At 38.8% G+C, this 288,358-nt stretch overlaps 10 protein-coding genes across 35 annotated transcripts; 4 read left to right on the forward strand and 6 right to left on the reverse strand.

Annotated features, from left to right (window-relative positions):
* Window positions 1-11,442: 11,442 nt before the first annotated feature.
* Window positions 11,443-28,760, reverse strand: fam83ha (family with sequence similarity 83 member Ha). 3 transcript variants are annotated; one of them, XM_027010519.2, is made up of 6 exons: window positions 28,622-28,760; window positions 27,436-27,886; window positions 27,087-27,251; window positions 22,251-22,375; window positions 15,052-22,090; window positions 11,447-14,856 (listed from the first exon to the last, which is right to left on the reverse strand). In XM_027010519.2, the coding sequence occupies exons 2-6, from the start codon at window positions 27,877-27,879 to the stop codon at window positions 14,851-14,853; spliced, it is 7,779 nt and encodes a 2,592-aa protein (XP_026866320.2). In that variant the 5' UTR covers window positions 27,880-27,886; window positions 28,622-28,760; the 3' UTR covers window positions 11,447-14,850. The 3 variants fall into 3 exon arrangements, with proteins under 3 accessions (XP_026866322.2, XP_026866321.2, XP_026866320.2); XM_027010521.2 differs by lacking the exons at window positions 27,436-27,886; window positions 28,622-28,760 and adding an exon at window positions 26,706-26,749 and having other exon boundaries at window positions 11,443-14,856; window positions 27,087-27,173; XM_027010520.2 differs by lacking the exon at window positions 28,622-28,760 and having other exon boundaries at window positions 11,444-14,856; window positions 27,768-27,822.
* Window positions 28,761-33,424: 4,664 nt separating this feature from the next.
* mlh1 (mutL homolog 1, colon cancer, nonpolyposis type 2 (E. coli)) lies at window positions 33,425-42,771 on the forward strand. Its single transcript, XM_035531280.1, has 19 exons — window positions 33,425-33,600; window positions 33,893-33,983; window positions 34,196-34,294; window positions 34,585-34,658; window positions 34,900-34,972; window positions 35,286-35,381; window positions 35,471-35,515; window positions 35,605-35,693; window positions 36,673-36,785; window positions 36,953-37,046; window positions 38,201-38,354; window positions 38,451-38,758; window positions 39,134-39,258; window positions 39,368-39,476; window positions 40,593-40,656; window positions 40,951-41,115; window positions 41,789-41,881; window positions 41,985-42,098; window positions 42,407-42,771. Exons 1-19 carry the CDS (start codon window positions 33,494-33,496, stop codon window positions 42,557-42,559), a joined length of 2,166 nt encoding a protein of 721 aa, XP_035387173.1. The 5' UTR covers window positions 33,425-33,493; the 3' UTR covers window positions 42,560-42,771.
* Window positions 42,772-43,196: 425 nt separating this feature from the next.
* On the reverse strand, window positions 43,197-77,269 carry lrrfip2 (leucine rich repeat (in FLII) interacting protein 2). 18 transcript variants are annotated; one of them, XM_027010536.2, is made up of 28 exons: window positions 77,197-77,269; window positions 73,694-73,849; window positions 69,551-69,637; window positions 68,736-68,792; window positions 66,357-66,410; window positions 66,175-66,225; window positions 65,525-65,599; window positions 64,452-64,499; window positions 63,745-63,798; window positions 62,265-62,360; window positions 62,099-62,146; window positions 61,706-61,753; window positions 61,543-61,599; window positions 60,597-60,662; window positions 60,232-60,345; window positions 59,513-59,557; window positions 56,608-56,742; window positions 53,999-54,070; window positions 53,019-53,189; window positions 50,857-50,949; window positions 50,500-50,592; window positions 48,976-49,077; window positions 48,613-48,745; window positions 47,923-47,972; window positions 47,653-47,773; window positions 45,078-45,157; window positions 44,300-44,404; window positions 43,197-44,000 (listed from the first exon to the last, which is right to left on the reverse strand). In XM_027010536.2, exons 2-28 carry the CDS (start codon window positions 73,781-73,783, stop codon window positions 43,890-43,892), a joined length of 2,256 nt encoding a protein of 751 aa, XP_026866337.2. In that variant the 5' UTR covers window positions 73,784-73,849; window positions 77,197-77,269; the 3' UTR covers window positions 43,197-43,889. The 18 variants fall into 18 exon arrangements, with proteins under 18 accessions (XP_026866337.2, XP_035387171.1, XP_026866336.2 ...); XM_035531278.1 differs by having other exon boundaries at window positions 66,175-66,222; window positions 76,853-77,269; XM_027010535.2 differs by having other exon boundaries at window positions 76,853-77,269.
* A 3,668-nt stretch (window positions 77,270-80,937) lies between these two features.
* On the forward strand, window positions 80,938-82,481 carry mrpl14 (mitochondrial ribosomal protein L14). Of its 2 annotated transcripts, none has more exons than XM_027010578.2 (3): window positions 80,938-81,042; window positions 81,524-81,586; window positions 81,697-82,481. In XM_027010578.2, the coding sequence occupies exons 2-3, from the start codon at window positions 81,525-81,527 to the stop codon at window positions 82,061-82,063; spliced, it is 429 nt and encodes a 142-aa protein (XP_026866379.2). In that variant the 5' UTR covers window positions 80,938-81,042; window position 81,524; the 3' UTR covers window positions 82,064-82,481. The 2 variants fall into 2 exon arrangements, with proteins under 2 accessions (XP_026866379.2, XP_026866380.2); XM_027010579.2 differs by having other exon boundaries at window positions 80,940-81,042; window positions 81,471-81,586.
* Window positions 82,170-98,820, reverse strand: capn1a (calpain 1, (mu/I) large subunit a). The gene is made up of 22 exons (XM_027010563.2): window positions 98,674-98,820; window positions 95,644-95,890; window positions 94,847-94,916; window positions 94,006-94,124; window positions 93,677-93,810; window positions 92,414-92,582; window positions 91,297-91,380; window positions 91,052-91,137; window positions 90,820-90,894; window positions 90,572-90,732; window positions 89,105-89,274; window positions 87,816-87,827; window positions 87,371-87,582; window positions 87,141-87,180; window positions 86,977-87,042; window positions 86,734-86,791; window positions 84,914-84,978; window positions 84,699-84,767; window positions 83,829-83,907; window positions 83,620-83,733; window positions 83,009-83,067; window positions 82,170-82,918 (listed from the first exon to the last, which is right to left on the reverse strand). The coding sequence occupies exons 2-22, from the start codon at window positions 95,887-95,889 to the stop codon at window positions 82,892-82,894; spliced, it is 2,115 nt and encodes a 704-aa protein (XP_026866364.1). The 5' UTR covers window position 95,890; window positions 98,674-98,820; the 3' UTR covers window positions 82,170-82,891.
* A 94-nt stretch (window positions 98,821-98,914) lies between these two features.
* Window positions 98,915-107,886, reverse strand: capn2a (calpain 2, (m/II) large subunit a). Of its 2 annotated transcripts, none has more exons than XM_027010557.2 (21): window positions 107,192-107,886; window positions 106,853-106,922; window positions 105,215-105,333; window positions 104,183-104,316; window positions 102,799-102,967; window positions 102,621-102,704; window positions 102,432-102,517; window positions 102,227-102,295; window positions 101,910-102,070; window positions 101,651-101,820; window positions 101,517-101,523; window positions 101,132-101,348; window positions 100,848-100,884; window positions 100,523-100,588; window positions 100,119-100,176; window positions 99,930-99,994; window positions 99,727-99,795; window positions 99,550-99,628; window positions 99,354-99,470; window positions 99,187-99,245; window positions 98,915-99,109 (listed from the first exon to the last, which is right to left on the reverse strand). In XM_027010557.2, exons 1-21 carry the CDS (start codon window positions 107,528-107,530, stop codon window positions 99,086-99,088), a joined length of 2,199 nt encoding a protein of 732 aa, XP_026866358.2. In that variant the 5' UTR covers window positions 107,531-107,886; the 3' UTR covers window positions 98,915-99,085. The 2 variants fall into 2 exon arrangements, with proteins under 2 accessions (XP_026866358.2, XP_026866357.2); XM_027010556.2 differs by having other exon boundaries at window positions 101,132-101,343; window positions 101,512-101,523; window positions 107,192-107,695.
* A 6,871-nt stretch (window positions 107,887-114,757) lies between these two features.
* On the reverse strand, window positions 114,758-126,074 carry tspan14 (tetraspanin 14). Of its 2 annotated transcripts, XM_027010573.2 has the most exons (11): window positions 125,882-126,074; window positions 124,531-124,620; window positions 123,386-123,436; window positions 122,516-122,662; window positions 121,944-122,114; window positions 121,436-121,561; window positions 120,791-120,844; window positions 117,514-117,627; window positions 117,284-117,338; window positions 116,269-116,380; window positions 114,758-115,355 (listed from the first exon to the last, which is right to left on the reverse strand). In XM_027010573.2, exons 2-10 carry the CDS (start codon window positions 124,609-124,611, stop codon window positions 116,313-116,315), a joined length of 867 nt encoding a protein of 288 aa, XP_026866374.1. In that variant the 5' UTR covers window positions 124,612-124,620; window positions 125,882-126,074; the 3' UTR covers window positions 114,758-115,355; window positions 116,269-116,312. The 2 variants fall into 2 exon arrangements, with proteins under 2 accessions (XP_026866374.1, XP_035387679.1); XM_035531786.1 differs by having other exon boundaries at window positions 114,758-116,380; window positions 125,882-126,073.
* Window positions 126,075-133,201: 7,127 nt separating this feature from the next.
* mxtx1 (mix-type homeobox gene 1) lies at window positions 133,202-135,050 on the reverse strand. Its single transcript, XM_027010589.2, has 3 exons — window positions 135,047-135,050; window positions 134,373-134,557; window positions 133,202-133,957 (listed from the first exon to the last, which is right to left on the reverse strand). Exons 1-3 carry the CDS (start codon window positions 135,048-135,050, stop codon window positions 133,202-133,204), a joined length of 945 nt encoding a protein of 314 aa, XP_026866390.2.
* A 7,690-nt stretch (window positions 135,051-142,740) lies between these two features.
* On the forward strand, window positions 142,741-178,270 carry klhdc3 (kelch domain containing 3). Of its 4 annotated transcripts, XM_027010569.2 has the most exons (12): window positions 145,028-145,112; window positions 147,098-147,199; window positions 147,391-147,443; window positions 154,660-154,836; window positions 155,290-155,405; window positions 156,193-156,264; window positions 157,557-157,770; window positions 158,494-158,580; window positions 162,752-162,860; window positions 174,683-174,756; window positions 175,452-175,530; window positions 176,669-178,270. In XM_027010569.2, exons 4-12 carry the CDS (start codon window positions 154,674-154,676, stop codon window positions 176,733-176,735), a joined length of 981 nt encoding a protein of 326 aa, XP_026866370.1. In that variant the 5' UTR covers window positions 145,028-145,112; window positions 147,098-147,199; window positions 147,391-147,443; window positions 154,660-154,673; the 3' UTR covers window positions 176,736-178,270. The 4 variants fall into 4 exon arrangements, with proteins under 4 accessions (XP_026866369.1, XP_026866367.1, XP_026866371.1 ...); XM_027010568.2 differs by lacking the exons at window positions 147,098-147,199; window positions 147,391-147,443 and adding an exon at window positions 142,741-143,203 and having other exon boundaries at window positions 144,864-145,112; XM_027010566.2 differs by lacking the exons at window positions 147,098-147,199; window positions 147,391-147,443 and adding an exon at window positions 143,210-143,305 and having other exon boundaries at window positions 144,864-145,112.
* A 5,239-nt stretch (window positions 178,271-183,509) lies between these two features.
* Window positions 183,510-188,837, forward strand: npas4l (neuronal PAS domain protein 4 like). The gene is made up of 10 exons (XM_027010562.2): window positions 183,510-183,683; window positions 183,883-184,011; window positions 184,726-184,889; window positions 185,049-185,194; window positions 185,342-185,438; window positions 185,588-185,813; window positions 186,035-186,144; window positions 186,288-186,423; window positions 186,567-187,681; window positions 187,846-188,837. Exons 2-10 carry the CDS (start codon window positions 183,899-183,901, stop codon window positions 187,872-187,874), a joined length of 2,136 nt encoding a protein of 711 aa, XP_026866363.2. The 5' UTR covers window positions 183,510-183,683; window positions 183,883-183,898; the 3' UTR covers window positions 187,875-188,837.
* The last annotated feature ends 99,521 nt before the right edge of the window (window positions 188,838-288,358 follow it).

The following is a 288,358-nucleotide window of genomic DNA, read 5'->3' on the forward strand; positions in this document are numbered from 1 at the left end:
TAGATTACAAATCTGAGGCCTCTCTAACCAGTCTGCATTTTCTTACATTGTCAGAAGATGAAGCATTGCAAATGATATCAGATGTTATCATGGTATCAGAAATTGAAATATGGGAATCCATAAAAACAATAAAAACCCAGTAAATGAATGGATGTATTCTCTATGTAATTTACAATAATTATAATTCAAATATAACAATCATTTAAGTCATATAGAAAAAAGGGGTTAGTAAATAAGTTAATATTTGAAAACATGACTTTTAAGATACATAATGATCATTCTTTGAAGGTTAAATTTACAAATAACATGTTAATAGGTTTTCTTATCTCACAGAAAGACCTTAGTGAAAAGGAACTTCACTTAATTACCAGAATCCTGTCCATTGGGTTGGTGGATGCAGACCCTGATACTCTACAACATATTAAAGAGTACAGAGATCTAAGGGGAAGTTCAAATTGAGAATGACATCTTCATCCTCATCTTCATCCATCTTTAGACATGCCGTTGTTTGTGCCATCATTGTCTAGAAAGAGGGTAAATGCTTTTTGCCTGTTATTTATAAACACTTCTTGCCTATTGTATATGTGTATGGTAAATTGTTACAATTTGTTAATTTTAGTAATTGTGGCTAGAATTGACAAATTTTGTTAATACATTAGAGCTGTTGCTCTTTAATGTAATACTGCAAGGATCAAAAATGTGCAAATCATTGAATCTTATCTAAAATATAAACTGATAGAATAAACTAGGAAACTGATACAGATCAATGCTCAAAGGGCACTTCTACAGTTTATTCTTTGGTGTACTGTTACTTTTTCTTGCATACCAGCACTTCTCACAAAGTCCCCATACTTTTAGCATCATGGCCCCCAAATTAAGAAACACTTTACCAGAATGCTTTTGAGAATGACAAAAGAGGTAGGATTTGAGTTCACCATTAGGTTAGTACACATTAAACCATCACAATGATGAAGTATGAACCTAAGATTAGATAGTATGACTAATGAGCATGACAAAAGACTAAGGAAGGGGAATACATAGAACCAGGATACTTAGCTAGACAAGAGACAGACTAGACTAACACAGCATACAATCATATTTGCAGATAGACATGAGAATGGGAAAACCAGACAATACTTGCATATAACTGGGAGAATGTAACAAGCAAATCAAAAAAGCACAACAGACAAAGCAGGAGAGAATGACCAGCCAATAAGAGATGAGGGAACAAGGTTTAAATAGGAGAACTAATGATAGACAAACAAGGAACAGTTGGGGACAATGAGAGGAGAAGGAGAGAGGAAACCATGGAAACACATGATAGCAGGAAAATTAGGAAGTGATTCATGTAGCCAGGGAAACATCTAGCCAAGGGGACGCGCTGGTATGTGAGCGTGAAAGCTACGCTTCTCTAACACACGACCCCCGAAGTGCAAAACGATTCAAAGCAGAGGGGCCAGAAGCAGAAACAGATTAACGAAATGCCAACACCAGAAGCAGAAACAGGTGCTGAGACAAAGCGAAAAGTAGACACATGAGCTGGAACTGGGCAAGCAGTAGACACAGAAGTTGGGACAGGTCCAGGGGCAGATACAAGAGCTAGGGCAGGACTACTGACAGGCACAGGAGTCAGAGCAGGACTACAGTCAGGGATTGGGAAAAGACCAGGAGCATTTACAAAACCTGGGGCTAAACCATGGACAGGCACCAGAGTTGGAGCAGAGTGATGGATGAGATGGGGGAAAAGAGTAGAACTGTTCACTTGGCTGGAATAGGAGGCAGGCACAGAGACAAGAGATGGCGAAACACTGGTATTCGGCATTGTTGTGGGACCAGGAACAGAAGCAAAAACAGAGGTAAGAATTGTAAATACAACCGAGAAAGTTACAGTAAAATATACAACAGGCATGGGTACAGGTACTGGAACAGGTAAGGGAACACTGATGCCATAAGGCACAGTAATGGGTTTTTACTAATTTCACATGAACAGGTATAGATACATGGACAGTAATTAGGACAAAACTAGGAAAAGGAGGAGGCAACACAGGCGCAGGTGACACAGGAGTAAAAGCAACTGAAAAAGCAGTCATTGGGGCTGGCCTGGCAGCAGGTAAGTCTTAGGATTCACTAAACAGTCATCAGGCATGGCTGTTAAGGAGCCATGGGAAGCAACCACCAAAGAGTCAGGGGGCATGGTTGCTGGAGAGCAGTGGTTCGTGGAGATGCTAGATGTCTATGGGGCGTAATCACAGAGGTGTTGTGGGGAGTGGGCACCAGAGGAGCTGGAGGACTTTGGGTAGAGACTGGGAGACCAGCAGAGCATCCTTAGGAACATCCTGTAGGTCCAGGAGGTCCAGAGGCATGGCTGAAGTTGGCTTTGGAGGCATTCAGCAACAGTGGGGTTGGAGGTGCGGCGACGATCAGCATCAGTTCAGAGAAAGGGACTGGCAGAACTGCAACTTACACAATGCAGACAGGGACTGGCAGGACAGCATCTTCCACACTGGAGAGAGATACTGGCAGGACCATATCCTGCACACTGGAGACAGGGACTGGCAGTAGATCCAGAGGTGCAACTACTGCTGGAGAAGACATAAACAGGATGTGGAGACAGCCTGTGTGTGGTATCTGTAACATGACGCACAAAGAATCCTCAGATAGGCTGCCAACAGGGGGCACTGGATCGAGTAGCTGGGCAGCTAGTACACTCATTCTAGGGGCTTGGGGCTCTCACCCACTTGTGTTAAGACAGTACTCTTTCTGGGAAGCTGTAATGACTAGCAATGGAGCACATATCAGGTCTGAGCTGCCAGGGGATATTCTGGAGGGTTTTTTTATCCAGAAAACCTAGTCTTTAAGTGGCCAAAAAACCCACCACTGTACTAATTTCCTCAGCTCTATGAGTCATTAGAAGGTCTGCCCACTATAAGGCCATTCCATCTAAAAACTGTACCAAAAAAAGAACTTTCAGAAATTCAGGAGGATCAGGACACAGAAGATATTGTAAACAGAGCCAGCTTTGAACCCCTCTAAGGAACTCTCCCTGTTTTACTCATGTGGGGGACCAAGTTCAGAAGGGAGAAACAAAGGCTTGTCTGTCTTAATTCGATTTAGCAAGTCCTGAATCTACTACATTACAGCCTGGAGTCAGAAGTGCGATACTACGCAGGTAAATGACACCCCATTTAATGTCATCTCCTCTGCTCAGTATCTCTGTGCTTAAATTTAGTTTGAATTCAGTTTAGGAGCGTTTTTGTCTCTGATAAGGTGGAAGAATTGTGTGTGTAATGTTGTTTTAGTACTGGACATACTTGTTATCCTGGCTGAGACTTATTGAAATGTAATTTATTGTTTATTTGTGAACCCTCCCTCCTCTGTACTTATTTGAGTGCTCTTTTTATAATTGTATACTTCTGATTTTTGCTCAGTGACCCATGGGATCAGGTGTTACTTATGTAAAACCCAAAAAGGGGAACCCCGAAGAATTGGATGTCCCGGTGTGGTCTGGGCTCACGTTGATCCATACATTGATTGTCTGGCTGGTTGGGCTGAATGTGCTTGGTTTAGACACTATCCACGTACATGCTTGTTTAAAAGAGAGTTTATAGTGCTTAGTGCTATGTTTATTTATGAGGGATATGGGGACCCTAGCTGGGATTATCAATATATGAAGAATGCTTGGCAGGCCTGGAATAAGGCCAAGCTGGTGTGGGACAAGGCACATGGTGTAAAACCCAATAATACGCCTGGGTCTAAAATGGCTCTTACTGCTGCCACACAGCTGAAAGGATCCCTTCCTCTGCTTGTGAAATGTGCACTGATAAGACAGGCTCTTGCTCAGGCAGATGTTTCTGTATGGAAGGCCACAGACACATCTGATCTGAATCAGGAAGCTGAGAGGGGGGCTTCTGGAGGAGGAGCAGACAGCAAGCCCACACCTGCCCTCTAACCAAACCTCAACTCTCTACAACAGGGTGAGACTTCAGAGCATGGCTCCAGCCCCCCATAAATATTGTCACCGTTAGTCCCTCCCAGCTTCCATGTTCCATGTTTTCCCTGTCTTGTGTATTTTAGTAACCCAGGTGTTTCTCTTTCAGGTGACATAGACATGATCCTGGCTGACTACACCCAAATGTTGATTGAGAAACTGAGAAACCGTGTGCATGGTAATGTCTCTTGTGCTCTCCCTGTTCCCACAGACAAGCCTACTCATCCATTTATTCCAGGTGACACTGTTCTGGTCAAATCGTTGAACCCTTGGAAGGTTGGTGAAGCTACATACGGACCCCCAACAACCGTGATCACTGTGACCCGAAGTGCTGTGCTAACATCTGGATTAACACAGTGCATACACGCCAGCCGGCTGAAAAAATCACCAGTAGCTGACGCTTCCGCCAAGCGAAATGCACCTACACATACACATATAGTACAAGATTTGTTATATAATTTCATGCTGGGGGACCACCCCTCAGCTGCACCACACACCAAGAAAGTGTTCCTTGATATCCTTTCTGCCTATTAACAGATATCCTATCTGCCTATTAACATCCTTTGCAGACTCTTTTGTCCTTTCTCTCCTTGTTTTCCTGATAATTGCATGCAAAACTTTACTGTAGGAATAATGGGCTCTATCTGTGTGATAATATTGGCATTACTTTCAGTCTCAATGGGTACAAAATGGGGGGATAGTGGGCTTTCAGAGTCATCAACAGCAATGTAATGGTAATTTAGCCTGTGTGGTCTCCCTTGTAGTGGCAGGTGAGGTAGAGCCAAGGAAGGACTGTCTGGTACATCAAGCGTTCCATACGCCATGGGTAACAGTAGATAATGTTACCGCAACAGCACTTAATCATAACTCATCAGACTGTCAAACATGGGAGTATGGTTTATGCTAAATGTATCTAAGGCAGTAGCTGCCAGTGGTAACCTCCCCGCCTGGGCCTCAGATGATAATTTATGGCCAGACTGCAGGACAGACTGTGACACTGGCATTAGTAAACGGTATTACCCCAAATTCAGAAATATGACCCTAGCAGTATTACCTGTGACAGGTACCACTTGTCTATGTTCTGCAGGCTTACCTATTTTTAGGCCACACTCCATGTAAAAATAGGTATGGGCATTAGGCATGGGGCTGGGAAGGTGCACAAGAAATAATTTAACAGGCACACCATCTCTTTGCACTGCACTCCTGGGCATTGGGGCATCTGCAGCTATCATGTGGGTATGGTAAGATGGCATACTCCACCCTACCCACTTTGATAGTTAATAATACTCGTCATCAATTCCCCTGGAAAGACTGTTGTAACCTGGCATTAACTATCCCGTCTCTGGGCGTGTATACACATTCGCCGTCAACATCAGGTAAGGCTAAAGGGTCTGTAATTCTCAGCACCCTTAATAGGCATGATGGGTATGTATTGGCCAACCCATGGACTAACCCCAAAGCTAACATGGGTTGGAGTTTGTTTCTGGGAGGAGGAACTACTGCGGCCCTTAACAAGATTAATAGTTTGGCATGGCAGGTACTTAATTTAGCCAATAGGACTGAAAATGCCCTGACCTTGCTCAATGATGAGGTAGATAAGATCCAAACCACTGTTTTGCAAAACTGCCTAGCCCTAGATCTCCTCCTGGCAAAAGAGGGAGACATCTACAAGGTCATTAATGAAACATGTTGCTTTGACATCCCCAATTACTATAACAACATTACTGGCATCATTTTGCACATGAAGGCCACTATTTCTGAGCTTCCACCTGCTGATGATTCTAGGTTCAATTGGCTGATGGGCCTTGTTGGCCCTTGGGGATCTTGGCTCATAAACATATGTTTGCCCATAATCTTGATTATTGTGTTGACTCTTGTTTTAGCCCCTGTTTATTGTCACTGCTGTCTTCTTTTATAACTCGCATCCCTACCTCTGTGGTGAATCATGCTTATGTTGTCTTGGTGCCTGCATATGAGAAAGATCTGATATATGATATAATACTGATATATGATATAATACTGATATATGATATATGATAATACTGACTAAATGACTGACTAATACTGATAATACTGATATATGATAATACTGATATATGATTCCTAGTGGAATCAAAGGAGGAAATGTTACACACTGGAGCCTTTCTGTCCTCAGGCACCCAACGCAACATCTCTGCTTGTCAGCCATGATGTAACTGCATGGCCACGAGCTACTCGCTCAAGGTCATCTGCACCCTCTTCTTGCATACTTTACTTTCTCTCTCTCCCTATCTCTCTCTACACACAGGAATAGCTCATGGCTTGTACGGGAGCAGCTCATGGCTCGGTCATGCAGAGAGCATCCTAATCTTTACTAACCTTGCTTCTCTCTTTTCTTCATAGACCCTTAGATTAGAGAGTAGAACATACCTCACCCCTTTCCTTGTCATCCTGTAAATTTAGATAGTAGCTATAGGACACATATATGCTCTATGCTGTCTTCAATAAAGTGGAACTCTCTTGATTCACTACCCTGGTGTGAGTGTCTCTTGACTTCCCTGGATCGATCCAGCTACAGAGGATGGAGGGCAGAGGGTAACTTAGAGGAGATTGAACCTGAAGGTCTGGTCACTTTGGACCAGTTCCTAACAGCAGGAAACATGAACAGTGTTGGAGACCTCAGCAGTAAATGATTTCACATTATTGGACTCTTCCATGCCCTAAGAGCTGTGCACTCCTGAAACTGCCATTGTGACTCGTAGGGTGTAAGCACTTACCGGGAGTCTCGACTACCTTAGGGTCTGGTGCTTGCTTCTCCTTGGAAAACTTCTTGGACCTACGTCGATAACTCCTTGTCCCTCCTTTTTCCAGAGTAGATAGTCTGCCCGGTGTGGTCTTGTTGAGGGGGCTCTTCATCACAGCAAGGTGATCATTTACCAGAGAGGCGAGTACTCGCTGTGTTCTGGGTAGACTGGTCATTCTGTAATGCTGGGGAGTTTGAGGGCAAATACACACACAAAGTAACATCGCCTTGGATATATGAATGAACAGAAGCAGAGACAATGGGAGCCATATGAATAATTAGAAAACAGACAAACAGTAAAAGCTAATTTAATATAGATAACAAACAAGGGAAATGAGGGACGCTTCATGTGAGCATGACAGATGCCATGGACTGAAAAGGTGGTTGACTCAATAACTTTACAAGTTTTAGGTCTGAAAATGACTCTGTCTACAGCTTTCACCTTTTAAAGATAACTTTCTCTAATGTATTGTTTTACCAAATATAATTCCCTTTAATATAAGATTTTAGAGTGTGGACACCTCCCCCACCTTAACAATGTAGATAGCTACTACGTTGAATGAATATAGGGACAAATGTTCTTGTTCTCAGAGCTTGGTATTTAAATTAAGTAATTAAGTCAGTACTTAAAGGCCTTCTTATTGCTATGTTTGCAGTTTGTATACATAGGCCTGCATGGTCCAGTTTCTGTGCTTATCCAAAGACTCATATATACATTCTGACAAAAACTGAATATTCTTTACCTGTTCTGTACTGCTGATACATTTTGTCTTGATGGCCTTTCAATAATGTGTTATTATATCATTATATGGTGTCACCTAGAAGAGGATACATGCCTTTTTGAGCACGGTTCCCCTCAACATTTGTTCCTCATGTTGCTACTGTTATTTTGCTCATGAGGGCTCTAGATCTACCTACAGATTTCTGTAAAGCTGCTTTGTGACGATGTCCATGGTTAAAAGCATTATACAAATAAATTGAATTGAGTTATACAATTTAACATGAATTATTTTTAATAATCATGGAAAATGAATGTGAGGAAGTACAAACATTGAAGATTTGAGAATGCTAGCTAAAAACATTAACATACCAATGCCTTATATCAACCTAAAATATGCTTATACTCTTTAAGGAATAGTGTGGTAAACAATCAAATTTCCATGATTTTCCATTTCCACAAGATGCAGTTGATCAGCCAAAAGATGTTTGAAGTGCTATTTGGAAGACTATTGTCTTCCTGTGTTTGTTAGCAACATTAGCTTTGTAGCTCCATCTATACATCAAAGTTTGGACTCCAAACATGTTTTTCAAAATGACTGTATCTTTGGTAAGTGGAATATTATGTAAATCGTATCTTGAAGACTGAGAAATTCTCAGTTTTTGAGAGCATTTTTTAAGTTAGCATGGTATATAAAATGGCAAAAATGTGTTTAGTTTGAGACTCTGTTGACTTGGACTGATAAAGGATTATCCAAAATATTGGAGGAAATTTATTTACATGTGAACAGCCTCAAGAATAAGATACTGTTCCATTGCTACCTTCAAGCCTTTGTTAAATGCATGAGTTTCTGCCCTCCAGTTTAATGTATTTGATTTTAATCACGTTTTTTTTCCAAGTCCAAATACCCAAACTCATTTGAGAGGATAGCCTTCATGTTTCTTACTTAATATTGACATATACAGCTGTTTGTATACATTGTCTTTGCACTGTGTGCACCAGAGATGAAATTATTCATGCCATTTCACTGATGAATTTGAATTTAACAAATGAATAAAAGTGATTGAAGTGAATCAAATTTTAGCAAGTAGCAAACAAAGGAAATAGATGCACTTGATATTAGCCCAGACTCAAAGTTTGATGACAAGCAGTAACAAAGTCAGGCAGTGAGATCATAAAGGCAAAAAGGGAATCAAAACACCAGAGAGCCAGATAACCAGAAAACCCATTTAGCTTTGGCAGAAACAATACAAAGTAACTATTAGTCACGTTTTTACAGTGTATAGGCCCTATGGAATGTACCACCAGCAATCATCTGAGGTGGCTGACATAAGACATTCCAACCAATGCCTGAAGGACAGCACAGAAACACTATTCATGGCAGCACAAGAAGAAGCACATAGCACTGGGTCAGCAGACACAGAAGTGTATCATAAAACAAGTCACCAGCGGTAGATTGTGCAAAGAAGCCCCTAATCCAGTACCTAATAGTAGAATACAAGACACTGGCAGGAACAGCATATGCCGAGAGACACAAATTGTAGGGATTATATATGTAGGCATATGCAAGGCATATGGGCTAGACACCCCCAAAATCAATTAGTAGTTAAATGAACTAGTGGAAAACAAGAAAACTGATTCTGTAGGCCATCATGTGTGTTTGCCAACTAGCAGCTTGCTTTTCACTCCTAATGCAAGAAATGGTAAACCCAGCAGACATATTGAAAATAAATAAAATGTAGCAATCAGATGTAATGAGAACATCTAAAGGAAGAAATGTGAGAAGTGAATGAATTATTCAGCACTGAATGGAAATAGAATGTGGAATGTTAAAACCATGGTTGTCTCTTTGGTGATAAGTGAATATGGTCAGCCCTAATTTAGCGAAGTGCCTCTGACAGACATAAGTGGGAAATGCATGTGGAAAAGGTATTTAAAAAATGAACTTAAAAAAACAAACACAAAAGGAAATACTGCTCGTGGGTGGGCCATGCTTATTGAGAGAAATACATTTGTAAATGAAAAAGGCAACTGGTAGGACTAGAAATGTAAAATTGTCAGACCTGCTACAACACAGTCTATATAGGACTACATATAATCCTCCTGAGCATTCAGAGTCACCTGAGTTCTAACCTCACCTGTGTCTCGTTCACCTCAATGTGTTCCTCTATATAAGCCCTCTTGTATGTGCATGTTATTGTGAAATCTCAGTTGCCTGCCTTATGTTTCTGAGCAATGGTTTACTATTAAAATCATATATAGCACTTTTTACAACAGATGTTTTCACAAAGCAGATTGACAAATGTCCAAGTACAAGCCCCCAGTGAGCAAGCAAAGAGTGATAGTTGCAAGGAACAACTCCCTAGAGTATAAGGAAGAAACCTTGAGAGGAACCAAGATTCAAAGGGGGCATCCTTGTCTGGCTGACAACAGTCACCACAATAGTAAACATTTTAAGAGAAAAATTAATACAATGAAAAAATAAGCAATTAACGTATAGTCCAGCTTCCTAGAAGTCCTAGTCATGTCCGAAACCCATCCTGCAAGAGAACATCCATCAAGGGCAATGGAGAAGTTGGCTGGGGTTGTGGGCGTAGTCATGGCAGCTGAGACGGGTTAAGGCTCAGTAACATCATGACATCAGGGTCCGCAGAAAGAGAATAAGTTAGGGATGTCTAGGTACGAGAGTGTATAAATTTGGGAACAATAATGTGCAAAGATGCTGATGTTCCAGGCATGAGGGCACCCTGGAACATCAGCACTTTGTCACTTACAGTCAAGAAACTTGATAAGAGCTAAACAGGTTTACACATGATAACAGTATAACACTAACAGTAGCACTGGGGGCAGTGGTAACTCAGTAGATAAGGTACTTGACTTATAATTGGATAGTTCAAGCCCCACCACCAAGTTGCCACTGTTGGGCCCCCTGAGCAAGGCCCTTAACCCTCAATTGCTCAAGTTGTACTCATTCATAAATGTAAGTTACTTTGGATAAAATCATCAATTTACTGACTAAACAGGACCTTAAATACACATGTTATCAATGTGAAACAAGGAACAGGTGTGATACGCAGGAGGGGTGTGGCCAAAAGAGAGCGAGACACACACACACACACACACACACACACACAGGGAGGAGTTGAGGAGGGGGATGTGCTGTGACAGAGTGAAATGAGGGAATTGTCTAGATTGGCATAAGAGTGGGGTAGTATGTCTTAGTGATCAGCAGACGGTTGGTTTAGCCTCTTTGTCTGCTGCCTGGCCTCTGCTTTAGATTGTCAAAGATTAACTAGGTCTGTCATAAGACTGTGGCTTATGTTACAAGAAAGGAGAGCAGCGCCCTCCATAGTTGGATGGATACCATCCTGCCATAAAAGGCCAGGCTTGCCCTTAAATGTGATCCAATTATCTGTGAAGCCCACATTGTTTTGTGACCACCACTTGGACATCCAGCAGTTCAGCAAACATAACCAGATTTACGATATATCGCAGCACCACATTGGGATGGGACCAGAGCATACTACAGCATCGCTAATTAACACACCTCTGCCATATTTTTAGTAATCCCTGACTGGCGAAGGTATATACTGTTAGCTCCTGTGTGAATGACTCTTAGAGAACCTATGCTTGGCTAAGATCATAAGATTACCAGCAATATCTGGTGCCCTGGCCCCTAGTAGCTAGCTACAGCTGCTGGTGTCCCTAAAGGCCTAGCTAATTTCACATGGCACATGTCCCCTATAACCAGAGACTTCAACATGCTCCTCAGCAGGTTCTTCACTGAGGGGGGAAAACCTGCAGCTGGATGCAAGCACAAGTCAAGTCCATTGTAAGCAAAAGGCTTTTAATGAGAGTGCAACAAAAGACAATAATACACAATAGCACTTGATCACAACTTGGACATAATATGGAGTCAATGCAGATGCAATAATTGATGAAGAATGAAACACAGTGGGGTATTTGTACATGCACTGATAGGGACTGGACGAAGACAGAAGTGAAACGGAGAACACCACAAGCAAGGGGAAGTGTGGCAATGTGGAAAACAGGAAATAAACAGAGCATGTGGAGACACTTACAGAGGAAGAAACTAATAAAGCCACATGGAGCTCAGAATAAAGACAGGACCAACTATTCTCGTCAATGAATTCCAGAGTCTGCATTTTAATTTCCATTTAGTGTGTATTGAGTAAACAGTCTTGAAGATCTAGGAATGACATTAGCATCAAAATATGACATTACATCAATGACAGCATATTTACATATTTGCAAACAGAAGCAACATTACATTTTGGTTGTGCACAACAAGTCATGAATCTGTCACATCAAAGCAAATAAGCTGCACTGAGGGAAATAAGGAAGATCATATTCAAATTACTTATCCATTGAACAAAAAAAATAAATAAAAAGAATAGAAGAGGTTCTACATCACTCTGAAGTCCTTTTTCCTTCACTAGGGCTCTCCACCTGGAAAACCCCATGCAAATATTATCTTTAACTTCAAACAAGTTAAATTGTCCACCATTGTTTCTGCTTGCATTAAGTATGACTGGTCATGCATACAAATCATTTTGCACAAATGACTTGTATGCAATGACTTGCGAAGTGCCGGCTCCTTGGATGTTACGCAAAACGGAACTAAGCAGGGAACTGAATAGAAGGGACAGAGGGGCAAGGAGCTAGATGTAACGCGGGACCTTACCAAAAACACAACGAAAGACAGACAAACAAGAAATAACCAGAACCACAATCAGCGAGAACAAACGAGAGCTAACCAGAAACAAATAATGACCAAACAAACAAACGACTCAGGAACGGGGTTTACATGAGAATTCAATCAGGGACAAACTCGGAACAGCTGAACACAAAGGGGAGGAGACACGGAACCATGGAGACGAAAACATGGAAACCCAGACGTTGCCATGGAAACGGGGAACGCTTTGGTCTGCGGACGTGACACAGCTATTGACGGAAAGATTTTCAGCATACCAGTGGTCTCACGACTGGGATTAGTCAGTCATCTATCTCTGTGGATCTTTAATATGGATGCACTCATGATTTTTTGTCTTTCTTCTAGGGCGGTGGTGGTGAGTTGACACAAGTGCGATAATTATTACCACAGTAACTTTATAAGTAGGTATTAAATACCATCTCACACATAGCATGGTTACTGTCACGTTTTACGAATCTGGCCCATTGTGTGATGTTGCAAAGAACTGCACTAGGAGTTAGGAGCAGAGGGGAAGAAAAAAATAGATTACAAATCTAAATAAAATAACATATTTCATGTGTTATAAAATATCAATAGTAAAATGGTGGTCTATACAATTTAAATTTCTTAAATGTTTGTAATTGCACAAATTAGGTTTAGGCTTGTTTCAGCTTCCAGTGGTTGGGTTCTAGATTTTTCCTGGATCTGGGAATCCTGGTTTGTTGCTCTGTTGTTGTTCTGATGTTTTGACTGATTCAACACAAATGTTGGAGTTTAGCCAGACCCAAAGTTGCCCTAGCAAAAACAATATTTGCCCTGGAACCAAGGAAACAAATTCCTATCATCAGCAGGATCCATAATGGGGATTCCCCAATTAGATTTAATTTCTGACAGGAGCCTGAGTAAGGGTGTGGATTTCTCAGTTTGTTGCCAACACTACTTTAGAGTGATTTAGTTTGTTTAGCTTTGGTGAAGGTGACACTTATTGGGAGGTCTTGTGTCCTTTCCCACTTCTCTGACAGTTACAGCTGTATTGTAATAAACACTGCAATATGGTCTTAAACTCTGCACCTAAGAATTCCACTGAGCTTTTATACATTGCATTTTTGTATAAATTGATAAAAATCTAATCAAGTCATATCAGATATTGGATGACATGCCAGGCATTAGTAATTTAAGTCATAGGACTGTACTTTGATGTTATTTTAGACTGACAAAAAGACTTTCCAAATACATACACTTTCTGAGCAAGCTTGTGATGTCAACAGATGATAGTATATTAACATGTATATTAACATGTAATAGGCTTTTTTGCAATGCCAGTGATACTGAATGTTCTAAGATTTTGGAACACAGAACAGCCTTAATTTTGTTTAGATTTTAGATCTAAGATGATCAAATGGGGAACAGGGAATCTGGGATTAGTTGGGAAATTATCTAAGCAACAAGGCCTTTTTGTTCTTTATTCAAGGAACAGACACAATAAGAAAATTGTAATGTTTCTACTGTTTAAGTTTAATACACATAAAAAAAACAAACATATATGCATGCAAGGTATGCTTGTTCCTTTAAGATTACTATTGTGCGCCCCAGAATTGGTTAAAAATGAGATATGCAGAATACTGTCACTTCGTATATTAACACAAAAGGGAACAAGACATGAAGAAATAAAACATGAAGAAAGCCACATGGACTATCACAAACATACAGAATTTGGCTCACTTATAAACCGAATGTATTCTTATGGCTAAAATGCAGTGCACACCTTTTAGAACACATGCTTAAAACCAATAACAAGTTAAAGTTGTCTTTATAAGTTTAATAGTTCAGGAATAAAATTCACATTGATCAAGATTAATATTTAATGAACTAAAGTGTTATATACTCAGATGTAAACACAAGTGTTATCTTACAGTTTTATAAAACAATTACAAATGTCAATCACTGACTAGTTAATAAGTATTTAGTTATCTTGAGTTTAAATGTTACATGGAACCATGTTTACATAATAACACTGTTAAAAAACTCCTTTCTCCATTTTGTGAATGTGGTGAACAAATGCATATGTAGATATGAATTAAATGAAAGCATTGCCCTTAAAACGTGAATTGCATAAAGAGTAAAATAAGTATGGCATAGATCTTTATATTATACAATATGTTGTGACCCTGCTCTGCTTAACGCCCGTTTATCCTTTCTGTCCCATGGTACATATGTGTATTTATGATTAAAGAAACATTTGCACTTATAAGTGTTTATATGTGCTTATAAATGTGCTCAAATAAAAAGTGGAATGACCCAACACATTTGCTACAATTCTAAAACTATTTAGCACAGAATAAATATTTCAGACTGCCTCCCATTTCCTCAGTATTTTTCATCCAGAGCAAAATACATTTACTAATTTTGCAATCATGGCTTCTCCAATTTCTTTGACTCCTTATGTAATTCTACTGATAGAGCAATTATTTAATAATCTACAGTGTCTGATTATGTAAGTGCTAGATCCCCAAGGAGCACAAATATTACAGACTCTGACGACCAACATTACAAGGCCAAGATGCTGTATGATTATTACAGTTTTTATCTGCATAATCTTTATAAAGGTAGAATTCATCTTGTCCATCCTCTTCTCACATGCTTCCAAATTATGCCTAAATATCAAAAATATAAAATACATATATGCTCGTAGACAACACAATATTTTAAGTAAGTAAACTCTGTTTTATCAATACTTAACGTTTAAACAATAAATTTTTAGGTATACTTTAAATCAACACAACAATACAGAGAAAAAAAAGATTTCTAAAGATTATTAGCACAACTATTCCTGATAAAATGTCAATTACCTCAAAACGGCTGTAAACCTTTCTTTCTTTTCGCATGCTGTCAATCCTTTTGAGCAACTTTTCCCGCTCCTCAGGTGAAGCTTTGGAGGACCAGGTCTTGGTGCGATGACCAGAAGTCTGTTTATCTCTGTTTCCATTGGCCTCATGAGTTAGGTTTGATGTTCTGCCATGGTTCTTTGCTGATATCTGCTCCAAAAGGACCTTTGTGTCATCCCTAAGGTTACTGCATGACAAAACATTTGCAGTAGAGGACTGATAGCTTGAGAGTATAGACTTTTTTCCAGCAGAAGGTTGTTGTTGAACCACTAAATCAGTACATGGAGTCAGACAGATTTGTGGTTCCTGAGACTGCTCAGCATTACTAAATCCAACATTTGCTACTTGGGCTGGGAATTCTTCTGCTTTATAGACCTTGCTGTTGTCCACATCTATAGTGAATTTTGGAGTTCCATGCCTACCAGAATGAACTGATCTCTTCTTTTTTGTGAGAGCTCTCTGGTTCTCCTCTTTGTTTTCTTCAGTTTTAGGGTAATGTGAACAACATAATTCTTTTTCAGGTTTTGATGATATATGACAGGCTGACCGGGTGATTTCATGAGTTCTTTGAATTTCTCTTACTATACTTGCAGGTTTACAGACTGCTGATGAATTATGGCTTAGACCATCCATCACTGAAGCGTTTAAAGATGGACTCTGCTTGGTTTGGGCATCAATATTCTCCGAAGTAGCTTCTTTTTGCTTAGAAAATGGAGATGAATTACATTCTGGGGGAGCACAGTTGGAAGAAATATTACATTGGGAAGGTTCAGTTGATGAGGTAGGGCCAAGCAGGCTGACATTTTGAGATATATCTTTGTCAGTGGTGTTTGTTATTGAGAAGGTTTCTGACATGTTTAGACATGATTCACTTTCCACTTGAGATAGACTTCGTACTCCAAATGAACTTTTTACTTTTTCAGATGTGCTAGTAATGGAGATTGTTGAAGTGGGATTTTGGGTAGGACCTGTATCTGCTGCAAAGGAATGTTGGAAAGATTGTATTGCTGTTGCAGTGGGATGTTGAGCAGTTTCTATCTCTACATGACTATAATGTTTGGAAGGAGCAGTTTCTGTTGCAGTGTGATGTTGAGGAGTGTCTGTCTCTACTGGAGAAGCAGTGTAATGTTGGTCTCGAACTGTTATAATTGTATGTACAGAAGGGGATGTCTCTGTTGCAGTGGAATATTGAGATATGGCTGTCTCTGGCATTGTAGGTGTAGAAGGTTTTTCTGTAACCTTTAGAGCAGTATATACAGAAGAAACGGTGTCTATTGCAGTGGAATGCTGAGAAATATCTGTCACTGCTGAAGTAGGAGGTTGATTTGTAACTGTTATAGGAACGTGTACAGCAGGATGTCCAGTATGAAATGTCTCTGCTGGAGCAGAAGACTGGAAATGGCCTGTCTCTCTTGGAGTAGGATTTTGGGAATGGCCTGTCTCTGTTGGTGTAGGGTGTTGGAAAGGACCTGTTTCTATTGGAGCATGGTGTTGGGAAGGTCCTGTCTCTGTTGGAGTATGGTGGTGGCTTGCCTCTATTGAAGTAGGGTGTTGGCAATGACCTGTCTTTGTTTTAGTGATATGTATAGAAGAGACTGTTTCTTGTGCAGCAGGATGTTCAGCATGACCCATCTCTGTTGAAGTAAGATGTTTTGAAAGGACTGTCTCTGCTGGAGTAGAATGTATGGAAGGGACTGTCTCTGTTCCAGTGGTACATGGAGAAGTTCCTGCAGCAGAATATTCAGCAAGATCTATCTGTGCTGAAGTAAAATATGTGAGAAGGCCTGTCACTGCTGGAGTAGAATGTTTGGATGTTTGTTCTATAACTGTTGGTTGAGGAGGTTGAGGAGTGTTTGTCTCTGGTGGAGTAGGAGTAGTATGTTGATCTGTAAGAGTAATATGAGTAGAAGAGACTGTATTTGTTTCAATTGAAAGAGTAGGGTGATGGTCTGTAACTGTTACAGTATTATACAGAGAAGAAACTGGTTCTGTTGCCTTAGGATACTGAGGAATGTCTGTCTGTACTGGTGTAAAAGTAGAATACTGCTCTGTAACTGTTACTGTAGTTTTCTGAGAAGAATCCATCTCTGTTGTATGGAGATGTTGAGTGTCTCTCTCTGTTGGATTAGGAGTAGGATGTGGATCTGTACCTGTTAAGGTAGTTTGTTCAGAAGAGATCATTGCTGATACAGGGGGAGGTAGCAGTGTGTTTGTCCCTGGTGGAGTATGAGTAGGATGTTGGTCTGTAACTCTTACTGTAGTTTGCAGAGAAGAGTCCATCTCTGTAGCAGGGAGATATTGAGGAGTGTCTTTCTGTCCTGGAGCAGAAGTGGCATGCTTTTCTGTAACTGTTATGGTCGTATGCGCAGAAGAGTCTCTTTCTATTACAGTGGCATGTTGAGGAATAATAGCCTCTGGTGGAGTAAGAGTAAGATGCTGGTCTTTAACTGTTACAGTAGTACACAGACATGAAACCAATGCTGCTGCAGTGGGATGCTGAGGAGTATCTGTCTCTGATGGATCAGGAGTAGGATGCTGTTCTGTAATTGCTGCAGAAGTATGTAGAGAAGAGATCGTCTCTGTTCCAGGCATAATTGACTCTGCTGGATTAAGAGTAGGATGCTGGTCTGTAAATGTTATAGCATTATACAGAAGTGAGTTTGACTCTGTTGCAGTGAAATGTTGGGAAGTGTCTGTCTGTGGTGGAGGCGGGGTAAGATACTGGTCTGTAACTTCAGTATGTAGAGAACAGACTGTCTCAGTTGCAGTGTGAGCTTGGGGAGTGTCTATCTCTGGTGGAGTAAGAGTGTTATGTCGTTCTGTAACTGTAGGAGTAGAGTGTTGGTCTGTAGGTATTACAGTAACTTGTGAAGAAGAGACCGTGTCTGTTGCAGTGACATTTTGAGGAGTGTCTATCACTACTAGAGCAGAAATAGGACATTTGTCTGTAACTGTTACAGTATTACACAAAGATGAGGCCATTGCCGCTGCAGTGGGATGTTGAGGGGTGTCTGTCTCTGGTGAAGCAAGAGCAGGATGCTCGTCTATAACTGCAGTATTTAGAGAACAGACTGTCTCAGGTGCAGTTTGAGGTTGAGGAGTGTCTGCCTTTGTTGGAATAAGAGTAGAATGCTGGTCTATAACTGTTACAATAGTATACAAAGAAGAAACTGGTTCTGTTGCAGTAGGATATTGAGGAGTGTCTGTCTCTCCTGGAGTAGGAGTAGGATGCTGTTCTGTAACTAGTATGGTAGCATTGGTAGAAGAAACTAATTCTGTAACACTGGCATTTTGAGAAATAATAATCTCTGGTGGAATAAGAGTAAGATGCTGGTCTGTAACTGGTACAGTAGTACACAAAGATGAAACCATCGCTGTTGCAGTGGGATGTTGAGGAGTGTCTCTCTCTGTTGGAGCTGGAGTAGGATGCTGTTCAGTAATTCCTACAGAAGTATGTAGAGAAGAGATCATCTCTGTTCTAGGACTAATTGACTCTGGAGAAGTATGAGCATAATGCTGGTCTTTAACAGTAGTATACAGAGACGAGTCTGTTGTCATGAGATGTTGAGGAATGTTTTCCTCTGGTGGAGTAGGAGTACAATGCTGGTCTGTAACTTCAGTATTTAGAGAACAGACTCTCTCAGGTGCAGTGTGAGGTTGGGGAATGTCTGCCTCTGGCAGAGTAATAGTGAGATGAGTGAGATGCTCTTCTATAACTGTTCCAGATGTATGAAGAGAAGAGACCAGTTCTGTTGCAGTAGGATATTGAGGACTGTCTGTCTCTGCAGTTGTATGAGTAGGGTTGTGGTCTGCAACTGTTACAGCAGTTTTGAGAGAAATGTCCATCTCTGATACAGTGGAGTTTTGAGGAGTATCTTCCTCTGGTGAAGTATGAATAGAATGTTGCTCTGTAACTGCTACAGTAGTAGGTACAGAAGAGACCATTTCTATTGCAGAAGGAGGCAGAGAGCTGTCTGTTTCTGTATTAATAGGAGGTGGATGTTGGTCCAAACCTGTAATGATAGCTTGTATAGAAGAGACTGCCTCTTTTATATTGGAAAGCTTAGGAATGCTTTTCCGAGCTGAAGTAGAAACAGGATGTTGATCTGTAACTATTACAGTATTATGTACAGAAGAGATATCAGCAGGATGTTCACAATGACCCATGAATGTTGGAGTAGAATGTTGAGAAGGGCCTGACTCTGTTGTAGTAGAATGCTCAGCAGGGCCTGCAGCAGAAGCTTGACAAGGGCCTTTCTCTGCTTGAGTGGGATGTTTGGAAGAATCTGTCTCTGTAACAGTGCTATGTATAAGAGAAACATTGTTTACTACAGTTGAATGTTGGAAAGGGCCTGTCTCTGTTACACTAGGATGAGGAGTTTCTGTATTGGCTGAAGTAACAATAGGGTGTCCACTATGACTTTCTGCAGGAGTAAAATGGGAATGGCCTAATCTTGGCAGAATATCATTTTTGGAAGAACCTGTCTCTGTTGCAGTGCTGTGTATAAAGCAAACTGTTTCTTTTGCTGCAGGATGTATGGAAAGGCTTGTGTTTGTTGCAGTAGCCTTTACTGGTGAAAGCCTGTCTAAGTAATCTGACAGAGATGTGTTTGTCTGCATTATGTTACGTTTAGGGAATATGTTTGCACCTGTGATAACATGAGAGGAAATGGAATCTGTTGAATTGAGATTTGAATTATTTAGGCTGGTCATTGATGGTAAATCTGAAGCAACTGACTCAGTCATTTTGGGTAATTTACTCTGTGCATACATAAACTCTGGTGAAGAAGTAGAGATTAACAGGCTTGTAAGTTTGGGTTTTGCACCTAACTCAACTACCAGGTTTGCAGCTCTTTTCTCCTGTACTCCATTTGAGGATAAATTACACCCTCCTGTTAGTTTTTTCTTATGATGAATTTTCTCAGCATCAGTGGCAGTATCAGGAATCACTTTAGAAGAATTGTCACATTTGGGAACACTTGTGTGATCAGGGGCTAATTTATGCTTCAGGTGTTTGTCAGGAAGAGTTTGTAAGACTGGATGTTTGGGGATAGAGTCCTCAGAATTTTCCAAAGTGTCCACAAGCAATGTTTGTGGAGTTGTAATTAGAGTTTCCCTCAATGACTGTGGGGTTTGGGGATGATTTAAATCAGATTCTATTTGTTCAGCTAAATTACAAAAGAGGGACTTCTTATCACACTCTTTGGGGTCTTTTTCTTTGGTGAGCTTAGGCAGTTCCACAAGTACATGTTCTTTGTGTTTAGTTGCTAAATCCTTAAAGTACCTTGATCTCCTTTGGTGATCATCCATGTCTATGAAGGAGACTGATCTCTGCAAAGCAGTAAATGGAAGCCGAGATATTTGTGAATTTTCTGCAAGGTTATCTTGGAGTTGATTGCTTTGAGGGCCCAGGGTTATTTTTTGATGAGTATCCTTTACATGAGTAGTCTCATCTCCTACAGAAGTCTGCTCTGTTTTGCTGGGTATATCTTCATATATAGTAGAACCTGAAGATGGCTCACAAATTGACTTTGCAAGATTACTCCAGTGGAAAGGTTCTCTGGTGACAGCTATCTTTTTCTCCAAAATATTAGAAACAAAATGGGAATGTTTCAGTGGGTTTTCTGCATCTTTCTGACTTAATGAATTTCTTATCTCTTCTGAAGTATCTTGTTCCAGATTAGAATTAAAAATCAGTGAGTGCCTCAATCTTGAGCTTCTCTGTAGTGGTAGATTGGGCTTCCTCCGGAAAAACTCTTCACGAATCAAGCTAGTTTCTTTAGGCTCTCTGTTTTGAATTTCCTCCACTTTGTCACCTTCAGTAGTACGTGATGACTCTGAAGTTGTTGGCCTGAAACGTTCTAGGTCAACCGAATTCTCAGGCAGAGTTACATTGTTCATTGGTGGGACAGGTACCACCAACCTGGAAGTGGATACTTTGGGAGTCTCACTCTTGCCTTGTTTGATTTCTGAAATATTGGGTTCACAGGATTTTACCTGTATGACATAAGGGACACTAACAAAAGGATCAGTTCTTTGAAGATCTGTCATGTTGTCCTGTCCTCCATGCTGAAGTGTAGTGAGGTATGAGCTGACCCTCCAGTCTCGTAAACCTTCTTTCTGTTCTTGTTGTTTGTGGTGTACATTTAAAAAACACTTTTGTTCTGGTGGGTTTGGCTGTATTGGAGGGTTCTGGCAAGCATTGCTTTGGCCCATGCTGAGTCTCCTCGAAACTGACTGAACTGGAACTGACAAATTCCCAGTAGTTTCTATCTCTACATCAGGGTAAGACTGTAAATATCTGTGGACATGGTTATAATCACCTGATGGGTCATCTATCTCATCAGGACAATCAGGCGCTGTAAACTGATGATAGCTGTAGTCTCTAGACTTGCTATATTTTTCATAGCTAGGTTCTGGACCTGTCCTCTGATTGCAAAACTGTTCCCTTGGCAAGTGGGTGCTCTGAATCTCAGTATCTTCCATTTGCTGTTTCCCACTGTTCATTGCATTCTTCTGAGGAGATACATAGGCATAACTAGGCAGTCCTGTGTACCCAAACCTTTGGAAATCACTAATTTCCTTTGTGTTAAGGCCTTTCATATGTCTTCTGTGGTCCAAGGACTGCTCTCCTCTAAATTGTTGCATGCCATGCATTTTGAAAGGAAGATTCTCCTCTGTGGTGCTCTGGATTAAATCACCCCTCCTAAAGGATAATATTTTGGCATTTGCATTCATATGGTCTTCAAATAAATGTCTAGGCCATTCTGCGTGGATGTTTTTAATGGGTGGATATTCTCTCTTAAACATATGCTTGTTTTCTATATTGTAGTGTCTTTCAGAGAAGTTGCCATGGTCTTCTACATATGCCATGGGAATTTCAGCAACCAGAGGCTCTGACTGGGCATACAGAATACGAAATTCCTTATCAAAGGGAGTCACAAGCTGTCCAAGAAACACATGGGCTATACAGCGATGTATCTTCTCAAAAGACCACATAAAGCTGTAAAAAAAGGCAAATTAAAGAAAAAATGTGTAAAAAATGTATAAAAAAGAATTTCAACACAATCTAACAAAACGTATAGCAGTTTAACACCTTTCATTCAATAAACAACATTGTATGTGAGAATATATATTTATTACATGAAAATAAAAATAAGTACCTGTAGTTGCCACTCAGGACTACTCTACAGTCCACTAGCATGAAGCAATTCATCATCTGGCCTTTGAAAAACTTTCCTGTGTGGCAAAAGTATGTGCTGCCAGAAACAGTTCTAACTCGCATGAACTGGAATGAAAGAGTGCATAGCTCATTAAATTACTTTCCATTACATATACTTTCACTACATATACAAGTTTTTCTAACATTTATAAGCCACCTTCTTACACCAACTTACACCAACTTTATGCCAACAATTACTTTAAGCCAATACTTACTCATAAGACAGACATATAATAAGAGACTACTTTATTATGAAAACCTATTCTATAGCTGGACAAGTGGGTTATCAAATTTGGTTGGTGAGTACTTGCTTTGTACTCTGATGGTAATTTGTCTTGTTCACTGTACAACTGCACCACATTTCCAGTGGGCTTGTTCATAAAGGACAGATTACGCTGTATTCATACGTGTTTTCCCAAACAGAATTTCCAAGTCTATTTTCAATTTAAATATACACTCACTGGCCACTTTATTAGGTACCCTTGCTTGTGCCAGGTTGAACTCCCTTTTGTGTTCAGAACTGCCTTACTTTTTCATGGCATAGATCCACCAAGGTCCTTTTGGTTCCTATTGACATGACAGTATCACAGAGTTGCTGCAGATATGTCAGCTGCACATCCATGATGTGAATCTCCTGTTTCACCATATCCCAAAGGTATTCAATTGAATTGGGTTCTATTGACTGTGGAGGCCATTTGAGTATAGTAACCTCATTGTCATTTTCAAGAAACGAGTTTGAGATTGAGCTTTTTAACATGGTGTGGTATCCTGCTAGAAGTAGCCATCTGAAAATGCTGGAAGTAGCCATCAGAAGATGGGTACACTGTAGTCATAAAGGTATGGACATGATCAGCAACAAATCAGCTGGTAGGCTGAGCCATTTAAACAATGCCCATTTGGAAATAAGGGGCTCAAATGGGCATTGTTTCAATGAAAATGTTCCCCACACTATTATACCACCAGCAGCAGGTTGAACCATTGATACACGGCAGAAGGGATCCATGCTTTCATGTTGTTTATGCCAAATTCTGACCCTACCTCAAAATGACACAAGTATCTGACCAGGCAACATTTTTCCAATCTTTTATTGTCCAATTTTGGTGACCCTGTGTGAATTATAGACTCAGTTGTCTGTTCTTATCTGACAAGAGTGGTAAGTTATACAAGAGTGTGGTCTTCTGCTGCTGCTGTAAAGATTGGTGCCAGGCCGAGGCCCCCTCCGGCCACCAGAGGCAGGCATCGAGTCAGGCACACTACTAATCAAGCTTGATGCCCAACAGCTGGGCTAGACCTATATAAGCCCAGTGACCCAGTCACTCAGTGGTGGGTCTTTACTAAAGTTTTGAGCCAAGTGCCCAGCCAGTAACTTCAGGTATTGAGGTCTGTGCGTCCTAGTGCTACACCTCACGTCTGAACTGCAAGAGTGTCTGTGTTTTTACCCCTCCCCTCCTCCCTCCAGTTTTCTCTGTCAAATCTGTCTCTCTCCCAAGGCTCCCCTTAGCCATTACAGTTCCTCCCTGTTTTCTGATTTTGTTTGGGAAATTTTAGTTTAGTTTTCCCCAGTACACTGGAGCTGCCATTCTTCCCATGGCATCCTTGGTTCTCCCTTTTTCCACACTCAGCGTGCTGTTTAGTTTTTCCTCTAGTTTTGTAGTCCTCCATTCCTTTGAAGGGCAATATACACACAGGTAATTTTATAGCTGCTGCAGTCTAGTGAGTATTTGTTTGCCTTGTAATGACGTGGCCAGGATTCAACTCCCCACCTTTGGTTATTTACTTTTCTTGTTTTACCTGTTCTATGATCTAACTGTTTCACACATGGGCCCACTATCATTAGAGCGTGGTTGCTCACCCAGTAGGTTATCAGTGTCATTACCTATCTGACCTGGGTTTGAGCCCATGTTACAGCTGTAGCCCATCTGATTCAAGGTTTGATGCTCTTCTGTATACCATACTTGTTTGATTACTGTTGCCTTTCTATCAGCTCAAAGAAGTCTGGCCATTCTCCATTTTTGCCCTGATAACTGACACTCATTGGATATATTCTCTTTTTCTGACTATTCTCTGTAAACCCTAAAGATATTTGTGCATGAAAATCCCTGTAGATCAGCAGTTTCTGAAATATTCAGACCAGCCCAGTTTGAACTTCAGCAGATCATCTTGACCATGTTTTTATGCCTAAATGCACTGAGTTGCTGCCATGTGACTGACTGATTAGATATTTATGCTTATCAGAGGTTGAATATGTGTACCTAATGAAGTGGCTAGCGAGTGTATATTAAGAGCATCCAGCTAATAACTGCCATAAAACACATTTTTTCATGTAAAAGGGCAATAAAGGTTAACACAACATACACATTGCACAGGACTCTAGTACAGATAGACAACTCACATCAGAATACAATAGCTGTGACAGCGGAGGTGGGTTGTAACTTATAACTGATTGATTGTAAAATGTAAAACAGGTTATTTGATACAGCTACCCAAAGGGCACCAGTGCAAAGTGCATCAGGCACCCAGCTCAAGGTACATGCCCACTGTCACACATGAATGCACGCACACACACACTCACATATATACATACATCATATCTGCCCTTCTCCCAATCACCTGACTACTGACTAGGTATAGGTCTACCTAATAAAGTGATCATTCAGTGGACAAAAACATTCAATGTGTAATGATATATTTTTGTAGAACACATAATTGGTGTATATGTTATGTCATGTCTCGCTGCATGACAGTATCACCAAAGCAGAGGAAAAATGTGAGGTCTGTGGTGCCACATCTTCACTAAATAGTCTTAATGGTTGCCTCCATGTGCTTGGTGGAACATTATTCTTGAACTACCACAGCTACCACAGCTACCACAGCTGCATTTAGACTGCTTTAATACTCTTCGTCAATTTCTTAAATCTTTTAATCATATTTCTATGAATAAAATTATAAATTGTAAAATGTATGGAACAAAATGCCCATTTACTATAGAAGCTTTACCATCAACCTATCAAAAAGAAGCTTTATTATCATGCAGTACACTTAGTAACAATAATAAATATAATAAATGAGAAACTTCTTGAATACGGCATGAGTGGGTCCTTGTGCTATATTCATGCTTGAGGGAGCTAAGAGTAGCAACAAATTTTGTTTAGCATAAATAGCATAAGTTAAAGTAGGTCAGTTCTCTGCAGATGGACATTTGCTTTGCAGTTTAGAAATCATTAATTTCCTTTGTATTTGCAGTTGTATGGCGATAACAGGTAAAAGAAGAAGTGTTTGTAATATTTCTATTTTTTATTGTAAATGTTAAAGCAGAAAGTCACCAGTATAATTCTTTGCTAGTTATTTTTAAACCTGTATATTCCTAACCCACCATCGAACAATATATTTTATGTTTTTCCTTACTTAAGGAGTGGATGTAGGTTGTTTATATTATTTAATAGTTTATATTTTTATATGTCATTTGGATTTTCCTTTTCTGTTTAACAGTACCAAACAAAAGATATACAATAAGAGATACAACTTCTCACACAGGCTATTCTTGGAACTTCTGCTAATCAGAGATTGGTGTGATGTAAAACACTGGTCCAAATGAAGTAAAACAAAAAATGTGTTTGGTTACAAAAAGAAGGTGCTTCCTGTATTACTGGTTTTGAGTGGTTAGAATTCTCAGCTGTCTGCTTTGAGGACTGGAAGACAACATACTAGAAATAGCAAGTATACTTTGATCAACCCTCCCTTCACACACTGAAAGACAACACTGAATTCTGAACAACACTGAACAAGAAGCATAGATTAAGAATGATTTTCAGTTATGTGACTCACAATAGGGACCTTAGGGGGTCATTTTGGAAAAGATTAAAGTACAATAAATATTTCATATATTTTAAAGGCTCCAATTTAATCACCAATAATGTCACATTGTTCTAATTCAATTTATCTTACATATGCTAAAATAACTATAGTGTGATCTCACAAAACAAATGTGCCTATTTTCTACAATTCAAGCAGCTTTTTACATTTCACACAGTGTGGCACAATTAAATGTTATTCAAGTATCCACATCCTCTATTGCTGTGAAATAAACTGATATGAAAAACTGATATATAACTACAAGAAGTATATCGGTCATCCTCAAAACTCCAAACAAATGAGTCTGACCTTTTACAACAATAATGGAATATGTTGGAATATAATGGAATAAAACTCTAAAGCTCATTGCCCTGTCTTTGTACCCACAGGAAAAGAAGAAAAGTTTTCTAAAACCAAGACATTTGCTTTGAAAGGACTTTTGTAGCTCTGGTTTAGTCTAGTGTAGTGTTTCAAACTCTATCTGGGGAAATGCTCTGTGACTAATGAGTCCATGGGCAAGACTCCAAATGCTACATTTGCCCACCTCTGTAATACGTAGATGTTGCAAGTTGATCTGCATGAGAGCACCTGTAAAATGTAGTATACTATTATGTTAACCAGTATATAAACTATATAATATAGTCATCTTCTGTGACAGCAATGATAATTCTGGGCAAACTCTGAATTTCTTGAGCACATGGATAAAGTGAATCAGACAATGTCTTTATTAACCTAAAAATATGCATTACTATGACAGCTATACTACAGTTACATCAGGGCTGAAACGTAGTTGAACATTATCATTTTAATAGTTGTTTAAACATCATATTACCTACACTTTTATACAATTATACACTCAAAAATGAAATGAGCAATTATGAGCAATTATTTAATCAAATGAATGGTTTGATATGGAAATACTTACTTTAATCTCATCCAAACTGACCCTGAAGTTGTTAACCATTGCAACAAAGTGGTGAGCATTCAGTTCATCAAGAAGCACATAAACTGCAACATTGCGTAATGCTGCATTCAGGATATCGGCAAAGATGTCAACATCTGTAAACATGTCCATCGCCACAGCAATCACCTTTGGTAGACACATAAAAAGGTATACAACTTTTATTAATTACACAAGACAACAAAATTAGTCAAATATATCTCATCTATATCTAAGTTTAATCTGAGACCTGTTGTACACCATTAGTGCACATTATAGTAACCACATATTACTATTAGTTTCACATCATTATCAGAATTCATATAAAACTCACTTGTTGTGCATTCTTGATCATTCTGCGAGCTTGCTCTTTAATGCTTGGCATCTCAGGGTCAGCAGGGTTAACTAATGTCATGATTTCTGTAGGCCCAACAAATCTGTGTTGCTGTGGCCATCCTATGTCTAGGGCTGGGGCATCAAGGTCTGTATGGACTGGCCAGTAAGTGTCTGAGGAACCATCTGCATCACCAGCTACATAACTTCTGTCTGATTGGGCAACTGAATGTGGCCCTTGCACTGTACATTTGATGTATTCTATCTCAGGCTGAGATAAGAACTCTACTACATTGGCCTTGTGTAAAAATCCATAGTAGCCCTCTAAATCACCCTCAATCAGGGCATCGACAGCTAGGCGGTATTCCTCACGGTAGTGTGGAGGCAAGTAGTTGGGGTCCATAGGGTTGTCCCCAGCTGAGGAACATTGAGACCGGCGAGCCATGCTCAGTCTGGGGGAGAAAGAGTAGACAGCCTTAAAAACAAAAATTCTCTAACTTTCATGCTAACAGGTCATGCTAACAACTTCTCAAACAAGCTACCGAAAATTTTAACTCCTGAGCTAAACACACGTTCTAGATCGATCGATCGATCGATCGATCGATAGAAAACAAACCGCAAAACAAATCTTTTCAAAAGTGACTGATGCTGAATATTAGGCCTAGTCTTTATTGCTAAAAGAACATAGACAATCAGTCTTATTGTAACGTGAACCAAAGAGCTGAATTACAACTAAAGTAAAAACTTTTCTTTTTCACAACACTCGTGAAAGATTGGGAAACATACGTCTCGTTGCAGTGCCATGGGTGTGTCTTCGACAAACAACAGCCCACCACACACTCAAATCCATGTACGCTTTTAATATGACTTATACGCCATACTGTACTCTACAGCGGAACTGTTGTAATCAGTTTTTGTTTTTACTATAGAAACTTTCAGCGGGAGAGATATGAACAAGACACCGACTTCGGCGAACTTAGTTGCTCTGTGAACATTTCATTTCGAAGCCGACCCACACCATACAAAATGTGTTTATATATATATATATATATATATATATATATATATATATATATATATATATATATATATATATATATATATATATATATATAAATTCCGATTCATAATCTACGTATTATGAATAGGCATTAACAGGCTTTTCAGAATGTAAGCTCTTGACCTACCAGCGTGGAAAATGTATCCTTCCTTTGTGCTCCACAGCCCCATTGTTTTGCAAAATGTTACATTCCGGTAGCAGGCAGGACTGATCTTGATAAAATGTTTCAGTCTGTCTGAGAAAACCAGATCGCTCCTGACAGGACAGCTGCGGTATGTAAGAGGAAGAGACGTCACTTTTTTATGTGATCAAAGTGCACTAGACCAGCTCAGTCGATGTCAAAAAATGCATTTGGAATGTGCCTACATGGATGACAAAAAGACTTTTGACTTAAGTCAGAGTTAGACTTTGCCTTATTTATTGTGTGGAGGAATATATAATGATATATATACATTTCTTTTTAGTGCATGCATTTCCCTAATTATAACTGGTAGACTAATCATTTTCAAATTGTATAATAATAATTTCATAATAAGACTATCTGTCCATGAATATTGCACTATATATGGTGAAGTCTCACATTGTACATCTGTCACAGATTGTCTATTTGCACACTATAGCTGAATATGTAGCATTTTGGGGCATACTGCTGGTGCAATATACACTGTGCACAATAGCCTATCAACATGGTGGCATGATTACAGATGTGTTGATTAAAGAAGGTATTAGACTAGTTTTGCAGGATGGCTTATGGGGTGCTATCAAAAGACACACTGAGCATACCGAAGTGACATGGTGTATTCCAAAGGATGCACTGTGAGACATTTCATTTATTTAGTGCAGTTATAATGAACATTAATGAAGTCTGAATTCGAGTGCAGTGGGCTAAAAAAGTTTTTTATTAAATGTATTAATCATACTGAACAGGTTCCTGCAAACAGCCATGTGCATGTACTGTTCATTTAAATTTGCAACCAGCAGCCTGTGTTAACCAGCAGCCTGCGTGTTCATACAGGCTGCTGGTTGCTGCAACTATTTATCCTGGCTTTGCGCTCCACAGCCCCTGGCAGTAACTAGATGTTTCTCCTACACAGCTAGTTTTTCTTGATGACAAAACCTTGATATCCTGATCTTATCAATGATATATATTTATGGATATCACAGTTCACTGCCATTATTATTCCATTCTTATGACTATAATTATTGTGGTATGAGTGTGACGAGTCCAGTACAAATAAAATGCAGTTTCTGCAGATAATAACAAGCTCGAAGTACCAAAGTAGCACAGTACCTACACATAGGCTAGGTACACATGGGCTGCCAAAGATTTCACAGTCAGTTTTAAGGTGCAGTTACTCTCTTTTTGGCATAGTTAATGCACTGTGTCACAACATACACAAAATAGCATGTATTAAACTTTGTTGGCCTTTTTCATGAGTGACTATTTCTTCAGCAATTGGTTGGTGTTGGCTGGTGCATCTGGAAATACTAGAAATAAATGCAGCATAGACTGACATGTATACATTTATAAATATATCCACAAAATATCCGTAAAATAACCTGAAAATGACCAATTCATGAAATATATGTGACAACGTTTCAGCAAAAAAGATCTACTATCAGTCTCTTAACTAAGGTTGGTACATAGATTTTGCAGGAAAAGTATTATTAGGCTATAGGTTCAGAAACATTAAGTGCCCATAATAAACTGTATACATATGTATATGCACATGTCTTTGCATGGGAGCAAACCTAGTTCAGAATATGTATTAAGAGTTTGTAGTCATGCCTGAAGTTGTATTTTATTAATTACTAAAATAGCTATTCAGTCCTCAAGGCTACAATCCAACAATGACCTAATTTTAATTCTCTGACAAAAGCTTGCTTCCAAATGCCCTGGTATTTAAAACTGCTGTAAATGTTTTAAGTCTACATCGGCTAAACTTTGCTTAACTCCTGATAGCTTTAACAAAAGTAGGTGTTCTGAGTTAAAAAACCTTTTTTTTAACTGTGATCAGTTGAAAAATTCTGCAAGGTCCAGCTATATTAACAATCCAGTCAACTTTTATACAAGGAAGTGGTCCTTCTTGGCTGTCGGTTATTTTGAAGTTTTGTGCAACAAATAGAAAGGTAGGCTAAGAACTAAACGTGTGCATTTCTTAAGGGAGCTGCTTTAGAGAAACATTTGATTGGAGGGTGTGAAACTGAAGAGAAGCTGTGAATTCTTCCTGTGGTCAAGTGCAATGGAAGTCAAAACACATGTGAGTGACATGGTAGATTGTTTGGAGCCATGCTTATCCAGCTGTTCCAGGCAGTAGATTACTGGCTGATCCTGGTTTGAGCTCCTGTGGTTGTGCCGGTTAGTTGTACTTTGTAACGAGTTGGCCCGAGTGCCGAAGGGCGTGGAGCAGGATGCACAGACTCTCTCAACATGGACAAACATTTATCCACAGAAAACTAAAGAGGCTAAAGTGGCACTCACGTGAAACACAAACAATGAACACAGGCATACTTAATACTAACAACTTTTAACATTAACAGGAACTAGGCAAACATAGCTACAGATGTTACATTTAGATACTAACACAAACACGCTACATCAGCAATGATGCGGGTTTAAATACACAAAGACAAACAAGGTACAGGTGTGCACAGGCATGGTTACAAACAAAGATCCTCCCACTGCACGTGGCAGGCCAAACCACGTGACTCGGGAAAAGCAAGTGTTCGTGACATACGTGCATTGTTTGGGTGATATGGGTAGCCCTTGATGAGTGACGTGACCCTCTCATTGGATGTCCTCATGCCCTGTACTTACTCAAACACAGCATGAAAGGCATGCTGGTTCATGCAACCCTATTTAGCAATTTCAAGCAGCCCACAGTTTCTCCAGAATATTAAAGGAAGAAACCTGGGGCACCTCCTGCACTACATAGAATTTATTTAGGAGAAATCATAGTCACCTATCCTATATCACAACACACTGGAGTCTTTTCTTTAGTCTTCTCCACCTGGAGTCTTTTCTTTAGTCTTCTCCACCAGGTATTTTACTTGGGGATGTGGACAAAAGTATGCAGTCGCTTCAGTTGCAGATGTTGGCAGAAGTCTGTCATGGGTTAAAGGGTTAAGAATAATTGACTGTCAGCAGAGTTCTTGGATATGTCTAGCAAGAACCAAAGTATAGCTTTTGAGGACTCAAATTAAGCTTGATGCTGGCATTATTGTGGTTTTGTGTAATGACATTTAGATCAACAATAAGTGAAGAAAACATTTCGTTCTACTTCACTTCATTTGCTTGCACCAATGGAAGAAATATCAACGTGAAAGGTTTAATGCAAGCTCCAATTACTCCAAAAATATGAAAAGATATTATATTAGGTTATTTTTTTGTCTTATTGGACATTTTATGTTGTATTGTGTGGTCGGGTTTGAATTAAAATGCATATTTTCGTCTTGACCTAAGTTGAAATGTAGAGTTAAAATTAGGTTGAAATTAAATAATTTAATGTTTGGTTAATGTAATGATTTAAAATTTTAACCCAATAATAAATATAATATAAATATTTTATAGTGATATGATATCCATGTAATATTTAAAATTGACAAATTAACAGTGACAGTACAAAAAAGTAAAATCAGTTGGATAAGAACAAAAGAAAAGCCTCACTCATTGGTCAAAGTCAAAGTCAAATGTATTTATATAGTGCTTTTTACAACAGTTGCTGGCACAAAGCTGCTTTACAAATGTCCGAATCTAAGCCCCCAGTGAGCAACCCAAGGGTGAGAGTGGCAAGTAAAAACTCCCTAGAGCATAAAATCTCAGTCTGTCTGTGAAAGAAACATCTGTTTCCAAATCCCAATATTATTAAACATACAAGACATTGTAAACAAAAACAAAAAAACCCCCAACAAAACCTGAAAATTATGCACAAACACAATAAAATTATAGGTAAACAGTTTATTATACATTTGTCAGAACTGGACAGTGATGCTGCAAGGCACATACATGGAGGTATGCACATCTTCATTCTCTTGGCCTGAAGGGGTTGTGATTTCATGATGGTGCAACGTTTTCAGGGTTTTAAACAGTAAGGATAACAGATCACAGCAGTTCATGCACATCACAACAATCATTTTGATGCCTCCCTCAATGTTCTTTGGATATTTGTGCAAGGCAAGATGCATAGACTCCAGTTAATGCTCTTTATTTTCAACAAAAACATGCACTTACTTAAGCCCCAAAATAGTTACAGAGTTAGCAGCATCTAAACTGAACTCATGCTAAATACAGCCTGCCACCTTGTATTCATAAAAGTCAACTGGGTGATTGCGAGTGACAAAATGTATTGCAAATTTTTTTTTTTTTGCATGTATGACATATACAACACAGTGAGAAGGTTGCACTGTTTAGTACTGTTTCTATGGGTACTAACACATAGGTCAACCAAAGAGTAAAACAAACAGGTAAGACCATAAAATGAAAACATATAATTTATAGAAAGATCAACAACAGATGAAATGGGAGAGAAATGACAAAATCAGTGGGAGGAAGGAAAAGCAGGAGGATGGTTTTATGGAATTCATAGAGCAGTGGGATAATGAGACCCATAGAAAGATATAAGAGAGGAAATAGTGATATTAAAATTGAGATAGGAATATATGAGACTCAATAGTATTTTGTACAAAATGGGAAAACAATAGATTATGTAATGCCCGAGATTTGTTTTGGTTTAATCTTATAACCTTATTTAATGCAGAAAATATTAAGTGTATCCAAGTTTATCTTTGAACTACATAATTGCTAAATAGATTCTAATAGACATTGTTAAAGAGAGACAGAAGATTTGAAAGGATCAGCTCGTGTATTTAAATCGGTCTACCCTCCTTACCAGTAGGTAGCGGTATAGATGTTTCTTAACCGCCACAAAAACGTCAACATAAGCTAGTTCATGGATGTGTGTTCAGGTATATTTAGGCTTTGAATTTAATGTGAAACGGCATGGCAGGCGTAATTCGAAGACTTGATGAAATAGTGGTGAACCGTATTGCTGCTGGAGAAGTCATTCAACGGCCTGCAAATGCTATAAAAGAAATGATTGAAAATTGGTGAGCTCCATAGCTAGCTATACTATTGAAAGAACGTTGGCTAATGCATTTTTCGCGGGAAGTATTTGGTTAGCTGTAAAGTTTATTTCGAATGCCATTTCTCCCGGTATTGCATATACATATAGCTATAAAACATGCACAATTGCGGAATATTTTCTCCTGTTTGATAATTTATGCTGTTAACAGATTAGCTAGCTAGCTAAGATAGAAAGCTAGCTGGCTGTGATGGCTATGAATTAACTGTTTGATTAAGTTATGCTAGCTAACATAGCTAATCATTTTGCATCTGCAGTCTGGATGCTAAGTCCACCAACATCCAGGTTACTGTCAAAGAGGGAGGACTTAAGATGATCCAGATTCAGGACAACGGCACTGGAATTAGGGTAAATTGCAGAACAACTTGTCCGCCAGCCCGTTTCTTCGTGTCTATAGAAAACAAACAAACAAACAAACAAACAAACAAACAAACAAACTAAGTTAGCTAGCTAGGTAACTTTAATATACAGATGCTTTTCTAGTTAATCTAGTACGGTTAATGTATTGAAGACAAAGTATACGCACAGGATAAAGGGTGTTATTTGATTTCACGTGGCAGAAAGAAGACCTGGAAATTGTTTGTGAGCGGTTTACAACAAGCAAACTTCAGACTTTTGATGACCTCGCAACTATTTCAACTTACGGTTTCAGAGGAGAGGTGTGAAATATTGTTATTCTTTACATTTTATATGTATGTTACGTAAACCGAATTGGAGTTACAGGAGGTTGCATCCAGTAAAAATTTCAGTGCAATTCCAAACAGTACACAGATGCTTTTCTTTATAAGTAAGAATTATATTAAAAAAAAAAAAAATCAATAGTGGCAGTTAGTTACCAAAGACTAACACACGATTATTGCTTTTCTTAAGAAACATGTTGATTTTTTGAAAAAAGTAAGATTATATAAATATGACTTTTAAAGCTCCTCTGTTTTCTGTTGTCTGGTAGGCTCTTGCCAGTATTAGTCATGTAGCCCATGTCACAATTACTACAAAAACAACAAATGGAAAATGTGCCTTCCGGTGAGTGGTGCACATTTTTACTGATCGCAGTTTTGAAAATGTATTTCAAGCCTGCAAACATAGAATGGAAAAGACACAAAAAATTGGCATTTAATACCTTTGTGACAAGTCACACTATCCATGATTTAGAAGATACAACTTGGTTAGAAGTAATTGCATTTTAATGTTCTAATTATTTTGCCCTGTCTTAATGACTCTTGTAATCTCATTTCACCCAACCACCCAATCCCCCCTTCCACAGATGCAGTTACTGTGATGGCAAACTGAAAGCCCCACCTAAACCTTGTGCTGGAAACCAAGGGACACTCATCTCTGTAACTAACTATAGATCTTTTGACAGATTACAAGTGCTAGAAACTACTGATTCATCTTTGCATTCTCATTACCTTTTGTTCAAGTGTTTTGTCAAAATAAGGTCAGAAATCCAAGACACTGAGGTTGACAATTTCTTTTTAAATTCACCTTATGTCTTATAAAGTCTCAAAGTTCAATAATTAATGTGTTGTGTTTAAGTGTAACTGAATTTCCCATATGATGGGTTAAGTGTGATTTTTGTGTGTTTTAGATTGTGTATTTATAAGCACAGCAATATTTGGTTCTCAATTATGTTTTGGGTATTGTTCATAGGTAGAAGACCTTTTCTATAATGTACCCACCCGAAGGAAAGCCTTGAAAAGCCCCAGTGAAGAATACTCCAGGATTGTGGAGGTCGTGAGTAGGTGTGTTCATTAGATTTTTAAACAGTTGTTTGTTTTTTTTGTTTTTACACTAATGTGGTCTCAGCTTCTTAGTTTTGCTGTGTCCTCTTATAGATACGCCCATCCACAAACTCTGGGAAAAGCTTTACTGTCAAAAAAGTAAACACATCCTTTTGTAACAATATTAATGTAGTTGTATATTTGCAAAAAAACACACATTAAATATATTTTCTTCTACTTTGGTTAAGCAAGGAGAGATGGTAGCCGAAGTGAAGACTCTACCCAATGCCACAGTTTTGGACAACATCCGAGTAGTGTTTGGTGTAGCTGTGAGCAGGTATTAATCCATTTCATAATTGTTTAATCTTGGGAGTAAATTTCTCCCTCCATGGGTGCTCTTTATGCAAGGGATCCAAAGAGATCTTCAGTAATAACACAAAGTACATGGCACTCACATTGGTTATAAAGTTTAAAAAGTCTGTTTATCCTTGGCTATTGCATTAAATGTTTACTGCTTACATGTTACATCTACAGCAGCCTTCATCAAGTATGGGGTTTCTATAAACAAAATAATATGTATGATCATACCCTGAATGAGGGGGTGGAAATCAAACCTCTGTACCCCAAATTCACCGGGGGGGGGGTCAAAATGTTCTTAGTACATTTCAGTTAGGTACTTGTAGTGTATGATAATGATGTTAGTCTTTACCGTACACTTTTAAACATTTAGTAGATATTTGATGGAATCAAAACGAGTTTTAGGTTAGGAAATATGGAAAACATGGCAGATGTACTTTGGTAGTATAACCGCACTGTTTGTTGTTTTAAAGGCTCTTTGTAGATTTTTTTTTATTTTTTTTTTAAATAAAACATTGGTCAATTGGTCAGTGTTTCTAGAAGTACTGATAATACTCACAATATGCTATGAATAGCAGTGTGACTTTATCCCAATAGAAACATATTGTCACATTGCTCACCCTAATTGTCCTAATCTCAGGTAACAATTGATGGCAGCCTGGACTTGAGTCTGCTTTCAGTGACTAATGGAAATGGAGTTCATGACCTCTAAATCTATTACTGCTGATAATAGATTTAGTTCTATGGCAGAAATCTGACTAGAGGAAAATATTCTAGTGAGGGACATGGAAGATTGTAGTGTAATGTGAGGAATTAGAAAAAGACGAACTCAAATCTTGACATCTCAAAACAGCCTGTTGATTTTGTTGTATCAACTTAACATGCCTGATTATGTTAAGTATATATAAATGCTACATTTCACTTGCTTTCTATTGATGGCACTACTTTTTTGTTCACAGAGAGATGATCAAGGTAGAGTGCGAGGATCAGAAACTTGCCTTTAAACTGCAGGGTTACATTTCCAATGCCAACTACTCAGTCAAGAAGTGTATCCTCATCCTGTTTATTAATCGTATGTGGTCTCTACTGTTCCTTCATTAACTTAATTGTGATTATAAAGCCATGGGTTCCTTCACACTTGCAGGAATATACATAGTATTACAGACTTGTAGCAGACATAGTCACTGAGACTGGACCTAGCCATTTCAGTTTGTAATGAGCTGTTGGGATGTTTTACAGATCGTTTGGTAGAATCCAGTACCTTGAAGAAAGCCATAGAGACTGTCTACACAGCATATCTTCCCAAAAATACACATCCTTTTCTTTATCTCAGGTATTTTTAAAATTTATTTTATCGTGTTACAAATAATATTTCGACAGTACTTCTCTTCTAGTCACAAATGGGTTGGACAGAAGAGCTAGCAGCAGTTGAGGCTAAACTTTGCCAAAGGGTAAAATAAACAGTGTGGATGGTTTTCTCCACTATTTTAAACTTTACATGTGCATGAATTTAATATATCTGTAACAGAGCCACTTTTCAAGTACCACAGCCACTCAAATTCATGAACTGTAGTGTTTTGAATATGGCAAGGACACATTGACTATTCATTGCAGCTTTATGGTACTGACACAAAATGTTTACAGATTTTGCAGGAGTTTTTTTTGGTTTGTTTGTTTTCTGGAATTTACAGAAAGTTTGACAACTAACAGGGCAACTAGCAATAGTATCATGTTAGCAAACCTTACAACTTGGTGCTTATCTGTTTATCTTATTATAGTAATCATGCAGACTTCTTTCCAATGGAATTCGTGCAAGGATAAATTATAAGCACAAAATTTAACATGTCTACCATTAATACATACATGCACCCATTCATAACAGATCCTTAAGTAAAACCTTTATGCACTGGAAACCACCTAGTATGTTTTCGTTAAAATCCATTTGTTTGCTTTTATCAGTTTGTGTTAGTTTCCTTCAACTCATCACTGATCATTTTCTGCCCTACAGGACAGCTGTACGTTTGATACTTTTTTAGCAGACCATTCTCAACTAACCAGTGACATTGATAAATACAAAAAAATACAGTAAAAGGTACTGATGCCCTCATGCCCAGACCAGCCTAACACACATTAACATGTGTCACTGCTGTGAGAACTGGGAAAAGTGCACCACCCAATAATATCCAGTCATCAGTTGTCCCACAGTCAGAATTTGAGCAGTGTTGAATGGCATAGAGCATGGTTTACCAATTTTGCTTGCAAAAAGACATTGATTATACTGTTGTTGTACACTTATTAAAATGCATGTTAATAAGATTTCCACTGAGTTAGGGTTAAATCATATGTTTCTAATAAAGTGGGTTGTGAGGATATGTTATGATTTTCTTTCATAGCTTCTGCAATAGTATTTCAGATATCTTAAATCTATATTTTAGATTTTGTGATTGTGTGCATGAATTGCTTCATAATTGGCATCTTTCTTCAAAGTCTGGAAATTGCTCCTCATAATGTTGATGTGAACGTACATCCAACAAAGCATGAAGTGCACTTTCTCCATGAAGACTGCATCATTGAGAGCATTCAGAAGCACATAGAGAGTAAACTTCTTGGCTCAAATTCCTCACGTACTTATTTTACACAGGTATGTAAAGAAACATATATGCATGGTTCAGTAATGTACATAAGCACCTCATGGTTAAATTATCTATGCTATCTATAACTCTTGTTTCATCAATAGACTTTACTTCCTGGGCTGTCAGTCTCTGCCAGTGATGTGAAAGTCTTAAATAGTTCCTCGGCAGATCGTAGGGAGCGCATCTATAGCCATCAGATGGTGCGCACTGACAGCAAGGCACAGAAATTGGATGCTTTCCTCCAGCCAGTGAGTAAACCTTCTTCAGATGGAACAACTACTGCCAGCTCCCTAGCACCTGACCTAATTAATTCAGAACTGGATGATACTGCAATGCTTGAGGGGCTGGAGGAGTTGCAACCAAGAGCCACAAAGGACTTGGAGACTAATCTCCAAACAGACACCCCCCCCAGGTGAGAGATCAGATTGGGTGGGGTTTTTTTTTTGGGGGGGGGGTGCAGTCTTAAACTGAATATTAAAGAGGTCATGTGTTACATTCTTTTTAGATTCAATCTGTCAGAATTTGTTTGACAACAGCTTCTGTATAGATGCTTTTTTTTGGGGGGGGGGGGTACAATTTCAGCTATATTTCAGTTATATTGCATTTCAGTTCATCTGCAGTGTCTGCATAAGTGCTTCACCTTTGTTTATTCACAGTTGATTCTTTTGACATGCTTTACACTACAGGGTGCCATCTTATGTGGGTGCACATACATACGTTACAAAGAAATAGTCCATCTAGGCAGCTGAACGGTAGACACAGTGGATCTGTGATTATGATGTTCTAGGAAACGGCCTCATGTTGATGAGGAGAGGGATGATCAGACAGCAGCCTGTACACCAAGGAGACGAGTCATTAAGCTAACCAGCGTGAAGGAGCTTCGACGAGAGATTGATGAACAAGCTCACAAAGGTGTTGGCTACTTTTTTTTTGTTGTTGTTTTTGTGTACATTTGAGGAAACTACTTCACAAGTCACCACTTGCAAGTACAAGCATGAATCCATTTTTGCATCCCACTCAGGTCTGCAGGAGATGTTCCAGAATCATTCATTTGTTGGATGCGTCAATCCCCAGTGGACTCTCGTCCAACACCACACAAAACTATACCTACTGAACACAACCAAACTCAGGTTAGACACTGAATGCACCATCTGAAATAGCCAAACTGTGCTGCTGTGCAAAGATAGTGCTTTGAAAATTGATTATTTTAAGAAAAGCTTTCTAGAGTGCAGTGATCCAATTCCTTCCTTTGCATCTCAAGTCTGCTTCTTGTAGGGCTGCCCAATGTATTGTTTGCCAATAGTTACTGCAGTGGCTTTATCAGTACCAATATTGCACATATTCTATATGCAAATCTTGACTAGTCTCATGTTCCAGATGAGTATTCTGAAGATATTTTGATGTACCATAGCACTCACATGATAAAGCAATTATGATTATTTCGGCTATAACAATGCAGGCGTATTGTTAACAATGTCATTCCAAGGGTTCACCAGTGTAGCGCAATCTCAATGCCTAGCAATATTATCGCAATGTAGTATTAATGGTATGCCTCATGCAGCCCTAGCTCCTTACCATAGGGCTTGTTGCAGTTTGCATAATTCATTGGATTTTGCACTTTGGCACAATTTTAAGTTTTCCAACTAAGTGAATAATATTTTCCATAAATAATGTAACTTGGTAGGAGGAGAACTGTCACATACTACCATAGGCAATGTTAACAAAGACCCCCACAAAACATAATTAGGTGTATAAATGTGTACAAAACGGGTTCAGAGATTAAAGCAGCCTTACACAAATATTGTTGCTGCCTTTTCAAACATTTTGAATCATTCAGGCTTACCACATTATTTGGTATTCTCTTTTAATGCGTCTAGTTTTCTCAACTACTCAAATATTGCTAAAGCTTGTGTGTTTAATTTACATTTTACATAATTATTTTAAGACAACTCATCTTTGTATACAGATATGAAAACACCAATTCATATAGGAGAACTGTTTGCAGACCAAAATATTAAACTCTAATGGGCAACAAAGTGACACTGAAAAATTCTTACATATATGTAAAGTGTTAAGCACACATTGGTTTCATAAAATGTGGTCAACAGTAGCATGCAAGATGGGATGATTTTTTAAAAATGTACAGTTTGATTTTGTTAAAAATAATTTTGTTGATAGAAAGAACTGCAAAGATAATAAAACCTTTTACATGTGATGCAGCAGCACCAACCTTTTTCCCCTCCCAGCCAGGAGCTGTTTTACCAGATTCTGATATATGATTTTGGCAACTTTGGTGTCCTGCGATTATCAGTAAGTATCCTTCAGCTCTCTGCACTTTAATTGGTCACTAAATAAATACTGAAGATCTCATTTTAAAATATCTGCTACAATACATTAGAAATATTAGCCATATAACATACTACCTTTGTGGTAGACAAAGAATGTTAATCTGAAAAAGTAAAGGGCATGTCCCTGAACAGGGAACTATGATTTATCAAATGACTAGTGCTTAATCACTTCTAGTTTACTTATTACAATTTGGTTAGTTCTAGCCCTCAGGCTGGAGGAGGAGGTGTGGTATTGAGGTGTGTTGTGGTATTGTAGAGCCCAGCCCCCCTTTATGAGCTGGCCATGCTGGCGCTGGATTCTGAGGAGAGTGGGTGGACAGAGGAGGATGGGCCTAAGGAAGGCCTGGCCCAGTACATAGTGGAGTTTTTGAAGAAGAAAGCTGAAATGCTGGAGGATTATTTTTCGATGGAGATAGATGAGGTAGGTCAGTGGGGTTCTTTTGGAATGTAGGAAGCAAAAGTTCTGACGTTCTGTACATACATACTGTACTACAAGTAGATCAGGCTCTAATGCATTATTTTTTTTGGTCATGTTTAGGTTGGTTTGGACCTTGGCATCATATCATTTGTATCTTTTTTCTGCAGTTGTAAAGGTACAGCCAGCAAACCTGCTGGACAGGTTCTTCACAGGACCCCTGTGTACCAGCATTAACATTGTAAAATACAACAAAACTTTATAAAATTATAATCTGTATTCAGTATGTTTAATTGAAAGGAAATAAAAAAAACATTTGTAGACTGGTACAAAAGTTATGCTTAAGAAAACACCCATGTGTTTAATACTCATCAAGGTTATTGCAGTTTTGTGCTGTCATTTTGGTAAAAAGCTGCCACTAGATGGCACTATGGTGATAAATTTTAAAAATGTCTGATTAGTTACATGTGCTAAGTCTTTAAAAGGAAGTGGAAAGTAGTATTAAAAGCCTGGCATTTTTTAGGTTTTAAACTAGTAATTAATCATTTTGTAATTATTTTTTGTACCAAGGTCTGACATTTTTCAAAAAGCAAAATAACTGGTCTGCCAAGCTCACTTGAGCTTTTGAATTTTTTTGCATGATCTATTTTATGACTAACTCTACACAACTCATTTTTAGGAAGGAAACCTGACTGGTCTACCACTTTTACTTGATAACTACACACCAGCTATGGAAGGGCTACCATTGTTCATCCTGCGCTTAGCTACAGAGGTCTATTTCTCAATGATAGTATAAAGCTTTGTATAAATGGAGCATAATGTTAAATGTGTAACACTACTGTGGAATGAGTTTCTTTTTTCTGTGGGCAATTCAGGTGAACTGGGACAATGAGAAGGACTGTTTCCGTGAATTCAGTAAAGAATGCAGCCAATTCTACTCCATAAGAAAGCAGTACACCCTGGAGACCGAGGCAGCAGCAGGCCCTCTGGTAAGATGTTCTACTAGCTTGTCACACTTCTGTTATATAGAGCAGAGGTATTCAAATCACAGTCCTCAAGGTCCTGTTCCTACAGATTTTCCACCCTCCCTTTACCTAGGAATTATTTCAATCAACTAGAAGGGATTGAACCAAATTCAAGTTCTGGATTTTATAAAGTTCAGATTTGAATACCACTGCTATAGCTCAGTAAAGTGTTAGATACCTCTTCATCCTTGACTTACAAATTCATTCCTCAGTTATACATAGTAGTTAATGTACTCGGGCTTAAATTACTTTAAGAAAAGTGTTTTTTGTAGGAAGCTGAACCAAGTTGGCAGTGGAAGGTTGAACATGTTCTCTTCAAAGCATTCCGCTCCCTCCTGAGCCCTCCAAAACACTACAGCGAGGACGGCAGCCTCCTACAAATTGCCAACCTGCCAGACCTCTACAAAGTTTTTGAGAGATGCTGAGTCTACACTGCTGTTGTGATTTAGCCATTGGTGTAGCTATGATCATTGTGAAGCCGAGAAACATGCCTCTGTTCATTTGTTGTTATGCTGCCATATTCCATGGATCCTGTTAATGTGATTACTGGCTTTTACAGCTGAACATTTGTATATCAATGTCAAACACATTTTAAAGTGAAAAGTGTTGTTTAAATACCAATACGTTTTTATGGCTACCAAGATTCTTTTTATTGCTACCAATGTAGGTTGCAGATCATTAACAAATTAAATTTGTAAATTGCTCTTGAGTCATCTGTGGCTAAAAAGAAGCATTAGTATGAAATGGTTTAGTAAATCAAGCAATTTAAATAAAAATGGGGCAATATTTATAAAATGTGTTATGCTTTCTACATGAGCCTGTTCCTGTTCTGTTTGAACTGTGATCACAGACAGCGCTTAGATTTGGTGGGTCAATTTTTTCAATACATCCTACAATTTCAGGATATCTTCTCTTTCTATACAAAAGTATTATAGAACACATTTGGGTAAATACCTAAGGAAGTTACTCTTTAGCAATATAGCATATACCTCTAAATGTCCATTCTGAGTTAAATTTTCAGTGCTCCCCATAAACACTTCACACATGAAATCATCCATCTCATTCACACATCACCAATTTACACATTTATTTTCAAGAAATATTTTAAATATTTTTGGGAAAAATCCTTTTTGAAAACATAGCATTGTTTTTATATAATCGGAAATCAAACAATCCCTATATTAAATACTTTTTTTTGCTGTACCAAATACCGATTGTTTTAAATAACCTTTTTATAATGCAAACCCTAAGTTTCCCTGTGAACAAAAGGCACATTGCTGTGGACATATCAATGTGTGCATGAGCTGGGTGAAATGAAGTTTAAAATACACTTTTATACTCATTCAAGGAACTTATTGGAAAGCGGAAAACACAATTAGGGAGAGGAATCAAGCACCCAATCCAAGCAATGAAACCCAGCCAAAGGGCATGATATACAAAGCTTTCAAAACAGGAAACAACAGCAAGAAAGGTCCTCTGAGTAAAGTAAGGGCGAGACAAAAGGTAAGCACAATTGTTTGGACACTCCCTTCTTGACAGATTTAGGTGTGAACCAGTCTTTTTTTCCTTTTCTTTTTTATATTAATGAAAAGGAATAGGATTATTGGTACAAGGTGTTTCTTTTTGGTCTCCCACACGTACACGGCCTTAGGGAGCAGGAGTAGGAGCAGCATTTGCAGTGTATGGCAGCAAAGTCTGAGGCTAGAGAGGAATTTGAGGACTTTTAAGAAGGTGCAGTCGCCAAGGCAAGTCTCATCACTGTTGGGATAGAAGGGCATTGCGATTGGCTTTCATCTTTTCCAACCTCTTCACCAGGTGGTTATTGGTCATCTCCATCTCCTCAATTCTGTCCAGGGCTGCACGCAACTGCAGAATACAGAAGCCCACAGAATTGGACATTCATAAAACGTTTAAATGAAGGACCCAGTCCAATTCATTGGTCTTATTTCAGCCACTTCTGCTATCGTCAGTAATACATTCCCCCATGGAGGGACTTATCCCGCCATGGTACTTCCTGGTTCCATGGTATCCATGCAAACTGTACTTGCACTCAGTGGCTTTGATGTGTGTGAGCACAAACACATGCGGCATAGGACTTCATCTGTGTAGGTCTACAACCATTCCAACCATGGCTGCTCAGTGAAATGGTTATGGTAAATTCTTACCTCTCTTTGAAGTTTTCTTTTTTCAGCTTTTAGTTCATCTTCAATTTTCTCTGAGTTGTCAGCTGCTGCTTTGTATCTTAACACCTGCCCCTCAAGTCTGTTTATCTACAAGGAAATAATTAAAATTAAACTTCTTATTAAATTGCTATTAAAGTGGAACAATTTTTTTTGTAATTTGAAAATTAGCCTGATTAATTTCAAATGTATACAAGGGATGCCATAGTTACCATGATCAGAAATTACGATTCACAATACACAATACTATTAATGTCACATCACTTAATGAGCATTTTTATTAGGTAGATATCAACTCGAGTTTCAATCTTTGCATTGTTTGAGCCAATAATTTAATAGATGGTTAATATAAGCCATTGTTTTACATGGGAAAAAATTACATATAGTCCATTGTATCTAGTTCCACACTAAAAATGATACAAGTGCAAATTCAGTGCATTAAAATTTATATATAAAGAAAACCGAAAATTTGTAAAAATTATGCTTTATAGAAATTAAAATGTTAATAAATAATTATATACAAGCCAATGGTTCATAAGATTTTACTGTATACAATGGAGGTATCAGAGGAGTGAGTACCATAAATCATTACTGGGTGTACCAATGGATTACATTCTATTGGCACAAGTAGGTCAAGTGTCCACTTGCATGTCATACTGAAACTTGTGTAAAATCTTCAGAAAACTCATTATCATGAGCACACTGTATTCTGGATAGTGTATGTAGAATTCAATTCAATGCATAACATGTTTAAGAAACTTACATTCTGTTCCATTGTACCCATTTCTTGTTCTGCCTTTGAGAGTTTGAATTTATATTCACTAATTTGTCTGTTGGCATCCCCTACAAAAAGCAAAGAGCATATGCTTATGTGGACAATCCCTTCAGTGACAGGTATACATTGAATTATCAAAGCTGCTTCAGCAAAATAATTACACTATATATTGATTGTCATTCTAATAGCATGTCTGTATAAAAACCACTGTGGAAATTTCTTAGCAATTTCCAGTCTGCAATTTCCATATAACAAAGACCTCCAGTATCAAGAGGCAATATTTAATAGGTTAGGTTTGATCATTTGGCTGTATCAGTGGTATTTATAGAAAATATTTTTTGCATTCCTTCACTTGTTACTATGCTCTATGAAAAAATTCTGAAGATTAAAATACATTTAAGATATTTAAATTAAAAATGTTTAGGACAATTTTTTATCTTAAAATTAGAAAGCATCTTTTTTTAGCTTGTTTCCAATACAGTTTAATATTTCATTAGCTTGTGACTAGAAAGCTTCCCTGTGTTAATACTAGCCCATTATGTTCTCATTTGTCTTTGAAAAAGCACACACAGCAATAGAAAAAATGCACAGGAAGAACATTATTGTTCTCACCCCCCAATACCACTGCTAACTACAACCTGAGCCTGCTTCTGAAGGCCTGACACCCTAGGCCATTCAAAACAATGTCGAAGTGCCTAATGTCTTTATATTTAGTGTGAGCCTTCTAGTAGTGCATCACTTAGGTCACTAGTTTGTAGTGTTGACTTTGATAATTTTCCCTAGGATGACTTTCCTGTTCAAACAGTGCAATACTATAGCGTAACACAAATCCTCCTCTGTCTCAGTCTCCTGGTTCTATCCTGGTTATCCTGGATTTTTCTGTTTTATGTAATTTCACTTGTCCTTTATATTTATAGCTTTGAGACTAGCACAAATTTTGGTTTTCACAAAGTTTTCTGTTTCAGTTTTTATGGTGGCAATTTGCATTAACTCTAGATTGTGAAGCGTGATCAGATAAATTGCAATTAATTGCAGTCATTCCTTGCCATGAAAATGAACTTAAATCACATAAATTATGCATTTCAGCCCTGCCGCAAAATGGCCTGCTAACACCATTTCAGTGATGATCTTGCTAGTTCAGGAGAAAATGTTAATTTAACATGTTAACAAGGCATCTGATATTACTCTGTCATGCTGATTAGAATAGCAGACTGTTTGCTTAAAAGGGTGGTGGTGAAGTTTTCTTCTGTTAACCATGGTTACCTCCAAGGAAACATGTGCAGTCATCACACTGCATCAAAAGGACTTCACAGGCAAGGACATTGCTGCTGGTAAGATAGCACCTAAATCAACCATTTATCGAATAATCAAGAACTTCAAGGAGAGAGGTGAAGAAGGAAGTGAAGAAGGATTCAGGGTGCACAAGAAAGTCAAGAAAGCGCCAAGACTGTCTCCTCCTAAAGAGGATGCAGCTACAGGATCGGGTCACCACCAGTGCAGAGCTTGCTCAGGAATGGCAGAAGGCAGGTGTGAATGTATCTGCACGTACAGTGTGGAGAAGGCTTTTGGAGGATGGCTTGGTGTCAAGAAGGGCAGCAAAGAAGCCACTTCTCTCCAAGAAAAACATCAAGGACAGACTGACATTCTGCAGGAAGTATAGGGGTTGGACTGCAGAGGACTGGGGTGAAGTTAATTTCTCTGATGAAGCTCCCTTCAGACTGTTTGAGACATCTGGACAAATGATTGAAGAAAAGGTGAGAACTACCATGAGTCCTATGTCATGCCAACAGTGAGGCATCCTGAGACCATTCGTCTGTGGAGTTGCTTCTCATCCAAGGGAGTATTTGCTCAAGATTTTGCCTGACAGAGCACCATATCACAAGGCAAAAAGTGATAACCAAGTGACTCGGTGGAAAAAAAACATTGAAATTTTGGGCCAGAAAACTCCCCAGATCTCAATTCCATTTAGAACCTGTGGTCAATCCTCAAAAAGACAGTGGACAAACAAGCACTGATTAGGCAAGAATGGGTTGCCATCAAATTTTGCCCAGATGATGACATCCAGCATGCCAAGGCGAATCATAGAAGTCTTAAAAAAAAAAAAAAAAAAAAAAAAAGGAGGGTCAACACTGTAAATATTAAGTCTTTGTTAAACTGGATGTATTTGTCAATAAAAACTCATGAAATGCTAGTAATTGTACCTCATTATACCATATAAACATTTGACAAAAGGATCTAAAAAAAAAAAAAAACCCAAAAAAACAAAACAGGCAGTAAACTGTGAAAACCAAAATGTGTGTCAGTCTCAAAACTTTTGGCCACGGCCGTGTGTTTTATATATATTTTCAAACCAAAATACAGGAACCTACTAATTGCCCAATTTTAAAAATGTGAGAATGAATTTAGATCATTATAAACTATTCAGTACTTTATGCTTACTTTTATTAATTGCATTTTTCCCTATTTTTGCTAATCATATACACATGATTGTGCACATTTTTACATCTTTGAATTTGTGTTTGCATGTATTGTATACAAACTGTACTCCGAAGTGTGGGCTTACTCTGCATTTCAATGAAGTGCAAGTCAGTGCCATTTTCTATTCGTTCTCCGTCCGGATAAACACTTTCCACCTTAGAATGTTTCTGCCGTTCTTCCTCCAGTTGCATTTTCAGTTTCCTGATCTGTGAGATGTCAACGAGAGGACAAGTGATACTTTATGCACTCAATATTTCAAATAAATTTTCATTTTGTTGCAAAATCAAATGCTCAGTTCAAAGTTCTACACATAAAACATTTACAGACAACAGACGGAGGAAAAGAAAATGCACACCTGGGCTAAAAGTTCATCTTTTTCTTCAGCAAGTTTTCGTAGCCGAACATCTATTGTTAAGAAAAAAATATTTATGATGAAACAGCATGTAACTGACATCATAATTCCTGAAAAATTATTAACATAGTTTACTACACCATGTTATGTGGAATTGCAATCCACCCCTTAAGGTTAACGCAAAAAAGGTTATTTTTCCCTTCAAGTTTACTTTTCCTCCCAAAACAATGCAATCTCTAAGTAGAGTCATTCTGTCTGTTTTTTAATGAAAATCTAAAAAAAAATAATAATAATAATTTACATATTGTTATTCATTTCTATTTTGGGCAAGGAAAAACACAAATAAACTAGTCACCTCCAATTACTACTTTGACTGAGCAAAAGAAGCTTTTAAATGGTGTGGAATCTTAGTCAGAAAACTGCCACTACAAGCAGCAGCAGGTTGAGTGGATATGCAGACATACATGTTATAGCAGTATTACTATCACATCTATTTCTAACTGCTGAAGCCTTGCTTTAACCATTATAAGGACCTCTGAGCTACACCCACTAGAACGTGGGGCTCAGTAAATTAAGTCAACTGGTTCTTAGAAAGGTGCAACGGGCCTTGCACCAGGCAAAGCCAGGTAATGGGTTTATATTCTTTACACAACTATAACAAAGCCAGGAATCTGTTGCAACACTAAGATTTACCCAAAGGTCCATCTCCAGCAGACTCGAGCACCTGAGCAGCCTCCTGTGTGACAACAGTGATCGTTGAGGTGGCAGGCTCATGATCGACATCCCCATTGGGCGTGCCCTCAGGAATGATGACCAGCCCGTGTTTCTGTGAGAAGAATGGAAAAAATTGGAGAAGACTAATACTTTGAATGCAAAAAATATTACTTAATCTTAAATATTTCCTACTTTTTAAAATTCACATTATACTTACAATTTATCTTTAAGCCATGATGGAAAGTTTATAAAATATATACCCCTCATTAAAGCAGCATTGCTTTTAAGGCAACACAGGCCATTTCCCCTTGCTGCTTTTCACAGGCTACATCACTGACATACCTCTCCTGTTTTGGATTTCCCCTTGAGGTCAGCCAGCTCATCTCTGAGCTCGTCCCTCTCATTCCTAATGCAATCAAAGTACTCTTTCTGCCTCTCTAAGGCCTGGCCAAACAGCAGGGCAGGGAAAGAAAGAAGAGGCATGAGGAGAAGTGGAAAAGAAGAAGCCATAGAGACGCAGGCAAGACAAAATGGTCAGCATGCACAGAAGGAAAGCAGGTTCATTCGCAGAGTCGCAAGCAAAAAAATGATGGCCAGAACAAGATGGTAATACGTGCTTATTCAGGCAACTAGAATTCATACTGGTGGCGTAACCAGGGTTTTCCTTTTTGTGATTTTGTTTTAGGGCTTACGATATATATTACTTTTGAGGTGGCATTTTTCTAAATTACCATCTATTTAATGAATACATTTATTTTCCTCACAGATAAAATGGGTTATGAAATGGTAATACAAACATAGAAATAAATATCTCCTATCCCCATCAGTGAAATTGCTAACAGGGCCTACCTTGACTTAACCTACTCCAGACTGCAAGTGAAGTGTTTGGAGATATGGCAAAGAGACAGTGAGCTAACTTAGCTAGATAAATTTACTCCACGTTAAGACAATGCCTTGCAGAGATGATGTAACTACTTCACCCCCCCCCCCCAAACAAACAAACAAACAATAAAGGCTAATCAAGGCCCATTCTGGTTACAGTCTGCCATCTTACAAACTCCTGCCCTGACCTGTGGAAATCGGAATGTTCAATCTGATAATGCTCATGACATGAAACAGACATTTTAGTGGTGGTTGGCAGTCTGTTCATTCTGTGTGCTTTCTGCATAACCACACACAATGCAGTGGATAAATCCTAAGATGCTTTGATGCATTCCGTTTATGTGCATTAGGAGATTATTTTAACAGCAGTACTCTGAATTTTCACATGGTCCAATGTCATGAGGCAGTGCTTCAGCAGAAGCAGAAAGGTTACAAAGTTATTTCCCATTTATCAAGTGTTATGGCAAATGTGTGATTTATGTCCATTAGCCATGGCATTCTTTTGAACTTATTGCAAAATTCATTGTTTTTTAAAACATTTGAGTAGCAATAAAATGTTTTCATATGAGAGAGCAATGATTTTAGTTGACTTACCAGAAATTATCACTAACTAGGGATAACTTGGATATTGATGTCTGATTTTTAATTCAACATATTTCTTGCAACATGTACTCAAACCAAGTTTAAATTATAATAAAAGACAGCACAACACATATTGCATGCATGTTATCACACCCAGTTCAAAGCATCTGGTTACCTCTTTCAAAAACTAGATCTGCAGGCTACTACCAAGGATGAGATTCATCAGACTGCTAATATCAGCACACAGAATAACTGGCAACCAACTACTGTAATTAATGTAGTTTAGAACAAGCTTGTGAAAGTTCCTACTTAGAGCAAGGCTCATTTTATAATTCTAGTTAAAGTACTGTTGTAGCAGTCTGTTACTTCTCATCATTTAGAACAGCTTTGCCATCTTCATACCGCAATCTTTTTGTCCTTCCAGTTAATAGTTTCCTGCAGGTCAAACTCCTCTCTCGTGAGGGTATCTAACTTGAGCTGAATGATCTGGTTCTCCTACAATGGCAATGAGTCATGGAGGAAAGGGTGGAGTAGAATCAGGACAGGCAATGAGGAGACAAGACTGTAAATGATGAATACAGGATAGGATACATAACCAAGAGAAAGGACCCAAAGTAGAAAGTAATAAGAATGACTGCAAGACTTGGGAAGAGGGTTTCTGCTGCTCCTAATATGCGGAAGGTAGGTAGTGTGGTTGAAGCATCACCTCAATAAGTTAATCTAATAGGTGGAAGGTAGGTAGTGTGGTAGAAGCATCACCTCAATAAGTTCATCTCGCTGATGGAGCCCCTCTTTTAGCTCCTCTTGTTTATGTAATAGGACTGCACATGTATGCTTTTGCCTCTCTAATTCCTGTGAGTCAAGAAAAAATATAATTTGTTTAAAGCTCTTTAGCAAACGCATTCATAATCAGATGTTTGTCCTTATGGAAATTTCTAACCAAGACTCCACTATGATTGCATCCAAAGCTTTATAGTACAAGTCAGTTAACCTTGAGATTACATCTTAACGGTGGTCATTTTCTATGATGTGATGTCTGAAGTGCTGAAGAAATGATCACAAAGTTCTCATTTTCTATATGCCTTTTGCTTCTTTCTGTAAATCCTAAAAGCTTAAATGCTACCACACACACACATCAGTGGGTGGTAAATATATTTCATAAGTTAGGAAGGTTTTGTTATCATTTGCTGAGTGCTTATATACAGTGCCTTACAAAGTATTCAAACCACTTAAGCAAACAGATACATCTGGATTACAAATTACCCTTAGATTTCTAGCATGTTATTCCATTATTTATTACGCAAAGTAAATTTCCAAACCAAAAATTCATTATTTGCAAAAACAAAAAAAACAAAAAAAACAAAACAAAAAAAACCAAAACAAATTAAATAAAAACTAAAATATTTTGCTTCCAAATGTATGCTCAAATTTGAAGCCTGTTGGGGTAAGTTACTTCTACATTTGCCTTGAGTTAGGGGCTGATCTTTGGCCATCCCTCCTGGCAGATTTGCTCCAGCTTGTTCAGGCTGGTTGCATCACAGTCGTGGATCGCAACCCAGATTCTCAAGCGGGGTTACTCTGACACTTTCTGGCAAATTCCACAAATCTAAAACTAAATTCTAACAGCAGATGATATTCCAATATCTGTCAAGACCAAATGAACAAACCAAATCAAGTGTATAAGTAGGAAAATCTACATGCTGTGTTAAAGTACAGTTTTGAATTCTTATGCCTCATGAACAATTCATATGAACAATTTGTATCCGTAAGTATCACCAAGTAACAAAACGGTGAAAGAAGAACCAAACCATAGCCAGCAGATTTGACCTGACAATCCTAAATGTCATATATTCAAAAGATGTAATATGCAAATCCAGAACCACAGCTTTCATGCAATTTCGATGAACAACAGCCAAGCCACCACCTCAAGTCAAATCGGACTTTGACAGACAACTATAGCTTGGAGGGGTTTAATAGATAGTCAGTCATCAGGAATTTGCCATGTTAGAAATAGCAAATACAAGTCCTTGTGCATAATAGTATCACAATGTCGCTTTTTTGGTTAATGACCGACAGTTTATAAGAGCAAATGACGCTAATGAACCCACAGCTTGTGTGCTCCGTTCGCAATGTGCGTTCTCTAGGGAGGTGTGTCAAGCAGTTAATATTTATTCCATGCTAAGCATCAGATGAGTTCCAAAACTGCTTCTTTCTATTAGACCAGAGAGAGGGAATAGTAAAGGGTGTCATGTAATAATAGCTCATATAGCCTCTAGGCATATGGTGACTGTATCTTGGGTGTCAGGCAATTCCAAGTGCCTTTGGATGGACGGATGGACGGATGGATGGATGAATGTCTTAGAATCAAGACAAAGCCTAGTAGGTATGAACACCCAAATAATACCACAGAATCCAATTCTATCTGAAAACATGGTAAGTCAAGGTTTAGTATAGGATCATCGACCAATGTTCTCTCACCAGAAGTGCAGATTGGTGACTTTAGTATTTTTCAGTCAATTTCTTCATAGAATATTTTCTTACATAAAACAAATCACTTTAAAGTCATTCTGCAGGTCAATCTTAAAAATCAAATAAGACAACACAAAACATCAAACTGTCTTTTGTAATCCAGATGAATTTGAGGACTTTTTAGGGGTATAGCTACATACTTTTGCAGGGCATTGGATATCTTATTTCTTGTTACTTAACTGACATGGACACAGATTCAGAGAAAACATATAGAAAAAATTAGCAACTGCTTATTTAATTTAAAATCAATCAGACACACTAGTAGAGTTCTAATTATTTTTGTCAACCTGATACAAAATCCAGCCTGATGCTAAGTACTGGACATTAATAATGTTATTAATTACATGGGTAAATCATACCCAACTATTGCTCAGACCAGTATGTACATGTACCTTTGACTTCTCCTCGGTTTCTCTGTGTAGCTCCGACATTTGCTCCTCCATTTCCTCAATAACATCCTTAAGCGTGTCTACCTGGTAGATGAGGTTTGTCTTGTCATTGTCAAGTTGTGCATTAGATACCATGGCCTTCTTATACTTCTCTTCCACTTCTGACAGGGATTCCTGCGAGGTGTACAAGAATCACCCATTATATAAAAAATCTAGAGGAAGTAACATTACATGACACTACAACTGATATGCTGATATTACCATCATGATAGTTTTACTATTTTGGTTCTATTACCACAAATACCGGTTCAGGAAAGTTTGGTGAAAGGGTAATTATAAATAGCTGATTAGAATTATACAATATAAACAGATAACTAAGGTCAGACATGGGATGAATACTAGCTAACCATGCAGTGCCCTTTCCATATTATAGAGATGCACATCATTAACAGTGTAGTCCTTCGTGTTTTAAAGGATTCTGAAATAAGTCGTTAATGCTTAGGAGTAACGTACGAGTAACGTCTAAGGGGAAACAAAAAGGTCTCTAAGATTTGTTTCAAGGTCACTTGAAATGGGAGCGGTATACCAGAACAGGAAAATAGTACAAACTCTGATAACTGTTGCATTAAACATGCCACAATCAGGTCAGACAGTTATCCCTCCTTTCACTGCATTGAGGAGAACTGAGTGGAATATCAGGTCATGCCTCTTGCAACATACAAAATCAGAACAAGATCTCACTCCATCATCTTTACTCCAGGTGGCCCCCGAGCACTTACCTTACAACCAGTTAGGCTGACATTCTACTTATTATTTTTTTTAAAGGACCAATTCATAATTAGATAGATTCATGCAAGGCACATGCTCTCACAAAAGGGAATGCCAAAAACAGGGTAGTAGTGGGAGTGCAGAGGGCTTTTGGGGGTTAGTGGGGTCACAGAAAGGAGGAAGAGATGGCATGCACTGAGCTCAAGCCCCTCTACCTTCAGCTCTTTAAGCCCCTGCATGTATCTCCCCTCTACATCCTGAATCTGGTCCTTTAGATCATAGATGTCCTGTTGAGGAAATTAAAGGAGTGACCAGAGATTATAAAAGTAAAGGGTTGGAGAATAACAGCAAGAAGGCACATGGTGTTGAAATCATACCAGTCCATTCACAGCCTTTAAATCTGGTCATCCATATACACCGATATTGACGGACACAGTACCAATTACAGAAAGGGTCAATGCATTGACAATAGTATGATGGACAATACCAAAGCTTTCATAGACAGCATAAAAACACATTCACAAAGGTAGTCACATCTTAACAGGGTATTACCCCAAACCACACTTGACAACTTTCTCACTCCAATGGCTCCAACTGTAGTGAAAGAATATTATTTTGAATATCCTATTAAATGAAAAGTAAAAAACAATGTCATTAGACTGACTAGAGATGCAGGAGGAACCCTATGAAAATTTGTGAGATGGACCAGGATGCTTACAGACACAACAGTTGTTAGAGAGTTCATTTGCATATTTTTGACTTGTACAATATTATTGCAAAGGACAAGGTGAAAAATTTGCTTTGGCATCCATATTAGTGACTGGTGGTACACATTTACTTTGACAACAAACAATGGTGAGTAAAATGACCTCTGAACAACATATACGAAAAACTATTTCAATAGATACTGCTCAAAAAATTAAGGGAACACCTAGATCACACATCAGATCTAGATAAATGAAGGACTCAAGTTGAAAATTTTACTGATAGAAATTGTGTACTTCACTGAGAACAAAATGACAATCAATGGAATCCAAAATCATCAGCCTACTGAAGGCTGGATTCAAAAATCACACCAAAAATCAAAGTAAAAAATTTTTAAACACAAGTTGATCCAACTGTGGGAATTTAATCACAGCAATTCGTAATGTCACTCCATAGTATGTATGGCCCACATGTGCCTATATGCACTTCCAACAATATCTGGGCCTGCTCCTGATGAGACGGCATATGGTGTCCTGGAGGATCTCCTCCCAAACCTGGATCAGGGATTCAGTGCGCTCCTGGACAGTCTGTGGTTTGGGGAATGTGAGAGCCAGTCAAAGGCATCAATACTTTTGTCATCCACAAACTGCCTTCACACTCCGGCCACTCATGGCTATGAGGATTTCATCCTGGTATGTAACAGCAGTCAGGGTACAGTTGGTTATCACATGGAGATTTGTGTGACCCCCCAAGGATATTCCCCCCCAGACCATCACTGACCAGTTGCCAAACCAGTCATGCTGCAGGATGTTGCATAACATAACCTACCAATTCTGATGTTCTTTTGTGAATGCCAGTTGAGCTGCATGTTGCTGGGCTGCAAGTACAGGTCCCACTAGTGGATGTCGGGCCCTCGTGCCACCCTCAGGAGCCCGTTTCTGACAGTTTGATCAGAAAGGAGTAGCCCGCTGGAAGTCATTTTGTAGGGCTCTGGCAGTGTTCCTCCTATTCCTCCTTGCTCAGATAACGGTCCTGCTGCTAGATTGATGCCCACCCATGGCCCTGTCAAGCTCCCCTTATGTAGTAACCTGTGCCTTGGTATATCTTCCATGTGCTTGAGACTGTGCTAGGAGACACAGCAGACCTTCTTGCAAAGGCACATGTGGATGTGCCATCTTGGAAGAGCTGGACTACCTGTCCAACCTGAATGGGCTGCAGATACCACCTCAAGGTACCAGTAGTGACAAGGACACTAAAAAAACGCAAAACTATGGTACTGTAGAGAAGAATCAGTCAAGAAAGATAAGAGACATACGATCTGTGGCCACCACCTGCAAAACCATCCCCTTTTGGGGACTGACTTGCTGTTGCCTCTCCAGTGCACCTGTCGTCACTTTCATTTGCACCAAAGCAGGTGAAACTGATTCACAATTGCTTATGCCTTCTAACTAGACAGATGTTTAACTGACCTGGTGTTACACTGCGATTACCAAGTGATCCCTTAATTTTTCTGATTAGTGTACATTGCACATATTTTATGCAGCCTCCCCATGACCAATACCATAATTCTATTGGATTTAGGCCACATCATTCACATCCCATCATCATATAGCAGAAAGAGTCAAAAGGCTTTTAAAAGTGACAAGTCAGAAATATAGAAACCACATACGATATCAAATTACATTTTTGAATATTTCAACAATTTGTAACAATTTTTTAACCATTTGTTAAAAATAGAGTTAGGGCTCACATGTAAGCATCAGGGACAAAAGGAACCACCCTTGAACACATATTTTCATTAAAACCTACATATGCATTTATATAATTATTTTATAAAGCTATATGTATGCAATAATGTATATAATCACTATTCCATGTAAAGAACTTCATTTATGGGCTTATTGGAGGCCTAAAGCTAATTATTTTTCCATTACAGCCATGTAATGGAAAGAACAAATAGATTTCCGATTGACTAATGAAAAAATATCACAAGAGTATTAAATTTATGTGCTAGCTAACATATTGTGCTAATAAAAGAAAAATTTTAAACTAAGCTAATAAAAATGTACATACATATATAAAAATTTTAAAAGGATGTGGAAGAGAGACCATGTCTTACCCGTAGTTCATTAAGAGAGGCATCTGGGTCAGCAATTACACTGGACATATCACCACTGCCTCGCCTGGAGGAAGTGCCACCCAGAGAGGTCAGAGCAGCTGCAGAAAGGCCTGGAGTAGCACATCGAGAAGATGGCTGCAATACACAAGGTTACAGAGATGGTTGCTTCATAAAGACTGTGAATTAACAGAATTGCCATTGGTAAACAATAAATGTGTTTACTTTCCACAGTAAAGGTATAATATGCAAAACCTTCTACTGAATGCAGTAATTAGAATTTACTCGCTTTATTAGTAATATTTAGGGAACTGGCCCTTCTAATAATATTCAACACCAAGAATTCTCTGTGGCATAGAAGTCTAGAAACATTCTTGAACAAAAAAAAGTCGAAACTTCAGTCAGATAAAAGATAGTAAAAAGCAGCAAATAAATATGTTCATTGAATTCATTGAATTATTAATACACAGGACAGGCACAGACACTTTATATTTGGTTTTCATGGCAATGATGCCTTATAATCCCAATGAGGTTCCAAGGGCCACTGAAAGAAAAGTGTAACAGCAGTGTAACTTCTCCTCAGCCAGAGCAGGATGGGCCCCCCTTTGAGTCTTGGTTCCCCTCAAGGTTTCTTCCTCATGCTCTATGGAGATTTTCCTTGCCACTGTCGCCCTTGGCTTGATCACTGGGAGCTTGGACTTGGACATTTGTTAAGACGCTTTGTTAAGAACTGTTGTAAAAAGCGCTATATAAATAAATTTGACTTGTCTAGTTCATAGCATGCTAGTTTTTTCATTTGCAATTATTCTTTTTACTCCTTTTATGCCATCCGTGCTGCTTGTCTACAAACTACAAATCTTAAGCTTGCATGCAGTAGCCAAACTGCTCTTAAAAGACGAGCATTTATACCTAAGGCATTTATCTGATACTTTAATCCAAGGTGATTTATCCAATTATGACTGAATACAATTAGAGCACTTGGGGATTAAGGGGCTCAGAGGCTCAATAGTCACAATTTATCAGTGGTGGGGCTTGAACTGGCAACCTTCTAAATATTAGTCAAGTACATTAACCACAGAGCTACCACTGCCTACAAACAAATGTAGCTCCATACACTTCTGAACAGAATCCTTTCAAGAGGGTAGATATCTAAATGGTATGGTGCACGCAGCAACTGCATAGCTGCTCTAAATATCAGGCACCCAGGCACTGGATGAATTTAAACTAGCCAACTACATGAGCAAAGTATACAATTAAAAATGGATAATGATTTTGGCTACTTACATTAAGAAACCTATTTACAGGACACTTGGGAAACTTTGGCTCTGCTTGCAATTAAAATGCAATTTTCATGAATTAAAATCATGGGTTTAACTTTGGGCAGCTAAGGTTAGCTAGTTAAGCTAGTGGTCTTGGTCTGTCCCTAATATCCAATGTATCTGCATTAAACGAAAGCACTTGTTTACCCTGTTTACAAATAAATTATGTTATTTCATGGTGTTACAACCCTTGTTTGTTGTGGGGTTCTTTGTCTGTCTTTTGTGGTTTGTGTGAAGTGCCAAGTCTACTCTCATCTAGGTATTCCTCATGTGGATCCTATCCGGCTAGCAGGTGTAGCTCATTGTCTAACTATTGTGATTCCCCTGATACCCCTCCTTATTGCCACATCTTTGTTCTCCCACATATAATGTCCATTGAATCATCCAGAAGATGCAGTAGCTCTGGGTCCCTTCACTTGTGTTTATGGATATTATGTATGACCTCTGGCATGGCTTGCCCCATTCCTGGTTGGTATGCTAGGTATATATATATATATATATGAATGAATGAGAGAGAGAACCTTGCGCCCCACTACTTCATTGCAGTAAACATCATTTCATGTACCACATTAATATGTGCAACCTCTATTTTTTTTGTTGCCACACCTGTAACTTACACCAGTTTGTAACAATGGTCAGTGTCTAATTAGGTTTTCAATGCAGAACATGATGGAAAAAAATTAAAAATTAATATTTTTTTGTTGTTGTTGTAGCATAAGAGCTGGTCTACACACTTTGCATGTGTACTAGCTTTAATGAAATGTGCACATAAATGAAAAGATATGAATGTGAAACGTTCAGATGTGAAGTACCTCTTAAACCTTGTCTGAAAACCTACTTAATAGGTTAAAATGATGTTAAAATGAAGTTTTTATATTTATATCTTGTCTACAGAGCAGCCTAGAACATTTCACTTGAGGACTAAATATGCATTAAATTAAAATAAAACTAATATGATTTCATTTACATTTGCTTTTAAAATTAAGAGCCATTTACACAATGCAATACATAAGTAAGGTGTTTGTATTTGCATTTTTTGTTTGATGACCAGTGTGAAATTCCTCAGGTAGCACGCAATTTTACATGGCCTTTAAAAATATATATACTTGGTCATACAGTTATTCTAATTGTTGTCTTCAGCCAACAGCTTCTGTGCAATGTTACTAAATAAGGGCAGCAATGCTTAAAATTCTTGTTTGATGTGCACAGAGGCTTTCCTTTGGCAAGTCTTCCAAAGCTTGTTGGAATGGAAATGGTTTTTGTCATCATTTTGGAGAACTGGTAATCCCAAGAAGCAACAAAAATGAGCATTTTTCTGCGATCGTTTTTTTTTTAAAAATTATCCTCCTCTACTACTTAATTATTGATATAGTGGAGAAAATGTACATTTTATCTTCAGACAAATGTTTTTCTTAAACATTAATATTTCTCCCATAGCTTGAGATAAAGCTAGTACATAATAATGAGTTCTTTTCTCATCTTCTTTTATCAGGAGTACCAATAATTCCAGAAGGACTGTATGCCACATGGACCAAACAGGACTTCAGCTGAGAAGTACCTAAGAGTTACTTGCCAATTCATGTACTCACCCGACTGAATGAGTCTGAGAACTGCTTGTCAGACTTCTCTTCCAACTAGAAGAAAAAGGGGGAATACATTTTCAATCTGCAAGGCAATACAAAAACTTCTGGCCCTGTCTACCTGCAAATAAAAGTATAATTATAGGTGGAAAGTGAATTGCTTTGTGTGTAGGAACTGCTTTAGCAGCCTCTCCTTAAACACAGCGCAATGCTACATTGATCTGTAAATTGACAATTTTGCAGTGCAAAATACAATAACATATTCCAACACACACACGGGAAAAAAAATCAGCACCCCAAGACACATGCAAATACAAACACTGATTTTGTTACCCATCACAAACGTGATGACTAGACATTGGTATCACCACCCTCAAAGACTCAACAGTACAAGCAACTTTATCATTCATACTTTCAGTATTTGGATGATGCTGTGGAATAATTGAGACTAAATAGCCTCATATCTAATTGTATAGATATTTTTATACACACACACACACACACACACACACACACACATGCCAAACCCAAACTCATGGTCATTTAATACAACGTGGCTATTTACAGGCACATAACTATTAGTTTGAAACAACCTGGTAGCTATTAAATACTAAAGCTATCTTAAATATACTGATAAGAAACCAAAACCTTTGAACCTCAAGGAGACGTGTTGAAGTTAACTGGTGAACACACCAAGGCAACCAGCAAGTCATCATGCCATCACTTACACTGTCCAGATCTGGGATGCTCAGATCATCTAAGTCAGAGACAATACTGCCTCTGCGGTTTGAGCGACTGAAATAGTCAGCAGCTGTTGCACTTATGTCAGAAAGTTCAGATGACTAAAAGGCAAAAGTAAAGTAAAATTGAATTGAAAGGAGAATGGACCATTTCTTTTTCTTTTTTTTTCTTTTTTTTTTTACCATTTTACTTAAATTGATTCTTTTTTGCAGCATTTACCACCCTTTGTTGTAAAGTAAAAGGTGCTACATAAATAAAATGTATTATTATGCAACCACAACTAAATTAAATTTGCAAAGGTCAGTGATTAGTCATAGCACTGGATGTGTTAACAATATCCCTTTTGGCTCACCACACTATCCCTTCTCCTGCGGTGATTCTGAGACACAGTACTAGAAGAGTCGTCATCAGAGGAGGACTGGGAGAATGGATAAATGAACAAATGAACGAACAACGACAAACAGATTAACAAAGAAGTGCAACCCCCTAATGTTCAGAAGTAATATGAGACGTGCACTATATGGTCCTAAAAAGGCTAAACAAAAGCTCACTGTTGCTTTTACACAGTCAATGTAAAGCAATTGAGTGCACATAACTCAAGCTATTTAAAAAAAAATAAAAAATCATGCTGCTAGTTAATTAGTTAACTGCACTATACTACTGTTCAGACAACAACTGATTATTTATAATGTTGAAATAACTAAAACAGTAAAAATCAGTTTTGCAAAGCTCTGCCAAAAAAAACAAAACAACAAAAAAAACAACATAAGATAGCTATAGCATGTGGGCTACACTGAAAGATGTTTCCATTTTCCTCCTCATTCACAATTACAAATGTCCACTCAGAGTTAGGATGCACATGTGTCTATACAAACTTTAGCAGCATTAAGCAGCAACATGTCTCTGAAAAGGTTTGCAGAGACTCATCAAGTTCAGTTCACCTACTGTAGTCCAAGGATACTACATGCAAACAAACAAGTGTGTGATTTTCAAAAAGCACTGGTTCTTGGTTTCGCTTTAAAAAAATACTTGGTCAGTTAAATCAGTACATAATGCATGGTTCCAATGCTACAAAGAATCCAGGAGCACAAATACCCTGCAAATTCATGAAACTTGAACAAACAGCCTCTGTGGTAAAACTTCAGCTTCTAATGTTTTGTTGACGAATAAATGAATAATTACAAGACCTCTAAATGTATTGGTGCAACATGCTGGAGGTGCTAATGTTTAACTGCATGCGTGTTTGTGAAGGCTTGTTAGCAGGTACGTGAATGTGAGGCATGGTGCAGAGTGCTTACCACTGGGCTACTGCGGGTGGAGCTGGCACTAGAGGAGTACCAGCTGCATTCTGATGGCTGTGTGGACAAGCATCCCATTCAGACCTCCTCCAAATGATACTTTGTTTTACAAGGTTGACATCATATTACATAGAAGGTTATTCTAGATACTAGCAACACTTACAGCTCTGGAATTGTATGAGCCATAGAGACCATCACCACATATAGAAGCCTAAGGGCACAAAAGTGGTATTCTACTATTAAGTAAAACCTCAACAAATTATTTATTTGCTTTCTTTCTTCCCATGCTTTCCTTTGGAATATGGGTCATGCAAAGACAAATGGTTTTGAAAACAAGTGCAAGCACACTGGTTTTAATCAAACCGACATCTGCTTCAAGCAGCACACACGTTAGAAGTACTATATACCAAAATCTGTCCCAAAGCCAGACAGAAGTAATCACGGTTTATTCTGGCCTATTCACCTATTCACTCCACAAAAGCACACCTTCAGTCTGATATCTGAGCGGTCTGTCAGTATGAGTCTTCTGCATGCAAAAGCACATAAGTAGACTGACCAGGCTGTAGCTGCGTGTCAAACCTGTGGAGATGGTGGTGGGAGTGGCCTGTGATAAAATGTGAGGGTTAGAGTAAAAGGTACACAGCTAGGAATCTACAAACACCCATATGCACACAAACAGTTATAAGGATTTATGCGGACAACAGTGTAGATAAAAGACAGACCCGTGGTTGATGGGTAGAAACAGTGGAGGATAGAGAAGGTGGTGGTTTTGAGTTCTTTATACTGGTATAGTTCCTTTGGTCATGATACAACCCAGTCTAAAGAGAGGACACATAAGCTATCAACATATTGAAATCTATAAAGGGAAAAATGCCCAAATTCTGTACTAATGAAGCTGTAAGACATGAAAATACAAATGGATTTAACAAAGAAGAAAGTAGAAGAATTCAAGGAGTCCGAACATTCCTAGTCTAAGCCAAAGTCAGGTTTTGTTTGAGTATTTAAACAGATTAACACAAACTAGCAAAACTACAGTCTTTTTCTCTCTCCTAAATGCTGGACATGACAAAAACCTTTGGCACCTTCTTCAATACTACACATGCATTGCAAGTTTGTGTGAAGAGCATCTATGTCATCTATGTATTTTGCATATAATTGCATGATATCCTTTCATACAATAAGTAACTGGCGATTTACCAAACCAGGGCTATTACTACTACTACTACTACTACTACTACTACTACTATTATTATTATTATTATTATTATTATTATTATTATTATTATTATTATTATTATTATTAATAAATCTGAGTAGACCTTAGTACAAATTCATGAGTAACTGATTTATTACTACATGATGATGGTTAGAAAGCAAGTGGGGGTTAGTGATTAGAGTAGTAATTTGAGATAAACAACTTCCAGTTTCCGAGTATGATCCCATTTTGTATCAGCTCTAGTACCACAAAGTTCAGTGGGACAAAATGGTATCTCTATTTTACAACTTTATAGAAGTATACATATACATTCAAAGGTGGTTTAAACCGTAAGATAGTCTGTTAGATCATTCTAGCGCTAAACAGGCTGATGTGGAATTTTGAATGGTGTTAAGCTGAATGCCAAGAAACCTGAATATAAGAGAATGCATAACACATGCTAATGCTGTGAAAAGTTTAACAACTTCAATAAGATCCCAGACCAAGAAAAAAAAAAGCAGCATCCACAACTTCAATTTAATGCTTCTTTGTATTTTCCCCCATTTACAGGCTCTTCTACTGCTAGAATGTGTTTCTTCAAGCCACAGGGCAGCACTTTCCATATTATATTACTACCTCTATGTAGTTCTTATTTAAAAACAATCTAACTGTGCTACATTGTTTTATCATCATTACACATTAGACTAGATTCTTATAGAATAACATTATTAAATAAAGAAAAACTGCAAACATAACTTAAGAATTCACACACGTAGTATTAAACCATTTAAGAACAGTTAATTCAGTAATGTCTTCACTGCAACAGGTCAAACTGTAAGATATTGTAGAAAATGTATTGTGGAGTGCGTTTTTTCAAAGCACATATACTCACATTAAAAACTAAAACCAATAAATAAATAAATAAATAAATAAATAAATAAATCAGACTAACAGAAAAAAAAAAAAATCACTTAATTTTACTCAGGATGTAGGCCATGACCACTAACCAGCAGATCTTTCCTACTGTCAGACTTCTTGTGGAGATCATTATACACAGAGCTCTGAAAGGAAGAATGCAAATGGTTAACTCATGCTATGATGGGTATGTTGGATGAGACCACAATGCTCACAAAAAATTGAGACAGCATATAGATTGAAGGTTAAAAATACTGATCACCATTATGAAGTTAAATAGAATTTGATATTACACAGGTAGTCTCGTCTAAAGAATTGCAACAAATACAGTTTCTGCTTCACACAAGCTAAGCTGCTTCTTTCCAGTACTGATAACAGACAACTAAAATGGCTTTTACAGCATATAGGTTCTTATATGATACAATACGAAAGTATACTAAAGAGGCCACTGTTGCACTTAATATACATCATGACTATACCTAGCCAAAAAACAAAAACCAAGATCCAGAAAAAAGCACATTGCTTGCTCCTTGACAAAAACTCTTAGAAACATTTCATTATTTCTATTATTTCTTCACCAATAACCACCTGCCCAGTCTTTTAAAATAAAAAGGACAATCATGCAGAAAGTTATATATATGTCCATAACTGATTCTATGCTCAAAGTGGGTAAGTATTTTTAGTTTAGAAAATTATAAAATCACCTCATCCCCTTTTTTAATTAAAAAAAAAAATGTATAACCCATCAGAGAAGATTATGACTAATCTAAAATGATAATTCACCATGTATTATACATACAGTGGAGCGAGAGCTCTTCAAAGAGGAATTACTGAGGAGGCCATCAGACTGCAAAGAGAGCAGGATCATGGAAATAATGTCACAAAGAGAAATTCAAATGAAAAATCTACCAACATGCAACTAAAGCTGACAAATACAAAGAAAAGTCCAATCAGACCATAAAAAGATCTTTGTGAGCCTTGCGTTTTCACCAGCAAATTAAGGAAACGTGAGTTTTGCCCAGTGTTACATATATTTTTAAATGTTAAAGAACTGAGTGTAATTAGTTAGCATTGAACAGTGACTGGGAACATCTAGAAGCATCAAACTTATAGCCAAGCATTGTAAACATCTAAATGTTTGTATGACACACAAATATTCCCTTGTGTATATTCAGTGTTACACAATATGCACAAAAAGGGTTTAAAAGATTATAATGACTTATGAAGCAGATGAATGCTTTTATAATAGTTTTTTTCCAGACGTTGTGTTACTAGTGTAATAAAGTGACATTAATGGGAACCAAGTTTTAACAAAGAGCAGTTGTAAGCAAAATCCCTAAATGCTAAAACAGCTTCTTTTCATCACAGAATAAACTCCATCTCCCCAATCTTCTTACTTCCCATTTTGAGCCACCCCTGAAAAAATGTACCCCATTGACCTCTTTCTGTGTTTCTGGAAGAAGTGGGAAATGCTTGAAGATTCATGAATGATCCAGTAAAACAATTAACTACAAAACCAACTGCAGAGGCCTGCTAAGCACATTTAGTAGTCACTGAAGAAAAAAAAAAATCACTGTTGCGAAAATCACAAGTAAAATTCAGAGATACAGAACATCAGAGGACATTTCTCTTTGTTCTTTAAAGTTGTTTTGAGTCGTTGTATTTAATAATGTAGCTAATACTACTTTGTTCCACATCTTAAACATGAAACCATACTAAGGGTATAGCTTGTTTTTAGGTGCCATGCAACTGAAAGACATAAGCAAGTTAGGCGTGAATGTTGCATATGCCTTAAAATCACAAACATGAACTAAAAACAATTCTCAAAGTAGTATCACCAGCACAGAGATAAATGTAAATGCAGAAACGCACCACCAAGCTTTTTTTTCTGGAGGTGCTGGTTCGGTTGGAGTTATGCAAGTTGCCTAGCAGCGATGAGGATGATGACTTTAAAAGAAGGAGGACATTCAAAAGTTAAGAAAGCCAAAATGTTAAATAGAGTCTAAAAAAATCTAAATCAAGGGATGAAACTAAAATTAAGGTCCTAAATTAGTCATCTAAAACCCTAAACGCCCCATCAGCTCTTTTTATTGCTCTTGAAAATACTAGTGGTTCAGCTGGTACTTGTTATCAGTTTATCAAAGGTCGGAAGTTATTAGTGGAAGAGGTTTCCTAACCTAGGACAAAAATATTATTACACAACACACAGCCCTTCTCCAAGCTTCCATTTAATTCCTTGCACTATTCCATGTAAATACCTTGCAATTAAATACTCTAGCAATGCAACATCTCAAAATCAATTTAGCATAAAACCTCAGCAAAACACACCAATATTGTGCTAGGATATATAAAGTATTTCAACTTTCAAAGAGGCCAGAAAACAACTGGCCATTTATATCTTGACATGACATCAAGCTCATGCTATGTTGCCTTTCTAGAATAACCCAGTTTGTGAAAATATAATGTACATTTTAAAGAAATCACAACATTATGTGTAGTCAACAAGTTTCTGGTTTACACACCCTGTAACTTCCACTACTTTGGACAGATATTGCATCATCTTCCAGGCCCTTCTGGGGGGGGGGGGGGGGGGGGGGGGGGGGACAAGAAGAAAGAAAGGAGAATGCCAGGTAGCAAAGGAAGGGGAAAAATGCATATGGAAAAAGCCAGAGGAAAAAAGTCTGAGGAAACAATAGATACAAACCCGGCGACTATGGGTTCTGCCTCGAAGGCTGTGCCGGGCCTTTTCAGTGTCTGCCTGAAGTTGGGAGGAGGAAAGATGAGAAATCAGAAAAATAAAAAAGTGGTAGTGGGTGGTAAGGTAGAAAAAAAGAAAAAAAGGTCATCAAGATTAGTAATCGAGAGTTATGATTCATCTAGTGAAACAAGCATGCAGTTTTATTTGGGACATTCAATTTTTGCTGCAGGATTGCTGTCAATGTTTCCGAATAGTTTAGGTATACTTCTGAATGACTTAGGCTGGAATCCTGGACATGACGCAACATGTTGCGGCAAAGTTATCAAACAACCCATTTATGCAACTACGGAGAGTAAAATAACTGCTACAGAGTCAGCATTTCAACCACAACCCACAAATTTCTCACCTTGTGCAAGGATCAATGACCAATGGCTTGTTTCAGCAGTCTTTAAACACTAAGGATCCTTATAGACAGTATAAATGTATACAGAATATGGAGCAGTATATAAATCTATAGAGTATATATACATATACATATATATATATATATATATATATATATATATATATATATATATATATATATATATATATACACACACATATACATACATATACATACATACACATACACACACACATACACACACACCCACCTTGCTATCAGGTTTAGACCGGGCAAGTGTGCTCAAATTTAGAGATTTTTAGTTATAGGGAAAAAGAAGCACCTTAGTGCAAGAAATATCCAAGTCAATATAAAAACTTTAAAAATCTGAGTTCAGTTTTCCTTAAACAGGAAATTTGCCAAGAGATTCTTTACACCCTCACATGAGAGGAAGGCACATTTTGTAAGCAACAAACTTGTAAGCAAAATTTAACAAGTTAATTCATGCATCAAATTCATAAATTCAGTGGATGTTGCAGTTGCTATTCCTTGGAAAACATGAACAAAAATGGTCAACATAAAACAACCCACAGAAAAAAATAAATTAATGAATAAAAAAATAAATAAAATAATAATAATAATATCAATGGCGCCTGCTATTTGCAAGAAACAAGTTTAGTTAACTACATGACTTGATTCCTTAGAAGCCATACTCTTCTAATGAGGAATATCTTAATCGTACTCCTCTAATAAGGAATATCTTAATGGTATGGTGGTGTTGTATTGCCTATGCAGCTTCCCACACTGGTGTTACTGATGACCTTGTCAGTGAAAAGGCACATCTCCATATCTCATTATGCAACTTACAATGCGTTAAATACACTAATTTATTAATCTCTTTTTAGGGGAATTCAAGGGCAGATGTATAATAGCCTCCCTGGTTAACTGAATGACCTTGGAACACAAAAATACCAACATCATATCTTTAAAAATTGACATTTTCAAAACAACGTAATGGCTTTAATGAGAGTGAACTTGGAGAGCTCTCGTCTTTGCATGATGTTTCCTTTTACTTAGCATCTACATGTGACTAACATTTTATATTTATTAAAGCCAAACAGCAGCATTAGGCCCAGTATTCAAAGGACACGCTAGCAGCACACTACAAACACCTTAATGTAATGCTCTTCAGAGTGCCAATCAATGGTTTCTATGACAAGAGAGCAAGTGTGATTCTGATATCTATTCTCAACACATCAATGGCCATCAGCATGGTAGTGAGTTTTGCACAGGTACAGGTCCATCATGCCCAGCAGGGTTTTGTCGAGTGGCCTGCCACCCATACATGTCTAGTCAACAGTTGGCCTGCAGCCACTGATGAGGAACTAGATGACCAAAATATATAAATTGTGAATGGCAACTGATTGTGTCTATTACTTTATTCCCTCTGTAAGCGTGCACGCGCACACACAGACACACACACACAGAGAGATAAACACAAAAATATGGCAAAATCTGGTCTGGACAGAGGCTAATCCATGCATCAAGTTTATTCAAATACAAAAAATAATCTGGGTTCAGTAACAACACCTTCCTTATTGTTGACAGATTTATAACTAAAGTTAATCTACTAGTAGTTCATCTGCAGTTAACAAAATCCAATAACGCATCACAAGTTAAAGTATTTAGATGTGAAACATGAGAAAGTTTCTCCCAAAAAAGGTGATCAGAACAGTTCTGCTCTAGTATATTATGTGAAAAGCACTGGTTATGAAAAGCTCTACACTCCAGCCAAATTTGCAACCAGCACAAACATTTTTATTATTTTTTTAAAATCACCAGCTCAGTAAACATGACTCCATTTAGAACACAAGTTATTCATACCATTACTGGGTGTGGTTTTGCCTGCTCTCAGGAACACATTTTAGAAACTCTCATAACGAATCTCATTATTAGTTTAGTAGAAAAACCCATGCATGTCTAAACAATTAATGTCATACCATCCACTGGTGGATTTGCCCCCACTTCCTGCTAGAGGAAGAGTGGTGGTAAGAGGGCTGTAAAAGAAAAAGCCAGAAGAAAAATCTTTGTGCATCTCACTGAAACATAGAAGATTTGTAAATGAATGAAAGATGGAAAATAATGGCATTCTGATAACTGGATATGATGGATTCTCAGCATAGTTTGCAAGTAAGCACAGCTTCATCACTTTCAATTTATGCATAAAAGAGAAATTTGTCCTCACGACCAAAAAGGGTATTGCTGATAAACAATGGAAAAATATGCATGTGATCCAGAACCAAAGCAACCATTCCCTGTAAATTTGACTGTACTTCCAGAGGAAGGAGGTTCAGAGCATTTATTATTTCAAATTTTATATCAGTAAACTGCACACAAATTATTTTAAAAAAGATTTAAAACCAGCCACAACAGATTGCAAGAAACACCACAAAAAATCTCCAGCAAAGTATTTTAAAATATATTTTTCTATAACTAACACACATGATTATTTGACAGTACATCAGACAGATTTTGGCCAGACACCATATTTGCATAAAAGCTAGAGTTTAGATGTTGTCCTTTGACACAAAGTACCGAGCAATTCTCAAGCATAGTCTACCTGGAATCGTCTAGAAAGTACCGAGCAGTACCAAGCCGGATGGTAGTCAAAAGCATTTTAACTGTTCACCCTTTTACTTAAACATAACAATTTTAGTCTCATGGTACTAACTAAATTTTCCAATTTTTCTCATTTTGTTCAGAGCGGACTGGTTTCTTCCTTGTACCAGGCCCATAGTAGTTAATATGCTGTTACCTCTTTCTGTTGCCGCTCCAATTCCCTGATTCTCATGTCTCGTGCCTCAGCTCTCGCAGCCCGCTTCGCAGCGAGCCTGGCCTCCGCCTACACAGCAAAATGCACAAAATCAGATTTGTGAACAAAATTTGACCAAACACATCAGACTTTTGGACTATAAGCAAAGATATGTAAAAGGTATTGTTTTCGGCTAGGTTGCCAGAACCAAAGGTCTGATTTACTTGTCAGATTTACTTCAGTTTTCTTTTCTTATGCACTTATCCTAGCTCTAAGGAATATAAGATCTAATAGCATGTACTAATCATACATTGATTCTTTAGCCTATGACTCAGTACTACAACTGAAGAGAGCATTCAAAACCAGCTTGTTCTCAAATAGACCTTTTAAAATATGTCATATGTATATGGACACAACTTTGCTCTTAATCCAAACCCAACTGATTAAGTGTACTGGAATTTGTTATAACTGTAACTAAGACCACCCATTTACCTAAAATGAGCACTCTGTTGACCACATTGAGAAAAAGAGGTATTTTAGATCATTACCTCAACTCATACTCATACTAATGTTATTTTCGCTACAGTAATGGGTGTTATCAAATGCTTCACAGATGTATCAACAAGGAGTAAATTACTATGTTCCTGGAAGACTTGATTAAGTAACCCAACATTTACTTTTCATGCTACCCTAAATAACATGCAAAGGAAGGTGAAAAAATTGTATTATGTAATGTTTTGTCCAACAAAACTGGATCTCTCAAAAGGAATGACTAAATTTTTAAACTGCAACCAGTTCTTCCAATTGGTTGGCTACAGCCATGGTGTAGGAGATAAAGATGTATGCACAAGATTTATTTTATTTTATTTTTTTTCAATTATCTTCAAGTGGTGGGCACAAATAATGTTTAAAACTTGCATTCCTAATAAATGCTTTGGAGTTGATATTATGGTTATAACAAAAACCCCACAACAACCACAGATCATTATCACAAATAAATTGTGTGTGTATACACAGACAATAATAGTTATCATTTGCCTTTGTGTTAGCTCAGCGATTAAGGTAGTTCACTTGTAATTGGAAGGTTGCTGGTTCAAGCCCCACTACTGTTGGGCCCCTGAGCAAGGCCCTTAACCCTCAATTGCTAAAGTTGTACTTGTCCTAATTGTAAGTCGCTTTAGATAAAAGGGTCAGCTAAATGCCGTAAATGTGTTTCCATGCCAGCCTGGTGAAGCCCTTCTCCTGGTAATTCAAGACAGGAGTAAGTAGCTTCAGAGTGGACACCTACTGTCACAAAGTACATATATACCATAAAATGCACCATTGGCCCAGATGAAGTCATGAGTAATCTCAGGAGTAGTCCCTCAAACAAGGCTGTGGTGGTTGCATATGACATGCACATTCAATGCAGACAAGCACCTCTTGCAGCGGACTGGCAACCAGCAAAACGAACTCCAGTAACTTGTTAGAGGCTGAGGCATTACGGCAGAGATTTTTGAGGTATATAAATGTATTGACGCAATGTCATGATCAGATCTGAATTGATTATAACTGATGAGAAAATATTAAATTAAAAAAAACACAAATCTCTGTGCTGATTATATGGCAGTTGTGCATTTTAATTTTACATTTAAATTATACAAGGTTTCCAGAGAAACAGGATGTTTTGGACAGCTGTGCTTGTATATATAAACACACATGTGCACACAGACAAACCTCTACTTTCAATTATTCGTAAAATGTAACATCAATAATTAAATGATGATAATAAAGTATTATTATTATTATTATTAAAATGAGTTTTGCTTTGTGGCCTACTGCAGAAAATCACAGATTTGTAGACTTGGCAAACTAAAAAATTTTTAGTGAGTAATAAATGCACAAATTTTTATTTTATTTTATCATCTATCATCATATATAATCTATTTTATCATGTACTACCATAAAATCCTTAAAACACATTTTTAAAAGAATATTATAGAAGGTTTCAGTGTACTGAGGACCATGCACTGAGGACACCATGTGAAGACCCCATGCTCTTTGTATTTAAATCTGTAAATACATTAAGTATTAAGAGTTAATGTTGGGGGGGGGGGGGGGGTGTCTAAAGATACTTGTGATTTTTCCATTATCAGAGAGGTCCTGAGCCCCTAACATCCCCCAAATAAATAGTTATATTTATATTTATATATATATATATATATATATATATATATATATATATATATATATATACACACACACACACACACACACACACACACACACACATATACATACACACACACAGATACACACACACAGATACACACACACAGATACACACACACAGATACACACACACAGATACACACACACAGATACACACACACAGATACACACACACACACACACACAGTTTCTCCACCACATTTGTGAATTAACTATAAAATAATTCTGAATCATTCCTAAACAGTTGAAACCAAATCAAGTTAAAGCAAAATCTGTCCTCGTGTCGTATGGTCCAAAGTTTTGCAGTATGATAACCTAGTCTGAACATTTCAGAAAAGCAATTTAAGAACAAGCAATCAGTGAGATCCAAGAGATGGAAAGACTGACAAGTATTGAAATTACAAAGATAAAAATTGGTAAAATGGATTATGTATATGAGCAGACAAGAAAACCGACCCCCCACCCCCAAAAAACAACTCTGGATGTAAATTTGGTATTATGCAGCTTACATTTAATATTTTATTTTTAATATTTATTTTTAATAAGAATTTTGTCAGGATCAAAGTAATTGGATGAAGTCAAATCAGACAATTGCTTTTTCAAAACAGATCTGATCCTGAATATTTGGATGTGTTTTTTGTAATCCAACTCTGAATCAGGATTAATGACACTTTGGGTTTTTCAAAACCCAGAGCCAAAATGAAGTAATGTACCAAGTAATGATATATATACTGTGTGTGTGTGTGTATATATATATATATATATATATATATATATATATATATATATATATATATATATATATATATATATATATACATACATACACACACACACGTGATCGTGAGAATTTGACACCCTGAAAAAAGCAAAAAAAAAAAAAAGGTTCTGAAAAAAAATTCATCTTTTTCACTAAAAATGAGAGAAGTGTAATCTTCCTAAGAAAAAACCTTCCCATGTTACACACACATGTAACAATTATTGGTATATCTATATAGTCTAATAAGCAAATGCTGATGGAGGTATATTCCCTAATAAACCTCTATAGATGAATACATATTGCTTTTTAAGATCACTTGAGTCTTTAGGGACTCCCAAGTCGTTATCCATTACATCAGATTTCACTGGGGTGTATAAATAGGAGGTGACTCTCAACAAATTCCCTTAGTCAACATGAAAAATCAGAAAATAACATGTAAAGCATTTATTGTCTGTCAGAAACCAGGCAATGGATGGGAGCACATATGGTAAAGAGGAAGCCTCAAGATACAAACATTTCTCCAAGGAACACAGTTGAGAATTGCAATTGGTTATTATGTTTTAGGGTCACCAAAACTATAGACACCAGTTACATGCTAAAAGGTTACTTGGAATGCATGCCAAAAGAAAGCCTCTGCAGTTTAAAAAAAACCCCAAAACAATAACTTTAGCACCTGGAGTTTGCTAAACATTACTGAAACTCTCACTGGCACCACTAGAGACAAAAAAAACTTTAATAATAAACACTCAAGATGGGTTTGGTGTAAAAAGAGTGATAATGCAGAAAAGAAACCAATCCCTAAGCATACCAATAACTGAGGAAGGCATACTTCAAAACTTGCTTATCTATTAGCAACTAGATTACAATAAATACACAGCAGCCATTTCATATTTGTAGCCAATGTCGCTCATCCATTTAGTTACAATCTGGAGTCCTAGCATGTTACAGGCGGCTATCTGCCTATTTTAATTTCAAGTGACGAAAACACTACCTTATGATTATCCAAACAGCCCAGAAATGCAGATGCAATTCTACAGTTCAAAAGTGATCTTATCTATTATTTTACTTTCCAGCAAATATTATTTTGAGTATTCTGAATGAAACATAATACATATTGCACACAGTGAGCTAAATATCACATTGTTGCATCTCTTGAATAAACAGAAATCACTTACCTCACGTGCTATGCTACTTAAAGCCTCATCTTCAGCAGAGAAGCGGTCCTTGATAGGTGCCCGTTTTCGCCCTGAACCTGGAGTCCCCATGTCTATTCCTCTGTCCCACACAGACTGATTAAGAGGCAAAATGTAATCTGTCTGTTTTGTAGTATTCTGAAAATCGACAACACAAATGTCAGAGACAAGGGTAAAATAATTACCGAACCATTCATCTCAGAGAAACTAACTAGCTAAATGTTTATTTCTCATTGGCCACCAATTTTGACAGATGCCAAAACTGTGCAATAACCTGTTATTTCTAATGTTTCCTCTACAACAACCTTGTGATAGCAATGTATCAATACAAGGCCTAGGATGAACTTTCAGGTTGCCTCAAATGAAAACACTAGTATTTAGGACAAATTACACACTGCACATTCTAAATACATTTTTCCCCTCCAGATATCAATGTGCTTATGAAATTATTATTACAACTACATTGACAATGCAATCATAGCAATGCAACATGCTCCACTCATTATCTCAGAAAGAACATGGTTCCACCTGCATCTGGTGGTAGGCCTGTGTGATTACATGACACACAGATGACAAAAATATTAAGTGGTTCTTTAAAAAAAAATAAAATGTTTTATATATATATATATATATATATATATATATATATATATATATATATATATATATATATAATATAATATATATATGTAATAATTATATGTAATAATAATAATAATGTATTTTTTAATAATTTTTTTGGGGGGCGGGGCACAAACCATAGCTAAAACACTACTAGCCTATTCCTAAGCAAGACATGAACTTTTATACATGTTGGACCTTAGTCTGCACTGGTAATACATTGACCTATCTTGTGTATAGCATATTCTTTTCATGAATATCATAACCCTAAGTGTAAAGGCAACTGTTCTACTGTGCTTCAACACTGCACTGTTAACCATTGCAACATTGCTGTGTACAGTGTACCAGAAAGGCAGGCCATGGTCTAAGTCACTGCAGCCATGTAAACAACAAAAGCAGCAAACATAACACAAAATGTAAAAATGCACAATATGAAAACAAGTCACTTATAAACTGATACTTGATTCACACATTAACAGACTCAGTAACAAATGCCTTTAGAAACTGCATGATATATCACAATGACAAGACAATATGTTGCTTATTGTTGTTTCCCAAAATTGCTTTCCACCCTTCTATGCTTTCTTTCTTTCATCAAAATGTGCATGAGTTCCTCTTAAACATTTAGCTTATGCCTTAGGCCAACATAGCCACCTCTAATTTATTCAATTTTAAGTTACATTTTCAGTGATGACAACATATAGGTATTGCTTTTCTAGTAAAAACGAGGAAAAAAATCCAGAAAAAAATGAAAAGGGTTTCTATACTAAAATGCAGCAGAAAATACCATGCAAAACCATAATGAAATTCTTCTATTAGAAAACAAAATGCTTCAACATAGCAATTTATGACAGTTTGTAAAGTAATTAGGGTGTTTCAATAGTAATTTTATTTACCATACTTTCAGGGGAAAAGGCAGTTAGCTATCGTTAGCTAGCAAGTGATCTCATTTTAGGTTAGCAAGCTTTGCATCATCCAATTCACACCATAATTGCGGTTTTCACCCAGGTGACCCAAATGGCATTAGCCAGCCATGAAACAGACGAAAAGCTAAATTACAAATTCTTGAAATTTCACACAATATACATGGCTGCATATAAACAATCAATTTAAAAGGTGTATTTTTAAATGTGCTTTGGAGAGTAACCTACATCTAATGCTGTGAAGTATTTTGTAGAAAACAGTTTAAAATGAATCAAGACCATGCTCAGTGATATTCTGTATTCATTAGCAATCTTTGTATTTTTAACAGGGTGCTAGTACTTGTGCAAGTGAAATATATTCTTACTCTATTGCATTCCTGGCATGTAACCCTCTAGATGAGTGTGTCTGCTGTCTAAATCAATTAATCAACTGTTTAGCAGGGACATTTAACAGGGACAGTCATTAGGGTGAGCGAAAGCGATCAAAAAATGAATGACATGTAGCTAAATATTTTAAACTGTGTATCCTGATAATTTGGGAGTCTTGAAAGAAATGTAAATTAATAGCATTATTCAGCAGTGCTGTCAAGTCTCTAATTTAAACATGATACAAAACACTTTAATGCCCTAGATTAAGAACTGTTTAATACTTTCCTAAGAAAAAAAATGTCGTTTTTAATTAATTGATTGATTGATTAATTAATTAATTGATGCCGGCATCATCTAAAATAATGAGACAACGTACACACATTACTGCTGTCCAGCCCCGCGGTAACGTTAAACGTTATATTTGATATTAAAGATGTTTTCATTGCCATAAACTATAAGATTTTAACTAAACTGAAAAAGAGAACAGACGTCCAAAACTGCACGTGGGACTAACTAAAATGCAAGATCTCTAGCTAAATACATGTGTGAAAATCAGGTGGGCCACAACGTAATTAGTCTAATTATAGTTTTCAGTTAATAGGACAAGAAATACCCTCTGCACACTAGTGTGCTAATTATATTTATCCATGAAAATCATGTTTGTTTTCCACAAAGATACCATCTTAATCTAGATGATCCGGTCTGACATCACATGCGAACTGCTACCTATGGTGTGACGATCCCAGCAAAAAAAAGGCTGGCTAAATATAGTTGCATTAGAATTTGTATAACCAATCAGCTACCCAGACACTCTGTAGCTAGCTAAAATAAAACGAAGTTACTACTAGCTAATGTTAAGGACCACAAAACATCCAACGTAAACCATGGCTAAATGACCTAAGACAGGTAAAAATAACTATGATAAGTTATTTGCGCATGGCTACTCCAATTGCTGAGCCCTGATGTTTGTACCTATTATTAGCCAAGTTATAACACTCACGGATATAGATAGATAGATAGATAGATAGATAGATAGATAAATAGACAGATAGATAGAAACCCAGGGACCCAGATTCCTTACTGAGGCTGAAGTACTAATATATTTAGCTAACTAGCTAGGCTAAGGAAGAATATGAACCATCAATAGCTAAGTTAAAAGTAGATAAGATGGCTTTTACCTAATCCGATGACTTGAAATAACTTTTGAAATTCAAAGCAAATATTTTACCTTTCCTTCAACAAAGACTGGATTACAGGATCAGGTCCGGTGTTGTCCTGAGTAGTGCAATGTCACCCCAGTCCCCAGAAAAGAGGGCCAGGGCCAAAATGTTTCAGGCTAGCGTTATTTGAAGCAGCTATCTAGTTAGCAAGCTGGGTAACAAGCTAGCGCTACTGGCCCAATTGTTCCAAAGCAGTCCGTATGGGACAGCAGAAATTGACACTGCCCGTCACGTCACGCTTCCAAAAGAAACTGTTTTTTTTTAAGTCCTGAAGTATTCAAAGTTTATGTTCTCTCCAAGTTATCCTATTGGAAATGGCACTTATTTACAGATATACAAAACCCAAACATGCCTTCTCAAGCAAACCCTCTTTTCCACGATCTTTTGAGCTAACCTTCCTCGCCCAGATTCTCCTGAGATGCCAGGGAAAGATACTCTTTGTCCCGGAAGTAACTGGATTCACAAGGAAGACATTTTTGTGTTCGGGGTTTGTTTTCATGCATTGGCACTTTCATGTCAACTGTAGAAAGGAGGTATTTTATTGTGGTTGAAACGATTTACTTTAACTGAATTTAGTAGTCTTTATTGACCTCAGACGTACATAAAAGCTGACTTCAGATAAACCAATTTAGCAGCGCTTTCAGCAGTCTGAATTTGTTTTATGCGAATCATGCTATATGTAATATAATTAAAATTAGACAAATTAATTACTTTTTATTATTAACTTTTATTATTAACTTTTCATTATGAAAATAAATGCAAAAATAATTCATAAATTTGTTTACTTGTTTATATTGTCTAGATAGCTATATTGTCATAGATTATTAAAAAAATGTTATATTTATTATATTTATGCAGTCATTTAACATGGCATCATGGTAATTAATTAACCTGCTCACAAGCTTGCTACACCTACACTTTATGCCATATATCTTTTTTTAATGATTAAAATAAATGTACATTTTTGTTTAAATGATTTTATATGTTTGTATAAATGCATATTAAAATATACAAAAGTTTCAAAGTATCCAAGCAATGTTCAAGAACACTGAAAAAGCTTTCTAATTTTTTAAAAAAGTAGCCATAGTTTGCTTTAACAAAAATGTCAAATTCATTTAGTAAATAAGATTGAGCTGGAAACCACTTGTTTCACATTAACTGGTTTTCAGATGGAAATCCTCTTTGTTCTACCACCAATTTCATTTACATTTACCACATTTCCAGTTTAACTTGAAACATAAATAAATTGCAATTTTAAAAAGCAATAAATTTATGATTATCTATTAATTATTTTTCCTATACACAAAAATCTCCAATTTAGAAGGTCACTGAAAGGGTAATAAGCACTCATGAAATGATTATTAAAATTATTTTATTTCAGGGAATTCTCTTAGGAAAGATGATTGAGCAATTGTATAACAGACTGAGAAGAGTTCAAAGAAATAACTAAATAGAAATGTTCATGGTAATATGATCACCAATGTACTTGTTTGTACATTTGCTCACAAAAAAAAAGAATTAGCTGTACATTCAAACTAATTGTATATATGACTATGTTTTTTGAAATTTGCCTTTTTGGACAGATGAATTTGTGCATTGTTTCATTTCATTTAATTAAAATGAGAATTTTTATTTCTTCATACCATATTAACTTAATTATTAATATATTAAGGCATCTTAAGATTTTTGTCTATCTCGCTATCATCTGAAAAAGATTCCAGGTTTATAGATAGATAGATAGATAGATAGATAGATAGATAGATAGATAGATAGATAGATAGATGTGGAAGGTCAACAGTGGTTCCCATAGTAATCAGAGTCATCTAGAAGAGTGCACTCCTGGGAACAGCTATGATACTAGGACCCTCAAGCTCCCAGGCTTCTAGTAGAGGGCCAAAACATTTGGGTAGAGGATGCTGTCATCTACCTCCTATACAGACCTCTTTCTCACCTGGAAAATACTTGGAGCAATGTAAGAATCAAGTTGGATTTTTTTTTTTTTTTTTTTTTTTACTTCTCCAATGCTTTTAATACCATACTGCACATGCTTTCTAGTTCTTCTCTCACCCCTTGGTATTTCTCAAGGTTTTTGTGTTTCTTGTTCCTGATGCTATCAATTGGGATTGCTGCCTCTATCACCATGTTTATCATACCACTACTATGTCTGGTTGGTTAGCCATTACTTTTTTATCTGGCTGTATCTGGAAGTCCCACAGGATGTTAGCATGGTCCTTCTCCATCATCTTTGGGGATGTATCCTACTTTGACCTTGGAACTTCCAGCCCGTACTCACCACAGATGTTTCTGTATACTATCCCATCCACTTGGTTATAGTGTTCCATGTATACTCTGCCTGCTAGCATCTTGCATCCTGCTGTTATGTGCTGGATTGTCTCTGGGGAATCTTTGTACAGCCTGCTACTTTTGCCTGGTGTGGTAGATCCCAGCCTCTGTTGAGCTTGTATTTAGAGCTTGTTCCTTTGCTGCCATGATTAGTGCCTCCATCCTATCTTTCAAACCAGTCTTTTCTGGCCAGGATTTCTCCATATCAGCAACTTCCAGTATTTGATGGTGGTACATACTGTGCAGAGGATTATCCTCCCATAATGGTTCCTGGTCCTTCCCATTCCCATCATCCTCGAAGGTGGAAGGTGAAGGCAACAGCAGTTCCCGTGGTAATCTGAGAACTAGGGGCTGTGACCCCCAAATTGGTAGAATGGCTCTAGCACATCCCAAGAACAAAATCTGAGATCTCTGTCCAGAAGAGTGCAGTCCAGGGAACAGCTAAGATACTATGTAGGACCCTCAAGCCCCCAGGCCTCTGATAGCGGGCCTGAACTTGAAGGAAAAAGACTGCCCTAAGGAATGTGAGTCAGGAATTATATATATAATCATATTATAGTGCCCTATATTGTGAGTAGAATGACAACCAAATCACTTAGCTTTATCTTACAAGAAAAGTTCTCATGTCCTAATAATGTACCACAAGCTTTTTAGAAGTCATCGTGATGCATGATGCATCCTTATACTTTTTAAAACTGTCCTGTAGTCAGAGCTGTATTTTGTTTTTATCAGAGCATAAAACCATACACTGTGTGCACAAGTATTAGGCAAGAGAGTATTTTAACCATATCATCATTTTTATGCATATTTTCCAACTCCAAGCTGTATACACTTGAATGCTTATTGGATTTAAGTACACCACTGCATGGCTAGCTAGTAAAGGCCTTGTAGATGAATGAATAATGACATGGCCCCCATCCTCACCTGACCTATACCCCATTAAGAACTAGTGGGCACTTCTTAAATGGGAGATTTACGGTGAAGGAAAACAATACAGGTCTCTGAACAGTGTCTGGAAGGCTGTGGTTGCTGCTGCACAACAAGTTGCTTGTCAACAGATTAAGAAACTGACAGACTCCATGAATGGAAGGTTATGACTGTTATTGAAAAGAAGGGTGGCTATATTGGTCACTGCCGATTTATTTATTTATTTTCTGAAATCTATATATGTAAATTTTGAGTTTGTTTATTATTCTTACTTTAACAGAAGAAAATAAACAAGTGAGATGGGAATATTTCCATTTTTCATTTAGTTGCATAATAATTGTGCACACATAGATATTCTCAGAAGAAAGCCAAAACCTCACTTTTTTTTTCTTAAATATTCAGGTTTGAGATTTATTAATATTTTGGATTGACTGCAATTCCAACTTTGATTCCAAGCAATTGTTTATGCTTGGAAAATGCTTGGACATAGAGAGGAAACTCTTCGTAATTACAAGTCACTGCAGGTCAGGTCAGGGTAGACAGAAAGAACAACCTCTGTTCAGCTTTCCTGGTAATAGGGAAATTATTATCCTACTTCAGGTTGGCTCCATAGGGTTTCAACAACCCCTAATAAACATTTTTCGTTGTTTTTTTTTTTGCAGCTCTTATGAATCTATCGTGTATTTTATTCTGTTATTGTATAATGAATCCCCAAGTGAATTATTATTAATTAGATCAATTAATGACTAATAAACAAAAATGTTGTAGATTAATTAATTAATTAACGGATATAGTATGCCTTAATTTTGAAATACATGACCTAGTGCAACCGGACACGGTTCACTCTGTTCTGACCGAGAGGGGTACATGGAAGTTATGCTTAGGAAGTGAAAATCAACTCGTTAGCTGGTCATTTGCTCATCTGAAGGTAGTTATATATTTGTTGGTAACGAGGATAATTTTGGTGTATACTGTACCGGTTTACTTTTGACAAAATACTTCTGTTTCACTCGATAGCTGATTCTGATAGCTAGCATAAGCTACCTAGCGTCATCCTAGCTAGTTAGCTAAATTAACTGAACAATGACGAAATCGTTCCATGTTATAAACAAGTTAGCTATCCATTTTGTGTCGTAAAATGTTATTTGTATTTTTCATTGGAGGAAGGTGTGCTTTTCCATCGAAACAAGTTGACGTGAATGAACAAAGCTAGCTAGATGGTTAGGTTACGATGTTTATTTTATTGGTCTTAAAGTTTTGGATAACAGATCAAAGCTCTCTGCCAAACCGAAAATAATACAGCCATTATGATAGTTTGATTATCTTAAGAATTATTTACTACTTTATACGATTCAGGTCTACAGCCCTGGTAGTTCCATAATTTTGTCTTGCTTCTTGTGACCGATCAGCATGGCCTTCTCACTGATCACGCTTACAAAGCTGTCATCAGCGACACACTGCAGGTCTTTCAGGTAACAGATCATCATATCTCTCATAGCTATTTGATTCTTAAAGTGCATTCTACTTTGAAGAAAATAAAACACCTTTCTAATGCATTTACCATAAAATGTTGTTTCTTAAGTATTTCAGCCGCTGTGGCAGCTATTCAGAAGTTAACTCGAGTAAGAGTGATTGACAACAGCACTCTTGGAAACACCCCATATCATCGTCCTCCTAAAGTTATTCATGTGTATACCAAGAATGGAGTGGGAAAAGTGGGTGATACTGTCTTACTAGCCATCAAAGGACAGAAAAAGAAGGCTCTGATTGTGGGACACAAAATGCCTGGAGCACGCATGACACCTCGCTTTGATTCAAACAACGTTGTACTGATAGAAGAAAATGGAAACCCGACAGGAACAAGAATTAAAGTTCCCATACCTGCACACTTGCGTAAAATGGAGGGCGAATATTCCAAACTGTTAGCCATTGCACAACGATTTGTATAAGCAGTATTAGTGTGTTATACTGTATTAGAGCAATTATGATCTGCACCACCATTTATGCTAGTATAGTTGCCTTCTGTGACTGACAATTTTCAAAAGAAAACTCTGGTTGTATTTAATATATGAATTTATATCTTCAAAAATAGCTGTTGGCATTCAAGAACAGACAAATCCTAAAGTGATAGATCATACAAGTTTGTTACTGACCCGTAACTGAGTTAGCATGTAGGGATGACGTGCGCTTAAGGTTTGGACAACTTAAAGGATTTCACACTGGTAACTCAGATAACACACTTGGCATGTTCTGTATGATTATTTGTAAAACATGCAGGTAGAGTTAAATTGTATCCTCTCTGGTTGCCACTATTAGCAACCAATAAAGTGTTTTTACAACAGGATGAATAAAATTAATACAAATCTGTTTGTTCTTCCCTGACATCTTTTCAGTGCCTATCAAATCTCAGACAGATAACAATAGCCAATCCTGGTTTTAAATATGAAATACATGCTGCATAACTAGACACACATTCAAATCAATATTCCTGAATGAAGACAAACAGGTTAAAAGTAGTATTCCAGCATAGAACAACTACGTATTATTGGGTATTCAATTCCAGTTGAACAGCCACATAACTGGAACCTCAAGGTCTGAAATTGGTGACACATCACACAATCATGGTATCACACCTTACAAAGTCCAATATATAAGACTAATGCATTGTGTGCTCATTGGAGACAAAGGAAATATGAAGATGGCATGGAGAAAACAGCATAGCTGGGAGGCACTTTTATAGAAGTCTGGCGCTGTGTTGTCTTTAGTGTCAGTCCGCTTCAACCACACATTGTAATGTACAGCCACTAGAAAGAAAAAGGCAAAAGTTTTAATATCAGTATAGGGACATAGTGTTTAAAGGCAGTCAGAAATAGACATGGTGGAATGGAACTTACATCCGATATGTTCATTTCAACCTCTCCTGTCCCTTCTTTGTCCATCTGCTGGAATATTTCTAAAAGAAAGTGCATGTGAAAAATTACATTTGGCAGAAGGCACACTTACTCCAGCAACTAGCAGCATAGTATGTTACAGATCCTCTACCAGTGTGACAAAACTGCTTTGAATTTATGTCAAATGACAAAAGTAAACAAACTATCCTGAATATATAAAAAAAATAAGACAGGTCTATTTTGTAATAGTCACATGATAGGATAGGAAAAATGCCAACAATGCCATATGCTTGAATGACTGTTAAACTGTCAAATTAACCTATTTTACCCTGCATCCATACTGGATTTATTTATGTCATCATTAAAGTCAAGGCTATCCAAATCCAGCCCAGAACAGGTGTACTATTCTCCATCTTTGTGTTTTAAGTGACATCTTGGTGACCTTTCTGCTTTGGTTCATCAGCTATTTATCAAACCCTTCATAAGTAGAACTGTGAACAGGAAAACCACTAACAGTACAGGACTGTGGCACTACAATGCGGGATTTGCTCATGCCTGATTTAAGATGATATGAAATGTTGAGTATGTGTGTTCCAGGGTTTATAAAGACATACTGAACATGGCCTCCATTTTAACCAAGCAACTGATGAAGTTGTCAAAGTCAATGGCATCATTTTCAGCATATCTTGCAACAATTATCTGGTTCAGTGCATTGTTGAGCTTGAAACCTATACAAAGATGTAAAACAGAACGCCAAAGTAGTGTTATATAGGGGTTAATGCCTGTGGTTTGTTTTTTAGGTTTGTGATGGCATTAGTCTTACCTGCTGATTCTATAGCAAGACGCATCTCGTAAGAGCTCATAGTCCCTGACTTGTCAAGGTCATATTGCCTGTAGATAACCTGTGGGGCATGAAATTTGCAACAACAAAAAAAGGAAAGTTACAACCTGTACACATGTTTTGAAACTTTGATGGAATGCACAATGCTGTGTTCTTATATAGCACAAGGAGGAAAACAACCACAATAATAAAAAAAGATATATTACAAAAGTGAGAAAATCTCATTAACAATTGTGGAGTAGCACTCCTTTAGATCTTTATGACTGACTTAAAATTTGGAAACTTGTGAATCCAGTCTCTTACTGTACTAAGACCATTATTAGTTTTTGATGTATTTGCTGCCATAAGGTACAGCTGTATTAGGTCCAAAAGCATCAAGTTTGTAGGACATTTTTGTGTTTACATATAACTATAAACCAAGTTGCATTAAAACAACATATGTATTTGGGATTTTAATGACTGGCTAAGTTCGTTCCTCCTGTTTAATTCAGGGAAAACAAATGATTGCTCTTAAGGCTTTCAAGAAATAAGCTTTTCTGAGTACACATAAAGTCTCATTCTCAATTATAAATGAATACTTTTCCTGTTGGTATTTATTTTTCAGTTTTACTTAAAGTAAACCCTTAATATATAGCAGTGTTAACCCAGAAAATACTTTATGTATAAAGTAGCTATTAGAAAATGTTGTACACAAGTTTGAAAATGTGTTCAATATGGAAGTACAAAAATAAACTTCATAATTTTAATTAAAAACACCACCAGTACATAAATACATTCCTCAGTAACCATTTAAAGTTGCTGATCCAGACATTTATGGGAGGTGTATGGAAAAAGAAAGCTTTTTCAACCCACCAGCCATTTTCTTATCTTGTTCCATAAGATTTGAAATTCTACCAAGCCTAGGCGTGCACTGCCATCTTTCTGAAAAGAGAGAGTTAAAGAGTAAAACAAAACAACAACTGACTATGGGTTTAACGTTTTTGGCCAGATACAGTGATACAGTAAAGAATGTTAATAATAATAATAATAATAATAATAATAATATTAATAATAAAAGGAAAGAATACATCCATAAAGTTGACCATGGTCCTGCATGACTCCATACTGAAGCCATCTGTTTTCAGGTCTTTATCTGAATTAACACAGCAAACCATTTATTTATTCCAGTGAATAATACAATCAGTAGAAATATTTCTTATAGGCTGTGTCACGATACAGTCGAAAAGTACTTGTTTTCCTCACAAATAGACCTTTTTTTAGGCTAAGATAGTCTTTTCTCCACTGCAATTATCTTCTTGCTTGTTTCCATTTTTTCCTACACTATTCCCTTTATTTTCAGACAAGCCATTTTGCTGATTTTCTTTTAAGATACACTGCCTGGCTAAAAAAAGTCACCACCTGGATTTAATTAAGCAAATAGGTAAGCGCCACCCATTGGAAAATTACTGCATGGGTGATTATGTTTCAGCTGGCAACAAGTTATTTAACCTTAACTGATGCAGTGAGTAGCTTCTCATTTGTTAAACAACCATGTTGAAAGACACATCCTGTGGTTGTGGAAAAGATGTTAATCTGTTTCAGAAGGGTCAAATTATTGGCATGCATCAAGCAGAGAAAACATCTAAGGAGATTGCTGAAACTACTAAAATCGGGTTAAGAACTGTCCAACACATTATTAAAAAGTGGAAGGACAGTAGGAAAACATCATCTTTGAGGAAGGAATGTGGTCGGAAAAAAATCTTGAATGATCGTAATTGGCAATCACTTAAATGTGTGATGAAATCAAATTGTAGAAAAACAACAGTAGAACTCAGGAATATGTTTAATAGTAAAAGAAAGAGCATTTCCACATGCACAATGTGAAGGGAACTCAAGGGATTGGGACTAAACAGCTGTGTAGCCTTAAGAAAACCACTTGTCAGTGAGGCTAACCAGCTAAAACGGCTTTAATTTGCTAGGGAGCATAAAGACTGGACTCTGGAGCAATTAAAGAAGGAGGTCATGTGGTCTGATGAGTCCAGATTTACCCTATTCCAGAGTGATTGGTGCATCAGGGTAAGAAGAGAGGTGGCTGAAATGATGCATCCATCATTCCTAGTGCCTACCATGCAAGCCTGTAGGGGCAGTGCTATGATCTGGGGTTGCTGCAGATGGTCAGGTCTAGGTTCTACCTGAATATACTGAATATACTGAATGACAAGATTATTCAATCAATGGATTTTTTTTCTTCCCTGATGACACGGGCATATTCCAAGATGACAATGCCAGGATTCATTGGGCTCAAATTGTGAAAGAGTGGTTCAGGGAGCATGAGACATCATTTTCACACATGGACTGGCCACCACAGAGTCCAGACCTGAGCCCCATTGAGAATCTTTGGGATGTGCTGGAGAAGACTTTGCTCAGTGGTCCAAATTTCCCATTATCGATACAAGATCTCAGGGAAAAATTAATGCAACTCTGGACAGAAATAAATGTTGAGACATTGCAGAAACTTGTGGAAACGATGCCACAGTGAATGAATGTGTGCCATAATCAAAGCTAAAGGCGGTCCAACGAAATATTAGAGTGAATGACCTTTTTTTTTTTTTGGCCAGGCAGTGTATATGTCTCTTTTTTATAGATCTCAAGTCCTTATATTGCTTGTAGCTATGTAGCTACATTGACAGCTATATGCATAATTTAGAAGCTTTTTCAGTGGGATGAACTCTTCATATAAAGGGTATAATGAAAGTTTTAACTTTTAAAATACTTTACACTCCTTTAGTACCTTTTTCCCCATACTTATACTTCGTTATACTTATGCCCAAAAGCTATTGTTATTTTAAAACAAAAACCACAGGCTCAAAAATATATATGAAGTATGCAAAGGTTGACCATAACTTACGTCTTGATACAACTCTGTTGAGAATGGTCCTAAGTTCACAGACAGATATCTCCATATCCTGTAATGGAGAAATTATAACTGATGCAAAACTGTTTAATTCATTATTAATAAGTTGGGGTAAGTTACATATTTTTATATAAAGATACTGATTATTATTTAATCAATGTACCGCAATGAAAGAGCCTACTAGTTTTTCTACAACACAGGGATTATATTAAGCAAACATTAAGAAAAGATACTGACATCTCCAGCCAGTTGTGCAAACATAGACTTGAAGGAATCCTCAATGTCATCCTCAGAGATTTCCTCCTAAATGACAACCACACAAACATTATATACAGATACCAGGCTGCAAGGTTTAGCATTTTTACTATGGCTTGATATAACTACTATCATAGAACACTTACCTCATCCTCCAAGTCTGCAGAAATCTCATCATCCAGCTCCCTGCCATGAAAAATGTAACACTAATAAACCCATTTATAGCCTGTATTATTTGGATACAAAAACTATTGAACAGTAAAAAAGGTCTTTTTGCTATTTCACAGACAAGTGTAATACTGAAACATTCACTGTAACAGAAAAAACAACATCCAGACTGCAGTGAATTCCAGCAACATGCTCAGATGTCACATACTCAGTTGCAGACTGCTTCTCAGTGAAGACCCGCAGGACAAAATTGGCCTCTTTGCTGGGCTCAAAGGTGGAGGGAACGATGATATACTCCCCAGGGGGCAGGCGGAGACGAGCACTGACCTCCCTGAGATTGATGAAGGTCTCAGAGCGGGCAGAGGACGAGTGGGTTAAGAAGAAGTCCTTCTTCAGGTGTACATTCTGACAACCCCTGTACTGCAGCCACACAATGAATGGAGCTGAATAATGCTGGGTGGAGCTTATTTAAGATGCATTAAGTGATGAACAGACAAAACTAACTTAAAAAATTTGTATGGGAGCTTAATAAGAAGCATTCCAACAGCTGTGGGCATATCCACCGTCTTTACATCCAAATGTGGCAAGGAAACAGGCCTTGAATGTAATGGGCAAACCTGTTCAAGTGACTAATTGACAGCATAATTCCATACCTCCTTAGGAATCTGTAAAGAAGAGAAAAGATCATCTATTAAGAACATAATTTAACAGAGCTGCCTGTAAATCTATAGAGCAGATCTGTTTTGTTATTCCATAATCCTAAAGCAAAGACACCCACTTTGGAAAAGACTACATCCTTATGTAGCTAAAATGGCTAATATAAAGTCAAATATGCTTGCATTTATATTGAAGTTTATCTTCAGTTAGGAACTGCTTTGGACTGATTTCAGGAACAGTAAAACAACTGACAATACATCTCAAAAATTAGACTGTGATGATCTTAAAAATGGGATTTGATTTTCAAATAGTGCACAAAGTTTGCTTTACAAAAAAGACAAGCAAAAAAGGCAAATTGTAAATGAGGTTGGCCATTAATAATGCAAGAATTGGTACATTTACATTAAATTATGTGATTAGACTCCATGACACACACTCTCCACAAATATAGAATTCCAGATGCTGAAAGTCTCTGATAGAGCACGAAATCATCAGTTTATGTGATACTACCTACAAGTTACTCTATAGCTGTCCACAAATTTTTATTTAACTGTGCAACTCTATAACTGGCCTTTATACAATATCTTGCAGCAGTATCTTTGTTAGAATTATTCTGTGGACCCAGACAGTCATTTGCCTAATGTCTGTTTCACTGCAATTTCACCACTTGTTGCACCTAGAAATTCCCAACTTTGGGTATACGATCTTAACTAAACCGCCTGGGCCTCAAATGTCCTGGACAAATGTCTCCCATGCATGGCATTCCCATGCAGATACTTTCAAGGCATCAGTTAACATCTGGATGGCAAATGAAGGAGTGGAACTCCAGTCTAGTGATTTGGCCTGTTAGAAACATTCCACTTTTTATCCCTGAAAAATTCTTATTCTTTGACTAGTCTGTCTATAAAGCAGGTTATTGCCTCACTTCTCATCATCCAATCTAAAGGTGCCATCCCTAGTAGCTGTGTATAATGAAATACAATTCTGTTCATTCATTTACACAATGTTTTGTAAATGGATGAAAACTAGAAAACTGAATTCCCAAAGAAAATTGGTGTTCTCAACACAGCTACAGTGATTAAATCTTCCACATAAACAAGTCTTCTACACACATAAAGACCTAGTCCACAATGAAAGTGCAATATCTAGAATACACGTAATCTACACTGCAGGGTTACAATTACAAGCCACTACTATTGCCTTACTTCATTAGTTCTTTTCATCCATGCTATGTTTAGCAGTTTACAAGCAATGTATATAAACTACATAGCTGTCCAGTGCTTACCTCATAGACTGCAAAGCCAATGGTGTGCATGTCCTGTCCTCGTCGGCGAGAAAGCCTTCGGTCTTTCTGCATCAGGGCCACAAGGAAACTGCAGGCCTCCTCATCATCCTCTGGATCATCATCTTCCTCTAAAAGTGTGATCTTATACTGTGGGTTGATCCAGAATGTGTCTGCATAACAAAAGATGGTTACTCACAAAGACATAAACAACTTGGCACTGTACTGGGGCTCATATAAAAAGTCTATGGAAGAAGCCTGGCATCATATGTTCTACAATTTTGTCATCAATTTCTCTTAAGCCTTTATTTTCATTCCATACAATATTCCATGGAATAAATAAATAAAACCATCACTGTATAAAGAGCATAACTGTTATACTCAGGCAGAAAGCATTCAACAAATGAATTAGGGATTAATGTGTTCTCAATAAAAAAGTCATAAATGTAATGTAGTACTTAGAAACACCAATAACAAAAGCCATTACAACTAACCAGATATCACTATACTCCATTCCATGGTAAATGACATGGCCAGACATGCTTGAGTTTCTGGTACTGAGGCCTTTAAGTTGAGCTGTACTGGTAGCCAAGTAAAAGTTGTGAGAACATGTCTGACATGGAAAATCTAGCTGTGCACTACATGTGTAAAGCAGCAAGTTTAGATAATGTCAGGACTTGATTTTCTAGATGACTGCCATCCCAATCCCTCAGCATGGTGCCAGCACAGCAGAGCTTGCTCTCCTCCAAGCACGCTGAGCTGTCATTATTTTAGCAGAAGTTCAAAAAGATGCAATGGCTAGTTACAGGTGTGTCTCAGGAAGCATATGCTAGACCCTCCTGGCTTGGTGGTATTGTGCGATGGAGGCAGAATTAATTCGCTAGTGGGTGTAACTGGAGACGGATAACACTGGCAAAAATGGGGTTAAAATAAATAAAAACACAAAGCCAAGACATAATAGACTAACAGACCCCTATATAGGCTTAAAGCATAGAACCACTGTCCCAGTTTTAACCAGACTGTCTGTTCAGATGAGTAAAAAGTAGGCTCCAGTATGTCCTCCAATTTCTTTCCAAGAGGAGTAAATGAATCTGACACTTAAGTAGGCATGCAGAGGAGGAGAAAAGTCTCTGATTGAACAGGTTGCCTTTTTCTAGTGGCTTGGGAGTTGAACTACACATGAAAATAATGTTATTAGCTGGTTTTGACATAGCTAATTTTTACTCTGATATTGTAAATTCATTTCTGTTTTTAAGGTTATTTCAGTTCCCTGAACCATTTCTTATCTGTAATAACTTGCACTTTGTGACATCTGCACTGTACCACAATGTTTACAGCACGGGAATTTAAAGTTCAGATGACAGAGAAACATCTATTGTTTGAAGTGCTCTGATAATGCCAATAAAGCAGTTAAGAGGACTGCTAATATTTGTAAGTAACAGTTCACAATATTCCACAGTGGTCACTCACTGGGGTGGTTCCTACAGCCCCCAGCAGTGCTCCCTCTCCTCCATTCCCCATGGAACGTGATGGTATTCCAGTGGCTCATTGTCTCCTCACTTAGGGTATCTGGAGTCAGGTTACAGATCTCCAGCCTGGAGAACTGCTGCAAAAACTCGCTGAAGGCCATCCTATTTAGAATAAAGGTGGGAGAGCAATCCTGAGTCCAGTTCTCATACTATCTCTCATAACATTTTATAGTTCCATAGGAGGCATACCAGAACTCTCCATCCTCCATCTTCAGACACATATCTTCTCGTTCTGATGGATCTATTTCATCCCATTCTGAAGAGCTAGTAACGAACAGAGGCACAGTAAGTATACACCATGCATTAAATGTTAATACAAACTGTCTGTTTATACAGAATGAATGTGAAAGCTTTCGATTTATGATTTGTAGTGATTAGCCATCAGGTTTAAAGATTTGATTTAAAGACCTTCTAGACTCACTTGTCGCTCCAGGCACCTGTCCATTCTACCTGACCCCAAGGATTCCGTATACGAATCAGTCTCTCCGTATGACCCTGGAAATTTACCTAGCAAAGACCAGAATGCAGAACTACGTACTCTCACATAAATCAGAAACCATTCATAGATTTTATTTTATAAAATATGTTTTATTAATGTTTTGAAATTATTTTCCACATGTTGCAATATATTTTTATACAGATGCATTCATAAAGACAAGCTCATACCTGGCTTAGACCAGTCACTGAGTAGGCATGACCCTTTACCAGCTTCTTAAATGTCACAGCTTCCATGTCAAAGTTACTAGTGATCTGTGAACACAAGAAATGAAACAAAAGTGGTATGATACACAACTGATACAAGGAGTGTTATGACATGGTTTGGAAAAACTTTGGGATGAGCTAAAAGTGAAGACAAAAGGTTCTAGCAATATACTTCATGAAGGAATGTTATCCTGTGTCACTTCTTATTAAACATAATACCTCCGACTTTGTGGTGAACAGAGTAGCTACTAAACTGAAGTGTACTAAGTACAGTGACATATATTATTTCCTTCAGCAAAAGTTACCAATCAACATTGTATAGTTTTCCTATGGTCTGGCAGCTAGAAACCATTTTATCAATGACAAAGTACATTTTTATGTTACTTTTTTCTTATCTGGCATGTATAAAAACGATTTTTGTTGCTCTGCCATGAAAGGGTCAATGCTCAATAAAGAGGAGGCTTATAATGTAAAGAGGGGCTGACAAACAAGAGTTTTGTGTTTTTCCAGGACTTACACCCAGTTTTTTTTTTTTATATAAACAGGTAAGGTGGTGCTAAGACATCTAAGAGAAGTATAAATATTAGAAAATTGTTTGGACAGTAAAATACATTGTACACACAATTGCACCCTATGTCATCTGTGAATTATTTTGTACTACTGCCTTCACTTCTTTTGCATGGAAGCAGGCTGCATCAGTGTTCATTTTGACAGAGAAAATTTTGATAAATATTCACTGATGACTCTTTTTTGATGGTCATATAAATATATAACTTTCTGAGAATGCAAACTGCAGAAATGTCTCTTGATGAAAAATAACAGAATTTTAAATTCACATAAATGTGCACCCAAACATGACCAATTTTTAGATGCAAAGCATACTCACACTCCCTTATGCTTAGAGTACAAGTAACATTATCCACAAGAGGGCAGTGTTAGTAATGAAATTGCTTTAACGCTAAAGTATGTCTAAAACTAAGCAAAATAAATAAGTAAAATATTACTAGGATTAAATTTGTGTTAAGATTAACACTGCTGTACATCTTCATTAAACATCGTGAGTTTATGTGTGTGTTCTCACATCAATAGAACACCCCAGCAGTGAGTCTCTCTCCAGGGCTTTAGAGATTATTCGGTACAGGTCCTTGGGAGGTTTGCAGAGCTCATACATCTCTGACACTCCTCCAGTGAAGTCTTCAAATCCCTCAGTGGTGGAGCCCCCTGACAGAGCCTCATAGGAGCCATTCAGCCTGTGGACAGAGCATATATGCACTGTTTTCATCATGATCTTACTTGTGTCACAGTTCTGTAAAAGACTTCCTCATCATCATATGCTTTATTTATATAACACCTTTCTTATACCTGTGGTTATATTACAAGGTTTGTAACAAAAATAAGCTTTTGCACTTCAATTACCAGAAGTAGTAAACCATATGCCTTAGTATGCTATAGCTGTATATAGGAGCCAATGTTTTTTTTAAAAATGTAAAATAGTGAGAAGCACAGTTCTTTCTCAGCCCAGTATTCTGGGCCTTACAGACAGTTCACATAACTCCAAACAACCAGCTCCAAACAACTTTGAAACACATTATTAAGAACTGTGTTTCAAGTGCCAGGTACATGTGGAGGGGGAAAAATGTAGATGCTGTACTGAGCCAAGAGGACTGGATTGAGAAGTACTATTTTTCTTTGCTGTGAATATTTTTTGCTGTGAATATTTTCCCTGCTCTAACACATGCATTTTTTTCCAGATCTGAGAAACACTACTTTAATAGAATATTCCAGTGCTAAAGCTAAACATTTTTTTCAGCATTCAGCATAATTAAAATTATTTTATAATGGTTACTTGTCAATGCTTGGTTTTAGAATTAGTGTTAAAAAAATTAATGGCAGGCTCAAATCCACTTTTTGCCAATCCAGGTTTGCCTACTTCAGCTCAAACCCGGAGGCGCCTATTAACCTGCAGCTCAGTGATGGACTTATTAGAACCTGTACAAACATAACAATCATCAACCTGTCAGACTCCGCAGTTCTGCAATCTCTGCAGATTCAGCATTTGTATATGTGCATTTTAACCCTTATTATCTGTTTTGTTAATTCTTAGCATTTTGTTCCAACTGGTTTTGACATTTTCCTTGTCTCAATTTTTCTGATTATGTAATTGGTTGCTCCTACCATGTCCGCCTGCCTTATTGAGTCTACTGCCTGTTTTGATGATGTCTTTTGATTAGTCTCAATAAATTCATTTACCTCCTGCATCTTGCTGCATAAACCTCTAATTCATTTCAGTGGATGAGATTAAACATGGTTAAATAAAATAATGTGAGAAAAAAAAAAAACATACTTTGCATAAGCTTTTTCAATCAAGGCACTCCAGAACTCATTTCCCTCTACAGAATGCACGAACATGAGCTCTCCGTCTTTGACTGGCAGCCGATCATCGATCACAATGTCCACCCACTCCCCAAACTGCCAGAACTTAGGCACAAGAGATGAAACACTGTTAGCATATTGGCATCTATATACTTGAACAGCTATTTATAAATTAAGCACGTTTCTAGAAACCACCTATTATGGCATGGAACGGTATACAATATTATTTATCGATTTACTTGTTTAATTTCCCCTCAGTGTCTGTTTGGCAGGCAATTACTATTAAGCTCACAGTAGTACCTGAAAATGGAAAATTCCAGCATAGTTCTCATGGAAGCTCTGGCCATGAGGGACCACCCTGTGAAGGAGGTTTTCATTAAGAGTCAGGGATGCAATAGCAGCCAGAAGCCAGCAATCACCTAATGTGGAGAAGACAAAAGCAAATGGTCAGTACTGACAAAACTAACTCTGGAAGTGCATGTGAATTCAAGTTTATTTACGTAGTATTTCTTACACACAGGTACTTCAGAGAGCTCTTCAGAGATAAGGATAAAAATACAACTTACTGTGGATAAATAAGCAAAATCTAAAATAAAACATGATGTAAATGAACAACACTAATACCAAATTTAACCAACAGGGGGACTAAAACTGGTAGGAGAGGCATTTCTTGATATGACGACTCACAGTGAGGCCTGTGTGAGGCACTGTAGCAAGAGCCCACTGCTGTTTACTATCCAAGCCTTGGTGCCAAAAAAGAATTTTCCACACAAACAGATCTAAGAAAATAAGGGTAATATGTGTGGCAGGTGGAGTGCCTCCGAATTTCATTTTATTTGGTTGTAAACGAGAATGTGGGTGTAAGTATGTTGTTTGCTTTTGACCATAAAATTCTTGTCACACAAATCTAAGACGATAAGTTGGTGGGGCTCAAACTATGGAGACTGAAAACATGGACATATTCCAGGTCAGTGAGTGGGAACTGAATTGGCATTAGCACAACCCAGCACAACTATGAGTCACTGCCACTCCCATTAACTCATGTTTTAGAAATCCATTCCTGGTTAAACTATAAGTTACTATGTACAATTAATCTAAAAATACTCCTTAAATCTTAGCTAAAGAACCAGAAGGAACATACCGAGAGCTCCCTGACAGATATCTGTCCTTGTGGCTCCTCCCAAAATGAACTGTGGATCACCACATAATTCCTAATAAAGAAATTAAGGAAGACAAGTTCAAATCAAAAAGCAAGTAAGCACTGTTGATTCCAAAATAACCAACAGAAGTCAATACGTTTTAATGTCTTCAACTTTCACCATTGCTCTAGATCTGAAAAAATCAACATATAGAAAATCTGAACCTACTCAGTTTGGTCAAAAGTTACTTTTGCAACTAATGTAAACAACAGCTTATACATATGTTAAATAATATGACTTAATACTGAACTCTTTATGCTTTTAATTTCCCACATAATAAATAAGATCCAACTTAAGGCCCAGTGTGGACTGTGTACTACAGTACACAGCTCTGCCACATGTAGACAACAGCTGTAGAAACAGTGAGGGGGAGGGCTTGTCTTAGTTCAGTTTTGCTTGAAGTGGCATGCGGTGCCTCCTACTCTAAACTACAACAGACCTGGGTTGGGCTAAGTGGAATGCTAGTGTTGTCAAGCCATAGTGTGTGCATGACTAACATACTATTATAGGTCAGTGCTTCTAAGCTTGCAGTGTTCTATACAAACTGCCTAGCAGTTGGGGAACAGTTTTCTTGGTATTTTTCAATAAGGTTCCTTTGCATTTCACAAATGGCCACTTCTATCTTTATTAACTAGAATTAATGGCAAAGAACACATTTACAAGACATTGTAAAACAAATTGTCAGTCACACACAGACACACACAGATGTGCATATACATACACACACAATCCAACTTACTGTAGGTCTCATCCACTCCACTCCTCGGGTTTTGGAGGAATAGGGTCCAAGCTCTTTGAACCCCAGCGAGCATGGTTCAGCAGGGAAGCAGGGGTCCTCAAACAGGTATCCCGCCTCTAGACACTCCTGTCTGAGGTCCTCAAAGACCTGGTTTTGGAAGTGGATAGCCTGCTCATACGAACCCTTTCCAGCTGCCTTTAGCCTGCTAATGCTGATTTGCGCTGAGATCCCTCCATACGACAACATGCTATGAAGACAAAAATAGTGTTGACTGTAAGGGGTTTGGGGAGAGAGGTGTGTAAATAACAGTATTTGCAGTAGTAGGGATTGATGTGTACTGAACAACATCTAAGCTCATTCATTTAATTAAAGTGTATCATGAACTCCTATATTGTGAGTATATTCCCTTCATCTTTGGCAGAAGCAACAGAGGATATCATGTAACAACATTCCCTTGGTTATTAAGTACTTTTACATTTAAATTTTTAAGAACTGCTGAACAATACAATTTTTTTTTAAAAGGTTTAATAAAGTTTCAGACTATGTGAGTGTGTACATAGGAGAAGCATGGCCATTTAAAGTTTGATGATTAAGCTTTATAGTAAAGCTATATATGAGTTCAATTTACTCATATATCTACCACTTTTATAATACAATGTACCTAAAGTACCAAATTAATTCCCTTTGCTTTTCTGATCAAGCAATAAACAATTATAGGGCAGGGCCACGGCCAGAAACAAAGGGATGGGCATTGGTGTAGTGTGATAATTAACTGAAAGTCATTGGACTCTGAATCAACAAACAACAACCCCACCAGTAACAATCTTTAAAAAAAAAAAATTCATCAATAAGTAATCCAAGCAAACTGGGAGCACTGAAATGGAATTTCGTATGTTGATGGAAAGGGTACATGTTTGAGGTACATGTTTCTCTTTGAAAAGACATTGGTTTAACTCTGACTGCAGAAACAGTAGCAAATAGCACCAAAAACACCCAAGGTTTAATTGTTTTGTTTTTATGTACTGAAAATTCTACAGTCGAAAACCCTCTCATTATGTCTGTCACTGGGCCGGCAGTGTTAATTTTGGCAAATGAGGCATCTAATACACGTTCAAGCTCAATTAGTATGTACTGCTACTGTGAGGGTAGTGTCAGTTTCAGCCTTATTAAAATAATGGGGTTAAATACACAGGAAAAGAGTTTAACAAATCATGGTGTAGAGGATAGACACCAATATAAGATTAAGAGTGCACTATTTCGATTTCCAAAAAATAATGACTTAGCATTTTGTTACATCTTACATTTTACTTGGTAAAAGGTGATTACCTAGTATAACAAGCATTACATAAGGTAACCATTTACCATTTAATGATAACAAAACATTTTATGATCACACTGCAAATGTGATTTTTAGCAATGTGACATGCCAATCTCCACAATTTTTTTGAGCTAACTAAAAATATTCCCATTGGAATATTGGAAATATAAGAATTAAACAAATGCTATAAAATCAATATAATCTAAAAATAGAACAAAGTTTTGCAATTTTCAGTAACTTCATAAAATAAGGTTCTAGAGTTTCTGATAGATTTCCAGAACAAACATTTTCTATTGATTAACAAACTGTTAAATTATCATGACTTGTGAATCTTTCCATACCCCTAGGGCACATGGAAAACCTGGGTTCTGCTCTTTCTCTGTAGACAAAATAAATGTATAAAACATTTTATTTCATGATAGCTCAGTAAGATAAATGCTTCTTCTGTTTGGGCATTAAACTCAGACTCTCTCACCTGTGTGTACATGTGCATGTGTGCATGAAAGAGCTGACTCAGGGAATTCTTTGTAGTGTTGTCAATTAGAACAAATCACTCAAGAACTAAGATCTGCACTTACAGGCAAAGGATTCATTATTTCAACACGCTCCAGAAACGCATGAGATCATCCACAGAGAGGCAAAAGAGAGGCAAAAGTGTTCAGTATGGACAATGAATGACCATATAAGTCTCCATATGTAAACACACTTAAAATTACCTATGAAGGTGACAGGAGTTTGGACTAATGGTTTTAAACAAACCTTTCCCCATCATCTGGGGTAAAATCTAGATACAACCACAAAGGACACTCATGATGGTATATAGTGGGGGTCCTTGTCACTCAGGGATTGATGCAAGATATGATTAGTAAAGGTCATTTGCTAATTTTTTATTTTAAATAGATTATTTGAATCTATTTTATAAGAGAAATCTGTCAGATGATTGCTGAATTAAGGTCATTTTGGTTAGAATCCAAATCAGGGCTCTGTTTCCCAAAATCACTGGAGTGTTGAGTGAGTGAGTGAGAGCGCGAGCGAGAGAGAGAGTTCAGTGTAATACACACTCTACCATTAAAAGATCATCTTTGCTTTATAATGCTTTTGGGAAACCCAGTCCTGATGCTGCTATTCATGGGCCTGCTGTCACGTGATCTGTTAAAGTTAATAATGGATAATAACAGTGAAAGCAATTTCTCATAAACTTAAGAACACGGTATGGTTCATGAGAATGGATCATAACAATGACAAAAAGTAATCAAATTAGGTTTTTTTTTCAGTACTAAATTTAACATATAATATGATAGACTATAGTTATTTCAGATTGGAATGAAATAACTGACTTTATAAATAAGTGTAATGACTGACTATATGTCACCAAAAGTGCACCGGGTTGGGTTACAAACCCCGGTTTTGTAACGCTAGATAATTTCTTTAGGCCCTTGTGTACCCGTATTGTTCATACCATTTCTACAGTGCATTTGTCATCGTAACCTTATAGGGCTACAAGACTAGATCAACAACTTTATCGAACAGAAATAGAAATTGTACTGGCCATACCAAGAAGCTGGAACATTCACGACCAGCGTTATACAGTTAGCAATAGCAATTCTTCGACATTAGAGTGGGCTAGGTGTTAGCTCGCAGCTCTATCCGCTATTACTAGGCAAAATCAAAACGTAGGTCTTAAGGAAGAGATACAGTAATCACTTCCTTACCTCTGATGTACTTGTCAACGGGTAGTCTTACGTACGGAATGGGGATAACCGTTGTTTGGCTGAATATGAAGTGTTGCAATGACGAAAACGGACTCAGTACTAGAGTAGGCTAGCTCTTCAATGCAAATACTGCACACTCCAGTGCGCGACAACGTCTAACTGCAGCTTGGCGAATAGCCAAATAGAATACATTTAAAGCGTGTCACAGCGCAGCGATTTGATTGAAAAACTGACAGCATGATTCACAAACGAAAAGCAACATTTATTCAGTTCCTACAGCATCAAATAATGAGTAGACATTGTATGTTTTCATGGGTGCATACATTATTAAACAAACACATTTAGATTAGTGTACATGTAAGTTCGTTCAGTTTCAACGGAAAAAAAAAGTTTGAACATTCCTGGTGTTCCTCTAGATCATGGAGAATGACAGCCACTAAAAAGAAATGAAAATCAAACATTTAAAGGAAGGCCCAAACCAGAAATGCATAGCTGGTATAAAATTAGGCTTACCTGATTTAAGTCCAACTCAATTAATCCACTTTTATCCATATCAATCTTCTTAAAGATTTCTACAAGAGAGAAGACGGTACCTTATACTAGTACTAATAATTATGTATGTAGTAAAGTACACATAATAGTTTGTTAAAACCAAGACAAGAATGAGAAATCTTTCTTACTGAACATCATCTCCAGGCGGATCACACAGGAAACAAAGTTGTCAAAGTCAATGGTTATGTCATCCGCACCATATCGCACAGCCAAAATCTGGTGAATACTGTTGTTCAGAGTGAAGCCTGTGCAAAGAAAAGCACTAAGGATCAGTTTGAACTGAGGTTCAATACTGATTTCTTTACAGAAAAGTAATAAGCAAACCTGCTTCGTTTAAAGCCATACGCATCTCTGGTGTGCTCATGGAGCCAGATCCATCTATATCATTCTTCTTGTAGATGGCCTAAAGGAAAAATGGCCAATAGGTTAATTAATATGTTCCAGAATATTTTTGCGCATACATGCAACTCATACATGTAACTTTTCATTGTGAAGACTTACTAAATATTTCTGAATTTTCTTCCATAGTGTGGCAAACTCAGTTAATCCTAGCTTTCCATTACCACTGTCCTGTTTATAGTCAAGGCAAGGTAAATATATTAATTGAAAGTGAATTCAATAAGATTAAGGCAAAACCCGCTCCTGAGCTTGTTTTCCCATGTTGTTAATGACAGTCTCAGAATGGTACACTATTAAAAGGATACATCCATGAGATTCACCATGACTCTGCAGGTATCTAAACTAAAGCCATCTGTTTTAATATCTGTCCCTGTGAAGAAATACACTTGTAACCATAAAGCTATATAATAATAATAATAATATTGTTTTAAATACCTTGGTTAATGTGGTTATTGCTGGAACACTTATCCCTTAGGAACAAAATCAGGTCTTACTTTTGCTGACTACTTTATTGAATATAGTCCTCAACTCAGATGCAGAAATCTCCATGTCCTTGTGGAAAAAGAAATGTGTGACATGTCACAGGTATGTCAAACTGTGTACTTTATATACTCAAGTCTAGGGGGTAAATTCCTGTCACATAACAGTAAAAGGTTACCTTTTAATCCAGTTTATTTTCTATAATGTTTCAAAATGTATCATGGCTAAAGAAGATTACAGTTTTAAGTTTTTATTTTATACTACAGTGAAATAACTCCTTGTGACCAGATTGTACATCCTGATAGATTTTAAATTACACTATTTCATGAGATGTCACATTTTGCTATTACTCTGAAATCCCACTGTTTAGGTGCACATATAGTCAAACATTTTGCTTGGAATGGTTGGAATAATCTACCTCTCCTGCCAGCTTTGTGAATAGACCCCTAAAGCCAGCATCAACCTCATCCTCTGACACAGTCTCCTGAAAAGCACATTTATCAGTTTTAAACACATTTTCAGCATTTAGCTGATGCTTTTATCCAAAGCGACTTACAGTTATGACTGAGTATAACTTGAGCAATTGAGGGTTAAGGGTCTTGCTCAGGGGCCCAACAATGGCATCTTGGCAGTGGTGTGGCTTGAACCCACAACCTTCCAATTACAAGTCAAGTACCTTAACCACTGAACAACCACTGCCCTGTATACAATACAAAAACATGAAAATAAAGAGAGTTACTTACATCTTCAAAGTCTGCCTGCACAGGATCATCACATGATCTGAGTAGAGTCAGAGGTAGTAAGTCATTAAGCACATAATTATTACTAAATATTAAACATATCTTTAAAAAAAATGTTTAGTCACTGCCTTCTTCAAAAGTCAACCTATTTTAAAGTGATAGAGCATTTAGTATATACTGTTGAATAAATGGTATCTTACAAGAAACATACTGGATCAAACTGCCCTGAATATTAGGAATGAACACAATGGGTTCCCATCATTACTAATGAAGTTTAAGGCCCTTACTTCATTTCAGACTGTTTCTCTGAGAACACACGAACACTAAAATCTCCATTCTTGTGTGGCTCAAAAGTGGAGGGAACAATGAGGTATTCCCCAGGAGGCAGCTTGAAACGGGTGCTGACTTCTCGCAGATTGATGAAGGTCTCAGAACGAGCTTTCTGGGCATGGGTTAGGAAATATTCCTTACCGAGGTGGACATCCTTCTGCCCGTGAAACTGAGACAACAAGGTGAAGTAGAAACTATTATAAATATTGAGCTGGATCAATATATAGGAAAAAAAGAACCTTGGGTATTGGGAGTTCATGTTTCTTCTGCCTTAAAAATGAGCCCTGAGTATATGTTTGGAATTTTCTCCATGTTGACTTGCAGCCAGGATGCTAACCTGAGGAGGGACCTGGAAGGAGATTTACACAAGACCACATGAGCTGCGTTGCATTGACTGACATACTGACATACCTACTTGTACAATGAAATGATTAATTATTAATGATTATTCAAAGAGAAACTCTTGGTGCCCTCACTTCATAGATGGCATAACCAATGGTATGCATGTCTTCCCCAGATTTCCTCAGCTTGCGCCGGTTCTTCTGGATGAGGCCAATCACTACACTACAGCCAACCTCATTATCATCAGGATCATCATCCTCCTCCTCCAGCTTAATCTTATACTGCGGATTCATCCAGAATGTGTCTGCGGGTGAGATTGTTTGTTTGAGGCTTTGTTTACACTTGGTGTAATCATTTGTAACATCAATGTCTACGTGCTGCAGGGGTTCTTACAAGGGTGGTTCCTGCAGCCTCCTGCTGTGGACCCCCTCCTCCAGCTACCATCAAATTTATTCACACTCCAGTGCTTCACAGAGTCAGAGGTAAGGGTGTCTGGAGTCAAAGTGCAGATCTCCAGGCGGGAATAATGCTTCATAAAGTCAGAGAATGACATCCTGAATACATACACAGATTGGGAGCAAATACAAATAAGGGTCATAAGAAGCAAAAATACTGAGATGTTCAAAAATCAAATCGTTTACAAAGACACTGTTTGAAATGATTAACTACAATGCTATATGAAATGACATATGGATGGGCCACCACTGTACCAGAACTCTCCGTCCTCAGCCTTCACATTCTCTCGCTCAGAGGCATCCACATAATTCCACTCCGAGGAGCTACATGGTGATATTAAGAAAGCTTATTCTAACCTTAGCAGCTTTAACATAATAAAACAATTTTTTACTAAAACACAAATTAATAAATGCATGCTGTGTCGATGATCCAGTGTGAAGACACTGAATATGATCTGACTTGTCACTCCAGGCTCCAGTCCACTCCACCTGACCCCATGGGTTACGCACTCGGACAAGTTTCTCTTTGCGACCCCGGTAGTTCACCTTGGGTATAGAATAAACTTGGATATAGAACTTGACCAAGCAATCAGATCTTATATAAAAAGAAGTGGAATGCAAAAAAAAAAAAAAACCCAGAACAGCCAACCTCAGTGGCCCCAGTCAGTGAGTAAGCATGTCCCTTCACAAGCTTCTGATAGGTTATGGCCTCAGAGTCTGCTGCACTTGTGATCTGTAGAGACACAACTGAGTTGTTAACAAGGAACAAAGTCCCGTACATCGTCAGTATTTAGAATGTGACAAATAGGTAGTGAAGAGGCTCGTACATCTATGGAACACCCTAAAAGTGCGCCAGACTCCAGTGCCTTTCTGACAACCTGGAACAGGTTTGACGGAGAAGATCTTAGTTCATACATCTCAGCTATCCCTCCAGTGAAGTCTTCAAAGCCCTCAGTTGTAGAACCACCAGAGAGAGCTTCATAACATCCATTTAGCCTTATATATACATGAAGTCAGAACAAAAGATCAGAGAGAGAGACATTAATGAACTGGTTCACACAAAGTAAATGATTTTATAGTCATATTATTAGTGTCATGGTCGTAGAATGTGCAGGAAAAAAGGAAGAAGCAAATGTGTCTCCAACTGAAGAGTGAAACTACTGAAAACAAAACCAAACATAAAAGTGCACTAATCAGAACTAAAGAAAGCCAACAACAATGGTCACACAAACAATGCTCATACAAACAAAAAGGGCTTTTAAATGGAAGAATATAATAACCTAACACAGATGGCGTGGCGATTGAGGCGAAACACGCACCACTTGAGAGGCCCCCTGAAAGAAACTGGGTGCTGTCTCCACACCTCACTGCAAGGTGCACCTCAAGGTTCCAGTCAAGGAAACAGGGTGCATGGGGCCACATGGAGTCACCACACTCCGGGCATGCATGGTGTCACTGTTCCAAAGACTTTGGGAAGCGCAATGTCCTCAATGCCCAGTGATCTGGGTGGCATGTCATTTTTCGTGCCCTGGGTCTGGTTAGGCGTGGAGCCTGTGATGAAACCCCCATCCCTTGGTAGTAGTCTCCACTGCGCAGCAGTGGCATTGCATGTGGCTTTTTGTTTACATTTTGTCTGGTGTTGCACAGGTTCCCTTTTTGGTTTACCTGCCACTCCCCGCCTCATGTGATGTGTGTTGTTAATCATTCAATACACCACCTGGGGGTTGCTATGTAATTATGTTCTTCCCTTTATAAGCCTTATGTGTGTCCTTGACCAATTGTCAGTCATTGATAATGTTATGTTGGCTTTGTTTTGTTCCAGTTAGTGCACTTTTATGTTTGGTATAGCTTTTGTTGGTTTCATTTCACTCTTCAGTTGGAGACTTGCATTTGCTTCCTCCTTTTTTCCTGCACACTGTCCAATGTCCATGACAATTAGGTGTAGGAAAAAAAATTATTTTAAAAATATGTTTTCTTGTATACAAACTGATGGGTATGGATCTTTAGAGTAATATAATCAAGAACTAAAATAATCTTGAATTTTAAAGATGGATCTATTTGATTCAATAATTTAAAAAATATTAATAAAACAAAACAAAAAAAACCCCACAAATTTGTAGGGGATTAACCATATTTTGTGCATTTTTTTAATCAATTGGTAACATGCAATATCCACTCAAGTAAAGAGTTTAATATAGAATTCTAGCTCACTTAGAATAAGCCTTCTCCAGCAAAGCACTCCAGAACTCTGAGCCTGTGGCTGAATGAACAAACAGCAATTCTCCATCTCTGGTAGGCAGCCGGTCATCAACCACCACATCCACCCACTCCCCAAACTGCCAGAACTGGAGAATGTGCAATAAATAATAAAGACATAGTTACATGCCAGTCCAGCATTTCCTTCTATCTCTAGACTTGTTAAACATGGAATACAGTTCAGTGAAAGAATGTTCATCACGCTTTCAAAAATAACCTCTTTCCTTTTTTACTTAATTTGCTGAAAGTTAAAAATACATATATGCAGTTCATATTAAGTTACATATACAAAAACTCACTTTCTTTCTAATTCTTTCAAACACTGCATAAGAACAATAAAGCCGATGGGTATGTGGTGGGAAAACAAGGTTAAGCATTCTGGAAGCACTGGAAGCACTCTTCCTCTGGGATCATAGGGTGTTCCTCTCTTCTGACTCAGTGTAGTTTCCTATCCTGACCAAAAATTTCCAAAAACCACACCCCAAAACAGACTATGTATTATGTTAGAAGCAAGTCAGTGTTGAATGTTGACTATAAGGCTAAACACTGGGGAGACACTTATTACGTTCTTGATGCTAACTGTAACATTTTAACATAGTGTTTGGATAGATATTGTTTACATTACTGCAGGATGTTACTCACCTGAGATTTTGCTTTGAGTAATTAAAAAAGTAACAAAACTACCAAAACTTAAAACGAATTAATGTTTTCAGAGTAAAAGTTGTACATGCCTTGAACTTGTAAAAACTGGAAATTGTAAATTGTATATATGCATAGTATACATACCTTCTTCATTCATCATAACATATTTTTATATATTCAATAAACCATATTCCTTTTCCCTGTATCTCTCCTCAGCCGCAGACAGAGCAGTTACAAAAAGCATTTCACTGCCAGTTATACCATGTATGACTATGTACATGACAAATAAACTTTGAACTTTTTATATTTTAGCCTCTTCCTTATTTCCAAAATGTGTCAGCATACCTGGAAGTGGAAAATGCCAGCATAGTTATCTCCAAAGCCTTGATCTGATGGTACCACCCGAGACAATACATCTTCATTAAGCGTGAGTGAGGCAATTGCTGCCAGGAGCCAGCAGTCACCTAAAGACAGTCAAAATTCACAGTCACATAAGGAATCACAAAACTACTTCAGCTGAAAGAATAACAATACATGTAACTTACAGGTCTGAGTAACAGCACTGAAAGAATTAATTAATAGATCTCTAAGGTACTACAGCATTCCCTACATATTTTTCAGGAAATTCAGTTTGAGGCAAGTTCTCTGTAAGTCATTTTTGCTCACCACAGACCTTACAAAGTGTGCTCCGTTCACAGGAAATCATCTAGTCTTAGATTGCTTTATATGCATCCTTGTTCAACCCCTAACAAACCTGTTCAGATTTTGCAGTGATTTTCATCAAATCACAAGTACTTTACTAAATTAATTAAAGATAATGTATCAGTCCTTCAGGGTTTTTAAGATCCAGAGGCATTCACCTTGGATTCTACAAAGGATATATGAGGCATGTATAAACATGAGGGAATAATTGATCTGTTTTGATCTGCCATTCAAAAGGATGCTAAAGAACTAAAGCAAATGTCATTTATGCATTCATTTATACCTCACCTGAGGAACATAAAATGCCTCAGTCACATTGTATTTCAAAATCTTGAAAACAATGCTGTCAAAGCTGGCTAATGGGCAGAGTTAAAAATTTAACAGTGTGACTCATAGCCTGGATCGTTCTGGGACTCGTTTTCAGGTCAGATCATACATTTGTCCTAAGACTGTCACACCCTGGTGTCCATACAGTCTACTCAGCATCAGCAATAATATGAAACTAGTAAAAAAAGACTACTGATGTCTTTATGAGGCAGAAATGACAATGGAGCATCATGTTCCACAACCATCATTAGAACTGCCAATGTTTTTTATAAGTCTGCATTAAAAGAACATCCTGCAATTCCATTTGCAACTCTTTTTGCAAAGTATTTATTTTGAAAATAAATGTTGATACAAAGAACTGCAAGTGATTTCCTTGTACACTAACTGAACCAGGATGCTAAGAACGTTTCCATAAACCTTTTTATATCTGATACACAGTGCACATTTTTATGGAAGTAAACACTGAATGCAAAGAAAAAATTAACTTATTGATATCAATTTCAAATGTAAAATATAAATTGAACAGCATTTGTTGTACTTGTTCTGATTTATGTGCCTAATATTTTCATGTAAATACATAATACAAATATGGCAGTCTAGGTTTTAATCTATTCAATCAATATTTTTTTCTAAATTAATTTGTTTATTTGTATATTTTTTGAAAGACATTGCAAAAGCTGCTTTGCAGAACTCTGTATGCAGACCCCAATGAGCAAGCTGAAGTTAGCAAATGGAAAACTCCCTGAAATGACACAAGGAAGCCATCTTCGAGTGTGCCGAAGACTCAAAATCACCCTTGGCACAACCAAGTAGATGTGTTTTAATCATAGATACATAAGTAAAACAATTAAACCAGCTCCTTGTCTTAGATTTTATTTTCTTAGATTTTAATGAACAAAAACGTTTAATGAACAAAAACGTTTTTTAACTTTTAGAGCATATTACAGAACTTACCCAAGCTGCCTTGACAGATATCAGTTCGTGTTGCTCCTCCAACAATAAATTCTGGATTGGAAGTCAATTCCTACAGGAATTTGTAGAAACATATATAAATATTTATAGTTTTTCCGTTATCTCAGAGTGATTCATTACCAATGTGTCAGACTCAGAATCCATTCACTGATTATCTGCATTAGTTGTCAATACCAGTGTATTTTTATATTTCTTACTGCACTTTAAAGTTTCAATGATTCATTAGACAATTAATAAAGACTAGTGAAGATTGGCGTAGCATGCTTAATTATAGAAAGCTGGCAATATCTAAAACACATTTAAAAAAGCCACAAAACTCACCCCGGGTCTTTTCCATTGAACGCCTCTAGTTTTGGATGATCGTGGGCCGAGTTCGTTAAATCCCAAAGATTCTGCTATAGCAGGAAATGTAGGATCGCAAAAGAGCTGCCCACGGCTTAGGCACTCATTTCTCAAAGTTTCAAAGTTCTGATTTAAGTATTTCACTGCATTAGAATTCGTCCCAAAGCCCGCGGCCAATGCCCTCTTTTTGGCAAGCGTGGACGCTATTCCTGACATTCTGAAAGTTAAAGCTTCCCAAACCTTCTTACACACAGCACTAGAATTTAGGCGAGAAACTGCGTAATTCCTGTTTGCGGGAAAAAAGACATACTTTTCCATACTCCGCCTCAGACATGGCGTTGCTTAACAACGGATATTATTTATTTAAGCTACTGGGCATGAAGTTACAATTAGAAGTAGGAAATGAAAGTAGAATATTTCAAAACCGTTAGTTTGGTAATATAGGACATTACTAAACCTACTTTTAAAAAACTTTGGCGAAAGGGAAATTTCACACATCCTAATGAATAATTACAGTGCTTTAAGATACAGTACATTTGGGCGTAGGTCTGAGAGATGCGCAGTTGGCGAACGGTATCAACGCAACCAGAATAAAACTACAGTGGAAGTACCATACTGTAACTCAGCTTTCACGTTCCGTTGTTATGATGGCGTTGCCGCCAGTCAAAGAAAACAAAAGTATGTGTTATAGCGTGTAGTGGCGTATTGTTGCTACATGTCACCAAATATCGTGTTTTTCATGGAGCCTGTCTTTTTATACTCCTCTTAGTGGCATATGCACGGTGGCGTGGGTGGTGGTGGATGGGGGTGCCATACGCAGCAACCCCCACCCCTTGTATCTCAAAATGAATTGGGCTCTTAACGTATATTTAGAAAGTGACATGTTGCTGCACAAAACCTACAGCATAAAAAGAGGGCATGTACGCTGTGTGTCTGAAAATGTTTAAAAATACCACCCTGATCACACCGTGCAGCTAGTTCCTTTTTCCGCTGAATAATATATTACACTATCATAATAGTCACTAATTACTTGTCACTTGACTTTGAACTTAGGCTTAAAGTGTTCAGCGAAAGCTACCATTTTATAGTACACTATAAATGCTATGGTCAAGCAAGTTGGATATTTTGAATGTTTTATAGTATATGCATTCCATTCCACAGTGCCCTTGTATTTCCTACAGACTAATCACGTGATGTGGGGCATTCGGGAAGCCCTTTCCTTTATTTGCTAATGTGGCTACACTGAATGTTAGGTCTATCTGTGTTACGTTGACTCTATATTTTGCATGTAAAACAAATACCTTTTTCGCTAAACAGCTTGCTATAGCCAATATTTACATAAGGAAAACTAATATCAGCTTACTAGAACAATACGGTGGCTGGGAAGAGTCATCACGCTGCAAGTTACCAATCGCGCTGCAAAAATGAAAAAAACGCGCTTCAGCTACACAAAACATATTTGCCAAAAATGATAACACATGCACTACATTTCCCATTTAACACAAATATAAACAAAATTCCATATAACATAAATATAAACCTTACCATTCCATTAATAACTAGCTAGATACACTAGATATCTAGATACACTATTTCCCCATCCAGTGTGCGTGTGTGTGTGTGTGTGTGTGTGTGTGTGTGTGTGTGTGTGTGTGTATGTGTGTGTATGTATGTATGTATGTATGTATATATGTATATATATATAAAGAATATAACGAAGATGTGATACAGATGAAACTAGTAAACGGGTAATGAGGATCTGATGAGGTTGTGTCGGGGAAGACAGGAGTTGTAGTCATGGGCTGGGGTTGGTCGTGTAACATTACGCAAAATATTAACATGCTACTTTATTTTGTATTAACAGGAAGTGATGAAGCGTTGCTATGCCAACACATGTAATTGTAAAATCAAATACATAATGGAAATGAATGATACTTTTTTTACCATACTGCTTTACAACATCAAAGGTGCTCCTGTACAAATGTGCTGCTTTCTAACTTAGTGTGTAAGTCTCAGTCATGTTAAATAGGATTTTTGTCAGTGTCTTTTAAGACTGCGTTCTGTACAACACAGCAACAGTGCATGCAAGAATGTGGAGCATGAATAGATCAGTTTTTTACTGAGTCAGCCGATAAAACAGTGGTAATAGCAAATATAATTGTTTTTCATTAGCTACTGTGCACCACTGGTGTCATATGAGTCCATCCTCTCTGCATGTCCTTGGGAAACACGTCTGTTGTGTTGTGCCTAGACTTGCAGCACTTCTGAAGTAGTGTTTTTTTTTGTTTGTTTGTTTTTATTTGTTTGTTTGTTTTTGCACTGGGTTTCGGAAACGTGGTGCACATGTTTTCATTTTAATGAATATGCTTTGTGTAAGTGCTGTGCTTTTTTCATTTGCAGCAAAGTAGGTCTTCATGGCTATGGTAGAGAATGGAAACGCTACCTGGCTAAATTTGTTTTTCAGCTGGTTTGGTAACTTTTTTTCAACAGCTCTCTTCCATAACATGGAGATTTCAGCAAAACAGCACACATATAAGAAAACTCTGGCATATTCCATATTTGCTCCACAATCAGCCAGTTAGCAGGCTCAACTTGTCAGAAGATCTTGAAGAGATACAATGATTGATGGGTCAACGTTCATGTTAGCTTCCTTTATAGTAATAAACCTTTATTCACTACTCCTCGCACAGTTTGAATTTCACTTTGAAGTGAACACTCTCCTGGGCCCCATTTCATTAATCCTTTTCACACGCCCTCTACAACTTCCACTGACAATTCAGAAATGCACAGCACCTACTTCATATAAGCGGCCACTTACAGTACTAGGAGAGGATGGGACAATGGGTGTAACGGAGTTAAAATACAAAAAAAAGGATACAATCAGCCTAGGTGAATTAATACAAAATTATTTGTATAAATTAATGTGGGTTAATTGATCTTTATGTACATGGGTTAATGTTGTATTGGAAAAGCACATACGTTAGTGTAGCAAATGAAACTACAACTCCCTGGTTACACATGCATCTGCACCAGACCTTCCGTGTTTTGTTGCCTTTGAACCCACACGCTTTTCTTTCTTTCTATCTATCTATCTATCTATCTATCTATCTATCTATCTATCTATCTATCTATTTATTTTTACCTCAGTACCGTTGGGTACTCTACTAAAGGTAAGGCGAGAAGAAAATAGATCCATAATTGTTCACTGCATATAATCGTTGTGTAATTATTCAGCATTAATATTTTACTTAATTTAGGGTTTTATTTTTTGACGGAGCTAAGTGCTAATTGTCTCTCTCTCGCCCGCACTCACAGGCAAAGAGTCAGTTATGCTGTGTGGGGAAATGTGTCAGAACACATGAAAACGTTTCTCTTTCCTTATTTTAGCTGCTGCAACTGTTCTTCGAGCAGTTGCAGCAATAACCTAAAAAGGGCACTGTTTATGTTTATGCAGGAAATAGCTGGTAATGAAGACGAATAAGGAAATCCAGATAAGAGTGCTAAGTTATCTGAGTTTGGACCACAGACGCACACGACGCAACATCCGTTACATGAGGAGCGGGTTTTTAGGTCGACACGCACTCGCCCTTGGCTACAAACACGAACATGCATTTCTTTGATTTCTTTGGCGATTTGTATATTAACATTGCTACAGAGTCACTAAAAAAATGAAAAGGAGACGATTTCAACGAATTATCATAATAGCTCTCCATAGACATCAGGCCTAATGAACATCAACAGGAATGTAATTGAAGTAAGTTTCTAGCTACATAAAACCCCATTTGAATGCATGTATGTCTCTCTGTCTCTCTCTCTCTGTGTATTTATTTATTGAAGTAGCAATCCCTGATCTCCTGTACTAAAGTCAGTGGTTTAATCCACTGAGACCTGTGGGACTTTCAGATACAGCCTGATGGCTAACCAACGGGACATAGTGGTGATTGAAAAACAACAGAAGAAGGCCATAGTGATAGATGTAGCAGGACCCATAAAGATGTCCACGTTTGAGAGGACTCTCTCCCCAGGATGCTAAGTTTATCCATGTCTCCCTGGATGCTGAAGCCAATAGTGTCAGCTGGATTGTCCAAAGACTGACCCTCCAGTAAATCTTGAACAGGAAGGAAACTCACATCCAATAGCATGTTCCTGTGCACAAACCTGTAATGGCCCAAGGCATCATTGATCTTGTAAATATGCATTTTGGGTTTCTTTCAATAACGGTATACACCACAGGTTCCCACTTATCGACCAGTTTCTTCTTGCCCCACTCCCCTTTGCTGGTGAGCCGCACTCAATCACCAAATGGCAAGGTTGACCCTTGACTTTCTTATTGTACTGGCGGGTCTGGTGTTCTTGCTCCTTAGCTGCCTCAGATAGATAAGACAGGAGAGTTTTGGAATGACTACTGAAATCTGTCACAATGGGATCGTACAATATGGATTTGAACATGACATCCACTGGAAGCCTTGAGACATGGCCAAACATCAGCTAGAAAGGTGCATAGCCAGTTGTCTCATGGACAGTCGCATTGTAGGTAAAGGTTGTAGTGAAGATAGACTACAAATTATTTTCCTGAAGAAGCTTTGACCTGGTTAGGGCAGGCATTCTCTCACCCCCAGGCCATGGACAGGACCCAGGACCCTTGATGTTGAGCAACAAATCTATAAATGGCCTAACTTATCATGATAGCCTGGCTTTCGGACCCTTTTCCCATTACTTAGGTGTCATAAAACCCACAGACTGGAAGGTGAGAAGTCCTTAAAAGCCTGGATATACTTCAAGGAACTGTGATCAAACCCTCACCAGGACAAACAACTTTTTTGTCCCATAGAAATATGTTCACAGTTCACACGTTTCACTTTCCCATAGATTCACAAAGCAACAACTTGCCATTTAACCTACTATTTAGATTTGTCATCATAGTACATTTAATGGCAAGTTGTTCCTTTATAATCGGCCAGTAATGTATGTTTTTAAAAAATATATAATTTCCAAATTGTGCCTTTTGCTCCTGTTATTTGATAAGTGTCTATTGTTTCATTATTCTGTTAATTACTTGTTCCTTATTAATTGTCATTATTCACCCAGATCACTTCTAGTTGTGTTTACAGGAAATCCTTATATGACCATTTAGACAGTGGATTCAAGTTATTAGTTTGTAACTTCTAGATATTAGAAAAGTAATTAAGTTGATTATCCGATTGTTCTACCCATCCAAGGGTTTATTTTACAAACTTCATTCTAAGACCAGGAGGTAGAAAGTGGTAGTATGATTTTCTTTCTTTAATTGATTTGAGGTAGAGCCTATGTATTCCTGTATACATAGAAGACCCTCACTTAGGATGGTTAAATGGGTGCTCTGGCTGCTTATTCCAGAGAGCTGGCTTCTTGGTCTGGTGGTCAGAGCTCATGGTTCCCTCCTGTTAGACCTGGGTTTGAGTCCTGGGTAGGATGGCTGCCTAGGGCCTTCATTACACATGGTGTTAGAAATGCGATGCCAGTAAGACCATTGGGAGTGTGCCCCAGGTTGATGAATCTACCCTGCTGTGAGGAGATGGTGTAGCCCAATGTGAGGTCTCCTGATGAGGGGCATGGGTGTGGCCCTGATGGAAATGGAAGTTGTGTGTGGAGGGACACGTGGACAGGGTCATGCACAGGGGATACTCCTTGGAGGTGAATGCATTGTGACAGAGACTGTTCTCTCTAAAGGGGAGGATGGTGTGACAGAGGCTGTTACTTAGGAATGTTAAATGGGTGCTATGACAGAGAGCTGGCTCTTTTGTCCAGTGGTCAGAGCTCACGTTTAGCTCCTGTCAGACCCAGGTTTAAGTCCTGGGGAGGGTGGCTGCCTTTAGCCTTCACATATGACCAATAGAAATTCTTTTCCCCCAATCACAAAAACAAAGGCTAATGAATATGTATGAACTAGACATGCCTTGTCCCCTAACATATACTTGGAATGTTGACCCCCTCTTCAGTCTGGTACAAGATGTGAAGCTGCAAAGGACCTACTAAAACAAAACAAAACAAAACAAAACAAAACAAAAAAAGGGGGGGGGGGGGGTAGACAAAGCCTCCAGCTTTTCATTTTCTAAATGAAAAGTTGCTGTACTGTGCATGTAAAGTCTCTAAAGTACCTGAGATTAAACCCACTGCCATATTATTTTTGTGACTAAATGGTAGAAAAGAAAAAAAGGAAACGTTGCTCCACCTCATACCTGGCAACTTCCACTTGCTGTCCAGACACTTCCGCTTGCGGTCTTCAAACGCAGACTGAAAACCCATCTATTTGTGGAATATTTAAATGACAACTGACCTGTTCCTATATTGACTGACTAAATTAGTATTTATTGTAGGGTATTGTTTATTACACTGATGTCTAACAAACTCTAGTACTTATTATTACACTTATTAAGATAGAGCTTATATATTTGGTACTTCTAGGCAGCAGTGATCCTTGTATTTCTACAGTATTCTAGATAATTGGTATATAGTACTCTAACACACTGTACATGCTAGGATGTATTCTATGAGTAAATGACAAAGCACTTTTCTAAGTCGCTCTGGATAAGAGCGTCTGCTAAATGCTGTAAATGTAAATATCAGCTTTTGCAAACACTCACACACCGATTTCCACACAGCATACACTGTATCTGAAACCACAGCCCCCTAGGGACTATACCAGGTTCAGGGGAAAGGGGAGGAGGTTAACACCATGACGGAGCACCATCACTGGACATACATTCACATATTCACAGGTCCCATTCATACAGGAAAATCTAAAATATCCAATCAACCTAGCCTCCATGTTTTTTTTAACTGTGGGAGGAAACCCATGCGGACACAGGAAGAACATAAAAACACCACTCAAAAAGGGACTCAAACCCAAGACCCTAGCACTGAGAGGCAAATGTGCTAATCACCTCATCACTATGCTGTTACAACTTACCTACTAGATATTAAGAGTTGGTATTCACCAGAAATTAGTTTGTTGTCTAGTAATTATTTTCTGCCTAAGGTAGTGGCCTTTATTATTTTACCTGCTGTGTGGTAGCTTTTCTTAAATGTCTTCCACAAGAATCCCCTTTTGAGGTGTATTTTCATAGAGAAATATTGTTTTTTTAGTATTTGCAGTATAGCATTTAGTACACTTGAATTAAATGTTGCATATAGCTTGGTCCCCTCAATCAGGTTCCATATTGAAATGCGTGATTCAAATATCTTTTTTTGGACATGTATGTTTGCGTTTCTGACAACACACTATATACATCACAGAATACTATTATGATCTCACTAATCATAACACTATTCTTCATGCCTCTAGTTTGCATCATGTTTCACTCCTCTGCATCCCTTTTGCATGAATGACAAAGATTTTGAACCATTTGTCAAATATTCTGGAACTCAACAGAATATTGGGCCCTAAAATAACAGTAAAGGCTGAACAACTGAGACCAAAAAAAAAAACAAAAAAAACAAACAAACAAACAAAAAAAACACTTTAGACAACAGCAGTTACTTTAATTAGCATATTAAAGACTGCAATTTAGCAAAGTTAAGATTTTTTTTTTATTTAAAAAACCTCCCACCAATAAAGGTGTATACCTCCTAATAGAAAAAAAAGGAAAATTGGATCATGTTATCAATGCTACAATGAGCAGAATACTATAAAATGGCAGGGATGTAAAGGTTAGTTAGTGCACTTATTTAAGATTAATGAACTCAAGTTTAAATTGCTTCTTTGGATGTTTATAATCTTGACTGGTTCTGAGTACTAAAAGAAATATTTCTAAAATTCATATTTAATTTTAATAAAGAAAAGGAAGACTTGGTGGCACTAAGCACCAGACAGCATCTTTGGGCTACATCCATACCATATAAACAGTTATGCTACAAAGTTAGACAAGCATATTAAAACATATATTCCAAAATAAATCATCTAAGAATATTACAGACCAGTAGAAAGGCACATTATGTTTTGAAAACAGAATAAAAAGGCATAGAAAAAGAATGCTGGGTGTTATACATTTTCATAGCAAAAACAACTGTATTCCTTACTTGGCAAAAACAGTAGACTACACCTAAAAAATGCTAAGTAGATTCACTTCAAATTCACTTACAGATGCCAAAGTGACATGTCTGCCTGTGGAGTGAAGGGTGGGAGGTGTTACTAAAAGGGGGTCTGAGAATACTGTATACTAATATTTAGGTAAGGTCTAGTAATTCACTGAACATTGTATACTAATGTGCAAGATCAAGGATACATTAGGGATCATCACCAATCAACACTTTCATGCTCATGTAAACCAAAATATATTTTCTGTTTAGAATATGCAGTTTGGAGCAGTTTCTAATGGGCAACTGGTTATTTTACACTTTCAAGCATTTTCAGTCACTGTCCAGTGTTGAGGTTTGTTTTTTTTTTGTTGTTGTTTTTTTACAGATCTTGGTCAAGCCAAACAGATAAAGTAATGATCTATATATATGCAGTAAGATTTACATCCCTCTTGCAGCAAACATGAAGGAATACATTAAAAATGATTGCAAATGACCAAATACATTATCAGCTGAGTAAAAATCTGTGAATATTAACCAGCAAAAAGTTGATGACAATGATGTTCCATTCAAAATGGAAAAGCTTAAACTCAGCATCTTCATCAAAAGGAAAGAGGAATGTCAAATTCACATTAGTACTAGGCTTCCCACAACAGAAAAATCTCATTTTGGACTAAAACTATAGTAGCCATGTGCTAAATATTGCAAAGCCTTCAGATGTTATACTTCCAGGCTTTTGAAATGATTTTAAACCAATGTAAGACTGAAGAATTCACTTAATTTAAAATAATATCAAAACAGTATATAAAAATATTTGGTGCACTATAACTGGTGGGTTACACTAACACCTCAACAACCTGATTCAGCTGGTATACAGCATCTACCAACTTGTAATATAGATGTGGCGGTCCCAAGTGGTGGACACATTCAAATATAGAAATAGATAAATTGAAAAAATATGAGGTACTGAAAGAAGAAATAGAAAGAATGTAGGTTAATACCAATGTTGTCTCAGTGGTGATCAGGGCACTTGGAGCTGTGATTCCTAAGATAGTGGAGTGTCTCCAACATATACCAGGAATGACATCAATCTCAATACAGAAGAGCACAAGCCTAGGAACAGCAAAAAGCAAAAAAACAAAAAAACTGCAACCTCAAACTTCCAGGCCTCTGACAGAAGACCCAAGTGTGACAAAACATATATGACCACCCTCTGAGAGTGTGGAACAGATATTACATTTTTATTGGAGGTAGCAAGGTTTTCAGAGAAACAAGAAATTTCAGGCAGAGGTCTTTCATTAGATGAGCAAACTACCTCTGCTCGAAATCTGTCTCTGAAATTTGTCTCTTGCATACTTCACTGCAATTTTTACTATATATATATATATATATATATATATATATATATATAAAAATAAAATTTTCCCTCATCAGCCTGTTCCATTAAGTTATTTCATTCATCTTTGTTTCTGACTGACATTTGCACATCACACAGAAAGCATGGGCCAAACCACTATTCTTTGAAGTCTTGATGCATGTGGTTTGATTAGTCATGAACAGACAGTAGCACACTGTTCTCAAGGCAGGTTTAAGGCACTGGGAGAGACAGACTGAGCATTTGCCACTTGTCCACAGTGATGGATTAATGACCGTCCAATAGGGAAAAAAGGCAAAGTATTAAAACAAGAGAGAAAGCCTGAGTGATCTGAGGTAAAGTGTAGTCCAGTGGTGATCTGAAGATGTAAAGAGGCACATGTAGACGTCTCCAGATTAAATAAGGCAACTTTGTGTTCACTTTTTTTTAAGCCTCTGATACTGGCATAGTGATCAGATGAACCACAGAATGATCAGCATGGAGAACTGAGCCAAACGTTTAAACAAATGTTTCACCACCATAAATGAGGCAATATAAAGATCACAGAAAAGAAAAAAGGCAGATATGAGGCATCAGTCTACCTTAGACCCCAATCATTTCTCTTTGAAGGCTCAAAAATCAAAGATCTTAGTAATAGTTACATTTGACTTTTTCAATATCTCCAATCAGAGTCCGTGCCAGGAATATGCCCACCATCTGAAAACAGAGACAAGGAGCAAAAACATCAACTGTACTACACATCAACACTCATCCACTATTAACTATGCATGGTTTCCAACTTTTGAAAGTGACCATTTCTGGGAATCAAATCTAGGTTTAAATGTATGTGTTAAATGCTATGTGTGTTCATTTCATTACCAGTACTCCATACCTGTAGCAGTGATATGACTATGAAGACACCAGCAACTATATAGATATTGCGTGGGAACCATTCTTCTAAAGCTGAGATACATCCTTTAGTATAAATTATACTGGACCATTTATCCTGTGTTAAATGTAAAGAAAAAATAATTAAATGTTAGAATATGCAGTCTTGTATGCAATCTCTCTCTCCATATACATATACACATATATATATATAGCCTCCAAGTAGTATCCAACCCCCTGTAGGTTTTGCAAATTCAACAAGTTGCAAATAATTTAGAGTCTCCAAACTTTGAACAAGAGTAACATTTATTAACAGATGCCTAAATATTACAAACAAAAAGTACTATTTGCTCAATTAAATTATAATACATTTTAACATAAAAATTAGGGTAAATTATTATTCAGCCCCTAGGTTTAATATTTTGTGGAATAACCCTTGTCTGCAATTACAGCTATTAATCGTTTTTTTATAAGCTCTGATCAAGCCGGCACAGGTCTCTGGAGTAATCTTGGCCCACTCCTCCATGCAAATCCTCTCCAAGTTGTCTAGGTTCTTTGGGTATCTCTTGTGGACTTTGATCTTGAGGTCCTTCCACAAGTTTTCAATTGGGTTAAGGTCAGGAGACTGACTAGGCCACTGCAACACCTTGATCTTTTCCCTCTTAAACCAGGCCTTGGTTTTCTTAGCTGTGTGCTTGGGGTCATGGTCCTGTTGGAAGATGAAATGATCACCCATCTTAAGATCCATAATGGAGGAGCAGAGGTTTTTGGCCAAAATCTCCAGGTAGGCTGTGCTATCCATCTTCTCGTGGATGCGTACCAGATGGCCAGGCCTCTTGGCTGAGAAACAGCCCCACAGCATGATGTTGCCACCACCATGCTTGACTGTAGAGATGGTATTCTTGGGGTCGTATGCAGCGCCATCCTCTCACCAAACGCCCCGGGTGTGGTCGGCACTAAAGACTTCAATCTTGATCTCATTAGACCAGAGAACCTTGAACCAGTCTGCCTCAGAGTCCTCCAAGTGATTATGAGTACGTTACTTGTACAGTGGAGTACGTTACTTATGGTATTTATTGAAACCAATGTCCCCACCTCCATGAGATCTTCCCTGCACTCCCTCCTTGTTGTCCTTGGGTCAGCCTTGACCATTCAGACAAGCCTGGCCTCAGCACGAGAGGAAACTTTGAAAGGCTGTCCAGGCCGTGGGAGGTTAACAGTAGTTCCATAAGCCTTCCACTTCCGGATGATGCTCCCAACTGTGGAGACAGGTAGGCCAAACTCCTTGGAAAGGGTTTTGTACCCCTTGCCAGCCTTGTGACCCTCCACAATTTTGTCCTTCATGGAATGATCCTTAGTCTTTCCCATGCTGACCATGTATGAGTGCTGTTCACTTTTTTGGGGAAGAGCTTTCATAGTCAGAAAAGGCAGGAAAAAACTGAAAATTCATCCAAGCATGTGAAGCTCATTGTTCTTAATACCTCAATTACTTCTTAATACTTGAGGGAACCAAACAGAAATCTGGCGGTTTCAGGGGTTGAATAATAATTGACCTTCTGGTAAACATATGCAGGGGGTTGAATATGCAGGGGGGTTGAATACTACTTGGAAGCACTGTGTAAAAAAATATAAAATGTGTGTAAATTTTTATATATATTTTTTTAACCCCCCCCCCCCCTTCTGATTTTGTAAGTTTACCCCCTTACAAAGACATGAACAGTCCATAATTTTCATGGTAGGTTTATTTTAACAGAGAGACAGGATATCAACAAAGAAATCCAAAATGAAAACATTAAATAAAGGTTATAAATTCATTTGTATTTGATTAAGTGAAATAAGTATTTGATCCTCAAGCAAAACGTGACTTAGTACTTGGTGGAGAAACCCTTGTCGGCAATCACAGAGGTCAGACGTTTCTAGTAGTTGGTCACCAGGCTTGTGAATGTCTCAGGCGGGATTTTGGCCAACTCCTCTTTACACTCTCCAAATCCTGAATGCAGTGTATTGAAGTCTTCCTGTACCCTTAGCAGAGAAACAGCCCCAAAGCAAAATGTTTCCACCTCCATGTTTGACAGTGGGGATGTTCTTGGGGTCATATCCAGCATGTCTCTGCCTCCAAACACAGCGAGTCAAGTTGAAGCCAAAGAGCTTAATTTTGGACTAATCTGACCATTCTCCCAAGCCTTATCTGATTCATTTAGGTGTTCATTGGCAAACTTTAGACAGTCCTGTACATGAGCCTCTTGAGCAGAAGGACTTTGCGGGCACTGCAGGATCTCAATACATTATGGCGAAGTGTGTTGCTAATGTTTTTTTTTTTGGTGACTGTGCTCCCAGCTCCCTTGAGATCATTGACAGGCTCCTCCCGTGTAATTCTGGGCTGACACCTCACCTATCTCAGAATCATCCTTACCCCACAAGGTGAGATCTTACATAGGGCTCCAAAGTGAGGGCGATTGACTGTTATCTTATATTTCGTCCATTTTCGAATTATCACGCCAACAGTAGTCTCTTTCTCACCAAGCTTCTTGCCGATGTTCTTGTAGCCCATTCCAGCCTTGTGCAGGTCTACAATCTTGCCCCTGACATCTTTTGACAGCTCTTTGGTCTTGCCCGTGCTGGTCGAGAGGTTTGAAAGGAAGAGACTGATTTTGTGACAGGTGTCTTTTAGACACATAATGAGTTGAGATTAAGAGTTCTTTCTTAAAGGGACAGGACTAAGTTGTGTGCCTCATGGGCACATAACTGGTCTGTGGGGGTCAGAGTTCTTGCTGGTTGGTAGGAGATCAAATACACATTTCACTTAATCAAATACAAATTAATTTATAATCTTTATTTAATGATTTATTATTATTATTATTATTATTATTATTATGTTTATATTCTGTCTCTCTCTGTTAAACCTACCATAAAAATTATAGACTGTTCATGTCTTTGTAAGGGGGTAAACTTACAAAATCAGCAGGGGATCAAATAATTATTTTCCTCACTGTACACACACACACAAACAAACTTTGAGCCTGAACGAGGGAAATCTGACTAAAAACGGGAAGAAAACATACAAATTATTCTAATAACATTTTTTGTGTATTATTGATAAACATTTTAAGTCATTTCTGAGTCATCAAAAGGACAGTAAATAATGTTTGACAATTTTTCCATGAAAGCAGAAATGCAAGTTCAAACTTAACCCAACTTCAACGTATTTAACCAGAAAATGTATTTTGACTGTGCTAGAAGAGAAGAAAATGGTTAGCTGTGAATAAAATTGCTGCTCTTACCAAAGACCCTGAGACTCTAATATCATAACCACACTGGGTGTTCACTACTGCATCCTGTAAAGAGAGTTTAGGGTTGCATTAGAATTATTTAATTAATAATGAGATCACACCAAACTCAATCACAACCCAATGAAGAGAATTTCCAAAAACAAATTCACAAACGCATAGATCCTATTGTCACGTCACGGCCCTGCCCCCTCCTCAAATGTCTTTGTGTGTGTGTTCGTCTGTGTTGCCACGCCCTCTTGTACCGTTCACCTGTTCTCTGTTAGATGTAATCATCTTAAGTGTATATATGTCTGCTGTGTTGTAGTGCGTGTTGTTGGTGTTTTGAGTTGTGCATAGCATTGTGAGGTTGTCGTATGTGTTGCATGTTAGTAAAAGAAATAAAACTGAGTTTCATTGTGCCTCATCCCTGCATCGTGCTTGTCCTTGAATCGTCACACCTATCTCATATGGTATTTATTGCCTGCGCTCGCTCTCCACTACCATGTCCCTCATGCACAAAACCTAACTACTCTACTAGTAAACTATTAAATACTCTTTCATAAACTTTCTTTGCTTTGCTGATTGAAAAATGTAGACCTGCCTGTGATTTACCACATGGTACTGTGATTATGGTGAAACAGAAAAGAAAGAGCTTACTGCTGGGTCACTGATACAACAAGAGAAAGGTACTCCACATTTCTCTCTGCTGGGGTTGCTCTGGGTACAGTTGAAGTAGACATTCAGATTCCAGTCATTGGGGTCCTTGGATCCACAGCAATGGTTCTGAGTATAAGGAATTTCATTGGGGAATGATCAACCAACAATACACAGCAAACAACCTCATCATTACGGGTCTCAGTTCTCACTTGCCATTACATGGAAATTAAAAGTAATGCTATATACACTAAAAGTGTCTGTAAACTATTACAATGTAATGATGTCATTACTGATTACTTGTCAGTCTTTATATAAGAGATCAAGTTTCATTTTTCTAAAATGTATTTTAAGTGGAAAGCCCTGTGTGATATGCCTACAAAATGTGTTATATATTGATTGATGAACTTATTTAATGTCTGTTGGACTGAACAGTAAATCAAGATTGTGCCAAACTCAGTCAGAGAAATAATTCCCAGATATTAAAAGGAAAGAAAGGGTTTAATCATACCAGTTTCTGTAGGGAATCAATGAGGTTCTGTAAGTCGATATCATCTCTGTAGGCCTTCACATTAGCTAGGAAGAATTCACTTATCCATTCCCGTAAGGGCTCCTGAAACACGAGTGCTAGCACTGCTGCTGTTAGCTCCAGGAAGAAGATAAATCCAATAACACCTGAGAACTGGACAACAAGGTCCAAAGACAAGGTCAAGTGGTAGAAAGTTCCAAGAGAGAAAATGTTCTGGATTTATAAGTAAAAATGTATATTTTCCACTGTATGTGCATGTTATTAAACATAAGTCTATATTTAGTCATTTTGTAATAAAACAGCACATATATTGTACACGATTATAGTGAAAATTAAACATTTTCTTAAATATAGAATTTCCACTTTTTGACCCTCATTGTTATTGCACATACGTAACAGGACAAAGAAATACCAATACCACTAAAGGTAAGCCATATCACTAGAGGTTCTAGTATATTCTATATACTCAATAAAGATTACATTTGTGAAGTAAGACAGTTAGCAGTGATCTTGCCTTTCCTAATTCTATCCCCAGAGCGCAAGACCTTACTTACAAATTTGAGGAGACAGATGTTTTCCCTCAGCGCCCCCACGCAGCCTGCAAAGCCCAGCACAAATGTGACTGTGCCCACAAGCATCACCAGCCACACAGGGTCAAAACCATGCATTCGAGTCACAAGCGTAAGGTCCAACAACACACCCTGCAAAGAAATTGACAGCAAGCAACCTGTGTTGTCAATCTTTCAAAAACTTCATTATGAGGACTGCAATAGCATATTCATTTGATAAATAATTCTACTGCAGTACATGCATTTTCCTATATAAATGACTAGAAAAATAAGGGTTCTCTCAATAGGTAATGTACAATGAACTTGTGGTAATGCGCTTTCTGAGAAGCCCCAATTTCCTGTGTGAGATTATGACAAATTTGGTGTACTTTTGCTATCTTTCCATTCCTCTCTCCTATAGAATTTGCTTGCTTATTAAAGCAAGGTCTTTATTTATAACCAAGACCCCTACATTTTCTTCCTCCTTTTGCAAGCAAACAAACAAACCTAACGATGTTTTGGAGCTTCAATAGCAAAACCAAGCAAAACAAACTGCATAAGCCACCCAAAACTGAGAGCTAAACAAATAATAGCATGAACTAACTTGAGCACTGTCTTAAAGTGACAGTACTCAAAAGGATAGGAGCATAACCCAAAACTTAAAAAGAAAAGCATTCCATGTCTATAACTTGTACTTAAACAATATAAATATTACACTCGTGCCATCTATGCTTATTATGTGCTAACGATAATTTATATACATTTACTATTTATGGCATTACCACAATACTCCATACTTAATACAAAATACAAACAAGGATAACAGTACAATTTGCACATGTCTAATGTGCTTTGGCTCCACAATAATCTACTCACCTTTTCACTCCAAGCCCAGAATCCAATAGCAATAAATGCAGCCCCAGCCAGCTGCAACAAAGACAAAGACAAACACATCAGAATAGCTGTGTTCATACATAACAAATCTGTCACAGCCTGTAATTGTGTCATAAGCAACTAAAGTGACCATCAGCATCCAAAAACAGAAACACTGAGGTTACAGAAGTTTTAGCAAAGGTTGTTGCCAACATGAACACAAGTCTGGTCAAAGATAATCAGGAAATGTTCCTTTAACCCCATTTATGCATTTCACTTTTCATTAAACAAAGGTATTATGGGGCTCAAAACAATGTTGCTTAATTGTTTTCATGAATGGATCTTTTATTGAACAAGCCAAAGCTAATTTACACAATATATTAAAATCATAGATATCAAAATACTTTTGCAATGATTATGCTTTACAGGAGGTACATATTGGGACAGAAATGGCACTTCTTTTAAAGGGGCACTACATCAAAGAAGACCACCGTTGGTGGTGCGTACTAGTGCTCCCATGAAAATCTTTCCCTGACATGTACCAAGCAAATCATTGATGATAACTACACCCATTTCTGAGGGGAAAAAAGCACCCAAACTGGGTTAGTCACATCTTTCTCTTCTAAGCAAGATTTACCACAGGGCCACAGATGATGTGTCTCATTACAAACGCACACTTTAATACACATGCACACAAACGTCTTTATTTCCTGCTGATGAACCAAAATGTCTGTTAGGAAACCAAGAACCATCAGAACGTCTTTAAGGTCCTCATCAGAGGAAGTGAAACCTCTGAGTGTTCACAATGTGACAATGTTATCTATATAAGCAAATAATAATAAGCAAAAAAGAGTAGTGTGTGGAAAGATAACTATGCAGTACAACTAAGGATTTCTGTGGACGTGTTAACACCCTTCACAAAGTATAGACTGAAACCATTAAAACTGTGACAGCACTCATATGCCAAAAACAAAACGTTGCCCAATTCAGCACAATTTTGATAAAATAATTATGAAGTGTTTGGGTGACATTTAGGCCCAGTGCCTGTGATCTATCAGAATGGGGTAACAGTTAGGACTAACAGCAAGATATATAAGGTATAACATTTTGCTTTGCAGAGTTTGCCATAGGTTTTAATATATACTCACCCAAAATACTATGTTATAGCTGAACATGAGGTACTTGTAGCAACAGCTGACCTCTGCATTCTCATATCTGTAATAATGCATCTTCAAACCCTGTTTAAAAAAATGAGTGTAAATAGATAAGAATATATTTACACTTAGACAGGAACATCTAAAATATGGATCACTCCAGAATGCAGTCAAAGGATTACCCCACCATCAACACATGATGAGAGTATATATGAAAACTGATGGTATCTAAAGAATAGTTATATTGACCATGGGCCAACCAACTGACCATGTTTGGTATTCTCATATTATGAAGCCACTATGGTAATACTACAGTCTATCTGAGAAACTTTAGATTAGTCACAAAGGATGCACAGGTAAGGATTACCAAACGGTTTGTTCCTACCGCGAACCATGTCAAAAAATGTTTGCCGATTATGACTAGTTGCTTGAAACCGTCCATTCTGTGGTAAAATTCCACTCACTGGACAAAATATCCCACCAGTAAATGAGCTAGCTAGCTAGTTACTGCCATGAAGTAATTGTGTCTTGATAGATATTCTCTGGTGACTCGTCTTGTTAGCTAACGATTAAATGTTAGATAACATTTATTCTTGGTGCTTAGTGACTATACCTGTTTTATGTTGTAACAGAACACTAGAATTGAATAATAACTAGCGGCCCCAAGTTAGCTAGCTAAAAACTAAACTGCAACTAACAACACCCATTGTAATAAGGTAACGCTATCTATCTAACTGAAGTTAATAGCCAAGATCGTTTGTTGTTAGGTTAGCTGAACTATTTACCTAGCGCACCATTTTAGTTACATCAGAAGATTAGTTAATCACCCTTTTAATAACTGACAGCTAACCTAGCTAGCTATTACCTATCTAACCTAAATAGCTAGTTAATTACCTTAATTTATGTGACTTTAGCTGGTTACACAATTCAGATAGCTTGAACATTAGAAGAATAAAGCTTATGTGGGTCATATTCCTCAAAAGTTGCTAGCAGGCTGTCAACTAAAAACAATAAGTCAACTCTACCCCATAGACACAATATTCTCCTATGAAATTAAATTACATCTATATCATAGCCAACTAGCTAGTTTAGTTAGTTAGCCAGACATTATTCATCGTATGAATACAAACACAAGAACTAGCTAGCTACAGAAATCGACTGCTATTGAGTTTAGCTAAGACTCTAGCTAGCTAGCAATGTGGTCCAGCTCGTACAAAACCATCCCTCGGTGTTTGTTGTTCAGTATTTGAAGTTGTTGACATACCTAGGTTAGCTAGCTAACTACAAACCATAGAACATAGACAGCTTAAGCCTTTGAAAATTGTTGGAAAACCCGAAAACATACCAATTCAAACACTGATGTATTCACGTAGCCTACCGCTCGTTTTTTTTTCTTCTTCTCGTGCGAGTTAGCTAGGTTAAGACACACCCAGTGGCATATGTTGTATCTAAACTTATCGACAGTATCGTGTAAAACGATAGCTGGCGAAGTTGTTTCACGTATGGATCACTTGCGTTCCGTTAGTAAATACTAAAGATATGTAAGACTGGTGATTTTAGCGAAATGAGGAGTGGTTTAACATTGTGTCCCTTGTGAAAAATGGGATATGTAATTAAATAAAGAATATAACATCACATTAATATAACAGACTGTTGGTGAAATACATTTATTATAAATACTTAACTGGACCATTCTAAAGAGATTAACGTGGACACGAGACACCAACATAGATGAACTTTGTACAAGTGTGTTTAGTTCTAAAGCGATTACCCCCTTGTAACAGATTTATGCTTGGTATGCGCCGCCATATTGTCATTGCATCAGCGACTACGTCATGGCGTTGGTTCGTTGGAAAGGCTTGCAAACATGTTCAACTATGCAAGCCTCAAGAAAGCACTCAGTTATTTGTAACACCATGCATTATCTTTAAATAAATTATACACAACTTCTGCTTATTTTCATTTTTAATTTTTGCTCGTTAAAAGTACAGGCACCTGCAACCTTGCTATTTCCATACACGGCACCTCTCTGTTAGGTTAAACAGACTGTTTCCACGGAATCATGTAGCGCATTTTCAAGAGCCAATTAGAATGTGTCCGATACATTCAATACGTCCAACTACTTGTTATCGCATGAAAGGACAAAATGAAAAACAGGTTATAAAGTTCATATATTCTCATAGTTCTCAGTTTTACAAAACGTTTTTACTGCCTTATTGCAGATGATCAGATGTTTACTGTATTTTATTTTTACTGGAGTTACATTTACAGTTCTATATATTTGGTTAGTGTAAGCTTTAAAAGATTTCTTGCAGCCTGCATAGCCTTTTCCGCTTGCACCCCTATATGCAATTCAAGCTCCGCCTATTAACAGATATCGTAAACTTAGCTAACGATAGCCATGTAGCACTTGTTAAAAATAAAATTTAGATTACTTTAATCCAGTTTCACCTCACATAGTTAAACATAAAGATCTTTAAGAGTGACAATTAATCTTAATGATGCTAGCTACAGCTAGTGTTTCAAGTCCTCTTTAAGGTCAGTAGAGGGCGCTTTATGCCTTAATACAGTCTTGCGGTTTTACGGTCAGACAGAAGTGCTGTCATCAACTACTCAGTTCTAAACGTATAGTCAGCGTATTACATGGTCGAAACTATTGCTACAATGTAGGGATCCGGTCTTTCGTGTAGGATTTCTAACCCTGCTCAATATCATTATTATTATTATTATTATTATTATTATTATTGTTGTTGTTGAACAAAAATATTTAGACAAATCGTCTTACCAAAGTTTTTTTTTTTCCTCATAAAATCTAATGTAATTTAATGGTGTTGTCAAGCCAATAAGTGTAGTCTCCTGATTAAACAGCAAAAGTCTCATCTTGTTAGGCTTTGCAATCATAGGTGGAGTTGCATGCAGGTAAAACTCAACAGGTTTAATATGTAAGTACAAAGGGCAGTCCAAACAAGGTCAGAAACCAGGCGAAGATTGGCAAAAAAACCAAACAAACAAACAAAAAAAACACAACAGGCAACAGACCATACAAACAAACCAGATTGGGGCAGGCAAAAAACAACAACAGAGAGAACAGGCATGGGCCGAAACACAAATGCAAAAGGTAAGTACAATGGGAAAATGGCTTAGAAACACAAGACAGGGCTTTATGAGACTTTGCAAACAACAAGAACAGGAAGGTATTTATAGACAGAGATGTGGGGATAAACACGGTTGAAACTAATAATCAGGGTAATGGGAGCAGACAGGAGGAGCCATGACTGTTGTCTGCATGATGCTGGAAACACCTAATAGCATGCTCTAGGCATTGGTGAGAGTTTTCCCAGTTTTCCCAGATGTTCTTCATCTAAGAGTCAATGGCCGTTGACAAGGCTGGCTCAGGTTCCTGGGCTACAAATGGAGGCTGCAATTCTAACACACACTGAAAGGAAGTAAGACCTTTAGCGGAATGAACAATCAAATTCAGCCCATGGGAGATAGCGAGAGCAAATCAAGCTGTTGATCCCTGAAGTATAAACAAAGGAGCTTTTTAAGGTGTAGGTTGATCCTCTCTACCTGATCGTTACTTTGTGGATGGTACCTGGAAGTCAAGCTAATACTTGCTCCTAGTCTTTCCATAAACAACTGCCAAAATTGGGGAATTAACTGTGCCCTCTGTCTGATCAGATGTCTTCAGTTAACTCTGATACAAATGTTAAAATAGAACCTATGCTGTCTCAAACACAGAGGGAAGATCTGGTAGCAGGATGAATCTCACAGTTCTTGAGAAACAGTTTACTACGGTGACTTTGGTGGTGTTACCATTTGACTGGGGCAGGCCAGTGACAAAAATGATGACTATATGGGCAGCAGAATCAGTTTGCCAGCAGGCAGCTTCCAATGAGTTCTTTGATTAGGCACAGTCATCATCATCATCATACACAGTAGAACAGAGGTACAGAATACCACTGCTGACTGCCACACCATCAATGCCAGCGACGGGTGTGTGCGGGATGTTCCCTGCTCTGGATTTGGTAATGAAATTGTTCTTAACTGTGATGGTTTGCTTAGACCTGTCTGTTGTAGTCTCATCCCAGTTCAATCTGACTGTTCTATTGACTCACAGTGTGCTGGCATTATGCCTACAGACTTTTACGCACAAGATCCTGATCCTGACACCTGAATCAAGAAAAGGGTAGGACATGTTAGGCTTGTCTGTAGATTGCTGTACACTATGTTGTGATCGGATATAGGTAGTGACTTTCAACAGAACATTCTTTCTGTCTGTAGTTCAGTTATTCCAGCTCTTAAGGGTCAAATCAGTTTGCTTTTTTGTTCTTTTATAGCTGTATTTTGTTTTCTTAGGCACTGTGGACATATACACGTGCATATGTGAATATTGACTCTCCATAATAGAAACATAGCCCACGAAAAAATCTGCATTGACTTTTGGAGACACTGAGATGCAGATTATTCACCTGCATCTCCTCTGTCTCACCTGAACATAGATGAGATGGTTTAGATTCTCACTGGTGGTTTTTTCCCCATCTCTCATGAAGAAGGTAGTCAAGATGAATACACAGGGAGATGAGCTCCTCCTACATCTTAGAGTCATCTCTACAGGCAACCTCAGTAAATAAATTGGAATTTTAATCCTTTTCTATAGGCAACCATCAATGCAGCCTTATTCTATCCACTACTAGTGCCAAAGGTGCAGGAATTCCAGGGCATATTAGAAGTTGATGTAGCCTTGCTTTAATTAGATCAAAAGTTCTCCACCAGCCTTGCCTTCTAGAGGATGATCAAAATAAGAATGGAACAGGGTGATAAAATGGTTAGTCTTTGGTAATCTCACCACCTTGGTTCCACACGGACATGACCCATTCTAGCTCTCTACCACACAGCAATGATATCATAAGTGCAGTGAAGACTGTGCAGGCACACTGTCTGGCCAAAAAAAAGGTCACATACTCTAATATTTCGTTGGACTGCCTTTAGCTTTGATTAAGGCATGCATTCGCTGTGGCATTGTTTCCACAAGCTTCTGCAATGTCACAACATTTATTTCTGTCCAGCATTGCATTAATTTTTCCCCCCAAGATCTTGTATTGATGATGGGAGATTTGGACCAATGCGCAGTCTTCTACAGGACATCCCAAAGATTCTCAATGGAGTTCAGGTCTGGACTCTGTGGTGGCCAATTCATGTGTGAAAATGATGTCTCATGCTCTCTGAACCATTCTTTCACAATTTGAGTCTGCTGAATCCTGGCATTGTCATCTTGGAATATGCCTGTGCCATCAGGGAAGAAAAAATCCATTGATGGAATAACCTGGTCATTCAGTACATTCAGGTAGTCAGCTGACCTCATTCTTTGGGCAGATAATGTTGCTGAACCTAGAACTGACCAACTGCAGCAACCCCAGATCATAGCTCTGTCCCCAAAGGCTTGAACAGTAGGCACTAGGCATGATGGGTGCATCACTTCAGCTGCCTCTCTTCTTACCCTGATGCGCCCATCACTCTGGAACAGGGTAAATCTGGACTCATCAGACCACATGACCTTCTTCCATTGCTCCAGAGTCCAATCTTTATGCTCCCTAGCAAATTGAAGCCATTTTTGCTGGTTAGGCTCACTGACAAATGGTTTTCTTAAGGCTACACAGCTGTTTAGTCCCAATCCCTTGAGTTCCCTTCGCATTGTGCATGTGGAAATGCTCTTACTTTCACTATTAAACATATTCCTGAGTTCTACTGTTGTTTTTCTACAATTTGATTTCCCCACACGTTTAAGTGATCGTGGATTATGATCATTCAAGATTTTTTTCCGACCACATTCCTTCCTCAAATGTTTCCCTACTGTCCTTCCACTTTTTAATAATGCGTTGGACAGTTCTTAACCCGATTTTAGTAGTTTCAGCAATCTCCTTAGATGTTTTCTCTGCTTGATGCATGCCAATAATTTGACCCTTCTGAAACAGATTAACATCTTTTCCACAACCACAGCATGTCTTTCGACATGGTTGTTTAACAAATGAGAAGCCAGCTGAAACATAATCACTCATGCAGTAATTATCCAAATGGGAGGCTCTTACCTATTTGCTTAAATCCAGTTGGTGACATTTTTTTTGTTCAGGCAGTGTATATAGAAGCTGGAGGGCAAAACATCACTGCAGTAATAATCCCTGCCAATCTGGATTGCTGTCATATTCATTTGCCAGTGCTACATGAAAAGGTGTAAAGCTCAGACTTGATGGAGAAAAATAGCAGCTCTTACCTCACTGGAAGTCACTGATGATAGACAGTGAGTGAGTTCCATTACAGATAGGACCAGGACAGCTAGATGCTGGGTCTGCCTTGTTACCTCCTCCACTGTATTGTCTAATGATTCAAGGCACAGGTGGTGTTGACCCAATAACTGGCCCTGGGCTACTTTCACATGTAGGCACATGTAGGGTGTCCGGAACAGATCCGGACCCTGCCTACTCCGCACAATTGCGAAATCTTCTGTAAGACTTTGCAGTAAGAGGCAGAGTTGTACACAGGTGAATTTCAATAGGATTAATATATTAACATATGTAACAGACCATGCAAACAAACCAGACTAGGGGCAGGCAAAAAGGCAACAAAAGAGTAACAGGTATGGGTCAAAACACAAATGTAAAAGTACAATGAGGAATTATCTTAGAAACAAGACGGCTTAACAAAGAGACTTCACAAAGACAAACAGGATGTGGAAGATATTTGAAAACAGAGACATGTGGATAAACTAGACAAGGGTGAAACTAATAATCATGAATGGAAACTGGAGAATTCTGGGGAATGTAGTTTTCTGGACTCTGGTTGGAGGCTGAGACATGACACATATCTCTGTTCTTCTTCTATATTATACCAATTTCAACTTTAAACTTAACATGTGAAAGGAAAACTCAACCCATGGCATTCGAGAACTGTAATACATTCAAGAGCACCATAATAGCCTATAGCCTATTTCACTGGGTATAAATTATTTAGTGGGAAAACCTACAGTGAAAGCATCAGAAATGCATAATGAACACAATTCTGATTTAGATTTCCTGTTAGATATTATTAAGGCTTCTCTAAGACTTCCACATATAGTGAAAATTAGGTAAAGTTGGCATGGTATGCTAACAAATGGAAAACAAGCATTTTAGATTAGTTTAGATTAGTCCTTTCACATGTTCAGTTTAATGTGGAAGTTGGTATGTTCTTTCTGTGGCAGTTGAAGAAATCCAACCCACCACAGGCCCTGAAGATCCAGTATCTTCACCTTATCAACAACTATCTGGTTTGAATTCTACACCTCACAGGACTGAACCACACTCCAGTACATAGTCAGTAGACTGGAGAGAATCATCAGCTGAAGTCCCCCAATGCCTCAGGTCATTGGTTTACAAACCATGCTGGCAAGATTATAGTTGACCCTCCTCACCCTGGACACCACGTCTTCCAGCCACTTCTATTGAATATAAAAGACAGAGCCATCGAGGCCAGCACAAAAAGACATGCAAACATTTTTCCGCCCAGAACTGTAGCGCCTATTAAGTACAACGCTTATTAAGTGCACTCACTTACTTCTATTACTGGCACCCAATTCCCATGTAAACACAAAGTATGTAACTGTACAATGTCCATAACTCTCCAATATGCTATAAATAATAGATAATTATGTTTCCTCAGTCTCTGTTCATAAGCACACATTCACATATTCAAAATGTTTGGCTCTGTTACATTAGCTCTTACTCTCTTCATTTATCACATACTTATTTTATAATCTCTAAAATGCCTAAATTCTCTTGAATATGTGTAAATAGCCTGTGCCCTTGTCTGGTCTCTCTAACATGTATAATATGTATAATGCATACAATATGTGTATTCTTTGAGTAAGGTATTTGTGCTGTTGTCTTTCCTTATCACAGACAGTATCACAGCCCTACCTCCTTTTTAAATGTTTCTTGTCTTGACAAACTATGTAATTTAATTTGAACACATGCACTATCACCAAAATTAACTAATGAGAAGGTGGACAAATTTTGCAAACCTTACAAAACATTGTGCAAACCTCAGGCAGAGAAGGGAAAAAATATTTGTTAAGCCTTTATTTGAATACAAATGCAGCAAGATAACTATGCAAGGATAAGTAGAGATAACTAGAGAAAAGGTAGAAAGCAAATCAGTGTGTATATTTGCAAAGTTGGAAAAACTAATCTTATAGTTCAGGGATTCAGATCAGTACAAAAAAAAAAAATTATTTTGCATAGGCATCCCCAGCACTTTTAATTGTGATCGTATTAATTTTAAGGCTTAGGCGAACAATGGCACCAAGACAGTTAGCTTACATGACAATAAATAAATATGAAAATAGTTAAAGCTAACATCTCATTCTTATATAGTAATAGTAAGAAGAATAACAAGAAGATGTTAACTTACATTATCATATAGTAATATGAAAATATTTGTGCAGTAAATAAATATGGAAGGAAAGATGCTTGCTAACCATATTCATAACAGCATGAGATTCTAGTATTTAAATGAAACAAATCATGAGATAAATATAACAAATGAAAATAAATATAATAAATATGATTAGAATGCTTTAACACTTAAACCTGTTCTGAAGTAGTAAGCAATAGGGAGAAGTGGATCTTATTTAATAATACATTATCTTGGTCTCAGTCGGGTGGTTATTGAGGCTGTCTCCTTCCCACCAGTCTCCTTGCAGCTCCCCCAGAATTTCCTGCAGAGAGAGTGCAGGCAACTCAGGCACTGGTCCATGATGGAGGACCTTGTCTTGCTGGTTGCCCACTTCAGACATTTTTGGATCTTGTAAACAGAAGGAGCTGGAGGCTGGGGTGCACACCTGACCTCTGTCCCAGGGCCCTGAGTCTGGGGTAGAGAAGACCATAGACTGAAGGGTGGGGCTGTACTGCTGCTTGGGGGTAGTAAGGGGGTAGTAAAAGCCCTGACTAGAGCTGGAGCTGTGAGAGGGGCTCCATATAGAATGGACCGGTGACTCCCGATCATACCGCAAAGGCCAGTTTGCAGTCACCTGCTCAGAGCTCAAAAGCATGGGGCTAGAATGTGAGTTTACAGATCTGCCTTGGTGGTGGCGATATGAAGGGGTGGCATAGCCTGAATCATAACAAACATTCGAAGGAGCAGGCCAAAATCTGTAGTAACAGTCCTCTTCTATCTCCTCCTTAATCTGAACGGGGTGCACAAGTGGGACAAGGGGTGATAGAAGACCTGGCATGCAGTCTTCCCTTCCCTCTTTTGTGCTGGAATGTGGTTGAGCTGGTGGACTCTGGGTAGCTGTGTAAACTGGTGAAACAGAGTCAGTCTGCCACAAAGCCTTTTTGGCACTCTTGCATTTCAGTGTACGTGCCCTCCTATTCTGGAACCAAACCTATTGAAAGAGAAGAAAGATAATGTTACTTAGCTACATAAGAATACAGTCATGAGATTAGAGGTAGCTACTGAATGCACTAGATAAGAAAAGTTCTGTGAGAAGGTTCAGGTTAATCATTTTCAAATGACATCCTGCCATAGCAGAATATAGTCAAAGCATTAATGGTTATCTGTGTTGGTGTCTCCTCTGTTGACGTATTGAACAGTATGCCAAAGAAAACCAAAGATAAACTCAGACTTGCATCATCTCTGTGCAAGTAGTATAAACAGAGATGTTGATAAAACTATCAGCAACTGGATCCAAGCTGCACTTTAATTTAAATATCCTATAAGCATACCAGTTTGTGTGTGTATATGTATGGGAAGAGGCTACTAAACATGTGTGTAGTGCTGTACTTAATTGCGTAGTGTACCTGGATGCGAGACTCAGGCAGGCCTGTTGACTGTGACAAACTCTCTCTGAGGCTGATGCCCGGGTACGGGTCTGTCTCGAAGGTAGCTCGAAGAAGTTCCACGTGCTCTTTAGAGAAACTTGTCCTTTTCCTGCGGCTGGCACTCCGTGATGTGGTTGCACTGACAGAAGTCTGTCGAGATGTTTCTGTAAGCAAGGACAAAACGTCAGCCTGAAGCCAAAACACTGAGCAATCGGTTGTCACCACTGCTGATAGTAGATTAATGTTTTACTGATATTTTTACTGTATCACTTGCCCTGAATTTCAAATTTGGCACCTCCATTACAATATAATGATAAGCATGCAAGTGTGATAATTAAATGCAACAATAGCTAAAAAACCTAAACATGCAAATCCATGACATTTAGAATTAAACAAATAAATTTGGCTGGCCAGTAAATAATTTCCTAAGATGTCACATGAAATGCACACCTTGAGTTATAACTCTAAAATAAACATTTGATTAAAGTAACATGGAATTATCTTACCGTATTACCAGCTAGGCCTACTGCAAAGGACTTAGTATTTACAAGGTAATCAGAAATCTAAGTACACTTGGTATGGGTTTTAAGATGTATGATGTCAGTGTACTGCAATAAACTTTAAATTCACAAACAAAGTAGTATTTTACTTACCCATATTGGTGCCTTTCCACATACTGTGCCCTTCAAGTTTCTTAATGCATGCTGGTTGCTGGTTTCCCAATGCTGGAAATTAAGGCCCCTTTCTTCTGATGCTCCCAAGGGGTTTGATTTGTGATCCCTCCTTAAACCTTTTTATACTTGTGCCCCCAGACCCTATCCCATGACTCCTCACTCCCCTCCACAGAAGTGCTTATTGAGCGACCTGCTTGGAAGATGATTGCGATTAGGAGGGGTAAAAGGGGGCACTTCTCAAGCACACCTCAGTGGGCTACTAATGTGCCTTACCTCATCACAACCAACTAGTCAGCTGTATATGATCCTACATGTTCATGGTCAGTTATATAGTATAATGCTACATCACAGGCATATAAAAGTCATAATTTCAGAGCTAAAAATGGGCCTCATGAAATAACACTTTTGCAACATTCTCTTAGTTTATTGTACGTCTGACAAATTCAGTTCTATTTGTGCAAGAGAGCACATTCATGAAAATTCTGAATTAGAATATTTCATGGTCCCAAAATGACCTTTTGTCTTGTTATCGTTATAAAATTCAGTCAAAGGGTAAACGAGTAATTATATACTTTCAGAGTCAATAACCGAAAACATCATGGAATTAACTGCTGAATCCAAGAAATGGAAAATAAAAGTTGCTCAAAGTTTACACCGTGAAATCTGTTCCGCCACATAAATAAAGATATGGATTTATATGACAGTACATGACGGTGAATGACAAAAACGGGATTCAAGGCAAGAGTCACGAGAGAGAATATGGAATAGTTAGCATGAAAGGAAATGTTGCAGTCAGGGGTTATAATTTTCTATGGACAGCGACTGATATTACCATCGCGAATTATTAAATGTTGCGAAGATGTAATCATTGATGGTTTTTTGGATTATATATATAGCCTATAAAGTCAATGGGCAGTATTGCGATGTTCAACATCGCAGTGCACCCGGGTAGGGTAAATCGGATTACGGATTTAGATGTCGAGGGTAATCGCAATAGGTTTGACGTAGAGGCGCATATATTCACCAAGTTCAGTTTCTATATTCGAATTGAGCAAAACAAAAAACAAAAAAACAAAACCCAAAACAAACAAAAACAAAAAAAACAAAAAACAAAACATAAGCTAATTTATTCAAGTAAAGCGAACTTTCTAAATACGAGAAAACTATCGAATGAGGCAAGTTCTTCAAAATTTAAGAACGAATCTGTGCATATATTTTCACATAATTTTTGGTCTTAAATAAGGACGTCTGACAAATACGTTGATGATTTCCAGGATTGAAGATGGAGGAAGGGCAATAATTGCAGTTTCTAGGTTATTGATTATTTTTTAGCATTGATGTGTCCCATGTGTTCACTTATGTGCGCTTTTGTGTTTTGTTATGTGAGAACTGTTTCTATATATGTTGCGTCCACATAATAGATTATTATACCGTTGTGCAAGCATAAATTTACAAGGGGACATGTCCATTTGACTATGGGAATTCAACTGAAAATAGCTGAATTTATGCAAGTATAACTTTGCAAATTTACATTATGTAGAAAGGTCCATAGTAACACTAGTGAAGCCTTTATATACTGACCTAGAGGAAAACGTTAATCACAAACAGTGAGGTTTTTTTTTTGCTATGAGTGTGGAGTCAGGCATTTTAATCAACAGAACAAGAGACCTGCCAAAAGTTTTAACTAACATTAGCAAGACACTTAACAGCTCTCAGTGAAAATAAAAACCATGAATGGATCTTTTTTTTTTTTTTCATTTTGTCTTACTTACAGCTTGATCATAAAAGAAACATTGCCTAAACAAAAGGAGAACATGGATGGCTAGTTGGTAAATGATTAATAGGACTATTAAGATGTAAGAGCATTACCCTGCCCCCAACAGGGTAATAAGGTGGTCAGAACAGAGGAAAGATGTGAAGCTTGTCAGTGTGCAGATTGGCCGATTTTACATGCTGATAAATAGGACCAGACTGATAAAACTGATCCAAAGCAAAACACACAGACACACAGACACACAGACACACACACACAAACAGTTTTGTCTCCATTGTTCCAATCATATGTAGAACAAACATGTAAACACAGCAACAAAACAACTCTCAAAAAGAATAATCAGGAAACAGTTTAAAAACACCTTTGTGTGTTTTTGTAGTATGACCATCTCTGGTCAGTCTGATGTGAATCTCCCTCACTCATGTTGAACCATCCACCTTAAACTGTTGCTGTGTATTATTGTGACAAAATCTCATTAGGGTGTTTAAGATGGCATGCAGTAAAATGTCTAAACTCACCAAGATATAAATTATATAAATTTTCTACAGCTTGTATATTCATCTTATATACACATACAAAGAAAATAATCCAATACTGTTTTAAAAATGTGTACCCACAAATGATAAATAAAACAACAAAAACAACAACAAAAAGTTGCCACCAGCAACTGTTTGTACACAGTCACTGTTGATTTAAGTAAGCTTTTTGTCATTTTATTTTAATATTTCCTAAGCCATTAAATTTTATTTATCTAGTTTTTCAAAAAGCTGAGAAGGCCAAAGTATCATTATTCTTTCTAGGTATCCCTCAATGTCCTGTTCATTGCAAATTCTAAGGCTGATGTCTGTGTTTCCTCTACTGGGAGAAGCCTTTTTACAACTATAGTAGGAATCTCTGTCCCTGGTGTAAATGAGGAAGTGTTTAAGAGGATGAATGGTTCTGATGTAAATATAAACAGAAAGTTTGGGGTATATTAATAATAGTGACAGCATTAATATATCAAAATATAAGGCTTTTTAACCTCAGAGGAGGATGCTAAATAATCAAATTTAGATTACAAAGTGAGCAGTTAGTGAAATGACTGTAACAAGTACGTCATAGTCTTCACCCTAATACCTTCATCCTGCTCTTAACTTAAAACTGACACATGGACTCATGAAATAAACTATGTATGTTTACAATTTTCTGCCCTGGGGTAACAAACAAGACATATTTGATTGTTTAAGCACTTATTAATAGTATGGGCAATATTGGTATCAAAATTATATCTTATATGCTTTCCACCTTACACTTGTGCTGAAATCAAATACTGTAATCATTTGACAGGTTGACACAACCAGCAATGTGTCTATCATCCCAAGACATTAGATAATTACTCATATATGTATTTGTAAACAACATTTTTATAAGAGCTGTTTTCCAGTAATATGAGATTGGCAGCAATTTCAAAACAATAATCTGCACACCAATTCTGCAATTAGCAGTGGTTGAAAGCAAAGATTAAAATTAGAGAAAATGTTAGTGTATTCAAATGGTGTCACGGACGGCTCCCAGGCCCACTGGTCACGTGATACGGCCCGCCGCGTGCAGTACTTCATCTTATTTGTAACCATGCCTCCCTTGTTCGCACACACTTACGCATGGTTTACTGTAATGTGATTGTCTGTATGTATTTAAACCCCTGCTGGTGTGTGCATCTTTGTCGGTCATTGGTTTGGTTCATGTCGTGTAGTGTTTGTTCACATCGTTGATGTTAAATGCGCTAGTGTCTGTTTATCACATTGTCAATGCTCGTATTTGTGTTTATCGTTGACGTGTCCTATATTAAATGTCTGTCTACGTCGATGGAGTCTCTACGTCCAATTCCTCCCCCTGCGGCACTCGGCACGTTACAAAAGGAGATATGCATCAATGGTACAAATTCCTTTATATGAGAAACAACCAACAATTAAATATGTAATAGAGGTACATTATAATATAAAAATGTTTGATACAAAGGTGCTATACATCTAATGTAAACAAATGTTCTCTGTAATATGCCATCTTGTTTATGTGGACTATCTGACTTCATTTACCTTATACTTGATGATTTTTCCATGAGGCTAACTTGCAAGCAATTGCAATTACACAAAAATAAATAACAAATGTCAGTGAATTTTAATTATGTGCCAGTGATATATTCAGAAAAGTAGTTTCTGTGGGAGAGTACTTTCTTACATATAAGAAGAAAGAAAGGCATGAAAAGCCTAAATTGTAGTGCACCAGTAAACTGAAAAGAGAAAAAACATATAAATATAAAAACAACTTGAGAAATTCAAGCCTTGTATAAGATCTGAACATTATCCTAATTAATATATTTTACTTAGCCGTAGAGCCCTTGCTGTGTGAATTCTTGTGAATTATGATGGCCACCAGAATCATCCATATAGTATGGTGTCAATACATCACAGCATGCATCATGTATAACGCATTATCATAAAAATGCTAAGCTATGTCGGACTGGCGAGTCTCCAACTCTTAACATTTTATCTTTTGTTTAATTCCACGTTTTCCACAAGCAACAGAGTTCAGGAAGATAACTGCTCCCCTGCCATGGTCCTTACCTTGCAACAGACCTGTCATTCTTGGGAAGTTCCCCGATTACTACTATGAAAAAAGGCAAGCTCAAGCAAATCACTGAGGACCTTAAAGACACTTTCCATGCTTTTGCAACCATATCACTCCCGGATGCATGGACAAGTCTGCATCAGCTGCTCAATAAGCTAAACGTTGATGATAATGACCTCTGGGACAGAAAAGATTTGGTGGAAATACTCTCTCCGTTCCTCCCAGCGGGAGCACAACTCACCTTTTACACTCTACCGCAATCATATGTGCACACCTATAATGAGCTGAAGATTCTGGGACCAGCTTCTGCTGCAGCAAAACACCATACGTGGAAGCCACTGAAGCTGGGGAGAGTGTCCAGACCCACAGTAGACCCGACTGTCATGAGAGAGGTCTGCCAACCCCCAGGCGAGAGTTTTGTTCCATGCCGAGATGACGGAAGGGAGCGGGAGAAGGCCCAAAAACCTCATACCTCTGGTGGCTTGGGCAGTCCCAAAAATGAACCTATACCCACAGAGCTGGAACCCTTAATTCCCCATTAGCTATAGAGGGCCTGCCTTACACCCTCAAACTAGACAGGCACAAAATGACTGTACTGTTGGACTCAGGAAATTACATAAACCTGACCTGGACTTCAGCTCTACCCTCGCTACAACCCCAGGAAGAGACTGTATACATGGGTACAACAGCCAAGTCCCTGTGGCCCTGGCCCAAATCGGGACAACTCAACATACATTGAGCCTCCCCCTAGGCAGGAGCCTGACCCCCACAGTTGCCCTGCTGGTCAGAATAAATTATCCAGAGTTCAAGATGGTGCTCCATCAAACAAGTGCCTGCCAGAGAAAAAAAACAGAGCTGCCCTCCACAATGGGCAGTCTATTTGAAGCACAAGGGGAGTGAGAGTGGGGATGCTGGATTCGAAGGTTAACCCTAACCCTAACTGTTGTCTATGAACAAGCAGAAGTGGGGGGGGGTTCCAGAAGGAACAAAAGGAAGATGACCAACTAAAACATGGCTGGCTTATGTCAAGGCGATAGACAATGTGCCCCACATCAGAGGGATCCTTCCCCCATCTACATTGTCAAAAACAACCTTTTGTATCACATAAGCTAGGATCAGGCAGAGAGGATAGAGCAACTAGTAATACCATGCTCTCGCATAGATACAGTTATGTATCTTGTCCACCGACACCCTTTAGGTGGACATCTGGCAGCTGAAAACATGCTAACCCAGATACAAACCCAGTTGTACTGGTCCTCCATTTGAGGCAGTGTTAGAACTAGCCCAAGCCTAGCTGAGGTCAATTACATCTTAGTCATCATAAATTATACCTGTTCCAAGAGGCAATCGCCCTACACACCCCCACTTCCAAGGCCATAGTCTTCAAACTGGTCCTGCTCATGTGCGATGTTAGTATCCCAAAGGATATTCTCACCAAACAGGGAAACCCTTTCATTTCATGATCTTTGTGGTCTGTTAAAGATACAACACACCTCTATATACCACCCCAAAAATGACATCCTCATTGAATGTTTTAACCAGACCCTGAAGTGAGTGCTTATACCTGAAGATGGTAGCATAGGACAGACATTACAGAGACCTCCTTATCCCCTATGTCCTGTTTGTTGTCGAGAAATTCTCCAGGCAATCACAGGATTCTCCCCCTTCGACCTCTTCTATGCACAATGACTGCGGGACCTACTAGACACGGTACAGGAGGTGTGGGAGCAAAAGCTGTCATTGTTCACTGCACATTCAGTCACTGACTACATACAAGACATGCAAGCAAAAATGTATCTTGTTATGCCTATTATCAGCAAACTATCCGATTATCAGGAATTATCACGGAAAGGACACAAAGAGTATAACAGCAAACATATAACCACCCAGTGCAGCCTCAGGAATTCCAGTCTGGGGACCAGGTGATGGTGTTGATGGCCACAGTGGAGTAAAAAAAAAAGTGGTCCTAAAGAAATAGGGTAAAAAAAGGGGTCCTAAAGAAATGGCTTGAACCTGGGCCTATCTCTTCAGCCTATGTTTGCCAACCAGATGCACTGCTCAGCCTGACTATGCATACAGAGAAGAGCTGTTGGAGCCCCATCACCAAAAGTGGTGGAATGCATAGACCAGTTCAAAGATGTATTCTCCTTAGACCATGGCTGCACACGTGATACAACATAACATCATAACTCCATGCAACACTATTATAAGGCAGCGGCCCTACCATATCCCTGTCGGGTGCTGCCATCTCCTAGAGGAGGAGGAATGCAAAATGCTCATTATGGAATCATTGAAACCACCAATAGCACCTGGTCCTGCCCCATTATGCTAGTTCCCAAGTCAGACAGATCCTGTAGGTTCTGTAATGACATCCAGAGGCTGAACAAAATCTCCACTCTTGATTCATATCTCTATCCCTAAGTGGATGAGCTCATTCCCAAACTGGGGAAAGCTCACTTTGTGTCCACCTGTGACAATGAGCAGCAACCCCACTCGGGTCTCAAACCTAGGACTTGAGGTGATTCAGATGTCCTGACAACTGGGCCAAAGAGCCGGCTCCCTACCATAGTTGCCAGAGCATCCATTTCACCTGCCTTAAATGACAATCCCCTTCACATCACCCTCTCTCCTTCAGGTCTAACTGGTCATAAACATGTGCCCTGAACACCAGACAAAGAGCCAGCGCCCTGGCATAGGATCCAGGGCACCCATTTCACCTACCAGTTTCACCATCTTTGACCGCACCAAGGAATGCTGGAAGTTGACCCTTACCCTGGAAACCCAAGAGAACACTGCTTTTTCACTCCTAGTGGACACTGGCACTACCAGGTTCTCCTGTTTGGCCTCCATGGAGCTCCTGCCACCTTCCATCGCCTGGTGGATATCGGCGGTTCACTTCAGCTTACCTTGATGACATCTTCATCCTCTTGGAGGCTTGGCGTGAACAACTCCTCCTCGTGTTTTCAACAGGCAATGGATGATCAGGAAGATAACTGTCCCCCGCGATGGTTCTTACCTCATGATAGGCCTGTCCGTCTTGGGAAGCTCACCAGATCCATTTCCATTCACCTCTCTGACAGTTTATTTTTGTTTCCCTTTCTTTTGGCTCTGAACGCCCATGTTTTCTACCTGGTATACTGCTTACAACGCAATATTAAAAAAAAACCTATGGCGCAAAGTCCAATTGCAACCGAATCCTGTGACATGTTTTTGAATGGCTTATTGACAGTAAGCGAAATGTTTGTCTTTTATTTTGAAATCCAAACGTGATGTGACGTTTACTCCCCCCGCTAGTTCCTATATTCATATAGTTAGCTAACAGCTAGCCAACGAGTGAAAACTGAATAAAAACCTTAGGTAATAGTATTATTATGTTAAGTAAGAATCAGCTGGCTGGATACAATACGCTACCACATGAACGCGTACGTGGTATTGCAAAACTGAGCCTTAATTATAAATATAAAGAGCCTTAACATATACTCAGCATTTGTTTGAAATAAACGATCTAGCTAACGCTAGTTAGCTTAACTACCTAATTGAGTAACCAAGAAAGAGCAAGCTAAGAGTCTGCTTTGATATACAACGTGGATCGATTGATTAGGAAATTATTCTTTATAACTCAACGTTGGATGGCATGCTGGTCAGTTTGTACACAACAGCAGGCTGTCTATAGCTAGTTAGGTTACGTCAGGAAGAGGTTAAAACAAGGGGGAGTGGATTCCACTGTCTGCTTTGCCTTCTACTGGGAGAAAAGGGTAAATAAGATACATTTCACAATCAACGTCTGATCTGTTGCTGACATATTTGTTTAGTCGGTGTAGGTTTGAGACTTTGGTGTTTCAGCTGCTACTACATGGGTAAGTTAACTAGATTGCAAAGCAAACCTAGCAATTATGTTTTACATACTCGTCAGTTTGCTAGCCAGATATGCTGTGTTGGCTAGCTAGCGTCTACTTTGGCCAAATTAACGTTGTTGCAATTTTAAACGTTAATGTTAGTTGAAGTCCCTTTGTGGAAAACGGGTGCGTCGGTATTTACAAAGACGACCGGTTACAGGTTTTGTAGACCAAGTCAATCGAAAATGTTTGTGTTTTACTTGCTAATGCTAATCAGCTTACGGTATACCAGCCAGCTAGCTCGCTAGCTTCTGAACCTGTCACTTAGTTGGAGACAGTAATTCGCCTCCAAGCCGAAGTGGTTAGCTACACTGGGTCAGTTTTGTAAAGAAATCTAGCCAATTGAGTACTTACGATTGCTAACAGCTTATAAAGCTCATTTTATCCTAACGTCCAATTATCTGACTAGTTAGCTAGCTATTAACCTAGAATTCCTGGCCAATATTGCAATTGCTAGACGGCGCTAGCTAGTAGTAATTGGTGGTTATTAGCTGAGCCCTAACCTTTAAGTAATGTTTAAATGTTTTGCCGCTGCAGAATGTGTCTGTTGCAGCAAAAAGGCATACTGAAATGCTACAGCACACATACAGCAAGCTAACTAGCTAGCTAGTTATTCTAGATTTCATGACTGAAAACGTAACATTTTACGGCAAACTGCTCAAATCTTTAACAGTATGCCTTTGAAATGTCAGGGTGCATTATGTGTCGTGGTCCTGCTGGTTATTTAGATGCTGTGTCCTAAATAGATTTCTTTGTATGGTATAACTATGCACGTGCTATTTTTATGAAGAGATTTGTGGGGAGGGGGTGTACATAACCGCAATTAAGTGCCAGTGGCATTGCATTTATGAAAAATTTCTGTTGTCTGTTACAAAAAAATAATTCATGAAGTTTTTTTTTCCCATTTCATTCTAGTTTGATTGCAATATTACATTTTTAGTGGAGTCAGAGCAGTTATGTACATATAGCGTTGCTTTGATAGGCACAAATGCGAAAGCTGTCCGTCATTCATTTTAGCACACATGCTATTGACCTGTTTTTCTTTTTCACCAAATCCACCAACCTTAGAAACTAATTACTAATTAAAATGTGCCCATGTACTTTAATGATATAAGAAATAGCAATTAAATTCAATATAAGTGCAGTGGTTCTGCAGAATGTTAGTAAAAAGACAACACCTGCAGACTGTTTAACACTTCATGATGACTCTGGACTTTGCACTGCTTTAAATATGCCATGCCAGAATTGGTTTGCTAATAACTCTTCAGACTGCACCAGAGTTTAAAGAAAAAATTGTAAAAATGTTTTCTTGCTACGCACTAAAGACATTAATAAATGAAAAGGTGCATTTTAATCAATAGTTGCCAAGTCACTGTCATCATAATTCTTCTTTATAATTCATAACTTTATGTCTGTAAACAGAACAAGCTGAACAAGTGTTGTTAGTATTGTTATGGTCAGAGAGTTTGGTATGATGATTCTGTGAACTGTATTCTCACAGTCTGTTACATGGGGTCAGGGGTTGCCTGCCAGCAGGTAAAGCTTGATGGAGTTGGTTCCAGTCCTGGGATGATGTTCTAAGGTGTGGCTGCTCTGGAGGTGTCTGAGAGTGGGATGTTACGCTGGACCGTGCACTTGGAAGGTGGGCCACGGAGGGTTAACCACGCTGCGGTGGCTGTGGGCCACAAGGTCTACTCCTTTGGCGGCTACTGCTCTGGAGAGGATTATGAAACCTTACGTCAGATCGATGTCCATGTCTTCAACACGGGTGAGTGAGAGATTCAAGGTGGATACTTTTTTTTTTTTTTTTTTTTTTTTTTTTTTTTTTTTTCCCCCCCAGGCTCCTAAGCAAGAAGTGATGCGATGTATTTGGGGCAGGTTGTAATTTTGGTACTGGTTCACTTTTAAATAATTATGAATCTGATGTTAGTTTGTGTTATATACCCTGTTAAGCATGCATAATTGCTTTGGTTATGTTTCCTTAGACATTAGAAACAAAAGACAGCACAGTCAGTGTTATGTCAATTTCCAGCGACAATTGACAATTTGGCTGGTCCACCCGCTCAAGAGCAGTCACTGAAGTTTAGGTATGGCTGTGGTCGGTTGGAAATAACCCCTGATCCCGAATCTCCGGTGCGCTGCCAATGACCCCGTACCAAAGGTTGTCCCGTGAGCCTGAGCTTCACCAAGAGTGTAGAGATGAGCTGGACGGTTCCTTCACTTCGCGGGTGTCAATGCAGCAGTGTATCCTAGACATCTAAGGTTTGGTAATTAGTACTAATTACTTTTACCAATGATGCAAAACAAAAATTTGACTACATTTGATGGAATAGTGGAAAACAAATTAAACCGTTTACGACAGACTTACACACTAGATATAAGACGGACATAAAATAAGGCGCTATGCTATATAATTAATTCTTCTCGTGAGAGGTTTTAACTCCTTCTTTTCTATCCAACTTTCCTCATATTTAACCACCTCAAAAAGTTTTCTTAGCATTGATGTTTATAACTCCTGACTCCTGAAAGGGGGAGCGTGGCAAATTATCCCTAGGACCACTCATCCATATTCATGTTTCTTTGTCTCATCTCTGGCTTTGGCAGGAAAAAAAAATTGACAAAAAAAAGGAATAGAAAGAGGGCAATAAAACAACTAGGTCATGATATTTGGTTACGAGACTTTGTTTGTTTGTTTGTTTGTTTGTTTGTTTGTTTGTTTGTTTGTTTGTTTGTTTGTTTTTTTAAAACTATAACAGGTGGGGTCGGTTACCAACCCCTATGTACACCTCCAGATTTAAGCTCATTTTTGAACGATTTGTACTTGTTCACTTTAACACTAATTATCTGAAATTGTACACATAGCACAATGATCATGCAGGATTCCAAATGACACTTGGGCCAAGACATCCATTCACATCCAGGGTTATTTTTCCATTACTTAGGTTCCATTTGAGCTTCTCTAATACAGCAGAAAATGTCAAAAAAAAAAAAAATCATTTATTTTTGGGTTTTATAATGTGTATTTGGATGCTGGAGATTCATTTTCAGTCATGTTCTGCATTTCCTGATTCACCAGGGTCTTGTCATATAAAGTAAAACAATTTTGAGCATATACATAAAATTGTTCAGGATCTACATGTTGCTACTAGGTGTCCCAGACCTCCTCTAAGTGCCCAAAAACCTCTCCAAATACACAGTCATCTATACATTGAGTGTGCAAGGTTTTTACTTTTGATAAAACATCACAACAATGTTCAACAATATAGTTTGTCACAGGATTGCTTATTTTTTCCAGCAGTGAATGGAAACATCTAGTGATTTTCGATGCCAGCACTGTTGCTAGTCCATGCTAGAAGCCACTGAACAGTCTCCCAGCTTCCAGATCATAACTGCACCCAAACAACTCCACAAAAACTTCAGCTAAAATAAACCTCTTCCTTTCCATGATGTTCAAAAGTATTGGTGTTTAAAATGATTCACTAAAACAATATGCATGACTGCAACAGTTTCACCCAATAGCGCCACAACGCATGCGCAACACTTTATCTTATTAGAATGTGCAAGCAATGTTTTGCTGTGTGCAGAGCTCTAATTCACACAATGGCTGCCCAAATATGGCAAGTGAGGTGTCTTCATTTTCATTTAAGCATTCTCTATTTGTGGAAACAGCTGCCAATTATGCAGATTGTGCCTGGAAAACACTTCTGAAGGAATTTGATAGCCCCCCCTCCCTTTCCTGCCGAACACCTCTAGGTGTGAACTAGTTTCACTCAAAGAAAATAGCTCGATGGCCCAATAGCCACCATGGAATCTAAGGAAGGAGGGTCTTATCATTCTATTCAGGAACACTGCTATGTGAGTAATGTGCATTTTGTGTCAACTAAAGACTTGTGTATTGTGGTGTTTTGTTTTGTTTTTCATTTCCTTCGTAACCAATGTTTTTGTACAAAGATGTGTGCAAGCAAATAAAGAACTTTACTAACATGCTATATACTATTTAAACATGTTATGCATTTGCTTTGATGGTAATTAAATTTCCATTTCAGCATGGGATTTCTGTCCAACGGTTGCACATAGATGACTGAAAATCAGTAAGCAGGTACTTATTAGTTCATAAGAAGTTTTATGTTGATGTACTCTATTTTAAGATTATTCATTGCTATCAAGTGATTTTTTTGATTGCGCCAGATTGCTAGAGGGCACAGGTGCAGTAGGAGGTTAATTCACCTCAGCCATTTGGTCCACATATGTAAATATGTGCCGATGTTCTTATAAGTAATATAAAGCATGCAATTATATATAAGAATGCAGTTACATTTTCATCAAGAAACCCACTACTTGGAGACAGTTAATTACTTGGATAAAGGAGCATAGAAGAGAGATATAGAGAAAGATAGAGAGCATGATTGTTATGTGTATGGTACTCTACTAGTATTAATCATTCAAATAATCTTTCTCTGTTACACTTGAGTTGAGGAGGCAGTTACTAAGTAATACATGTATAAAGATTAATGTGCAAACACTAGAATAATGGTTATGGTATGGTAATAACTTCATGACTGACAGATTGAAATAATGACATAAGAAAAGTTGACCTATTGAGAGAGTGGATATCATAACAGTTCAGTGAAGATGGCTAGTTAGACTTCACTCAGATTTGAGTGTGCTGAGCCTGTTATGTATATAACAGTGCATTGTAGGACATGCATGGTTTAAAAAAATCCAGTTTAGTCACGGAGACTTGCTATGGATTCATTGTCTGTGCAATCAGTAGGAAATACAAAGGTCTTGTTGTTTTTAAAAAAAAAAAAAAAATCCATAATGTTTTTTTTTGTTGTTTTTTGTTCTGTATGTGATCCTGCTCTTGTTGTGATGCTCACGAAAAGGCCTTTCATGAGGGAAGCATCAAACTCCAATATTCCTTCTAGAATATGGTATTTACAAGTTTTTCTTGATCTAAAGTGTTTCAGGTTTGAAGTCATCTCTAAATTCCAAGTGAGAGACTTTTATGGTCTGATTGCACCTCAGTCCAGGTCTGGGGTCATAAAACCTTCCTTACAGAGTGGTTTGGAGACCTGATAAGGGAATGGAGTGCCCTTTTTAGCCAAGCCAAAGGCGTTCTGGTATTCATAAAACAAGTCCTCTCAGAGTGGGTGATATGAGGTGCTGCCAGGGGTGAGGGTCTGGGTGCTGCCCTATGGAGCGATTTGGTATTCCATCTTGATAAGGAGACTTTCTGTGAGGGGTGTTGGGGTTACCTAAAGTTTGATTGCTGAAGTGGGCTGCAGCTTCCCCTACATTACCCCTACTCGGTATGATGGCCAAGGTCATTGGCAACAGACTACCCATGTGGAGAAAGCTGCACGTAGCAGAAGACGGGTGCAATACAACATCTACATGCTATACTTGGGTGTCTTGGTTTAGTTATTCTAGGGTTTGGGTATCTAGTTTAATGACTGATAGACAGGGCAGCAGTTGCACATCAGGGACCCTGACTATTCTGTTAGCTTGCATTATAAGGAAAGATTCTTTATCCATCTCATCCTCTGGACAGTCACTATGGCGCTGGTTATGGGCAGGATCCATACGCTTGATGAATCTAACCATCTTGTGAGTACAGTGGTTTTAACTGGGTTTGTAAGTCTCATGTTCGCTTCAGATAGAAGTAGGCTATACCAAATATTTAAGAAGTATCCTAAACCCACAGAAATGGCTAATAGGTTATCACGGGTGGTCAAAGAGTAGGAAAGAGGTTAAGTGGGTAACCCATATCTATCAGTGTCAGCTCAACAATTTGAGTGCCTTTGTACTGAATCTGAGTAAGATTATGGGATTCTAACTCAAGGGTATGCTTAGCAAAGAAATCAGATATTTCAACCTCAGTCATACTGATCAGGTCGCAGATGATACAGAGCCAAGTTCTCAATGTGTATTATGGCGCTCTGTGGCACATTTATCCCAAAAGGTCTGATTAGGTAGGAGAACACAATCGGAACACTGTCATGTTGGTCACAGGTTAACATAGCCTCCATTGCGGGGGTGTTTACTAACCAGCGATTTCCCACTATTTCATCTTGAGTGGTGGTTACTTGGAGTCTAGGAGTAATGGCAGAGGCACATTGTTCTTGGACATAGGTAATGGATATCTCTATTTTGAGTGCACATGTGCAAATGTAAGTATAGAGCAGGTTTTCTCTCATGGTAGGCTACAACTGGTGGGCTTTGCATTTTTATGTACACTATTTTGCCAAAAGTACACTTACCTATCCACATCATTGAATTCAGGTGTTCCATCACTTCCATGGCCACAGGTGTATAAAACCAGGCATGCAGACTGCTTCTACAAATATTTGTGAAAGAATGGGTCATTTTCAGGAGCTCAGTTAATTCCAGCATGGTACTGTGCAACAAGTCCAGTTGTGAAATTTCCTCACTACTAAATATTCCACAGTCAGCTGTCAGTCATATTATAACAAGGTGGAAGCGACAGCAATTCAGCGATGAAGTGGTAGACCACGTAAAATGACAGAGTGGGGTCGCATAGTGCAAAGAGGTCACAAACTTTCTGCAGAGTCAATCACTACAGATCTCCGAACTTTGTGTGGCCTTCAGATTAGGTCAAGAACAGTGTGGAGAGAGCTTCATGGAATGAGTTTCCATGGCCGAGCCGCTGCATCCAAGCCTTACGTCACCACGTGCAATGCAGAGCATCGGATGCAGTGGTGTAAAGCACGCCGCCACTGTACTTTAGAGCAGTGGAGACGTGTTCTATGGAGTGACGAATCATGCTTCTCTGACTGGTAATCCAATGGACGAGTCTGGGTTTGGTGGTTGCCAGGAAAATGGTACTTGTCTGGGTGGACTGCACCTAGTATAAAGTTTGGTGGTGTGGGGTGGTTTTTCAGGAGTTGGGCTTGGCCCCTTAGTTCCAGAAACTGTTAATGCTTCCCCTGCCAAGAACCTTTGGACAATTTCATGCTCCCAACTTTGTGGAAACAGTTTGGGGATGGGCCCCTTCCTGTTCCAACATGACTGCACACCAGTGCACAATGCAAGGTCCATAAAGACATGGATAAGTGAGTTTGGTGTGGAAGAACTTGACTGGCCTGCACAGAGTCCTGACCTCAACCCAATAGAACACCTTTGGGATGAATTGGAGCGGAGCCAGGCCTTCTCAACCAGCTTCAGTATCTAACCTCACAAATGCACTTCTGGAAGAATGGTCAAAAATTCCTAAACCTTGTGGAAAACCTTCCCAGAAGAGTTGAAGCTGTTATCACGGCAAAGGCTGGGCTGACGACATATTGAACCTTATGGATTAAGTTTGGGATGTCACTCAAGTTCATATGCGTGCGAAGGTAGACGAGCGAATACTTTTGGCAACATAGTATACGTCTCTCCCTGCCAGAATCCAACATTTGCTACGTCTTTGAGCCGGTAAATATCATCTGTGGCCACTATGGTAGGTTGATTTATGAAGGCTAACTTTCTATCTTGTGGATTGACATAGATGGGGGCTACACTACCTAGAGTATACACTAACTGGGCTCAGACGTCTGTGGTTATTTCCCTGGTAGCCTCAGTCAAAATGTCCTGTACTAAGGAAAGGGGTACTAGATAGGAAGGAATCTTGCCCATGGCCTGGCTATCCATGGAGGAACTAATTTCTTGCAGCATATCGGACATTAACATGTTTACGAGTTGGATGTGAGCATGGTCAACCAGGATCACTGACAGAAGAGTATTAACTGTTTGTAGGGTTTTATTCAGAGCAATGCTATGGGTATTGAGTACAACAACCATACCCCAAACAGTCTGTCTTGTAGATGTGCCTGTTGCATAGGAAACTGTTTTAATGTCGTGAATCTCTGCTTGTAACTCACTTGCATGCTGTCTGACAGTGTTCACTCCAGAGGTTCCAATACTAAGAATGGATCCCACAGCAGCAGCCATGGCTAATAGTCCTCCCAGGAAGCCTGTGGGCCTTCTGTTTTGCCCACTCAATTCTGATTGAGTGATGGTGAACTCTGAGTTGTTGCAACATGACAAACACCTTTTGGGTTTGTAGATGGAAGCTGGTAATCAACAGTCTGGGCTGCTCTGTGTATAGTTAGGGCCATTATTGTTACTGAATTTGTCGCATAGAGGTCTGACTTCTCACCCCCAATAGGCATCGGGTGACTAAGGCAGTTCAGTATGCTGTACCAGGAGTGGGAAGGCTATTGATCAGTTCTGAGGTATATGCTACATAGTTTAGTTAACTGAGTATATTGGCACACACACGAACACCAACGGATTAGACGGCGAGGAAGAAAGCTGAGAGCAATAGTAATAGAGGGAAAGTAATATCCAGGAGAGCATTAGTCTTAGCACTAACCTCTCTATTACTGATAACTCCTCTGACCCAGTGTTAGTTTCTTAGTACTCTCGCCCCATCCCATGGTGGCTTTGGGCAGTTTGATTTGGTTAGGGTGGACCCACTTGTGTTGTCTCCCCTTTTCCCTGAGTGACTTTTTAATCTAATACACAACAGGAGAGAGTTTGTGATTTATGATGTATCGACAGGCCCATCGGGAGCAGAACTTTCAGGCTAGTTTTCCTTTCCTTTCCTTTCATGTGAAGATCGCCCACCAGGTTGGACAAAGACATATTTCCACACCTTGTGCCCCACTCTGAGCTCATCATGGGATGCTTTATGCTCATAGTAGGCCTGGCGTCCTGTAGCACTCCTTTCCATGTGTTGTTGGGCGAACACAAATGTGGCCCTGAGATGTTTGTGCAAGTCAGCCATGTATTGCTGTGTAGTATATGCTGTTGCTACACTAGCCTCCCCTGGTTGGTACAGTAGGTGTAACAGGGCATTTGCCTCCCAATCATTAATTCAAAGGGGGTGAACATGAGTTCTAGAGGCAGCTTCATGTTCCAGTCTTGGTGATTGGAGGCTACATATTTCTTTAATATGCTGACCACCATCCGGTTGGCTCTCTCTATCTGGCCTGAACCCTGGGCCTTTACTCCCAACATTTGCCACAGTTGTTGCATTATGTCGGCACTGAAGTGTGTTCCTCTGCCAGAGTTAACATGATTTGGCAGATATTCCACCCATTTATTGAATGCGCAATAAATGACAGTAGGTGACAGTAAACAAATATTTATCATCTCTGGTTAGTTTCATGAGTGGCCCCACCCAGTCAAGTTAGAGATCTGACCAGGGAAAATTTATCACTCTTTTTTTTCTTGGGGGGCTCTATGGTTTAGGTTTGAGGTCTGGAATTGGCAGCACACCAGGCAGCCCTTGATGTAATCTGTGACATCTTTCTTCATGTGGCCTTTTTGCTATCTGTTGTAGTGCCTGATGTGTTGCTTTGACTCCTTTGTGGCCTGCGCATGGGGAGCCATGGGCATGCATTAACATCACCCCCCCCCCCCTATGGCACCTAGGCACCACAAGCATGCTATCAGTGCCAGAGATGTCATGAGCTGATGGGTTGGCGAGAAAATGGAACACTCTGCAGTGTCCCCAGTCTGCAATGAAACGAGGTCGGAGTCAGAGAATATTCGACCATGACCAATATGGATTGGGTTGGAATAGGGGTGGACAGGTCAGTCCCTGAGTTAGGTGAGTCGACCTGCGATTTGCGTGCATGCGAGTGGGCGGGTCAGGGAACTGTGTGGTGTCAAACGCCCAGGGAATGCCATCTAGGGCCCCTTGCTTAGCCAGAGCATATGCTTGATCATTGAGTGTTTTATCACCGCCAGGAGACAATTAGATTATAAATTAATAGATGAATAGGTCATGCCTGTCTACAAGGTTTGTGCAGGCCCCGAAAAGCTCCTGGTGTTTAACTGGTTTCTTGTTTAAAGTTATGAAGGCATTTGCTTTCCATGCTGCCAGATGACAACTCAGCTGTGCATAGTTAACCATTATTTGTATGCTGTTTTGCACTGCTAGTTGTAGTGTGATGAGGATGATGGCTGTTTAAGCATATTGGGATGACTGAGTGCCTAGTTGGAATTTTTGAGGTTCTAGGTGTGTATCATTTAAACCAAATTAGGCCTACAGTCACAAGCCACCTGGACAGCGGCACCTGTTTAAATTTCGGTAATCAATGGTAACTCACCACTTGCCATTAGGCTTTAGCACCGACAGAGTAAGTGCTTTTGCAGGGTCTGATAATACCTTTTTCTAATAAGTTATCAATAAATTCATGCACTGTTTTGTAAGAAGCCAGGGTAAATGTATATTGGTGTACAAAGGTTATGGGTGCACCAAGGGTAGTAGGTATCCGCACTGAGTGGATAGTGTGGATAGCCACAGTCCAGGGAGTCTTTTGCCAATAAAGCCTGATACTCCAAGACATTCTCTTTGTTTCCCTTTTCCCTCTGAGGTCTGAAGTGCATCGGCCTCAGCGAGTGCATGTTCTATTTGGGAGGAAAAGTCTGAGGCATGTTCTAGCTCCAGTGGGAGTTCTGAGAGCTTCTCTGTTGTCTGTATTGAGGCTGGTTCCAGAGTCACTTCAGGTGACGAGCTGCAGGAAATGGCACAGACTATGAAGGGTGATTTTTGATTGTCCTCAGCCCAGTCAATTCAACAGATGGTTTCATCACCTAGAGTCAGAGTGGGAAAAAGAGTGATGCGCTTCGAAGGTTTAGTGTATACTTATTGCCAGCTGTTGCATGTTAATACATAACACTGAAAACCTGGAAAATTGTGCTGTATATGATAAATAAATAATAGCAACGTTGTGTGTTAGCAAAGGATGGTGAATGGTAAGGACTAAGGGCATAGAGATGCTATCCGAGGCTAAAGTTACACACGACAAATATGTAATTCCTATCTGATGATGTTTGCTTTTGTTCCTCCTTAAGCCTACCTGGAACATGGCAGGGAATTTTACTAGGTCTGGCATTGGTGAATAGCTGGATCAACTTTCATGCGATGTCAAACATGGCTCACATTCACAAATAATGCAGACCTGTAAAAATACCGGGAGAATTACTGCATGTGCAAAAGGTGTTAGTGTGAAGGGCACAAGCTTAACGAGAAGAATGACGACTAAACTTTAATAGGCTTCCCATGAAAAATTTAAATTGACTTATTTGGCCATTGGAGCAAACAACAGGGTCTTAATCACCACTCCAAGTTTGTTTTTATTTTGCCGCACTTTTAATATACTTTTTCCTGCCCATGTCCACAACATTTTAATTAACATCTTGAAGATTCCTTCCTAGATTCCTTGTGGTTACAGCTGAGTGTTGTTATAAGTGCTTGATGTTTGGGTGGATGTATATGACTCATCCTCTGTACCTCTCAGTGTCTCTGCGGTGGATGAAGCTGCCTCCAGTGGGAACAGGAGAGAGGGAGGATGCTCCAGAAGTGCCCTACATGCGCTATGGCCACACGGCTGTGCTTGTGGATGACACCATCTATGTTTGGGGGGGCAGAAATGACACAGAGGGAGCATGCAACGTGCTGTATGCCTTTGACATCAGTAAGTGTTCAGAAGAGCCTGAGCAGTAATGAGAGCAGTGAAAAAATGACCACATTGCAGCAGCCTGTGTGTGATTTCAACAGTCTGCAGCAGCAGTATATAGTTGTTGATGCATTTTAATATGGATGGTTTTTCGCTAAGTGACATGTTCCAACTGGAAGCCACAAATAGGAGTCCCAGAACAACAAAGTACAGCAGTACACGTAACACTGAAGAAAGAACTGGGAACATATGCCGTCCTAGCATTTATAGAATAAATTCAGGGTATATCGGGCCAACAGTGGCAGCTTGACAGAGGTGGCACTTGAACTTGCAACCATCCCATTGCCAGTCAAGTACCTTAACCACTGAGCTACCACTGCCCCATTGTTTATTTCTGCAGTCTGATGCTGCATGAAGGCTATCAGACATGAACATGCAAACACCACCCTGTTATTTTCCCCTCCATTGTAGATAACCATAGGTGGTACACACCCAAGATCTCAGGGATGGTTCCTGGGGCAAGAGATGGACATTCTGCCTGTGTACTTGGCAAGGCCATGTACATCTTTGGAGGATACGAACAACTGGTAGGAATCATCAACTCGCCTCTTAAAAAGTTCCTCATACACCTGGCTCACCAAACGCAGTACTGGAAATGTTGGTGCATTAAATCTGGAGCTATCAAAGCAGACAGGCTGTACTGTTCACTCAATAAAATTTGGATATGTCTCATTTAAAAACTAGAAGCTGCGGCAGTGAGATGTGCTGTGAGCATTCTAATTGAACACGAAGATGGGGTTTGTTTCTGTGTTCTGAGATGGAACTTCAAAGCTGTAGTTAACATGCACCACTTCAGGCACCCAAGAAAACTTTGTGTAAATCTGTTTATGAAGGCAGAAAGTATTTTTCCCCCTTTCCAACTGATCCCACACAGCTTCAGTCGTGTTGAGGTTGGAGCTCTGTTATGCCAGTTCTTTTCATTGGACATGGGTCTATACTGATTGTTTCAGTGTGTTTTTGAATTCTTTATCATATTGAAAGATGAGTCAAAAGGGCACTGCAGTATGTGATGCAGATGGTACTTTATCACTGAAAAACAAAGATTTTGCTTTTTATTTTATTAACATGTATTTACATTCATGTTGTATTGTAGCAGTGTTTATGTATAGATTTACATATATTTAAACACTTAGTTCCCAGATAAATAACTTTTGCACAAAGCTGTATTTGCAGGTTCCTTAGGTTTTCCCTCAGCTAATTTGTCAGTTAATGACATATGACCAGACAATATGAATTCTTCTGAATTTGGATCACATGTCATGGTAGTCATTCTCCAGTCTGTGTAAACAATATCACTATGTATTCTGCTTTTAGGCTGACTGTTTCTCTAATGACATACACAAGCTGGACACCACCACTATGTTGTGGTCCTTAATCAATGCTAAAGTGAGTATGCTCCATTTATCTTTTTGAATGAGATGTTGTACAGGTGAACTCAGTGTTGTTCACCTGTACAGCATTAGCTTATAATGTACAGTCTTAGTGAGACAAAGTACTTACATTGTGTGTCTGTGTCTGTGCGTGTGTGTGTGAGAGAGAGAAAATGTAGACAACTTGATTACGAATGCAGAATCAGTAAGAAACACCACTTAGCAAAATAAACTCTGTACTTTACTTTCTATCATAAGCAAAATGTGTGATGCTCCTTTCTTGGAAAATCTGTGATATACTTGGTTAAGTAGCAGATTATGAAAAAGCATGGAAAAGTATAGGGTTAAAAAAATGAAAAATGTCATTTTAAAAAGATGCACTTAGTATTAGCAAACTTGGGGGGGGGGGGGGGGGGCATAGTTAATTCAGGTAAATGCATTTAATAATTTTTTGTTTTTTACTTTAATTCATTATATGAAGAATTAATCATGACTTTTTTGGAGGATGGGTGATCCAGTATTAATTTCTAAAATCTTCCAAGTATGTAAACTTCGGAGACTAGTATCAGTTAAATATAGTTATATTTTTGTCTGTGTAGTGTTGGTCTAGTCTAGTTTGCAATGTTTCTTGGACTAAAGCCTTTTATTGCAGTCCTTGTCTTAAAGCAATAGTGTGGCAAAAAATTGTCATTTTCAAATAAAAAATATACCTCACCAATTACCACAGAGCAAACTAAATGCTCTAATCACACTTGCCAAAAACCATGTCAAGTTAAATGATCAGTTTTTGATGGACAAAAGTACATTGTATAGATATGAACAGCAGTAACAGCCATCTTGAAACTGGAGTTTTTGTTTGTACTTTGTCCATTTTGTTAGATTTTCACCAAACTATTCCTTTAAATGAATATCAACAAGTATGTCTTCAAAAATGAAATGTTATTTATTTCTGTTCAGTTACCAGCGTAATGGTTTATATACTTTTGTAATGTGGTTTTACACTTAGTCAGATACACACATGACGTGCAGATAGTGAGAGAAAATCACTGAATTACTGATTAATTCTTTGGACTGCTGGTTAAATCATTACCTTCTAACCAAATTATATACTACTTTGGCAGCTAAAAGCTGTTTGGTACAGCAACCTTTTTCCTGGGGTATTGTTTATTCTCTAAAAAAAAACCCACCACCCCCTTTTTTCTCTATTTTGAGGAGTTGTTCTCTCCATTTTCCCAATGTCAACATGGCTCGTTTTAGGCTGGCTGATGCGTGCGAGGTTAGGGTGGTAATGGAGTTTTGTCCCTGCAGGGTACTCCGGCCCGCTGGCGAGACTTCCACTCTGCCACCATAATCGGCACTAAGATGTTTGTGTTTGGAGGCCGTGCGGACCGATTTGGCCCTTTCCACTCGAACAATGAGATTTACTGCAATAAGATCAAGGTGTTTGACACAGAGACTAACTCCTGGCTGAACACACCTACAGCTCAGCTGCTGCCCGAAGGGAGACGTAGCCATTCTGCCTGTGAGTATCCTAGACACACACACACACACACACACACACACAACACACACACACACACGGGTTAAAAAAAAATAAATACAAAAATTAACATTTTATCTTTCTTTCTACATCTGGGTTTGGATCTGGAATTATTAAAGATGGGTTTTTGACCAAGACATTAATTAAGTGGTAAAATTAAAAATTAGGTGGAATGTAAAAATATATCTTATATAAGATATTACTGAATATTGGGATAATTTAAATGAGCGACTGTATCAAAGAAAATTCTAATTCTGTTTTGTCATGTACCATTTGCCATGTGACTGTATTTTAATGGCTTCACTTTTATTCAACCATTCCCTTTGTACAAACATAATCTGTTGATTTAAAAAGATAGTTATAGACCATACACATTCAACATCCATAATTATCTACTTTTTTTGTGTGTGTATTTTTATTTATTTATTTATTTTTTTAAATGCTACTTGGAGATTTTCAGTCAGGCAATGAATGCTTGAGTACATGCAAATGAAGCAAAGAAACTTTAAATCAGTAGCTACTTTGTATTATACATAAAACAAAACCAGATATTTATTTTATTTAACTTTATCTTATTTAACTTAATTTCCGGAAGTAACATCCTTTATTTCTCTGTCGGTCTCCCACTGAAATTCATTAGATCACTTAATCTATGTAGCTGGTACAAGAAAAAGGTCATGTTGGCCACATTTCTGCTCTTCACAGTTGCTTACAACGGCGAGCTCTACATATTTGGAGGCTACAATGCTCGATTGGACCGCCACTTCAATGACCTCTGGAAGTTCAATCCTGGTGAGTCTCCTGATATTGGTGCTCTGTTCTGGCCTGGCACAGATTGTATAGTATTCTCAAAATCAAAGTTTTCATACATTTACATACATTTAGCTAGAGGTCCTCTGCCTAACCTAGACATACTTGTAAGGTGCTGTCCTGTGCTCAGAATCAGTTATTCTCACTGGGTTCTGTTGCTATGAGACTGCTGGTTTTTCCACAGTGACACTATTGAAATGTTAGACACTCATTCCTTGAATGTGTGTTTCACATTCAAGCTGTCACAAATAAAGTTTGATTAGCTGAAGTGTTCTAGAAATAAATTGCTTAATGCAGCTTTAAATAAGCAAGACAAAAAGGCAAGCCTAGTTTTGCCAGACCACTGCTAAGCTAATAATAAATGTTAGGCATGAGGTTCCTTGCATTTCAGCAATGGGATGTAGTCACTCCTATGAAAGACTTAAGAACATAAGATTGCAAATGTCTGGAATGTAATCCTTAACAAAAAAAGGCAAATATCTGATATCGATACTGAGCCAATATTGTTTAATTAAAAATCACTGTGGAGCTGTGAGTTAGTTGGGTGAAAACGATTATCTGGGAGCTTTTTGTGTGTAAGAGATGTATAATATATGCTGTTTTTTTTTACAGATATGACTGTATGATTATACATGTACTTGCATATATAGATATGACAGATGAGTAAAATTATAAAATCAAACATTTTTACAAGAGTAAAGTGTTTTTCCATGTTTCGATACAACAATTCTGTTAGGGAGATGATATTTATTGCCTTGGATCCCAACACACTCTCTCTCAAACTCACTCTGTCTGTCTGTCTCTCTCGCACTCTCACTCGCTCTCTCTGCTCAGTACGGATGCCTCACTCACTGACGCCTAAATGCAACTTTAATTCCACATCAACTTAATATTGACCTCCTTCTTGAGAATTTCAGCAATAAATCACTGTTCTACCCACTACATAGCCCACCCACGCCAATCAATGAAGAGATAAAGATAAATTTGCTATGGACAGAGATGGTTTAGGTTCTCAGGTTCTCATTCAAATCTGCAAATCCATCTTAAAACTCAGCAGGCTAATGCCCCAGCAGTTTTTTCCACTTTTTCATGCAGTTTGAATATGCTAAAGCCATAGAGTAATTCATTTCATGAATATAGAAAAGGAGACTGCTTTATTTGTTCACTTTCTACTCACCAGCTCTCATGTTTGTTCTGCTCGTCTTCCTTTCCTTCATAGCCAAACCGGAAATGTTATTTGTTTTGTTTAGCAAACATATTAATAAATAAATCACTATTGGTCGTGGCTCAATGTTGGCGAATGCTAAGATGCAATTATGACTCTTTATTAAATGCTCTCAATAGAAGGCAGATAACCCAGTGTGGAGGAACTGGTTTCTGTCAAACTGATAGTGATGCAAGTCATCACGTGTGCGAGTGCATGGATACTTGCATTTGAACATAGTTTAATCGCTAAAACTCTCTAAACTGTGCTCAAACACGTGACCTGCTCAGACTAACTTGGCTGTTAACCTGGCAGTGACCTGTTGTGCTGTTTTCAGGCTGGATTTGTGACTGTATTAGATCTGTTTCCTTAAAGATTTTCTTCCGGATATCCAATTCAGCCATTTTTGATATCATGCTATCTCTGTTTTAGATGTATACTCTCATTATGAGACCATGTCTGGCTCTGTTGTACTACTTAACTTGGTGTAATAAAAACTTAGCTTTGGTGTTCTCTCTAATACTTTGTTAAAATTCATGATTTGTTGAGTTCCTTGCAGGGAGAACTCCATTACCACTACAACCTCACACATTTCAGTTAGCCTGAAGTGAGTCATGTTAGCAGAGCTTTTATGTAATTGTGGGTTTATATTTATTTATTTTAGCAAAAAATTTCAGTGACTTGTTTGCGTATATACCCAATACAGTATTGAAATCACAAGAGGTTCTGCGGTCGATTCAGGTACCTGGCAAGTTCAGACGTCACCACCCTGCAAAAACTAATTTCAGAGAGGTAGCACTAGCTAGCTGTGTAATGTTAAGCTTGTTATTAACTAGGTTTAACTTGTTGCACATTGGCAATAGCTTACATTTTCTCTTGATTTATAGTGTAAGGAGCACAGAAAGGTTTCATCTTGCCAGCTCTGTCACTCGTTTGCGCTCAAAAAAAAAAAAAGGAAAAAATGGTTTCTGGGATGTTTATAATTTGTGGGTGCCTGCAGGAGACTCGTGGAACGTCCGGGAGAGGTGGGATATCTGCGAGCTGCATGGCAACTAGTGGCATAGAGCTGAAGTATATACCTATTTGATACAAAAAGTGGGTTCTGAATTTAGATGTTGCACTATCCTTCTGTATGGTTCGGCATAATTAGTGTGAATGCCACTGAGCGTGACGGATCTGCTCATTGCCACTTGCTAGTCCAACATGCTGAAGACTGACAATTCATCAGGCGAACCTGTTTTAAGTAGGGCTGAGCTCTTTCTGAGTGTTATAATGGTGGTGATGTGGCTCACGAAGTACACGAAAGGCAATTTGCCAAAGTTTGCATTAAGGGGGTCAAGATATCCACATTAACCGCAATATTTCAAAAATCAAATATTGATATGTTAATAATACATGTACGATAATATCATAAATAATCCAGTATCAGTAGCTCAGCCAAATGTTTCCATAGTATACTTGGAAATTTCCTGATCTTGAAACACCATATGATTTTCATACAAGGTAGTGCCAACTGAGTTGTATTATGGTCTGTAATAATACAGGGGGAAATTTTTTTTAAAAATTCCGTAACTTGGTGTTGCTTAGCATTACAGCTATTGACATGATTATTTTAGGATAGTATTAGTGGCTTATCATTTATCTTAACAACTAATATCAACAAACATGGTCACATCAACGATTTTCCTTTATGAACAGATTCATTCTAAACCCAGCTGTACATGGAAGTACAAGTAGCTACCTAACTTTGAATATAAGGTCACGCGTCATAGTCTACTAAACCTTACTAATAAACTCTACTGGTATTTAGCTAATGTCAGTTACTTTAGATCACATATGCATAACACTTGTCTGTAAGGTTAAAGGGCTCAGACACCATGGAGCTGCATGATTGATGGTTTTGATTTCTCTTAAAGAAGCAGTGACTTGTATATATTTTGTTTAATATTTCTATAAATATCACATTAATATTGTGAATTCTTTTGGCCATGATTGTGTAGTGAAAATCTGATCTTGTGATGGCCCAGGTATGCGAATAATGGGCTAGGGTCTCTGTGTGTAAACATTTTCAATAGCAAAAATATTTTGGGCTGACTAAAGACTGACCCTGTACTTCCCTGGAAAAGCAGAATTCACATTAAGCACATTACCTAGCAAAGAAAAATAAAAAATCCTAATAACCCCTATTTAAATATGCCTGCAATTTCTAAAACTTTCATTAGATGGCAGTACTATCATGTTGCCATTACCCACACCACTTTGTAAGCTGAGTTAACTGTCACCATGGAGACTCTGATGCTGTTGCATTGCAGACGGATGGTGTAGATTGGGTGACTTGCTTTGCCGTATATGGCATGTGTGAGTGAACAGGACCCAGCCTTTCAATCAGCAGAATGGATGATGGGAGTCCAGAATTTGTTTCCAATATACAAGTGCAACCCTGCTTGGCTTTGGTGAAAGGCTTCTTGTAACACAGGTTCCTGTAACCCAACTGAGAGAGCACAAAAACATGAGGGGCAAAGATATTCACTTACACAGTTAAAATATCTGGGCCAGAAACGTCTAAACCGTCTAAGGAGGGTGGTGTTGTTGTTTTTTTTTATGTGAGGATGACAATGAGGCAGCCAGCTTAGCTTTGTTGGTCTGCATTCAGTAAACCACTACAGGTGGTATTACACTAGAAGAAAATCCATTTCTATCAAACAATAGTGAGCAACCATTCTAGCCAATCCTGTTATGTTTGTTGATCTTTAATTCTGAATGTAAAAGGTTATGACACGTGAGGTGGTGAACACAAAAGAAATGAAACGTTTATGGTGGATTCTGGCCTTGCAAATAAGTATTTTCTTTATATGTCCAGGGCATGCCATCTTCACAAGGAGCTTGGGATCTTTCTCTTATGAGAAAAAAAAAAAAAAAAATAGTGTGTGTTTGATCTTACTGTTACAGAGGCTTTCTCCTGGAAGAAGGTGGAGCCAAAGGGTAAAGGCCCATGTCCCAGACGGAGACAGTGCTGCTGCATGGTGGGGGATCGTATTATCCTGTTCGGGGGAACCAGGTAAACTCTAACAACATTCAGCCATGAGTATGACTAATGGGTAAATCGCAGGAACTGAGTTGAGCTGGAACGTCTGTTTGCGGACTGTTTCACTGTATGCTTTATTTAAAGTGTTGCTGCTTCGACTGCTGTCAGAATGCCCTCCAAGTCTGGGTTTAGCATTTTCCTGACTCTTTATCTTGGAGTCAGATGTGATGACAAATTGGCCAATCAGATACATTAACCATTCTGTTAACTACCAGCAATTATGAAATCCAGGGCTAGATTTGGATTTGAGGGCTAGTGTTGAGTACCAGTGCTGTAATGCATGAAGGTCTTGGGTTGCCCAAGGACATCTGCATCTGCTTCAGTGTATTACTGCCTTAGCTTGATTACTTTCATTCTGAAGAAACATCAGGAAGGATTCCAGGTTATGCTGTTACTAGGAAATCTAAGATGAAGTGACAACTGGAACCAGGTACAGAAAATAAGGCTGATGTTTGAATTGCGGCATATGTGATGGTTGTTTTTTTTGTTTAAAAATTTTGCAATTTTTTTCTGTAGGTTTTTGAAGACTGGGCTAGTAAGTTCATTATGACTATTGTCAGTACTTGACCCACAAATGCTTTCAGACTGACCCCTATAGAAACCACAGATCTCCTCTAGTTCCACATATTTTTCTGGTTTCTAACTGGAATTGTTTTAAAGGAACAATTCACTTTTATTCTTCTAATGGACAATGAAAGAATGCGAGAGATGAACAGCAAGCATGCTTATACACACACACACACACACACACACATACATACACGCAGACACAACTTGTTCATGGTGCAGCATCCAAGGTTTATATAGAGGAAGCAGGGTATAATGACTTTCATCCTCAACTCCTGGAGACTGCAGGTCTCCTGCTGCCCCCCTGCCCCTTTGCAGACAAACGCTCTTTGGCCAAGATAGGCCTCTGTCTGTGTAATTAGGTAGCTAATGCAAAGATACTGGAATGGGAGCAGGCTGCTTTATCAGTGCAACTTATCACAGGAGCCCCACTGAGTCCAGGAGAGGAGGCCTGAAGGGTTGTGGTCTTTAGCACCAGGCAAACACTCGTTTTCACCGTTGCCCAGGTTAAAGTTGTCTGTATAACTGACCATACATATCCTGTAGTAAGACCCCCCTCCCATGTAGTCTGTGTACAAACAGCATCCTATTTGATTTCAAAGACTTTCTTCAGTTAGATGACTAATCAAAGTATAGGGTACCTTTCCCAGTCTGCACTTGTGCTTGTTTGTGTGTAGACCAGATGGAGCCTGTACAAGCAGCCTTAGCAACAGTTGCTAGCAGGGAGTGTTTGCTGTAGATCTGAGAGGGCAACTCTGTTATTACTGATTTAGATGGATGTGCAGCAGCAGGGTTTTCCCTGTGGGGATTGGGACAGGATATCCTCTGAGGAGTCATGATTTCCTTTTGGCTGCCAGCCGATAGTGAGAACAGGCTCCTCTGGATGAGCTGAGCTCTGAGGCTGATCGGAATTTTGGGGTGTGCTGCTTGCTGCATCGGGCTAATGAGGTATATCTGTAACAGGATTTGCAGGAAAAGGCTTTTAATGGAGATTATTAGCCCTTAAGAAGGCTTAAGCACATTAAGTAGTTGTGTGCACAGTTCTCTTTGACAGTTGCAGAGAGAAATGTTCAGCACTGTGCTGAGATGCTGACGTTTAGTTTACCATGGGTCCCTCTGTCCTGCTTGCTTACCTCTATGTGAGCATTTCATATTGTTGCCTTTTGTTGAAAATGGTGTGTATATTCCTGAGCTTGCCTGCCTATTGGAGCAAACCACATTTTCTGTAGGAAGTGGCAAATGCTCTGTTGGTCAGTAGAATCAATGCTATTATTAGGTGGTGTTTTCTGAGATTTGAAACAATTGTTTTATGAGGTCCTGTGTCCTGATATTTACTGTAATTACAGTGATACTCCATGTCAAGTGCGGATTGGCAGCTTTGTTTGTGTGTGTGTCTCTCTCATTGCATCTCTCTCTCTAATTCTACATGTCCATCTGTGCGGGGATTGTGTCTGGTTACTGTGGAGCATCATCCCTCTAAGCTCCTAGCCAGAGACCACACAGTCTCCTCCGGGTTGGACTCTTAACTGTTTATGTTCACAGAAGACAATGAGGCTTTATGTGCACAGGACTTTATGCAGAGAAGTTTGTTTGAGGGAGTGTTGCTGAAGCACAGTGCTCATAGCGATTGCTGTTTCCTTATTCTTTTTTGTCTAAACCTCCTCAAGAAGCTTTACCCTTGATGAGTGCTAAGGGAAGTGTGAGAGTGTAGGAATACTCGCGCTCAAGTATAAGGCCATTTTAACTATTGATATTATTGTTAGTGTCAGTCATTAACTAAAGCAAATTTTCCCTCTAAAGCAAACACCATTATAAAGCCATGCATTTGAAATGTTAATGTGATGTCAGTGGACCTGTTTAATGGTGTTTACTCTTATTTGCAATAATAGCTGCTAAAGTGATGATTATAGTCCAACAGTTATTTGCATTTGGCTCATTGACAGTGACGAATGCTAGCACAGGGAATCATGAATCAGGGAGAAGACCTCTCACTTGTGTTTTCTTATTGTGCGGAACGCTCAGAGGAAATGACTTCTAGATTTATAGCTTTCGATTTTGTTTCCTGAGAAAGTCTGTGTTTCCAGTGTGATGCTAAGCAGGCTCCTTTTCCCTGATATTTCTCCACATTTATGATATTTACTTAAAGAGGAAGAATTTGTTTGGTGATAATTGATAGCTTTAGTGAAGCACAATAAACCTCTGAGTGCTCCCAGGGTGTGTGTGTAGGCCTCATTACCTCAGTATCTTTCCTCTGCTGTGGCTTAGTTTTGCTTAGGGAGAATGAAAAATTTCCAGGTGATCTGTAGACATGGAACTAAAGCCTAAAAAAGAGTTGGGCAAGATGCATCATTAAAAATGAAGCAGATTTTGACAGTTTGGCATCGGTTTGACATCTGTTAAAGGACTGCTGAGCATGACAGGTTCCTACTGAGTTTGCCCCAGGTGCTGCAATACGCGTCTCACAGCTGTGAGTAGCTGCCTTAAGAGGAGTAAATGTGTGATGGATTTGGGATTCTGCTGCTCCAGACAAGTATTTAAGCAGACCCATCAAGTCATTAACTCTATTTGGGAATGTTGTTCACTAAAGCAGTCATATGTTTCTGTGCCACTGCATACTCTTGCTTGTTCCATATGAAGATTATTCAACAGCCACTGATTTATTTATTCACCTAACGAGTGGCATTTTATCAATATATCGCATAATAAACACCATTGTAGCAAACTGAACAAGACCACAGTTCTTGGCAGTGTTAACTCAGCGAGTATCTGTGATTGAAATTAGCCAATTTTTCCTGTGTTTTTGCTCTGTGTCTGCTGGCGTGTGTGGGTGTTGTGCTTAGGCCATTGAATGGCACTTACAGAGTGTAAACAAGCCTGCTGGGCTGGAGAGAGGCATGAAATTCGGCTGCCTCTCCGATTTATGAGCTCCCTATCACACTTGCATAAACTAGGCACTCTTTGTCCAAGTAATTTTCCCTCGTACACATCCACATGTACGTGGGTGAGCGCAAAACAAAATTGGTTGCACACAGCTCATAGATTATAAGAACAAACAAGCTGCTTTTAGTAGCAATTAAAATAATAATTATTTACAATATTCCCATTCCCATCATCTGTGATGGCTTTGATTTATTTATGTGCCTGGAAGTGATTGAGTTCCACTAACCTAACAGTTACCATTTTCTTCATAGCTTTCATATTCTTAAATAGAACAGTTTGTGGTTGTGGTGTCACATTCTGATGTCACGCTTCTCTGGCGCTGCGAGGGCCAGCACATGCCTGTGTTGCGCTATGTCATCTGTGATGTTAGACAGGCATGTCCCATGGAGCTGTCTTTGGTGGACTCTCCATTTCACCTGCTGTCTCGAGACTGGGGACAAGGACAGGATGTAAACAGGAACGTGACAGATTGGCATGCTGGGATGGAGCATGGTACAACAGCTTGGTCTCAGTGACTTGGTGATGAACCATGCCCATTTTGTTAATCTGTTTTGTTAGGTTGATTATATTTGATTATTTATTTGTTTGTTTGTTTGTTCATTGTTCTAGTTCAGTGTTCACTTGGATTGCCAGTGTACCCTAATTCCTAAGGTGTGTATTGTATTGTAGGCTTGTATCTGAAGGTTGAAAGTATTATATAACCTTTTTACTTTTTTTAGCTAAAGAGGTCTTTGCCTTCTTAGTTTTGAACTTCTCAACATTTAGGCATTTTCATTCTTTTGTGACATTTTGCTTAGATACCTTTGTCCCAGTACTATTTCATACTCCACAACTGTACACATTAATACATACAGTAATGGTGGAGACAGTCAAGGGTGTCAAGGCTGGCTGACGTTTGTGTTATGAGGGCTTAACCTATTTTTGATGTAAAATGGTACAGTGAGACATCGGTGATAAGCTGATAGTAAATTAAATTATTTACCTCTTTACTCTCAGAGCCATTCAGTCCCATAGGCTTCCTCTTCTCTGCACATTTTTAGCCCAGGCCCATCCCACATCGTCCTTGTGCTGAGGTCTGCAGAGCAGTGCATGAGTCATAAATTCTCCCCTAGCTTTCATGGGTGCAGACACACACACACACACACACACACACACACACACACACACACACACACACACAGTCCTAGCTCTGGATGGCGTTTACAAACTGGGGTGCACTAAATGAGTACTCAGAGTTTCAGCACACAATGGAGAGTTCATGGAGAGCCTGGCATTTATTGGATATAAATATATGCTTTAGCTTCGTCACTGCTGCTGTATTGTATTTTTGTCATATTCTGTAGAAACTGTCTTGAGCTGTGGTTTTATGTTCATATGAACATAAGTGGATCCTATCTGCGTGATGTGATCTTAATCAGTCTGGTTCTCTAACTTTCCTGTTCACCATCACTTTTTGTTTTTTTTTTTTTCTTTTTTTTTTCCTTTTCAACTCGTTGTTGCTTATTGTCTAATTATTAACATGAGCTGGGCATCCTGTTGTTTGTCTTTGATTCACAATTCTGTAGGCTAAGGTCCACTAGAGTGGTTAAAAAGTAATTGTTTAATAATAAATTGTTTTGTTACATAATGAACGTGCTATACTTTTTGCCTTTCACAATTATGCCCGCATGGGTTGGATAGGGCAGCAGTGATCTTGTCAGATTTTGAAGTCATTGCAGTTACCAACAACAAAAAAAGCTTAATTTCTTCCTGTCTGTCATAAATTACTTAACAGGTCCTCCATTTCACAGGTCCCTTTGACTTTCTCCATCCTGTATGTCTTTGTTGCACACCCTTCAGGTCAGAGGGGAGTGTGCAGACATTTCCGTGTTGGCAGTGGGCTATGTGCACTTATAACAGCCCAAGGCAGGATATGGAGAGTTTAGCGTATGGCAAACGGCCATCAGACAGGCCATGATAAGAACCAGAACAGCACCAAATGTAGGAGAAAAGCACCCATTCAGTTCTTACGAAATGGGTGTACCCAGAGACAGAGTTAGTGTAGGTTTTAGTAGAAAAAATATGGAGCAAAATTGAACACTGACAGGTCATTGGTAAAGGGTTTTCAGCTCATTAGCAGTGATCTGTAGTAAATAATGTTCATCTCAATAGTCTGCATGACTTTGGTTTCCAGGCTTCTATCTTCCCTCGTTGCCTTTGTCTTATGTGTGTGGCTTGTGTGTGTGTTCAACCTTGATGAGGCAGAGCCTGCAAAAATGTAGGTTATGTAAAGAAAATAAAACTCTCCTCTCTCAAGAGTACAGCCCGTTGCACAGTACAGGCCATCAAAAGGCCATTTGTGGTGTGGCTTTTGGAGAATACAGACCATTGGACTTCTGCTTCTTTTAGACTGTTAGACACTGGGGACCTTTTTAAAAAAAATTAAAACACTCATTTTCTGCTTTTGCTCCAGAAACCAACAGCATCCAAGGCCCCATGTACTCTTGAATTTCCTCCAACCAAAGTCCTGCTGTTAAAAAGATAACAGTATACCGATAATTTGCAAAGATTTTCACACAAGGAAAAGGTCTGTTTCCTTTCCCATTAATAATGTGGTCGCTCTTTAACTCCAGCATAGGTGTTACCTAAATAAAACCCTGTAGCATTCTGGACTTTGGCATATTAAAACCCCTAGAACTCTGGGCATAAATCAATTTAATAATGGCTTCATCATATTTGTTAAACCCTCTGGAGCTTGTCTCATTTTGTTAACTGAATTTATAAAAAGAGCATCAGATTTGTCAGTGGCTGCCAGTCTACCCAAAGGAATAATTTCTAATCTAAATGCTGATGCCTCTGGTTGTCCATGCCTCCCAACTCTTGGGGCCTAATCCTGCTTGTAGTCCCTTGGGGCTCTGATAGTTGACTTGTAGGGTTTTGGAGATTAAGATGGAGGAAGTGTGGATTTTGAGGAATGTGAGGATAAATCCCAAATCTGATGGAGATATGAATTGATTAGCTGAATTATCTCAGAAACAAACATCATTATCTATAGCGAATGCCTTTATTTATTACTATTTCATATGGATGGGAGAAGATTATTTGGTGATTGATCTACAGGTCTGTTTGCACGTATTCACACACACACTTTTGCTATTTGGCCTTGAGTGTTAATAATGTTTGAAAACAAACACACTTATTTCTACAAGCCTGTATTGTGCATCTGGACTCAGTAGATAAGCTCTTCCTCAGGAAGTCATATTGCATGATGAGTTCCTCTAAGATGAAGCAGTTTGGGGAAGAGGAAGAGTGTCACACATGAAATCCCCTGAAGAATGAGGATATGCACAGTGACAGGATTGAAAGATGGGTGAAGGTGGTGTTCAGATATTGACTAGCTTGTCATTTGTTAAAGATATAAATGTGGAGAAAATGCTCTTGAGTATATGTATGTATCATAATGTGGCGAGATTACTTCAGTTCTTTACAGTTGCCTTTTAGAAAGAGGAGACTTGGAGGATTGTATAGCTGAAGGAGTAGAGAAAGCGATTTTATATTTTAGTGGTGATGGTGTTTAGTCAGTTACTTCATTGTCCACATGGGGAGGGGGATCTGGCTAGGAGTTTAGTGGGAGAAAAGGGGCAGGGCCTGTTGTGCTTTCTAATGATACTTTGCTGCTCATGTAACAAAGGCGACCCATCAAACAACAGGAGATCCCGTAAACTAACACTCTAACACTTCTCCATTCTGTGGCATCCTCTCTCTCCTCTTTTCCTTCTCTCATGGGGTTCAGCCGCGCATGACGCTGTGGTCAATTTCACATCTAACGGCGGTTTTTACAAGTGCGTGAGAAACCGTCTGCTTCTAGTATAGCCTATCAGCTGCTTCTTGCTGCTTTGTGATCAGTCAGTAAGACTTGGCTACTGGAAGGAGCATAGCCTCATCTGATAAATCTTGTATCTGTCAAATCTACATTTATTCATGTAGGACATAGTAAATGTAGTTTAAGCAAATGGTGTTCTGTGTTTTGAGCCTGTGCATAGTCCAAACTAACATGTTAATTTCTACTCTTTGTTCTGACTCCATTAAAGTGTGGCTGTTCTTTGATTTGAGAGGATGTCTGTCTCTTGATGTCTGCCATAGATTTGGTTAGTATCACCATGATCAACCAAAGTTGATTCACAGGCTCATTCACATGACCAAAATTTCATCTTTATGAGCAACCTTGTTTAAATTCCCTGATCAGCTCAGGTTTATTTCACAGTGGTCTCTCAAAATTATTATATCTAACTTGCCTTTCTGCACAAGATAAGTATACACATTGTTTGACAATAATTTTATTTTTACTAATACTTATATATACACCTTGTTTGTTTATCCCTCCTCCCAGTTTAATACAATAAGACAAAGTGTTTTCCCCCTCCTCTCTTACCTCTGGTGGTGTTATTTTAAAAGCCTGCCGTGTGATACTCCAGCGTTCTTGAGGGTATCAGGCAGGTTCATAGGGCACGATTCATTAACTGTGAGTAGCGTGGCAACCGATGAAGGTAAATAAATAGGAGCGCGTGTACACTAATGTAACAGCCTGCGGGTGTGATGAAGGCCCTGAAGTAATCCAGGGTGGCTGACCTCCCGCAGGGCAGGCGGCTGTAATGACTTCTCCAGCTGGCCCTTGGGGACCCCTGGGCTCGTGCTTCCAGCCTCTCCCAGCCTCTTTAAACCATCAGCCTGTTTGTTTAGGGAAGATTAGGAGCGTAAAAACCTTACAACATCCCGCACAGCACAGAGATGGAGAGAGTGGACGCCAGCATTGGGGGAACCATAGGCAACAGGTTGACAATTTGAAGCCCAGACGACAATTGGTATTTATGTGGAGAACAAGTTCTTCTACATAGAAAAACTAAACACAAAAAACTTACCATAAGCACACAATGGTTTTACCTGATATGACTTGGAATGGTGTGAACAAAAAATGGGAAAATCTCATGGGCCTGATTAAAGTGACGTGTGAAGTCCTTACACTAATTGCAGAAGTCAGCTATTCTTATTTTTATTGATAATTTCTAGAAACAATTGATTCAAATTCAGTGTTAAAAGTACTTTAGCGACCACCTATTTTAGTTTGTGAAATCAAAAACTGTTGCCCAGTGATGATGCTGGCATGAGATGACTGAAACTTCATTTCTTCTCAGTCCCAGCTTTAGGAGCCCAGAGGCAGGCGTTTTGCAGTCACTCATTTTGTAACTGTGCATAGGCTCGAGGAATAACTGGATTGATGAAGGGTGTCTCTCTGAACAGCTCCCTCATTCAGTAGTTGGTGAAATGACCAAGGTGTCAGCCATTTTCTAAGGTGTCTCATTGTCCAAACTGTTCCCAGGAAAATTCTCACAATGCATCATAAGAACAAAGGAGCAGCATTGCTTATACATTCCCTGATAAGAAACTGTTCATTGCTCACGGCTGCATTTTCTGAAAGTTGTTGGACAAGTGCACAACTATTTGGTTGATAGGTAAATGTAAAAAACAAACCCTTCTTACCTAACTGTGGTCATTTCTATCAGCCCATGTAACCATTTTCCAGCTGGTTAATACTAGTAAGTGGGCTTCGTTACATTATTTTAAAATATAAAATAGCATGTACTGTGTAGCATGTGACAGAGCCATCAGTGTACCACTGTGTTCTTAGTATTAAGAACAATTAAAAACAAATGAACAAGAAACAAAGTGTGACGAGGGCAAGCAGGATGCAAGTGCAAGTTGAGGTTTTAAAACCATTTAATGAAACTGAAAATAAAAAGACTTTGAAATAAAGTAATACAAACAACAAAGACAAAATGGTCCGTAATGTCTTTTTACTTTAGGTAAACATCAGCAGCACATAAACATTGAATGGAATACTTATTAATACACAGAGTTTTCACTTACAAACACCAGAAACAACCAGTGACCAAAAGGATAAACAAAGGAGAAAAAAACACACACACTAATGTCTAGGAAAACTAGACGCAGGTAAGGAGGTTAACAAGGTGATGTGGCGGCATGACGAAAAGGGAAGACAAATGCTGTGTTCGAAATGGCCTACTACATACTACTCACACATTGATTGGGTCCCTATGCAGTATGCGACCAAAATAAAAACATTTTGATGGTTGTGAATGAGGTTGTTGGTTTTTTTTTTTTAAGCTGCAGCTTGTTATCTGGGGGAATCCTCACTTTGACTGGTCACGGTAATCTTGCTTCATAATGATGTGCCGACACGCGGTATTCAAATCGTTATTTGCATCAAGTCACCACAGCACTACATGTGCCAAGATTTATTCACACTCATGACATTAAAGTGAATCATTAAGGCAAGAACATCTGAAATGAGCATTAAGACTTGAAATGCCGTGTGTACACTACACGGTTTTTGCTCTGATTTTTGCTGTCGCAGTTGAATGTTTTGGGCTTGGTGACAAAGCAATGCACACACCCGAAAGTGCTTGGGTATTATGAAAGGTTCAGCAATGTGACTTTCCTGTTCTGCGAGCTGTCACAAACCTTATGTTATTTGCAGTATATCTGAAATCTGAAATTCTTAGCAATTATTCTTGGCAAATCTTGTGTACCTCTGCGACAAGTAATAGGAACAGTAAAGAGGAACAGTAAAGAGGAACAGCTAGTAAGAATGAGAGAGAAAACTCTCACAGAACTGCTTGCACCACTGCTGCTTCTGACCAACAGCAATTTTGGTTAACAATTATGTAATGCAGAAATCAATAGCAGAAATTAAAGTTTTCAAACTGAATCTTGTTTTCGTCAATACCATTTGATGAGCACTTGAGAGGGCGAGGAAGATTGAGACTGAGACTTTTTGTTTGACTTTTTGGGCGTTAGGGCATTTAGAACCTCACCATACCAGGTTTCATAGGTTTTATTTTTCAAGCCTAACTCTTAACAAATAAATTATGTGAATGAAAATCTTTTCTACTAAGATAAGCCTAACTTTATAACACAATGGGTTTTATATGCCTCTATAAAACTCTTGAACTTATAAATGGTTCTGCTATATGTACAGATATTACTATTTGTCCATGAGTGTTAATAAATACATTTTGCTTTTTACTGAGCTTACTATTCAAACAAAATACATAAACATTCCTGATATTGTTAGCAGGCGTCAAGTCAGGACACGTGAAATCTGAGTTTCAAAACTTTAAATTAGAACGGAGCAGTTGATTCATTTTTGCTGGAATCCTTTGAGCATTCTGTTTTTTGTTGCCCTGTTTACCTCCAGCTCTCTTTGAAGAATAGATAGTCCTTGTCCATGTCTAATCAACCAATTCCTCCTGCACAATTTCCTTTTAATTCTTTTTTTTATATTGATTCTGTTTAAACTAATACAGAATCTACCATTACAGCCAGTTGTTCAACATGTTTACCAAGTGGTATACCATTCTCATGTGTGTTTTCATGGAAATTAGTATTTGCGGATGAAGCTGCCTTTGTCGGTGGCCTCTTAAGTTTAAATATTTTGAAATGTGTGAGCTTCATCTGCGAACGCTCATGTAGTGTTCACACCTGTGCATCAACCCAACAGGTCACAGCTGATAAATGGTATGTAGTGTGATCAACATAGTGATTTCTGAGATTTTGTAAGCCATGTAGTGTCTATTTGGCATGGGAAAGGAGCCTATATGACATTTAGATGATCTAAGAACAAGGTAAGGACACCTAAACCCACAGAGTAGCCACAATTTAAGAGTTGCCAAGAAAATTGGGAGTTGACATGACCAGCAGCCATATCTTATGTAGGGATAATGAGAAGGATGTAGGAATGATACCTTAACTGCAGTATAAGAATCAACAGTCTGTCTATGAAACTGAAATGACATATTCAGAAATAATTAGACCACACAAATTGCTTTCCTTTACCTCTAGCCAATAGTGTGACTGTGTGTATCCTATAAAGGGAAATTCCAATTTCATGTTTTTAAGAAAGCATTAAACATTAAAGGGGTGGCTGCTGTTCACCTGACCGGACACGTTTTCTTATATAGATTTATGAAGTACAGTATCAGATAGTATATAAATGACATCCTTGGGCATCTTTTGTTTCAATTAATAGGTTGTTTAACTAATAGTAAAGAAGTTGCTGCAAATTTTATTGCTGACTTCCCTGTGGTCCTAAGCAGTAACATGTTGCCCATGTAAAACCCAAACTCGGCTCTTGGACTGAGTTTTGTATAGCCTAACTGGATATTGTCTTGCATCAATACTTGACTTTTTTTAAGCTTTTTTTTTTTTTTTTTTTTTTTTTTGATTTTCAGTCCCTGTCCAGAACAAGGAATGGGTGATGAGTTCAATCTCATGGACCACTCTGATCTGTACATCTTAGACTTCAGTGAGTATATGAATGTGTCACCTTCACTAGGTGTCTGTGTGTGTGTGTCTCTCTCTCTCTCTCTCTCTCTCTCTCTCTCTCTCTCTCTCTCTCTCTCTCTCTCTCTCTCTCTCTCTCTCTCTCAATTTTGCACTGAATTCCGTCATTCCCGTTCCCATGCCAGTCTTACAGTGGGGTAGCGACCTACATCCGTCTGCAAGCAGCCAAGCACCAAATATAGGCACTTCCTCTTGGCACATGTTCTGTGCTGAGCCTGGTTGCAGGGGAGCGAGTGGAATGCATTTTATACAGCATCACCAGTATAAGGGACTGGCATGGCCCAGGTCCCCTGCAGCTGTTGTCGTTGGTTGCCAGTCACAGGCACATACACGTGAGTCTTCCTGCTTCAGAGGCTCCATATGGAGGTGTGAGTTATGGCTCGAGCTTAGAGGAAGTCTTTGTTCTCACAGGAGGCTGCACATGCTTGTGTCTGCCTATTTTAGTGTGCCTTGTCTGCTGGCACTGATAGGGAGAGAACAGGTAGTCCTGTCCAGAGTGCACATGTTAAGTGGCGTGAGCAGGAATGGTGTTTTGCCCTGTCCTGGGTGTAGGCAAAAGGATGGAGGTGGAAAAACAGTAGTTACTGACCGTATAATGGTAGTTAGACAGCAAAGTTTATATTACTTGAGAAACATTTTTCTTGTGTTTCTTTTCAGGTCCAAATTTGAAGACCTTATGCAAACTAGCTGTTATTCAGTATAGTTTGGAGCAGTCAGGACTGCCACATGATATCAGGTGAGACTGACTCTTCTCTATTCCATTTCAGACCTTAAAGATCTACTTTTGATTGATCCTTACCCCTCCCCTCTCCCCCATGCATGCACCCACACACAAACACCCCCTGCTGTGTCAGGATGCGTGGTGAGCTTTGTAAGATCTTGAGGAAGAGGTCAGGGGAGTCTGATTGACTCCTGTTGCCCCTTTAAGCGCCCTGTACCGTATCATCCCAACACACTCCTGGCCTGCGTGCATCTCTCTCTCGCTGTTCCTCTCACACTAAAACACACGTGCGTGCGCACACACACAGACATTCATAGGCAGCTAGAGGGAGGGTGAGTGTTTGTAATCAGACCCATAGATAACAATCTGAACCTCAACCCTTGCCCTCTCATCAGGTCAGCTCCAGGCCTTTGTCAGCGGCTGCTTCATCCTGGTGATCAGGTTACACTCCCAGAGCCTCCAGAACCCTGTGGGGGTGGTTGGAGTGTCCAGGAGTAAGAGTGTGTGTGTGTGGGGGTGTGTGGGTGTGTGAGTGAGAGTAAGAACATGACAACCCCCCCCCCCCCCAAAAAAAGACATGATAAGCATGAGGATGATAATCCTTCGAACAGTTGGCCAGTAACACTTAGAAGTAGCAAGTACAATAATTTGTCTACAATATTATCATTTTTTCGAAGCCCCAAAGAACGGTTTTTGTAGTCACTGTCAGACAGTGCCCACCTGTAGCAAAATATGAGAAAGCATTTGGTCCATAGTTAGAAATCACCACCAATGTTTTTGGTTTGAAAAACACTTCACTAATTAGTCATTCTTTTAAATAAAAATACCTTGGTCAGCCTTTGTGAGAGAACCTGTTCTTCATTTGTACTGCACCACTAACCACTATGGTTGAGACTGATGGACTTGTGAGGGGCTTTGAAAAGCATCAGTACTACTGGCTCTGGAGATGGAAGGGCCCCCTTCTTTTAAGCATCTACAGAATTTGCTAGACACTCTTATCCAGAGCAACTTTCATACTGATAACAGTATGTGTGATCCCTGGGAATTGAACTCATGACCTTTGTGTAGCTAGCACCTTGCTCTAGCTTCCCTACCAGGTGAGCTACATGAGTAGGTTCTAAAAACTCCTTTCTGTGCTTTTCTTTCTGTGTAGGTGGGAGCTGGCTGCAATGACTACCAATAGCAACATTAGTCGACCCATCTTCTCCTCTCATGGCTAAAGTGGGAAATCTGCCAGAACCAGAATGAAAACCCTGGGGTTCTGCTCCTAGACCTTAATCCTCTGGGACTCTGGAGAAGATTTCTCAGACACGTTGCATCAAGATCCACATTCTCCTTGATCTAGATGACTTTGACTCTCATTAAGTTTTGTCTATAAAGCCTAACTCAGATTGTGGTTTTTCATCTGTGAACTCTGTTCTCTAGGTTATAAAAGGTTGCACATTTTACTTCTTTGAGGACAAACTGCAGTAGTTTCTTGGAGAGGAACATAGATATGCAGACATTAAAATAATTTTAGATATTCAGTGAGGTTATAAATGAATGTGATTTCTTTAAAGGTTTTGCGATTGAAAACTCTTTTAGATCAGGTTTTGAAACTTCCTTGTTTCTCTTTTTTACAATTAAGTGTTAATTTTCAGTGTCATTCACTATTTTGATTAACCAGGTTCTAAATGTTCCCCATGATTTTATCCGGGAAGAAGGTCATGCCGAACAAATGCATTTCACCAGAAGGAAGAGAACCAGAGGATCTTACATGAATGTCAAACCTACACTATGAACTGGTTGCTTATCAGAAGATTTTGGGACTCTTAATGACATGAACAGACCAGTGGCTGACAGATGGTATAATGCCCATGTGTACTGCAGCCCTCTCTGGGTGTGTGAGGCAACATTAGTCTGAGATCAGCAGTCTATATATGTATATGACAGTGCTGCAGTCTGTATTGGTGAATAATGCTGCTGCTTTGGGATTTTATTTGTTATGCTTTGTGTTATTTGGCTTTCAGTTCATAGGTCATCTCTCTCTCTCTCTCTCTCTCTCTCTCTCTCTCACACACACAGTCTGTTTCAGTAACCATGTTTGCAACGGTTGTGTTATGAGCAGCGCTGGTCCGACCTTTAACTTTAACTTTCTCCTGTTGCAGCTTCCTTCTAGAAAACCAATAGACACTGACAAAGACGTTAGCAATCACATCAGTTCTGATGGTGCCAAATGCTGAGCAGTTCATGTCTTTTTTGTGAAGCCAGGTGCAGTTACAGATGTGTGTGACTGCAGCCATGGAGTTTCTCAGGAAAGTTCCAACAGGAGAGTGTACAGAGTTCTGTGCCCTGTGCAGTGTGAGTGACACAGACGCAGGTATATATTCATGCGTTTACCAACACCACATCCTGCCCATATGTGAATATTTAAGACCCACAGTAATATTTGTCACTACCTCCCCAAACACCTCGAGCAGTACAGGCCATGTGTGCTTGTGTATGTGGAGTCTACTGCATCGGCAGTCAGGGTACTCCAAATGTTGCATACGATGTTTGTTATAATGTGGCATTCAACATTGCTTTAGTTCAGTAGTTACCGCAGTTACACTGTGGTATTCACAATTACATTAGATCTACAGTTACCACAGTTCAGCTGTGACATTTAACAATAACCTATTCACTCTTACCAACCATGCAGTGAGTTGGACAACTACTCAGTGGTGCTCAATTTTGTGGATGAAATTTGAGCAAATAAAATGTTTTCTGTAACATATCTTGAGTTGTTTCTGCACTAAATGTACTCATTTTATGTACTGATACTATTTCTGCATTCATAACGGAAATCCACAACTCAGACTTAGCATAAGAGCTGTTCAACTCATCACTAATTTATAAATGCAAAATACACAAATGAGAGGGATTGGTAGTAAAGTGGAAAATGCTAGGGATTTGCTTAGGATAAGTAATTGGATATTGGCAATATCTATTCCCAAGTGATTTCATGTGAATTAGTGTTGTACACAGTTCCTTAGTTTCCTTTGTGCTCAGATAATTTCACAGAAAGGAGCAGAAGTGAATATTTTAAGGAAAATAGAATAGAAATCTATTTTCTAAAAATAATTATTAATGCATAGTTTTATTTATTTATTTATTTATTTATTTATTTATTAAAAATAAGGTCATCTTCCATAGTATGGTAAAACTAAAGGTATGGATCTGGGCCTTTACTGGACTCCAGCTTGTGTTGCACTTTGGTGAGATGGAACTCTTGTGTGAAGTCTGACTTTGTGGTTTAGAGGTGAATGTTAAAGGCTAAGTGGCAGGAGAGCCTTGTTCTGACATACTCCATCTGTTGGATCACCTCATTTTCCTCTGCAACCTTAAACTTGCTTCTTCACAACTGTCCAAGAGGCTGCCAGTCACTCAACCGTTTGTTAAGAGAAAATGATCTCAATCACTGCCCTCTCTCCTGGGAGGAGCTCTTAGCCGTTCTGCTTCAGACCTAAATACGGTATTTAAACGAATGTCGTGTCAGTGAGCGGAGTGTTGTTATGACCTGCGGCTGTCTCAGTGGGACTCCCCGCAGTCAGCAGTACTCAATGTGGATGAGCGAGCTGAAAGATTGTGATTTATCACCAGAAGATTAAGACTTGTAACCTTTGACATCAGCTCTGTGATGATTTGTGTAGCATGTAGATTAAATGTTTTTGGCGGCAGATTCACAAGCAGCACTTCACAATTTCATTTTAGCTAATAGTCGGCTGGCGTGTTCAAACCTAGAGTGACATTCACTGTACTACAGCGAAGCTGCAACAGTAGGCTATTGTTTATAAATTCCATAAATGAAATATATGGCTAAATAGCCTATTGCTAGACAGGTGATATATTTGAGTCAGCCTGTGTTTGACCGCCATTCGAACACGTATCGGAAACTTTCAAGCCATTACAATGTATATGAAATCTTGCACGAGCATTTCTAACGCTACGAACGCAACAAATAATTAGAGGCAGGCTTAAGGTCAGTAAATGTTTTAAAATATAATTATTTATAAATATAATTATTAAGGCAATAAACCAACCTGCTTTTCGCTGCTATCGCGACGTACCACATGAACTTCTTAACACCCACAAGCACGCCTAAAAAATATTAATTATATATATTAAGTATCTGTATTAATTAGATTGCTCACGTGTTTGATGGTAGCCATATTTAAAACAAACAAATAAAAAGTAAAAATTTTTTACATACACCTATTATATTACTTATTTTCTAATTGCATTGCTGAATACTTTGAAATTCAGACAATTAATATGTAACTAGAAAATATACTTTGAAAGGTAAAACCAAACAATTTTTAAGTTACGCATCTGAATGTTGTTTGGATGATCAGTGTGATCACTGTGACTCAGATTCACTCCAGCATTAGACATGACATTGGTCATTCACCACTTGTCTATTTTATTTTATACTCATTAGTTTGCTTCACTTGTCCCGGGGGACTACATTATGGTCCCTTGTCTTTGCTGGCCCGTTTCAGTGTTCTGAGAGTCCAGAAGCATTACTGGGGTCCCTTGGCTATGCTCATATCTGCTCCCCTGTGTCCACATGCTGATGACTGTCCAGGTCTGGAGCTTCTAAGCAGGCCTCAACTTTTCACTTGACTCCTTATGGCCCTGCCGCTGTCCCCTCGTTCTGTCAGTGTCTATGTCTCAAGTAATACGTCATAATTATGGTCACGTATTTTCCTATCTCTGACACACCACCCTGCAGTGGCATTATGTTCATGTCTGTCAGTGCTGTGCTGCTATAAGGGTGGGTGTGGGTGTGTGTGTGTGTGTGTGTGTGTGTGTGTGTGTGTGTGTGTGTGTGTGTGTGTGGGTGTGTGTGTACACGTACGGATGTGTTATCTACTGGGTTAAGTGCTGCCTGCAGACGGAGCCCGGTGTGAGCCAGTGGCTAGCAGAGACGAGGAGTCTTTTTGAGATCTGCTGCCCGAAGTACACAGGAAACCCCCTCAACACTCAGATTGCACAGCCATTCCAGTTAATGTGTGTGCAGACCTAATGCATGGACTCTAAACCTACTCACAATTTAAACGATGAACTCGACTGTAGTAACACCAAAACATTTTTTCTACAAATGGCCATATACATGTTCTCTCACACCAAGGCACCATGAGGTCTCACACTGCTAAAAACATCTGGATCGCCAGCTCTACTGTGTGTATGTATGTATGTGCATGTGTGTGGCCACGTTATTATATTTGAATCTGTTTAGTAAATGTGAATAATTAATTATTCATTCATATGGGGTTTTACTTCTTTGTAGCACTACACATTTATGATGTTTGTCCTAAAGCTGATCTTTAAAAACAAACAAACAAACAAAGAAAAACATAAGTCTTTGATTTCATTCACTGGTGAAGCTGTAAAGGTTGGACACCAGTCAGATATTTTCTCCATAACATGTTTAATTCATTATCCAATTCGGGGAAATTTAGTCACATTTGAGATGAGAAATGTGCGTCTCCAAATGTTTGAGTTTTTGATATTGATTGGTTTAGCACTGCTGCTCAGTATTTGGAGGACGGTGAACTCCCCATCAACCTGTCTGCTTATGAACTCAATTTTTATTTAATATAATAAATATATTTGTGTTTTCTTCATCAGTAGCAATCCTTAAAATAAGATCTAAGCTAATGTAAATATGACATGAAGTACTTCTTCTTTCTTACATTAACTGCATCAGACATTTAATAATGACAGAGGAGTAGATCTCCATTAACTTGTGAAACGGCCAAACCATTGTTAAATGTATTAATCTAACACACTGAAATTTATTACCACTGCTTATAATGATGTTACTATCATAACCATGGAAAATAATGGTCTAATAATCAGATAGCATAATAGGTTATTAATGTTACTTAACAGTCTGATCAAAGATTTAATCTATTTTATGAAAAAAAACATTTCCACTAATCTCATAATGTGCTTACCCTCTTGCCCCCTTATTTATGATCTTTATGTAGTGTTTTTTATTACATGGTTCCAGGATTGACATTGCATTTGCTGGCATATATATATATATATAATATATATACATACACACACACACACACACACACACACACACACACACACAATTGCCTACAGCCCAAAAGTTTCTGAATTAGGGTTTACATCATATGGTAATTTTTCTAATGGTATCCAATCAGAGGTCTGATATAACTACATCTTAGAAGAGGAAACATCTGGTGTTCACCATTACTGCAAGATATATATTTTTAGCACAGAAAATTAGAATATTTACAGAAATGTTTACAGATTTCAGAAGCTGAACAGCTGGATGTTGCAAATTGTCACCTGAAATAATGCCATGTAATTTTTGTATGTCAGTGTGAATTTCCTTCCAGTAACCTTGTACTTTATCGCAAAACCAAAATATATGCATTATAGCACCTTCATCCATAGAACTTTTAAAGCACTAGTTAGACATATTTGTGAACATTTTCTCTAGGTGGACTTGAGTAACTTTAGAATATAATATAATCACTCCATGTTAACAAAAATAGTAGAAAGCCCTTTTTAGTCTAGGGTAATGACAAATACTGGTCTTAGCAAATGGGTCTTCAGTCTTCAGTCAAAATTATGCAAGTTACCTACCTGAATTTGTTATTGTTTGTATGTGTGTCCACAATGTGTGTCTCTTGGTATTCACTGATTTCTATTAAACCAGTTTTGTTTAGACCAGAGATCATGTTTATAACAGGTTGTCAGAAGAATGCTTGCAAGAACAATGCAAGATTTCAGGGATTTCTTCCAGCTTCCAGCTGGTGTCACCCAATTTAACTGCACACTGCAGGGCAGGAAATTGATTCAGTGTCTTCAATGAGCTGACAAGTGGAGTTGTTAGTATTACAGCAACAATGATTTGTATTGTTTTGCCTATAGGTGTGAAACTTCAGATATTTCACATATTATTTAAGAGTAGTATAAGGTTGCATTAAGTTCAACTTCGGTAACAAAGTCTTTACTATAGAGATGCTTAATGCTTAAAACGTATGTTCAAATTAATTAGACTATAATATGACAGGCTGGGAGCCAAAAACACAACAAAATCTGTATGTACTTTACCATAGGTCCCTTTAAAGGGACCTGTAGTTATAATAGCTGTGTGAGTAATCTAAATCACGTCCACTGTCCACGATGCAGCACAATCCTCTCCTCTGACATGCTTACCAGCATCCCCTCTCTTCCTCTTCGGACACACCGCACAAACACACACACACACACACACACACAAATATTCACCTGGCTGGTCACCAGGTTCGCAAACAAAATGAATTAGAAATTTAACTAGAGCATAAAGACACACACAATGCTTACACTGGTGGTGAATTAGTATTTATGTGACACTTTTATCCAATGCAGCTTACAATTATGACTGCCTATGACTTGAGGTTAAGGGTCTTGCTCAGGGGCCTAACAGTGGAAACTTGGCTGTGGTGGGGCTTGAACCAGCAACTTTCTGATTACAAGTCAAGGACCTCAACCACTGCCTGTAAGATGCTTTACAAGCAAGCAGTTGTAATATCTGGTTACAACTGAATTATTAAAATCACTTTTTTTTTTTTGTTCTTCAAAATGTTTTGTCTAGCTTTGTTTCCTATTTCACAGCTGTTCATCCCTTCTGGGATTTCTGAAAATTGCTTTACAGAAAAAGTGCAATCAGCTCACACTAAATTGATAATCGGATTCGTTTGTAAAACCTAGTTAGGATACTGCTAGAGTTATGGTGTATTTAATTTTATTTTTGAGAAACTTCTTTTGTTGTGTGCTTTGTTTTTTTCCGTGCATGAACCCAAACTATTCACTTTTGCGCAGAATTCATGCTGCTCGAGCGCTTCTCCAGTCGGGACCCGTTTAATTGGCGTCCGTGGTTTTATTGTTTCTAGAGCCAGCCCCCTACTCCGCCGGGGGCTGTCCTACAGCATATATTTTTAGTGTTTCGCGACTAAAAATATCTCCTTTCTTGTCATTGCGTCACAACAAGTAACGCTGACCGTTTTCCCCCTCTGAGCCAGATTTTAAAACAAAGATATCGGGTTAATGGTCAGACCGACTATAAAAAGAAGGAGGGCGTGAGAGGTGGACACAAGGCTTCGGACAACCCTCAGGCAAAGGTAAGAAAATGTCAGGTTGGCGTTCTGATTAACTATGACATTTCAGTTGTTGTTGACTTACTTCATTTACATTTAGGCTATTATAAAGGTTGCATTCGCATTTAAATTAGTCTATTAATTAAATTTGTTTATTCTTATTTTTGTTCGCACGTTTCTAGAGTTTTGTAAACATAAAAACGCTTTTTGCGCCTCTAATTAGAAACGTAACTGCGAACATGACGGTCGGATGTAGCTCTTGCAAGAATCCTGCAAGTGCAAGAAGCAGCTCCTCATCCTGCACCCCTCTAACCAACGAAAACATCAGTCCTAGAATTTGCAAGCGATTCAGGCGAGTTCATTGCTCTAAGTTCAGTGGTATAGTTTTATGTAGTTGGAGCCATGCTGCTCCCTCTAGCGGTTATGGACTACGAACGGCTTTTTACTTGAGTTCAAATTGTATCAGAAGTACTATACAATTTGTAATTCATGCAAATAGACCTTTTACAGTAAGAAACATAACAAGTAATATGAAATAGTAATAATAGTAAAAAATAGTACAATACTAGTAGTAGTAATAGTAAAATTGCAATGTCATGTTTTGGCCAGTCATTTACTCTCAGTTTAATTTTCTCCTATGCTGAGCATAAGGGGATAATTTATTTCTGGTTCTGCTTGTAACATGCAGTTCTCCATTAAGGAATGTTCAAGTAAGAGCTTAGCTATAGCCTTTTCCCCCAGACACCCACTACACTAGCACACACAGAATGCTTCTCGCCTCTAAAGCACACTTCACTACTGCTGGCTGGCTGCTGAGAGGTTTTCAGAGGTTTTCACAGCTTCCTAAAGGTTTCCTTTGAGAGTGAATGTTGAATTCTAAGAGGTGATGTTAGAAAAAGGAAAATAATCTTTCTCAACATACAGTAGCATTGCTTTTTATTTAGAAGGTAGTCAACATGTAGCTAAAATATAGCTCAGAAGCGGAGGGTGCAGAGTGTGTTAGGCATGCTTTGAGTGTTGTTGTCACAGAGACTGATCTGACCTTGCTCTCTTTGGTCTCCTGCAGATCCACTAAAGGTGCATCCAAAGCACGACGTGACCACATCAACGGAGAGATCCGGAACATGCGAGCGCTGCTGCCCATCTCCGCAGAAGAGCAGGAGCGCCTCTCCTACCTCCACTCCATGTCTGTCATCTGCACCTTCATCCGGAAATCCGTGCTCCTCCCACGTAAGGAGTCACCTCCTGAGGCTATTGGGGACCACTGAGAGGCTTAGTGTGTGGTGGTGACGGATCTAAACTCATCTGGACACAGTAGCATTAGACGTATGACTTTGAATCAGCCAAGTTAGTTTTAGTCATCTGTATTTTTTGTCTTCCTTACTGCAGGTCATAAAGGGAGCAGTGAGGAAGGTTTCATGCATCCATATGAAGATCTGCTGCATGCTCTGCCTGGCTTCATTGTGGCGATGACCAAAGAGGGAAAGCTAATCTATTTGTCTGAAAATGTGTCCCAATATCTCGGCTTCTCAATGGTAAGTGAGACCTCATCTGGTGTTGTGAATATGGTTGGATATTTAATCCTCATGAAATATTTCTTAAGCAATTAAATTATTTTCAGATGTAAGCAGGCCTCATGATTGGATTACATTGGATGCTTATATTGTGTAATTCTTCCACAGGTTGATGTATTGCAAGGAGACACATTCTATGACATGGTTGATAATTGTGATGTAGATACAGTGAAATTCAACTTGGAGGTAGATGACGTTGCAACAGGTGAGTCACATGAGGTATACAATAATACAAAAAAAAAAAAAAACCCTCCGCAAATGTTTAGGAAGCTACATTTAAAAAAAATAAAATCTGTAATCCCCGCTTGTCTCTCTCTTTCTCTCACATTCTACATGTCTTTGCCCACCTCTAAGAGAAGAGTTTTGTGTGTCGGATGCATACTTCTAAAGCTTTCAGGCTGCAGCATGGTAGTTGCTGTCCCCTGCTGGTAAGGGGCCGCTTTCAGGATGGCCCACAGCACCGCCTGTTTGTGGCGCTGTGCACTCCCATTGTGAGCAGACAGAGGGAGAGCGATTCTGTGAGCGTGCACTTCCAAACCCTCCACAGACCAGACATGAGCTACAGGCATGCCCATGACAGGTATCATCCTTTTGGTTCCTTATGTTCAGATTTAAAAGTTCTACATTTGTGAGATACAGTACACAAATGTTTGTTGTGGAACTGCTTGCGATGTGTGTTTAATGATAACAGGAAAGGCTGGGTTTCAGTTTATTAGGTTGGATAGAACCTAAGGAGGGTTAAATGTACATTCTGGCAGCTCTTGTTCACTTTAGAGCATTAAAAGAATGTTATTTATACAGTGTAGTCTTTCACCTGGGATACAAGGCAGAGGAGATTGTTGGGCGTTCCTGGTACAGCTTGCTCCACCCAGATGACCTTTCAGTGAGTGCGTGCGGGCACAAGCACCTAAGTGAGTGTTTGAGTAAACTCTAAACTGTTTCCTCCCAGGTCTTTTTTTTAATTTTGTGTAGGGTTGGGTCCAATTTTATTTCTTGCGGTGTGACCATTCCTATGGTGTGATGTTGTGTGCCATTCTCTGTTTCCCTCCTGCAGTGCAGCAGAGTGGAGATGGGCAGCTGGAGCTGGTCCTAAGACTTCAGGCTAAAGACCTGGCCTGGGTCTGGCTCTATGTGTGGGCAGCTAAAGAGGCTCAGAGCCAGGAAGTAACTTGCACAAACTATGTCATCAGGTAAATCTTTCAGCCCTTTCTTTATAATAAGAGCCTAAATGTAGTAGCAGAATGATGAAAACTTACAACACAATACAATCTAACAATACATGCGACCAATGTAAGTGCAATAGACATTCATAATTTTTTCCCCTAATTCACAGTGAAACAGAGGCCATTTATATGAGGGAGAAACTTTCCAGCAATCTGTCTCTCAGTCCTCCAGCGTCCCAGATGCCCTGGGGCCCCAGCAGGTCCCCTAAGAGACAGGCAGAGTGCAATGCCCAGTATGACAGGCAGAAGAGAAAGTCCAGGCGTTTATCTGAGCCTACAGTGTCTTACTGCGCATCAGCTAGCCCGAGCAGGGACAAGGGGGACTCATGTACTGCCACGGGAGACCACCAAGCATTCTTCTCCACACCTCCTTACAGCCCTGCCTCCTCTTTTTCCTCTGCAGCAAATGACGACTGTAGTTCGGACTTCATGCAGGAAGTATATGGTCATTCTGGAAGGTTGGTGTCTCCTTCATTCTGCCCCCAGCCCTGTGACCAGCTCCCCTCCCATGCATTTACTCTTAGCTCGTTCAGCTTGGACTCCCACCCTTCAACACAGACAACGTACTCCTACCAAGACTGCCTGAATGAAGGTAATCTGGTACCCAACTACCAGACGGAAACTTGTGATGATTCATCTAACTGTGTGCTCCATCCTGACGACTTTAGCTTGCCTCCACTGCCCATGTCAGGGGGTGATGGAGCTTATCATGTTTCTGACAATTCTGGGTCCTCCTCCCCAATAGAGCAGCTGACCCCAGATCCATCCACCACTGCTGACAGCTCTTTGCACTACAGCGAGAGGGAACAGGTAGAGATCAGCATACTGGCCCATCAGATCTCCTCACTGGCCAGTAGCTTCGACATATACCGTGCTAAAAGCTCCGTCCCTTGGGTTAACCATGCCCCCTGCTGGCTACCCATGGCCCCACTGAACCCTGAACCACTCCTGGATGAGGGAGTTATTGGCAGCATCCTGAAGGACTGGACCGGGGAGCCGGCGAAGAGGGAGGCTAGTTGCAGTTGGGGGCAGGTTTCCAGAGCTCCGCTGGAGGATGTGGCTGAAGTGCAAGCTCTCACCCTTGACACGCTTGTGGACTCTCCACCTTTAGACCTCCACTCAGCAGACAGCAGTCTGGGGCCCTGTGTCTCCAGGCATGGGTGCCATGAAGACAACATTGAGTTGCATCAACTCAGTCTTTACCTACATGATGACTTCCAGCAAGGTAATGTAATTCTATACAGCACACTGGCACCTTGGGTTAGGGCTATTATTCACAGAATGAAAAAAAGTCTTTATCACAAATAAGTAGCATTAATATTAATTTCTAAAAAAGATGTAAAGTGGACATGATTGTAGAAATAATCCCATTTTGTCATTTTGTTTCAGATGGGTTTGTTGATGAATCCATGTACTGAGAAACAGTACTCCCCCTGTATGGCATATTGTCATGGCAACTAGAGGCTTCTTCACTGGACTCAAAGAAGAGCTGAAAAAAGGTTTATTTCCATTGTTGTGATGGGAAGAGGTTTCCCATGTTGGAAAGGGATTATATTTAAAACTTTAATGGTGCCACAAAGCAGAATGTGAATCATTTAAAAATTTGTCTAATTTCTGCATTGTATATGTGATTAAGAATCTGCTTGTATTTCTACATACACTTATGTATAAGACTTTCCTATGTTTCAATGAGTTTCTATATTGTTGTTTCATGTTTGATATGGTACTCTAGTTTGTGAATCTTAAGCAACTACTGGGCACTTTCTCTTTGTAGTTGTGTAAACAGGCATATACTGGTACTGTGGTAACTGTGGACAGACAAGAGAAACTTGAGAATAACCATATAGGCAAAAACTTGTGATGTAAGTTACTGTGTACAGAATTAGTTGTTTATGTAGTGTGAAGTAGCATCAGCAAGTAGATTAATTACAGCTCAGTCAAAATACCATCAACATACTTCTTTTAAAATGTGTTTTCCAGCTGAAACTGTATTTTTACTCATTATGCAAATTGAAAATAGCTTCCCAGTGGGAAGAAATGAAACTCTTGTTAAGGAGTAATAATTTGAGAAGCTACCTCTGTGACAATGGCTCTGGAATAATATTAAACAGTGATCTGTCTTCCAAGTATTTTTATCAATCATTTATTGTTTATAGGTATTATAATTAGAAAAATTGTATACTTGGAGAGAACATTTTTCTTGTACAAATGTAAGAACCTCTCCCTGAGGATGAATCTTTTACATTTTCTATAACTACTGTTGATCTGTGTTGGTTGGCCATTGCTGAAATATCACAGTAACACAAAGAAGCTGTATTAACAATATAATTTTAAATATTTTTACAGTCTGTTTTTAATTTTTTTTTATAACATTAATAAAGTTAGCATCATGAAAAATGACTTCTGAAATTCAACATTATTTCTTTGTGTATGTGTGTATGAGAGAATGTATATGTGTATGTGTGCGTGTGGGGTGAGTTAAGGTGAGTAGTGGAAGCTCAGTGGTTAAGGTCCTTGCCTAGAAATCAGAAGGTTGCCAGTTCAAGCCTCACTGTTGGGTCCCTGACCTTAACAGAATTGCTCATTCTGTATTCAGTCATAGTTGTAAGTTGCTTTGGATAAAAGTGTCAGCTACATGTAAGGTGTTTAAGATTTCATGCAGACATTCTTTAAGAAATTTATTTTTAAACATAATAAAAAAAAAAGGAACTGCTGTAATTAATATAAATGCCTAAAAATCAAAAATACATTCTCCACAAATCATGTTAATGGTCAAATTCATCCTGGATTTGGGTATACAGTGAGATCTGACATTATAAAAAATAAAGAATTTCAGCACATGCCCCAGAAACTATTAAAAATATTTAACATCTATCATATGTTTCATCTTTGTGGGCAGGATATCCTGATTAACTGTGTCTGTTATTCAGATAGCTGGATTTTTTAAAACAATGAAAGTAGGTGAATAAGTGCACAAAATCACACATAATGAAACATAACCCTTCACTCCTACTCCATATGTTCATCTTGGCCTTCTTGTATCCAAGGTGAGAAGAACTTAGTTACATGCAAGAGCAATGAATAATAAATATCAAGCCACACTCACAAAACAAACAAACAAATATTTATGATACAGTCCATACATTACAAAAACGTAATTTTCATTAACATTTTATTGTTAAGTATTGTGAAATCAAAATTCTAAACTTATTTTTCTTCTATTTTCTTTTCTCACAGGGGTTCATGGGAGTCAGTACTCCTGTACAAAATCTGCCACTAGATGGGGGAGTAGAGCTGTGTAAAATGCAATTAAACAGAAACTGTTAAAAGTTACCATAAAGCTGAATTAAATATGTTGTTTGCACTTGAGGCGGTGTTTGAAATGCTGATATGCTTGTGTTGCTGGAAGGAGGAATGGGTAGGTGGATAATTAGCACTACTGTCATCCAAAAGCTGTTCTCATTTTCTTAGATACAGATCAAAAAGAAAACATGAACTCCTCCTTCTTGCCCTGTATTTGAAAATGATGTAGGAGGATTTATTTGATGAAATATTGGGTCTGAAGTAAGTTATGGTTGATAAAATGATCTTCCATAGGGCTCCACAGGACAACACAATAGCTCGTCCTCACATTGTTATACATAAAATCACTGTTTATCCATTAGGTTATGCAGAGACATGTACTGCAATGCGTCATTTTTAGTTATAACAGAAACAAAACCCAGCATCCACGGGGACATGGTCTCTCTCTTTGTCTTCCTTTCTACCTCTCACTCTCTGTATGTGTCTCTCCCTTTAAGTGTCTCACAACTGACCAACATGTTTGTGAGTCCAGATTACTGTCATCCCAAACACCTAGAACTCTTTTATGAATACTGTGTCAGCATAAACACTTGCAGAAGCTGAAGACCTTCAGGTGTCTTGAATAACAGGTATAACTATTCAGTCTGTGGTACTGAGAGCAATATTGTACATTTTATACAATCAAACATCAGGGTGAGAGAAAAGGTATGGGTACATAAAAAATATACATTTGATGATGTTGACCAATACTAGCTATACAAAAGATTGTGTAACCTTAACTAGTGTGAGCCCTGAGTTTCATTCAGTTTTAATTCTCTAGCAAAGGCAACAGTGATAAACATCTTTAAAGTTAGACTACAGAAGGATCATTGCCCTTCAATCGAACTGTTAATTTTTCGATGAGTTTGAAGTCACAGTTGCATTGAGTCTAACATTGAATGCTTACACAGTGTGGAAGCAACTGGATGCTTCTTCTGGGTTTTGTCAACACTGTCTATATGTGACGCACTTCTGGGAAATAATGATTTAAAGATCAGCAACACATGACAGTACACAACCAGTAAAATAATAACTAGTAAAATAGACCCAGTTAACATAAACATGTGTTCTGTTCTTTATCAGGTCTTGGCATGTTATGAAAGGTGTAGCACCATAGTTGGAAAATATCAAGACAGGTCATTAAGTTAAAATCAGAGCTTTACAAATGTATGGGTCCAGATCCCTAATGAGCAAACAGTGGTAAAGAAAAGCTCTCTGGGTGGAATTGAGGAAGAAAGACCATGATTTATGATTTAGTCCAAGTAGCCAATTCAGTTTAGATGAAGTAACTCATGAGTTACCTCAGTAACTACAATGGTTCTAGGTTGGGTGGGCTGTTTCTGGCATATGGCAGCATCAGTTCATCTACTGGCAGCTTTGGCTCATTAGCTTTACATTAGAGTTTTAAAAGGTCTAGTGTAGAAATATTACTTTAGCCGGATTCATTTTTACAAAGGAGAATGTCTTTAAAATGCTGTGAAATTATTTATTTATTTGAGGAGGACATGGGAATGTTTCTTGAACAACTGAGAAGGCAGCACTGTTTTCACATTTCTCACTCTTATTTCTCCATTTGCATCTCTTCTTATATCAACATATGTTTCAGTCATGTTCTCTCTCTCTCTCTCTCTCTCTCTCTCTCTGTCCCTCTCTCCCCATTTTTGGTCCTTCTCTACAGAGGAAGCTGAAACAGGGACCAGAATTTTAAAAACCTCTAAATACCTCAACATTGCACTCAAGTTCACTAGTGACACCAAGGCTCTGATGGTTGAAGATCTTTAGAGAACTACACAGTGAACCACAAAGGATGCTTTTAGGTTCCTACAGTAGTTTGCAGTCCTACTGAATGTGTGGAGCAGATCAAATTAATGCATCAGTGTGCCAGTTAACAGCAGGAAAGAAGGTCAAACTAAAGAAGACTTATAGTGGTGGCAGTATTTAAGGTTGCTGGATTCACAACAGTCTGATATTCAAATCCAGTGTGGGGGGGGGGGGGGGATTCACTGTGTAATTATTACCTGCCTTGGCACCCATGTATTTGTGCATACTGTTGTTTTCTCTCTCTCTCTCTCTCTCTCTCTCTCTCTCTCTCTCTCTCTCTCTCTCTCTCTCTCTCTCTCTCTCTCTCTCTCTATCTATCTATCTATCTATCTATCTATCTATCTTAAAGCTTTCCTATCATTGGTTAATTTAGTTCCACTTGGTTGACCTATGGGAAAAAATACCATCAGAGAATGGGGTTGAGTTTCAGCTATAAGAATTCAACAGTCTTGTTTCCTAACTTAGTAAGAATTCAGAAAGATATGATGTCCATGTATTTATGTTTTGTTTGGATTTAATTTGATTCATTGAATTGGGCTCAGGGAACAAGAGGTTTTTTTTAGTGTTTTTTATTTCTTTTCTTTGGTGCCATCCATGTCTATTCCACCAGGCAGAATATCCTTCAGTTGTACAGTCTATAGTCTATAAACACTGACCAGATACTTAACTTGGTAACTTTTATTATTTGTTACTGTTCAATTTGTGTGACTGCTGTTTAATACATTTCATTCGTTTATGGAATTTGGCTTCTGATGTGATCAATCAACTTCTCCTTCCACACACCTTCTTTATCTGCCAGTAGATGAAGTGATGCTGCCATATGCCAGAAACAGCCCATCCACCCTAGACCCACGGGAGTTACTTACTGAGGCTCCACCCTAGACCCACTGGAGTTACTGAGGTCCCACATCTGCATTGAAGTGGCTACGTAGATTAAATATAACATGAACTGGTTATTAGCTGGGCTGGCTAATGGAAGATGGGTTCCATCTTCAGTCTTGGTGCTCCTCTCACGTATGGCCACCCTCCTCACGTCCCTGATGTCCTAGTCTTCCTGCACTCCCTGGTTCTGTGCCTTAGTTTCATTTTCTCCATCCCTATCTGTTCCTCAACTCAACTCCTTGTTTCAGTTTTCGCTGTTCCCATGTTCACCTGTATCTGTTTAGTGTCTGAGTGTCTTGCTTATTTAAGCCCTGTGGTTTTGTCCTCTGGTTGTTGGTTATTGTGGTAAGTATGTCTGTTGTCTGTTGTCTGTTGTCACCCCTTTGCCTCTGTTTGTTTTACCATTTGTGTTTCCTCATTTAATAAACCGCCTCCTGCATTTGTGTTCTACCTCTGGCTGTTCCTGGTGGGATTGTAAAAGATCCCAAGGTTTTTTCTTTAAACCCATCCAGGGAGTTTTTCCTTGCCACTGTTGCCTTTGGATTGCTCTTCAGGGATCTGGACCCATACATTTGTAAAACTGTTTTGTGATGATGTGTTGTAAAAAGTACTATATAATATAAATGTTTACTTGACATCTACCTTATGTTTACATAACCCTAGGAGTTCTACCTTTTGTCTTATTTTCTTGCATCTCCTTCCAAGAATCAGTTGCATAAATGCATGATATATATATATATATATATATATATATATATATATATATATATATATATATATATATATATATATATATATATAAATGACATGAAGATATGTATCCACTTCATGTCGTTGATCTGGTCCAGTGACAGATAATCAATTTGATTTATTTATTTATTTTTAAATGGTGGTTTTTAAAACACACTTTGTTGGAGGATCTTATATTTTATACATTATTGCAATACTTTGTTAATGACATTGCTGGTGTCTGGCAGACTGTATTAGTAATTTCCTGTCAGTGTTGGTCTATTACTGTTGTAGAGAACTGAGTGAATGTGTTGGTGACTTAATGACTGACAATGCTAGTTAGACTGTGTGATTGATTTTACTGACAGATTTTAGGATTGGATAATTGACTATGTTAATAATTCACTAACCTATTTAATGCCATACTGTGGTAATGATTGTTAGTCTTGGTGAATTCCTGACACACCTGGTCAACACAGTTGGTCAGTTACTAACCCTGTTAACTACTCTGTGTATTTGACTTACTGACTATGTTGGGAATTCATTAACTGTGCTGGTGAATTACTTACTGTGTTGGAGAATTATTGATTGTGCTTGTGTATTACTGATTGGCTGAATGACTGACTGTGTTAGTGAAATATCTAACTGAATAACCTAATCAGCCTTAAGCCTGATAGTGGATGAAGAATGTTTCTGTAAATATACCGTGACATTGCTGTAGTGATCTGTCACCACAGCAGCTACAATAGGAACTTTTGCTGCCTGTCACCTGTAGCTGCAGTAATTTCCCTAGGGTTTTCAAAGCAGAGCTTCGCTGACAACAGAAAAACAATCATCCATAGGTGAAGACATGCCATCACCTTATATGCAGACAAACACACTAGTTCCTGGGAGGGACAGTGAAGGAGATTGTCTCATATTAGAGAATATTAGTCTCTCACCTGCATAAATTTGAAATTTGCCCCAGACCATTTCAGAATAAAAGGAGTTGGCCAGTATTCCACAGTGGCCAGTATAATATGAAAAAGGGAGATAGCCGATATTCTACAGTATAACAGACTGTACAATATATTCGACAGTATAATATGCTTATGAGGATGAGCTTAGTCTGAATGTTTGCACTGGAATTCAGAGATTATTAATGGATAGGACTTTCCCTTTTAGTGAAACTATACAGAGCACAGGAAAGGTGCCACACAGTTTAGAAAAACAGATTATGGTGAAATACAGCCTAGAACCTCTGACTCAAGTAAATACGGTAACAGTTAAGTAGCACTATAGAGACCCTTCTACCTTCATGTTCCATTATAAAACAGGAAGCAAATGAGAATGAATAAAACAAAAACTCCAATGAGAGATCAGTTAAGATTGTGATGCACAGCCTTTTCAGTGTAGCAGTGCTTTATGGTGGCTTTTTGGACAGTTGATTGATTACATAGATAATATAGGCAAATTAATGATTCAGATAGCCTGCACTTAAAGAAATTGGGCATTGTGTGCTATGATTAAAATAATAACAGGATCATCATTCTACTGTGGTTTCTAATGCTTCATTGCAGGACCTAATGAACTCACAGTACCTTATATCAGTGTTGGCATCTATGAGAACTGGTCTTACCAAAGTAGCTTTTAAATGGACTTTTAAAACCGTCATCACTAGGGGAATATACAGTTTTGTCTGCAACTATGTGTCTCAAATATGTCTGTTTTGCATTTTAATAGAGTATATTACCTCCATGCTCTTTGTGAAAGAAGGACACTAATGACACTTGAGGTACCCCGGGCTTTTACTAAGCTGGTAAAACTGCTTTTAGTTTTGGTGCACTAGTGAGATACTCTAAAGCTTGACTTGCTCATTTCTCCTAGGGTTTTTAAAATCTTGCACATTAATTATTTTAGTTCTGTTTAACTGTTTTAGTTGAATATCTTATTTTATTTTATATTAATATTTTGATTTATTTCCTGTTTATTTTATTAAGGCCTGTCTTATTATAGTATCTAATTGTTTTATTGGTTTAATATCTTAATGTTTAATTGTTTTATTGCTATTTTACAAGTTTCTCAACCTATTGCTTTTGTTTTGTTTTTTTACCCTCCTTGTAGCTCTTGAAAATGAGGGTCCCACTCAATGTAAACTCAACCTTAAAGAAAACAACCACAACAACAATAATAATAATAATAATAATCATCATCATCATCAGCTCGTACTACAATTTTGAAAGAAAACCCTTAATCTTCTTTAACTTTCTAAGAACAAACAGCACTTGTTACAAACCCCAGGAACCACACTCAGCCCTGCACTGCCATGCCTACTTGAACACACCCCTGATCTGATTCACCAGAGTTCTAGCACGCACCTGATCCTCATTCTCATCACTGCCCTCCTTATAAGCTTCCCTCTCTCGTATTGCTACTCCTTGGTGCGTATAGAGCGTTCTAGAATCTTATTTGTGTTCCTGGTTTTCGACTTCTGTTTTTTTAGACCTCGTCTCCTGCCTGACCCATGGACACCCCCCGGACTCTGCCCCATGTTATCAACCTTGGAACAACCTGACTGCGAATACCTGCCTGACCGCACGGATCTGTTTCATTTCGGTAATAAAACCTCTTGCAATTGGATCGTCTTTGACGTCGGCGGCACAGAAGAAGCGAGAGGCAGATCGAGCCAGAGTGCTCTTTATTCTCCATTAAACAAAGATCTTAAGAAAACTCACAAACAACCAAAAATGTAATATACTCTGAGGTTCTGGGTAGCGTTGCATTAGGCCTGCTAATGTGCAGCGCCCTCTCCAGGGACCTACAGGTTTAAATAGCGGGGAAGATGAGAAACAGGTGTATTACATTAAAAGGTAGGCGATTGGGAGCGAGGCAAGAATGTAGTATGGCCCCTTTCTGGAATAGGCGTGTCCCTCCTGGTGGATGGCCGACCAACCGTTACCGACCAATGTTTGTTTAATCGTTACAACACCTGAGAATACAGCTATAGAATGAATGGCATTAGTTGAACTGACTGCATGAGTAATTGTGTCACAGACTAAAAGTATTTATTTATTTTAGGAAACCAGATGAACTGATATTTTGTCCTTTCCTTTGAGGAAGAAGGTGCTTGAGATTTGGTTCAAATCTAACGCTGTAATTAATTTCTTTCACTTCTTCAGCTAAAACATGGGCTCTCGTGTGAATAACCTGATTAATGTCTGGCACAGACAGGTTCATGAAGCTAAAGGCTCTTTATGCACATGTGCATGTTGGATTCTGGATTTCAAATAAGACAAAAACCCCTTTCCACTGTGCATGCAGTATGTTGACAATGTAAGTGGGTTAAAAACAAAAACAAGCAGACCCAGAATAGATGTTCCCACCTTCCCGGGACTGTTTACAGGGAAGTGGGAGGCAAGAACTCAGAAACCAACAGGGCAAGTATTTCTAGCACATCTGCAAAATGGTACAGAATCACAATATGCCCTATACCACACACAGCTCATATGTCTGAGGTCCTGGTTTAGAAAGGACATGTCAACCCCCACCACAAACCCCACTCCTGCACACACATAGCCTAATTTAAATTCACTACCCACTTACATGCGGCATGAATCAGTCACCATTCATTTTCTCTTTCCAAACATGCAGCAACATTTTGCTCTCATGTCCAAGTTTTAACATTAGCAATTAATGAGTTATGTGGAATCATACTGACTTTATTTCATTAAGGGTATTCTTGGGTATAAATATGTTTCTGTGTATATGTGGGTGTGCATGTTTGAACCTGTGCATTTGTGAAGCTCTGTATGTGTGAGACTGTGGAGCTGCAAATTCACATGACATCCAAGCAGTGTTTGGTAATGCAGTACAAAGTAATGTGACAAAGTTGCAATGTAACAAAGGTACAAATTAATCTGTAAATTTTAATCTGATTAAACTAATCTGTAATCTAATCATTTTTCCCTGTAAACGAGTAGTGTAAATTATTGTAATCACATTAGATCTAATAATTTAATTTGAATTTTCCTGAAAAAAGTAAATGAAGAAATGTTGGTAACCTAAAGATACAGCTATGTATACCTATTAAACTGACAATTTTTAAATGAAAAGTGTAGAAAATTAAATCAATTTAACTTTGAATATAATAGATATAGTACTTTTTACAACACACATTATCTCAAAGCAGCTTTACAGATGTATGGCTCCAGGCCCCTAATGAGCAAGCCGGGGCGACAGTGGCAAGGAAAAACTCACTGGGCGGATCTGAGGAAGTGTGTGTGTGTGTATATATATTAGACTGGCTCCTCCTCCTACTAATTCAGAAGCACTTTGCTTGCAGTGCTGACGAAATCTCCCTGTCTCCTTTCTCTCTCTCTTGCCTTTCAAAATAATGTAAAAGTTTGTGATGGGGAAATTGAGACTGCATATTGTTCAATGAGCCTGATCTGGGGTCTGTGATGGTACTAGATCTTGGGGTATATGCTGAAAGTACCCTTTTGATAATCCTAACTCATTCTCTTTGTAGTTTTCTCAACACTGGCTCAAAGTAACACAGGCTTAATATGTTGCCTTATTTTACTATACTGCATCATCAAGAGGTGGCGAGAACACGGCATTCAGCTCTTATTTAGAAGATGTTTCGCCCATAGTAGTCAAGCGGGCAACACCTATAGATTTTATATCATGGGTGGAAACACTTGGACTGTTCCACACGTTTGAATGTTTCCCAATGACTGACTGTCCCAGTTGATGGTCTTGGCAACTAGATCAAATTTACTTGTTGCCCTATCACAGCTACCAGCCTTCACAGGTTTCTCTGAAATATCGCAGGACAGCTACATGTGTATGGAGAAGAGCGCCAGTAAATCTTGCGCTGACCCAACAGAAAGCTGTGCTCACATGGTTTGTATTGACAAGGAGAGGGGAGCTAGGCCATCCTTTCCACCTAGACAGCAGGGCAGTTATTCTTTCTTGGACTCTCAGCTATGGACAGCTGTGGATTCATCGTTATCTTTTGAGGATAGGGCTGAACCTTTTAAAAATTTGTTCCACTCAAGAGTCTGGTACCTGGGGGAAACTGAGTTTACTCCAATTCTTCCTACTCTAGCATGTGCCATTACTATGTATTCTGTGGGAATATGGTTGTCTCTTATTTCCATGGGACATGGCATTTCTTAGAATTTTGAGAGCAAATTTTACCCAGTTTCACCCAGTTCCACTGTTCATCACACTATATATTTAGAGCCACTACATCCTTGAAGCTTACTGTTTAATTGTCACAAACTCCTGGAGCTACGCTCTACCATGCCTCCCTCTTTCCACCGACGTCTCCGATCTGGTTCGCCAGAGTAATTATTACATACCTGATGTTACAAACGCCAGGAATCATGCTCAACCCCACACTGCCACGCCTACCTCTTCCCACACATGCCTCCGATCTGGTTCACCAGAATACTAGCACGTATCTAATAGTTGTTTCCCTCATCACTGCTCCCTTACTTAAGCTCCCCTCCCTCACACTCATGTTGCGAAGTATTGCCAACTTTATGTTCCATACCAAGCGGTTCCGTTACAGTTTTGTCTTCCTTGTTTTGGACTCTTGCCTGACCCCTGGAAACCCCCTGGACTCTACCCTGTGTTATTGACCTTGAACCAACCTGACTACGGATACTTGCCTGACCCCTCTGATGTTTGATTTCCCTAATAAAACCTCTTGTGATTGGATCCTCTTCCTTGTGTGTGTGTGCGTGCGTGTGTGCGCAATTATAACATCTGAAGACTATTCTCCTCATTACAAACCCCCTATTTAAGCTCCCCTCCCGCAGAAAACTCCAAGTCCTACTACCTCTCCCTATGGTTCCTACCTGCCTTAAATAAAACCTCTAGCACTTGAATCCTCTCCCCTGTGTGACTGTGCCTTCATTACATTCATTTCTTCTTCATTCAGGAATCTTGCAAACTCATAGAAAGTCAGGTGGACCTTGGTCAAATGGCAAATGATGTCATGTGGCACCTCTTGAAAGGGACCCAGTGATGCACTGGACATCTCAGTTTACATGCCCTGCAGGCACAGCTTTGTACCCACCAATCCTTAATGTTCTTCATACACTAAGTGAACAAGGCAAAGGCATAAAACACATCGGACATTTGAATGATCTACAGCTAAACAAATGTTTGATTTGAAAGTAATTTGCAAGCTTATATACTATATCTTGGTTTTAGTAAACCTCTCATGAGGTTTGAATACCTCATGACAGGCAGCTGTGGGCCCTGTGAGGGGTAAGGCAGCTCCATTATCTTTCTTCAGTGAGCTCCTGGCTCAATAGTGGGTGGTGAAGACACTTTTAGCATCACATTAAAAAGTATCTGTAGTTACATATACTGAGCCTGGAAGCTGGGCTTTCCAATTAAACTGAGCATCCGGGTCTGACATCAGCAGCTTTCACAGTGCTTTAGCCATAGTAATATAGTTGGGTACAAATTTTGTGATGAGTTCGGTGTCATATGTACAGCAGGTGCAAACCCTACAGGGTGATTTGATTTGGAGTAGCAAGCACAGCAATGGAAGCCAAAGTAGTGTAGAGGTGGTGCTCAGTGTATTGAGGCTGTGAAGTGATGAAAGGGCTTTATGCTGCTGCTAAGGTGGGGGCATGTCACCATCCATGTCCATTTCCCAGTCTGTAACATTCGAGATAGAGCATAAGGAAGCATAAAGAGGGAATGTGAGCATCTTATCCATTGTCTGATTCATCCTCCTCCCTGAGCTATTGTTTTGTCCTCTTCTTGATGTTTTGTGGGCTAGGAGCAGTATTGAGAGCAGTGCAAAGTGATTAAGGTCTTCCTGCCTCTGGGCCAAATGCGTGTGCATGTTATTGTTGTTCTTGTTGATGAGGTCGCTGTCCTCAGTGCTGATCCCTTTTTTATTTAAAAATATGGAACTGATGGGTCTCCCATGGAAGGGTTAACAGTTTTCCATCACTAAGTATATAGTGTTTAGAGGGAAATGGGAGGCAAGAACTCTGCAAGATACGTTTCAGCTACAGACTGCACATAATAACTGATCTTCAAACATTACAGCACAGCTCTTTGAGGTTGCAAGTATATGACACCATTATTTTAATTGCCATTCAATAATTAGTAGCTATATAGTGATTTTTATTATGGGGGAAGAAATAGATTTTTCGGTTTCTCTAGAACAGGACAAAAGTTGTGATAAAAAGCTTTATAAGTACCTTAAGTCTTTTAATCAAGGACAGCCCAAATTAAATTGATATAAACATTTTTTTCCAATGGGCACTACATGTAGAGACTACATGTTTTTTTTGCCAGCATGTGCTGAGAGAAAAACCTGATCACCCTGGTGTAAGCACATCTTCAACATGGTGTCAGAATAACATAGAATACATAGACTCTTTGGCAGAGGGTTACTGTGCTTTTCTTATCTTACTGCACAGAGACATACAGTGACATGCAGTACTGCTCAGTACAGACACACCAACCTGTTTATGTGATCTGTATTCAAATGGTGCATGCTCACATACAGATTGAGATCTTTGTGTTTTGCCGCTACATCGGTTGGTAAATATTGCCCGAGGCAGTGTAGCTATGTGGAAAGAAACAGGCGGAGGCAGAATGGCCAGAGAGAGAAACGTCACAGGCTGTACAGTCAGCCAGATCAGACAAAATTGCCTGAGGCCAGAGAGGCAGCTGCTGCCTGACCATCGTGCGCTCTGGCCTACACATGCAGAACTCAACCCCATGCAGTAGGAGGCACATCACAACACTCAGCTAGAAGCAGCAAGTGCTCAGTCTTACAATCTAACCTCCATCAATTTGTAATTATAATACATTCAAAATGATTGCTTTTAGTTATTTGTTGTTTATAATTGGAGTGTTTATACCCCTTTATACACTCAGCTGCGCTAAAAAGTCTCATTTGAACTGTCATGAGATGCCTTATATGCATTAAAGATGGTTTAAAAAAAGAAAAAAAAACAAAGTAAAAAGATATCATGTGCAAAACCAAAAAAAATCATTTATACAAGAAAATGCAAAATGAGAAAGTAGCTGCCCCATATTTTTGCAAGTATTAGAGGCACTGTAGCACAGAATTGGTAATGACTAAAAATCCTACTGCATACATTGAACTGTAGAGATGTTTCTGTTTTGATAGTGTTGAGTTTGAAACTTACAGCAATAATATTTTACTGGACAGACTTCAAAACATGATCAATTACCAGATCTTATTTAACAAGCTACATATAACGGTGAGCGGTAAAGCGACGGACGCATGTGCGGAGAAGACCGAGATTTATTAAGGGAAAATCCAGTCAGAGTCGGTATAACAGTCCAGGATCATAGAGCCAACATAGAGATTACAGGGATACACGATAAACAAAACAAGGGCTAGGATAAATGAAAGCTAGGAAACACAAAGCAAAAGCACACGAAGGCAAACAGGTCGAGCCGGCTATAACAAAGGCTATGAAACACGAAGGCTAGGATAAACACAGAGGCACGGAGTACAAACTTAAATACATGCGTACACGGGCTTTCAAGAACATAAGCACAATGAAGTAATCATTCAAATAAACAATTAACAGTCAAGACACGTGGCACACAACAAGGTTTAAATACGTGAATTTAACAAGGTAGAAACGAGGGACAGGTGTAAGCAATCAAACGAGGGGTGGAGAAAACGAAACTATGGCATGGAGCTGAAATACACACGACAGGGAAAACATGGAACACGGAAGATGGGACGGACTAATTGTGACACTACTACTCTTTTGTTAGTGTAAAATGGGAGTTTGCAGAGTCTAAAAGAGCACAATATGGTGTCTCATCAAGTTCTGTTTAATTCTAATAATTTTCTCTTTTTTTTATCACTTTGACATCTGTTAAAGGCAGTGTAAAGGCAGCCTGCAGCGTTCATGTCATTTAAATGTGGAGTTTATGTTCCAGTTTCTCGTGAGGGCAAAGATCTCTGGCACCACTCTCATTCCCTTTAGCCTGGATGGTTACTGCTATGTTTTTACATTAGAAGTAAATGAATGTAGACTAAAGCAGAAAGTAATAATAATAAAACTGTAATACAGATGTAAAACCTTCAGAGCTATACATTTCAAGGCTGTTTGCTCCTACCTGATCGGTATACAGAGTATCATCTTTATATCTTCAGATTTTCCAATCAATTCATGAGAGCAAGGTGTGAGTTTAAATTATATATTTGATTAAAGTGTCTGCAAAGAAATTGACAGTAGAGCTGGTGAGCTGATGCCCCTAAGAGTCCTCAGAAGTGCAACAGATGTTCAGCAGGGTGTAACTACCCTGGCCAAGCGCACAAGTTACCTTCAGTCACACAGTTTACCTTCAGGATTACAGAGAATATGTATGTCAGCGCACACATACACAGCCACACCAGCATAATTGCATGCACACACACAAACACATACAAGCAAGTGAACACACACGTACCTAACTATATGTAATCAAACTTTCTTTGGACGTACCCTTACATAAAATTCAATAACTAAAAATGTAGCTTTTGTAAAGTACTTTTTTGTAAAACAAACAAATAAAAATATTTTACCTTTTGCTGGTTACCCTAAAACCCCTTGATTTTCTTTTTCTATATAGTCAAGGCTTTGTATTCTGAAGATGTATGGAAATCCACACATACACACACACACACACACACACACACACACACACACACACACACACACACACACACACAAATACACGTGCATGAACAGAGGTAAAATCTAGTATACAATAATAAGAATAATAATATAACTGCAAGCAGCAATCCCTGAGGTCCAAGCATGTTCTGGCAATGTATCTTAAAATTTCAGTTACGTTTACTGTCAGTCAGACTGAACCAGACAGGGTGGAGCCCTTCAAAAAGTTGTTTTACATTTACATTTATATTTATGGCATTTACCAGACACTCCTAATCAGATCAACTTACAAAAGTGCTCTATCATAAACTCATAGATGTCATGATTGGCTGTCCTCCTGGTGTTCCTGTTTCCGTGGTTACCCTGTCTGTCTGTTTCCCTTTGCTTCCTGGTTGTTCTGTTCCTTGGTTTTGTTTTCTCCACCCCCTGTTTTTCCATGCCTGTTATTACTTTCACCTGTATCTGGTTTTGTGTTAATTAGTTCATACATGTAAACCCTGTCTGGTTGCTTGTGTCTCTGAATATATGTCTGACTACCTGTAAACCTGTATCTACCTGAATATATGTATGTTTCTCAAAGTTCTTCCTAGCATCTTTGTTATAGCCTGCTTCCTCTGTTTGCCATCATGTGCTTTTGTTTTGTATTTCCTAGCCATCGCTATCCTAGCCCTTGTTTTGTTTATCATGTATCCGCATACCCTCGGTGTTGGCTCTTTGACCCTGAACTACCCTTATGACTATGACTTTGAGAGTTCCCTTAATAAATCTCACTCTTCTCTGCACAAGTCCGCCTCCTTACCTCTCATTGTTACAATAGAATGCATTCAGCCAGTACAGTACGTTAGAGTCCAATATACCAATGATCTAGAATGCTGTAGAAATTCAGGGATCACTGCTTATGCCTAGAAGTACAAAATATATAAGGTCTATCCTAAACAATAATAAGTGTAATAAACAATAAGTACTAGAGTTTGTTAGACAACATCAGTGTAAAACAATACCCCGCAATAAGTATTAGTTTAGTCAATATAGGAGCAAGGTCAGTTGTCATTTAAATATTCCATGAATAGATGAGTCTTCAGTCTGCGTTTGAAGACTGCAAAGGACTCTGTTGTATGGACAGCAAGTGAAAGTTCATGAAGATTGAAGACCAGTCATGCTGCTGCATTCTGGACAAGTTGTAGAAGTCTGATGGCTCTTAGAGGAAGACCAGCAAGTAGCAAGTTGCAGTAGTCTGCACAAGCACCTGGGTAGCTTCCTGTGAGAGAAAGGGCCAAATCCTTTGTATGTTACAAAGGAGAAATTTGCAAGACTGGGTTAGATTTGAAACATGAGTTGAGAATGACAACTGGTTGTCCAAAGTTATGCCTAGTTTTTCAACCCTGTCTGGACTGGGAGGCCATAACATAGAGTTTTGAGTATTACAACAGTAGAAATGAGTAATGGAATGAATAACCAAAGTTGACAGCAAAGATCTACTGTATTTACAAGTTTTTGGTGTTTAAAGACAAGAAACTGGTGCAATCGCATCAGGAGTGACCAAGGCCAACACAACAAACAAAACCACACTAGAAAGAAAATGACGAGTAACTAAGCTAACAAAAAGAAACTTACAATGACTGTTTCTAACAGTGTAGTCAGTGTAAAGATAAACCCACACCCAAACAAAATGGCAGCCAATCTCTACCACCAGTGTGTAACTATATACAGGACAATATACAAGATACAAGAAACATATATTATCCAGCAATCAACCGAAGGGCAAAACAAAACATAAATCAAGGTGTAAATCCAAAGTCATACACAAAGTCTAGCAAACGCAAACTCAAAATCAAAATGTAGCAACAAGTCAAAACCAACAACACCAAACTCTTCTCCAATGAGCCCTCAGTCCTGTGCGTTGTCTCTTCCTCTTCCTTTTATTTTGTGCTCTGCTCACTGGAAAACCTGGTGTGGATCAGGATGGGGGACACCAGAGAGGAAGAGGCAAAACCTGGAACACAGAACACAGACATACAGGCAGACATAACACTAGGTTACGAGCAGCTTCAGATGGTGATACCAGGGAGTTCTCAAAGGAAACTGTGAGGTTATGGTAAGAGTTGGGAGTACTTGGGTTGTACAGAATCTCGGTTTTACTGGGGATGAGCTTCAAGTGGTGGGCTGTCATCTATGACGCAATGTCAGTCAAGCATGCTGAGATACGTTTGGAGAACTGCAAGTCAGAGGATGGAAAAGAAAGAAATAATTGAGTGTCATTGGCAAAGCAGTGGTAGGAAAAACCATGAGAAGATATTACATCACCAAGAGAATGAGTATACAAAGAGAAGAGAAGGGGGCCTAATACTGAGCCCTGTGGAACACCAGTGGAGAGTCTACATGGTTTGGATGTGGATCCTCTTCATGTCACCTGATAGGACTGTCCCTCCAGATAGGACTGAAACCATTTCCATGTGGAGCCAGTCACGCCAACCGGAAGAGCACAGAGAGAAGAATGTTGTGGTTTACTGTGTCTGCGGAAAGGTCTAGAAGAATTAAAACAGATGACAGTTTGGCAGCTTTAGCAGCATGAAGTTTCTCTGTCACTGCTATGAGGGCTGTGTCTGTAGAATGTGCCAATTTGTAACCAGACTGATTGGGATCATGCAGCTGTTTTTGTGTGAGGAAAAGAAACAATTGATTGTAAACTGCTCATTTGAGGGCTTTTGAGAGGAAAGAGTGAAGTGATACCGGTCTGTAGTTGGTAATGTTGGAGTCGTCGAATGTGGCCTTCTTGAGGGTTGGTACCACCCCAGTCATTTTGAATGCAGCTGGCACGTATCCAGAAGATAAGGAGCTGTTGATCATGACAGAGATAAAAGGAAGCAGATCTCTTGAAACTGTCTGGAACAGAGTGGAAGGAATTGGATCCAGCAAACATGTAGTCAGGAGTTGAAGAATTTCATCAGAAGAGAGGAGAAAAAGAAGTCAGAGAGTTGGATGATTGGAAGAGTGGGAACAGAGGAAAAGGACTGGCGGATTGCTGCAACATTCTCTTCAAAGAAGGTTATGAAATCCTCAGGAGTAAGAGATGAGGAAGGTGGGGGAGGGGGAGGATTAAGAAAAGAAGAAAAAATAGTCAAGAGCTTGCATGGATCAGTTGATGATGATTAAAATTTTCCTCTGTAGTAGGATGACTTGACAGATGTTACTTCCAGTGAGAAATTGGAAAGTAGAGACTGGAATGAGCTGAGGTCTGAATCTAGGTGAGATTTCCTCCACAACCTCTCTGCAGTACTTAGTCCTCTCCTGTGGCAGTGGAGTGTTTCTGTTAGACAGGGGGCAGGTGGGAAGGATTTTGCAGGTCTAGAGGAGAGAGGGCACAGAAGATTCATGGATGAGGAGAGTGTAGAAATTAAAGAATTTGTAACTGTATCTAAAGAGAGAGAAGATAGAGAGTCAGGGTGAGGAAGGGTGGACAAAATAGTAGAAGTAAGGGAAGAGGGAATTATGGAGTGCAGATTGCTATGCAAAGAGTAGGAACACATTGGGGAGGACTGGATGGAAATAGAAGGAAGGAAGAGAGAGAAGGATAGAAAGTGATGGTCCGAGAAGTGGAGGGGGGTGACTGCGATGTCTGATGTTGTGGTGGTCCGGGTGAAGATCAGGTCCCGAACCTGTTTTGAACAAGTATGTGAATAGTGGATAGTGCACTAAGTGTTGTTAAACAGAAATTAATAGGGATTATTTGTGTATATTAGAAACAGCTGTAATGTCCACATGAAAGATGTGAGTCATAAAGAGATGCATTGTAACATAATTTGTGTTACTATTGTTTTTAAACAAAACAAGTAATATTTTAGTTTTGCCTCAATTTCACCTCAATAAATATTGTAGTGCCCCCAAGAGGTAGCCTTCCACAGAGTATAATATTATTACCCTGTACCAAAATATGGTTACATTCTGATAACCCCTACTACATTTTTAAGAATTTCAGTGTAGAATTCTGCCCAGAATGATTGTTTGGCATGTAGCACCCAAACTATAATAAGAGTTTGATATTTTACGATAATTATTTACTTTGAAACTCAAAACATTACATTCAGACCAATTTTATACCAATTCAGTAAAACACCTAGATCTAGTATGAAATGTATTTTTTTAAATCATGGCAAACTGCAAAAGTTTCAGAAAAACACTTCATGGGTTTAGTGTTATGTCTCACAGAGATGCATTATCCAATCCCAAGATATTGTTTGAAATACAATGATACAAGTATAAGTAGAATTCCCCCATGTGACCAATTGCTAAACCTTAAACTCAAATATCTCTTACAGAGTTTGTTTTGCCCTCCCACAAGAGTTTTCGCCTGAACCCCTGTGAAGTTTAGAGTCCTTCCATCAAAGCATTCAGGAGTTAGAGCTATATATGTTAAGTATTGGCAGCAGAAACTCCACCCCTGTTTTTGGCTGGCATCTAGAAACTACACGGTGACATTTACAAATTTTTAAATAATTGTTACATTTCAAACTCTTGTGAATATCTGGAGACCAGATTTGTTTAGGTCTGCTGAGAAACCTAGGACTAGTTCTTGCTCAAAAATATGAGATTTTGCATAATATGCATAATATTATTTTGCATAATATGTGTGTGGAGCATATTGTTTTCTCAGGCCTTTTTGTAGACTGGAAAAACCGGTAATCAGTGGAAAAAAGATTTTGAATGGCTGACATAGTGTAAGAGTTATAAACAGTAATGCATTTGAGGTGCTATAGCGCCAACTAAAGGCTGATCCAGCTCACATTAGCCCCTTGAGTAGTGGGAGGAACTCTGACCTGTTGGCCAACATTTATGTCTGTTTTAATCTGTTCTGGGTGATTTGTTTCAATGCTTGGACCCCTAAAAAGAAAGATGAGAAATGAAGATGAAAACAGTAAAAAAAAAAAAAAAAAAAAGCAATGGTAGTGGCAGAGAGCAGAAACTAAGGATGTTGAGGCCTGTGGAGGCAGGCTCCTTCTGTCTCCTTCTGAGATAGTTGTAAGTGTGAGTGAGTGAGTATGTGTGTGTGTGTGTGTGTGTGTGTGTGTGGTAGAGAATGAACTAAACAGGACACACTTTCACAAGAGCATTGTCAAGTTGACATTAACATTAAATATATTTGAGTTCTAACACTTTTGGGAATTGTGTCTCTCAGATAGGGATTAATCATTCCTGTCTGAGTGATTTAACCTTGCCATATCTGAGCTGAGTCTTTCCTCAGCTTTATTAAACTCAGTTACTGCAGCATGCACTGTGCATTTTATGAACTAACTTGTGTTCATTATTCTACATTTTACCTTGTACAGTCTTTACATGAGTTTGTTGTTGTTATTATTTTAAACAAATGCATACAATGCTTCCTTTAATACACAGTGTCATGCATCCCTCCAGTACCACCATTTTGACCTATTCACGTTTAGGTTTACCGTCTGACCTGTCTTGTTGCGTGACACACAGCTATATTACAAACTGTCACATTGAAACAATCCCCCTAATATGCAGTTTGATTGGATGAGTAAAATGCCTATATTTCAAGCTGTAGGAAAATCCTTCATTTTGTGCCTTTAATGACTATTCTTTATAATAGTTCCAATCAAACTGAGTCACACCTCCCCAGCGATGTAAATGACCTGCACCTCTATACCAATTCTGGACCCCAGATATACTATTCTCCTCTGTCATAGTATTCATACTGATCTCAGTTAAAAATCCATCTTTTCTCACAGTACTGTCCCTCTGCCTCCCATTATTGATTAGTTATGTTGATTTGTTGGGGTCTGTTTCAGAAAGAAGGTTTAGTTATTTGACTCAGTGTTGAAGGAAACTTTTGACTTTCACAAAACGAGTTCATATTAACTCTGTCAGTTACTACAATAACATACTCCATGAAACTAGCCTGCTTGCTGGTAGGTTATCTTCAACTAACCCTGTTTCTTCTCCTTTTGAGCTAAAGCCTGCAGATTGAAGGAAATGTCAGACATGGCATGCCCTTTTTTTGAAGAGACAGTTGATATTGCAGCACAAACACTCTATAGAATTCTCTGTCAGATCCAACTTGAATGTTTCATCATTTTCTGATGATTATCTGTTTGAGCGGTGCAGTTTTTCTGTACAGTCAATAATTTATCTGAGCAAAATTCTCAGCCCTCATATAGTTCATATAACACATTGTGGACACACTTTTTTTTTTTTTGCCAGTGGGAGCTTTCTATATAATGGTGACACTGCACATATTTCCAAGGCAACTGTCTGTTGGGCTGTCAGAAATGTTACTGTTGCACTGAAACATTTACTGCACAATTGTGATGTTCCCATAACTCAGACCCACAGGACTCAAAAAAGAATTCCACAGAATTGCAGACATTAAGCTCTGAGACTTGAACCACTAGTCAGTATATTTTTAGATATTTTAGAGTTTCTAGGTATGATTAGCTGCATTTATGGGACTCATATTGCTATCATGCCCCTCTCAGTAAATGAAGCAAAGCTTTATCTTGGCTTATTGCCAGACACAAGCCAGGATAGAGATGACTAGGAAGTTCAAGGCATGGTTCCAGTGCCTTCATAGACTCAGGGCTACTCCAGAAAGAGTTTGTGACAATATTGAGGCATGATTCATGTGACAAGTTTGCCACAGTTACAGGAGAACAATGTTCTATTCAACCAGTGAACGATCCTGAACATCCTGACCATCCTCCTGAAACACAAGAAAAGTAGTTGGAGACATTATATGTTAACATCATTTCTGAATAATCCACCACCTTCCCAGTGTCAAAGACAATGTGCCTTTCTTTTTATGAAGTCTTCTTTATTTCCTGCAAGTATAAATGCAGTTCAGTAATTAATATTTTATATTAAACAACTAAAATCCTCCATCTGTGAGAATCTCACCCAACTGATGTTCCAGCAGTTGTATATCTATTCTTGTATTTTGTGATCTTTAGCTTTATGTGGTACATTTCTAAATTAGATTTTTTCATTTGTTTCTCTAAGTACACCTTATACACGGAGCAATTGCAACACAATGAGATTGAATTTCACAGTGCCAGATCTACTTAGTTTCATTGTAAATCATGGGTTGATGCTGAGCATCTTATTAAGGTAATCTGTGGAGGTGGAAGGGCCTTCTTTCTCACTGTAATTTCCAGCATTGTTAGAAAAAAGAAAGTGCAGGTTTTATTTTGGTAAAACAATATCAATTGTTAAATATTATTTTAAGGTGTAAACCTTAATAGGTCTCTCTGTACAGCAGAAAATTACAAAGAATTCACACTGGCAAAAAGATGAATGTACATATATGATTAATTTGAAATACCAGCCTCTTATATAGGCCTTTGGCACTGGGAGGCTGATTGGGTGTGATGAGCTTCCTCCAGAGATGCCATCAATAACATGTCAATGTTTTGACTGAGAACCATTTCTTCAGCTTCTGTGAGTGGAGGTGGTGGTGAACCCCCAACAGTTACTTGGGCCTCAGTCCTTTTTCTATTGGCTACTATGAAGGTCAAATATTAACATACTCATAAAACACAAATTTGGACACTTTGATGTATAAATGTATTTAAATTTTGCTTTGAAATATGTGTAACCCATGTGAAATTTGGGTTATTATGAGGCTTACAAATTAGTTTTATATATATATATATATATATATATATATATATATATATATATATATATATAAAACTAATTTGTAAGCCTCATAATAATAATATAAGCCTCATAATATATATATATATAATTAGATTTTTATGAGTATTTGAACTTTTATTTTACATTGCATTGTAAATCCATTTCATATCCTGTAGAGGGCGAAATTCTATTTCCTTTTTCCGGCTTCACCATCAAGAAGGCTGAACATTCAAGATAATCTGTGTACGGAAATACATTAATCCACTGGAATCTGATAGAAATATTCAGTTAATATTTGAAGAAAGTTATTTATTGTAAATAATTCTCTAGAAGAGTGTATGATTTTGTTTTTATTGAGTTTCTAGGAACTCCTATTGTTTTGGGGGGTGGTTTTTGTGTACAATTCGAACTTGGGTGGCGAATTTCTAAATTGAGTGGCCGAGATCTGCAGGACATTCTATGTGAAGAGCTTGCTAGGATTCAGCATTCCGTTGATTCTGATACTCCATGGTCAGGTGCGGTCCACCCCTCAGCCTAGCCATAGGGCATAGTACATCCTTAATGACTGTACATGAAGTACAGTCAATGCCTCCTATCCATGAGCATGTCCTGTCACCTCCGTGTTCGCAAGCATCAGCATCAATGATGGATGCCATTCCCTCACCAGCTTCATACAGTGAAGTCTCAGCATGTAAAGAAGCATTCTTACCAGCTTCCTTTAGACCAAATCACTACACCTGAAGTACAAAAGGTAGATATGGAACGTTGGGAACCGTGATTTAGCAGTGTCTTGTAGCAATCCCAAACTACGCTATTTTTTCTGGCAAAGTTCCCATTCTAAATCATGAAATAGATTATGAAACATGGCACAACCACATGGAGTTTCTCCTGTCTGTCCCTGCAATACCTGCAAAGCAAGTCGTCCAGAAAATAACTCATCACGCCACCCCCCCCCCCCCCCACAGCCATTATTGTTTAGTGTTTGTGGCCTCAATCAAATGTCCCACCTTATCTTCACTTGCTTGATTCTGCTTATGACATAATTGAAGATGGAGATGAATTATCTGAAAAGTTCCTTAGCACATCAAAATACAGGTGAATAGCCTTCGGCTTACTTGAGTCGATTAATCTCGTAGTCAGGCAGAAAGGAATTTGAGCCACTGATTTTCATTGCCAACTGCTGAAACAGTTCTGCAGGGGTTGTTGGAACAACACTTTTATTACTAATGTACAGCTAGAGCATAGAAAGAATGATCCACCCACCTTCTATGATCTGCTGCTCATATTGAAAACAGGAAGACAAGCAAGCAACTATATATTATTGCATGAAACAACATTAGCTTCCCAAAAGCAAACGTTCAGTCAAGCACTCAGCATACCTATAGTTCTGGTGTGGATACCATACAATTTTTTTTCTGCCTAGAAAGCTCATTGATCATAAATGTACTGCAGATATCACAGTTTCTGGTGTTAATTGCAATTGTTTACTTGATATAGGTACGTAGGTGAATACTATAGCATGGTCATTTTACAAAGACTACAGCTGGGTACCCACCACTGCAGTAGGGCACTAAGAGCAACAAAGCTGGCAGCAATGGATATTTTAACCCCAAGGAACCATTTGAGACTCATTGGACACCCTCTTGTCAGAATGCTTTTGAATTAATAATTGAAAAAGTGACATCAGCACCTGTTTTAGGCTTTGCAAACCCTTAGTTACCATATATACTCCACACTAATGCTAGCACTACAGGACTAGGGGCAGCTTTATATCAAGAGCAGGATGGATACTCATGTTTAATTGTTTATGCCAGGAGAGGACTGTCATGCAGTGAAGCAAGATATCCAGCACATAAGTTGGAATTTTTGGGACTGAAATGGGCAGGTGTTGAGAAATTTCATGATTACCTGTATAGGAACACCTTCACTGTGATAACTGACAATAACCCTCTTACCGACATCCTTACATCAGCAAAGCTGGATGCTGCAAGTTATCACTGGTTAACTGCATTGTCAACCTTCAGTTTTGACATTAACTATAGAGCTGTAAAATACAACCAGTACGTTGACGATCTTTCATGATAAACTCACCCTCAGCTGACCAATGATCTTGTTTCACAAGAAGAAAGCAAAAGAATAAATCAGTTTACCTCATATTATTTAGCATCATCTGCACATACATCTGTCCTTTCTACTGATGCAGTGTTAGCCATCTGCAACAAGCAATGGCAGTCACATTAGAATCACTTGTACTCCATCAAGAACTGTGCCTGATGACCTTGAATGTGCTGACGGAAGTCTAACAACACCTACCTTTACCCAAGAAGAGATCTTACGACAGCAGAAGGCAGACACTGTTCCTGGAAAAGTAATTTCCATGATGGGGAGAGGAGAACACCTTCCCCAATATTCCAGTAACTTCTCAAGTTACTGGTGAAAGAATGGCATTCTGTACAGAAACCGCCAGTGTGACTCTCAGCATATTTGTCAGCTTGTACTGCTTAAAGTGTTAAGATCAGTTGTTCTCAAAAGTCTTCATGATGATATGGGACATTTGGGAATTAAAAAAACCCTTGGTTTGGTCAGATCCAGATTTTAGTTGCCAAAAAATGGCTTCAGATGTTGAAATGAAAGTAAAATGTTGCGGGTGGTGTGTTAGCTGAAAGCATCAACCAGAACAAGCTGCATCTCTTGTCAACATTCAAACCATGACCAATTGGTCATACAGTTGGTCTGTATGGACTTCTTATCTTTAGAGCCTGATAGCCATAACACCAAGGACATCCTTATAATTACATACCATTTTAAAAACTATGTAGTAGCCATGCCTACTAGAGATCAAAAGCCATGCACATGGGAACAGTTTCGGGTACATTATGGTTTTTCAGAAAAAACTTCACAGTGATCAAGGCAGAGATTCTGAATCACACTTGATCAAAGAACTTTGTGCCCTCATAGGTACTCAGAAGGTGAGAACTAGTCCTTATCATCCAAGAGGAAACCCTGTTGAGAGGTATAACAGAACACTCCTCAATATGCTAGGTATGCTCAAAGACAATGACAAAAGCTGGTGATGTCAACGCTCAAAAGGTGGCAGATGGCAACAAACAACGATTCAATAAACTGGTCAATAAATCTGCCCTAGAAGAGGGAGATCATGACTTACCTATTATGGTGACTCCTACTGACAGTAATGAGGGTGGAAACCCTGAAAGGGAAATTATACTAACAGACACTTTACCTGTGCCTGTTCCTGAAGCAGAGAGCAACCTTAGCAAACTTGAAAAAGAAAACCTCGAAACTGCTGCAAAATTATCTACTGTTAGAGTGGCAGTAGAGACTTCTCAGCACTGATCCCTGTATTGAGCCTTGTATTTCTACAGTATTCTAGTTCATTGGTATATTGGACTCTAACCTACTCTACTGGCTAGGACGTATTCTATGAGTAAATGACAAAGCACTTTTGTAAGTCATTCTGGATAAGATCGTCTGCTAAATGCTGCAAATGTAAATGTTCTGAGTCTGGAAGACAAGAAGCACAGCAACAGATCAGTGCTGAAGAACAACAAACATGTGCAGATATTTCTCATGCTGAGGAACATTTAGTGAGTGAATACTCTCCTGTAAATCCACATGAATCCAAGGAAGATATAGTCAGAGAGAATAACCTGAAAATCTCTGAAACATTATCCGCAGAGACACTCACTGCTGAAAGTAATGATACTTCTCAGGAAGACACTGAAGATGGTCCTGCAAGAAGGTCAGAGGGACTACGTAGAACTCCAGGACATTTCGATTACCCTTAGATAGGGAACCCCCTTATTTCACACACTACTAGAAGGATTACTACCACTCTGAATTGTAGGAGCACATGACAGGACTCACATTTATTTAAGGGGGGAGAGTGTAACCCATGTGAACTTTGGGTTACAATAAGGCTTATCTATCTATCTATCTATCTATCTATCTATCTATCTATCTATCTATCTATCTATCTATCTATCTATCTATCTATCTATCTATATGCGCATAGAAAAGAGACAGACACTAAATGTAATTATTTATTTTATTTTTCTAAGAATATTTGAATTTTTATTTTACATTGCACTGTAAATCCATTTCATATCCTGTAGAGGGCGAACTTCTATTCCTTTTTTCGTATTGTTTCCACCCAGAAGGGAGATTCCAGAGAATCTGTGTATGGAAATGAATCCACTGGAATCTGATAGAAATATTCAGTTAATATTTGAAGAAAGAGTTTTTTTAAAGGTTATTTATTGTCATTAATGCTCTAGAAAAATGTATGATTTTGTTTTAAGTTTCTATGTACTCCTTATTGTTTGTTTTTTTGTTTGTGTGTGTGTGTGTGTGTGTGTGTGTGTGTGTGTGTGTGTGTGTGTGTGTGAGAGAGAGAGAGAGAGAGAGAGAGAGAGATCCGGAACTGCTACTACTCTATCAAGGACGGTTCATATAAAAGACTCAGATAAGCACAAACACTAGTTAGCACTACCTTTTTTGTACTTATAAAATCACACTAACTACTTACATATTTCACATGGTGAATGTAGTCACTGAGTGCTGTTTAAAGTTGTAGTGTAGGCTAAACAACATTACAGTTGCTTGTAATGAAACTATACATTATTTGTTTTAACTATATTTTTATATGTTCATCTTTAATTGCCATCACATACATTTTGTGCTTGTTGACAAGCACACACTGTCATGCCTTCTGCTCTGGACGTGTATGCCAGGGACAACATTTCCCAGAAACCTCTGGGGTGTTTCTGGTGTTCTAACTAAACCTGTTCCTAGTTACCTTGATTCTTGTTAGCATATTAAGTCTCTTGTTCTGTCCTATTTGGTAGCATACATTTATGAGCCTGTTATTTGTACTATTCCCATTATTGCTCATTTTATAGTTATGACTTTATACCTGTCTTTTTTGTCTATTTTGGATTGTTCTATTTAGCTAGATTCCTTAACCTGTTTTATCTGTTTTATCTGTTGGTAGTATCTTTGGACTCTGCTAAAATAAAGCCCTCAAACTGTACTTCCCAGTCTAAGACACGCACGCATGCAGGCACGCCTACACCTACTTTACATTTTGGATGAGGGTTAACTGGGGTCAGTAATTAATGCCACATACCTTATCTTCGTTAGCTAAATTTAGGGGTTATAATGACCCTTGGGATATCATGCAGGTAAACAGGTAACAGATATATGTATTATAAACCTACAGACTCTCATTCCTATTTGCAGTATGATTCTTCACATTCCAAGGCCTGCAAAAACTTCATCTCTCACTCACAGCTACTAAGCCCTGAGCACATTTGCAGTCAGAATGAAGACTTCCTGCAGAAAAAGTATGGAAAAGTGTGAATATATTCAAAACTGTGGGTTTCCTAAGGAAGTCATAGATGATGCCTTTGCTTGTGTTTTAGCTGTTCAGAGAATACACACATTGACCTATAAACAATCTGCTGGTAAGACTACAAGATTTCTTTGGTTCTAATTTCTCATCCTGGTACTGTAGCCTGCATCCACCCTAGATGTGCTTTATGTGCATTTATTAACACAGCCATTAAATTAACACAATAGGATCAGTTTTCACCCATTCCTCATCATGCATTACTGGAGGAGATTTCTACTGTATTACTTGTAATCAAATATACATTGGAGAAACCAAGAAAAAGCTTGCTGATTGTATTGTTGAATACCTTCACATCATCAGAATTAAGCATTTTTCATTTCCAGTGACAAGGCATTTTAATACTAATGGACATTGCATTAATGGTACCTGTTTACATTGCCAGTTGTTGCTATGGCAGCAATGAAATTAGAAAATTCAAAGAAAAAGACCTGATCTACACTCTCTGAACTTTAGAACCCCATGAATGAAAGTTGATTTAAACCTCTACTTTTTCAAATATAAACTGGTTCTTCCTCCTAAAAAAGTCAGAAACACTTTTCTTTCCATCACAGCTGATGAAGGACCTCTGTCTGAGATTTTCTGTAAGTGGAACACTTGAGATAAAACTTTTCCTTCTTTTCCTAATTAATACTCATGCATCAACTCAGTCAGCAATTTTCTGCCATGATATCTCACCTTCTTATGCTGCTGTGATGTGGCTTTTTCATATGCTCATATTATGCATAAGCAGGCATTAGTATTTCTCCACTGGTGCAAAATAGATGGATTTTTCTCCTGTTGTCATGGTGAATAATGTTATCTGTGCTCCACTGATGTGGTTTTTTTTTTTTTAATTATCTCCTCATGTGTGAACTTTACTCATGGTTAACTTAACAATTAGTTAACAAAAAACTCTGGGTTATCACCTGTTCTGAAATTGAAAACTTTTGAGTTTGACAGATCAGAGTTAGACAACCCAGAGTTCAGGTTTACACTCAGAGTTTGTTATACATGCTTTATGAAACAGGGCTTTGCTGTCCCTGTACCTTATGTTGTTAATAATAATATTTATTATTATTATTATTATTATTATTATTATTATTATTAAGTGTCCGAGTGCCACAGGGCGTTGAACAGAACGCACAGACTCCTTCGACACTGTGAAACATTTATCAACATGAAACATAAAAGACAGTGGTGTCACTCACACACAGTACTAACGTTCAACACGAACACACTTAAGCGGATCAACACTAATAGCAAACAACATTAACATTAACATAAGCAAACAACATTAACATTAACATTGACAATGACCAACGTCTAGGTGCGGCGGTTTAAATAGACATACAAACACTTAACCTTGTATAAGTGTGCACCCTCACGGAGGGTGTGGCTACAAACAAATGAACCCCCTGCACGCGGCAGGCCGTACCTCGTGACTCGTGGGGGGAGAGGTGTTCCGTGACAAAGTAGGCACAAGCAGTGATCATCCAAATTCAAGTATGAAAAAATAATAAAGCAGATAAAATGCTGTTTTCTTTTAAGGTTTTCTGTAGCTTCATAGATCATGCTGCGTAGGCATATCAAATCTGAAGTACATCAGACAGACTCACTGTTCAAAGCTCACATTATTTCTTTCTCTATTAGCCACGTTCACAATTATGTCTTATGATATATCTTTTCGGATTAAATGAAACTTTAGAATTTCTTGCTGTTACTTAGAAGTGTTTATTACAAAACTAACCCCCCCCCCCCCCCAAAAAACAAACAGATCACAAAGAGAAAAGAAACAAAAGGGCAACAAAAAGAAGAAAAATACAAAAAACCAAAAACCCAGCAGAACACAATCAACAAACAATTCAGAAGTACAAATAGTAAGAAAATGAAAGTTTACAAAGGTATCCATGAAGTCCTTTAACACTCTATTGTGGTTTCTGTTAATGTGAAACAGGTGTTTGTGGTCAGTACTGGAGAATAGAAAGCCTTGGAAGCCATAAGAATAATTTTCCCAGAGGAAGCATGACAAGGACTAACAGAGCACAGTCATTTATACCCAGTTTTTATACATCTTATTTGAAAAACTTCAAATAACTAGTTTGCAAAATTAGGTTGCACGATTTCTGTAAATTACCATAGAATTGAAGTATGTGTCCGATTGAAATGTGGATAATGGCAAAGGATGCAGTGGCAAGAAGATGATTTATTTAAGAGGAAGACAACAACAAATCCAAACAGAAACAAAACTGAATGAAAACCAAAACAACAAATTCATCATAGCCAAACCTGAAAGAGATGAGACATAAATGGACAAGACATAGGACATAAATGGAATACATTTACAGAGAAGAACTTAATGTTGTTCACAAACAATACAACTAACAGAACCAGGAAACAAACAATAACTGATAACCTACACAGGAAAAAAGTGGTTTGTATACACAGGATAATTAACAGAAATGAGAAACACCAGAAACACCATCAGGAGTAGAAAATGACAAGATGAGGGTAGCGATGGGAATCCAAATAAAATCTGCATGGTGAGATTGCCAAGGGAAAACGAAACAAAATCAAAAGGACATAGCGCTCAGCACCATGGGAACTGTGACACTAGAAGGCAGAACCAAGACTGAACTGCCAGCCTAATGCAACTGTCCTGAGTCTACAAAGGGGTTAAAAGTTGACATTGTGATTGACACTGAGTGGCTTTTAAACTACTAGCTGATTTATTTCCTGATCTTGTTTAGTTTTGCCCCTAACACCTTGGCAAAGCGAGAAGGCGAAAGAAGCAAACTGAAAGCCAAAATGAGCCAAAAGTGGCGCATTGTGTCATTCATTTAATTATTAATTTGTTGTACTCCAATAAAAGAGCTATTATCGCATAACTGCCTTCATAACCTACCTTTACAATGTTTGTGTTCTTTATAGCTGTGTTGAAATCTGGGACCCGAAGAAGGTGTGGTTCACTGTGATGGAGACTTCTCTGCTGGTGAGGCTATAAAAACCATGCAGTAGCCAATCTATAGCACAGCCAGCATCAGGCTTTCCTCTAGTTATAGCAAAAACAGCTCCTATGGTTTGAAGCCCTCGCTAAAGTCGAAGAGTTTGCCAACCCTTTGCTTTTGCGTAGGATCTTCAAGATTGCTGCAGGCAGTTGATACTTAGTCCAGGACGGGATGCCTCGACCCTCATGGATATTGTGGTGCTGGAGCAATTTTTCACTTCTCTTCCAGAAGGCTCCAGTGCCACCATCCTGAAACCCTGGAAAACACCACCCTTCTGGCAGAAGAGCAGTGCGCATGTTACTCCTCACATCGAGCTCCATATCCATGTCAATAGAATTACAATCAGACCAATTGTAACAATCCTTGATTCAGTTGGCACCTAGTCATTACATGTTTATACTAACTCATTGTGCTTTGAGCAAAATAATTTCACATTTCATCACTCACTCAAATGAACCTCCCTTTAACCAAACAGATTTTATTAAATTTGCACAACCCATAATTATTTAATCATAATGCCAGCTTTATCAAGTTGTTGTTTTTCTTGGCTACATGAATAAAACGTATTTACGGCATATCAGTTCAATCAGATAGTTTTATGACCTAATGAGGAGTTATGGATCCAATGTGAGTGGAGATAGCATTCATCCAGTCAACTGCTAGGGGACAGATATCCTGATCTTGGGCACCCATTATATTTCTTCAGTAACTCTAACCTTTAGTTGTGACACATTAATCACTGCAGAATATATGAATGCCATTCTACTGAATTAAAGTGAATGGGAGAGAAGCTTCCTCCTATTTTCCTGCAAGTGTCATAACTCTCTTTGAACATTAAAAATGTCCCCTGATTAAATTGCCTTGCCTCTTTGTACCACATGCACAACAGAGATGGCAAGAGGGATATTATGATGTGACCTTAGTTTTTTCATAAATGTAGTACTTGCGTCCATTTGGCTTTCCACAGCAGTATGCCAAGGCTAGTCCTCTCTAGCCATTCCTTTGCTTATCTGTTTCCTTTTACATAACTATTGCTGCTCTCAATCAATGAAACAGTCCAGGTGAAACTCCCCTTAATGAGTGAAAGCATGGGATGGGATTATGTATATTGTCCAACCCAAGCAGGGCTCTGGTTAGTTATAGAACAAGGTAAACACTTATTTAAGGTTAATACTAATACATTTTACAAAACCAACTGATTTTGGTGGGTTACACTGACAAATATGAAGCCATATAATAATCAGAAAGAAATAAAGATAAAATTCCAACACAACAGTGTTCAGTGAGCCAAGCAGAAGTCATATTTTGCTCTTTATTAACAATGGGCACATGCAAGATCACAGAGCTGGTAGAACCTAGACAGTACAGAGAGTAGTTAGATAGCGTAATCCCCTGTTTTTTCTAAGAACACTCATCCTAATGACATGAATTGGAGAAAAAGAAGACAGACATTTATTAACACAAGACAAACAGTGCAGCGTGATATAAATGATAAAAGACAACAGGTAAAAGAACACTAACATCAGCATTTACATTATGTGATACATCTGACATGAACAATGACCGACACTATGGTACAACACACAGATGTTTAAATACAAACAGAGATGAAATGAATATCATGTCACAGTGAACACAGTCAACAGCGAGCTCCCCCTGCACGTGGGGGGCCGTACCACGTGATAAGTGGGAAGGGGTGCGTACCGTGACAGATCTCCGCTGTGAATACATGGTTTTGTCACACTGAGCGGTAACCCTGACCTTATACACAAAAGATAAGCATCTGCAACTCACTTATATGGCAGCCTGTGTAACCCTGCGAGCCTGAACCCCAAATTTAAAAAATTACCACAAAATAATTACTAGCATTCCATTACTAACAAATGTGAAAGCAAATGTTATAAAATGTAAAAATAAATAAATAAATAGACTGGATTTAAACTAAGCCAAAATAAATATAAAATCTATTCTGTGCTTGACAAATTAATACAATTTTGAATATGTAGGGTGAATATTTTAAATAGAGTTATGTATAACTAAAAAATTCAAGAGATAGATGTCAGTAAAGAGCATTTCACACTGTAATATAACTTCAGGGCTGTTGGGGGCAATCAGAGTCTTTTAGACTCAAACATGGCTTTATTACTAATTTGAAGAGACAAACTAATCATCTCACACGTTAGCAAAGCTGATCTGTTAGATTAGTGATTAAATGCAGTCGGTACCCTTCAAATGTGCATTCTAAAAGATCCAGTCACTTGCATACTGTATACTTGTGATGACTTGGCTAATTTGAGTAGTTATAAAGATATTTGAAGGAACATTGGGGTTAAAAATTTTCAAGCTTAGCTACAGTAATTATGATACCTTTCACAACATCTTGATTTTAAATTACAAATTGAATTCAGTTCATTATACCTTTACTCACTTCATGAATGTTTTCCTTCTGCAACAAAATGTTCAATTTACATGTCACCAAATACAAAACAAAACAAAACAAAACAAAACAAAACAAAGGAACAACAACAAAATAAACCCTATGATGGCCAAATGTTTGAATTGCTTGAGTTGATCCCCTTATAGGCAAAATAAGTCTCCCTGACTGTAGGTAGAGCTATTACAGACTCTGACTTCAGTTTTAGAGAGCAAGGTAGCAAGATATATGACTTCATACCATTTTTTTAAAGATGTTCCCAGAATCCTGATGTCTTTTTTGACAGAATAAATTCTAAATTATTAAATAAATGATTTATGTATGAACGAGCTGGCCAGTCTTCCTCTGTCAATAAACACATTAGAGTTTAGTCATTGATCAGTTTGTGCAGAGAGACAAGTTTTGCAGTGAAGATGACACCTTCAGTTCTTCTACAAATTATAGTTAGGGTTAGATATGAATTTAGACACCCCTGAGGCATGGCATTATGTTCCTCTAAACAATGTAAAACTAATCCCATGCAAATAGGATATTTCTCATATTATACAATACAATTCAAATTTATACAATGATATAAAATTAAATTTAATGAGAATTAATTAATTGTATAAGGATAAAAACTGAATTTTGTTTTACACAGATACATACAATTAACATATTACATTTATTAATTGATGTAACTGTTAAAGAAATGGGCTCAGTACTGGATCAATGACACAAATCTGCACTTCCCTTACCAAAATGTACATCTTTCTGGCTCCTGAAACATGACCCAAGGCGAAATATTGAACTGTGCTTCAACAGACATCTCTGTTGCTCAAATAGTGCTATGAGTTACCGCTCATCTGTGCTTTCAATGCCATCTTGATCACTCAGATAGCCCACAAACTACCAAGATAATGCTTGTGGTTCCTCCATGTGCAGTGTGGGAGCCAGATAGTGCCACTGTCTACCAGATAAGGATGGTGGTTCCTCTGGCTGCGTGGAGTTGGGTGCTGGCTGTATATCATATGTCAAGCACTTAATCCCAGTTAAATGGCGGTAGGAGAGAAATCACTCCTGCCATTCAGCCACCAGCATGAGACTCTAAAGTGAGGCTGTGAGTACTTGGAGCCCTCTGGATCAAATCGTCAGGGCTACAGAAGGGGTGGGGGGATTGGGGGTTGTTGGCTTGTTCATTTTGAGATATATATATATATATATATATATATATATATATATATATATATATATATATATATATATCAGCTAAATATAACAGCTAATTCAATTGATAAAGGATGTGTTAATTGTATGTGTCAAAACACTCGTTTTTATCCTCACACAATGATAATTCATTCATTTTATATATATATATATATATACACTTCTGATCCAGAACATGGAGAGACAGCCAGAGGGGAAAGGGGGTACTGAAAAAGCTGTGAATATCAATAAGAGTCCCCTGCAATCTTGAGGATTAATGGATCAAGAACTGCACTCATGGCATCAGCAGAAGAGCTACTGTTGACTGTACTGGTGATGTGTGACAACTGCATGTGAGATAAAAGAGCTCAGATTTCTCAAACAGGTTTGCGGTTGGAACGAATTTGCAAGCTGGCATGTTAGCGCAGAACCAGGCGCAGGAGATCAGCTGCAAAAGTAAGACCCTGCTGGGTAATATGGTGCCATTTAAGTAATTGAAGCCTTTCGAACTATTAGCCCAATTTTTATCAACTGTAGCACACAGGCGAGATAGGCCACGACTAAAGGAGTCTCAACATTCCAATTTGTGAGGAAAAACTTGAAAAAAGAGGCCGGACAGGTCGTTTAAAGTGTGCGTGAGTGAACACTGCTATTACACTAATAGCCCTCATCCATCCTGACTCTGCTAACAATGTTACATCTATTAACCTTCATGTTCACACCTTTTAACAGTGCTCCATGTATTGAGCTGTCTCTAAAACATACACAGCGAAATGGTGACCAGGGGAAAGAGTAACAGGACAGGGCACAGGTCACCAAACCATGCCATCCCTCACCTCTGCAGAGCCTGCCTGTTACCCTTCTGTCAGTTTTTATCTATTGATTTTATTCATGGTGTAATTGATCACATGGAAAGGGCAGAAGCTGTATATTCAATCCATGTCCCATTTCAAATGCAAGGGAATATAGACTGGATAAATATTAGTTTTAATGTATGTGTAAGCCATGCATGTTATCAGTAGGGTTAAATCACACAAAATGTTTGTCAAGCAAAAAATGTTCATTTATAGATTGGATGATACTTTCTCTATTGAATGAAATATTTTTTTTTCTATCCATTCACATTAAGCCTGTGCTATCTTGGTTATAGAGTAAATTACGATGCCATTGGTCATTTCTCACTAAATATTTCTTAATATTTCTTAATAAAAATAGTCAATCTTTGCTTTGTATTTAAGAGTCAATAAAACTTCTCTGCTACTTAATTTGTTGTCATTACCCTGTAGTTCATAGAATTCATCTCCTGGTTTCTATTCTTAATCTAAGAGATTCTCTATTAAAATCACAAAAATCTCAGTTTCTTTTATCTGGATACACAATCACCAAATTAATACATCAAGAAACAGATTCATTATGCTAAAATCCCATAATCATACAATATTTCTTCACAACTATAAACAGATTCTTATTGTTTCAACACAGTTTGCAGTTCTGCTGCACTCATTTTGCAAGACTGCACACACTTCTCGGCACACTATTCAGTACTCATTGGGAACATACCTTTCTCATTTTCCTAAAAACTGGTGTCACCAATCAAAACTCAGCATGCCATATGAAGTAAACTATAATACCACAAGTGAAAACGCAGTACATCATAATTATGCACTCAATTCTCATAATTGCCTGGGGCATATAAACTCACATACTGATTCAGGAAAAAGTCAAACCTAGCAGGGAAAACAAAGGAGCAAGAAAAACCACCGAGAGGAAGAGAAAGATGAAGAGGACAGATAATGCAAAGAAATATTTCCAAAGACGTTTGAGCAATTCTTGTGTATAGTGTCATACCTGTAAACCATGGAATGAGCATGAGGGAAGTGGCCAAATACTCATAATCAACAAGATGATGCCTGTTTTTGTTTGTTTCTATATAGTACAGGAATATATTTTTGTTTATATGTTTGTTTTTCGTTCATACAAACATGCAGTACTGCTGCAATAGTGCATTTTCCCTTACGTTTTTTTTTTTCAGAAGTGTGTTTTGTGACTCATCAAATTGCATGCATAGATTTGTGAACAGTTGTATAAATGTAAATATTGTAAATGGTTTACTGTATTCAGTAGCTTTTTTGAGGTCTTTGTATTCTGATTCTGTTTTGCAGTACACAGTATAATTGTATGGTTCATGTGCATACATACCTGCTGTATGTAAACTCACTGTGTGAGTTTGATGAATTTTTCAGTCAAAAGTGAGGGTTTATCTGCTGGTGTAAGGTTTTTAGTTTGTATGGATAAGAGCTTTGAGTTTTTAGTTTGGGGAAATATGAGTAAGGTTTGGATAAGCAATCAAAAAAAACCCCCAAAACTGTAAATCACCACACAGGTCATTTTCTTTTGCATTCACTTTTTTTGAGTTCACTTGTGCTTCTGTGTATAGGATGGTGGTAGGTCAGCACTTGCTCATAAGGAAACAGAAGTATTGTCTTTCTGTATGTATGTTTGGGGTGATGTGTGGTATGCCTTTATCTTTCTACTCCCACCTCCCTCCCCCATCTGTCAACTTTAGTCATGGATAAAGATTCAGCATCTGTGGACCGCAGAGCTGGAGAGCCGTGGAGCTGTCCATTAATTTTCTGCTAACTGTGTATAAGGACCCCATGAATATGCAGAGTAGTGAGAATGTAGAATTCACTTTGCCTGATTCACTTTGCTTTGCAAGCACGGCGGACCACCACCAACGATGGTGATGAAGACAGATCTGTCTGTGTATCACTGAAAAGAAGGATAATGCTACATCTTTTTAACTCTCACACTGTGTCAGTGACCAATAGTATGTTGGGATCCCTCTGTGCTCAGTGCAAAACTGGGCACATAGACCTTCTCTCATGGTATATATGGTATATATTCATATATTAATCTCTCTGTCAGTCAGAGTGGAAGCCTTATTCCCACTCTCACTATGAGAGAATGCTTGTAGTAAAGCAGTATTCTGCTTTAGCCCAGATGCAGTACTATTTTAATGTAGAGACTTAATTTTTACTATTTATTTATAATGCTCCTCTAAACAAAGGGTGTGCATAATCCTTTTAGCCCCTTATGCGCAAACTTCTTTCTTATGTTCAAATCCTTTTAGTGTTCTCAGAACTTAAACTTTAATTACACTGAATGCTCATTTCAGCTGAACTGCAAAAAATATTCTGTTTTCTGCCCAGTCAGAAGAAAGCACACTTGCACTCTGGTGCTAAACTTCAGTGACTGTGGGACACAGCAGCATGCAGGACAGGCATTCACACAGGGATACTGATTACTCCTTTTTTCACTATCTCTCTCTCTCTCTCTCTCTCTCTCTCTCTCTCTCTCTCTCTCTCTCTCTCTGCCCTCTCTATTAGGACTTAGCACTTGTCTTAATATTTATCAGATGAGGCAGTTTCCAAAAAATGAACATCTGTACAAATATAAGGGCAAATTCCCAAAATTCCCAAACTGTATATGTATATGTTAAAGGGGAACAAAAGTCTATTAATGCCATTGATTAAAAACATCATTTTCATAGTTCTGATCCCAGACCTGAAAATATTTTAAGTGTGTGTAATAACCAGCTTCAAGGTCACATGTGTTTGACTGCAGAGGGGAGGTACTTCAGGACTGCAGAGGGGAAGTGCTATAGGACTATAGTGAGGAGGTACTTCAGGACTGTGGTGGGGAGGTACTTCAGGAGTGTGGTGGAGCGGTACTTCAGGATTGTGGTGGAGAGGTAATTCAGACTGTGGAGGGGAGCTACTTCACGACTGTAGATGGGAGGGACTTCAGGACTGCAGTGGCGAGGTATCAGAAATAAGAGGGGTTTAATACACTGGTATAATATCAACACATACCACCATTAACATGGCATACAAACACATTCCCAAATTCATCCAACCCATGTATACGCATAGGTGCATTGTCCACAAAGTCCATAAAGTCAATCACAACTTGAGACTTCATATACAGCTAGGGTTCACCAACGGTACTTAATATTGAGCATGTTGCAAGCTGATGAAGAGCTGGCACTGGTTTAATAGGCCTCCTAGGGTGAAGTCCATAGGTAGTGTCCTCCACAGTCAAAAGCCTCAATCCAGTATTAATCCAAGTAAGACTCATCAAAGAGGTACAAATTCATATGACCGTCAAAAAAATCCCTTCTGTGTATACTCTCAAACCAGTCCCACTAGAATGCCAATAAGGCTAGCAGTATCATTCCTAAACAAAGTTTGCTTAGCACAGCTTAGCTTATCACAGTTGATAATGTTCTCACAAAGGTTATAAGAAAGCATCTATGTAAATGAAACATTAATGCACATATATACCCTTGGTAAGGGTGAGAGTGCAACATATAGCATGGTCGCAAATAAACAGTAGGTTTATTCTTACCAGGCCCTTCCTGTTCCCTCTATCCTTACACCCAGCTCCTAGAAAACATCTTATGTCTCTAGTGGCTGGTACTGCAGCTACAGCAAGGTATTGGTGGTGCACTGTGTCTGTCACAGTATAATGATCACTGATACTCATAATTTATATCTCAAGATCAGATTGAGGTGTCTTTTTTACTATTATCTATTATTATATGATTACTGCTATATGGAATTTTGAAATGCAGTACTCAAAGATATGATATTGTCCAGTATATTTTAACTGAAGATTATCAGGCCTACCTGCAGAATATCTAGCTTCTTTTCATCAGAATTATTGCTAAAGGTGTATATATAAATTAGGTGAATGTGTCAGTTTTGTACTTTGCAAAACTAAAGGAAATAGTAATGAGTTTGATCCAGATATAAATAATCTGAATTATAATACTTATGCAGTGTTTTTTTTCCACTTTTCTTTCTCCTATGAGAGAGAGCACCTTTGCATTAAGGATTAAACTCAATCCTCACTTAATGAATGCTTCAGGGAGCTAATTCCATGCATGGTCAATAACTCCAATGACAGAAGAAACACCTATCTGCACTGAAATACCCATCTATTTTATGCTTAACCAGACGGAACTAGATATTAAGCATGCTCTCTTCTATTCTTTCTCCACAGAAGGTGGAGTCGCATATGGATTATATCTGTATTGATTTCTATGTATATCTGATGACATTATTTTTGCTGATGAACAAGGAAAAAGTTTTCTATCCAAGTGAGGACACTGCTTTGAGCAAATTTTGTTGTGCTGCATTTAGTCATTGTGGGCGCCTTTATTCTGAGGCCAGCCCATCTGCAGTGCAGAGTCCCAATAACTGAGATCTCCTTTCATATATCTGTTGACCTTTGTTATTAATGTTCCCTTTGTGTAAATTACCCATAATCTAGTCATTACAGCACACGACTTAAGTGATCTTCAGCAGGCAAAAGGTGACAATGATGTCTGAATTTACTGCTTCACTTGTGCTTCAGCATTGTTTTTAGTAACTTCATATTGCATTGTGTGTTTATTAAAATTAATAAATCAGAATATTTTCATTCCAACAAAATCATGACTGTGCAGCCTTTTTCCATTCAGAAAAGGGTTCTTGATAGAGGTGGGGCAATAAAGTTGTCACAGAATGCAAAGCTGACAGAACAGCGTGTAACAAGTGAGATCTGCCTGACTGAGGCACATACTCTGCAAAGCCAACAACATGACCTGTACAACTGTGTGGAGCCTCTCTCAGTGGGACATACACACCTGACCAGTAGCCCTGTGGGTCCCATGTCCTCTGGATTCACTCTTATCATATCACCACGCCGAAGGGTCTACATTGGTGATATTGAGGGGTGTTAGAGCTTTTTGCCTCAAAGCAAATTGTACATTACTTGCCAGCCAGTAATGCCAGATCACACCAACGTGGTGTTTTTGATTAATCAGCAGCTAAAACCTAGTGCACCTTGCTGGTAACCACCAACTCCCTGCTGAAGCATTGCTATCCCATCTTTGTGTGCCATTAAAGGTGGTGTTTCACTATTCAAAGCAGCATAGAGCTTGTCGTCGAGTTCTGCTATGGCCCAAGCAAGGCTTTTTCCCATTGTCAGAGTGTGCCCTAGAATTCTGCATGGTGGCAGCTGCTGGATTAAGGAAGCCCGCGTAGATGTGTTTGTTGAAAGGCTGAAGAGAGTCCTCCAGGCAAGGCAAGATCTCTGGTTGAAACTTTGAACCAAGCCATCATCTACAATTTCTCTCTTCAGTCCCAATCCCATCCATGAGGAGCACCACATCAGCACAGGAGATCTTACAGTGGGATCTGTTCTGCCACCTCTCTTGCCTCAGTCAGGGTCTTCATTAAGGGACAAATAGAAGACCACCTTTATAATAATAATAATAATAATAATAACAATAATAATAATAATAAAGTTTAGTATGGCATCAGGACATTTTGAGTACCTGGTTCTTCTGAATAGCTTAGCCACTGCCCCTTCTGCTTTAAGTGTTTAACCATGTCCTTCTGGACTTCCTGGGTAGATCAATCATCGCTAATATTTATGACATCTTGATCTATTCGCCCTCCAGAAACCAACATGGAAGGAATTATGGCATCGGTGACAGAGAGCTGCTGACTATAAAATTGGCCTGAAGATTGGAGGCACTGACTAGAGGGTGCCAAATACCTTTGTGGTTATCACTGACCACAAAAATTTCCAGTACCTCCAGATTACCAAGAAGCTTAAATACTGGCAAGCCAGGTGGTCTGTGTTCTTCTGTTATACCAACTTCACCATCACATACTGACCTGGTTCCAAAAATACTAAGGCAGATTCCCTCTCACACTAGTTTATCCCTGAAGCCACATATGGTCACATATTACCAGAGACTTTGTAACGGACATCAAATGGACATGTCAGCATCCTCACCACCTTCAACCGCTTCTCTAAGATGGTCACAGCACTGCCAACCTGCCAACTTGCTGTTCGTTCTTCCAGCATTTTGGACTGACCGAGGACATTGCCTTGGACTGTGGGGTACATAATGGTATGCTTCCCTTCTAGTTACCCTCAGTCCAAGGGGCAAGCTGAGCATGTCAACCAAGAGCTTGATAAGTTTTTGTGGCTCTACTGCCCGGTGCATCTGGACACCTGGAGTACCTATTTTCCCTGGCAAGAGTATGGTCAGAACTCCCTGGGTCATGCATCTACTTATGCTCACCCATTTCCAACCACCCTTATCACCAAGGATGTGTCCTCCTCACAGACCTATTTTGTTTGCTGGTCGCTTTCGGAGTCTGTTCTTTCTTTATTTTAATAAACTCTATTCGCGACTCTGTCCCTGACTCCCATGCCATGTGACAAAAGTAACTAGTATCACAATAATTTGTTCTCAACAAATGTTTCATATTTATATTTCTATTTAATATAAAATTACAAAACCCATATTTAAAATGTGGGCAACCCTTGAAGCTATAGCTTTTTTAATGAAGAAGAGGAGGGAAAAAAGATAATTTGATTTGGGAATAACCAATTAATGTAACAATACCATGGAAATACTGCCACACCACAGATCTAGGTAGCTTTTTTGTCTAGCTGCACACCTGCAGTGCTGTACTAAGCAGGAATCAGAGCCCCAGCTTACTAATTGCTTGAATTTGCCATGTTTATTATTTCTGGGTGAAGGTCAATTAATTTTATTAAGAATTAATAATTAATGAATAATAATTAATAATACATTTTACATTTTAATGGACTTGAAAATGTGATGTAACAAGTTATAGGCAGCAGTTTACTATAATAACATTTTTTATTTGGTTTTTACTTTTATCATGTTTGGTGACAATGACATTTACATCAGTAATCCTTGTTCAGGATGTTCTTCATATGAGCAGTTAACAGTAAGCTGGGTTGAGGGGATGTTGTACAAGCTCCATGTAGTACAATACATTGGGTAGGAAAATGTTGCAAAAGGTTCAGTAGTAAATTGAGTAATAAGGATATGTTCTTTAATTGTGTTGTATCATCATTTAGATTGATTTGACTGGAATTAGATTTGCCTTGTATTTTTATAGATCTGTCAGGTGCCAGCATTTGAGCAGAAGGGCTCCTGTTAATAAATGCTTCCCAGTGGAAATGATTCTTCCCTGGCTGAGGGTGAAGTGACAGCTCCCTGTATCTTAAGGATAAACAATAACTGCTATAGCATATTAATTTGAGCCGTTTGGAGCTAAAATAGCTTCCAAATTGAATTAGGGAAAAAAAAGGATGTGATTCCTTCTCTGTTCCTTTAGACAGTCCAGTGGTGATAACAGGTTTCACCATCATCTGCTTCTTTTGAATTTGGCTGCATTCTGGCTAATGTGACAAGAAAGATCATCTAACACACATAGAATTATTCACATTAACTCCTAATGGGAACATTTACATGTCACTGGCAATCCAGCCAGTTTTCTATTTGATGCACATTCAAAGAATTTTGAAAAGTGCTACTCCGTAAAAATAACTACACCAAAAGTGGTGAGTGTTTGAACATGCAACAGCTGAAGTAGCTATGGCCACTACTGTAGCTATACTTTTGCAAAAATTAAGAAATGTGTGTAAACATTTTACTTATTACCTGCCACAAAGAAAAAGAAACTGTTTATATATGAACAACCACAACGCTCTGGATTCCAGCTGGGGTTTCAAAGACTAGAAGGTGCAAGCTAGCTTTAGCTCCTCTAGTATACCACCTCAAAGGGTTTGATTTTTCAGCTGAATACACACATTTTCATAGTTCTACGCACTTTTACAAAACTACCAGCACAAATCCCATTGTTATATACCCTATATTCAAAACATTTCATTGAAAAGAGACACAAACAAATATACACATGCACATACACACACCTTAAAACCAAATAATCAAGTCATAAAAACATAAAGAATAAAACCCACCACACCGCCACCCTAGCCAACTATTTTTCCGTTGCCCTTAATAGACGTTCTCTTGTGGGATGGGTCTTGGACACATGCACACCTTTGGGACAAGACTACGACCTCTAGAAAGTTGGACTAGACATTAATTGCTTATTTTTTTTATTTTTAATTTATTTTTCTCTTAAAATTGTTATTATTGTGGTGACCATTGTTAGCCAGAGGAGGATGGACCCCCTTAGAGTCTTGGTTCCTCTCAAGGTTTCTTCCTCATGCTTTAGAAACTTTTGGGGGGGGGGGGGATTGGACATTTGCAAAGCTGCTTTGTGACAACATCTGTTGTGAAAAACATTATATAAATACATTTTGATTGATTTTTTTGCTTGATTGACTGATTTACAACACTTATCAGAGAGTCTTGTCCAGAGCAGTTTACAGATGTGCCTACTTGTCTCTTATTCTTAATTATTTTTACAAGCTATGCAAGTTATTCTTATGCACCTTATTCTGTGTCCCTGACTGTGAGAAGAAACATTGAAACTGCATTTGGGGAATGGGTGAAAACACTTTCTCTTCATGCATTACTGAAGGAATTTTCATAATATTTGTGTTTCTTGCAAATGATAAACTTTACACCGAAGAAGCCAAGAGAAGGCATGCTGGTTGTTTTTGTTGCAAAGCATCAGAATCAAGTATTTGGTCAATACTAATGGACATTGCATTAATGGCATATCTGTTTGCACTTTCAGTTGATACTTTGGCAACAATGAAGTTAGGTGAGGTGAGATAGACTCTTTTGATACCCATGGACTGGATATTATTATAGAAGGACTTTGCTTGCACAGCTGACGAAGAAGCACTGTATGAAAGTTGAAGATGGCTTCCCTCAATCAGACAAGAAAGAAAAAGAAAGTGTGTGCAGATAGTAGAAGGAAAAATGGTGCAACTTCAAAGACTTACTTGTACCCAACAGGAAAGGTCCTAATGATTCTTACCACAGTGTGCCTACTCAGTGTAGATGCATTCACTGCCCACCTTCCCTTGTGCTCAGGCAAATATTATTCATTTATTTTTCATGTTATCTGAAACTGTGGCTCGTTGTCCCAAAAAACACCGTATACGAAACTCAAAAACTCAAATGCAAATTTATAAACTGCTATTTCTATTTAAATGCTGAAGGTTGCACATCAAAATGAGAGACGTATGAAAACATCTTTCTAAGAAACTAGTACACTGGTCGACCAAAAATACTACCGTTTTTTGAAACTTATTCACACACTTATACAAATGCATAGTTGACTGTTGTAAAAGCTAGTTATTGTTGGTGTATACTAAAAGACACATGTGCGCACACAAAAATCACAAATGGCCATTTGTTGCATGATATTCTAGTACTGAACAAAGTGCCACGCATTAGAGTTTTGAAAATGGTACTACACATGCATTTTGAGAAAAAAATATTCTCGCTAATAGGAATCTGTCTCTTTAAGCAAAATGCTGACAATGGTGACACTGTTAGTGATATGTGTACTGTTGTTGGAAACAACCCTTTGTAGTATAAGCCTCAGAAAGTGAGTTGAGAACAATGGTAGAGAGAGTTTTAAATTTTCTTCAGAGACTAGACTTGAAGAGATGGCAGCCGCTTCAGGGAGGCAACTTGTCAAACCTGACCAAACATCTGTTGGACAAACATCTCTTTTCATGGAATTCATAGACCAACAGGTGATAGTTGAGTAGTTCACTGCCCTGTTATGTCCATATAGAAATACAGAGTGAAAAGCCTCTCAGAAGTTGCAATATACATATTCATATATAGCCTACATATTTGTGTAGTGCTGAATTATCTACTGTATTTCACCCCTTGCCTGATTAATTTTTATCCCGGTACAAATATTTGTGGTTCTCCAGGCAAATAAAAAAAATTCATGCTTATGTAGAGTCACATGACCATTTACTTGGTCTGGATGGTAAATAATCGTTAATGATTGTTTATATTCAAACTGCCATAAGCATCCAGGTTTGTAGGAAATATAACTCAATAGAAACTCACTTGTCCTGTTGTAATTTTAATGTCATCAGGATGCTTGAGTTTCATAACTGAGGAGAAGAGAAATGTTTCATTACAAATGTCCCCCTGATAGACTAATAGAATCTGAACAGTGTTCATGATGTCGTATCCTTAGAAACTACTTAGCTTTAAAAATCAGCTATGTTAATTTTTTTTCAGTTAACATGGCCCATTAAAACTACCATATCCAAACTCCTACTACCCTATAGGAATAAATCTATTGTAATATCATGACATGCATTATAAGATATTTTTATTAAGCACATTTATGATACTTTTTTCTAGAACTTGAGTCATTCTTTCTTTGCTGTATCCAAGCCAGCCTTTTCTGCTGGTATTGGCCTGATGCTAATATTGAGCATAGGATTGAAACCTTGTCTAAATAAAAACATTCACACAATCTTTGTCAGCAGATATACTGGAAATATTGAATTTTAAGGACCTCTATCATCATAAAGGTATTTTTCACTATTAACCTTTTCCTCCAGTGACTTTAGTAGCCCAGGCATATATTCTGATCGTTTAACACCAGACCTTTCTCACACCCTTCACATTTGTTCTCCATTACATAAACACATTCAGGCATGCAGAATGTGAGCAGAGTTTGCACTCAATGTCAGAGCTATGCTTAGTTCATGAAACCCGATGTCTGTAAACATGGTAAAAGCCAGCATGCAATAAACCACCAGTACAGGTATACCAGTATGATCCTCCCACACCAGTACAGGTACACCAGTATGATGCCAATGCACCAGTATAGGCAATAAAGATCCCCTTACAACTTTGCGTTGCAAAAAGTCATGAAGATACCTTTTTTAAACCAGCAGACTACAGGAGCAGCATAAGAGTCCATTTTCGTTCTCAGTGCGTTTTCGATATTACTCTTTTTACAGCTTGTTAAAATTGTCCATTTAACCTGATTGTCCTATAACAGAAGCAGCTCTGATTAAACAGAGAGTTATAATTCTGGCTCTCTTATAAAAGTCTTGCGACTGGCAAGATAAACCTCACAAGACTATAGCACCTATTGAATACATCACCATTATGAACTCATTGTATTAAGTTAATAGGACAGACCCAGAGACAAAAGAGTGGACACAGGCATTAATTTATAAATTTAAATTGTATTCTGTAACCTTTCCTTACCACCACATTGTAAGTCTACAGAGCACATAAGATGTGTGACCTCTGATATATAAGAAATGATGAAAGTGAGTAAATGTAATCCATCTCTGAAATGTCTTAATGTCAGTATTAATTTAAGCAGTCAGTATTTGTGATGGAACTCACATGCAGATTGACAAAGACTCTTATGGTGGAAAACAGGAGGATAAAGAATAACAGATGAGACATGATAAACAATTCTGACTTACAGAAATGTCACTTCAGTGCTACTGTTCTATATATTTAATGGCAGTTCTCATCATAGAGCAAATGCAAAGAGACAGCTTACTAGCCACTTTATTGAGCATGTGACATTAAACACAATTAAAGCAATCCCTGCCACATTAAGTAACCTTGTGCGCAAATAAACAGCACACAGTCATTACAAAGAACCTGAGAGGCCACTGACTAAACTCTGTTAACGACTAAATGAACTCTGCCTATTACCCGGGTCTGTGTGTTTTTGTAACGCTAGGAGGAGCAAAGGCGAGCCATGTAGAACACAGTGACATTTATTTGCATACAACAATGTAGCACGCAGGCTAACTGAAGGCTAAACACTGACAAAAAAAAAAACCCACACTTAAATGAGACCTTAAATACACGCATGGTAATGATGGAAAACGAGGAACAGGTGTGTTACATAGGGAGGGCATGGCCATACAAATGAGCACACAAACACACACAGAGACATCTAGGAGGAAAGGCCATACCGTGACAATTTTTTGGGTAATTCTATCTTCATTTTAGAAACAGAAATGTTAAAAATAAATAAATGAATGAATATTTGACTGTCATCCATACAAGAAAATAAAAAGTAATTATTCATATTCATGACAAAACATAGGAGCAAATCACAAGATAGAAATAGGGGTCTGGGATTTGTTTGTTTGTTTATTTTTGCAACTGGAAGATTTTCTTTGGATTCGTTGGTGGTGAGGAGTCACATTAATGTAAATATATAATAAATATAAAGCATGGGCCATTTTCAGTATGCTATTTCCCAAAACAACAAATGCGTGTCAGTGAGAGAGCAACTTTTTGTCCATAATAAAGTGACAGAACACAAATACTCTTCTGGAAGACTGACATTTTATATCATGAAGCAGGACTCTTGGTTAGCAATCCAAGTTTTAATACAAACATAATCATACTGTGGCTCAAGATCAGCTCACTGGGTCAGGATAACCATGCTCTGGGTCAGTTTAGTTCAGTTTAAATGAGCAAAAAAAATCTACACTCAAGGGTGGTTAAAAGTCCACCCTTGAGGGCTGTGTTTTTAGTACATCCTTGCTCCCAAGACCTCTAGGAATTCCATACAACCATAACGAAACATACACAAATTCAATAATTCCAACAAAGTCAAACAAACAATGAACAGCTACGATCAAGGCACACAACAGGGTTTAAATATATGAACTAGAAACGAGGGACAGGTGTACGCAATCAAACAATGTGAGGACAAAACGAAACTACGGAACGGAACTAAACACATGACAGGGAAAACATGGAACATGGAAGGGACTGATCGTGACATTTAGAGTTCAATGGCTTAAAAAAAACAAGGCAGGCAAAGAATCAGTAGAACCCTGGAAGTAACAAAGATAAAGGCTTAGAATGTAATGATAATAATAATAATAATAATAATAATAAAACATGAAACATAATGTACATAATAAAGTAAAGTAAACAATTCCTGGACATCCCTGCAAAATGCAATCACAAATGCTTCTTAAGTATTATTGTGTACTCCACAATGAAATGTATAAAGTGTTTATTTTTAGCAGGCACATATCACATCACACAGCAATATCTTTCCCAGTGTCTTCTTTTTTATTTTAATTTTTATTCTCTTTATTAATTTTATATTTAAATACCTAGACCAGTATTCTTTGGTTGCACCACATGATACTAGGTGCTGCTCTCTGATAATCTGGTCCTGGGACTCTGTGTATCCTGTGATGCTGCTTCCTGTTTTTGAAACTGTTTCACGCCAACACCACTGTTTAGGCATACTAGCCCTTAATGCTTTCTAACTGTTTAGCAATTTTTTCCATGGACTTAATTACATTCTACCTGTAAACCGACAACTTCCAATAGACATCGGAGACTACTTTATTATCGAAAATTACATCCAAAGAAATACCTAAAATGTTATTAATGGTAACATTTTTCTTTTTCTATCATGGCTGCTTCCATTCTTCTTCAGTGTGCAGAGTTCAAAATGTTTAGCTATTCTTCGTCTGTCGTTAGCAATAGTTTTATCTGTGAGAAGTGTCAATAATTAATTAATTGCTAGTCTGACAGAGAAGATTCTAGTGCTAGAGGTGTGCATCCAGACCTTAGAAAGGGTTAGACCTATCATGTAATTAGAAATACAAGTTCTGGATGCCTTAGATGAAGTTAATTAGCCCTCAACTCTGGCACTACAGCCATCGCAGTGGAATGAATGGGTGACGTTACGGCGAAATATCCAAACTTCGGTTCGGCCACGGGAGCACCACACATCTCCAATTTGCGTGTCCAACAGGTTTGCCCCACTCAGCGAGGCACCTGCTGAGAAGCTTGTTGAAAGAGGTCTGGTTATAGGGGACTCTATTTTGTGACACATGAAATTAACTAGGCCTTTAGGGACACCAGCAGCAGTAGTTAGCTGCATGCCGGGGCCAGGGTGCCAAACATTGCAGATAATCTTAAGGTCCTAGGCAAGCAAGGGTTCTCTAAGATAGTCATTCACATAAGAGCTAATGATATACACCTTTGCCAGTCAGAGATTACTAAAATTAATATTGTGTCAATTAGTGAAGGCATTGTCTGATGCTGTAGTATGCTCTGGTCCCATCCCAATACAGTGCGGCGATATAATGTACAGCCGGTTATCTTCGCTGAACTGCTGGATGTCCAAGTGGTGCTCACAAAACAATGATATAGATAATTTATAGATAATTGGAACAAATTCGAGGGCAAGCCTGACTTTTTAGGGTGGGATGGTATCCATCCTACAAGGGAGGGCTCTGCTCTTGCTCTCCTTTCCTGTAACATAAGCCATCGTTTTATGACAGAACTAGTTAATCTATGACAATCCAGAGCAGAGGCCAGGCAGCAGATAAAGAGGCTAAACCAACTGCCTGCTAGTCACTATGTGACGTCACCTGAGGTTCATCATATTGACACTGTGTCTGTTCCCCGAGCTAAGTAGAAATACAGAAAACAAAGAAAAACATGTCTTAATAACCTAATTAGTATTACACCGCCCTCGTCCTTAATTAGTATGTACACCGCCCTCGTCTAAATGGCCATGGAGGCGGCATTGCAGCTATTTATACTGACACAATAGGCATAAACCAGAAAGCTGGTTATAATTTTGAGTCCTTTGAAATTATTTTTGCTAGAATAAATGATGTAGCCAGTGATAAGAACCCCACCCAGCCTCTTCCACTATGTGGCATCTACAAGCCACCAGGACCATATTTAGAATTGATTAACGAGTTTGCAGATTTCCTCTCTATTCTAGTCACTCTAGTAGAAAGAGCCATTATTGTTGGTGATTTCAATATTCACTTTGATAAGTAATTGATTTCACCCAATGTATAAGAGAACCCTCTGGTGGACATACACTTGATTTAGTACTGACATATGGTGTAGACATAGAGAACAGTCATACTACCCAAGCCTGATTCCATCTCATACCATTCCCTCATTTAATTTGAACTACATATGAGCCACAATATAGTAACCTCGCCTCACTACCACACCAGACACATGATCACATTAGCCACTGCATCTAGATTTGTTGTGAATCTCCCAGACTTAACATTTGTGACTAGGATACCCTCAAACCTCACAGAACTTGATCAAATAACTGAATGCTTAGATTCAGTATTCCACTGCACACTCAATGATGTTGCTCCACTTAAGAATAAAAATATTAGGGACAAAAATGTGTATCTTCCAACTTATAGGGAAGGAGAACCTTCTCAAGTATAGAAAGGCACTGCTCAAACATCTTATCTCTCGACCCTAATAGAAAGTAACAAAAATAATCCTCAATTTCTATTTAGTACAATTGCACATCTAACTAGAAATAAAACTGACACCAATGCTCAGATTACAATATCACATAGTAGTGAAATTCATGAGTTCATGAATTTCTTCAGTGAGAAAATTAAGCACATCAGAGGTAACATGAAGAGTATTAATGTGACATCAGGCAGCTATTTAGAGATCAGAACAACCAAGCCAAAAAGGACTCCACAATCCTTTACACCTATCCAAGAGCCAGGACGTACAACTCTGATCCCAGTCTCTCGCTCAAAACTCTTGTAAACAATATTACTAGGACCAACTTTCTCCACGTCAGGAACATTACAAAGATCAGGAACATACTCTCCTCACATGATGCAGAAAAGCTAGTCCATGCACTTATCACTTCAAGATTGGACTAGTGTAATGCCTAACTATCTGACTATACCATTAAGTGCCTAAACAAGCTTAAGATAGTTCAAAATGCAGCAGCCAGAGTTTTTACTAGAACTAGAAAATTTGATCACACCACTCCTATCTTAGCTACTTTGCATTGGCTTCCATTAAAATTTTGTATTGATTATAAAATACATCTAATGACCCACAAAGCACTGAATGATGTACCTTAGAGAACTCCTAACACGTTATGACCCATTATGGGTTTAGACACGCACACACCATCGGGACAAGACTAGGATTCCAAGAAAACCAGACTAGACATTAATTGCTTATTTTTCATTTTATTATTTTTTTATTTATTTTCTCTATATTTATTTATTTTATTTATAAGTTACTATTGTGGTGGCCATTGTCGGCCAGAAGAGGATGGGTCCCCTCTTTGAATCTTGGTTCTTTTCAGGGTTCCTTCCTCATGCTCTAGGGAGTTTTTCCTTGCCATTGTTGTCCTTGGCTTGTTCACTTGTAAAGCTGCATTGTGACATCTGTTGTAAAAAGTGCTATATAAATACATTTGATTTATTTGACATGAACCTCTCCAACCTGCTTTCTGCTGATGATAATCATCTTGTCACTAAGGTCTGCTGACAGCACAAGGGTGAACACTTATCTTCCCTAGGTCTTTGGATTTTTAAAATATGGTGTTGCCCTGCCAAGGCTTGAGAAGTATTTGATTTTTATGGTGGTGTTGACTTGCTGATGCTAGCTGTTAACTGATAACTCATATCTGATAACTGAGCGCTCCTGTGTAGGACACACTGCCACTCTGCGATCTCTCTGCATAAAATCCAGGAATGGTTTTCCATCACTGGTGTTTGTTCTAGTGAAAAGCAATGGCTCTGGACCAACATGAAGCAAATACAAGATTCCTAAATGTACAGGGCCCACCTACATCACTAACATCCCAGTAAATGTGATAAAAACCTTAAGTCTATAGAAAGAATAATGCACACCAGAAAATTATGTTCATTTTGCTGAGGCACTACATTCTAAAAATGGTTATTGGGAATGTGGCTGTGTGAAGAAGTGTAACAAATGTTTCTGCACTGCTAAAAAAAATGACTTCCCAAAATGTAGACATAAATTCTTGCAATCTAAGGCTAGTTAATTGTAAGTTCCTACTTCATGATACCTTTAGATAATTTTGAGAATTTATCAGAAATGTATCATTAACTGTCTTGCAATGTCATAATCACAATCATTATAATGTTGCTTATAAAAATCATGCTCTACATAGACTGATGAATTGCCAATATCTTTGAGATCTGAATCTGGATTCTCATTGTAGAAATGAGGAGATCCAGAACCACGATAACATCCATCACACAGGGTAACTCCTATTACATCATGCCTGTCATGTGTCTGATTCTTTCACATACTGACTGGCTGGCACGGAGAGAAACACCATATCTCATCAAATCACATTTCTATTTTCAGTAAAAGGCAGACATGACTGGTTTATTTGATTTCCATTTGCTTTAAATTTGAGGCATATCTAATATAATTTCTTTCTTTATAAGTAGCAGTAGGTACACCTACTTCATGTTTTAACAAAATTACTGTGCTTTTACGACAGATTTAGGCATCTACATTTTAGTTTTTGCAGTGTGGTAAATACACTGCCTGGCCAAAAAAAAAGGTCACACACTCTAATATTTCGTTGGACTGCCTTTAGCTTTGATTATAGCATGCATTCACTGTGGCATAATTTCCTCAAGCTTCTGCAATGTCACAACATTTATTTCTGTCCAGAGTTGCATTAATCTTTCCCCAAGATCTTGTATTGATGATGGGAGATTTGGACCACTGCGCAAAGTCTTCTCCAGCACATCCCAAAGATTCTCAATGGGGTTCAGGTTTGGACTCTGTAGTGGCCAATCTATGTGTGAAAATGATGTCTCATGCTCCCTAAACCACTCTTTCACAATTTGAGCCTGATGAATCCTGGCATTGTCATCTTAGACTATGCCTGTGTCATCAGGGAAGAAAAAATCAACTGATGGAATAATCTGGTCATTCAGTACATTCAGGTAGTCATCTGACCTCATTCTTTGGGCATATAATGTTGCTGAACCTAGACCTGACCAACTGCAGCAACCCCAGATCATAGCACTGCCCCCACAGGCTTGTAGGCACTAGGCATGATGGGTACATCACTTCAGCCACCTCTCTTCTTACCCTGATGTGCCCATCACTCTGGAACAGGGTAAATCTGGACTCATCAGACCACATGACCTTCTTCCATTGCTCCAGAGTCCAATCTTTATGCTCCCTAGCAAATTGAAGCCGTTTTTGCCGGTTAGCCTCACTGACAAGTGGTTTTCTTAAGGCTACACAGCTGTTTAGTCCCAATCCCTTGAGTTCCCTTCACACTGTGTGTGTGGAAATGCTCTTACTTTCACTATTAAACATATCCCTGTTGTTTTTCTATGATTTGATTTCACCACATGTTTAAGTGATCACCAGTCACGATCATTCAAGATTTTTTTCCGACCACATTCCTTCCTCAAAGATGATGTTTCCCCACTGTCCTTCCACTTTTTAATAATGCGTTAGACAGTTCTTAAACCAATTTTAGTAGTTTCAGCAATCTCCTTAGATGTGTTCTCTGCTTGATGCATGGCAATAATTTGACCCTTCTGAAACAGATTAACATCTGTTCCATGACCACAGGATGTGTCTTTCAACATGGTTGTTTAACAAATGAGAAGCTATTCACTGCATCAGTTAAGGTTAAATAACTTGTTGCCAGCTGAAACATAATCACCCATGCAGTAATTATCCAATGGGAGGCTCTTACTTATTTGCTTAGTTAAATCCAGGTGGTGACCTTTTTTTGGCCAGGCAGTATATTTCAATCTATTATGAGGAAGACATTTGAGGAATGCATTTTTTATAATGAGGAATGCATTTGAGCAAACCAGATGAACCTGTAACAGTAGTAGATAGGTGCTAATTAAAGAGATTTGTCTGTCATTACACCTGACTGTGTGCAACCCTGATGACATTTGCATGTGGGTGGCTGCACACACTCGCTAATTTAGACTGAAGAAAAATCATTTTCTCTACACCAGAAATAAGTTTATACCTTTGGCTTCTGCAGTACACGCATACACACAGATACACAGGATCCAGATCTAGACCCTAAACCAAAATTTTTTTTTCATAATTTAAATGGTGATTCACCATTGGCATCACAATTTATTTGCCTAGACTTAATACATGTCCAAGAAACTGTCCTACCTTATGTTAAAGAATGGAAACACTAGGATTTGTAATGCAGGGGTACTCTTGGATGGATAGTTGAAAGCTAATCTATGGCTTGTTGGTTTAACATTAGGATCCTAATGAGAGAAAGTCAGATACACATCAGTGTGACCATGACTACAGCATGGTACACTGGACCATTAAATGTATGGTATGTTGAATAAAGGATATGGCAGGCAGTGACTTCTATCCATGTCTGTGAAAACTCTAATCATAGGACATTTAGTGAAAAAGAAATCCATCCTCTTTTGGATAGCATGGAAAATTCCCCAGATTTGCAAATTGTTCTAATTCAGGAGAAAAAGAGTACCGCTTAATGAAACCCCAAAGTGTGTGAACATTATACTTTTGATGTAAGAACGATGTTGAAAGAGTGAAGTGTATGTATATGTTTCTGATTCTCAGGCTATGAAATACAGAGTTAATGAATCAACAGGGAATTAATCAGCACAGGACAAAAAGGCTTCTTATACAGCTTGCATGTGACCGCCTATTAGCAGCTGAATATACTGAAGAAAAAGGCCTAACGGAAACTAAGACAGGTTGTCCTTGACTATTAAAACTGGAAAATGACTTGCTGTAATTCACAATAATGCTCTGATTTTACTGGTATGTCGAGTTTTACAGTAAGTCTGTGATGAGAAATTGACTAATCAGTGAATGTCTCCTGAAAGACGTATTGTAACGTTTCCTCGAGTACCGAAGGGCGTGGAGCAGGACGCATAGACTTCCTCGACAAGGATGAACATTTAATTGAAACAGACAACAGCACTCACATGATTTACAAACAATAAACACCACACGGTTAACAAAGAACAAACACGGTAACATTTAACACCAACATTAACAACTTACGTCAACAATAACTGACAACACTGCACACAACAACAAGACTTTAAATACACAGAAGATTAACACAATACAGGTGTGTACAGGTGTGGCTATGAAACAGGATCCTCCCACTGCACGTGGCGGGCATTCCGTGACACGTATTAGATTGACTGAATTTATTTATTTGCCTGTTTATTTATGCATCTTCTAATTTATTTTTTAAACAATTTACAGGACCTCTAAAATGGATGCAGATGGTTTTTGGTTTTGTGAGAAATGTGTAAACCAAGCTAACTGGTTTAATGAATTAAGCCCAATTTTTGTGGATACACTTAAGAAGTTGGAATCTAATTGTTTTACTAACATTTAACTTACCACAGTTCAACATCTAATATGATGTAGTACTTAAACATGTAGAAGGGTTATGAGGCATTTCTCACTTGCAATCTCGACTGCAATGCCTTATTTCCCCCTTAAAGGAAGAGTCAGCAAAGTCACATTTTAAACATTTGGCAAAATTGTCCTCACCAGGGGCATTGATGCCAGCCCCAAATTATTTTTTCTTCTATCTCAGGCTTATTAAAACTGCACTTTAGGCCCAGTCCCCTCACCTTAGATTTTCCTACTAAGCACGAATGCAGCAGATAGACAACAATGACATGCTTGTTTCCAAAAGCAATGTCATGGAAACAAGCATTGTCAAGCAATGAGCCGATACTGTTATCTAAGCTAAGATGCCGTCTTCTGGCAGCCTTAGCTAGCTCACAAGCTGTACTGATATAATGTTAGCCCTCTTCACTGTGAAACAAACCTTGTGCTTGGTGGTGATTGGACATTGGGCATGCACAATTCAGAGGGTACACTGAAGGGATTTTGTCTGTTAGTCTGACTAGCCAGAGAGATATGTAGATTGGTTGTCGTCATGTTAAGTCCTTGTGTAATTAAGCCCTTGTCTTCTTTTCTTCCATTTTATTCTCCTTCCCTGCAGCTCATTGTCAGTCCTGGTTGTACCGCATTGTGGATTCTGGTGTCCAAAAATAAAACAACGCTTCAGATAGACTTGATCTTGTTTGGTGCCTGGAGCTGCAGACTCTATGGAGGTGTCAGAATTGTACAGGCATGCAACTAGTTGTACACCACCCAACACGTGTGCATAATCTGTACTAACAATGGCCTGTGAAGAAACAAGGCATCAGGCAGTAATAAATACAAATATATTTTCCAGCATATGAAGAGCCAGTAAAGTAGGTTACTTGCTATGTATGACTTTTTGGCTCTAGATTCAGTTCACTGACAACAAAGTCTTAAATAGTGTCCAGGGTCATGCTGCCCAAATGGTTATCATGTTTTACAGCCTGACACTCTACAGGAGGGTGACTAACTGCCCCAGTCACTGTGCTGCCTAACCCATTAAAGTGAGCAGATTGAGAATTACAAGTGCTGAGGCTGACAGATCTGAAACGGTGCTGACATTTACTTGCATTGCAGTCCACATCCACCAGCCCTACAGCTAATGAACTAAATCAAGGTTTACTGAGGAATGAACACAGTCCATAATCTGAGCCAGAGCAGGTAGAGAGAGAGGAGAGAGAGACGAAAAGCACACTCACCTCTTTGCCTTTTTGTTAGAGGATTCTCATGTTGAATGATGGGTGTGCTATTATTTCGGCTAAAGTGGTGTTCACCTGTTGGATAGGGTCACCTCACACCACTTCAACTGATCATCAAATTGTGGTTGGTGTCAGGAATAGATATATACCAGCATCTGTGTCAGTATTAGGATAGCCCTATATTGATAGATCTATATAGAACCATGACAAAGCTATTATGTATCCATTTCCTAATCTCCTACTTTCCACTTAGATGCTAGACTGGTAACATTGATCTGCATAGTGCAAAAGTCTTGAATAATCCTGTTCTTAAAATAAGGATAAAAATAATTTGATGATTGACAGATTAGTATGAATCAAATGTACTATGAACTATGTGCATTTTGTTCTATGAACTATATATATATATTATATTATTACCATTCCTGCTAGGAATGCATATATTTATTTATGCTGTACTGTTCTCTTGATATGGCTTATAACTGGCTAATTCCTCACGCTGAGCATGAAATCTAAATGACTGTTACATTCCAGTTACATTTAGATACCATAATGATATATACATTCATTTAATATTAATTAAAGCTGGTTATTTTTTTCACCTCTGCATAACTAGAGACTGATCTTCATTATTGTTGGGATATTGGCATATTACATTATGGTCATGCAAACTTGGTGTTGTCTGCTTCTATTTTTAGATACAGAATGGGTCTTTGATTCTGGTCTTTCATCATACTGACCCAAATTCATTTAGCCAGGTCTTTACACTGATGCACTCATGGCATTTGGCTGTTGCCTGCTCTAGCGACACCTCGATTCATGAAAATTAAGACAACTCTCCTTTCTCTCGTAAAAAGATGCCTTTTTTACAATCTTTTCTCACAACAATGTGACTATCCCACACAGCCTGTGTTATTTTTCAAAATCATAGTAAATGATTCAAGGTTTGTTTATCTTCCATTTCAGTAATATGTGAGTGTAATTTTATGCATATCTTGCTGTGACCATGATTATGTTTAACAACCTAACATCTAACCAGAGGCATTTCCTTCAACATGGTCTGAAGGATGTCAAAACTATGAAGTAGTGATGACAAAACAATCAAAAAAAGATAAATAACTAAAGAACTATGTTGCATGTGAGTTTTATTGGTTCTTCAAAGAAAAGATGGAATGTTTTATTTATGTCTTAAACCCTCAGAGGAAAATTACTCAGCCTCAATCAGTCATAGTTTTGTGGGTTGACATTATTGCTAGAGGCTGGCAGATATAGGCTGTAGTTGAGAAACATTTGTCATATTTATGTTAACAGCATTTACCCAGATTACACTTTTCATAAAATAGAAATGCAAATTATGAACAGCACTCTGCCTGTTCCTTATCGACCTACGGATAGTATGATTTGCTCCTGTCCTGTTCTGTGAGTCTTGCCCTATCCCACACATTCCACAGTGCTTCCATTCAGTTCTGTAAACCTTGTTCTGTCCTGCACATTCCTATTTCTAAGCAGGGCCTTCTTTTGTTTTATTTGTCCAACATCAAAGCAACAACATCAGTTAATATTAATATGTTCAGATAAAGTTCTTTTTGATAAACATTTCAGAATCATTTTCCTAATTACTTTTTAATTATTATTGCACTAATTACAGGATATCCTAATATTGCACTATGGAAAGTGAGGCTTACTTTGTACAGCATAACAAACAAAATTATCGAGGAAATGGAGAGGAAGATGGTATATTAAATTTATATCACTCGAACTACATATTACCTGTATATGCAGGCTTAGATGAATCATATTATAGGCATGTAGACCTATTATCTCACACAACCAGTGAGTGCATTGGACTGGGCTGAGGTCCTGGGAAGGCAGTACCAAGAATGCGGTATGTGCTGCTCTATGGTTTGCCTCCTCACCTGCTGCATGGAGAGCCTCTCCATGAGCTCAGCCACCCAGGCAGGTGAGCAGCTGAGCCACTTGGCAGCCTGACCATGCTAAAGTGGCATTTTTCATCAACTGGCTCAAGGAGATGGTTATGTCCCGGGACAGTACAATAGTGTTCTGCTTCTCTCCACTGCTGATGGACTACCATGACTTTGATTAGGAAATCAAAGCAGTCCACAGGGTTGGCAGGGCAGGGCTACTGCTCAGGAGTGGTGTTCCAAATTCTGGTAGCCTCTGCATGCTGGAATGAGCCAGCCCTCGTGGACGCCTTCACTGAAGGATTTCAAGGGGAGCTGCAGGCAGAGCTTGCCTGCAAACAAGAGGGGTCAACCCTCAATGAAGTTATCCATCTTGCCATCACTTATGACTGCCTGGATGAAAAACAGCGCTCCCTTTAGTGGCGGTCCCCTCCCAGATGGTCCATGTGCAAGAGCTGGCAGTCTCAGAGGAGACCATGCAGCTGGGCATAGTCAGAGTACAAAGCAGGGATGGCAAGAGAGATAAGGTATGTGCAACTCCCTTGTCTGTGTTGTTTTGTGTACCTGTATTGTGTCACACAAGGGTCACTCCTCTCATGTTTCAGCCCTGATCAATTCTGATATGGCAGGCAAACTGAGGGACCAGAGCCTCTCCAAGATGCTGGGGATGCAGCAACTCTCCTGCCATCCTCGCTGTGCATTAATGCACTGGATTATGTCCTGTGGGCATGTGAAAATCACACATGTCACGCCCCACATCCAGTTGCAAAACAACATTGCACACATTGCACATACATTGTACATTGCTTTTCATTCATTCCACTCTATATCCCATCACGTCCCACATTAGGACTCCCCTGGTTATGTGTACACAACCCATTCATTTCCTGGTCCCATAGCCACATCACGCATTGGGCCCCTTGCTCTCAACAGCACTGCCTGGCAGATGACTTCAACCACATCAAGGCTGCCCATATCACTTCTCACAATGAGTATATTAACCTGTCCCCCCTAGCTGTAGGGTCTACCCACTCTCCCAGGAGAAGGAGCAGGTGATAGAGTTTTTTAGAGTTTTTTATTCAGCAGACTTTAGTCCATGGTTATATTTGCCCCTCCACCTTGCTTGACTCAGTATGAGAGTTTATTTTGGTTCTTGCTCTTTAAAAACCAAAATTAGACATTTTCCTGGATTTTTAATGCTAGGATCTATATACCATTCTACTATATGCAATTACATTAATCAATCACACATGATCTCATGTTACATTACACTTTTAATGATCTTTCACAGTTTAATAAAGTTTAAAGATAATATTAACAGTGATTAATAAACATGTCTTGCTCAAAGGTCAGGGTTACATCTATTTGATGCAATTCAGAACAGCCAAATGAAATCTCAGCTCAAGCTTTGATGTATCCACAAAATACTTGTATATGGCCCTGCGTATAGAATTGAGTTTATTATTCTATGCAATGTTATTAGGAATTGGGCATTGAGCTTCAGAGAAGTTCTTGTACTCCATTCTTGTCCTTGTACGCCATTAAGCGCAAGGTGTATTTCATCATAAAACAAACTCACAATGTGGGCACTGCTACTTTTGTTACTTGTCTCCTTGGCATTTGTATGTTTTGCTTTTAAGTGTTTTCTTTTCCTTTGGCACTGAAAACAGATTCGGTTGGATCTCAACATAGCCTGCAGATGCCCAAGAAACACAACTGAAGATTAAATGTGCTAGGTTAAATTTAAAGACATTTCTGATCCTGACCTTACTCTTTGATTAAGAAAATTATACTGCTCTGTCCTACTCACTAAATTCAACAATGTTAAATGGCAGATATGTCTTTAAGATAGTATGTAGGATGAGAATATTGTTGGGGAAATATCTATGACTTTTTACAGCAAGGCTATTTTACAATCATTAGGCTTCTGGAAGGCTGATAGAATGTCATCTTTTTAACACATATTATTTTGTAGTAAAACAGTTTAATTTAAATACACATTTGATCTACAGCATGCAGGTTCAACTGGCAGGCTGTTAAACTGAGAATGTTTTTTTATTTTACTCTGTGAAAAATTAGCATTGCAAATGTACCATTGCAAAGATCAACTCTAAAAATGTACCCTAATTGGATTTTCTATTAGACTGAATAATGTCTCATTCAGAATGGATTTTTGCTTATTTGGGCATTGTGGCCCTCCAATCTGTGAATAATTGGCACCAGTCATGATAATGTCAACAACCCAAATGACAAGGATAATTATGATTCGCTGTGAATTAGGATTTGATGAAGACACCATTAACTGATACTTGCAATCTGGCAGACAGATTTACTTTTCAAGAAGGGAAGAAGAAAGGAAATACAAATGAAAAACAAATTAAATTTCCTGATGATGTTTTCTGTTTTGACTGCTCCTTCACCTGAGCAGTCATCTGTGTCTTTAAAAAAATTATGCTGCAGGTTTTGTCAGCAAAAATGGTCAATTGAATGGAAATCATCAACACCTTGGAGCTAGGACGCCGATGTTTAATCTTAGAACATAGGAAACTACAACGCAGCTGGCAAGTCTGAAATACCATTATATTGTTTTGAGTGTGGAAATGACAAAATTACATATATTCCCCTTACCTCGACAGCTGCCACGGTTCTCAGAGCATTGGCCAACATGCCATGACTGTGATCACAGCTGTCTTCAGGCACTGTAGCCAGTTCACCCATATGGATAAGGCCCATTAGACTGATTTGAACTTGGCCTGCCTGTAGACTCAAACAGACAGATGTTTGGCAGTACTTTAAATGACTGTTGAGATATTTAGTATCTTAGCCAGCTTACGCACTGGTTATACAGTAAAGTCCTACAGTTAGCTTCAGAGCCTAAGCCCCATTGGTGTGTGAAGCCCTATCAGTGAGTTTATTAGTCAGACTTCATCAGGCAGATGGCAAACTCTTCCAAGCCCACAGACCCATCCAATGAAGCTATTCATAACTTGTAAAGTCAAACTCAAAGTCATATTTTTGTCAGTCCTTCTGTCCACAGACAGACACACTGTGACAAATCCACTTGTGACATCATGAGGGGAACCATATTCATGTTAAATATAGTTTCTTCATGACACAGTACTACACTTGGCTTAAAACAGTATCAGACATATGCACCTTGTGACCCTGAGAAGCCACTTCAGTGTTACCACACTTCTTAGATCAAAAGAATGGTGGGCATGTGCGATTTCAGGAAATGCTCCATTTCGAATTTAGTTTCATTTAAAGCAGGTATCCACAAAAAAAGAGCAACCTAGGCATCTAGTGCCACTTACTTGTCACTATGAAACTGAGTGGATTGGTTTCAGCCATCTCACTAGTACAGCAGGATCCAGAAAATTCAGAAATCAAGCAATGTTCACAGTGTATTATGTATTTATGCATGTTTATTTTAAATAATTAAAATGTAGTGGATATATGTAGAGTCATCTATGTCAGAGCTGAAATTGGTACAAGCCCCCAAGCATCCAAATTAAGGCCTTACTTTTGTTGTACACAATTTCTTAGTCCCTCCTGGAATTCATATGTGCAAAATAAATCTTCAAGGGATATGATGAGGAGCAGGCACCGGAGCAAAAGAGAATAAAGACAGAGAAGCTGAAGACAGAAAAGGGAACAGACACAAACCATGGAAATAGGAGCAGACAGAACAGCACAAGAACCAAGAGCAGAGGCAGGAACAGACAGAAACTGGGGGAACATGACAAGAACCAGTAACCGAAGCACAGAACAAGAACCAGGAACAAAACCCACAACAGGAAGACCGAGGACGACAAATGCTGAGAGGGACGACGAGGAATGACTGGAGGCACAAAGGCATGAGGAAAACAAAATGTAAAACAGACCAAGGGCAGAGAGACAGGAACAAAAACAGACACGGGCACTGGAATGGACACATAGATGGGCACAGGGGCAGAAACAAGGGAGAAACAGGAACTGGCACAGACAATACAACAGGGGCAACGTGGTGACAAAAGCAGGTCACTGGATGACAAGGGAAGCTAGTTCTGAGGCAAGGTGAGGAGCAGGAGCCAGGTTAAGACCATAGAGCCGGTATGGAGACGAGGTAAGGGGGGAACGGCCACAGGACCAAGGGTGATGCAAGGAGCTCGGACCGGAGATGACACACGACAAGGAACAAATTCCAGACACAGATTTAGAACAGGAGGATGAGGCAAACAGTATGTATTGAGGACAGCACATGACACAGGAGACCCAAATGAACTAAGGACTGAACAACAAACACAGAAAGGAAATAGGGCAAACTGACACAGATGGCAACATTTAGGGGTTTGAGACACAGAAACTGAAAAAAAAAAAGAAAACGGAAACAGGGACAAGAAAAAAAACAGCACAATACAAGGAATAGGAACACAGGCAGAAGTTCAGGCAAGACAGACAGCAGGAATAGGAGTACTACATGAAGCAGAGACAGGAACAGGACCAAAAGGAGGAGATAGGGATGACGAGGCAGGAGAGGAAACAGAATCAGAGGACGTTGAGGAAGTCGATCTGGACACAGAAACCTGAGTTCACAAGTGAGCACAGAAACAGAACCTGGTTGAAGAGTAGAAACAGATGAGGGGACACAAGGAGCAAACAAAGAAGCAGGGATAGGTCCAGGGGAAAGACTACAGACAGTCATAGGAGTTGGGGCAGATCGAGGGACAGAAGAAAGATGGGGAAAGGGAGTAGGACCAGCAACATAGCTGCAACAGGAGGCGACACAAGAGAGACAAGAGAGGACAGGAGAAACACTGGTATGACGTATCGCTGTGAGAATGGGGACAGGAACCGAAACAAAGAGAGGTAAGTATTTTCAGAACAGAGAGGCACAGAAACAGAACACACAACGGGCATGGTATGGGTATTGGAACAGGTAATGGGACACTGATGCCACAAGGCAAGGTACCAGGTTTAACCAAAGTCACAAACAGGTATACACATATGGACAGGAACAAAGACAAAGCCAGGAAAAGGAGCAGACAAAACAGGAGCTGAGGAATCACTAGAAGCGGTCATTAGGGTAGTAATGGGGGCTGGTGCAGCAGCCAAAGGTAGCAGCGCAGCAAAGGAGTCATAGGGGTCCAGGAGGCTGACAGTGAGGCCTTAAGGGTCACTGGCTGGCTGCGAGGTGTGGTCAAAGGAGTCCTAAGCATCTCAGGAAACCCATCTGTAGCAGCTATTGGGGGCACAGGGGAGTCTTGAGGAGCAGCCACAGGGACAGGCCTGGCATGAGGCATGGCAGAGTGACTTCTTCCACTCCAGGAACAGGAACTGACAGGAGGAGGACCTCTGCACCAGAGACAGAGCTGGCAGAGCATCGTCCTCTACGTTGGAGACAGGAATCGACTGAGTGGTCAGCAGCTACTGGCGGTGGGTCCAGATGTACTGCTGCTGCTGACGGCAGGTACGGAGTTGCTGCATTGGTCAGCAGCAGGTCCTGAGGCATAGATGCTGCTGGAAATGGGTCTGGGGGTGTGGCGACAATCAGCAGCAGGTCTCGCTGGTCTGGAGGAATGGCTGTGGCATACAGCAGTACTGCAGGGAGGTCCGGAGGCACGACTTTGGCGATCAGCAGCACCGCAGGGAGGTCCGAAGGCGTGGCTGCGGCGATCAGTGGCATCGCAGGGAGGTCCAGAGGCGCGGCTACACCAGTCAGCGGTGAGCCCAGAAGTTCTGGGGGTGCAACTATGGCATTCAGGAGTGCTGCAGGGAGATCCAGGCATGTAGCCACAGGAACAGACCTGGGAACAGAATGGGCATCATCTTCCACACCGGGAACAGGAACAAGCTGGGTGGTGTCTCACACCAGGAACAGGAACTGGACCAGGACATCTACTATGCTGGGAACAGGAACAGGCAGTGTGGCCTCCCTCATGCTGGAAATGGGAACTGGCTGGATGGTCTCCTCCACACCAGAGACAAGAACTGGCAGGGTGTCTGAGAGGGCAGTAGCTACAAACAGCTGGTTAGGTGAGGTTGCAGCAAATCATGCTGTTAACAGCTGGAAGAAACCTTCCACAGTCCTAGCCTCCTGAGCTCTGTGCTTGAGTATTATACCAGCCCAATCTAGTACTTTACCCTGGAGAAATGTTCTCATGAACAGTACTTTTACTAACTCTGGGGGATTAGGGCAGGTTCTAAAAGTAAATGTCTTAACAGAATTGTCCTCCCAATGATACTCCATTACCATAATTGAGGGAACTAAAGGTTTCCCAACCCTAAGAGTAGAGAGAAGAGCTTTTAGATGATCCATCTACTCTCCTGGGATTAAACCAGAGTCACTCATAGCATTGCGTGAAGGTGGCTGGAGTGAAACAGATGGAATAAGTCACGATTCGGCGAGGCCCTTCTGCTTGCATTCTCATTAGCTGTCGTTTATTCTGTAATGTTTCCTGCAGGAATGAGGCGAGAGGCAGAATGCAGATGCAAGAGGTACTTTAATGAGAGAGGGAAACAAAAAATGGGAGGCTAACAAACTGAGACACAGGGAAAACACTGAGACAAATTAACACACGAACTAAGCAAGGATGATGAGTGATAGCGACAACAACTCTAAACATGACCGAGCATACCAAAATAACGGACAAACTGAAAGAAAACCCCAGGGCCTAAATAACCAAGACTGATAAAAACTAACCAGACACAGTTGAACATAATTACAGGCAGGGATACAGACTAGGGGGTGGAACAGAACGAAGCCAAAACAAGGACTGGAAAAGAGGAACAGGTAAAAACAATGACAGGCATGGAGAAAACAAAACTAGGGAATGGAACAACAAGGAAGTAAAGGAAAACAAAGAGAGAGGGAAACCATGGAAACAGGGATGCCAGGAGGGTGGCCAATCGTGACAGGTGTTTGCATGTATTTGTAGTCTTTCTGTTAGTTACACATACCATGTGTAAATGTTCCTGTATGCTGTACACTTAAATTTAGATATTGATTTGGCTGAATGAATTGCCATATAATTGGGAAGCAGATATAAATAGGAAACTTGTGTATGGACATACATAAAGATTCAATGATCTTATATTCCCTCTCTCTCGCTCTCTCTCTCTCTCTCTCTCTCTCTCTCTCTCTCTCTCGCTCTCTCTCTCTCTCTCTCTCTCTCTCTCTCTCTCTCTCATGCCTAAAGAAACTGTAAATCCTTGAAATGGAAATAGAGAAATGAATGAGCACCAGATGAGGTAACAAGAAAAAGCTGCATGGTTGGCAAAGGTATGAAATATGAGGATGTGGCTCAGGAAACAGGACCTGAATGATGGTGGGTGTTGTCACTCAGTAAGCTTTCCAAATGATGCTCAGAAAGACATTGAATGCATGTCTATTCTGTGAAGTTGTTCCAGTACCCAGGCCTGCAACAGCATGCACTACCAGGGTCATTAAGGCCCACAGAGGAGATGTTGTATTTTTTTAGAGCTTTCTAAAGACTAGTATACCACTTTGGAACAGATCCGAAAATTGATTTGTAATATATTGCTATTTGGTATCTATCATGTCTCTGCAGCTTAGTGCCTCAGGATATATCCCCCTGAGAGTGCTCCTTCTCACTGTAGTAGGCTTTATGTTCATGCTTAAGTTACAAGTGGAGATTTTTACAATACGACTCCATTCACTGATTGCAGTTTGGCCAAACAAGCAATAACTATAACAGCTGTATTTCCCAAAAGCTCAAAAAGCTACAAGGCTTCAAACAATGCATAACAGTACATTATATTTCCTTCACTGTTTGCCATTGGTGATTGTGCTTGAGGTAAAGGCCTTGTTGTAATTTCTCTCCCAGAACCAGGGTTCAAATTGAGAGGGTAGGTGGTGAACCCCCCCATAAGAGCAAAAAGGACCCCCATGAGTTGGCGGGGGGTCCTTTGCTATTTTCTTCATTATGAAGTCTTTCACTTCAAGTTGAAATGAAGTCTTTCACTTCAAGTTTTCGTCATCCTCAACATTAGATTCCTCACAAAGATTTACAATAAACATACTGAATTCAAGTGCACAATATAATTTGTATACACGTGTCTTTCTGTGAACTATAAAGAAGCTGTTGGTTTCTGAGCTGCTGGTTATTGTGTCTGTTTAGTCTGGTTTATTGGCTCTCATGCTAGACAACATTAACTAGGCACAGTAATTTGGACTAGTTTAATTGGCATCAGATGATCATTCATGTCATTACATAGTAATGTTTAAGCAGAAACTTCACAAATTGCTTTTTAGCCTGTTTATAATATTCCTGCTAGCTTTATGGGTATCATATAAGCATAACATTTTAAAGTATGCCGCTAGCATTTATTTAATTTGTATGTTGTAGATATACACTGCCTTGTTCAAGAAAGACTTAAAGCTTGTCTCTTAGGTGACTAGTAACAGCAGTTAGAAGCATCCATATGTCATACATTACTCTAAAACGCTGTTTAGAATAACAAGTGTTCAAAAATACTTGTGTAACTTGTTGCTTACAACCAGATATGAATTGTAAAAAAACAATCCTCTATGTCAATTTGTTAAATTTTGCGAAATGTTGTGACCAGGGGCCTTGGACTGTAGGCACTGACCAATGCCAAATAATCCTGGGGTAAAGCATTCAAAAATACAGATAAATCCTGCAAAGCAGCACATTTATGGAAAGGTTTATTTGGTAACCTGCTTCCCATAACTCTTATTTGCATTGTTTAACAAGGACTAAATTTGCTACTAGCCACTTCATTGTCAGGCCCTCCACCAGGGGACTCACCCAGGCCTTACCACAGCCATGTTCAGGATCATTCTCAATTTTCTTTTTCATTTGATGCTGGGAATTTGAATGATTGAATACAATTTCTATTGCTTTAAATTAAGCTTTATTTACTCCACAGCTCCTTTTCTGCATAATATATTTTCTAGGACCTTGTGCATGCAGTTTGACACAGCCTTTTCAGTGAAGTAGTATAAATTGATTCTTGTGCTTCATTTATGAGCAAATGCGATCTCTGCAATAATCACTAATCTCTAGATTTAAAAAGGCTAAAATTAAGGTTTACTTGGTCAACAGGGATGCACTATGCATAAGTACAACTTGCCATACTCCTTGCTACACACACTTAATTTACCCATCACAGCACTAATAAGAGCACAAACAGAATGGCTATAATGAGTTGCTGCAGAGACAGCTTTTTAGCCTTTTCTGAACTGTCAGTGCTGGTGCTCTGGGGTAATACCTCTTAGCACTGTTTCAATTCTACACAATAATGAGTTCCAGATCCCCCATGTTGCATTCAGATTGGGCTGAAGACAGCTCAGAACCACAACCTCTTCCCCTCAGCTGCAACACTGAACATTTTGTTTGATATGTTTTTATGCTTCCTAACTCCCAATGAGAGGAATGCCATGATTATCCTGTAACTGGTGCACTGAGCCCACTTAGCATTCACAGCTATACTCTTCACGTCCTCATCAGATGCCATGAATGGAGATTAACGCATGAAGCAGCAGCAGACAATGTGATTAAGGTGGGAAAGATGAAAGAGATTGCAGGAGAAAGTGAGCAATACCAAATAGATGTAGGACATGTCTCTGGAGGTCATAGTGAAGTAGTATCACACTTAGGCAGGGTTGAAGGAAGGTTAGATTGATAAAGGAGTTCATGTAATGTATGAAGGAGAATGAACACAAACACACAAACACTTGAATACTGCTCATTTCACTAAAGTTGTGTCTTACATACCAACCTCACTTTATTAATCAGTCAAAGTGATTATAAATCAATACATCTTCATATTTAAAACATCATGAAAAAAGTCTCCATATTTGTCACAAGATGGACTCAATACCAAACAGCTATTTGGAATGCTTGTCAGAAGAAAACATGTGCTATGGATATAATTTTCTTCTGGAGTAAGTGAACTGGATCTGATTGTAAGAATAAAAGTATTGACTGATAGATTCTAAAATGTTCCTGCCTGGTATCAATCTTACTTGAAAGAACATTACTAATTCCATGATGTAAAAAATGCTATTTTAAGCCTCTTATTGTTCTGCATAAAGCAATTTAGTAATTTGCTAACTTAATACAGGCTTTCATTTTTAAAAGTGATCAGTTTGGCTACATTCAGCATTGCATTTCACAAAGTGTGCTGTTAGCTGTTAACACATTTCACAAAATGGACTGTTAAAGCGTAAAAGCTGCTTCCAAGGCTAGGATACACACAAACTTACCAGTATACAGAGACAGGCTTTAAAAACATTCACTAAACACATAAACGCACAGATTCAAATAAACCTGCAAAAAAAAAGCAGCAAACACACATGGCTCAAGACAGAGTTTAAATACATGAACTAAACGAGGGAGAGGTGTGGAAAATCAAACGAGATAAGAACTTGAGAGAAGTCTCTTCAGTGCTACTGGGAACCCTAGTCAGATATTTTTGTCCATAAACATCAATGATGGAGTTTTCACAAAAAGAGTGCTTACATGCAGAAGATTGCCTTCTATAATTTTCTTACAATCCCTGGAAACATTTCTGAAAGCAAAGCATTATGGACTCTGTTGACTTCCAGAATATCTGGCTGAATCATCATTAGATAATCTCTGGATAGGTCATTGGATATTTCAGGAGGACAATGTGGAAAAAGTACTCTGCCAAATCTTTGTGACAATGCTTCACAGATCAAAAAGTCAAGCTTTTAAAATGGCTGTTCAAAACTGTCTATTTAATATGTATATATTTAAAACCATTAAATATGTATAGAACTGTACTATAGAACTATACTGCATGTCATTGAAGCTATAACCCTGTTAAAGCATTCTGTATCCTAAATACTGCTGTAATGTCATAGAAGCTAAAAGGATTAACTAATGACCTGCCAAACACTTATTTTAACACTTTGATCCCTTATTACTGTTTTTGTCTTGACTTTTAATAGCTTGAATATACAACCTTTCTTTTGAAGGACACTATGTTTTCTGTTCATTAGTTTAAAAAGGCCATTAAAAAGGCCAACAGTAAAACCCATAGCAAAATTACAACAAATTAATGACATTTAAAAAAAATTATTTGAAGAATAACAAGTTTCACTGCTGTCTTATCTCATGGTTCAAAGAAATTTGTGGAGGAAAGAACAACAAAGCTTCTACCAAATACAAAAAGCAGGCCTTGTTAAGAGTTTTTTGGGGGTGGTCATCAAAGGAATTCACACATGTACACAATCCAATATGTACAAACCTGATTTTACTTTGAAATGTGCAATGTTATAAACTACAGGTCTGCTCTCAGGTCTGGCTCAGTGAAGTACTATACTTGTTAGGCCTTCAGACGTGGCCTGTTATTCCACAGATCCATAGCAAAGATAGGTCAGTGAGCCCTGTCTAGTCTAATGAGTGAAGTCAGAGAGCACTGTTCTGATCTGGGGAGCATAACCAGACTGCACTGCCTTTAAACATTAGTGTACATTAGTTATCCAGATCAGAGCCCTTCCAAACTGCATTAGAACCCTACATTTTGCCTCTCAGCTTTAATAGTATCCTGTGTTTAAAGATGTGTATTAAATTGGATAGTACATGGTCTAGACAAAGCGAGGGAGGGAGTTTTAAGATGCCATTATGCATGGACAGAGCCCTGGTGAAGCTCGTTGGTATGAGGCCAATACTGTCACCATAATGCATGTTTCTGGTATTTAGTGAAATGTTGCCATAAATCTGTTCTCCACTTTGATCTTTAAAGTTTAGCACTTTGATGTTAAAGTCTCAACTGGTTCCCTTAAAAATGGGAGAGGATGTATTTAGTTCAATGTGTGTTATATTCATTTGATATAATTCCCTCAGGGTGGTTCTGGGCTCTTCAGCTGTTGTGCACTATTGTGAACCATTTTCAGCACTGGGTGGAACACTTTCAACTATGTTTTGTAAATGACTATGAAGTAGTAGTTCTATCTTTCATTAGAGTGGCTGAATTTAAAAAGGTCAAAACATTCTGTCACGAACTAGATCTGTGACCAACGCTCGCAGATGGGAACAACAGAGTTTTTATTTGTAAAAGGACAATCCAGGTTCGGGGTAATATAACAGACAGAGGTGAGTACCCACAATGTAGTTATCCAAAACTTGAGGAATCGACAAGAGAATAAACTAATAAAGAGTCCGGAGTTCACAGTACCAGATAGCAGTCTGATAGAGCAAACCAAGCAGGTAGGGACAAGGCTGAGACGATAATCCAAAAACAAAACAAGTTGTAAATCGGAAAGACAGCCAGCAAATATATGTCAAATATATGTCAAGGCAATACCTTGCAAAGAACACAGGGAAATGGATGGGTATAAGTAGACAGGACTAATAAGAAACAGGTGAAAGCAAACAGTAATCCTGGGATGCAGATCTGATGAGGGTGTGATGACTGACGGACCCAGACTGAGTGAGTGGAGAGCAGGCAACAGGTGAATGCTGGGAGTTGGAGTTCGGGCTAAGAAACAGGACAAATTCAAATACAATAAGTCTGTGAGCAACAGTGATCACTCTATAGTTTGGAATGCTAAATCTCAGAGTATTCGAATGCTGGCCCACCTGCTTCTGGAGAAACGAATTTGTAATCGTCCTTAGGGGCATTTGTCTAAGTTATCCAGTTATCCACTTGATGTAATAACCCCACATTTCTTTTTCCTTTACTTATTTTGGCTTATTTACATAAGGGACAGTGATACTATTCCATGTGCAGAATGATTTTACAACATATACCAGTATAAAATATGAAAGAAGGTTCATGTATATTTAAATGTGCACTAGTACTCACACAATTGTTGAATGTCAAATACCGTAATATGAAAAGATTCACTGCAAGCTCTGATGGCTTCCCCAATTCATAAATGTATGAGCACTGTTTAAAGTACACGCAACTGATTAGAAGCATTGTGATTTTTCCCTTATATTATGAAAAGCTGGGGTTTGAAGAAGAATTCATGTTTTAATGTGTTTGTGAACACATCTGTGCGCATGCATGCTCATGCCTGTGTGCAAGTGTATGCTTATTCCCCTCTTATGTAGAAAACCACTAATAGAAGCTTCTGTCATAGCATTTTGAATTGATGAGTCAAAAATGTGATACTGAATAACAAACAGTTCCATCTCAAAAGTGATTTTGGAATAAATAATAAAGTGTTGGAAATGTATTCTGCATAATTAATAAAGAGTATGGTATTTCTCCTTAATCTGGCAGAAGGCCCATTATGATCATAATAATGTTCAGGCTGTTCAATCACTCTGAATGAAGTTAGCTAGTCTAAAGATCACGACAAGAAGCAACTACATCTTCAGGGCTTGCAGTAATATAATAGATCAGTGGCTATTTAGAAAAAGGCTTGTACGGTCCTATGGAGCAAAATTGGCTACAGGCTAGATTTATAGACTGCAAATTCTTGCTGCATCGGTTACATCTGGAGGTTCACAGCAAACACCGGCAACAAGTAGATTAATGGAGAAAAGTGCAGATACGATTGGCCAACGGAGAGAACAAGAGCCGAATATGAGAGAAAACTAACATTCTCTGATGTTTTGTTGTTTGTAGGGTCTTTGTATTTGACCCTATATTTGAGTTATAAAAACTGTGAAATTGTATATGCTAAAGCATATTTAGAAATTCCACATGTATATTCTGCTTCACTGGTTTCTGCCCTTTTATTTTGGGTTGATTGTAATGTGTCATTCTTCCCATAATCCCTGATGATGGTTATTTCACCACCTCAGACTGCAACACACAGCGTCCACAGTTTGTCCATCACTCCACACAGATCTATCAATGACAACTCTCTTCTCCACTCATCACTTTTGAATCAATATTCTTACCTATATAGTTTGTTGGTTTCTGTAATCCCTAAGCGAAGTCTTGCCATAAATATTCACACATACTGAGTGGTTTCTCCTGTGTTAGCATGTCTGTTTACGAATCTGTTTTGTTTTCTTTTGGTTTGTTTGGACCTTGGTCTGGCTTGGACTCACCTGACTATAGACTATGGCTCCAGATAAACACCCTTATAATAAAATCTGTGTATTCATTCCACTCTGTCAGGGTCTGAATTGTCTGTTGCATTACATAATGATTTTCTGTTTTAATATTGCCTATGTAACAAAGGGATAATTAAAAAGTGTTAACATTAAAGATAATGCATAATAGACATTTTTAAGCATAATCCAAATGTCACAGTAGTCCGGTCATCCAGCAGGAGTGACACGCCCACTCCTGCACATACCCACACACAACACCTGCCCCGGTCCCAATCACCAGCCTACTAATTACACTCACCTGTTCCTTATTTTCCCCATCTTATTTAAGCCACAGTTTCCTTACATTGACACTGTGCATTATTAGACTTCCAAGCTACCTACTGGTCTTCCACATGGTGTCTTTAGTTTACCTTCGCCTCTCACTCACACTGAGCCACCAATGTCACATCAAATTGGTAAAAAAAAATTCTACTCATATTTACTTCATTACTGTAGTTTTATGTGTAGCAGTTTTAACACTTTAATAAATAGTCAATCATAGTTCATAAGGTTAATTGTGGCACCACCCTGATTAACAGGGAAAATGTATTAATTTTAACTAATTTATTAATGATTAATAATTGCTTATACATATGAAAGTTTCAAGTTCAACAATGTAGTAAAACAAACTTAACAACATGACCAAACCTAAATGAACCTACATGAGATTTGTGGTGGATAAAGGAACTGAAAGAAAAGAAAAACTGTTCAAGTAACCTGTGAGAGTAACCAACAACCAACAGAGGAAACTTATTAAACAAATAATATTTATGCTGAGAGATCATGACTAAATGTATAACAGGAAAACTTGGCAGAGAAGTAGAAACTGTTGTGAATCAGCAGGAGGGAGAACTAATTATAAGATTTAGGAGGCTGCATCTCAGAGAGGAGGAATGTTTCTGATCTAATTTTGATATATAAACAGCATTACTAGTGTTATAAATAATAAAATACTGTGAGTCAAGAAAGTATTGACTTAGTTTTTAAATAAAAGAAAGTTTGAATCTTAAATAGAAGAAGTGTGTGGGGGGGGGGGGTCACACACAGACCTCCCCTTCCCCGCATGTCCTCCCCTCCTTCACACTGAACACTGACCGGGGGGGTCTTTATCAGGTGTCTGGGGAAAGGGCATTCCTTGCTTCATGCATATTCAATACTCTTTATTTTCACAATGGGAAGAAAGAATTCCTGTAAGACATTATATTAAGGTTCATCATGAATCAATTAGTCAAAGGAAAATAACTACATATTAGCTAAACTATTTCTTACCTCTGTGGTCCTAGAACGAAGTTTACAAACAAAGCTTAGGATGGGTGAGGCGATTGGAGAGTCAGTCTAATTCCTTTCCTACTTACTTGAAGTTGCAAACTACTGACTTTAATATATTTTATCTTATTGGTTCATATAAGATTTGTAATAAGCACAGTTAGGAGTGGTTAACAATTAGTTTACGCTAAACAGGAGGCAAGCAACATACAACTGAATTGATGATGAGAAATAAAGCAACTGAATAATGAACAAGTATTGAAAAGAATAATAAAACAATGGATGTTTATTAAATGATACATCAAACATCACATTTTGAAGATTATATTAAGATAGCCATACATTACTAGCTGGTTACCATTGGACATCATAGTAGGTTAGAATAGCAAGTTATTTGTGAAGCTGACACAAGAAACATGCACATGTGTGAACATGAGAAATATTGAGATGTGGAAATGAGAAAAGTTGGTTGCCCTGGTAAGTTTTTGAGTCTGATGGAATTTATGGTTACAGTTCTTTGAAGTATAACCAGGCTGGTTAGAGGTTCATGCATTCCATTCTTTGGGTATATGACACCTAAGAAAAAGGGGGAATGGTCAGAAAGCCAGGCCAGTGTGCAAAGCCATCAGATAGGCCATTTTATCACTTTGTTGCTCAACATCATGGAGCCAGAGAGTCCTGGTTCCTGACTGTGGCCTGGGGGTGAGAGAAAGGCCACCCTGACCAGATCAAAGTTTCATCAGAGAGATAATTTCTATCTTTGCTACATATGCTTACAGTGGTAATTTTATTGTTGAGTTTCTCTGTAGATTACAGGAAGAAGGCTAATTTGCAGAGTCTTTGTGATGTAGTGTACATCAAGTTATTATTTACTAGAAATCAAAAATTAGGAGTCTGTCAACTACTAGATGTAAGTGCTTGAAAGACATATATACTTAATGGCTACTTTATTAGACATACCTGCCCTTTTATGATTGGAACTTCCCTGTATACAAATTAGACACATGACCCGAGAGTGCAGCATAAATTCAGGTGAGCTTGGATTTTTCCAAGTTTTCCATGGATCAGTTTCAGTGTGAATCTACAATAGAATGGGGAAATCAAGTGATCTGAGCAACTTTGAACAAGGTATGGTAATCGGTGCTAGCTTTGGCCAATATTTCTAAAATTGCCAATCTTTGCTCATGCAACAGTGTTTAGAATATACAATAAATATTGTGATCAAGGAAAAACATCCTGTGAAAGGGGGTCCTGTGGATGAAATCAACTCATCGATGAAAGTTGCAATGTCAAGCAAACTGTAGCCAAATACAATGCTGGTATTCCAACTAACACGTCCAAAGGCACAACTCATTGTTCCTTAGCACAGATAGGCTATGATAGCAGACAATCAGTGTTGTCTAAGGGAAACAGAAAGGCAAGATTCCAGTGGGCAAAAGGGCACAAAAATGTGGAGAAAAAAAAACCGGTGGTAAACAATGGAAAAACCACCTGGCAAAAACAATCAATATAAATTACTGTTGCCCCATGATGATGGGAAGTTCAGAATTTGGGGCAAGCAGCATGAAACAGTGAGCCCTTCCTGTCACGTGTCAACAGTTTAGGCTGGTGGACATGGAGCGTTTGTTTGGAGAATGTTTTCTTAGCACACCCTGAGTCCTCTGATACCTGTGGATGGACATTTGGACATTAAGGCCTGCCTAAGCATTGTGCCTGACCAATTTCATCCCATTATTATTTGGCTATTGACAACTATTGTTATTTATAATGATAAATATTATTATCTAGTATTGATACTGGACAAAGGCAAGTATAATGTGAAACAAAGATTTGAACTGGAAAATTGGAAAATGTTTTGTCATCACCTGCACATAAATGGTATAGAAGAATTTCTATTCACATACATTTACTACTGAAGGAGCAGTTATAGGAATGTGGGTTTATGCAGACTATAAGAAGATTCATGGTAAGATGTTCTTGGCGAATCCATATATAAACTGGCCAATCCACAAGCATAAAATAGAATAGTTAATATGTTTAAAATTCTATTGACTTTCACAGACTTACATTATGGTAAATGTTTGAGTACTAAGTAAGCTGAATGGCTTACTTTTTGAATAGACCAACATACCATGACAAATAGGACAGGCCCTATATTATGTACATCACTCACTGTTAAAAGCTAAAAGTGGAGGGAAAAACAACCTTAAAAAATCCTGATTAATACAATTTAGTTAAAACAAAGTCAATCCACAATCTTGTAGTCTATAATGTGAAATGTGTCTGATTCCTCAATACACTACAATACCCAGCAGGCTGTTTGTCACCCAACCCAAGACTCAACCAATCATGAACATCACGTGAGATCATCATCAGCTGAATATTGAAATCACATGTGTATCTTTTAGGAACAGGTATATAAGCTTGTCTAAAACTTCATCACGTTGTGAAGTATTGCCTCCAGGGTTTCTGTGCATGCCGAGCGGTTTGTCTCTGATTCCATTTCCGTGCAGCATAACCTGAATTTTCTGTTTCTCATTACTGATTATTGCCTGCTCCTTTGGATAGTTTTGCCCAGATTTTTTGGATTGTCTTTCTGGTTTTGGATATGGACTGTTTTACCACAATTTGCGCTACTCTCTCTACCTGGCCCATCTTGTTGCAACCTTTCCTTTCTTCCACTATGTGGAACTACAATAAAACCCCCTCTTTTATTTGCAAGTGTCTGATTTTTCACCTGGCCTGTTACAAAATGCAATGATGATGAATGTTTAAAAAGCAGAAAATTGTAGGATAGTGAAGATAATCATCAAAATGTTTAAATGAATTATTTTTATATAATCTCTTCTTGCTATCACAAATATGAGCTGCAACATTAGGAACAAATTTAGAAATGTTTAGGAATGTTTCAGCTGCAGCTGCAGGGTTGCAAGCCTTTAAGCTGTATGCTATTACTGAGTTAGCCACTGCTTTGGCTGCACTGGGGAAGGAAACACAGTTCCAGACAGCATATTGCATCATCTTGGTAATATAGCACCATTTCAGGCTTTTAATTCAGGATTAAAGTCCTACTGACTACTGACAGAAATGGAAAACAAAGTGATCTGAATCTGGAATCAGCAGAAGTGAGCATATTTAGTGTTTAAAAAATTTCAATACATTATATAACTATCATGACTGAACACACACACACAAGGAAGAGGATCCAATTGCAAGAGGTTTTATTTACTGAAATCAAGCAGATCAGTGGAGTCAGGCAAGTATTTGTGGTCAGTCGTTCCAAGGTCAAAAACACGTGGCAGAGTCCAGGGGTGTCCTGGGGTCAGGAGGGAGATGAGCTCTAACAAACAGGCAGAAGTCAAAAACCAGGGAGACAAAGATTAGAGAACACTCTGGATTCACCATGGAGTCGCAATACTTTGTGATGTGAACGTGGGAGAAGGGAAACTTATAAAGGGAGGCAGTAAAGAAGAGAATGAGGATCAGGTGTGTGGTAGAACTCTGGTGAATCAGATCGGGGGCATGTGCAAGTATGTGTTGCAGTGCGGGACTGATTGTGGTTCATAACAATAACACATAACTAACAATACAATAATCGGCATTATTATTGTAGCAGGTGTAATAAAAGGTGTAGTAAAAAGTGTGACTTCTAATATTTATCATTATTATTGCATCTACAACAATTTATAGTAGGGTTTGTTTGTTTTTTTTGTATTCATGTGTCTCATTGTTATGAATATTTTTTGCAGTTGTGTTTTTTCTGTTTAGATAAGCACACAGTAGCAGTAAGCAGAATGTCATCATAACCGATAGCAAACACAAAACACAACAACAAAGGCTTAGTACATCCAATGACCATCAAGAAATGACAGTAAACTTCACATATATATATATATATATATATATATATATATATATATATATATATATATATATATATATAGTAATGAGGGGTGGAGAAAATGAAACTTAGGAACAGAACCAAAACAAGGAAGCAAGGACTAGGTAATCATGGCGCCGGGGTGCTAGAACAGACCGGAAGATTACAGTCTGGCAGGAGCCACTTTAAGAACCAATCAGTCAGTTAGACCCAGGGAACAGAGTGCTCCTAAATCAACTTAATCAGGCTTAGGTCCCCTTGAGAAGGTCCTTCACCTCTGCCAACTATTAGCATCTGCTAAATATTCATTTATGCAAAATGAACATCACACTATACAGCAGTTTCACTTAAGTAGCTCTGACATAATTACATTAAACAGCATTGCAAGCTCATTTGTCTAGTAAATGATGAGTGTGTAGCTCTTATTATTTGATATGTGAAACAGGTACCTCACATCAACATGTCACATTGGCAGACCTCAACAATGCTTCTAAGGACCCCAGGACTCCAACCAACTCTGAATAGCAACAACAATAACAATAACAAACAAACAAACAAAACACACCAATAAGATCTGTGGAATTAATTTGCTTTTAAAGGTTTTCTTTTATATCTACTCATGACCTAGTTTTTAGACACCAGAAGTAAATGGATAAAACTCTACACGGGCTTATAGTTTTAAATCTGTGTTAATAAAATTGTGCTCCTTGCATAGAATGTGATATTTCACAATTACCAGAGACATGCAAAAAATGACATCTTATCCATTCACTAGCTGTTATTTACACAGGATTCCAGTTATTTTTATCTGAAAATAAAATCTGAGTCTATTAATTCCCACAAGTCAATAATTCATGCACAGACAAGCCTATGCAATATCTAGATTAAATTAATCACCATAAGTTAAAAAATTATGTGTTATTTCAAATGTTTATGTGCCATTGTCACACTAATAGCACCAGAAGTAGGACTAGTTGTAGCATAGATGTTTTTTCATAGCAACATATTTTGCTACCAATCCCACAATTGAAATTAAGCAGCTTGTAGGTTTTGATTAAATTCACAGTTTCAAAAATAAGAAGCTCACAGTATAGTCACGCATAGCTTAATGCATTTTATATATATTCAAGACATACATTTAATAACATTAAACATTTAAAAAAGCTGTTCTTTCTTAAAAAGATAAGCAAGTACACACTAGAACAAAGCAGGCCCATACCTTAGCTATTCATCTGTTTAGGTGACAATAACTAATGTTTGACATTAACATTGTCATGTAGGTGACATTAAATAATGTTTTAACACATTTACAGGGGACCTATTATGCTAATTTTCAATGTAATTGTTATTTTTGGGGTCTACTACTATATATATATATATATATATATATATATATATATATATATATATATATATATATACTTCAATGTTCCAAAACAACATTCTTTTTCTCATACTGTAAACCTCTTTTCACCCTGTGTCTGAAACTCTTTGTTAGAGCTCTTTAAGCCCCAACTCCCATTGTGCCCAGTTTGCTCTGATTGGTAATTTTGACTACTCTGATTTGAACTGTCAACCACTAGAGTAGTTCCTCCCCTCTCTTGCAGTCTGCAGACAGACCCTTCTCTACTGAGCAGCTGTGAACACCATTGTGTTTGAAATGTTAGAAAGCGTTACAGTGTCCGATGATTTCCAAGCTGTTCACAGTCCCACAGACAGAAATACATGTGGGTAGAACTTGGTATAATACATGTGGAAAAGTACTGGGTTCATTAGAAACATAACTGCTTTGAATTGTGACTGTAACATTATAGCTTTTAATAGTAAATCCACATTTATACTTTCAAACACCTTTTGACAACTATTGTTTGAAAAAAAAATCAGTGCCATCTTTCCACACAATTTTAGGTAAAAGTGAGCCTGCAGCTGATTAGTACAACCATTATAAAACATAAGATTAGTTGTCAAGTTAGCCTTGTTAGCTAACCTACAGCACTGGGTCTATGGCTTAACTACAGCCAACAGCTCCACATTTGAACACTACCTTGTTTGCTATAAACATCATGAATCCACAAATAATAATGCATACTTATAGGTTGTGAACCTGAATCTTCCATCAGCCCACAAAAAGTTGGAACTGCCCTGAATTCTCCAGGAATAAGAGATATGAAAACACAGCACTGAACCACACACAGTAAAATAATTTGAGCAGTGGAGGGAACAGTGGTAAAGAATAATTTTAACCACGCTCTTCTTTGTGGTTTTACCTTTGGCAGAGGATACTAAGGAGATTTCCACTAACAACAGAGAAAATCTTTTCAACATGACAACAAAGCTGCACAAACTCTTTTTGGCCACCAGTACTTGCTATGCATTGTGTGAGGGTTTGCTTGTTGGTAGGCTTGCTTGTAGGTGGGCCATATGGAAAGTTGTGCGAGATTGTGTCATCTTGTAACAAATAAAATGGCTGAATTTCAAATGAAGTGTTTCAGGCAGTTCAGAGAAGTGGTATCTTTGGCAGAGTTACTCACTCTGGTAACTCTTTGTACTCTGTGCTTTGTAACTTTGCAGACCATTGACATGCCCAAAACTCAATATAACACACTAAAACAAATCCAGTAAGTATAATACAAAGGACAAATTCCCATCATTGTCAAAATCAATAAAAAAGTAACAGCTGCTTGGTGTGGATAGAGAGAAAAATTGAGGAGAGGCACCCGCTTGGCAGGTGTCAGAAAATGTTGCTTTTTTTTTTAATAGTTGCACTATTGTTCAGAGATATATTGTTACAAGTTATCAAGCTCAGATATTTTTTAATGTATTTTATTTGTTTTTTGTTTGTACTTTATCCCCTACCTAGGCCAACATAGCATTGTGATGCAGGATATTCAGCACTATGAAAACTAATGATCAAATTGAGAGAACGTGCCCAGCACAGCAGCAGGTAAACTGGGTGTGTCAAGACCTGGTAGATAAATAAAGATACAAATGTATCTAAGAAACATCCTGCAGTAAGAGGGTAACAGATGAGAATAAAGCAGCAAAACAGGGATAGCAAATATGTTTTTCTGCTTTAATAATTCATAACAATTTCACATCAGACACATTTTGCATTCACAATACAGCAATACAAAGCAGTGACTATGGCAATACCAGAATACTAGGCACCAAGTGTAACCTATCTGTGATTTAGCATACGCCAAAATGCTATGCACTGCAAAAACATTTTGAACTGGTATGCAAAATAACTTTATTTTGCCTTAGAATGAACCTCCACCCTAGAGAATAATATTCTACTTTAGATTTCTTCCCTAGATGAGGTTGTTGCTGTGCCTTAGTCAAGTGTTTAGCTAATCAGGTAAGATAACAAGGTTTAACCAAGAATTGCAAACTGAATGGTGCTTTAATATTGAAAAATGTATTCCCATTCTTTTTGCTTGTTTTAATCAGAGTATTATTATTTTTTATTCAGAGTAATTCAGCAGTTTAATTCATACTGCCATTAATAAAATATTGGACACCACTGCAATTCTAATTCTCAGATTCTGCTCATTTTTCAATGCATACTGTCACAGCACGGCCCCCTCTCCTAAACTCCTCCCCGCTTGTGTGTGTATCTGTCCATTGTCACGCCCCTGATGTATTGATTGTCTATGTTACTCCTGTTTGTAGTTATATTCCTTGTTAACATGTGTACTTAAATCCCTATTGTTCTGTTGTCTGGTGTCAGTGTTTAACCCAGTGTGTATCTTGTATTGTATGTGAACACACATATTGCTTAATGTATACAGTCATTTTGTTTGGTGAGTCTGACTTTTGGTTTGTGTTTATTACGTTAATAAAGACCAGTTTAGTTGTGGAGACTTGTCTTGGCATCCCACTCTCATGACACAATCGTTACACATACACTACAATCATTGTTATTATAGCTAAACAATTTGTGGCTCGCTAACTGCGGATGAGTTGGCATGTTGCATGGGGTCCATTATATCAATGAATTCAGAAAATAAATAAACCTATTAACTGGCAAGGATTTTTAGAACACCGGTTCCCTAAAGCGTAGTATGGAGACCGACAGCTGCTGTTACAGCAAACTGATAGGAGTGGATGCACTTGCAAGGTAGTAGTTTAATCGATGGTTACTGGACTGGAATTGATAACAGGTGCATAGACTTAGTATTCCTGTAAAGCAAGCGTGACTGGTCATATAATGATGAATGACTGTCAAATCCTGGCAATGGAGTTGCTTGTAGATCTGACATCTATATTTTCTCTGTGACTAATGAACAACCCAAGTGATGTGTAAATGTTCAACATGTCCCTTCCCCAGCAATCCAGCATTGCTGAGAAAGACATTTGTTGCAAAATGTCCAATCTCTCCACTCCTGTCAGATTGGTATGCTCCACCAATATCGAACCTGTAGGGTTTGGTTGGAATTTACTATACTGATTAAAATACTCTTCCATGATAGGAGATCATGTACTCATCTTAATTTCGCCAAACTCACATAGCCATTGTGTGTTTTGTGAGCATGCAGCCTAGAAAGTTAAGTGTTCAGTGTGCACTCATTAGCCTGAGCAGATCTAATTACAGCACCCTTCAGCATGTAATAAGCCGGTTTCATAGAGGTGCACAGTTCACATTTTAGTATAAAATGTAAGCTTTAAAGTGTTTCTTATAATGATTTAATGATTTGATGATTGGAGTCTGAGCAGGTGAACAATGCAGAACTGGCCAAGCTGAAACAGCATCATAAAAGTGCAATGAATCTGTGCTTCTTCCCTGCACACAGTGCACACCCTTTGACTAATAAGAGGGCAAAATGAACACCCAATCTCTTACTGTAGTTGAATGATTGATGCTGTACCTCATTTTAAATTGCTGCACCTCATTTAAAGGTGACATATCCTTTTTCCACTAGTTAAGTTCCATGGGGTCTTACTGAAATGGTTTGTGCTACCATGGCAACTGTTAAGTTTTAATCCTGGGAGAAAGATGGCTACTGGAAAAAGCATGCCCAACAGAGAAATTTGTGCTTAATTTATACTTACAGGGTGCTCAGCTTGGAAGGCTGCAAGCCACCCCCTCAAGTGCAGACAATGAATAACAGAATCATGAAATAGCACCACCCAGAAGCAAAACCAATTTGCCAATGATAGCACGACAAAGCAGCACTGAAATTCTAATGTTTAGCACAGTTTAACTTCTTATACAATTGTTGCTGCATATTCAGTAAATTACTATGAAGACACTTTACATATTGTTTGAAATGTAAGTCCAGTGGCAAATATGATTGTGTTATATGAAATTTCACTTTTAAAAAAAGCTGAGCTGCATAGAACAGACCATTTCCATTTAGAGAAGTCTTACAAGCCTCTGCATTGCCAGTATAAACTATTGCCCTTTTAATCAGTCTGGGAGGTGCTAGTCTATTCTAACAATCCTTGAGAGTATTGCCTGTTACATCAACCTTGAAGGCATGTTACTAGGCTTAGTATTGTTAGATAACCTATAACACCAATTGGCTGGCCTTCTAATCTGCATGTGAGGTGCTCTTCTCTCTTAATTCATTAGTTACCTCAACTGTTAGCATTATCTACTGCTAATCAGTTAAAGAAACTCATATGATACTTATTTTTTAAATACATTTCCCTCATCTGCAGTTTTTGCCTTGGACAGTTGATATTGATCTCTCTTTTAGTTAATGGTTTGTTGACAGTATTGCATTGCACAAACCCAAGTTGGAAAAGCAGTCAGATGCAAAATAGTTTACACATATGTAAAGCTTTTGACTGTAGCTGGCACATTGCCATCAAAAAATTAATTTCATCCATTTGTCCATTGAGGCTGGGGAGCGATATAGCAAATTGTGCTAATCTGTGCAGCCAACAACAAAGCAATTCCCTTGTTTAGCTCCTAGCTTCAACAAAAATGCTAGCAGGTCCAGCGCTTGTTAGAAAAACATGGTGCACCGTCACAAAGGTAGTTCTTAAGATATGGGTGGGGATGGAGGGCGTTATAATTTTGATGAGCAGGCACCTGACATAGGAACTAAAGGGAACTAAATCTAAATGAATTGTATAATCTCGTATTTTCTGCCCTAGGCAGCCCGCAAAAAACTAACAAAAAAAATTTATTTGTCATAATATGTCCCTCTTAAAACAAGCTGAAAAAAGAAAAACATTTGATTTCTAGTCAAATTGAAAATCAAATTTGGGACTGCTTGGATATATCCTTCTTCTGCCCTAATTTAGGGCAGGCACTCTTGTGTGACACCCCATGCATTCCTGTTTTTTCTTTCTTTTTACTTTCTTTGCCTCACAGCAAACAGCAGCTGCCTTTATGAATACTGCCACTAAAGGCCATGGCTGCCACTACTAATGAGCTGAAACCACTGAGCACCTGTAGTTAGTTCTGCCCCCCCCCACCCAGGTCCACAGGCAAGGATGTAGAAAATGGTGCCTGGAACATGGAGATCTGTGGTGGAGGATACAGTATGAGAGCCTTTTTATTCTTGCTATGATGTGAAAGTTTTCAGGTTAGATGGCCCCCACACAGAAACTAGAGATGGTTATATTGTGTTCCTATCTCATGATGTACAGATTAAGTTGTGTTAAACATGGAGATACTGGAGCACTCCCTAAATGGCTCTCCAGTCACATCAGTTATGGGCCCAGTTAAAGGGCCCTTGAAATCCATTTTTGGTTGACCATTGAACCATTGAACTGCATTGAAAAGTTCTCAGAAATGTAATGCTGCATCACCCATTCAGTCCCACTCCAATAAATGACAGAAGAATAAAGAGTTTCTGCTGAAGAACCTGAAGACTGACCACTCCCCCCCAAGGATGTAAATGCTGGTTTAGCTGAAGTATATGAATAGGGAAATGTAATGCAATGGTACAGAACCACAACCAAAACAACAACGCCAACCATTTAAAAATGACAAAATCACAAAATGTGGTTCACAGGATAGTCAGCACCCCTACTATGACATCCCACACTACTGGTGACTCACAGTCCAGGTCTCCAACATAGTGAGTTATCATCAGGTAATTCATTCATTACCAACAAGGCATACTAAGAAAAATAAACATGTGTTTCATATGCACTAATTATATTCTTGTCTCCATAAGATAAAACTAAAATATTACATTTGTGTTTTTGAAATTCATAAGCAGGAGCATATGGACAAAAGTCATGCACTCTGTAACCTACTGTACAGTACACTCTGTCAGTAATGTGCCAGGTAAAACTATTATTTCACTGTGGTAGTACCAATTGGTATATAAATATAACAAATATAATATAATATAATATAATATAATATAATATAATATAATATAATATAATAAATATAATAATAAATCTAAATATAATAAATATCATGTATATACATATACATTTTTTTCTGTTAATACCTCTTTTGATTCATTTTTATTGGAAGCACATCCTCTCATTAAAATGCAGAAAATTCTATAAAATCTTGAGCTAAATAGAGAAACATGCCCTGACCGAGAGATAAAACTAGTGTGTAAAATTTTTCTTACTTTTCCTGATGATCTTATTTTCTGATACTGATTCTGATACTGTAATAGTCACCCCCAGGCATCAGGGTGACTCTACTGAGCACCATAAATATGCAACCATAAATATATATAGTCCTAGATAATTCTGAGTCTCTAATCTATTTTATGAACCATATCACTATCTTAAGGTAAACAGTCCTACGTATACCAACAAAAATGTCCCTCTCCTACACTGTCAGTTATTGAATGTCTTTCTAAATCAGGCATACCATCAATACAGGTTCAAATTTATGTCTTGGTACTGGCAGCTTGTTTTTAGCATTATTAGGAATTGATTATGGTCCAGTAATTTCTCAGTTATTGCAGAGATATGTGATCATTCTTGGTTGAATGTGAAGGCACTGAATAGAAAGCATAAGGTGGTAACAGAGTGTTCAGATATTAAAAAATGATTCACATCACTATGTGGGGGGACATTAGCTGCAGTCAGTTCTGCTTATTCTATGGTGCAATGCTCTAATGTGACTGGTAAGTGAAGGGAACACCCAACTGTACATACAGACAATATAGTACAATGTCTGTTTTTGGAAACCTAATCGTTTTCCTTGCTGGAAAAGCTCTGTCTGACCATTTGACCATCTCAGTGTGGTTGTCAAAGTGTTTGCCAGGTCATGACTAGTAATTTCTTAGTCATAGAAAAAGAAGCCTTAAAACTATCAGTAAAGTCAATTTATGCATAGTTTGTTGGAGATATTTTTACTGAAAACTACAATGGAATTTATTTTGCGATATGCTTTTAATAAATAATGATATAGTTAGGAGAAGCAACACCTTACACATTTCTTTGTGTCATTATTCCTTTTTTTCTCCAAAGGCATATATGTCTAACACATACAAACAAGTATGCATCTCTACATGACCACAATTGAAACTACTTTGGAATAATGTTTTTGTTTGTTTGTTTTATCTTATGGTCACATTTCTCCATTATCATTTCTACATCTAATGTCATACTAGAATTAGGTGTTATAATCTATTCTTTAGTATTGTACCGGTTTCTGCATCTGTATCCAGGATTATATTACTGAACGACATATTATTAATTCTGAGTCTATTCATAGTGATGTTATGGTATTGATCAAGATGAAGTTCCCTCTTGGTTTGTTCAGCATTTTTGTGTGTTGGTATCCCCCAAAGACAGGGTTGCCAGATGTTAGACACCCATGTCTTTTTTGTTGAGGGCAGAGAGACATCAGGAGATTTAGCAGGACTACAGCTCAGTTACTCTCTACTAAATCATCCCCTTTCCAATCCATTCTGTTTCCTGTAGTTTAGGGTTTGGCTTTGGTCAGATTGGGGCTCAGAGAACTATCCCATGAAATGCTTACCAAAGCAGTGAAAGTGCTTTGGAAAAGAACAAGGCCAAATAAAAGTCTTCATTAGAATCTTAATATTTTAGACCATTCAATACAGTATTGGTTATCCATATTTGATTACAGTTATCTGCCAAATCTAGCTTGAAAGGGAAAAATCTTTTCATTACATTTGCCAGATCCAGTGGCATTGTGGGTAATCAAGATGATAGATGTCACTTCCCAGTCCTGCCTTCTTCTGCATGAGGGAGGTGAGGAAGATCTCTTAGCGGGGGTGGGGAGATGGTGTGTTTATGACTGATGTCCCCCTTTCTGCATGAGCCTTGTGATTTGTGGCTGGATTAAAATGAGGCCGGCTGGTTGCGCTCTTGCTGTGATTTACACTTGCAGCTAAATCAGCGAGACAGTCAGGCACTGGGGGCGCATGACCACTGCCTACCCAGGCACATCAATCCTCCAAGCACAAATAGCTTTCTCACCACCAGTCCATCACCACACCAACTTGATAGGCATCAAAACCAATTAACGTCCAGCAATGTAGAAGGTAGGTATAATTGTAATAGAATATGTTGCAGAAGCAATTGACTTTGATTTAAAGCATCCACATGAGGCAAAGCTTTTTGCTATTCACAAACTCTTTTGTGATTCATCTTAAGAGTTTCGATAATTTGAAAGTTGGTAATTATTTTTAATTGCAATTCACAGTCTAGAGGATGTCCCATAGCCCATAATTATCAATGAGTTACAAACAGATAGAAATGAAAGAAAAGCAGCTCTGCAAGCAGTTTCCATTTTGAAGAAAGTTTTATATATATAATTGTCAGCTATTCTATTCTACTCTACTCAACATATATATATATCTATCCCTTAAGCTTTGCAGGAAAAGATGTGGAAGGTGAAGGCAACATTGGTCCCAGTAGTAATCAGAGCACAAGGGGTTGTGACCACAAAACTGGGAAAATGGCTCCAGCAGATCCCAGGAACAATATCCAAGGTCTCTGTCCAGAAGAGTGAATTCTTGGGAGCAGGACTCTCTAGTAGAGGACCAGATCATGAAGGAAAATGATCCACCCAGAGGAGGGCAAGTGGATATATATAAAACAATTGCGGTATCTGGACCAGAGAGAGAGAGAAAACAGGAAGGATACCATTTGCCTTCCTGGAGATTGGAAATAGTTTAAATGTAGCATTTCATATTTAGTATTAGAATTATGCATGCATGTGTAATTATTTAGTCTAGTTTAGCATGCCTGGATGTGTTTTAATTTGTTAACACTTAGAAAAAGTGCCTAGTGTCTGCATGTTGTGTTTTACTTTTTGTTACCCTTACCCCATTTTACACTTTACAAGCAGTGGAGGAGCAGCAGAATTCCCTGGTTGTATCGCCCCCGCTTTCCATGGATCAGGTCAATGGTTCTGGAGGAGCAGAAGCATCATAGCTAGACCAGGATATCAGCTGCAGAAGTGAAGAAGAAGCCTGAAGGAAAGGGTACCAAGCACTATATCTGTTCTCTGTCTGCTAGGCAGCTGAGAGAGAGACAGAGAGAGAGAGAAAGAGAGAGAGAGAGAGAGAGAGAGAGAGAGAGAGAGAGAGAGAGAGAGAGAGAGAGAGAGAGAGAGAGAGAGAGAATTTAGCAACCAGTAGCATGTTACACAATAAAGCAACATAGACAAGGTATACACGAAGTTACACACTAACATTACAGGATGATATGGAATACCCTCAGGTACAGTGTACCTATATACCAAGTGATAATAAATGTACAGTGTACAGATTTACACAAATGTGCAAATAGGCGCTCTTGCAGTGTAGGTGCTATAGTGTCTGTGTTCCAGGGCACTTAATGAGGTATGCCTCCTATATTTACAGTACTCTTATCTTATATGTATATGTACCATCCTATATACACAGTACTATTCTTATCTTATATACACATATACTTCAGATACTACAGATATTTATAGAGTAACAGCCATGAATATTGATGTACAGATATTTATAAAGTGAAAACTATATACAATATAACAGATGGAATGGACCAGACGCATGATGCCCATAGTCAGTGCATGAGGAACCATTATTACCTGCTCAGTTGGGCTATTTTCACATTTTTGAAGGAGGAACTTTATACTAAAGAACAGATGTATGTATGTATATCTATGTATTTATGTTTGACTACCCCTTCCATATTCTCCCCTCCCATACACTCCCACTGGGAAGAGTAAAAGATCATGATGGCTCTGGGGACAAAAAATCTATTGAATCTGTCCATTGAGGACCTATATAACAGCATCCAGCTACTGAACTTCCTCCTTTTATCCATGACTTAGATATGGATTGGACACCTGCCATTGTCCGTAATGGACAGCAGTTTGCGCATTGCTTCTCTCTCTCTCAAGTCTATCTTCGCACCAACCATTGACCCTGCTTGCCTCATCATCTTGTCCAGTTGTGATTCATCTTTCTTTATTATGCTGCCTCCCCAGCACACCACTACATAAAAAACAGCTAGCAACCATGGACTGATAAAACATTTGTATGAGTGTCCTGCAAATATTGAAGGATCGCAGCCTCCTTAGAAAATAAAACCAGCTCTGCCCCTTCCGGTATAGAATATCTACTGACCAGTCCAGTTTGGTGTGCAGTTGCAGACCCAGATATGTGTAGGTCCTCACCTTCTCCACATCTGGCAGTGGGGTAGGCACAGCCCTGCGTAAGTGTGCAGATGCAGCCTGTTCTTCTGGCATCATGCCACAAACCTCTACCACCAGGCCCCAGTACTCCTCCCCAAGTCCCATTCTGACATGCCCTACAATGACAGTATCATCTGAAAATTCTGCATATGGCATGTCTCAGTGTTGTATGGGGAGTCAGAGGTGTACAGAGTGAAGAGAAAGAGGGATAGTACTCTCCCCTGTGGTGCCCCTGTGCTGCACCCTACAGTTTATGATATACAGTCAGCCTGCCTGATATACTGTGAAGGTGTGGGGAGGCCATTTTCTAGACATCTACAAATAGTTCCTTGGCATCATGGCTGCACATGGCTGAACATAGCTGCCAACCATGATGTAGCTGTGCCTGGCACTGGCAGAGAAAGCACTACAGGGGCTCATGGACCCTTTAATGTTATTGGTTAGACAGCTGATTTCAGAGAGCAGATAAAGCATGCTGGTGGCAAAACCAAGCACAATGGCTCAGATCAATGGCGCCCATTCCTGGCCTTCATAAAGGCTTCACAGAAGAGCTGGTGATAGGCTGCTTCTGGAGCATGCTTCTGTCAGAAGAGCTAGGTCAGCACATGCAGCTCACCACTAACGATGCAGAGAGAGCAGTACTCATCTACAGTGCTGAGATGCCACAGGCAACCACACAATGCTGCACATCGGAGGGGTTCCACAATGAGATGATGTGTCAAATGGCGCCCATGTGAGTTTCCCTAAACTGACTGGTGTGCTGCGAGTGCAGGAAGATAGGACAGCATGGGAATCAAAGTCACAAACTCGAGCTGGCAGGAAAATGGGTGCAGGGCAGCACAGTGACGGTTGTGCAGCTGCTGAGAGGAACAGCTCTCAGTGTCAACACCACAGGTATGAAGATCTGCTGTCACTGTGCTGATTGACACAGGCTCGTTGCTGTTGCTGCTATGACCATGCAAGTTCCATCACACTGCGAATAGCACATTGGATGGGTGCACAGCAGCTGGTGTCCACTCAAATCTGTCACCAGCAGCTGTGTCAACCTGAGCAGAAGAAATCGGCTTCTGGGCATGGTAGAGGGTCTGAGCCTTGTGGACAAGTTGGGGCTCGCTTCTACACAGGAATTGTGCAAGGGGAGAACAAGTGAAGCTGTCAGTTGCAACAGAGCAGCATCAGAGTGGCAGAATTCTCAGGCTGTATTGCCCCCACTTTCCATGGGCCAGGTCAATGGTTCTGAAGGAGTTGAACATGCAGCGTGAGAGCTGATTACTGGACCTCTGAGGGCCGGGGGGGGGGGCAACATGCACAAGCAGGAATCTTGTCAGCACTGATGCGTGAGAGAAGCACTGCTGTGGCTGTTCCTGCCCTGTACTGGTCACACTAGAGTGTCACACTGCTGAGGAGTGGACACCCTGTGGTGCTGGAGACAGCCACAGTGATGGGCAGAGCAGGACATCAGCTGCAGAGAGGCCATGGCAGGAGGGGTACATCCTGGTGAGCTCCAGGTACTGTGTGGGGGCTGTGCATGTGACCAGAACGGCTGGCTGGCTTTGTGGCATCTTCTGGAGAGACAAAGAGAATGGGAGACAAGGACTCACAGGATGTAGATTGTATGTAGTTTAAACTGAATACTTTATATTTGGTATTAGAAATGTTTTCTGTTTTAGTCTATTAGCATTTAAAAAAAAGTGCCACCATCTGCCTGTTGGGTTTTATTTTGGTTTTATATATATATATATATATATATATATATATATATATATATATATAGAGAGAGAGAGAGAGAGAGAGAGAGAGAGAGAGAGAGAGAGAGAGAGAAAAAAAATTTGTTCATTTTGTGACCAAGGATAACTTCTGAATATTCCTGAATAAACTGAAGATTTTCCCTATTAAAATCTTTAAAATGGGGCTGCTCACTGTCTGCCTTACATGGCAGCCCTGATGATGTCACATGCCAACTTACTGCTGCCCTGTCCCTACAAAAAGTCCTGAAAGCTTTCTCCTGATGCCATTTGGTTAGGCCTGTCTGGCACTCTTTGTTCAGAAAGTGCCTGATTGTTTGGCCTTTTACCCATCAAAAATTTATTCCTAATGGCAAAGTAAAGCCAGCTTTTTTCCTGCATGTTCCCGTAAGGAGACCAGACATGATGGGTGTACTCCTCTACAAAGAGCCCAATAATGGTCTGACAGTGAAAGCTTGCACAAATGTGGTTTAGGTGCTGTTCATTTTGTAGATTTAATACTTTTGGAAGTCTCGCCAGGCTGATGCCACTGACGCCACTGAGGCTTTGGTCATGTTGTCATAATATGTACTGGAGCTGCGGGTGAGAATGTGACTGGTCCCTTACATAGTGCACAACAGAAAATTCAGTTTAATTCAATTTCATTGAAAAATATTGTTATTGTGCTTTTTACTCCAGGTCTTGTCACAGCTTTACTGAAATCAGCTTCACAGAGAATCTGGGTCCAGGCACTTAATGAACAAGCCAAATGCAACAGTGGCAAGGAGTTCTCATTCTGCACTAGTTGAAGAAACCATAAGAGAAAACAAGACTCTGAAAGGCAATCTATCCCACTCTGGCTTTCATCCCACTCATATACTGGAGTTTCAAGGATTTTTAACTCCAGTATTCAGTAAAGAAAACATGAGTCGGTTCATTAGTGGATTGATTAATATTTTAAGACAGACTTTTGTTGGGAATTTTTAAATTTAGAGCTATTTATTCAGGCTACAAACATTAATTGATTAAAAAGATAATTGAATTAAGGCTCATTTTGACTGCAGTTTAGTTTAGTTTGTATTTTTTATATTGTTATATTATGCTCAGCCATCTTATGACTGTCTACTCTCTATGCTGACAATGATCTTTAGTCACTATGGTAACTGATGGAGGAACATAACCTGAGAAAGGCCAGGATGTATATTTGCATTGCTACTGCATACTTTGGACTGAGGCGATTATGAGAGACTGAACTACATTTGGCGAATTACACACTGCTAAGCAGTTGAAGGTGATGGTGTATTTTTTCTCACACTCTTCCTCTTTGTATCAGGGTTTTTGTGGTCTGTGTCAACCACAAAAAACTGAGATAGCCTTTCTTATCATGGCCAGTAAAATAGTTATGACAAGGGAGAGACAAATACATCTATATATATATATATATATATACACTGCCTGGCCAAAAAAAAAGGTCACACACTCTAATATTTTGTTGGGGCACCTTTAGCTTTGATTACAGCACGCATTCGCTGTGGCATTGTTTCCACAAGCTTCTGCAATGTCACAACATTTATTTCTGTCCAGAGTTACACAAATGTTTCTCCAAGATCTTGTATTGATGATGGGTGATTTGGACCACTGCGCAAAATCTTCTCCAGCACATCCCAAAGATTCTCAATGAAGTTCAGGTCTGGACACTGTGGTGACCAATCCATGTGTGAAAATGATGCTGCCTGAACAACTCTTTCACAATTTGGGCCCAATGAATCCTGGCATTGTCATCTTGGAATATGCCCATGCCATCAGGGAAGAAAAAGTCCATTGATGGAATAACCTGGTCGTTCGGTATATTCAGGTAGTCAGCTGACCTCATTCTTTGGGCATATAATGTTGCTGAACCTAGACCTGACCAACTGCAGCAACCCCAGATCATAGCACTGCCCCCACAGGCTTGTATGGTAGGCACTAGGCATGATGGATGCATGACTTCAGCTACCTCTCTTACCCTGATGCACCCATCACTCTGGAACAGGGTAAATCTGGACTCCGCAAACCACATGACCTTCTTCCATTGCTCCAGAGTCCAATCTTTATGCTCCCTAGCAAATTGAAAACCATTTTTGCCAGTTAGCCTCAGTGATAAGTGGTTTTCTTAAGGCTACATGTAAGGGTTGGTGCCAGCCCGAGGCCCCCTCCGGCCACCAGAGGGAGGCCTCAGGTCAGGCACACCACTAATCAGGCTTAATTCAGTGCTGGGTCTTTGCCAAAGTTCTGAGCCAAGCTCCTAGCTGGTAATTTCAGGTATTGAGGTCTGTGAGCCCTTGTGCTACACCTCACTTCTGCAAGGGTGTTCATGTTTTTACACTTCCCCTCCCTCCTCCAGTTGGGGACTGTTCTTTACCTGGTTTGATTTTACCATATCATACCGGCCGAGCACTAAGAACATTAAAACGGAAGCCCTCTTCCTCCAGTGGGAATCCTCGCTGCCTTCTGCTCCACCCTCAACCGTTATTCCCGGGGTCCGCATCGTAGCACCAATCCAGTGGGGGGATGAGAAGGCAGTATGTCAGGCTCGCCTTACTGAACCAAACCCGGGTGGAGACCCGCTGGGACGGCTGTATGTCCCTAAGGCAGTTAGAGTTCATGTCCTTGAGTGTGGATGTGCATCCCCCTTTTCAGTGCACCCAGGAGTCACACGGACGCTTGAGTTTCTCCGTCAGCAGTTTTGGTGGCCCCGCATGGAACCCGACATCCGAGCGTTTGTCCTGTCGCACCTGCGCTCAGTGCAAGGACCCCAGGACAAAGCCCACTGGTCTGTTGCACCCACTGGCTGTGCCTCCGAGCCCTTGGTCTCACCTGTCGCTCAACTTTATTACAGGGCTGTCCCATCAAGGGGCAACATGGTGATTTTGGTGGTCATGGACAGGTTCTCCAAGGCTAGCCACTTCTTTGCACTGCCTAATCTGCCATCTGTGAAGGAGACAGCTAAATTATTGCTTACCCAGGTGGTCCATCTGCATGGGCTGCCTACTGACATCGTGTCAGACTGCAGACTTCAATTCACCAGCTGGTTTTGCAGGGCCTTCTGTCGGTTGTTGGGGGCAGAAACTAGCTTGTCCTCCGGCTTCCACCCCAAATCCAATAGCCAGACCGAAAAGGTTAATCAGGACTTGGAGCACACCCTCTGCTGTCTGGCTTCTTCCTGTCCATCCTCTTGGTCTGAGCACCAATTATGTGCAGAGTTTCCCCACAACACCCTGTGGCATGCCTCCTTAGGCATGTCACCATTCGAGTGCCAGTATGGGTATGCTCTGCCCATGTTTCCTGACCAAGAGGCCGACGTGGGTGTTCGGTCTGCTGAGCAGACGATCAGATGCTGCTGCTTCGCCTGGTGACAGGCACACGGGGCTCTTTTGTCTGCCGCTGCTGCTCAGAAACGTTACACTGATAAGAAACGGTGACCAGCGCTGACTTATCGGCCTGGGCAGCGGGTTTGGTTATCGGTGTGGGAATCCCTGCAAACTCACTCCTCAGTACATCGGGCCGTTCAAGGTCCTTCGCCGCGTTAACCCTATCTATTATCGCCTTGCCCTTCCCCTGTCGTTGAGGGTCCACCTCCCTTTCCACGTGTCTCGGCTTAGGCCCGTGTTGTGCTCGGTCCAGTATTTGGTAGACTGGGAGGGATACGGGCCCAAAGTGCAGTCCTGGGTCCCCTCTCGTCACGTCCTGGACCACGACCTCCATTCGGGCTATTTGCCAGCTCCATTCGGACTATTTGCCAGGATCGTGCAGCTGGCCTTGGGACGTCAGGAGCTGCCCTTCCCACCCTTTACTGGGTAGTTGCTCACCCAGTAGGCTGTTGGTATCGTCACCTAGCTGACCTGGGTTTGAGCCCACCTTACACTACATAGCTGTTTAGTCCCGATCCCTCGAGTTCCCTTCGCATTGTGTGTGTGGAAATGTTCTTGCTTTCACTGTTAAACATATCCCTGAGTTCTACTGTTGTTGTTCTATGATTTGATTTCACCACACGTTTAAGTAATCGCCGATCACAATCATTCAAGATTTTTTTCCGACCACATTCTTTCCTCAACGGTGATGTTTCCCCACTGTCTTTCCACTTATTAATAATGCATTGGACAGTTCTTAACCCGATTTTAGTAGTTTCAGCAATCTCCTTAGATGTTTTCTCTGCTTGATGCATGCCAATAATTTGACCCTTCTGAAACAGATTAACATCTTTTCCACGACCACAGGATGTGTCTTTCGACATGGTTGTTTAACAAATGAGAAGCTACTCACTGCATCAGTTAGGATTAAATAACTTGTTGCCAGCTGAAACATAATCACCCATGCAGTAATTATCCAGTGGGAGGCTCTTACCTATTTGCTTAGTTAAATCCAGGTGGTGACCTTTTTTGTGGCCAGGCAGTGTATATATAGTATAATACATGTTACATAGGTATAACTAGGTTTAAAGGGGCGTGGGGCGTGTGTGTGTGTGTGTGTGTGTGTGTATGTATGTGTGTGTGTGTGTGTGTGTGTGTGTGTGTGTGTGTGTGTGTGTGTGTGTGTGTGTGTGTCCATTTTGCAGTTATTGTAGGTGCATCAGTGTGTAAGATCACCCCGCTTTTCACATCAGTAACACATTTATTTACCAAAACAGGAAATGCCTCAAGGTTTGCGCAAACCTAATTTGCTGCACAAGCTTCTCTAGACAGACACTTATACTCTGTGATAATGTGGCTTTTAGGAAAGAAAGTGTGAAGTCAATCAAAAGAAATTGACCTGGCTTGGCAAAAAATAAATTGCTTTAAACAATTAGGAGAGGCCAAGCTATGAACTATGAACCTATGCAGGCTGAGCTAACAGCACTTGCCTGCCAGGCTATCTGCCTCTCAGCATCTATTGACCTCAACCCCTGCGTCTCCATTTCCCACATCACTGCAAGCTCATGAGCCATGCCCAAAATAACTTTAAATAGTCTTTAGGTTGTAGAGAACCATTTCTGCCTGTCAGTTCTGTCAGAGTAATTGGGTTGCGAGCAGAGCTGGCCTGAAGTCAAAGAGTGCAGGCTATCAAGCGCTCAGGTTCATTACTGTGCTTCCCTGCAAGACTGTTCAGGAGAACCACTAGACAGGAGGTTCTTCTAACACCCAGATGCTGTCTAAATGTTCATAAACTGGATCTGATTGGGGACCTGCTGGGTTAGTTCTCTATAGGGAAGTGGACTTATGTCATGACTGTTCATACTGCAAAAATTACTTCACACCAGGACAAAATATAATGGTGAACAGAACAGATTTTTCAGCACTGCCAGAAAAGTGAGTGAAGACCACTATACAGCATTGTGAAGAACATTATTCAGCATTGCTAATATAATATTTAGTTTAGAGTGGTGTGGGTAAGATGAGCTTGTATGAATGAGCCTCTTACATGTCTAAATAGATATTTATAAATATTTATAGGATATTCTAAATACAATACCAGCATGTTTGCATTTGTAGAGACAACAAAAAAGCAAGAATTTAAAAGAAATTTAAAAAGAACCTAATTGTCTCTTCACCTGGATCTGGTCATTGCACTTTGTCCACATCCCAGGCTATATCCTCTCTTGCAAAACAATGAGCCCTCCTCCATGACTTGAATGAGGGCCATCCTAACAGGAATAGAGATCATAAACTTTCCACCACCATGCTGAATGAACTCCTAAATGTAGTTAAGGAAGGGAGTGTATGGTGGGAGGTATTCGACAGAAAATTATGGATGCTGGTGAAACCAGTTTTAGACCAGAGCAGATCAGTGGAAAGATATATTGGCCAGATGATGTATCTCATCTGCTTTGCATCCCCTTGGTCTTCTGCTATGATGATGGTGTTTAGCCTGTCTAAAAATGTGAGCATGTGGGCCATGTTGTAAGGACCTCAGTTGGTATGGTCATGAAGAATTGCATTCTGCACGATTGCAGCTCACATTATAATGTCACCCCACCATTGACCTGAGAGATACAAAACAGTTCTGTGGCCGGTGATGCTTCTCCCTCTTCTTCTTACTTTTATTAGGTTAAACCCAGACTCATCTATGAAGATGAATGCATGTGGGACTGCATTAGCAGCCATTTGCAAAACCCTATAAAGAAAGGATGACATTGTGTAGTTCAGTACAGGCCTACTATAAATTTACATGTAAAAAGCTAGTGAAATAGTGAAGTGTACATTACAGTACTTACCTCCACATACTGTATAGTGCTTACACCTGATTGGTGAGTTTACAAGTAAGCACTTAAGTATCTGTAAACCTGATGGCCATGTTTGATCAGTTGGTTCACTAGTGTTGTGTTTTTTAAGGTGGTGCATTGTAATGGCAAAGAAGTGACATCATGTTAGATTTTTCTGTCTAATGTAGAGAAGTATGTTTAGTAGTTTGCAAAACATTGTGTGTAGTGTAAAAGTGTGAGGCTGAGAATGTGTTTATAGTTGTGCAGTTCTGGGCTTAGTTTTGCTTCTTGAGTGTCAGGTTTCACTAACTGAGTTATTTTTTAATTTTAGTGAGTAAAAAAAAACAACAAATCTGAGTGATCAAACATTAGTCTTTCTAACAAATTTCAAAATGAATATGAAGTTTACACCAAAGCCTTTTATGAGCTACCAGTGCACATAAAATAAGTTACTTTATCAGTCCCATTCTTAAAATTACTTCAGCAGCTCACATCCGCATTATATCGTAGAACTACAAAGAGGAATTGTGTGTGTGTGTGTGTGTGTGTGAGAGAGAGAGAGAGAGAGAGAGAGAGAGAGAGAGAGAGAGAAAGAGAGAAAGTACTCCCTTTCCTTTATTTATAATTCAAAACACTTTTTTAAAATTTCAGTCCCTGCAGAAATGAGTTTAACTGTAATTGTTAGACCAACCATTCGTGATTAGATGATTTTACAGTTGTTCCATTTCACCTCACCACACTGCCAAAGTCTCTCAGGAGGACTCTCTGAATGTGTCCTGTATGTTAATTATTCACAATGAAGTTAAGTGACCTGCTGTAACGTTGTGTGGAAAATCAAACGAGGGGCGGAGAAAACGAACCTACAGAGTGAAGCTAAAATACATAAGGAAACATGGAAACTGGGAGGGAAAACATGGAAACTGGGAGGGACTAACTGACAGTACCCCCTGCCAAAGCGTGCAACACCAGGGTGTGCACAAACAGGAACCACCAAAACCAAAAAAGACAGGACTAGGACGAGACATGAACAGAAACAAGATGGGCAAGACGAGGAGAACAGACAGGACCCAGACAAAACACAGGAACAGACAGGCCAGAATCAGGGGCAGAACACGGGACTTGATGAGGAGCAGGCACTGGAACAGAAGACCCAACAGAAACAGACACAGAAACCAGAGGAACTGGAACAGAAGCAACATACTAAGAACCATGAGCAGAAGTGGGAACAGACACAGAAACGGAAGGAACAGGACAAGAAGCAGGAGTGGACGCGGGAGCAGGAGCAGAAACAGACAGAGGACGTGATGAGTGCTGGGAGGGAGGACGAGGAGTACAAAAACGCAAAACAGACCAGGCCAGGGACAGAGGGAAAGGAACAAAAATAGACACGGGCACCGGAATGGACACAGATGGGCACAGGGGCAGAAACAAAGGGAGACACAGGAACCAGAACGGACACAGAAATGAGCACAGGGACAGACAGGAACAGGAGACACAGGCCGAGGTGGGACAGGCAGGAACATCTTCATGTGATTAAGGAGGCAGGTCTGTGGACACAGAGGAGACTGACGAAATGACAGTGGCAGCCTTTTGGGGCACAAGAGAGCTTTGAGGAGCGACCACTGGGACAGGCCTAGCATGAGACAAGGCCTGGCATGAGGCACGGGGACTTTTGGAGTGGCTTCTTCCACTCCAGGAACAGGAACTGGTGGGTCCAGGGGCATGGCTGCAGCGATTAGCGGCGGGTCCAGGAGGTACGGGGTGTTTGCATCGAGTTTAGTGCGCATCGAGTGCCCAGCCATGGATTGTCTGTGCATTACTCCGCCTACTCACGTCTTGCGCTGCAGGCCGCTCCCCTCCTGAAGTATTGGTCAAGATGGGTAGACTTTTGGTGCTTACCTGGGATCTCGTCCTCGTCAAAATACATGGGATCCTATTTTTTCCGGGAACGGCAAGATGCCCATGTATGCGTATTTGGTATCTCTGGTTTGGTGCTCTGAGACATAATGAACTCGGACTGCGTAGAAACAACCACCTCCCAGAGTCTCTTGCTCTCTCCTGCTGCATCCTTTGGCTGTTCATTCTGTAATGTTGAGCAGTAAGGAGGTGGACGCATGTGCAGAGAAGAGCGAGATTTATTAAGGGCAAATTCAGAGTGGTAGTCGTAAGGATAATCCAGGGTCAAAGAGCCAACACAGAGAGTACAATAAACAAAACAAGGGCTAGGATAACGAAGGCAAGGAAATACAAACCAAAAAGCACACGAAGTCAAACAGGGAAAGCAGGCTATAACAAAAATGCTAGGAAGAACTCTGAGAAACATTCAGAGTTCATACAGGTAGTCAGACATACATTCAATGAACACCCAAACATTCAACACAACCAAATAAACAATGAACAGCAGACACAGGGAAAATGACAGGGTTGACTGGAAAATGATAGTACGTGAACTTAACAAGGCTAGAAACAAGGGACAGGTGTGAAAAATCAAATGAGGGGCAGAGAAAACGAAACTCCAGAATGGAACTAAAATGCACAAGACAGGGAAAACATGGATGCTGAGAGGGACTAATCGTCACACCTGCAAACATGTGGAGGGAGAGAAAAGCCTCTTAATAAGGCGTCTCCTTGACAACTGTCCCCCTCAGTCCTCAGAGGCCCCTTACACTCAAGCTCCTCCAGCCTCTCACTCTTCCTGTCATTATTTGCTTTCTGATAAATCAAGGCAATTAGGAAAAACAATTGGGAGGCAGATCTAGAGTACAGGTCATGAGGTGAAGCAGGACAGAAGTGCAGAAAAGTTCTGCTATTCATCAATCCAGTCCAAGGCAGAGGGACAGGAGTCAGGCAGATACAAGGCGAATCCATG

The sequence above is a fragment of the Electrophorus electricus genome, chromosome 11 (genome assembly GCF_013358815.1).
Source record: "Electrophorus electricus isolate fEleEle1 chromosome 11, fEleEle1.pri, whole genome shotgun sequence".
Lineage (NCBI taxonomy): Eukaryota > Metazoa > Chordata > Actinopteri > Gymnotiformes > Gymnotidae > Electrophorus > Electrophorus electricus.

Excerpts from the sequence above, each read along its gene's own strand:
- fam83ha (XM_027010519.2), bottom strand. The coding sequence starts at position 27,879 with ATGGCTCGCCGGTCTCAATGTTCCTCAGCTGGGGACAACCCTATGGAC. Across the intron at positions 27,252-27,435 it reads TGATCAAGAATGCACAACAA|GTGATTGCTGTGGCGATGGA; the intron begins GTGAGTTTTATA and ends TGTCTACCAAAG. Across the intron at positions 22,091-22,250 it reads GTCCTGAGTGGCAACTACAG|CTTTATGTGGTCTTTTGAGA; the intron begins GTACTTATTTTT and ends CTTTTTTTACAG.
- mlh1 (XM_035531280.1), top strand. The coding sequence starts at position 33,494 with ATGGCAGGCGTAATTCGAAGACTTGATGAAATAGTGGTGAACCGTATT. Across the intron at positions 33,601-33,892 it reads AAAGAAATGATTGAAAATTG|TCTGGATGCTAAGTCCACCA; the intron begins GTGAGCTCCATA and ends TTGCATCTGCAG. Across the intron at positions 34,295-34,584 it reads CTTACGGTTTCAGAGGAGAG|GCTCTTGCCAGTATTAGTCA; the intron begins GTGTGAAATATT and ends GTTGTCTGGTAG.
- lrrfip2 (XM_027010536.2), bottom strand. The coding sequence starts at position 73,783 with ATGGGGACTCCAGGTTCAGGGCGAAAACGGGCACCTATCAAGGACCGC. Across the intron at positions 61,600-61,705 it reads GCTCATACAATTCCAGAGCT|CCATCAGAATGCAGCTGGTA; the intron begins GTAAGTGTTGCT and ends TTGTCCACACAG. Across the intron at positions 50,593-50,856 it reads AGCGAGATGAACTTATTGAG|GAGAACCAGATCATTCAGCT; the intron begins GTGATGCTTCTA and ends TTGCCATTGTAG.
- mrpl14 (XM_027010578.2), top strand. The coding sequence starts at position 81,525 with ATGGCCTTCTCACTGATCACGCTTACAAAGCTGTCATCAGCGACACAC. Across the intron at positions 81,587-81,696 it reads ACACACTGCAGGTCTTTCAG|TATTTCAGCCGCTGTGGCAG; the intron begins GTAACAGATCAT and ends TTGTTTCTTAAG.
- capn1a (XM_027010563.2), bottom strand. The coding sequence starts at position 95,889 with ATGTTGTCGTATGGAGGGATCTCAGCGCAAATCAGCATTAGCAGGCTA. Across the intron at positions 86,792-86,976 it reads TTGCACAACTGGCTGGAGAT|GATATGGAGATATCTGTCTG; the intron begins GTCAGTATCTTT and ends TCTCCATTACAG. Across the intron at positions 83,908-84,698 it reads ACAAGATAAGAAAATGGCTG|GTTATCTACAGGCAATATGA; the intron begins GTGGGTTGAAAA and ends CATGCCCCACAG.
- capn2a (XM_027010557.2), bottom strand. The coding sequence starts at position 107,530 with ATGGAAAAGTATGTCTTTTTTCCCGCAAACAGGAATTACGCAGTTTCT. Across the intron at positions 100,885-101,131 it reads GAGAAACAGTCTGAAATGAA|ATCATGTGATGATCCTGTGC; the intron begins GTAAGGGCCTTA and ends GACTCTACTCAG. Across the intron at positions 99,471-99,549 it reads TATGGCTTTAAACGAAGCAG|GCTTCACTCTGAACAACAGT; the intron begins GTTTGCTTATTA and ends TTCTTTGCACAG.
- tspan14 (XM_027010573.2), bottom strand. The coding sequence starts at position 124,611 with ATGCATTATTACAGATATGAGAATGCAGAGGTCAGCTGTTGCTACAAG. Across the intron at positions 123,437-124,530 it reads GCTATAACATAGTATTTTGG|CTGGCTGGGGCTGCATTTAT; the intron begins GTGAGTATATAT and ends TCTTTGTTGCAG. Across the intron at positions 122,115-122,515 it reads ACATCTGTCTCCTCAAATTT|TTCTCAGGTGTTATTGGATT; the intron begins GTAAGTAAGGTC and ends CTTGTTGTCCAG.
- mxtx1 (XM_027010589.2), bottom strand. Across the intron at positions 133,958-134,372 it reads TGCCTGAGTCTCGCATCCAG|GTTTGGTTCCAGAATAGGAG; the intron begins GTACACTACGCA and ends CTCTTTCAATAG.
- klhdc3 (XM_027010568.2), top strand. The coding sequence starts at position 144,959 with ATGTTACGCTGGACCGTGCACTTGGAAGGTGGGCCACGGAGGGTTAAC. Across the intron at positions 156,265-157,556 it reads GGTCCTTAATCAATGCTAAA|GGTACTCCGGCCCGCTGGCG; the intron begins GTGAGTATGCTC and ends TTGTCCCTGCAG. Across the intron at positions 175,531-176,668 it reads GGACTGCCACATGATATCAG|GTGGGAGCTGGCTGCAATGA; the intron begins GTGAGACTGACT and ends CTTTCTGTGTAG.
- npas4l (XM_027010562.2), top strand. The coding sequence starts at position 183,899 with ATGACGGTCGGATGTAGCTCTTGCAAGAATCCTGCAAGTGCAAGAAGC. Across the intron at positions 186,145-186,287 it reads GTGCGGGCACAAGCACCTAA|TGCAGCAGAGTGGAGATGGG; the intron begins GTGAGTGTTTGA and ends TCCCTCCTGCAG. Across the intron at positions 187,682-187,845 it reads ACATGATGACTTCCAGCAAG|ATGGGTTTGTTGATGAATCC; the intron begins GTAATGTAATTC and ends ATTTTGTTTCAG.